This window comes from Sciurus carolinensis, chromosome 14, assembly GCF_902686445.1.
Source record: "Sciurus carolinensis chromosome 14, mSciCar1.2, whole genome shotgun sequence".
NCBI lineage: Eukaryota > Metazoa > Chordata > Mammalia > Rodentia > Sciuridae > Sciurus > Sciurus carolinensis.
The window spans coordinates 23,003,316-23,273,388 of NC_062226.1; the positions used below are offsets into that span (position 1 = coordinate 23,003,316).

A 270,073-nucleotide genomic window follows, 5' to 3' on the forward strand; every position below is an offset into this window, starting at 1 on the left:
TGGGGATGTGGCTCAGAGCTTCAGTGCCCCTGGGTTCAATCTCTAGTACCAAGATTAATAAATAAATAAATGGAGTACAACCAGAGACGTAAGTTTTACCCCATTTGTTTACAATGAATCAAAATAAATAAATTTTTTTAAAAGGAATTTTTTTCAGGAACTTTAGTGAAATATATTTCAAATTGAGTGAAAACTAACTTTAGTTGAGAGCCAATCTGTTCTACAAAAATGTACTAAGTTTTTCATGAAGACAGAGAAACCTGGAACTTTAGGAATGAAAGGTAATGTTCAATATCATTAGCAATTTGGGAAGTAGAGGTTGAAAACAATGAGATACCACCACACATCTATTCAATGATGGTGTAAATGTGTGTACACCTATATATGTGTGTACGTACATATTTGTGTACACACATAATACCAAGTACTGAATGGAATGGAAGGCAACTAAAACTCCCATACATTTCTATTTTGAATGAGGAATGGGGCATGCACCACTTTGGGAAATATTTTGAAGTTATTTTAAAAAAATTTTTTAGTTGTTAATGGATCTTTTAATTGATTAATTAATTAATTTACTTATATGTGGTGCTGAGGATCAAAGCCAGGGCCTCACACATGCTAGGCAAGGGTTCTACCACAGAGCCACACTCCAGCCCAGGTTATTTATTTTTTCCATTTTTAATAATGAAACCATACTTTTGCCATGTGCTCTAGTAATTCCATCCCTAGGTATTTATTAAATAAATGAAAACTTCAATTCACACAAATGCCTGTGCTTCAACTTAGATGGGTCTAAAAGTTATTATGTTAAGTAAAAAAAAAACTCTCCAAAAATTACATACTATTTGATTCAATTTATATGTCATCTTGAAAAGACAAGACTATGATGAGGGACAGATCAGTGGTTGGGGTGAGGAAGGGTATAATATAAAGGCAGTTTGAGGAGTGATGGAGCTGTTCTGTAGTTGGGGTTACATGAAACTGTATATGTATTTGAATTCATGAAACTCTACACACGAAAAAAAAGGTCCATTTTAATATATGATAATTTTAAAAATAAAATTTGTAAAGTAAATATACTGTAGGTCCCCCCAAATGAGAGTGCTACAGATATAATTGATCATTTGGAAATTAATTATTTTTACTGATCCCTTTGAATTTCATACACTGGTGGGAGAAGGAATAGAGAAGAGATAAAGATCGAAATGATATGCCCTTTTAAAACTACCACCACTACTATTATAACTTTATTTTTAGCAGAATACCCTCTAGCATACTGAATAAGATCACAAGTAGAATTTGGTTCAATCCTTGACTGTGGGTATAATGTCTAGAAATATATACCACTACTTTATTTTTTACAGGTTGAAAATGAGGAAAGATGAACACACTTCTTCTGCTACCTCTAAGGACTGGTCCTGTCCAGGAAGCTAGAGAGCCTTTCCAATGAGAGACTGTCTTACCACAGTACTTTTGGAAAGCTGGTTCAGAAATTCGAGGAGGCAAACAATGTTTGGGGAAACTTCTCTATGAATTACTGTCTCTAAAGAGGTAAAGGACAACAACTGGTGCTGGGAAAACTGGAAATCCATCTGCAACAGAATGAAACTAAACCCCCATCTCTCACCCTGCACAAAACTCAACTCACAATGGATCAAGGGACCTTGAAATCAGACCAGAGACCCTGCATCTTATAGAAGAAAAAGTAGGTCCAAACCTTCAACTTGTTGGCTTAGGATCAGACTTCCTTAACAGGACTCCCATAGCACAAGAAATAAAAGCAAGAATCAACAACTGGGATAGATTCAAACTAAAAAGCTTTCTCTCAGCCAAGGAAACTATCAGTAATGTGAAGAGAGAGCCTACAGAGTGGGAGAATATCTTTGCCACTCATACTTCAGATAGAGCACTAATTTCCAGAATACATAAAGAACTCAAAAAACTCTACACGAAGAATACAAATAACCCAATCAACAAATGGGCTAAGGATATGAACAGATGCTTCACAGAAGAAGATCTATAAGCAATCAACAAACATATGAAAAAATGTTCACCATCTTTAGTAATAAGAGAAATGCAAATCAAAACTACACTAAGATTCCATCTCACCCCAATTAGAATGGCGATTATCAAGAATACAAGCAACAACAAGTGTTGGAGAGGATGTGGGGGAAAAGGTACACTCATACATTGCTGGTGGGGCTGCAAATTAGTGCAGCCACTCTGGAAAGCAGTGTGGAGATTCCTTAGAAAACTTGGAATGGAACCACCATTTGAGCCAGCTATCCCACTCCTCGGCCTATACCCAAAGGACTTAAAATCAGCATACTACAGAGATACAGCCACATCAATGTTCATAGCTGCTCAATTCACAATAGCCAGACTGTGGAACCAACCTAGATGTCCTTCAATTGATTAATGGATAAAGAAACTGTGGTATATATATACAATGGAATATTACTCAGCTATAAAGAATAATAAAATTATGGCATTTGCAGGCAAATGGATGAAATTGGAGAATATCATGCTAAGTGAGATAAGCCAATCTCAAAAATCCAAAAGACGAATGATCTCACTGATAAGCGGATGAAGACACATAATGGGGGGTGAGGGGGCAAGAATGGAGGAAGGAAGGACTGTATAGAAGGAAAAGAGGGGTGGGAGGGGAGGGGGGGAGGAAAAAATAATAGAATGAATCAAACGTCATTGCCCTATGTAAATGTATGATTACACAAATGGTATGCTGTTACTCCATGTACAAACAGAAACGACATGTATCCCATTTGTTTACAATTAAAAAAAAAAGATGTAAAGGAAAAGGTCACCATGAACATAGCAGGCAGTCCAAAGAAAGTCAGCTCACGCAGCTCTCTAGGAGATGGGAAGCCTGAGAGTACTACCCACGGTACACACAGTACTGCACTCGGTGCAGGTGCCTTTCACCTCTCCAGATTCGAGTCCTGCAAAACTTAGCCATGGATAATCTCCACTGTTGTTTGTCAATGTGCTCCTGGTGCTCAGATCTCCTGAATAAGAACAGTGCCTGCTTAGAGATCAGCTTACATTACATTTCATGTAAAAGGGGAGGCAAACCGGACATGTGATTTTGGATCAGAAGACCATCAAGACCCACAATGAACCTCAGCCACCTGCACACAAGGCTAAAGTGGTAGTGCGGTGTGTCCTGTGGAAAGCATATGCCTCAGGACCATTTGCTTTAAAACCGCATGTCTGACTCTGACAATATGTATCATGCCATGTAAAGTGGCCAATTAATGCCCACATTTGGCAGGCTAGGAGAAGGACGTCAGGCATGGTTCCAACAATTAGCATGTAACCCCCATTAAGCCAGAAGGGTTGGGACTGGTTTGATGAAAATTTCCAAAACTAGATTAGTGTACATGGTTATGTAGAATAGACTGCTTGCTGGCCAGATTGGAAGCCCCAGGTTACTTCCTCTGGGGTTTGTCAAAATCTGTTTTTTTCAGTGGAAATCAGAGACCAAGTTATCTGAGACAGTGCATCACAGATGCAAATGCAGAGAGTTACAGAAATGGTTGTTTTGCACCACCTTTACTGCAAGTTTGCATGGCTAGCAAAGGCCAGGGAGGACATGTCTTGCATTGAAATGAAATATAATAAGCATTTGTTTTCTGAAATGGCTGTTTTAGATAGTTCTATTTCTTTGCCTACAAAAATGGATAATTGTTATAGAAAACAGAATTACAATTATATTCATTCATGAGGGTATTTGACAGGACTAAAAGACAAAGCATGAAAAAATAATAAGTATTGTGAAATGTTTTATCAGCATCTAATGATACCATCAGATTTACTGCATTAACTTGTAGTTATTGCTTTTTAATTGTTCTCAATGTCTCAATGCCAGGGATTTTCCACCATAAACTCCATTCTCAGGTAATTCTACTTTAAAAAAAAAAAAAAGCACATAGAAAATATACATTTTCCAAAACTCTGTATGTGGAGAATGTCTTTGCTAAATTCACAACAGAAAGATACAAAATGTAGTCACAAGGTGGCATCTTCCTCCTATCACCACTGCCGGCTGCAGCGATTCACTTACACTGTGTGATAGATTTAAAAAACAAAACAGAAACTGATTCCAAGCATGCATGGAAACTGAAATTTTTCCCGCCTTTCTTTCCATTACTATATTATTGATATCCTGGACGGGGACAGAGTCAGTGCCACACCCTCTTCTGTCTTCCTCAGTCCCCTTCCAACTTTTCCCCAAACACAATTGCATCTAATCTTTTTACAGTAGCTATTTAATGCAAGAAGATATTTGCAGTGAAGGCCGAGTAAAGGTGGCATCCTCGACCCAGGCACAGGTCCCAGTGGGTACACAGGGACTGAGGTGCCATTTCTATCGATGACCCCGTGGGACTCTGAATGAGGATACAGGTGAGAAAAAATACAAAGCATCCTTCATCCCCTACCCACCAATGCACTCTTGCTCCCTAGAAGTCTTTATTTCATAAGATGAGGCCAGGGCAGTTTTTCTCATTTCAGTTTTGGGTTGTCATTTCATTTAGGTTGCTTCTCAATCTTGGTTTTTGGTAGAGTTTTTTTTTTTTTTTTTCCCTATGTCCATTACTGGGATAATAGGTCAGGATTTCTCAACCTCAGCATTATTGACATATTGGATTTGATGATTCTTGGTCGTGAGTGCTGTCCGCTGCATAGCAGGATTAACTGCATCCCTGCTTGCTACACACTAGATGCCTGGTCACTACACTATTCCCCCCACAAGTGTCCTCAGACAGTGCCCAGGGTTTTCAAGGTGGAGGTGCAAAATCAGGTCCCCTTTGTTGAGGACCACGGCTGCAGACTAGAGTGTAAAGGACTAAAGAGCTCTAGGGAGCAGTTGCAAAAGTTGGATCAGCAATCTTAGTAACATTCAGGCAAAATTTCTTTACCTCCGATATGTCCTCACAATGAGGACAATTGACATACTCCTGACTATTCAGTCCATTGGCAACGCACAATGCCAGAGTATGCTGGCCTTATGCTTTCACCCCTAGGGTACGTTTCAGAATTATCCCGGGAGCTTTCAGTGTGCCTAGGCCTGTGGCAGATATCTCAAAATATTATTACTTGGATCTCTTTGAAGATAAGGTATTTACTGAAGTGGTTGATAGATAATGCTACTTAATGTGATCATAAAGAGGTACATGTATTACTGTATGACAGATTTTATTTTAAATTTAGGTATCTTTATTTTAATATTGGTGTTTGGGGTCAAGAAAGACAAAAAATGCAAGTAGGGCTGGGGTGTTAAAATGCAGAAAAAGAAGGATTTAATCTAATGCCCACAGTTGTTCAACTATAAACTCTTGTGAGAATTGGGCTCTACTACCTAATTCACCAGGGTCATACAGCAGCCATCAGGTATTACTTGTAAAAATAAAGATCAGAAAGTCCTTGCAAAATGGAATTACAGTTTTTTTCCCATAGGAAACTTTTAAATTTCAGGGCAGCCCCAGTTTCTGAGAGTTTTATCTCTACTTTGCTTTTTTGCACTTAACTGTATTCTCATTGTCATGTGACTCAATGTGGAGATTATCTGTGCTGTTCACCAACTTATTGCTTTCTGGAAATATGGAAGGATTGTCCTTCCTTAGTACTTTTGGAGTTAGAGATAGTAATGTGACTTGTCTCGGCTATGGAGCAGTGATCATGTGTGTCAATTTTGAGAGACATTTTTAAGAGCCACTCTGTAATTCACTATGTATTCTTTTCTTTCTTTGCCATTGCATTCATGAAAGCATATATCGAGAGGGTAGCCTCCAAGGTGACAAGTTGGGTGTATTAGTCAGGATTAAGTTAAGCTGGATGTGATAGGAAAACAATATAAAAGGAGCAGATAGGCAATCCATGATGAGTATGGTGGCTCCACCTAATTATAATGGTCCCTCCCTGCGACCACAATGCTGGATTAAGGCATGGGCATAGGATCCACTCCTGCTGGGGTGCAGTTCTTCTTTAAGGAAGTGGTGATGGTGGGTGTTGTTACTTTTTTTTAACTTGAGCTTATGGGGAGGAATCTTTCTTTCTGAAATCATAAATCTGAGAAACTAAACGTAGCATGCAAAGAGAAGCAGAAGTGAGGGAAATATTAAAGAACAAAGTAGTTCTTGATTTCCTTTTCCAAGGCTTTTTGAGACTTGCTGCAACCTTCTGGCCTTTCCCCATTTTGTTATGAACCAGAAACTTCCTTTTTGTTTAAATGAGGAGAGGTTAGATGTCTATTGCTTGCACCAAAGGGTCCTAAGGCAACTGTCTACTTTTCTGGGTTTCCGTGGAGCATACATGAAATAGAGCTCATAGACGCTGCCATGTGCCCTACACATAAAGATCCCGAAATGCTTGTTCTTAATTATGTGTTTTAAATAATACAAAGTGAACAAAATTTGTAAAAACTTCCCTTAAAAAAAAAAAAGTCCCAACTCAAATGACATCTTGTTCATTCCCAGGAAGATCTGGATCTTCCTTCTCCTTGTTTCCTCTACTCCATCTTAAAACCATCCTACTCCTTTGTAATTATTTGCAGATCTAAATCCTTTTCTGATATACTTTAAACTTCTAAAGGATTGGAACAGATCTTTAATCATCTTTCAATAATCAGTCTCTAACATGCTGGTACATAATAGATGGCCAATAAATTTTGTTAGAAAAACAAAGATTTAGAGAACATTCATGATTAAAGTTGGCAATAATAACAACCAACATTTATGGAGTACATCCTGTGTTCTAAGCACTGCCCTAGAGGTTTTTTTTTTTAAATGACTTAATCCTTACACCAACTCTTAATATGCTACTATTATTACTCCATTTTCCAAATGAGCACACTGGTCATACAATGAATAAATGGTAAAACCAAGAATTCATCTTAGCCAAACTGACACCAGAGCCCTAATATTTGAACCAGTACACTATGATATCTTTTTTTGAAGATATTTCATTACATATAGTAGGAGTTAAGCCATTTACTGTTAGAGATAGAGGGAACTTTCAGGTTCACTGAATTCCATCATGAAATAAATGTAGAAACTGAGCGAAGGGTTGGAGGTGACTCTCTTCTGGTGGTTTATGTAACTGCACAGGCATATCTTCACAGGGTCCAAATCCTAGCTGGACTCTTTCAACATGCCCCCTCCCCCATGCAAAATCAGTTTCCTTTACCGTGTATTCATTTGGGATCTTGCTTTGGAAAAACCACCCCAAGTTTTTCAAAGTAGATATATGCCAGTTACCAAAGTCAGGTGGATCTCACTTGTTGATCAAGAGAAAGGGAATGGTGGGGGATGGGGGAGGAACCCCTATCCATAATTCAGATTTTAGCATAGACTTCATGCTGTCAAAGGTTTCCCTGGCCTTGGTCAAGGTCAAGTCTATCTACCTAAGCTCTAGCACTTAGCACTTTATAGCACTTAGCATTCAGTTGTAATTATACATATTTCATGTGTGAACATTTGGTCACCTCACTTGTTACCTTTTTATTTCCTTGAGGACAGAACTCATGTCAATTTTTGTACCTCCTTATATTCTTGGCGATAGCATAGATTCTGGCACATATTGGGTATTGAAGGAAAGAGAGAACAAATGGATGAATAAATAAACGCATGAATGAAGCAGGCATCCTCCCGGTTGAATGCCTAAGATGCGGCCCTTATATGATGTGTCTGAGAGGACCCACACTCCCACACACCACTGATCAGAAATCCTCATCAGGAAAGTCATACAACATCTACTTAGTGAGGGCTTTGGGGACCCCCCAAAGGTTGGAAAAGAGACACAAAAGGTGAGCAAGCAGTTTTCAAAGGATGCTTTCAACTGCCCGGCCGGCTACTCCGTGTGTGTGTTTTCTTCTACAAAGTGTTTCCAATTACTGTGGCACTCTCGGTATCTGGATCCATCTCCAGTGAATTCCTCTGCAGCTCCTGCCAGACATATGGGATCAATCAGTGCTTCGGCGCTGGTGCGCTTGCTGCGGGAATGTTGACAGCCTGACAGACGCGGGGTTCTGGTGTCATGGAATCTCCGGGCCTTTGGCTGGATCCCGGGAGGAGAATGAGAGGGGGAGGAGAGAGATAGAGACCGAGATAGAGAACGGAGAGAGGAGAGTGGAGCGGGAAAGGAGGAGACTGGAGGGAGAGGGGGAGAGAAGGAGGGAAGCCCGAGATTTTTCTTGACTGCCCCCTTTCCTTCAAACATTTTATAGGCTTCAGGGAGAGAGAGGAGGAGGAGAAAAGGAAGAAAAAAAGAGGAGAGCGAGAAGGGTAGAGAGCTCGCCGTTCCCTCCCGATCCGTGAGCTGCAGGAGGAGTCTGGATTTTGTCCCCAGTGTCAGATGAAAGGGCGCTAAGGCTCGCGGCCGCCGCCCCGCGCCCCGCTCGGCGCACGCTCCTCTGCGAGCCCGGCCGCCGGGCGCCTCTTCTCGCCGGGGCAGCCGCCTGCGCTCCAGGGCGGCCGCTCCGTCGCCAGTGCAATGTGGCCGCGCCTGGCCTTTTGTTGCTGGGGTCTGGCGCTCGTTTCGGGCTGGGCGACCTTTCAGCAGATGTCCCCGTCGCGCAATTTCAGCTTCCGCCTCTTCCCCGAGGCCGCACCCGGGGTCCCAGGGCGCCTGCCCGCGCCGCCCGCTCCGGGCGAGGAGGCGGCGGAGAGCAAAGTGGAGCGGCTGGGCCAGGCGTTCCGGCGGCGCGTGCGGCGGCTGCGGGAGCTGAGCGAGCGCTTGGAGCTGGTCTTCCTGGTGGACGAGTCGTCCAGCGTGGGCCACGCCAACTTCCTCAGCGAACTCAAGTTCGTCCGTAAGCTGCTGTCCGACTTCCCCGTGGTGTCCACCGCCACGCGCGTGGCCATCGTGACCTTCTCGTCCAAGAACAACGTGGTGCCGCGCGTCGACTACATCTCCTCCAGCCGCGCGCACCAGCACAAGTGCGCGCTGCTCAGCCGCGAGATCCCGGCCATCACCTACCGCGGCGGCGGCACCTACACCAAGGGCGCCTTCCAGCAAGCCGCGGTAAGCGCCCGCCCCTCCCGCCCAGCCTTCGAACCCCGGCCCTTCCCACCCGCCGCTGCCTGCCCATCGCCTGCCCGGGTCCGTCTTGGGTAAGGCGTAACCTGCCCACGCCAGGCGACCCGGTCCCCCAAATCAGAGCCATCACTATCCTTCTATTGTTGTGGGGCCCAATGGAATAATGGGTTTTAAATGCTTAGCAAGATGTCGGGCTCCTTAAATGGTCCCTTTTGGAGGATCCTATTAGGAAGGGACCCTTAGGACGCTACCTACATTCACACTTGCAGGAACAGATTGTATCCAAGGTGGGACAGGTGAGGGTGGTCTGCAAAATGTTTCCAAAGGTAGGAGGTGAAGTGATCTGGATATTTTCCCCAATTATTTTTTTTTACGTTATTTCAATATAAAGTGCGTGTCGTTTTTAATTTTGCTCAAGTACCTTCTAAGTAAAATTTTAGCATCAGAATGAAGTCAGTCTTGCCCGATGGACTTCAACAAAATGTATTTTTTTAATTAGAAAGTAATGCATAGTTGAAGACAACCTGAAACACAGAAATGTCTGATATATTGGCAAGTCAATGTTGGAGGTATGAATGAAACAAAGAGGAAAAAGCACCCTATAGTCCTATCAACCTTAAAAAAGTCACCGTTCATATGTGGTTGTACATTTGCCAGTATGCATATTGATACGTACTTTTTTAGCCAGGTTGGTACTTTGCAATTTGATAGCACGTATTTGCATTTATTTTATATCATGATTAAAATGTTCCACATTAGCTGTATACTATTCCTTTGCAGGCACGTGCCACAGTTTATTTTACCAATCACCTATTGTCGGACACAAATATTTGTAGTCCTTTCGGTTACTTCTGAATTCCTTCTAAATTCCTGACTTCTGAATTAAAATATATGAACATTTTTAACTGCTTGATACATATTGCCCATTCTTCCCTTGGAGAGTTGTGTAAATTTACATTCTCTCTAGCAAAGTATCAAAGCAGTAAGTTTGTTACATGCTTATCAATATATTATTATGTTAAAATATTTTGCTATTTTGATAAGGTTGCTAGAGGTATCATTTTTAAAAATTCAATTTAGTTATTTTTTAGGATGAATATCTGCTACTAAACTACTGTGCATTTATTCGCATTTTTTCCTTTGATTATTACCAGGTCATGATTTTTACCATTTTACCATTGCAAACATGTTTGCTGTTCTTGATGAATTGTCAAAACTCTTTATGTAGTAAAGCCAGTAACCCCATATATATATATATATATGCTGAAAATAATTTTTCCAGTTCATTGTATGGCAATGAACAGTCATTAGAGTTATGATCTTAATTTTCATATACTCAAATCTATCCACCTTTGTTCTTAAGATTCTGTATTTGCTTATTTGTTAGAATGGCTTTCTTATTTCCAAAATTGGAAAGATAGTTTTCCTTTTAACAATTTCCCCCATCTGAAACTCGTTTTGGGCATGGTATGAAAAAGATATTCAAAAAATATATAAATAGTTAATCAGTTGTCCAACCACGATTTGCTTAATAGACATTCATCCTTTTACCACTTAATTGAATGCCTCTTTTACCACATAGTAAATGCATATGGATATTTGGTTCTGACCCATTCATTCTACTGTCTTTCCTATTCCCGTCCTTCTTTCTTCTCTTCATTCACCTTTGTCCATTTCAATGAACTTATATTCTCCCCCACCCTTATTGTGTGTTAGTATTCACTTATCATAACATTCGGCCTTTGGTTTTGGGGGATTGGCTTACTTAATTTAGCATGATCGTCTCCAGTCCATTCATTCACTGGCAAATGCCATCATTTCATTCTTCTTTATGGTTGAGTAATATTACATTGTGTATATGTACCACATTTTCTTTATCTATTCATCTGTTGAAGGGCACCAAGTTTCGTTCCATAACTTGGCTATTGTGAACTGAGCTGCTGTAAACATTGATGTGGCTTCATCACTGAATGTGCTGATTCTAAGTCCTTTGGGTATATACCAAGGAGTGGGATAATTGGATCAAATGGTGATTCCATTCCAAGTTTTCTGATGAATATTTTTTCTTGATATATCAAAATATTATCAATTTTATGTCTTCTGTAACTGGATGTGACCCTCCTCCCCCAAATGAAATCTTGTGTCCACAGGCTGACTTCAAACTCCTGGGCTCAAGAGAGCCTCCTGTCTCAACCTTCCATATAGCTAGGACTATAGGCATGCTCCATTGCACCCAGCACTCTTGATTCTTGTTGAAGTTTCTTTGATTCATTTATTTTTCTCTCTTTTATAATACATTTTATCTTATGGATTATAAATATTTACGTAAGGAAACAAAATAGTCAGGGGGAAAAAATCCTGTAAATGATACTATAATATTTTGGTCATACCTGTCTTGACTTTTTGCGGTTGTCTGGGTAACAGGTGTGTTTTCATACCTGTGCATACATCATGCACAAATAACATCCATCCAGAAAGGGATCAAATTGTGTATTCTCTTGTAGCTTTCTATTCCACCATATTTTAAAGTCTTCTTTGCATAAGAAATATACTTCCACTCTATCATTATTTTTATGGTCACCCAGTTTTCCACTGTAGAACCTGTCATGTCATTATCAAATATTATATATTTAGACTATTACAAACAGCACTGTTTGATTAAATCTTTGCCCATAACTCTAAGCATTTCAGTAATGTAAATTTTTGAAGTGGTGTTCTTATATCAACAAATAAGCACGTTTTTAAGTCCCTTAATATATGTGCCAAGTTACTCTGTAGAAAATGGCACTCCCACACGCAGCAGCTGCCAGTACCCAGAGTGCAGACTGGTTACACAGGCTAGTGTCATTTGAAGCCCCCCTTCCCAAATTTATATGTGAGAAATGAAATTCCATTTTAAATTGCACTTTCCTAGTTTCCCTGTTAGTGGGATTGAACATTTCCCCCCTTATATTATGGTCATATATATAGCTCTTTGCTTTGGCATACCCATGAAATTATTTGGGGATTATTGTCCATTTTTCATTTGGTGCTGATTCTTTTTATAACTGATTTGCAAATACTCTGAATCTTGAGGATAACAAGCCTCAGCTACAATTATGTGGCAAATTTTTTTTCAGCATTTCATCTCCCTTTTAATTTTGTTCAGGATAATGGCATCTATTATTTTTATCAATCTAGTAAATCTGTTTTTCCTCTCATTTGCGTTTTTTTTTTTTTCATTTTTATGAAGTTGCCAAGGTTTTTGCCTTTAAGAGCTGAAATAACCACTGAGAAATGCTCTCTTTCCACGGGAGGAGTTGCAGAGAAGCAGAGCCCCAGTCTGCAGGCTCCTTCCCTCAGCTGGCCTCCATTCTGAGTACCCAGAGGCCCTGATACTTGGCCTTCTTCTTAAGGCACTCATTGCCCACTCGACCAAAGAAGAACCCTGTTGTATTAGGGAAAAATTCGCCATAAGCCAGCTCTTCTGTTTGGTTTGGCCAGGTCTATGCCCGGGTTTCTGAGAATGCTAATCCAAAACAGTGAAATGGGTAATGAGTCAAATACACAGTGGTCGCTTCAGGACCTACTCTGTCTGCAGCTCTCCCCTTCCAAACACTACATCCTGTCGTGGAAAGGGAAACTGCCAAGAAAGGACCGGTGTCTTTCTTGGGTCTGGATCCATTTGTAATCCAACCAGCAGAGCTGTCTCCTAAGTTTGTGTTCACTGAACTTCCTCTTGGCTTTATTTTTCTTTTCTCATTTTGGTTGGGTTGTGAGAAGGTGCAGATGAAGGTCACCTGGACCCAGTCCCCATCTAACCTGGAAACCTACATGTCTTTACTGTAACCTTTCCAAGGCTCTGATGGGCATTCTTAGGTAGAAAATACAGCATTTAGAGAAAACTAATAGAAGATGACTGACATTTAGAAACAGTGTCAGGGAAGGTTTAGGTATGAATTTTTTCATTGAGATCAGACAGGCATGTTTTATTGCCAAGTTAATTTGGAAATAGTAAGCTGTGTAGTTTGGGTTCAGATATGAAATTTATACATTTCATCATGTAAATAGAATCATTCATCAGATCCCCCATGTGTGTGCATAACATTTGGCTTTTATACGAAATTTAAAATCACAGGGATTTTTTTTTTAGGTTACTACTTACTTTCCCCAGAAGAAAATTAGTTTTTCAAACCTTTTCCATTTGAAACTGTGCACACAACTATACACAGATACAATCACAAGCAGACAGACACATACAAATGTACATAGATATATATTTGCTCACACACAATTACCTCTTCCATTTCAGACTCCTTAATCCTCTTAACTAAAATCTTTAGATGTAGAATTTCCTTTACCAATATGAAATCTGCTATTATCTCTCAGAATATAAGATTGACTAAACAAAAAGGATAACAGCTTCATATTTGGCATCAGAATTGTGTAATTTGATGGGCAGCATGTGGTAACTATTACCACAGTTAGCACTGTAGACATCTGTGTGTGTGTGTGTGTGTGTGTGTGTGTGTGTGTGTAGACACCAGCCCCTAGGACTCATCAGAGAGTTCAAGGACTAAAGCAAATTCTGTAGTTAATGCAGAACTTTCCAGAGACCCAATCAACAGCATGGGGGAAAATTTAGCACCTTGAACTTAATTACTTGACAATTTTTTTACGAAACTGATATTTGTCAGTTTTTTCTTTGTGGGGAATAATTGTTTCTAACAACTTTTCTTCTTGTTTTTTTTTTTTTTTTCTACCATGTATTTAGAACTTGCTTTTCCTAACCTATATGTTTTGTACTGGCCCCACTATGAATATCAGGCTGTCTGTATCCTAAGCATTTCACATCAAAGTATAATCAGAACCCCTTGTTCCCATTTTGCTTTGCTAAATATCTATTAAATAAGCATAACATGAAACTTCCTTTGAAAAAAAATCGGCTTTCCTCATTGTTCCAGAGTTACAGAAATATGATCCTCTGATGGGGATGTGCTATCTTGCCAAAATCCCAAGCTTTAGATGGCCAGAAGACTGGGGATAGATAGACAAAGACTTTTCTAGCTTTGATGGAAGGGCATTGTCTATTATATGTCCACACTGGTGCACAGCCACACCTTTACCTGGAGATTAATCTTCTCTCTCATTCTTATGGGATTAAAGTATTTGCTTTCACATTTTATGACAAAACCTGAAGATATGTGATATGTTGCTAGATTAAAACCCCGATGAAGAAAATGAGAACCTTTTTTTATTCTTTTCATACAACAGGCTGCCTGCCTTTAAACATTCTGCAGTTGTCTTTCCAATGACCTGGGTAAGGAATATTGGGTTCTCCTCTCCTGTAGGAAGATGTGGGGGCTCACAGAATTTAGTTGTTCCAAACTCAGAGTATGATTTTGATATCAATAATAGCTCACTGTTGCAGGAGCTAATTTCTTTTTTATTTCCAAATGTACCTCTGAAAACATTTTCTCTTTTGTGCTTCTTTAACTTTTTTTTGGTGGTGGTGGTGCTGGGGATTGAACCCAAGGCCTTGTGCTTGCAAGGCAAGCACTCTACCAACTGAGCTATATGCCCAGCTCCATGTGCTTCTTTAACTTTTAAGTCATTCTCTCACATCACCTTTGGTCTTACATAGGAACCTCTTTTGTAATCCCATCAGAACTCAGAAGCACAAATGGAATGGAATGGAATGGAATGGAATGGATGAACTGTCAGGACAAAAAGTAGACATAGACATCAGGTATATTTCTGAAGCAAAACCTGGTACTGAATTCTGATTTGAAGAGAGTGAACAAATAATTCTCTGATTTAAACTCCAATTTCTACTTGATCTAGCATTTGCATATATTTGTTTACTAGTTCTGTTATTCCCTGCATACAGGACACTGTGGTCTAAAATAAGAATGTATAGCCCCTGCGACTGTTTAAAGACACTGATCATTGCTGGCTGCAGGTATTATAGCATGTTTGACTGAAAGGCATTGACTGAATGCTTAAGCATATTGACGGCAGATCTTGCTGTGTCTTGCTTCCCAGCTGACAGATTCCTACCTGGTGGAAGGGTAGGGAAGTTCTCCATCTGTGATAGAGTGAGTAATACAGGTACACTCAGAGGGGACTGATCTTAACAGTAATCATGAAGAAGAATTATTAAAAGCACTCATTCTTGAATAAACCTTTAGTTTGTAAAGTGATTTAAAATTTACAAAATGCTATCCTATTATGATTTTTATCTCAGTTTTACAATAAAGGCAACAGCGGTAGAGAGGTTAGGTAACTAAACATTAATCATGAAACTAAGTAAATGCCAAAGTCAGTAAGTCTTCCTAGTTGTCACCTAGCTTCCATTTTCCGTGCCTCCACCACCAGATTTTACTGTATTACTTCTGTGTATTGAACTGTCTCCAAAGTTAGGGCAAAGTAAGGGATTCCATTTCCAGGACTGCACAAGTGTCACCTAAGAGGCAAAGTCATTCTCTTAGTCAATCAGATCATCCCATAGGAGCATTTCAACTGACCCCAAAATACAAATATAGTTAGTTTGTTTTATGAGCTTCCTTTTTAACTCAGTGAATTGGCTAGGAGTAAATTTAGCTGAATGTAATTGACAAATTAAAAGTATTCATTGGCTTAAGCCTGATAAACATTTATTTCTCTCCAAAATTGAGACTTGAGTGGAAAATTCGGAGCTAATATGGCAGATCTGTGATGTCTTCATGAACTCCTTTTAGCTCATCTGTCATCTTCAGGTCACCTCATGGTCTAAAGTGGCTATTGAATCTCCTATCTTCGGAAACTCATTCCAGATCCCAAGTGAGAGAAAAAGGTGAAGAGAGTCACACTTTATTTTAAGGGGACTCTCTGGCATTTCAAAAAATACTTCCATCCAGATCTCCCTGGGAGAAACTTGGGCTTGTGCCCTTTGGTTTTGGAACTTTATTGCTGAAAAGGAAGGAGAGGAGAGATGCTGAGCAGGTAACAAGTGGTCTTGGTCATACTGATGTGTTAGAGTGAGTGTGCCAAGGAATTGACTAGAACACTCTATTTCTCCCTCAAATGGTTTTGGCCTCATCAGGATCAAGATGGAAGAGTTGAGCCTTGCTTAAATGAAAATAAACTGAGTCATTGTCCCAGATTCTACTGCTTTTAGTAAAAACTAGAATCCATTTAAATATTGGTAACAGAAACATTAGTTTCCCAGAACCCAAAATCTTCTAAATAATATGGTATTCACTCACATCTAAAAGCTTTTACTGAAAGTGAATTTGCAAATCACATGCTAAAAATAAAATTAATATTTCATTGTTAATTTGCAAGCACAAATGAACAATTCTCAGAAGCATATTGGTTTTTCCGTGGCTTTTCTCCAGTAAGCTGTCAGATTAAGAGACCTCTACATTAAAAGGAGTTTTCTGTTATATATTGTTTCTTCCTTTCCCATAGATTTTTTAAGACTTCTTCATATCTCCCCACGCCATATGAAAACTGGATTTCTGGCAGACAGTTTGCTGTAAGAGAGTAACCCACTCTGGGTTAGAGGCTAATTGTCAAAAAAACAAAAACAAAAACAAAAACACACACACAAAAAAAACACCACGAGAGTTTTTTGTAGTACATGAATGTTATTATAGTACTTCCATTGGAATGAGTGATAGTAGAAAATGAAATCTGCATAATATTAACAGGTGGATTTTCTTACCAACTTTATAAAAGAATTTTTTTTTAGTCAACTTCTTTGCTGCTGTGACTTAAAGACCTGACAAAAACAATTTTATGGGAGGAAAAGTTTATTTAGAGGGCTCTCGGTTTCAGAGGTCTCAGTCCATAGACAGCCAGCTCCATTCCTTGGGGCTCAAGGTGAGGCAGAACATCATGGTGGAAGAGAGTAGTGGAGGGAGGTGACTCATGTGACGATCAGGAAGCAGAGAGAGACTCGCTCGCCAGATACTAAATACATACCCCAAAGCCACGCCCCCGATGCCCATCTTTTCTGGCCATACCCTAACCACCTTCAGTTACCACACAGTTAATCAGTCAGGGGATTGATTCATTGATAGGGTTAAGGATCTCATAACCCAATCATTTCTCATGTATTGTCTCACAAATGAACTTTTGGGGGACACCTCATATCAAAACCATAACAATTTTTAAAAGACATTCTCCTTCTTGCTGTCAGTCTTTTTCACGGTGGTTTGTTTGTATAATGAGTTAACCAACAAAATTTTTTCAAATTTAGGAATGGTTATAACTCAGTGGTAGAAAATTTGCCTAGTATTCAGGAGGAAAAAGAAGATTTTCAAGTTTAGAAATATATATGTTCTAAATATACATACATACATATATATGTGTCTTTCATAGGTATATTATACATTAAAGCTATAAACTTGAAGATAGACTCTAATTACTAGGCATCAAAATAGTGACAGCTACCTTGTTTCATGTCAATAAATGTGATTTGAAATTCAGGAAAGGGTTGTGGATATAGCTCAGTTGGTAGAGTGCTTGCCTTGAATGCACAAGACCCTAGGTTCAATCCCCAGCACCACCAAAAACGAGAGAGAGAGAGGGAAAGAGAGAGAATACCAAATTGGACACTTTTCTACTTTTAAGCTATTGCCAGAGTATATAAAACGTATTTTGAGATATATGAATGCAATGCATTATCTCCCTAATTCCTGTTGAAGCACTTTTAATAACCTCGTTTTTTTTAAAATTCTCATCCTGCAGCACCTGGATATGGGACATACTGGCTGCTAATGCAAACTATGCCTATTTGTTGGTTTAATTTCTAATTCCAAAGATGGTATTTAAAGTGTGTGTGTGTGTGTGTGTGGTTATAATACATGCACTTCTAATTTTGTCAGCTATAAACTCAAATTTTCACTACTTTCTCCTGTAAGCCTTGGTGTGTCTGTATTTGTCCTTACTTCTTTACATTTATCAGAGTAAATGTCCTGTCCCTCAGCAAGCTAGACCTTTTCACTCCTTTTGTGCCTGAAGATCTTCATATTAATGAGCTTCCTTTCTCCAAACCTGAAATATTCACAATTTGCCTATAGATTTAGAGAATTGGAAGCATGTTTCCAGAGCCACATGGTAAATTGTCAGTATGTTGTAGTATGAGTGTAAATCTTAAAATGAAGTATTTATCAATCAAAGAATTTCTCATAAGAGCACAAGCCAAGATGCAAAGATCCCTGTATAAAAGAATGTTCATCTCATTATTACTTGGAATAGGACTTTTTAAAAAAAAAAAAAAAAAACAACATGACTGTGTTTTATTTATTTTTTTTGCAGTACTGGGGATCGAACCCAGGGCCCTGTGCTTGTGAGGCAAGCACTTTACCAACTGAGCTATCTCCCCAGCCCTATGGCTGTGTTTTAGAAGTGAATTACACCTTTCTTCACCTGACCTGAGTTCTAAGTCAATTAAGTTATATAATAACAACAGAAAAGATACAAAAATTAAACAAACACGCCCCCATTTCCACATCCAGATGGTGACTTAGGTGCACAGTTTCCTATTGGTGAAACTCAGAAAAGTCAGGCCAACTTGTCACTCTAGGAACAGGTAGTGCTGGGCACTGGAATGCCACCTATGTGGGGACCCACTACTCTAAAACTTCACCTCTTTCTGGGCAACCAAAGAACGAAAAAGCTGAGAGCCCTTCCCCACACCCCCCGCAAGGGAGGAATGGGGAGTATAGAGATGTGGGGGTGTAGGGGTACACTGGAAGGGTAACTGATAGGTGACACTCCACACAGAGGCTAGAGACCATCAACACCAAGTTCAAACAACTCAAGAGTGCTTAATGAAATAATGCCAGCCACACTGACGTGTGTGGTAGTCAATCAAATCGCATTCTAAAGACTAGTAGCATAGTAAATTGAACCAATGTCATATTAAATGAGGGGAAACTGTGTGTTTACCATCAGTATATGAAACTTTGTATCACATAAGTTCAATTTCATGAAATACAGGCACTCAAAAAAATGGGCAGAAAACTTCCAAAAAAAAAAAAAAAGAGTAATCATCTATAGGTAGTATACTTGCCAATGTAAATATGTTCATTTCTCCTACATTTGAAAAATTAGCTATAATGGACATGCATACCTTATTAGGAAATGAAATATCATTGTCTTTCCTGGGCATAGGTGATTGAAGGGTGACATACCTTTGGGGCATCAGGAGGCTCATAGGAGTGATGATTGGTCTCAAGTATAAAAATCCTCATAACTCTCAACTTTACCTTAAATATTCATGAGAATTTTGCCTTCTGTGCCAGAATACAACTCTGCTTTTAAAAAAATGAAATGATGTTTTAGCTTGTTATCTAAAAAGAAATGAAACAACTTCAATCTTTCTGTCAAATGCCATGTTCTATGGCAGTGAGTCTATCAGGGTTGGAAGATTGTGCTGGTTTGGAGGATACCACCCTTGGGACCCCATTGCTTGCTCCAATTCTTCTCTTCTCCCTCCTAGTTCACTGTAGATCTTGAGAATTCAGACTCACACACAAATCTGCAAATGGGTGACAGTAGTTTTCCTACTGCTTGGCAAGCTCTCTGAGGAGAGGAGCCCAATAGCCAAGATGGAACACAGCAGGTGTTGAGGCTACAGATGGAGGAAACAACGGACTCCATCCCCTTGCTGAGAGGCCAGGAGGTGGTGGCCCTTCTTGGTTTGTCACACATGGTCAGGGGCAGTGACCCATTGCTATGTCAGTCTCTTATTCTCACTGTTAATACTCATCAAAGACCATTTGCAGGGAAGAAAGATGTCTTCTACTACCTAATTTTTTTTCTTATATAAATAAAATAGTGTCCTCTAAGGATTCATTTTCAACAGTCAATTCTCCTTCTCTAGCTCCCAAGCTCTGTTTTTATGGTGAGTTTTGTCCTACTCAGTAGAAGTCGGTGTATCCACTTGCTGTGGGCAGTGGTGAGGGTCCAGGTACACTCCAGTGGGTTTTTGATGGTGTATTTTGATACGTCTCTTTCAACATAGTCCCTCATTTTTATCTACACTGGTTTAGCTACATCTGTAGACTATAGCTCCATCAATTTTAGTCTGGTTCTATAGGCTTTATCTTTCCAAGTGAATCTGAAATGGACTTTGAAAGAAATTAAGCAAATTTTATTTGCTTATTTGTGTTTCTCACAGTATTTATTTCTAGCCAAGACTTCTCTCTTCTTAGTCACATTTTCTTTCAAATTACGCATACTTGGCTTTTAAATGTTGCTCCAAGAGCAATGATTTTAGGAAGTTATTGTTGGAATTTTCTGACAATAATGATACCAAAATTTAGCCTATTTATAAAGATAATTTGTAATTTGTAATTTTATTAATTTGTAATTAATAAAAATCAATATTTTAAGTCAACATCCACAAAGGATGTTACGTGGGCTCTGTCGTCGCAGATTTCGCACCAGGGCCCGCAACTCACTCTGAAGAGCTCTGAGTATTCCACATTTTAAGGAGAGCCACCAACAGTTCAGAAGGATAGATTCCCTCAGAGTTCATGAACACTTGGCAGATCCAGTCCTACAAAACCAGTCACACCCTTCCCTCCTGCCCAGCACCTCACTCTGGTTTATACCAGCAGAGGCCTGAGGAGCAAGAGAGAAACAGAGCAAGATGGGGATCTTGGGCTTCTGAAAGCCACATCTCTCCTGGCCCTCAAGAAGTGCTTTCCCCTTCTGCCAACTGAGAAAAGGGAGACCTACACTCCACATACTCAGTGGAAATTTACTTGGGCTGCAGCCTTGATTTGCCCCTGTACCTATTTCCTGGAAAAGTAACTTAGAGACAGCAGATGTCTGTTAGAATTTTGCCAGAAGCATAGCCTGAGAAGGGGATCTGGGTGTAAGAAGTAGCTTATTTGGAAAGTGATCTGATAGTTGATTGGGAAAGGAAGGGTGTCAATGACAACATGAAGAGGTAGTCACTGCCTAAGTCCACTGGGGAACACTGGGAGCCAGCGGAGAATCCAAGCCCTAGAAGCTTCACAACTTAAAAGTGAGGGATCTCACATCAGTCAGTGGAGGGTCACTCTCTGCAGGGCATGAATTCTCTGTCACTCCCTCATTCCCTGAAAGTAGGCAGAGGGATCTCCAGGGACCCAGGCGCCCTCAAGCAAAGAGATGCAGATGTTGGCATGAGAAGTCTGGGTTATAGGTTAGGCATCAAAGGGCTCTCGCCCTTGCAGGTAAGAAGCGAGACAGAACAAAAATGGCACTATCGAGCCTGGGCAAAGCAAGGTGTGTGGCTTCCCCATGGGTGAAGAACCATGGGAAGTAGCTCTACTTGAATCACTTAACTGCCCACTAAGCAAGAAAACCCCAGCAGGAAAAGTTACTGAGTATTTGTACCACCGGAAGTGGGAGCTGAGACAGAATGGAGAGTTCTCCAGAGGACTCGCCCGTGGGCCAGGTTTGTCAATCCACAAACACAGAATACGCTCACCACTTTTTCTTTATTTCCTATCACTTTTTTCTTCTTCAGAATTTCCTGTTTCTCCTGTTGTTTCAAGTGCAAAGATCTAACATCAGAATTTAGTAGATAAAGGTGGCTAAAATCCTAGCAGTGGAGTGCTTCTCAGGAAATTTGCAGTTTTCCATATTCACCTGACTGACATTTTCCCAAAACATGGCAGAAATACTGTAGGACAATACCTCATTAGATGAAGAAAATTATAAGGATATCTGGTACATATTACATGCCTCTTTCATAGCACTTATTGTCCCTCTGGTAGTTGAGGACAGAGATCACGTCTTATTTGACTTTATATCTCCTACAGTACCTAGAAAATGATATTCATTGTAACCTTAGAGTTCTTGGAAAGACATATCTTTAATTTTAGTATACCAAGGATAGTATTGTACTGCTCTGATTTCTGTTACAAATAGCTAAAACAATGTAGTCATAGCTTCTCAATGGAATGACTGGATGCTTGATTTTTTTAAACAACAGGAGAATTTTAGCAAATTCGCGTATCAGATCACATTCCCACACCTGTCTGAGATTGTGGAGAATCTCAGACAGGTGTGAATCTGTACGTTTTCCCTCTAAATCTGGTCCAGGAAGCAAACTCTCCAGCTCCTCTGGAGAGAAGTCTACCTGATGAATCAGAGGGAATCTGTGGTTCTGAGTTTTTGGCCCTGTATCCCCTCTCCACTCACCATCATTTACCCACTCTTAGAATCCTCATAATACACAGGTCAGGGAGCTATTTTTCCACCTCTCTATCCAGGGCATCACCAAATCATTGTTGGCTCAGGCAGAGTTATATAGTTATTGGTCTTAGAGTCACAATTTTCCCCATCCCCCAGTACTACCTTGTCAGGCTTCACAAGCATGATTCTTGGTTTTCATGCACAGGCCTGAATGAAATGTTGGTTGCATTGTGTATCTACTTGCATTGGTGTATCTACTTGATAGGCATATTCTAGCAAAAGACTAATAGTTCCTTTGTGAATCATGGGAAATGGTGACATGATTACCATTTGCAGGACTCCACTCTTAAGCACTTTCCCTGTATGAATTCACTAAAGACTCACAAAGGCAAAGACCTCCTCTGTTAGGTTATTATTATTATTATCCCCAAAGTACATATGACATAAAAAATGGAAGTAAATCACACCAAAATCTCACTTCTGATAAGCTGAATAACCAGAATGCAAATCCAAGCAGTTGGAGCCAGAATCTAAATTCTTAACCACTGAACTATCAATATACCATGTTGTTTGATCTAACAGATGCAGGATACACAGATGCATACAGTACAGAAATGTTCATTGCAAAGTCTTGAGAGTGAGAGAGCAGCCGTTGAGAGGGACTTGGCTATGTGTGTGACAGAAGGCAGACTGAAGCAGACAGAGGACTGGGAGGAGGGAGTATTTGGGAACTGTATTTTGATAGGATACTCTCGATGGGTGCCTGATAATATCAGGTGATCACCTCCCCCTTTCATTCCAGGGAACTGCTTCTCTGGTGTCAATTCCATGGTATAGCTGCACCAGCTTGGTGCAACTTGACAGTTGCCCCTCCTGTTATTGCGGAGACCAAGCCATGGAGTCAGTAGGAGAGCAAAACTACTAATTGCAGATGTCTTCCCTTCTTCCCCCTTTATCTAACTCTCTGAATTCTAGGGTTTATCTAATCCAAGCTTAGCACTAACTTGTTCCCTTTATTAAAATGAAAATATGACTCAAGACAAAACGTCAATAATTTTAGTCCTAGGTGCCTTAAGGCTCACTCTCAATCACACTGCCTAAACTTGAGTTTATAAATGTATATGCCAAATCTCAGTTCAAAACTTGGTCTTCCAACTAAGTTCAATTTATCCTAATCTGGGATACCCAATATTTCTATACATTATAATCTTTCTTTTTTTTTTTTTAATATGTCATTCTATTTCACATACAAACAAAAAAAAATTCCTTTCAAGTATTTTAGTAATTTCTTCAGGTTAAAAAAAAACTTGCTTTAAAAATCAACTCTATGATCATCAATGTTTAGAAAACTATTCAAGTACTGTAGGTAATGAACCAGATACATATTCAATGCATACTTAAGGAGAACTGTCAGAAAAAAGCAAGCATGTAACTATTTATACAAATTGTTTGATCCACCAGACTAGACAATACTTGAAATAATTTTTAAAGTCAACACCTTTGAATGATGATATATGTATCTTGGAGATGGGACCCAATTCTAAACATGAAATTCATGTACATTTTATATATACCTCCTATACATAACCTGATGGTGATTTTATATAACATTAAATAATTTTGTTCGTGAAATGAGGTTTTATTGTATGGTGTTTTCCCCTCCTGACATCAGGTTGATGCTCAAAAAGTTTCAGTTTTGTGGCATTTGGATTTTGTATTCTTGAATTAGGGATACTCAAACTGGAATAAATCTTGTAATTTGTGAATAAAACTGAGCCCTAAATCATGTAGTGTTTAACTTTGGTTTTTTTAAAGATAGAAACAGAATCCTTCACTCCACAGTGATTGATATGATTATTCATACAAACAAATACTGAAAAACAAATTTTTCAAATATCATTTGAAATGTTAATGTCACAAAATAAATGCACTTTTGATAAATTTAAGATTACCAGAACAAATAAAATACACAGCAAGTTCATGAACTTAAAATCTCTCTTCAACTCTCATCCCCTTTAATCCTCCATGTGTCAGTAGATTTGGTTTGAAAATTATTTGACTTTTTAAAACTGTTCCAGAGTTGGGTTGTTGCTGAAGCCTGAGTATTTTCAAAATAATGGTTAGATTTTCTGTGTCTTTCATATACTTGAGGCTCCTTCTAAGTTATTATGGTTATTCATGGTTATTAAAATAACTTATAGTAATGCATCATTTCTTTTCTAATAATTTTGAGTCATAAATATCATATTTCTGCTTTCTCAGAAATATTTTACACTTTTTTTCCCAGTCTCTACACCTTATTCCTGGTATTTGGTTCTCTTTAGGGAGGGCAAATTGATCTAATGAATTTCAGATTTCACTGGAGAGATTTAAAGATGGCAGTAAATTTTTCTTCTCTTTGTAGATCTCGTCTTTTGTAGTTCATGTCAATCAACAATTATTTTCACTGAGGACGGCACCTATCTTCCTCCTGTCACTTGCCAATCCTTGGAGCTTGACCCTCTCTGTTTAGATTGAAAGTCCCAATCCAGAGGTTGAGACAGATCCTCTATAGTCTTCCTCTAGCACTTTTGATTAGGATACACAGAGCTTTGAGAGAGTAGGTTTTTGTTTTGTTTTAGGGTTTGTTTTTTTTTGACCAGTAGTTAGAATATGCAGATTTAGAACTGTGCATAGAGAACCATAGAAATCCTACCAGTGTATGGGGAGTGAATAAAGATATGCAAAAAGAAGCTAGAGGACGTACTATGTGACTCCAGAAGAAAACAGATGGAAGGTTGGAGGGAGTATCCACCATGTTCCTTCCAACTTCTTTTTCCTGGTTCCAGTCTCTCCTGGGACCTATCCCTTCTTCCTCATCTTGAGTCGGGAGAGATATTCCTATGCATCCAGGAAATCTCCCACTTCATTTAAGCCAATTTAGCGGGTATTCAACCCTTAGAGACAGCCATTTGTGGTTTAGGTATGTAAATTTTTATCTTAAAACAACAAATACCTTTGATTCATGGATAACCATTAAAGTCTTTACTAATCTCCATTTGCAAGTATCTAAAAATAATCTGTGCTTCTTTTTCTTATATGAAAATAATATCAATAGTTTAAGGTAAAATTGTTTCTTACCCTTTTATATATGTGTGAATACATATATAATTATATGTGATATATAAACAAGTCATGCTCTATAATTTTTAAGTTGCAAATTGAAGAAGTTCCCATTTAAGAAAAGTCTTCTATTTTTTAAGTATTTGTTATCACATAGACATATTTTAAATCTATTAATAACTTATTACTGTAAAATTTTGTAGTTAAAATAGTTATTCTTATACATAAATCTTTCTTAACACCTTTCTATTTCTTTCCATTTGATTCTCCTTTAGCTGAAATATGATTAGCTTTTTTATTTAACTTAGATGAGCTTCTCGCCTTATCATATTGATAGTATTCCCTCATTGAAGTGGTGGGACTTCCTGTCTTGTTCTTGAATTTTATGTAGAGGCTTCAAGCATGATTTTGGCCATTGGTTTATGATAGTGCTATTTTACATTAAGTAATACTTCTCTACTCTGCCTAATTTATTTGCAAAATCCTAAACAGATGTCCAAATACTAAACGATATTTGTACAATTTGGGATTATCTTATTTACTTTCTCCTTTAACTTCTTGATGTGAGGCACATGAACTAACCATATCTTTGACTCTGGTGGCTAAATGTTAGTTGGTCATATTGTATAGGCTTTAACATGTCAACTGAAATTATTTTATAATGTATTTATAACGATATTAATAATAGAGTTTAATTTGATTTTTTTTTTTCTTTTGCAGTGCTGGGGATTGAACCCAGGGTCTTGTGCTTGCAAGGTAGTCACTCTACCAACTGAGCTATATCCCCAGCCCTTAATTTGATTTTTGCCTGGTAGCAAATTAGCAGTTTGTTTTTTTAAAAGTGATATGTCATTTGGCATCATAGTCTCATTTGGATTCTGATGACTTTGCTTTTGCTATCCAGATTTTCTTGATTCCCCATGGGTGTAGAGAATGGATGGTGAAAGTTGGCATGAATGGAAATATGTTTGGTCTTTGCATGTTGCTCTATTGTTTTTTACAGTCTGGATTCAGTCTGCTACTCATCAACTCCTGTGCACACCATTTTCCAACTTGATGTACTGTCCCTATGGGTGCATTTCAAAATTATCTGTGCCCATGTTTAATAACTAAAGCATGTATGTGGGTGGAAGAACTCTGTAACCATAAATCTGAAACTACATTCCTCTTTGACCCTCTGGTTCTCTGATTTGGCTAGACCGTCATAAATAGCCTAAATGTTACTCAAGCCAACATTTTTTCCCCTTTAGAATTTCAGTCCATGAAGCCTGAGTAAATACTTAAAATAAATGAGACATACTAAACATGATTCATTTGAAATTACAAGATAAACAGGAAAGCTCAGTAACTGCAGAGCACATTTTCTACCTATACTTTTGACATTGTTTTATTTCTGTTTGTTTGGTTTCAGTTAATGTTTCTTTTGTATCATCCAATAGTGCAATTAGAAATCCCTAGCATAGCACCTGGCCTATAATAGTGATTCAATATGTATTTGATGAAATAATTTGTATGTGATATTTATGAGTTTTCATTTCATGGTTGCAGAACAGAATTTCCTTTAACCACAATTTTTAGCCCAGGAATTTATGTTTTTATTCTATATGTTGTACATTTAGTTTAGCTAATGAAATGATGACATTTGTTTATTCATTCATTCACTGGTTTCATAGTTATTTTTATCATCAAGAGAGTAAGGGTTAAGATCCTATCCTGCCAGAGAGTACTTTGCAAACAAGCTTGGGATGTAGTCAGACACATAGCCGTAACTATAATTATGAGGGGTTTGGTGAAATGGAACATAAGTGGTAGTAATGAGGAAGGTTTATTTTATGCACATCAGAAGGATTTAGGAAAGTTTCAAAAAGGATATGAACTTTTATCTAAATTCCGAAAAACTACTAACTAAAAGTTAGAGGCAGACATATTGGAAGATTCCTTACCTACTTAGAAAATCTGCTTTCATTTTTTTTTAAACAGTTGAGCATGCCTTCCATTGTTGTTTTAAGATAGATAATTTATCATATTATTCCTAATTTTTCTTTATGAAAATACTAACACTTTGGATTATTATCTTTTTTACATTAGGACAATAAATGTGTTGTAAAGTTAAAGACTTACTCATTTTAATCCAGTTTTGCATTTGAGAATTAAGCTTTATCATATAAAAGGGAAAGATACTTTGAGTATTTTTTTTAATTCAGTTTGATGATATTTATTTGGAATTCTATTTGTCAGTGAGGTTGCTAAGCAACTTTCTACACTAAAATTTATGCTAAACTTTATGGATTTGCATTTCTGTTGTTTTATCTCCTATGAACAATGTGGATTTCCAAGTCTTTCATTATATTTTGAGTTTCCCTGCATTATTTTCTTATCAAATCATTCTCCTCACATACATCTCTCTTTGCATCTTAGCCTATTCTCTTTCTATGGATTTCAGTTCTTGTTTCCATAGAGTCTTTGAATTTCTTAATTCTAGTGATACATAATTTCATTATGCTTATTTTCTTCTTATTTTAGTATTAAATGATGTCCTCTTCTAAATCTTCAAATTGATTTTGCATTTATCAGATTTACAGAATATTTTCATAGGCTTGCTCTAGCCTTTTTATGTTTTTTTTTTTTAATCCAGGGATGAGGCTGCTGCAATCTTGAACTACATTATCCAGTATCATAGCCACTAGCCACATTTATCTACTTAAATCTAAATTAATTAGAATGATTAAATAAAATTATTGATTTAGTTCTTCATTTACAATAGCCTCATTGCAAAGTCTACATAGTCACATGTTGCAAATGACTACTGTGTTGAACTGAGCAGATAACCTGTCAATCATCACAGAAAGTTCTGTTGGACAGTGTTGACCTGAGCCCTCTCTTTTAAACAAACACAGCATGTGGCTTATTTTTAACTCCTTTTGCTGAGCACTTGGGTAGGCTATCAGTTTATTTTAATAATTATAATAGATAGCAAATTTTACACTCATGGGTTCCAACACTTATTTTACCCACTTTTTATCATTTGCTGCAAACTGACTGACTATACTTCTTCATTCATGGATGAAGAAAAATAGAAGGAAAAGAAAAACCTTCCATTCTGACTTCTTTGAATATTTCCATTTGATTAAAAAAATAGAATATAAGATAAAGTATAAGAATTCACTCTGAAAAGCAAAACTAATTCTAGAAAGCATTTGTTACATGCATTTAACATGAATAAATAATACACTGAACTGGAAATAAGGGGATAAACAACAAAGTGAAATGAAAACAAAACTGGCCGAAAACTGAAATGAATAAAGAAAGACCTAAACAAGATAGAGAAATATTATAATAACAGGAAAAATAAAGTTCAATACCAAGAGTAATTCTTAACAAGAAGTAGAAGGGAAGAAGATACCTCCCCATGAAACCAACACAGATACAGAAGAAAAGCTTGAGACATTCCTACCAGATCCAGAAGGAAATAGGATGTTGTAAAAATGAAAAAAAAAAAAAAAAAAAAGAAGAAAAGAAAAAAGACTAGAGTTTGAAATCCAGGAAATGATGAACTAGCAGAATAACTTCTTTTTCCATAAAAAAATATAAAACCATGACTCTCTTGAACTGAAAAATATCAGGGTATTCAAATTAAAATATTTAACTTGTGGGCTAGGGATATAGCTCAATTGGTAGAATGCTTGCCTTGCAAGCACAAGGCCCTGGTTCAATCCCCAGCACCGCAAAAAAAAAAAAAAAAAAAATTAACTCATAACAGATGAAGATTAGTGAAATTTTAGAATGTGAAAGGTGAGGAAAGTATTCTAAGTAAGTTCTGATACCTTGCTTGTGCTTAACATTCCCTAACAATGAAAAAAAATGTGAAAAATAAGTTGAAACAATTTACCACTTTTCTGTTCCTTGATGGAGAGTAGCTCTAATGGAGTCGCAGTGGATATTAGTTCAGTATCACACTCTGTGAAGGAGAGCTAGCTACCTTCTCTAGTTAGTATTCCTCCTCAAGGCTGGTCACAATGGGCAGTTGCAGCTAAGGCCATGTGGTAGTTGATATCCTGTCTGTATGTAGTTTAATTATTGGAGCCCAAGAGCAAATACTGTTCCCCTTCCAGATTTGTTGCAACCTCTGACTTTCTTTTAAGACCATTTTCAAAACAGCTCTCTTGTGGCCTGACTCGGGGTGGGGGTGGAGGTACAGTCTTGTGTAATGGTGATGGATCTCTGGTTGTTAGAACGGCTCTTACACAATCCTGCATTTTTATCATTCTAATGACTTTTGCTGGACTCAGGAAGCTTACTCCCCTGCCAGATATTTATACAAGCTCATCAGGGGCTTGATACAATACAGATGGTGATAACCTTTTGCCATGCAAAGTCCATGTTGAATTTTTCTTTGCCAGCAAAGCATTTTTGCCTCATTCACTATTCTGGACCAAAAATTTCTGTTTCTGAAATGCCTCAGCAAGGGTAGCAGATGATGTAAACGATTTCAGGAACATTGGAAAGAGAAGTGCCAAGCTTCTACCACGTTCCACAGACATGACCACAGAGCCATTTACTTCTTAAGTCTTGGTATGAAGAATGTTTTCACTGAATTATGTTTTTATTCAAGCATGATGAAGCACAAAGTTGGGGGGACTGTAAATTATTTTCAGTAAATCATCCATCCGTCCTCTATCTTTAAAGTACATTCCAAACCCAGATCTTGTGTAATTCTTTGCTGGGACTACTAGTCCTGCCGTTCTTCTTGCTATTTTAAGCTTAATATATCTGTCTTGCCAACAGATCTAATGGTTCCTGTAAATACCGACCAGTTCTCTGCAAGAAGGGAAGGAAAATAGAATGCCAGCTTAGAGTGTTCTGTGTACAATGCATAGTATAGGAAGAGCTCTCTGCTTAATCCTAACTTGGATGTTAAGGAATGTTATTGGCATGAACTAAGATTGATATTCCAAGAGGGCATTTGTTTCAGAAGGACAGTAAAGGCACAAAAAGAAAACTTTACCTTTCTTGTATACAACTATATGAGATATCACACAGGGCTCACACACAGTGAATATTCCTACTATTAACTGCAGACCAATTCACTCAACTAACTCTCTCCAGTGTCCAAGAGTTTATGCACTCCATTTGTTCATTAATTCATTCATTGAATAAATATTTATGAGCACATACTCTGTGCCAGATATTGTCAAGAATACCATACTGAAAACCAGGCATGATTGCACTTGCCTGTAACCCCAGCTACTCAGAAGGGTGAGGCAGGAGGATTGCAAGATCAAGGTCAGCCTCAGCAACTTAGTGAGACCCTGTCTCAAAATGAAATTTAAGGAAAAAGAGCTGAGGATGTAGCTCAGTAGTGGAGTGCTCACCTAGCATGCACAAGAACCTGGGTCTCATTCTCAGTATTGCTAAAAGAAAAATAATACTATGTTGCAAAGAAATTTACCTTTTCTCGTTCTTTTCCTTTCCATTATTATTCTCACTTTTTAAGTGTTTTGATGATAGTTCACTCCCATAACCTTGTAGAAGAAACATAATTCACAGTAAGCACAGGTGGGATATAGAATGTCAAAGGAGGTGAGATTATGATTCCAGAGTGGAGCAACCAGAAAGAAAGAGAATCCACTTCAGAGTATTAAAATTGGCCCTTGGAATATGGAAAAGGATTCTTTTAAATACAAATTAAATAACGTCTTACTTTATATCATCCATAACAGATCATTGGACTTTTCCCCAGAGATGGTTCTGAATGAAGAATAATAAATATGTGTATGAGCATTTGTGTATTTCAGTTCATTCTGATTATTGTTTATATTGTAGGACTTACCCCTCTGGAATGTATACTAACTAAAAATGTAAACACATACTTATATATGCTTGTGTACAAACACTCAGAAATGTATATATACATATATATTATACTGATATATTAAGTTCATTCAAATTACTATTTTTGTTGATACTCAAATTGCCCTTTGCCCAGAGGTGTCTCTTCTGGCTGGTTCTTTGGCTAACCCTGGAAAAGTCTTTTAATTGCTTTCTGTCATGAAAGGTTGTCTGTGCTTATTTTGTACATTTCTCACCTGGACCTGAAATCAACCATTTCTTCAAGAATTCCTGGCTCCTTCTGGTGGGAGTGACGTTTGGGGACCGCCAACAGGGCTTTCAAGATGCTTCTTTCTGCTGAGGCTGGTCCTTTACTCCTGTTTTGTGTATATATGTGCCAAAGTGTCTTTGGAATAGATTCCTAGAAGGGGATTATTGGGTCAAATGACAAGATAGGAAAATTTTAATGAAGAATTTTATGAGATAATTCTCAGGTTCCTTTGGAAAAGAAACATTTTAAGGTAAACCACAAACATTTCAAAAGAGAAAAAGAAAGATGATGGCTTTTCTTTACCAGATATGAAAAAAAAAAAAAAATACTCTAAGCTATAGCACCTGAAACCATGTGATATCGGCTAAGAACAGACAAGTAGATCAGTAAAACAGAATGGAGAGACTATAACCAGGGAAATAATGAATGAATCAGTAAATTATTTTGGGAAAGTTGCTTATCTGGCTGAATAAAAAAAAAGGCAGTCTAAACCTCACACCAAAGACAGAAAACTATGTGAATTTAAGAAATTTAAAAATTAAAATATTCATGTAATATGCAAGTGAATATCAGTAGATGGGGAGTCATTTCTAAAGCAAAATACAGGAGGCAAGGATAATTCCAAGGTTTTTACCCAAGCAGCTGGAAAAACTGCTGTTCTATGAGTTTCTCTTTATTGACAGGTATTTATTGACTGTTTTCTGTTTGCTAAGCAGTGCTCTAGACTCTGGATATTGAGAAATTTTTTAAAAAATGGATAAAAATACCTGCCTTCAAGGAAGTCACATTTGGGGAGAAGCCTAGGCCTTTGTTTGAAGCTGTTATACCCTTGAAATTCTGGGCCTGCCACTTCTGAATGTGTTTTTTTTTTTTTTTTTTCTTTTGGTGCTGGGGATTGAACCCAGGACCTTGTGCTTACAAGGCAAACACTCCACCGACTGAGCTATCTCCCCAGCCCCCACTTCTGAATATCTTTGAGCTTCTTTAACAAAAAGGAGTTAGATGAAGCGACCTCTTCTCTCCCACCTCTGAACTTCATCTCTATCCCTTGCCTCTCTCTCTCTGAATATGTGGGATGGCAGTGTTCCAAAAGATGTTCTCCACCTTCCTCCCAAGGTCTCACCAGGTTCAATCAGGAAGAGACGCTGCGTGCAAAAGATAAAATATGTCACCATCTGCTGATGAACAATTTAAAAAAAAAAAACAACTTCTCTATTTTCCTCATGTTATACCTTGAAACTCTAGTACACCTTATGACAAAAACTCTATCTAGATGTTTCCAAGAAGACTCAAAAACCAAGTTTCTCAAACACATTTAAAAACTGAGTCATGTTCGGAATTCTTCCTCTTCCTCCCCGTAGTTGAGTGAAAGCCCTGGGGCATATGCAGAGCTGCTTAGGGGTTGCTCACCTCTCAGTGTTGACACGTCCTGCACTTCCGTCTTGTTTAATGTCCAATTGTCTCATCACTGGTCATGACGGCCATCGTTGGATGTTGGCACGTTTGTTGGTTGGTTTTGTAGAACTTTGATGCCACTATCTCCTGGGACCCCTGGGACCTCTTCATATTGATGTGACCAGAGAGAGAGACATCTCCATCTGGCTTTGGCTCACATGGGGCGTGGTACCATCCCTTGCCACACACATGGATCTTAATATGGCATTGATATGGCCTCAATATGGCCTCTCTCTCACCTCTTTAGGAATACAGAGGACTCATCAAGTCCTCTCTCCTTTAACACCCACATAGTTATACCCCATTGCCCCTTGTCATCATGATCAAGGGCACTTCTATGGGACTGCCACCATCCTGAATATCTAAATGGATAGAGGACCTATGCCCTAGAGGGTTGTTTGTCATTTACCTCTTCTTCTGTGACTGAGTTGGGGGTTGGAGAGGTTGGCGGAGACCTCAGGGGCTCACAGCTATGTCAAACACCTCTTGTTCTCGAACTCTTTCCCTCTCCCTCTCCTCAGAGATTCATTTCTTGTCTAGAGAGTGGGTAAATCTCATACTTATCAAGAATTTATCCCAAATCCTGTCCTTCATCAAGAGTGCAACCTTTTAAATTCCGAAAGATAAGACTTTTGAAAATGTTGACTGGGTCCCCTGTTTCTGTGTTTGGGGAGTGTCCCTCAACATCTTGTACATTATTCTGTCCCATAAACTGCCCTCTGTGCCCATCTTCACCATGTTCCTCTCTGTGTTGTTTTCTAGATCTCACTCAGTTCTAGAGAAGGCGTGGGATGAAGTGTCTGAATACCTCTTGTCAAACTTCTGACTTTCCAGATGTTTTCTGGAGTCATTTCTAGCTTCATTTTCTTTCAATTCAAGTTTCACAACTTTAACTTTAGCTCACAAACACAAATGAAATTTAGGTAAGGCTTATTGAATTATAATAATTATTATTGAGTCTATACTAATGGAAACTGCTTTCTACCTAGGTGAGTTGTATAATCTGAGGGAATCTGGATCTTATAGTGAGTCTGCTCCCTAAAGTGAATTGAATCGGACTTATTGTTAATTCATATCTCTTTTTTATTTCTCCAAAACATAGGATGCAATTGTTACTCTTCCCACCTATTTGCTGGAAGACATGCAGTGTTTCTTGAATTACTGCCTCATAAACGTGAATTCCTTCTAAGCTTTTGCAGAAAACACACCCTGGCACTTCTTTACCTTTCCTAACCAATTCTGATAAAAAGTATCAACAGTGAATTGAAAACGATGCCAGATTTACCGCTGGAATCTTAGCCTTTATGGTTTGATGTTACAGAGTATCAATGGCAATAAATAGAATGCCTATTTTAAGGTTTCATTTTTTTTTTTCTTACATCTGTAGAGAAGGAATAGCATATAACATTGTAAAACAGAATTCATTTGTCCTAAAATAATAAAGCCCAGGGTTGGATTTAGTGAATCAATGTTTTCTCATGAAGATAGGACACCGCCAAAACCAGCGGATTTTATGCTAATACTGGGTGGTCCAGAAGAGATGGAGTATTGAATCCATTCTACATTTTTGAAGGAGCCATGGAAAAACAAATATAGAAGCAGGTCAGCCATTATTAACTCTAAAACAGACACTCTTAAATTTTCTTCCCATTAGGCTTTTAGTGCTGATCATGCCCAGGTTTTAGATGGATGCATAGAGAAGTAGAAATAGAGAGAGATGCTTGCATTCAGATTTGGTTGGTACTATGAGAGCCTGAAAATCAATAAAATAAAATCAATAAAAATCAATAATAACACTGATTTAAAAACTAATGCCATAAACACTCGTTGTTCTTCATCAGTGAAACTCCACAGAGATGACGATGACGATACATCTTAAACACTTTTGCGGTGTATTGTGTTTCTGTGGAAGATCATGGTAGACTCTAGTCTGTGTCTGTTTCTGTTTTACTCTCACCGAACGGGGCTTCCATTCCTCCACACCATGAAGTGCTAGTGATGTGAATTCACAAGTGTGCTCTTCACAAGAATGGAGCACATCGTGGGCAACACAGTGCAGTCTCAGACTGATACTCCCTGTTTCTTTACAGCAAATTCTTAGTCATTCCAGAGAAAACTCCACCAAAGTTATATTTCTCATCACTGATGGATATTCCAATGGAGGAGATCCCAGGCCAATTGCAGCATCGCTCAGAGATTTTGGTGTGGAGATCTTCACTTTTGGCATATGGCAAGGAAACATTCGGGAACTGAATGACATGGCTTCCACCCCGAAGGAGGAACACTGCTACCTGCTCCACAGTTTTGAAGAGTTTGAGGCTTTAGCACGCCGGGCACTGCATGAAGGTAATGGAGCCTAATATGTAACAAGGTGCCTTTAAATGGAGTTGCCCTCTCACTGGCTGAAAACCACTGGAGGTTATAGCAAACCCTCATAAGGTTCTCGCTGAGCATGATGCCTATGGGTGGTTTGGCTGTCATGAGCTGTGCTGAACTTCATAGAGATGACATTCTGAACTTGCAACAAGAGAAGTTGTTTTGTTATCTTTCTTAACAGCTGTGATATATTTTCACTAGACTCTCCATATGCTCCCACCTAGAACCATCAGACTCAGTGGAATGAACTGAGGTGTGTTTGTAGGCCACCCACAGAGTGGGAAGTCTTGACTTAGTTCTCATTTACAGTTATCTGGACAGATGAAGTAAACTTTCAGAGACTTGCACAGTGAATCTCAGAAGAATGTTTCCAGAAATACACATGAAGATGTAGGGACAATGAATACTTAAACACATATTTCTTGCCCTGACAATTTGAGGATAAATATGTTTTTGTATAAGCTTCATAGTGATCAACCCAGAAAGGGAAGAAAATCAGCAAATTCCCTCATTAGAGTTCTTTGTTCACTATCTATAAGGATGTTCGGTTGTGTAATAGGAGTTAGATGAATGTCCCTGTCATCATCTGGGCACATGTCTTGGTGAGCCAGGAGAAGAGAATACAGACTGCAAAGAGATGGCAGGGTGTCAGCAAAGTGGCAAATTAGACTTGATCCTTGCAGGTGTCCATGTGCAGGTCCCGTTTCAGGGGAAAACCATGACCACACAAGATTCCAGCCAATTAGTGACACTCATAATAAGCAGGATAGCCCTACTGTGGTGCGAGTTCAGGCTGTAGGGGGAGTTATAAAAAAAAAAGTAAAAAGGAACTCTCTGAGAGAGGATGTTGGCAAAAGATTTTGGAAATTAGAATCTCAGTGAAACGGGCCAAGGCTTAGGTCAGGACTTAGAAGCAGCAGGAAAATAGGTTTGAGAGTAAAGGAGTTTGGATTTAAATCCTGAGCCTGCAGCTTAAAAGTCTAGATTTTAACAGCGAAGTCTGAAAAGTCTAGTATGCCTGGATTTGAATTCCAGTTTTGTCACCTGCTGGCTAACTGACTTTTGACAATGTCTCTCTTCTACACTCCTTAGTTTTCTTGTTAATAGAATATAGGCAATGAGACTATGTGACTTCACAGGTTTGTTACAAGGAATAAATGGGTTAATACATATAAAGTGATTAGAAAGTTACTGCTGACTCAACTATGTTATAATTATGCATTTGTTATTATGTACTAAATATTAATATTGATTAATTAACAATTCTTTATGTTGGGCAACTTATTTGACACCTATAAACTTCAATTTTATCTCCTATCAAAAAATGGAGAGTATTATAGTCTGTATCATATAATTTTTTCAGCAGCATTAAACAAGATACTTAAACTTCACTTAGTTATGAATTATACCCTGCAGATGGCAGGAATTGAGACTGAGATGACCTTTGTTTCTCCTTTTTCCCAGGGATAGAAATGTGTTATGCGGGAGAGCAGGACAGCTGCAGCTGGCAACAGTGGGTGTAACTAGATGAGGTCATGAGGTCATAGGTGTTGTCAGAAATGAGTATTATAGAGGATGACTCTCCCGTCCTCCTGTTCCTCTGTCTTCTAAGACTGGAGCCTTCTGCGCCAGTGTGAGTTGACCAGAAACTAAGAGGGATGGAGCTTTCAAGTAAAAAGTTGGGGATACTATAACGCAACGGTTTTGAAAGCCAATACATTGTTTACACTAAACTAAAATCTAGAATGCAGAACACTCTGGTAGATCTTCCATATCCGGTAAGAAGAAACTCTGTTTTTACTAGAAAGTGTTCATTAGATCAAAGGAAGTGAGCTTCTTTCCCTTACCTTTATAATCTCTTAATGCTTCTTTTAATTTAGATGGATCCACTTTTCATCTCAAAATTGTCTGTTTCTAGCCATGCTCAATGGACATGATCATCATCATCATCATCGAAGTTTTACCCCATATAAAATTCCTCCGCTTGTTTCTCTCCCAGACTTGAATGCTACTGCACCAGTCTTGACACTTATGTTTTTGTTGCGTCCTAAGTTATTCCACTGTCAAATAAACCTGCGACCCAATGTCTCAGAACTACATCTTCGGGGCCCCTGTCGTAGGTCTTTCACCCACATCAGAGTATATTTGGTGGAGTTTGAATATGGAGACTGGTTGTTCTGGCCTCTTTCCCTGGGGGCTGCAGTCTTACATTGCCCTCCCTATTTGTTATTCAAGTGGTTATACATGGAAACAGATGCTCCATTGTTGAGGTCTCATCACTCTCTCCCAGGTATTCTCTTGCAGCCCCTGTGTCTTGCTGACACTTGGTGACTTGAGTTCCTGCTACAGGCCCATACCTACATCTAAACCTAACACCATGGACCTAAATGGACTTAGCACTCGCCCGTTCCGGGCATCCATTCTGAACCTGTCATATTCAGCCTTTCCCTGCTCTGTTAAATCACTTTTGGAGCAGCTCTGCTCAAACGGTTGAGCTCAGCTCACATAATCAGAAAGGTCTCTGTTGACATTAACTTGTGTCAATGTATTTAAAATTGAGACATAGACCAGATCCTGGTTCTATCATTTAGCTTATGTGGTGCTGTTCTTTAAGTCTTTAATCAAATAGCAGAAGTGATGGAATTTAATCTAAAGTCAGCAGCTCACAGTCAACATCCTTATTCAATAGTCAGAATTGCAGTTTTACTTTTAACTTGAACAAGGAATTTGGGGATCTGGTTACTGCTGCCTGACCTCATTCAGAGGCAGTGCAACACTCTGGTTTGGAAGCCAGGAGGGTGACCTGAAGAACTGACTGTGTTACTTCCTGCTGCATCTGGAGATTCCTCTCTAAAGTACTTCATTTCTGTCTGACCCTGAGTGGCCTTGAGAACTTATGATGAGGTCCCAGACTGAAATAACTTAACTGGCTGAAACAGATTCCCAGAGTGAGGTTGCAAATAACGCACATTTATATTTGGGTGAGAGTAAGAAACAAGGGATTAGACCTGTGAGAAAAAAGATATTTTCTCCAGCTTGCACTTGAATTTTAAAGACAAGAGAATGTAACATTCGATCATCAATCACTTTTTAATTGCCCTGTCATATGTTTTTGATAGATCTACCTTCTGGGAGTTTTATTCAAGAGGATATGTCCCACTGCTCGTATCTCTGTGAAGCTGGCAAAGACTGCTGTGACCGAATGGCAAGCTGTAAATGCGGGACCCACACAGGTCAATTTGAATGCATCTGTGAAAAAGGCTATTATGGAAAAGGTCTACAATATGAGTGTACAGGTGAGTCTCCAGTTGGGGTATAATGGTATTAGTTATCTGTTGTTGTGTAACAAATGATCCCAAAACTCCAAGGCTTAAAATACTGTTTTTTAAATTTATTTGTTTGTTTGTTTTTGATACCAGAGGATGAACCCAGAGGTGCTTAACTGCTGAGCCACATCCCCAGCTCTTTTTTATTTTCAGACAGGGCCTTGCTAAGTTGCTTAGCGCCTTGACTAATTACTGAGACTGCCTTTGAATTTGTGATCCTCCTGCCTCAGCCTCCTGAGTGGCTGGGATTACGGGTGTGCACCCCACACCTGGCAAAATAACGTGTTTATTATTGATCATGAGTGTGGGTCATGTGGGCAGCTCTTTTGGTCTTAGCTGCCCTGAATCATGATTTTGCCCTCAGCTACGACTTGAGTAGGCTGCCCTACAGATCTCAGCTGGCTTCAGTGACATGCTTAAGAATCCACTGAGTATAGATCGGTCTGAAGTGGCCTGGTCTGGGACAAGTAGACTGTCCTCCATGAGGCCTCTTATACTCCATGAGGCCTCTCACACTCCCTCAGGCCTCTCATACTCCCTCAGGCCTCTCATGCTCCATGAGGACTCTCTTATTCCCTCAGGCCTCTCATTCTCCATGAGGCCTCTCATACTCCATCAGGCCTCTCATTCTCATGAGGCCTCTCACACTCCATCAGGCCTCTCATGCTCCATGAGGCCTCTCACACTCCCTCAGGCCTCTCATACTCCATCAGGCCTCTCATACTCCCTCAGGCCTCTCATGCTCCATGAGGCCTCTCACACTCCCTCAGGCCTCTCATGCTCCATGAGGCCTCTCACACTCCATCAGGCCCCTCATACTCCATCAGGCCTCTCACACTCCCTCAGGCCTCTCATGCTCCATGAGGCCTCTTATACTCCATGAGGCCTCTCACACTCCCTCAGGCCTCTCATGCTCCATGAGGCCTCTTATACTCCATGAGGCCTCTCACACTCCCTCAGGCCTCTCATGCTCCATGAGGCCTCTTATACTCCATGAGGCCTCTCACACTCCCTCAGGCCTCTCATACTCCCTCAGGCCTCTCACACTTCATCAGGCCTCTCATACTCCCTCAGGCCTCTCATTCTCCATGAGGCCTCTCATACTCCCACAGGCCTCTCATACTCCATCAGGCTAGCCCAGGCTTTTTCACATGGTCATGGCAGGCTTCCAGGAGGAAGGCCTCTCCAAGGATAGGTTTAGAATTGCAAGGGGGACAATTTGGGGTCTTTTGTCATTAATCTACTAGCCAAATCTATTCTGTAGGAACCTACACAAAAATATGTCTCAGTCTGTCTATGAGATTGCAACCAGTGGGATTCCATTCCCTGATCCACATATATCTTACTAAATTGTCACAAAAAATGCAACATTCACTTGATATTTAGGCTCTTCGCAAGCCTCCCCAAAAGGATATCAGAAGGTTCCAAAAGGCCAGGCACAGTCGCACACACACCTGTAATTCCAGCAGCTTTGAAGACTGAGGCAGGAGAATCTCAAGCTCAAGTCAGCCTCAGCAATTTAGCAAAGCTCTAAGCAACTTGGTGAGACCCTGTCTCATAATTAAAAATAAAAAATAAAAAACAGGCTGGGATGTGGCTCAGTGGTTAAGAGCCTCTGGGTTGAATCCCTGGTACCAAAAAAAAAAAAAGTTGCAAAAATGTCATCATTTCAAAATGGAATTTACATCATCCACATTTGTAAAGTTCCCTTTTCTAAAGTTTCTTACAAAAGCATCTTCACATTTTATTAGGGAGGCATTCTTAATGATTCTCACGCTCTACATTATATTTTAGGAAATATTTAATATTTAAAGGCAGTCTGTGGTTTTTCTGTGTTGGTCAGCATTTTATTTATTCTGTTTTTTACCTAAAAAGCAATGTTGTTTTAAAAAAAAAATAACTTACAGCTTTTCCATGATTCTCTGTTTTGGAAAACCATATTCCCATGGAAATGACACCCACCAGGGAAATGTGGGAGCAGCAGATTTGGTTTCCTCAGTGTCATGCAGCTGCTCACGACTTGTTCATGTGAACATTATTTCATTCTGGCATTTGGTAGGTAGCCGGCTCTGTAGCAGGGAACCGCGGTCCTCTCTCTATTTGACATGTTTTCTTCTTTCTTTCATTCTTCTCATGGGACATTTATTCTTGTGTCATTCTTTTACTCTCCTTTATTCTCATTGTCCCTCTTCTCACTTCTCTCAAATTCTCCTTCCTCCCATGACTCTGATCCCAACTAGCAGACACATCTTTGCCCCGTCTGACCATCCACATTCACCCAGCAGCATCTCTCCTTTCTTGGCTCTGCTCCCACCCACCCAGTAGGAATTCTCACTTAGGCAGCAAAGGGAGGAGAGATCAGCCCAACTGCCCCTGAGTTGGCACAGTGCCTCCTCTTGTTTTTCCTTCCCCTTGAATCTTCCCACACTCTCATCAAGAGCTTGGCACTCTCCCCAACACGCCCTCCCTGGCTCCGCCCATCCTAGCCCACCAAATGCAGGCAGAAAATCTCATTTTCTTTGCTTGATGCTGTAGTCAGCATGTCTGCCTTCCGTGTGGTCCTGGGCTGAACTGTTCCCTGCCAGCAAGCCATCGTCATCATGCAGGGGCCACCGTGTGCTGCAGTCTCCATTCCTTCATGCTCTAGAATCTTGCATCCCAAGGGATAAGCTGCAAAAAGAGAGAAATAGAGAGAACACAATTCACAAACCCACTGCCCCTGGTTAACCAATTAGCTTTGGCTGCCACCAGTTGTGCATTCCAGGCTGAAAGGCGCAGCAGTCCATAAAATGTAGGAGGTTGGGTGGGCCTGTCATGAGAGCATCAGTAGAGAGATCAGAGGCCGTCTGCTGCCAGTTCTAGCCAAGAACACCACACATAAAAGGATTAGCTTTTCTATCCTTTCTCCTAACTTAGTAAACCTCAGCCTAATACTTTCTGACATGCAAGACTTAAGTCAGATAGAGTTGCCCCAGTGTAAATATTCATCTTGTCATCTTCGACATTTGCTTCCCCAAGAATTTTCCCTTGCTGCCCCTGAAGGAGGACCCCATCATTGTTAGGAAGTACTCCCTTTTGCTCCTCTGGCCTGCTCACTCTCTGTGAGTCCTTGCCAGTTTATCTCAAATTCCACAAACAGCAAGGCCTGTGGGCTTACCTCCTATGACAGGAACCAAAGCAACCCACTAAACAGGAGCAATCATCTCATGACAGGAAGTGAATTGCCCCTCCAGAAGTCATGATTTCCCAGGATCCCCCAGGACTGCACAGAACCAGACCTGAGATAATGATCAGCCAGACCACAGTTTGACCAAGACTGCTTGACTACACATACCTCTTGCCCCCTCCCCTCATTCTTCCCTGTGTAATACTGAAGTTCCCACCAGAACCCTGAGAACAAGGCCCAGATGCTGGTTCCCCTGTCCTCTCTATGGCCATACTGGATAAATTCCTTTCCTGCTTTACCACCACTCACCTCTCTGACTGGTTTCTCAAGGTCTTTTGAGACCTCTCACATCTGGTCTTTTGATACCCCCAGAATCAGGCCTCTGGTCTAGGACTCTGGTAGCAATTAGGAAAAGTGGTTTTGGAGCTCCGAGATGTTCACCATATCTATAGTTGCTGGAGAGAGCACCATCGCTGACTTCTCTGGCATCCAAGGAGCTAAGAGAAAATATGCAAATTGTGTTCTTGTGGCATGAAATATTCATTACCAGACTTCTTTGAAAGGCAAAAACCAATGTTAGCTCTAAATCATCCAGTACCGAAAACCTGGAAGCAGTGAGTCTCCTTTCGAATCCATTGAGTCCATGAATGTTGCTGAGCACCTTCTCCATGTCCAACCCCTGCAAGGCACTAGGTAGTGGTTCCATGAGGAGCACAAAGTCATGGTCCCTACCTTCTTGGAATTTACAAGCTAATCACATAAATCAACTTGCAATTGTAAACTCTGATATGGGCCATCAAATAAAAATGCTTGTGCTTTGAAGAGCAGACTCAGGAAGGCTAAAGGGATTCTAAACTAAGGTCAGAAAGATGAGGAGGCCGAGGCTATTTTATTACTCAGTGGGAGGAGGCTGGCTTTCATTCTGAACAGTTGGAATGCTGAGTATTTATCCTCATCTTAGAAACAATGTCTTTCAAAAGCAAATCATTTCTTTCTAGAGCCAACAAGAACCTTAGAGTTTATCTACTTTAAACCCCTCATTCTACAAGAGGAAATTGAGGCCTCAAGAAAAATGAGTATTTTGCCCAAGATGACATATCCAGCCATCAGCAGAACCCAGGGAGGGACTCAGGGCACTTTGCTCTCAGTCCTATGTTATTTTCAAGATATCGCACGGATTATTTTTCCATTTTTGAAAATAATTTCTTGTATACATTGCTGTTCAGAGACCAGCCATGGAACTGTGCTTAAAGTGTGTAAAAATATAGAAAAATCTAGTTCACATTAAATCTCTGTTATAAGCCATTTAACTTTAGGCAACTTAATTTCTTCTGTAAAAGGGGCTTGTATTTAAATAGATACATATATAAATACACATATATCTATATGCATATCTATGTAGATTGATGTAGATATGTATAGATTATGTATGTAGACTTATATAGCTATGCATCTACATAAATAAATGTGCGTGCGCTTGTGTGTGCACTTGTGTGTTGGTAAATTATTGAGTTGCTGCCATTTCTAACTCTGTCACTAGTATTACTTTTTTCATCCTTCACCTTTAATGGGCATTTTGACAGTCATGGCAATGATGATAATGCAATGGTGACAACAGCAATAACTGATAATAATATTGAAAATAGCAAACATTAAATAACAATGACTATGTGCAAGACACTTTTCCAAGCATTGATATTTATCAGCTCATTTAATCTTCCTAATAGCTCTCTAGCATGTTGTTCTATTTTAGAGATAAGGACACTGAAAGTTTGAAAGGTTAAGTGACTCATCCAGGTTCAGGCAGTGAGTAGAGCTGAGAAATGAGCCAGTTTTCTGGCTCCAAGATCTACATCTAACTGTAAAGATAGACACTGAATAAATATACTCACAATTAAAAATACAATTTTGAATTCTAAGTGTTAGTTGGCCCCTAATGAGGTCATCAGTATTCATTCATTTTCAGCACGTACAATAGCAACTTCATATGATTCCAATTTGGTACTAGGAATGAAAGACAGAATGAATTATGTAAAATACAAATCTTGTCATGCCATCACCCTGCTTAATGCTTTCAAATGATGGTCCATTTGTAGAATAAATTCAAACTCCTTAGCATGACCTGGAGGCATTGTATGATTTGACCTCTCCCTTACCTTTGAACGAAAAAAACGAGAACTAGTTGTAATTCTCTAAATGCTGTCTCATTCCTCAGACCTTGCTTCAACTTCTGGCTCCTTTTCCCACCACATCACATCTGTTGTCTTTGTTCCTACTTCCTCAGACTAGCAAGTCTAATAGGCAATGACTTCCTGATTCATTTTGTATTCCACTTCCTGCTTTCCAGTCTATAGTAAGTGCTCAAGAAAAAAAAAAAAAAAAGGACAAAAAGGATGCAGGAAAGTTGATTTTAGTATCAGAATCTTCAATGGACAGAAACTCATCATTTAAATCTCAGGCAATTACTTGGTTTCCGTCTGCCTTGGGCACCACAGAATCCCTAGGGACAAAAACACACGCCAAGACAATTTCTTTTAAATGCATTTGATTTAAATGAAAGTGAAATGTTTGCATTTTATTAACCTCTGTCAATGATAAATTAAATATACAGTTGATTTACTTGAATAGTCATTTTAAGATGGATAGATCATCAAATTAGTTGTGAATAACCAGTGAGCTCTTGTAAATCCAAGGAGTTGCAGCTGTTCTGGATTTCCCCTGAGAGGATTTGACAGAGTATAGAGACAACAGGCATCTTGAGGACATTGCTCCTCTGGAGATTGACTTCCTTTCAGTGAGCTTGGAATGAACAAATTGAAAATTATAGCTGGATAGTGTCCAAGATGAGGCCCAGATAATTTGAGCCAAAGCTCCAGTTGTATTACTTTTCATCAAAGGAGGATACACTATAGAAATAGAAATACTGAGATGTTTATGTGGGAATCTCTTGTTATACATGTATATAAATACACATGAATTTCCACCCCCACCCTTCACACACACGCCCTTTTTCCTGTCTAAATATTATATCATTTCTTTGGAAAGAGAGAGGAGAAAGAGCTCTAGAGATTCTTGAATGGAAACCAAAACATTTGGAAATATCATTCTCTGAGCAGAGCTTAGCTACTTTTCCTCCCAAAAAATATCCCCAATGGTACCAAAATAAAGGATTTGTAAGATGTAAGGAATTTGTACAATGTTTTACTCTTTGCTTTTTATGAGGGGATATTGCTAGCCCGCATGTTGAGACTGGGTTCCCAGCAGCTCAAGGAGGAGGATTTGAAACTTGTGGCCTAGACTCACTTTTCCACTGAGGTAGGTGGGTATTCAGCCCTGGTGGTAAATGTTCCTATCTATTACATTTGTTGCAGAAACACACACATCTAGAACATTCATGTGAAGCATCACAAATCTCCAAAGACAGGGTATTGTGCTGTTTAGATAGACTCACAAAAATATATCCAGTAGCCTAAAATTGTCAAGGTAAGGATTGTGATCAATTTCTGTTTATTATGGTAAAGTCTTATTATTCCCCCCTTCTTTTCCCTGGTCTCAGTATAAGTGACTGTTTCCAATGACAAGAATAAGGGAACAAAGAAAAACATAAAACATCTACCAAGTCATGGTCTTAAACATTTTTACTCATGTAACCTACCCCTCCCTCCAAAAATATTGAAAATTTATGTATCCCTCACTGGTTTTTAAGTTTCTAAAATTTTCAGTACATGTGTATGTATGTACTGTATTGACATTTTTCAAATAAAACTATCATATCACTTTCAAGGGTAGCCACTAAAATCTAAGTATCATAGATAATTTGATTCCTTCAAGTATTCATTTGTGGATAAGTACTTTTTTTAATGCAGAAATTTCGACACATCTTATTTTCATAGTTCTATTCCATTTCTACGACACAATTCTTTTCTGTGCAACATATTTTCATGTCCCAAAATCTTCTATTGATCTCAGCATCATACTTCTCTGCCACAAAATCTGTGGATATAAATTAAAATTTTAAATTTTCCATGACAGAAACTACTACTAGATTGAGTTATTATCGTAACTGTTATTTTGTATAATTTGTCAAACATTACACATTTTGATACTAATGACACATAAAAATACTATTGAAAATTCATCTTTTAATGAGATGAATCATTCATTAGTTCATGTACCTGTGGGTTTTTTATTATTCACCATTAGATTAAGGGAATTTATGGCACCAATTTGATTTCTCTTTTGTTGTTATTGTTATGGATTTTGTGCTGAAACCTTTGTATAATACATAAATGGAATGTGAAAGAGTTGTGTTAAGTTGATGACACTCAATTCTTGGAGTTCCTCCTGAGTTACATGCCAAAAATAACAGCAGTTATCTATAATCAGAAAAGTGTGGTAAATCATCTGCTAGCTAACAATTCCCTTTGGTTCTTTTTAAATTTATTGAAATTGAGGAATTGGAAACGTTTTGACTTGCAAAAGGAATTGTTACTCAACCGTTACCATTATTCACTTTCTCAATTTTTGGGAACCCCCCCGCAAAGAGCTTCACTAGGACTTATTAAAACACTTCTTGTTGGTTTCAGTTACACAAGACAAGTTCTAGGGATCTGCTCTATGACAGTTCTAGTTGAGAGAAGCTTCTTGGAGGCCTGCTTGATGAAAGGGTTTCAAGATGTCAAGATTTTGAACCATGGTATAGGTTTCTTGTCTTGGGGCAATGCACTTACAATTTAGAAGGGGTAAGAAGTGTGCATTTCTTTTGAGAAAAATGAAAGACAGACTATTACAAAAAGATACCATAGACACTTTCTCAAGTCCATCAATTTAGGTACACATGAATATGGAGGTTCTGGAAATTAGATCTCTTAAAATGATCCATGCCACATCCATATGCTGAAGTCTTTTGCCACTCATATTCCTTATTGGCAAAAGTGGAAAGAGTTTTAAGGAATTCAGCGTTTTCCTAATGTAATTCAACTATTAAGAGGTGGAGTTAACATGTGGACCCAGATCTCTCTGACCCTGGAGTTCATTCTGTTACTTGCAATCCATCCATAACACTCACTGTGCAGTTATGATTCAGAAACATTTTGCTGCTCTTTCCAGATTACATTTAAAATAAACAGTTGCTTCTAGGTTGTAACTTAGCATCTCCATTGCTTGTTTCCATGGGGTCCATGTGGAGTTGAGTAACTACATTAGGGGATTAGTCGAGTTTCTATGATAGCCAGTGTTAACAATTTTAAAACGATAGCCCACACTAGAGGGAATCAGGCTACGATTGTTCAAACTGCATTTCTGAGAAGTCGTGATGTACCTTGTAGTATGCTGAGTGCTAGTCATGCTGAGATATACATGATTCAGTCCTTATGCAACTGTGTGTCCACATATAAGTTATTGACAGCAGTTAGTGGCATGAGTCTTGGTTCTGACACTCTGTGTTTATTCCTGGGCAAAATTTTTAACCTCTATATACCTTAGTTATCTCATCTAAAACATGGAGTCACTTATAGTAGGATCATTGTAAAAATGAAAATGAGATCCTGTCTATAAAAGCTTATTAAGTCACCTGCATGCAGTAAGCATTTGATTAACATAGACTCCAGTAGTGGTTCTTAATAAGGAGGCATTCCCCCTCCTCACCACTGGGAAACTTAACAATGTCTAGAGACAATTTTGGTTGTCTCAACTGGAAGGAGCTCCTGGTATCTAGTGGGTGGTAGCCAGAGATGGTGAAGACTTCTTACAATACACCATGTAGCCCCAACAAGTTCCAAATGTGAGTAGTTGAAAACTCCAATCTACATTAACAGATTAAATTAATGCATTAAAATAATGATCAAAAAATAGCATTGTATGTCTTCTTAAACAGTTTGAGAAGAAATGCTAAGGTCATGTGATTCTACTAGGGCTGAATGAGTGTTTGGGTGTGATCATGGTAGCTTCTTATACCCCAGCCCCAAGCTGCTTGTGGCTCCTTCAATACTTCCATTCCTGTACATTTTTCTTCCCTTTTCTTAGAATATCCCATGTCTTATCTATCTGGTGCGTGCCAATTCTTTTAGATACATGACAAACTTGCTTCTCCATTGGAGACTTGACTCTCATTCCTTCCTCTATATAGATTCCTCATCTGGACTTAAACTTCTCTCTGCACACTTACTATAGAGTATGATAATTAGGGTAAGGTTTTTCTTCTTTAACATTCTGTGAATTCATTTAAAGTAGGATTATGCCTTTTTTGTTTTTTTAATAACCTCTGGTGCACAACACCTGGAGTAAGCATTAATAAATTCTTGGTGAATGAATGAATAAATAAGTTTGTGTTCAGATCACAGCATATGGAAACGCTGCTTGGTTCTCAACTTCCTGGGAATTTTCCATCCCTTGTATGGAGAAGCAAAGGTGAACAAGTCTACTGACCCTGAGAAGCACTGGCTTAGTATCAAAGTAAGCCATCTGGAAGGCCGAATTCAACAGTAGGAAGTGCCTAATCACACATTTCTCTCTTTTATGTTACCCAGTTACTGAAACAGTTGCCAAATTTATTCCAAAAACCGTGTGTGTGTGTGTGTGTGTGTGTGTGTAAATACTCTTAAAGCTATTTGCATGTATTGATGGTTTGAGGTAGTGTTTTCCAGGATATGGTAGATTTTTTACCATTTAAGCAATTGTTTAACAAATACATAAGGCCAATTATTATTATTATAGATAGCATGATAACAGTTGGGGGTTTTCCATTAAAACTTGAGGTTTACAAATCTTGTCAAAATATGGAAGCAGTAATATGAAAACAAATCATGAACTGTGTAGAACAAGAAAAAAATAGACATTGTATGTGATCTACTTAAGACAAAAACCATAAAAATTAAAAGGATACTCTATGTCCTCATTTAACATTTAAAACAAAAAGAAAGTCATTTATTATTGTATGCTATTTTATTATTCACCTGGAAAAATCCAAAGGAAACAACTAGAACCACTAGCATTCATAGAACAGATTTGGAAGATAACAAGGAACTTAAAATCAAAATTTTTCTGCAAAGAAACGTTAGTATTTAAAATGTGATTGAATCCCATTAATGCCAACAAGAAAAAATGTATTTCCTATGAATAATTTGTAAGAGAATTTTGTGACACTCCAGAGGAGCAGTAAAATTTTTTTGAAACTGATATATGAATAAGAATACCAATTTAGGAATTGCCCGTTTCAAGGGATAATATTTATGTACTTTTGATCATATTCTGTTCCACAGGTTAGGGTGACTATCAAGCAATGGTTAGCATTCTTCTGTATTGATGGAATCCACAAGTTTCCAAAACAAAGCCACTTCCTTTGTGATCCAGAACCCTTTTGCCACCACAAGGATCACCTTTGTTGCTCTTTTAGAGACACACTTTCCTCTGACTCCTCAGCCCCCTCCCCCTTCACCTCTTATAACTGCTAATCTGTTCTCTGTTTCTATAATGTTGTCATTTAAAGAATGTTGCATAAATGAACTCATGCATAATGTAACATTTTGAGATTGGCTTCTTAAATTTGGCATAATTCTCTGGAGGTCCTTCCAGGTTACATGTATCAGTAATTCTTTCTGTTTTAATGCTAAGTAATATCCCATAGTATAAATAGCCTACATTTTACTTATTTGCATGTTGAAGGACATTTGAGTTATTTCTAGTTTGGGGCTTTTTTCAATAAAGCTGCTATAAATATTTGCATGCAGAATTTCATTTGAACCCAAGTCTTTATGTCGCTAGGTTAAATGTCTAGAAAGAGAATTGTTGTGTTGTAATATTCCATTTTGTTTTTAATTTGCATATCTTCCTTGACCAATGACTTTGAGTATTTTTTATATGCCCATTTGCCATCCATATATCTTCTTTAGTGATAGAACTGTTCATGTCTTTTGTCCATGTTCTGATTGGTTTGTTTGCTCTTTTAAAGTTATGAAAGTTCTTTATATATTTATATATTCTAGATTTTAATCCTGTATCAGATATGTGGTTTGTAAATGTTTTCTGTAGTTTACCTTTTTTATCCTCTTAAGATGATCATTTATAAAGCATTTTTTTTTAATTTGATGAAGTTCCTTTTTTATCAAATTTTCCTTCTATGGATTGTGCTTTTGAAGTCGGGTCTAAAAACTGTTTATCTAGTCCTGGTTCCTGAAGATTTTATCCTATGTTTATTTTTTAAAAGTATTATAGTTTTATATTTATATTGAAGTCCATGATACATTTCCATTATTGTATAAGATATGAGACTTAAGTCATGGATAATTTTTGTACCAATGGTTGTCCAATTTCTCCACACTATTTCTTGAAAAGACTATCATTCCTCCCCTGAATTTTTTTTGCACCTTTGTTGAAAAATCAGTTGGATGTATTTGTGCAGGTCTATTTCTGAGTTGTCTTTCTGGTCCATTGATCTATCAATACCACATAGTATTGATTGGTATAGCTATATAAGAAGTCTTGAAATTGAGTGGATTGATTTCTTCCATTTCGTTTTTTATCAAAATGATATTAGCTATTCTAGAGCCTTTTCTTTTCCTAATAAATAATTTTCATTGAATTTGCCTTATATTCGTATATCAGTCTGAGGAGAATCGATATTTTTATTGTTGAAACTTCCAGTCCATGAACATGATGTTTGTTTAGATCTTTGATTTCTTTTGTCAACATTGTGTAGTTTTTTTGCATAAGTTCTGTGTGTGTTTTGTTAGATTTATATGTAAATGTTTCATTATTTTGAGCAATTAAAAATAATAGTAAATGTATTTTGAATTTTGATTTCTATTCTTTGCTAGTATATAGAAATGCAATTGATGTTTGTTTTTCTTGCATCCTACAACGTTGCTTAAGTCACCTGTTAGTTCTAGAAAGATTTTTTGTTTGTTTTTAGTACATCCTTTGGAAATTTCTATAAGGAGAGTCATGTCACTTGCAAATAGATAACATTCTACTTCTAATCTGTATGTCATTTACTTCATTCTCTTGCTCTATTGTGCTGATTAGAATTCCTAGCACTCTGCTGAATAAAAACTACCTTGTCTTTCATCATTAAGTACAATGTTAGTTGTATAATTTTGGAGTTGTTCCTGATCAAGTTGAGGAAAATTCGCATTTGTTTCTGAGTTTTATCATTAATGGATGGACGAATTTTATTTGCTGAATTCTTTATGTATCAATTGATGTGATATTGTGAATTTTCTTCTTTAGACTATTAATGTGATAGATTACATTTAATGATGTCCATATATTGAACCAGGCTTGCATTCCTGGAATAAACCTTATTTGCTGATAATGTACAATTCATTTCACATATTGCTGAATTTCATTTGCTAATAAAGAATTTTGTGTCTATATTCCTGAGAGATATTAGGCTGTAGTTTCTTGTTTGTCTTTTATTTTTATTTTTGGTACTTTCTCCATCTCCCTTAGTTATAAAGGTAATATTAGCTTAATAAAATGAGTCAAGACATGTTCCTTCCTCTTCTGTTTCTTGAAAGAAATTGGGCAGAAGTGATGCTAATTCTTTTTAGCAAATGTTTGGTAAATATTTGAAAAAACTCTCCAGTGAAATATCTGGGCCTTGGACTTCTTTCTTTCTTGGAAGTTTTTAAATTATGAATTTAATTTTCTTAACCATAGAGCTATTCAAATTATTTGTTTCATATTGTATGAATTGTAGCATTTTGCATTATTTGAAAAATTGATCTGTTTGTCAAATGTATAGAGACAGCTATTCATAGTATTATTCAATCTTTTTTGTCTATAGGGTCTGCTTCATTCCTTATATTGGTAATCTATGTCTTCTTTGCCTCTGTAAGAGTCTTTCTAGAGGTTTGCCAATTTTATTGATTTTTTCAAAACTTTATTTCATTGATTTTTCTTTTGTCTCTTTTTAATTTCACTGTCTGAGATATACTATTTCCTTTTTTCTGTTTAATTTGGGTTTCTTTTGCTGATTTTTTTCAAGATTCTTGAGGTGGCAACTTAGATTATTTATTTTAGGTGTTTCCTTTCCTGAAGTATGCATTTGGTACTATAAATTTTCCTTTCAACCCACTTTATCCAGTACTAACATAACAACTTCTACTTTCTTTTGATTAATGTTTGTATGATATATCTTATTTCATCATTTTGGTTTTAAAATGCCTATATCACTAACTTTGAAGAGAATTTCTTATAAAGTGCAAATAATTAGACATATTTTAATCCATTCTGCCAATCTATAGCTTCTAAGGAGAGTATTTATGCTATTTACATTTAATGTAATTGTTGATATGTTAGGATTTAAGTGTGCCATTTAATTTTTTGTTTTCTAACTATTATGATTTTTTTTCTCTTTTTTTGGTTGTTGTTTACTTTTTCTGCCTTCCTATGGTGACCCAAATTTTTTTTAGAATTTCATTTTGATTTATCTATAAAGTTTTAGTGTATATCTTTGTTTTTTTTTTTTCAATTGGTTACTTTAGCTATTACATTATATATACACTTCACATTCTATTGGTGGTATCATTCAAGTGAAGCATAGGAATCTTATCTCCTTTACTCTTTCTCATTTGTAATATAACTATCTTAAATATTTTGTCTACGAACATATAGAACCACATCAGTATTATAATTTTGCCTCAACCATGAAACATAAGAGGAAACACAGAGGAGGAGGAAAACATATTGTATTTACTCATCATATTACTTACCATGGTTTTCCTTTCTTTTTGATGTTCCAAAGTTCCTTATTTTAATATTTTCTTTTTGTTTAGAAAACCTCAGACACCTTTTTTAGGGCAGATCTACTGGTGGCAAATTCTCCATTTTTCTTCACACGGTCATGTCTTAATTTCCCCTTAATTCCCAATGGATATTGTCACTAAGCATAGACTTCTGGGTAGAAAATTTTTTCTTTCAGTGCTTAAAACACATCATTTTCTTCTGGCCACCATAGTTTCTTTTTTTTTTTTTTTAATTTTTTTTTACGTTTACATAGGGTAATGATGTTTATTTTATTTTTCCCCTCCCCCCCATCCCTCCCACCCCTCTTTTCCCTCTACACAGTCCTTCTTTCCTTCATTCTTACCGCTCTCCTTAGCCTAACTCTAAACCTAACCCTAAACCTAATGCTAGCCCCTCCCACCCCCCATTATATGTCCTCATCCGCTTATCAGCGAGATCATTCGACCTTTAGTTTTTTGAGATTGGCTTATCTCACTTAGCATGATATTCTCCAATTTCGACCATTTGCCTACAAATGCCATAATTTTATCATTCTTCATTGCAGAGTAATATTCCATTGTATAAATATGCCACAGTTTCTTTATCCATTCATCAACTGAAGGGCATCTAGGTTGGTTCCACAATCTGGCTATGGTGAATTGAGCAGCAATGAACATTGATGTGGCTGTATCTCTGTAGTATGCTGATTTTAAGTCCTTTGGGTATAGGCCAAGGAGTGGGATAGCTGGGTCAAATGGTGTTTCCATTCCAAGCTTTCTGAGGAATCTCCACACTGCTTTCCAGAGTGGCTGCACTAATTTGCAGCCCCACCAGCAATGTATGAGTGTTCCTTTTTCACCACATCCTCGCCAACACCTATTGTTGCTTGTATTCTTGATAATCGCCATTCTAATTGGGGTGAGATGAAATCTTAGGGTAGTTTTGATTTGCATTTCCCTTATTACTAGGGATGTTGAACATTTTTTCATATATCTGGTGATTAGTTGTACATCTTCTTCTGTGAAGTGTCTGTTCATTTCCTTAGCCCATTTGTTGATTGGATTATTTGTATTCTTCGTGTAGAGTTTTTTGAGTTCTTTATAGATTCTGGAAATTAGCGCTCTATCTGAGGTATGGTTGGCAAAGATATTCTCCCACTCTGTAGGCTCTCTCTTCACATTTCTGATAGTTTCCTTTGCTGAGAGAAAGCTTTTAAGTTTGAATCTATCCCAGTTGTTGATTCTTGCTTTTATTTCTTGTGCTATGGGTGTCCTGTTAAGGAAGTCTAATCCTGAGCCAACAAGTTGAAGATTTGGACCTACTTTTTCTTCTATAAGATGCAGGGTCTCTGGTCTGATTCCGAGGTCCTTGATCCATTTTGAGTTGAGTTTTGTGTAGGGTGAGAGATAGGGGTTTAATTTCATTCTATTGCATATGGATTTCCAGTTTTCCCAGCACCATTTGTTGAAGAGGCTATCTTTTCTCCATTGCATATTGTTGGAACCTTTGTCTAGTATGAGAAAATTGTATTTATTTGGGTTTGTGTCCATGTCCTCTATTCTGTACCATTGATCTACCTGTCTATTTTGGTACCAATACCATGCCGTTTTTGTTACTATTGCTTTGTAGTAGAGTTGAAGATCTGGTATTGCAATACCCCCTGCTTCGCTCTTGCTACTGAGGATTGCTTTAGCTATTCTAGGTTTTTTATTCTTCCAGATGAATTTCATAATTGCTTGCTCTATTTCTGCAAGGTACATCATTGGGATTTTAATTGGAATTGCATTGAATCTGTATAGCACTTTAGGTAGTATAGCCATTTTGACGATATTAATTCTGCCTATCCAGGAACATGGGAGATCTTTCCATCTTCTAAGGTTTTCTTGAATTTCTTTCTTTAGTGTTCTGTAGTTCTCATTGTAGAGGTCTTTCACCTCTTTTGTGAGATTGATTCCCAAGTATTTTATTTTTTTCAATGCTATTGTGAATGGGGTAGTTTTCCTAATTTCTCTTTCTGAAGATTCATCACTTATGTATAAAAATGCATTGGATTTATGAGCATTGATCTTGTAACCTGCTACTTTACTGAATTCACTTATGAGTTCTAAAAGTTTTCTGGTGGAATTTCCAGGTTCCTCTAAATATATAATCATGTCATCAGCGAACAGGGATAGTTTGAGTTCTTCTTTTCCTATTCGTATCCCTTTAATTTCTTTGGTTTGTCTGATTGCTCTGGCTAGAGTCTCAAGGACGATGTTGAATAGAAGTGGTGAAAGAGGGCATCCCTGCCTTGTTCCAGTTTTTAGGGGGAACGCTTTCAGTTTTTCACCATTTAGAATGATATTAGCCATGGGCTTAGCGTAGATTGCCTTTATAATGTTTAGGAATGTTCCCACTACCCCAATTTTTTCTAGTGTTTTGAGCATGAAGGGATGCTGTATTTTATCAAATGCTTTTTCTGCATCTATTGAAATAATCATGTGATTCTTAACTTTAAGTCTGTTGATATGGTGAATGACATTTATTGATTTCCGAATGTTGAACCAACCTTGCATCCCTGGGATAAAACCCAGTTGATCGTGGTGCACTATCTTTTTAATATATATTTGTATGCGATTTGCTAAAATTTTGTTGAGAATTTTTGCATCGATGTTCATTAAGGATATTGGTCTGAAATTTTCTTTCCTTGATGTGTCTCTGTCTGGTTTAGGTATCAGGGTGATATTGGCTTCATAGAACGAGTTTGGTAGGGTTCCCTCCTCTTCTATTTCATGGAATAGTTTGAGGAGTATTGGAATGAGCTCTTCTTTAAAGGTTTTGTAGAACTCAGCTGAGAACCCATCTGGTCCTGGACTTTTCTTTGTTGGTAGGCTTTTGATGACCTCTTCTATTTCATTGCTTGAAATTGGTTTATTTAAGTTGTGTATGTCCTCCTCGTTCAGTTTAGGTAGTTCATATGTCTCTAGAAATTTGTTGATGTCTTCGAGGTTTTCTGTTTTGTTGGAGTATAGATTTTCGAAATAGCTTCTAATTATGTTTTGTATTTCACTCGTGTCTGTTGTGATGTTTCCTTGTTCATTCCGAATTTTAGTAATTTGATTTTCTCCCTCTTTCTCTTTGTTAGTGTGGCTAAGGGTTTATCAATTTTATTTATTTTTTCAAAGAACCAACTATTTATTTTGTTAATTTTTCCAATTGTTTCTTTTGTTTCGATTTCGTTGATTTCGGCTCTGATTTTAACTATTTCCTGTCTTCTAATACTTTTGGTATTGGTCTGCTCTTCTTTTTCTAGTGCTTTGAGCTGTAGTGTTAAGTCGTTTATTTGTTGATTTCTACTTCTTTTTTTGAATGCACCCCATGAAATAAATCTTCCTCTAAGTACTGCTTTCATAGTGTCCCAGAGATTTTGATATGATGTGTCTTTGTTCTCGTTTACTTCTAAGAATTTTTTTATTTCCCTCCTGATGTCTTCTGTTATCCATTCATCATATAATAGTGTATTATTTAGTCTCCAGGTATTGGAGAAGTTTCTGTTTTTTATTCTGTCATTTATTTCTAATTTCAATCCATTATGATCTGATAGAGTACAAGGTAGTATCTCTATCTTCTTGTATTTGCTAACAGTAGCTTTGTGGCATAAAATATGGTCTATTTTAGAGAAGGATCCATGTGCTGCTGAGAAGAAAGTGTATTCGTTCTTTGTTGGATGGTATATTCTATATATGTCCGTTAAGTCTAAATTGCTGATTGTGTGGTTGAGATCTATAGTTTCTTTATTCAATTTTTGTTTGGACGATCTATCCAGTGGTGAGAGAGGTGTGTTAAAATCGCCTAGTATTATTGTGTTGTGGTCTATTTGAATTCTGGAATTGAGAAGGATTTGTTTGACGTACGTGGATGAGCCAATGTTCGGGGCATAGATATTTATGATTGTTATGTCTTGCTGATTTATGCTTCCCTTAAGCAGCATGTAATGTCCTTCTTTATCCCTTCTGACTAGTTTTGGTTTGAAGTCCACATTATCTGAGATGAGGATGGATACTCCAGCTTTTTTGCTGTGTCCGTGTGCATGGTATGTTTTTCCCCATCCTTTCACCTTTAGTCTATGGGTGTCTCTTTCTATGAGATGAGTCTCTTGCAGACAGCATATTGTTGGATTTTTCTTTTTAATCCAATCTGCCAGTCTGTGTCTTTTGATTGATGAATTCAGGCCATTAACATTCAGGGTTATTATTGTGATATGATTTGTATTCCCAGTCAATTGACTCATATTTGTTTTTGACATAATTTGGTTTCTCCTTTATTTGGCTATTCCTTTAGGCTAGCGCCTCCTGTTGCTGATTTGCATCGTTGTTTTTCATCTCTTCCTCATGGAATATTTTGCTGAGAATGTTCTGTAATGCTGGCTTTCTTTTTGTAAATTCCTTTAGCTTTTGTTTATCATGGAAGGATCTTATTTCATCGTCAAATTTGAAGGTAAGTTTTGCTGGGTATAAGATTCTTGGTTGGCATCCGTTTTCTTTCAGGGCTTGGTATATGTTGTTCCAGGCCCTTCTAGCTTTTAGGGTCTGGATTGAAAAATCTGCTGATATTCTTATTGGTTTCCCTCTGAATGTAATTTGATTCTTTTCTCTCGCGGCCTTTAAAATTCTGTCTTTATTTTGTATGTTAGGTATTTTCATAATAATGTGCCTTGGTGTGGGTCTGTTGTAATTTTGTATGTTTGGAGTTCTATAAGCCTCTTGTACTTGGTTTTCCATTTCATTCTTCAGATTTGGGAAATTTTCTGTTATTATTTCATTGAATAGATTGTTCATTCCTTTGGTTTGTTTCTCTAAGCCTTCCTCAATCCCAATAATTCTTAAATTTGGCCTTTTCATGATATCCCATAATTCTTGTAGATTCTGTTCATGATTTCTTACCATCTTTTCTGTTTGGCCAACTTTGCTTTCAAGATTAAATAATTTGTCTTCAATGTCTGAGGTTCTGTCTTCCAGGTGTTCTATCCTATTGGTTATGCTTTCTATGGAGTTTTTAACTTGGTTTATTGTTTCCTTCATTTCAAGTATTTCAGTTTGGTTTTTTTTCAGTATCTCTAACTCTTTATTGAAATGATCTCTTGCTTCCCGTATTTGGTCTTTTAACTGTTGATTGGTGCAATCATTTAATGCCTGCATTTGCTCTTTCATCTCCTCCTTCAATGCCTGCATTTGCTCTTTCATCTCCTCATTAGCTTCCCTGATCGTTTTAATTACGTACATTCTGAACTCCCTTTCTGACATTTCTTCTGCTGTGCTGTCATTGGGTTTCATTGATGTAGTATCTAGGTTTGTTTGGGACATTTTCTTCCCTTGTTTTCTCATATTGGTCAGTTGTCAGTGGGACCCTGAGATATTGCAGTTTTCCGCTATTGGCTTATAGTGTTCCGGTAGATTTCCAGTGTATCACCTTCCAGCCTTCAGTAGCCTGATGTCTTGGAGGAATCTGATAAAGCAGCTCATCCGAAGAAAACTGCCCCTAGCCCCCTACTGGTTCCACGGTTTGGAACTGGCTCTGTGCGGAAATGCTCTCACTGTGGGCCTGCACCGTGCAGCTGGCCGTGTGGGAGGAGCCCACTGCCGGAGTGTGGAAGGCTACCTTGGGAAGACTCTAGCTGCCCTGCCCGGCTCCAATAAGCCACCTCTATCTGGGCCTGCCACCCGGGCCGAGCTTTACCCAGTGGGCAGACTCACCTATGGCTCTATTTCAGTCCGAGTCTCTCAATGCCTCCCCTTCTTAACTCCTGGGTTCTGGAGCGACTGGGGGTGCAGTCTCCCTCTAGGCCGCCATCTTGGATCGCCCCGTGAAGAGAGCCTGCAGCCGGAGTGGGCAGAGCCGCCTGAAGAGGTCTCTGGCTGCCCTGCCCTGATCCCAGAGGCTGCTTGCGGATCGAGGCTCTCCGCTGGTTCGTTGCCAGAGTACGCTGCGCTGCAGTGGCTCCCGGACTCGGAGCTTGTTCTGGTCAGAAAGGCTCTCACTAGCGGGCCAGTTCTGTTCCGAGAACCTGGAGAAGCTGGCTGTGTGGGCGGGGCCCACCACCGGAGTGTGCAGGGCTGCCTGTGGATGACTCTAGCTGCCCTGCCCGGCTCCGATAAGCCACCTCTATCTGGGCCTGCCACCCGGGCCGAGCTTTACCCAGTGGGCAGATTCACCCGTGGCTCTATTTCAGTCCGAGTCTCTCAATGCCTCCCCTTCTTAACTCCTGGGTTCTGGAGCGACTGGGGGTGCAGTCTCCCTCTAGGCCGCCATCTTGGATCGCCCACCATAGTTTCTGATGAGAAATTTGTGTCTTTCTAATTATTTTCCTCTATAGTTAAGGTAGCATTTTCTCTGGCTGCTTTCCAGATTTTTTCTTTGTCATGAGTCTTCAGAAGTTTAAGTGTAGTGTGTCCTGGCAGAGATTTTTTTTTAGTTCTAACTTATTTTGGGGTTCACTCAACTACTTGCATTTTAAGAACTTATATCTTTTACCAATATAGGGACAAATTCAGGGCTATTTTTTAAGTACTTTTTCAGCTCAACCCTCTCTCTTCTCTCCTTCCCAAACTCTGATGACATGAATTTAGAACTTCTATTATAGTGTCTCCCTGAAGCTCTTTTCGTTTTTTTTTTTTTTTTTTTTTTTACTTTTTTCCCCTCTATTGTTATATTGTTCAGATTGGATAACTTCCATCATTCTATCTTTCCATTTACTGATTTTTTCCCCTGTCTCTCCATTCTGCTGCTGCACCCATTCAGTGATTATTTTTATTTAATACTTTATCTTTATTCACTTCTAGAATTTTCTTTTCTTTATACTCTTCTATTTTTTATAATAGCATCTTGAAATGCTTTTGTGAGATAGTTCTAATATCTCTATCATTTCTATGTTGTCCTCCATTGATGGTCTTTTTTTCGTTCTTTTGGTTCATGTTATGAACTAGTATGTCCAACTGAAACCTGGACATTTTCATATGATGTGTGGTCATTCTGGGTCACATTCAATCCTTCTGTTTTGGTTGGCTTTCTCTGACACCACTCCAGCAAAGGAAGGAGTTGAGGAGCACGGCTTTGATCCTGCCATGTGAAGATAGAAACACAGGCTCCTGATTGTGTCTCTGTTGACTCTGGGGTAAGGGTAGGGGGTCATTCCTACTGTGAATGGAAGTTCTTGCTGCCCAATAAGCCTCCACTTATATCGTCCTGGTTGGGAGGAGTATGAGTATCTCCTAATCTCTTGTCATGTGCCCTGTACTAACCCCACAGGTGATACCGCCGTTTACTGATGACGAGTTCTGCTCCCTCTAATGTTGAAGATTGAACAGTAGAGAAGCGCGCCAAGGCAAGCTTATTAAGCAGGTTTTATTTAAAGTAGTAATAATACAGACTTCTCCCGAGGGGGGGAAGGGAGCCATGGCTGATGTTCTAAAGTTCCAAGAAGTGAGTGAACCCTACATTTTTTATAGGTTAAGGTCTCTTTCATTCTCCCATTCTCTCCCCACTTATCTCTCCTTCCTGCCTACCCGACTAGGCCTGGTTTTGCAGGTGAGATGCATAAAGCGAGAAGCAGATGGGGCAGGGGGAGGGCCAAAGTGATTCAGGCAGGCAAGGGCCCAGGCGGCATCAATTAGCATCTCCTTGTTTGTAGTCCCGGCCAAGGGCAGGTAAATTTGGTAATCAATGGGCTCTGCAGATCTTTGATATTCCATTCTCCCAGGGCAGTCTCCAACTTCCAGAGGCAGATGGCTTTCATGGCCTCCTTTTCCTCGATTTGACCTGATCCCCTATTTCTACACTAACTGCCTGTCCCCAATTCTGACTTCACAGGGACCTCTTTACTACTTAGTATTGGTGAGTGTCCTGATTTTCCACTAAGTTTCCTTGGCTACCACCCCAGTGAGCAGGGGAAGGACCTTTCCTTACTTCTGCTAAATGATGGAAGTGAAGCTAAACCTTCAACCATGCAACCTCCATTGATACAGAAGAACCCATCTCACTACTTTGCCTCTGGAAAATCTGTTGGAGTGCCTTGCTAGAGCCTTGCAAGGGAAAATCTAGGTTCTCCACTTGGCTTCTGCTGCTATGACTATGGTTGGGCCATGGTTTATTCTGTGGTATTTGGCTAGATTAGAGGAGTGGGACATTGTTGTCTAAAATTGCCCTGTCTTGCTGAATTGCCCTTATCTTCATGCTTTGAGTAAAGAGAGGGCTTTTGGGGGGCGGGGGGGGGGGGGTAGGTGGGTATAGGGAGGCTGCTTTCTTTGGGTCTTGCCAGTGCTCATTGATGTTTCTAGCTTCTTTACTCCAAATGTGGGATATTTGAGAATAGAGAAAGCCAAGGAACTTGACTTCTTGTTGCTTTTTGGATCTTAATTTGTCTAACTGGTCTCCCTTTTTATCTTTATATTTCATTCATTCTATGTTTATTTTATATATAATATCCAGGATTTCTAGTTGTATTTAGCAGGAGGATTAAGGTAAAGTAGATCTACTCTATATTCCCAGTGATGAATGCTTGTGTGTGTTATTTCCTCTTTGTTGAAAGATTTTTTTTCCATTTTGGTTTTATCAATCCAACAGTTAATGTCTTTATGTGTTCATTTAATTGGGGACAGTTTGCAGAAGTATAATGATGTCAATTTTCCTCTTATCTTAGGCTTAATAATGAGTTTTATTTCTGTTGAAGTCAAAGTGAAGCCTGGAATAGTGGTAAATGCCTGTGATCCCAGTGGCTGGGGAGCTGAGGTAGGAGAATTACAAGTTCAGAGCCTTAGCAACTTAGTGGGCCTTGAGCAACTTAAGGAGAACTTGCCTAAAAAAAAAAAAAGAAAAAGAAAAAACAATCAATCAAAGTGAAATGAGGAAAAATAATGGTTATTGACAAAGAATAAATGTTTTAGAAACAATTATGAAAAAACACAAAATAAACAAAACCAATTCCTCATGTTAAAGTTCTTTGATCATCCTCATGTATGGGAATACGTGGGAGTGAGTGACTCATGCCATGCGTTGAGAATGAAATGTTATTGTCCTCTAAAATCATTCTCCAGAAGGCATGCAAAGTGCTCTTGTTACACACCCCATCTTACAGCATTGCCGTTTTCTCCACTTTTCTAAGATAAACTCTTAGCTTTTGGATGTGGCTTCCCCAGTCTTGATATTTCTGACACTCCCTTACCTCACCCCTCTGTTCTGCAGCCAGTGTGAACTCTCAGGGCTAAGGACATAGCTTCGTGACAGTGCACTGCCTAGCATGGACAAAGCCCTGAGTGTGATCCCCAGCACTTCCAAAAAGGAAAAATAATTTTTTTCACAATGAGCTCTCATGCCTACCAGGCTGGCTGCTTGCACCCAGCCCATGTTGATTCCTCCATCTGGAATTCCATCACCCTGCTCCTACAGCCCCCCTCAGTCCTATTTGTTGTCTGATCACACCTTTGGAACCATTTCGACTAACAAAGCTTGCCTGACCACTCCACCAGTTTCCAAGTCTAGATTACAACCCTCTCCTGTGTTGTCCCATAACACGGTACTTTCCCTGTTTAATTGTCTGTTTAAGACTACAACTGGCATGAGGCACAGAAGGAGTTCTGTCTTACTCTTGACTTTGTCCTCTTTGTCATATTACCTGTTGTATCCTTTTCATCCTTAAGGGTCATAGAATTCTGGGCTACACACAGGGTCATCCATGTACTAGTGATGGAAAAACCAATTCTCCAATTAGTTACATAACTTTTTAAAAGAGGGTCAGACAGTGTCACAGCCTGAAATCATTTGCAGAATGTTCACTCCTGCACTCAGTCCTTTGTACACACCCTATTTTAATGGATGAAATGGAAGAAAGTTGGTGACATGGTGAAATTTAATGTGTTGAAAGCTTTGCAATTGCCAAAGTAAAATATTTGCGATTTTATTTACACACATACTATTCAGAGGATGCTTCAAATATTTTAATATGGGATATGAAAGGGGAAAAAAGAGATGGTTGGAGTATCAAGGGGCAGGAGACCAGACTGAATTGTGTCTTATGGAAACCACAGAAGGAAATCATTTAAATTTGTCTATTGACTCCTTCAACTATATGTTAACTATCTTTTAGGTACTTTGGCAGATCTGATTGTTGCACCGTACTTGTGTTAAAGTTGTATCTTATTATGAAATGGAGTTTTAATTACTATAAACAAGTCAGAATGTGCATGATGAGCCAAGAATTATGATTAATCTAGTTCTAAGCAACTGAGACTGAATGAAAATTAAAATAATGTATATAATAGAAAAGTGCTATAAGTATTCAAAAATGTTTACCTTTAGTTCTGGAGATGGTGGGATTTGAACTGGTTTTCACTGATGGGGTTTGGAGTTAGAGATGGAGCAGACTATGAAGAAGGAGCAGTACAGGTCAGTGATGGGAACTGGAAAAAGCTTGTACAGATGGGAAAGTAGACTATTTATGGATATAATGGGATTCAAAGCAAGAAAAATAAGGTGTAAAAATTAGCTTCCATTGGGATTTGATTTCCACACTGCAAAGATGATCTTTAGATAATTGGCAGTGGTGAGTCATTAAAGACTTTTGGGCATGATAAAAGCAGTGTGATAAGAATATTAATTGGCATCTGTGGCTAGAAATCACTGACTGTGCAGCAACATAGAAGAATAGATGCATATATGGAAGTTACAAAATCAAGTAAGGCTTAAAATAATCAGGCCCTAAATTAGTGTAGCAATAATGGAAGTAGAGAATAGCAATTGTCCAATTCACATTTCCAAAGCCCCACAGACTGTACTGTCTTAGTGATTGAGGGGTGGAGATGACAAAAGCACGACATCAGAAGTAACTATGGCTTGAGATTTTACTCATAACTTACCACTCTTTATGGGACCCAGTGGCAAACAAATTAGACAACAAAAACAAAACTCCACTCAACTTTTTTTTTCCTTTCTGACTGCTAAGGTCACATGCTTTTAGGTCCGACAGATGCCAATTCTCCTTCTATTTAGGACAAGCAAATTGTTGTACAATTGTACAATTGTAAAAGTTGTCAAAATATTGAAATGCTTAGATACTGGTTGGGAAATCACTGCTGCCCCATGTCCCTTGAATGCCCCTTTACTAAACTGACCCTTTTTGTTGGCCCACTGACTTACCCCACAATCCAGTACCTGAACAGGTAACATGACCCATAAGTCAGCATGCAGAATGTGTTTTGCTGCTATGGCAACATCTGTTCTCATTGATCAGTGACCATGTCATTCTGGGTTGTGATATGTTAAATATTCTCTCTGCCATAGTTGGAATTTTCTCCCAGAAATCTCTTTAGTTCTTCAAGCAAATAGATTTCTTTTGGGTCTCTATGTGCAAGTGTCCCAGGGATGGGTTACCCTAATTTCAAGTTGAAATTCTGTTGTGCTGAAGTTCACAGGCCTTCACAATGATTAAATGGTAATTTTAAAAACTATTAATACCAAGTGGTAAAAAGAGTACAATAAGGCATATTTTCAATCCTAATAATGGGAATATAAAATAGTTGGACTATATTAGGCTCATAAATTGAAAGGATTAATGTTATTTTGTCTAAGAAAAATATTTAAGATAGATAAAAGACTTAAGGAAACAAAGATGTTTATATGAAGGTTCTAAAAAATTTGTTTAAAAAAAATGGAATCAACCTAAATGAATAGTTAAGCCAATTTGGTTTAATTATTCTTTTGATAGTTAAGATTAAATAAACTATTCTTTTAATATTAAAAGAAAAGTTAAACCAAACTGGTTCAACTTATTGTATATTTTATTTTCTCCTTTATATGAGTTCAAGTTACTAAATAAAGGAAAAATAAGCTCAAAGATAATTTTTTAAAATCTTCAAAAAACTCTCCTGAAAGTGCATGCCCTTTTCATTAAAAAAAAAACTCAGGATGATCTAACCTTAGATAATTAAGAATATAGTTTTCGACAAAAAAGTCTTTGCTTTAATATTCTATACTCAGCTGTCAAGTTGTATTTACATGTGAATCTAATGTAAATATGTATGTGCATATATACATATGCATATATTAATTCTTAACATGATTTCTTTGCTGGCACATCCACTTTTGTGCGCAGTCCTTTGAGGATTTTTTTTTTTTTTTTTGATAGACTTGTCCTGATCCATCACTAATCTCCTGGCAAGCCTGAGCAGGTGCTTACATTTGCAGCTTGGCATCCTGCAGTCAGGGTACCATTTGCTGTTATGGCACCACACAGGGTTCAAATTTACAATTTTGTCCAAATAGTTTGTGTGCTTCAGCCAAACAAGCTAAACAATGACAGGGACAGCTGCAGGGTGCTAATACATTCCACACATGTTCTGACGTGCAGATTTCAGTGCAGTTGAAAGTCTTCTCATCTAATTAATTGATGAAAATGGAAAGGATTGTGGCAGCCTAATAAGAAGTCCCTATAGATATGTGTAGGTCCTTGTCCTGCATTTGTGAAAACACTGGCCCAGCATGGGAAAAACTTGTTCTCTTCTAGGGCAATGGATTCCTGTGTTCAAAATCCTAGCACAACTGTTTGTAGGAAACAGATTCCTTATTCAGATCAAATTTATTAAGTTGAAAAGATGCATGACATTGTGGGTCTTTTTCTGGGGCCACATACTTGCCAGACACCCTACTAGATACAGCAGAACAAGGCTTTGCAAATGCAGGGCTCCAGGGCCTGCCATGATCATCTGCATGAATGGCCACCCTTGTATTTGTGTGGTGCATGACCAAATGTGGCTCATGCAACTGCCCTAAAAGTATACTCTGTAAAATCATTCATTAGCCTTAAAGATGAAAGGAACAAAGATTTTTAATATTTATTGGAGTTTAAAAAAATTAATCTTAGATTATATATAAGAAAGCATTTTGTAAAATAAAAGTCCCTGTATAATCCATGTTGCTAATATTCACTAAATTAGTCATCTAAGAAGTTGATATCTCATGGGCTAGAGAGACGAGAGAATGGAAACTCCTTTGTGTTTTACAAATTCCAGACTGATTGGTGTTTTAATCTACTTTGGTCAAAGAATTGTCTGTCAGTTGAAAAATCCATTAGCATAATATAACTTCAGGAATCACTCTTCCAGTTATAGTAGCTGATAGCTGCCAATGTGTTTCTGAAAAGAGTGAGTGCTTATTTTAACAACAAATAGAGCAATTAAAAAGTAAGGTTTGGTACATTTCCAGGAAGGAAACATCTCTTTTAAAGAATATTTCATAGCCCTTTACCAAGACTTGTGAAACTTGTTCAAACCACAGATTCATTTCATCTTTTCAACTTTTGCTTAGTTTTGGATGAGGAATTTTCCCCCTTGGGAATCAAGGAAGTTGATCACACCTCTCCCACTTGAATTGTGCAATGTCTTTAAATAGTACCCCTAAAGTCTGTTTCCCATTATCATTAAGAATTTCACAATACATTTCCAAATGTACTTTTGGATATTTTTATCCAAAACACTATTCCCCAGTGTTTTAAACTCTTGATTATTCAAAAGGTTTCAGAGGATAATAAAATGAGGAATCATTTCCTTCTCGTATAATATTAGTTTTTAAATGAATTATAAAATCTGTAACTAGAATCTGACCACTCATATGAAAAGTTTCTGTAAGTTGTTTTTCAGTATTATTCTATTTATGGAATCATCAAATATTAGCTTTGGAAAGATCATAGGCATCATAACTTCTGTATGTTGTAGGAAGAGAAAATAAAGTCACTTGCCAGTGACCCCATAGCCTGTTAGTGGAAGAGCCAAGACTGCAACTCAGTTGTCCAGACTCCAAGTCTAATGTCCTTTCAATTCACCCTGTTGTTGCTCTTTGGGCTTCAGTACTCCCTCCCCGGAAACCCACATGCCACCTTCCCACAGAGCTCATTTTCTTTAGCCCTCCCTTTATTGAGTGACTGTTAGCTCAAGCAATGGGATGGACGATGGCTGCGTCAAATAACTGGAAGACTCTGAACTTAAAGGTCATGTTACCCACTGAGAGAAAGAAATGAGGGTATGTTACATGCAATGCGACATGTGCCCAAGCAGAGGTAAGGGTCATGCGCTCTGGGCACCCAAAAGAGAAGTCAACACTGATGAGGTGGACAAAACCTCAAGAAACAAGTGAGAGCCTTGAAAGATATTGGAAGTTCACTTGGAGGCAGGAAAACATATGCAAAGGCGGAAGCTAAATGGAGGATAGGAAAGGGAAAGAAAGGGAGGTAATATTTACCAAGCGCCAAAGCAGCCATCAGTCCCACCACACCTATGAGAAGTATAATTATCTCCTTTATGGTTGAGATAATGGAAGGGTTTGGGACATTATTCTAGCATTTACTGAATGTAAGCATTGTTGCTTTACTCGTATTATTTCAATGAATCCTAACAACCACCACCAATGTGTAAGGCCAGCGCTGCTACTATTACACCTGGAGAAACTGTTCACAGAGAAATTAAATTGTTCAAATTTCTGAAGTTCCAAAGTCCATTAAATGGGGTGGACTGGAAGAGAGGGACAGCACAAAATTATGCACTGGCTGATTTTGAAATAGGTTCTAACTCGAGTGTGGAGTTCACTGGCTCCTTGTAACCAACAGAGAGTGAGGGCACAGAAAGATCTATGATGTTACTATACTCCAGATTAAAGAGCAAGGGCCTTAATCGGTTAGTGCAGGGTTTACATAGAACTGATTTGATTGAATTGACATTTTTGAAAAAATGTCTAAAATAGACTGAAGGGTAGAGATGCAGGCTAAACGACCAGTGAAGGACTGTAAACCTGGAAGAGAGATGACAAAATTACCTCTGAGACAGGAGGAATGCTGGTGAAGGGAAATGGAGGAGATTTTTAGGTGGTTAGATCCAAAGAGCATGATTTTCATTTGGATACTGAAAGAAACAGAGGAAGAAGGAAGAACCAAGGGGATCTCCAAGATCAGAGAACCAGTGACCATGAAATGAAATATAGGATCTGGGACAATCACTTCCTTTTATATGTAATTGCATTGACTTTTGTTTTTGCCCAAGTAAAACCTATTTGTTGTAACAAAACTAGAAATTATACAATGTGATCCTACAATATGTATAATCAGAAAAATGAGAGATTACTAAACTCTACGTATGATCTATCAAAATGTATAAATGCATTCTACTGTCATGTGCAACTAATTAGAACAAATAAAATTTAAAAATTAAAAAGCTAGAAATTACAGATCAGCAAAATAAACCTGAAAGCCTCAGAATCCTACCATGAATATGTGACACTATCCATAACCTTAAAGATCACTTCCTTTGTGTCTTATTTATAAATGAAATAGGATCATATGATTTGCATGTTTTTGAAAACTTGTTTTTTTTAACACTCAACCACATAATCTGAATGCCTTTCCATGTCAAGAATTATATGGCCAATATTTCCATTGGATGGATGTCATAAGAATTTAGCAAACTCCCTCTCTGAATATTTGTGTTATCTTCAGTGTTGTTCAATAACAAATTTTATGCATACATTTTTTTCTTACTTGAAACAAATTCTTTAAAACAAAATGCTGTATCAGAGAAAGCTTCATTCAAGGCATTTGGTGTCTGTCCTGAGAGAGCTTCACGTGCCCTCAGCAGGGTAGAAGAAACCCTCTTTTCCCATATGACTGCTACCACTAAGTATTAACATCCTTTTTAAGTTTTGCCAAATTAGCAGGTAACCATTAATTTTCATTTCTTTATTATGAGCCAAGTTAAACTTTTTATTTCATGGTCATTTCCATTATTTTTTATGAAATTTTGACTTCTGTTCTTTGTCAATTTTTCTGGTGAATTATTCATATTTTTCTGTTATATAGAAAAAGTTCTTTATATATTTTCCATTTCTCCTTAAGATAATAATTTGTTTGCTTCATCAAGATATTACCATTTTCTCATCTTTACAATAGATATACTAATTCTAAGACGATACTAATATATAGGGATTAAATGAGATAGTGCATATAACATACTTCCACATACATTCACATTCCTTGGGTTATTGGTGTTTTTAGGAGTCAAATACATCTTGGGACTAGGCTGCATTTAACTGGCTTAACCAAACTCTGCCAAGTTCCTTATTTATCATTATATTTCCTAATTTTGAGTTATTTTACAGATGCATAACTTCAGAGGGATGAAGTTACAAGTTCAAAGCCACATTGTCAGTGCAGAGGGAAGACTGAAACAAGATCAATTAGATTTCTCTTCTAAACCTCCCCCACCTCGACCCCCAGTGAGCCTGGGAAAGGCTGGGTCTTTAATTCTCTTTTCTTCAAAGGGCCTATTTCCCATCAGTTAGATTATTTCTCTCAAGCCTTTGACTTTCTTCTAGTCCTTTGTCAAGTGCTTTGAACAGACACAGTGACTGGGGTCTGTCTGCATTATCTACAGGGAATGTCCTCTGCTGAGAGAGGGATAGGTCTCGGTGTTAGAGATAGAGCTGTACAGGATTGGGGCAGATGAACGTGGGGGATGCCATATTTACTAACATTTAAAAAATATTTTGAGGCTCACTGGTTCTTTCTAGTCCCTTAACAACTGTTGCTATTTTGAATTTTCCCCAAATCATCCCAGACATGTCATTCTGGGCTGTCTCATGATTGAAACTAATTTGGGGGCAAAAGAAGCCTTCATAACCTGCATACGACAAACTACATGGCTCTTTAAAAAAAAAAAATTGGTTCCTCTCCTTGCTTGAATTATATTATATTATTATTCTTGTGAAAAGCTATTCTTGGCTTTTCCCTCCCCTAGTTAGTTTCAAATATTTTGTTAATTCTCGATTGATATACCACATCAAATGGACTTCTCTGGCCGCCTGTCTGTCCACAGCTTGTCCACCAGGGACATACAAACCTGAAGGTTCTCCAGGAGGAATCAGCACGTGCATTCCATGTCCTGATGAAAATCACACCTCTCCTCCTGGAAGCACAGCCCCTGAAGACTGTGTCTGCAGAGAGGGGTACCGGGCATCTGGTCAGACCTGTGAAGGTAAGTCTCCCACCATGGCAAACAGGAAATACAAAAGTTACTCTGTGTTAAAAATAGTGGTGTTTGCATCCAGTTCATTTAGTTTAATTTTTAGTAATTCCTTTCCCTAATTACATTGAGGAGAGTTATTTGATTTTTTTTTTATATAGTACTTACCACTGAACACATACATATCTTGCTCCCAAAAAGAGCATCTGAGACCCTAACAGTAACATAATTGGGGAAACAGAAAGATTTAATACCTAGGAAAAAATCCAAAATGAATCCAAAAGAGAAATGTTATAATTTTAACAAAAAATCTGAATAACAAATGAACTCATCTTGGCCCTGGTGATAGTTAAATTCATTTAGTAACATATTTTCACAAGTAAGGTGACTCAGTATTATTCATGTCAAAAATTAAAAATATGTAAACAACCTACATCCTGTACAAGAAGATGTGGTTCTTGAAGTTTGTAGTGGATGTACTTTGCTAGCCTTCTTTGTTCTTTATTTCATGCCCCCTTAATTAAAAGAGAAAATATCTAATGACATGTGAAGGTGAAGGTCAAGAACTAGGGGTTGGTGGTATAGAGAAGCAGTGCAGCATGCCTTAGCATGAGTGAGACCCTGAGTCCAGTCTCCAAACCTGGGGGGAAAAAAAAAAAAAGAAAAACTTAGAAAATTTCATATCCATGTATATATCAAAATAATTTTTTTTTCATTTTTGGTAGCAGGGATTGAACCCAGGGTACTTAATCACTCAGCCACATCCTCAGACCTTTTTTAGTTTTTATTTTGAAAGAGTCTCATTAAGTTACTTAGGGCCTCACTAAGTTACAATTCTCCTGCCTCAGCCTCCTGAGCCACTGGGATTATAGTTGTGCATCACTATGCCTGACCAAAATAAAAATCTCTAAAACTTGGAAAAATTTTTAACCTCTGTTTAAAATTTATTCAGAAGTAAATACCTAATAGGATTAAATGTAGTGTTTCTTCTTCCAAATACACACTTAGAAATTCAAATGTAGTAAATGGGAAAGCTGTGGGAAATTGAGATATCTGTATAACGTGCCCCTTTAAACAAACAAAAAAGAGAATGTTCCATAGACAAACACTAACTTTGCCTTTTGATTTTATTTCTATAAATGTCAGTTGTCCACTGTCCTGCTCTGAGGCCTCCTGAAAATGGTTATTTTATCCAAAACACTTGCAACAACCACTTCAATGCAGCCTGTGGGGTCCGATGTCACCCTGGATTTGACCTCGTGGGAAGCAGCATCCTCTTGTGTCTACCCAGTGGTTTGTGGTCCGGTTCAGAGAGCTCTTGCAGAGGTATGCACACTGCCATTTCACATTGTTTATTGATTGTCTTGCTTGATTTACTTGATGTAAACTCTAATAGACCAGTCAGTTCTTTGTTTCTTTTTTTACTTCATAGACCACACACCACAGAAAGGGGGAAAAAATAAAGAAAGTTTGAAGGCAGAAGTGTTAAGTCAATTGACCATATCAACTTAAAATATGACCTTTATGTTCTTTTGGTGAATAAGCAAAAGAACTTCCTGGGAAGCAAATGGACAGGTTACCCAAACCTCAAATGTCAAGCAGCTAAGACAGGGTACCAGGAACAACAAGACAAGGTGCAAGATTTGGGGATAGTCAGAGTAGGGGCTAGCTGCCAATCATGATTACAGGACTTGGAGAACCACATCAGAATCCCACAGCAGGATCATCTAGTCAACCTGCGTATCTCCAGCCTTCACTTGGGGGTAGACAACATGTTGTAGAAAATGGGGAATTTGCTGTGGTGAGCTCCCAACGAGTAGAAAAGGGGCAGTACCAGATGTGGGACCTGAGACTCCCACGTCAAATACAAGGATCAACAGAGCAGCACCCCAATTCCACCACTTGCCACTGTCTGCCTGCTTCTTAAAAACAGTCCCACAACCAACTTTGTGATTTCAGAAGTAGAGCAGGAAGGAAAGACACTTTAAGAAAAGGTAAGAGGGACACAAGCCAAAGACTTGAGCATCTCCAGAGCCCCACCCTGAAGCTTCTAAATGCAGTCAGTATACATGATTAGGAACCCAGATATTTTTTTTAAAAATTGTTTTGGTTTTCTAAAGTTCAAATGTAGCTGGATATCTGGGCCAGTTAGTTTGTCCATTGCTCAACCTGGCAAACTTACCCCCAACACATCCCATGGCCATTCTTTGGCAATTCTCTTTGCTGAGGATTAGGCCCTCGAAGACTTCACAAATCACCCAGATTACTGGGTAGGGAATTCTGTTTCCTGGGATTCTCTTGGCCCACACTCATAGGGAAGCCCACCTACTCACCAAGAGAAGATCACTTGAAAGTCCAGGAGACGTTGTTATTGATATTGATCAGCTACCAACACTGGACCCACCATTAATGTCAATTGCCTAAATCAGGTCACTAGAGACCTTTCTCTGTTCCTACAAAGAATAGAGAAATCAAGAGAATCTGAAGATTGAACAAAGATGACCTGACAGAAGGCAAGGGAGAGGAACCACTGAGATTCAAAGGCAATTACATTCTGAAATAAGACCAAAATTCCAAGACATGAGAGAAACCTGAGTGCAAAAACACACAATAAATGGCTATACTTAAAAACCAAATTAATAAATTTTTGATTAATAAACTCTAGAAATTCACCTGAAAGTAGAACAAAACTTCAAAGACATCAGAATTATGAAAGAATAAAGTGATAAGAGAACTGTCACAGAAAAGAGCCTCTTTTTACATTAGGAATCCAGAAAGAATGGAATAGAGAAGAAGCACTAATAGAAGATCAAACATTATCCCCAAACTGAAATCTTGAAAATAAATAGGCACAACCAAAATCTTCCAGATTCAGTTTAAAATCACTTGGTGAGTGATGGGGGAAAATATTAAAAACAGATCCATGTCTGGAAATAATCTTAGTGAAATTTTTGGATGCCCTAGAAAAATAGAAAATTGTGCCTGTTTCATAGTTAGAAATCACTTACAATGGAAAGAGAATCAGACCAGCCTGAGAGTGTTCCTTAGCCATCTTAAACGTTAAAAGATAGGAGTGTATCGCTAAGATTCTGGGGGAAAAGAATTAGATCCTAGACCTCCAGGTTCGGGAAGCTACTGCTCATAGGTGGAAGGCAAAGGGAAGACTTTCAGTCATGAGTCTCAGGTAGCAAAAAGCCAGGTACCATTACTGAAAAGATTAATCATAGGAGACCTCTAAAAGATTCCTGGGAAGTCAACAGCACTATGTCAAATCTCTGCCCCTTCTTCCACAGACCTCCGGCTAGAGATCAGGGAACATTACAGTTTGACTTTCTACCTTGGGCTCTTTCAAAGGCAGCTGATCCTTGAGGCTAAAGTCTGGTAGACCTACAGTCCCAACTCAAACCCTGCATCCTACACTGAAGCCATAAGTGGAAGTGGCTGTCAGGAAGCAGTCCATTTGCAAGCTTCGTCCAGTTGCCCTGCCTTGGGTCTTGGTCCCATAAACCCTTTGCTGTTGCCAGCTTCCTCACCATGAAGGGTATGGTCTGTGCAGACCTGTCCTCCCAGGATCCCAACCCTTATCCTGTGTGTCCACAGAAGCACAGTAATCAGAGACGTTTGGGAAGACAAGATTTATTGCAGGAATTGGACCTGGCACAATTTTGGTAGGAACCTGGAAACAGAAGGTAGAGAAGTTGGAAAGTCCAGGAGTACCTGCCTGATAACTGAATCCAGGGAAATGAGTCTGCTCAGCTGTTGAGATAGAATCTCAGGAGACTCCAAAGGTCTAAGAGAGTCTTTACCTCTGTGTAGCCAATTCCCTGTGGCCCTGCAATTGACTGTGAATATGGGACCACACTTGGTCAACAGGATTATCAGTTAGGATATGGACTTTCTGCATGTGTCATCCCTGAATCTGACTGCATTGACCTCTGCTTCATTTCTTCCTAAAATCAAGTATGGTTCCTCTTTTGACCAACCCTAACTGAGGACCACAGTCAGGGGATTCTGACAATCACATTTCCCAGCTTAATCAAATTGTTCCAATGCACACCATCACATTTACTTTTATTGTTGATTAACTCATTGATCACCTCTGCTGGACTATGAAGGCACCATGAACACAGAATATGTTTTTCTCCCCCTAGTCCTTGGCTATAGCTCTGTGAATGAATGGAAAGTTGAATTAACAAAAACACATATTGATAAAGATATACATTAGTGATAAGTGGCCTGCTTATGTCATTTCCCTCTAAAAAGCATGCTTGTTCTCTTTTATGTAATTTCAATTGCTATTCCAATATGCATAATCACAATGAGAAAAATCCTCTGGGGCCATGGGTCTCCTTAAAAATCAATTCAACTTTACCACCAAAGCTACTATCTCACTTACAGTAAATAGAGTGGTCCTGAATGAAGATACACAGACCCTTGCCCTATAACAGGGAAAATGAATTTAGGACCTTGAGATATTGTTCTATGAAATATATGCCATATTTCTCCAAACCTAAAACATATCTTTTTCACATTTAAATATCTCTGAAATTGAAATGCATCTTAAAAATCAGTGGCACTAAAATATTTCATTTTTATTTATTTATTTATTTTAGTAATGGCCCATAAAATAATGGTGTATACAACTGGGCTGTCTGGGATTCAATGAAATATGGCAGTGGGGTAGGATTCACTTCCGCTTCTGAGAAGGTAATATAGAGAAAGTAGTATTTTTACAGGTCTAATTAAAATCTAATTAGGGCAGAGAATAATATTCATTATGTCTTTTTTCCATGAAAATCTTTCTTAAGATTGAGTTGGAAATGAAAAATCAGTGAAAATGTAAAACCTTTAACACATTTCATGTGAATGTCTTTGTAATGTTGAATAGTAATTAGCAGCCTTGATTCTTATTCTTCCTGCCCACTCTTCATAAGCCACCTATAATGTTTTTCAATTTTATCTGAATTATGGATTTCTTTCTAAATCAGTAAGTATTCTTTTGTGGTTTTAAATGGCCACAAGCTAAAACAATATCATAGTTAATTAAATTTCTTTTTCCTGAGAAGGTTGAAACAAGACACTCACATTTAACATCAGACTTTATTTTCAATAATAGATATAATCAGAATGTGGAGATTGACAGCATATCAGAAAGCATATGTTTAGGGAAAAAAATCTGATTCATCTTTAAAATAAGAACCACTGCAGGTTTTCAGCTTCTATCATTGTCTACTACTCAATATATTGTCCTCTTAAAAGACCAAGTTGGTGTATTTATTTTAAAATTTTAATTATTTTTCTAATTTTTAGTGACATAATAATCACACATATTTGGGGGGTACAGTGTGATAATTCAACACATGTGTATAATGTGTAATGATCAAATCAGGATAAATTTGTATTTTCTAATGAAACTAAATATTTAGGTATTGCTTTAACATGAATATAAGTCAAGAAACATTTATTGTAAGATTTTTAAAATAAGAAAATTTAGGTTGAATCTAGAAAATAAATGAGTTCCTATTTAAAATGGTAACAATTGATCATTCTTGAATGAAAAGGAGTGTAAAATATTTAAGAAATAAGTAGGAAATATTGCATATTGTTTTGTTTTCCCTAAGGAGCAATGGAAGTTTATTAAAAACCAGCATCTGAGAAGCAATGTAATTTGCATCGGTCTGAGACACCAACTTTAATTTATTATCAGTACTCTTGAGAGATGTTGCAAATCCATTTTGTCTCAAGTCTGGAAAGCTATAGTGATTTTTTTTTTTTTTTACTTTTACTGAAGCTTGTTGTTTAATATGGTTTTCCAGATTTTATTGATCTTAATCATAAGAATTTATCTTATTTGCCTTTTAAGGCAACCTGGCATTTGACAGTGTACTATAAATGATAGACACATTCGATAAAAGTCAAAATGCAAAAGGCACAATATTTTCATTCGTTTTTTATTAATAATTAACTTTAATCCAAACCATCCCAGGGATAAAAAGACTTGATAGTTTAACCTCTAACCTAATTCCTGAAATTTCTCTATGGAGTAATCAATCCTAAGTATATTTAATGAACTCAATATTTGTACTCTGCCAAGTAATATAATTTGAATGGGTTCCTGTAGAATAATTTGGATAAGGATGACTTCAGTTGAACATACACTTGAATATTTTGTCCCAGCTTCCTGTCCTGTTATTTTAGAGTTTTCATTATACAAAATTTTTAAAAATATATCTATGTATGTATATGTTATATACATGTCTATATATATGCTATATATGATAAATAGATGTTATGCTTCAGTTTGATCTGGATTGTTAGAGCCTAGTACATGAGCTGAGTCCAGGACAATGACCTTCTATGGTTTTGATTAACATCCCCTGAAGTTTGATATCTCTCCTCTCCCGGACTCTTCCTATCTTCCATCTACCTTCTCCTTCCCTTTCTTTCCTCCCCTAATTCTCCCTCTTTCCTTTCTCCTGTACTTTGGAGACCTTGATTGGAGCAGATCTAACCTAGAACTAGAGGAAAGGAAGCATAGAAAGAGAATAAACACTTCAGTGATAGTTTCTCCAAAGAGGAACACCCAGTACACGGGAGATCCCCATGAGACATAGACATTCACGAAGCTGAGGCATTTGAAGGAGTGACCCTGGAAGGTAGGAGGTAATTGTCAGAGGGCAGGGTACTTGGATGGTGAAGTCTAGGGGATATGACAATGGGGACAGGCTGAGGTAAGATGAAGGAGATGATCACTGAAGGAAAGGAGGTCAAGAAATGATTTCCAGATACTCCAATGACCATTTGCATAGACAATGAAATCACTAAGGTGTGTACGTGTGTGTGATAGTAAGAGAGAACTGAAAAATGGATGTTAGATACATTATTTGACATTTTAAAGAGCTGGAAATTTTAAGGAAGGAGGAGGGTAGACTGATATGAAAAGGTCATAAGGAGCAGTGAAGACACCCCTCTGACCTCCAGACCATGTCTATAAGAGACAATAAGATTTTGATTAGGGTAAGAAAGTAAAGGAGAAGTTCAAAAGTGTAGTTTAGGATTTAAGGAAATTTACCGGAGATGGAGCGCATATTCTAGAGAGAGAGTGCAAGAATACAGAAATTAGATTTGAGTCACAGGTATATGGGATAAACCTGGTAGATGAGGAATGATCTTGGAGGTGGGGACTTCTTCAGAGATTGTCAGAAACAGGCATATAGGCCAAGATGGAATTAATCAAAATGGGCTTTAAGATACATTGTGGATTTTAGTGGGTTGGTCAGGGAGGGAGTCTTGCCAGGAGAACAGAGCACAGACCTGGTTTGGAAACATGCAGAGGCAGGAGAAGCCCTCTTGGAGCTTCTTGGTGTCATGTTGAGGCTAGTGGTCAGAGACGGCAGAACTGGAAAATATAGGTTTCTCCAGAAACCCCATAGAACTTCTCCTGATAGTGGTGTTGAGGCTTGCTGAGCTGTGGGTGCATTCTGCCATCCAGAACTTAGTTAATTAGCCCTCTGACTACACTGTCAGGGTTGATTCAGAAGGTCAAGAAAGGAACCATACCACCAGTTGTACCGACTCAATCTCAGACAAGGGGAATGTGATCCTGGGTCACATGCTCTACCCCCGAGCAGAGCTGGAGCACACACAAATCCCTTGAGTTGAAGGAGAAGAAAGATCTTTCCCTAAAAAGTGAAAACATGGAAAGCGAATGGGTTGCTGGGTAGAGAGAATTAGGACTTGTGTTGGTATCAAAGAGCCAAATAACAATGTCAGTTAAGACTTTTTCCTCTCATCTAAACAAATCAAGCCATTCAAAGCCGGTGTGATAGCTCCACTGTCATCAGAGACGGAGGCTTCTTTTATTGTTTTCCTCTATCATTTTAGTGCATCCTACTTTCCATGTCGCATGGTATAAATATACAACAGCTTGCTGGGATACTATCCCTCATGTCTATGATTTGAAAGTGAGAAAGAGGAAAATGGGAAGACAAAGTTCTCTCTCAATTAAGACACCTCTTTAAGAAGCTTTCCCAGGAGTTTCACACGACTTCAGCTGTCTCTCGTTGGCTCTCAGTGATTGTCACAGAGCGGGGAGTTGTAACCTTATGGCTAGGCACATTACTATGTTGGGGAAAAAAGTGGGGGAAATGACTAGTGGACAGGCAGCTTACAGTATCCAGCACAGCAGCAAAAATCTACCAGATTGATTATAATACATAAACCAAGATTAGCATCATGAATTAGAATTTGTAGTAGTTGTGTGGAAAGAAATGAGGGAAAAAGCTAAAGGACCAGAGTTACAAAGATAGTGGAACACTGGAATTTAAGATTGCAGATGTTGGGCAGCTTTGCAGAGACTGGAACCCTTAAAAAGGATCCTGAGGTTTTAGAAGTGAGCTGATCACAAACATAAAACATCTGTCTTGGGAAAAGACAGATGTTTGTTGGAACATAGCCTGGAAAATCATAGCAAAGACTCAGATCAGAGCTGCAGGTACCTCCCTTTTTTGACCACCCCTAATCTACAGCTATCATGGTCCATTTGGGGCTAGACCTCCTAGACATTTTAAGTGTCCCACCTCTGGGCAGAGGGCTGGCTTTACACAGTGACATCATCTGGGCAATGCATTTGATAAACAGCAGCCTTAAATTACCCCATAGTAACAAAAAATGATGGTGTGTTATTCATTGTGGGTCATTTTCAGAACAAGAAATTTTCTCGCTTGCAATGTGAAGACATTAGTAAACTTAGAATTGTTATTTTTGTCCTTATTTAGATCTAATTTCTTACATTTTCTGTAGTGAGAACATGCCCCCATCTCCGCCAGCCTAAGCATGGCCATATCAGCTGCTCTACGGGGGAAATGTCCTACAAGACAACGTGCTTGGTTACCTGTGATGAAGGATACAGACTAGAAGGAAATGCTAAGCTTACCTGTCAAGGAAATGCCCAGTGGGATGGTGCAGAACCCCGGTGTGTGGGTGAGTGTCTGGAAGGTGTGGGGTCTGGGGTGACTCATTTCGCCTGCTCTCTGATTTCTCTGAAAACCAAGAATTGAGCAGTGATTCATAATGAACATGAATAAGCTTTCACATGGATGTATGCATGGTGTTTTAGGTACATAGACAAGCATGTGATCTTAGTCCTCTCTACTGGTTAGAAAAACCTTCTACATTAGATTCAATTTTCCAACTCACTGATGTTTATGACTTCAAATGGCAATTTTTTTAAAAAATTGAGACGTTTGGATGGATTATTTTTTTAAAAAAGCAAACACTGTATAATCTCCTTACTTTGTTAAACATATTGTGAACCAGTGAATCTTTAAAATCCACAGAAACAAAAAAAACTGAGTATTGAATTCAAAAGCTAAGAAAAAATAATTGCATGGAAAACTAAGAGAAAGATGCATCAATAATTGTTGAGAAAAATGAATTATAAAGGGAAATGGGATGCAGTAGAATGGTATAGAGGAAAATCTTTAAAGTAATAAAATTGAACTTAAAATATAAGTTTAAAAAATGCAAGAATCAAATTTGTCTGAGAAACTATAACAAAGTATACAGAGGTCTGAAGCTTTTTAAACTATAAATCTGTGCATTTAAATTGAAAATTCTTGATATTAGTGACAGCTAAGGAAATGCAAGATTTCAAATAATTCAAGAAAAAAGCAGAAGTGCAAATGGACAATTTCTCATAAAAAAATGGATAATATTATCATGGCGTAAATCATTCCTCCAAAAACGACTGAGAGGTCAATGAAGGGAAATTCTTTTAAGCTTTAAGAAACAATAATTCTCAGGCTGGAGTTGTGGCTCAGTGGCAGAGTGCTCATCTTACATGAGTGAGGCACTGGGTTCGATCCTCAGCACCACATAAAAATAAATAAATAAAATAAATGTATTGTGTCCACCTATAACTAAAAAAAATTTAAAAAAAAAGAAACGGTAATTCTCAAACCTTAAACCTTGGTTCACGTAACGGAAAGCTAGCCTGTTCATATTATCAAACTATTATTACTTTGTTGTGGACCCAACAATTATTACCAAAAAAAAAGATAGAAAACTATAGACAAATCCATGTATAACTTTAATAGCAGATACACTAACAAAACACATTCAAAAGAATGGTCTACCAAAACAAGTTTATACTAGAAATGAAAAAGGAGTTTAAAGTTAGGTATTCCATCAGTATAATATATTGCTTCATTATAACGAATAAGGAAAATTGTATAGCTGCTTAAATAAGACAAAAAAAATGTATTCATTATCATATAAAATAGAGGTTTTGTTTTGTTTGTACCAGAGATTGAACCCAGGGGTGCTTAATCACTGACCACATCTCCAGCAGCCCCCATATATATAATATATATATTTTTTTTTTTTTTTGAGACAGGGTCTTATTTAGGGCTTCACTAAGTTGCTGAGGCTGGCTTTGAACTCCCTATTCTCCTGCTTCAGCTTCCCCAATCATTGGGATTACAGGCATGCACCACCACACCCAACCCAGCTAAAATAAATTTTCAATAAAATTTTAAGCAATTAATATGCATTGATATGCTGACACAATACAAAATGTTTATCTTAAATCTGCAGCTGCTTATGAAAAAACAAGATCATTTTATTAAACCTGAAAAAAGAAGAGGATGCTCAGAATTATTCATATTAACATTGTTCTATAAGCTTTAGTTCTAATAACAAATCATGAGATTAGAGATAATGAGTTTGAAAATCATCATCATGTTTAGATTACATATCTACTCAAAATATAGAATAAATCTATCAAAAACTTGAAAGTTCACTAGTCAAAAGAATAACAAATAAACAGCTTTTTTATGTACAATGATAAGCAGGATATATGGTAAGAAATCACATTCAAAAGAACTAATATATATCAGAATAACCTTAAACAGAAGTGTGTAGAACTTGTATTAAAAAAAAAATCTAGAAAATATTAGAGAGAGGCAAAAAGGAGCAGTTGAACATTTGTATACTATTTTATCAAAATATTCATTTCTTTCCAAATATATGCATAGACAAAATACCACATCATTCAGCAACCTCAAAGGAAATAATTTTTGCCCTTTTTCTTGGGAATTAAGGAGTAATTCCAGAGTTTGTCCAGAAGAATATATAGTCAAAATCACTAAAATAAGTTTGAAAAGGAAGAACAATAGAAATAGTGAAGAGAAAGTAGCTTTTCAGTTTTTAAAATATAAACAGAGATTGCAAAAATTAATAGTAGGCAAATTATCATACAAATCAAGGGGATTAAATGGATCCTTAAACTTACAAATTTGATGTGTTATTAAGGAAGCACCAAGTATCAGCTGAGAAAAAGGGGGATTTATTCAATAGACCATATAAAAAAATTAGCTAATCCTTGAGGAAAACAAAAAAATTAAATTTTTATGTCTTCAATTCACACTGCACACTGAAATGAATTCTTCACAGATTTTCAACTAAGAAATAAAAAATAAAACCTAGAGAAAATCTACATATACTACATGTAAATAAATGCTAACCAATCTTAGAACTTATTAAGCACAAAAGCAAAGCAAAGGTCTGGGACTGTAGCTCAGTGGCAGAGCACTTGCCTAGCATGTGTGAGGCACTGGTTTGATCCTTAGCACCAAATAAAAATAAACAAATTTTTAAAAAGGCATTCTGTCCATCTACAACTACAAAAATTTTTTTAAAAAAGCAAAGCAAATATTTTAAGAAGAAAACTCAGTATCTCAGACTGTAAAAATTAAAGACATATTCACCCAAAGCCCCATGAATAAGCAATAAAAAAGAATAAAATCTTCAACAATTTTGAGAACCAAAGTGGTGATTTTCTTACTTTGTAAAGGGCTGACCCTAAAGAAAGGATACTGAATCCCACATAGTCATTATGTCTGGACCACACATTTGGCTCTGATTTTCCTCTTGATTAAAGCAGAGAAATCCGGGCAGGCACATGGCTCACACCATACAAAAATAGAGACAAACTGACTTCTTAGGGGAGAAGGGCTTTTGCTGGTGCAGATTTTTGAAAGAAGTAATTCAGGGAGGAGTGTGAGGATGAAGTGTCACTACTGTCCTTAATGCCCAACTCTCTTCCTCATAAGTGGGAAGAGCAACACTCTTGCCATAGAAATAGAGAGTCAGCACATACAAAGTGCTGAGAATAATGCCTGCACGTAGTAGATGCTGAACACCCACGAGCTCTGATGGATGGGAAATAACCACTGAAGACAAGAGCAGCGAGAGCAGTGTTGCCATTAGAATCTCTACTGCAACAGATGAGTGTGCACCGGGGCACACTCACACACAGGTTCTGCCTTCAGCCCTAGCCTTGATTTTTCCTTTCACCTAATTCAGCTGCTATTCTTTACTTAGGCTGAAGAAACTGTGAAGGGTCAAGGCCCCATATATAACAGTGATTTTAGGGAAGGTGTGAAAATCTTTCTCATTATGTACTCAATTCAAGATAGCACCAAAAAGCCCAGGACATAAAAATTGGTTGCTGAATAGATCACTTAATTGATGAAAGATGGGATTGAATGTATTTTTTTATACTTTAAATATATAAGATAATATTCTGCAAACCCAATATGGGTGCTCCAAGCAAATGATAAAAGTCACAAACCACATTGATTAAAATATCAGAAGTTTTTCAAGGTTTTGATATATTGGCAAAAGAACTAGAGGTAACAAAAGAGATATAGTGCTCAGCAATATTTGCAATACTTCATGTATTATCACATGCGGTTAGTGATTTATGTTGATCCAAGGCAGCACAGTTTTGTTTTTCTTGGGTACAGAGAATCTGTGGCATTTCTAATTTGTGGGAATGCAAATAATGTTGTCTCATTTCCCTACGATAGAACGCCATTGCTCCACCTTTCAGAAGCCCAAAGGTGTCATCATATCACCTCCCAACTGTGGTAAGCAGCCAGCTAAACCGGGGACAATATGTCAGCTAAGTTGCCACCAAGGTTTCATTTTATCTGGAGTCAGAGAAGTGAGATGTACCTCTTCTGGAAAATGGAGTGCCAGAGTTCAGACAGCTGTGTGTAAAGGTGGGTCTCTACGTTGGTCAGGTTTGAAACCAAATTCCTTAATCATAGCCCATGAGTCTGGCGTATGACTGTCCCTCTTTGCAAGTTGCTGACAGTCTATGATAAAATGGTATTGCCCCAATATGTACTTTGAGGATTTCTGGTTCAAATGGTGGATTTGCAAAATCTAATTCTAAAATGCCAGACAATGACAAAAGAAATAGAAAAATAAGGATCCTATTGGTGCTGGAAATAAGGTAACTTTTCCTTCAGGAGATGAAACTCTTTGAGGAATTTCTGGTTCACAGAAAGCAGGTAAAACTGAATTGATTAAAACACATAAGAGCTCTTAGCACTTTGAATCCTGCATCTCATTACATCCACAAGAGGACATATTTATTTTCCCTGAAGCAAGAGCAGATTGTTAGGGAGAAAGAGATTTTAAATACAAGTAAGAGTTCTTCGAAATAAAATTATCAAGAATATCTCTAAGAGAAGGAGAAGAGGAAAATACAGAAATGGATGCTATTGAAATCAGTATTATTTATTTGAAGAACCAAGCTGAGAATTCCCTCAGAATGGAGAAGTGATGATCAAGGAACTTGAATATCCCAATTCGTCAAACCAGAAAGGTAGACGTTAGGAGATGTCAGTGACAGACAGAGAAGCCTCAATGTCTGCACAATAAGGAGTACCAAAAGCAGGGAGGAAAGGGGGCGAAGAAGGAATTTTCCTCCCACAGGAGAAAGTTTCCCTGAGCTACAGACTTAAACACTTAGCCCAGAAATCACCCTGGAATCTTGAGCTGGCACATCTTTACTATTCCTAGTGACATTTCTGAGGTGTGAAGTGAATGAGAAAATCTTTAATACACTTCATGAGAGAAAATTTTTACCCAAAACCAGAAGAATCAGATTCACATTACACTTCTTATTTATAGTTCTAAGTGTCAGAAGGAAACACAGCCATGTCTATAGGATATGGAGAGAAAATAAATAAATTTTTTCTAAATGCAGTCAAGCTATAATTATCTTAAGTATGAATGAAAAATTAAAGATATTTTCAGATTGCCAGAGTCAATGTGCATCTTTGTAGGGGAAAAATTTTTGTTCAGTTATAATATACTCTGAGAAAGAGAAAACATAAATTGAATAAAATTTTAAAGAAATGAGAAGATATGAGACTAAATGAAATCAATTCAGATACACCAGTTATTAGTTACAGAATACCTAATTTAGCATAAGTTAAAGTAAAAGATGTATTTAATCTACAGGACATATAAAGAGCTTTAAAAAATTAACACTAAGACATACCCTAATAACTCAATCAATAAATGTGCAAAGAAACTGAACAGACACTTCACAGAAGAAGAAATACAATAGGTCAACAAATATGAGAAAATGTTCAACACCTCTAGCAATTAGAGAAATACAAATCAAAACTACATTGAAATTCCATCTCATTCCAGTCCATTCCAGAATAGCAATCATCAAGAATACAAGCAACAATAAATGTTGGTGAGGATGTGGGGAAAGGCACATTCATATACACTGCTGGTGGGACTGCAAATTGGTACAACCACTAAGGAAAGCAGTTTGGAGATTTTTCAGAAAACTTGGAATGGAACCACCATTTGACTCAGTTATCCCACTTCTAGGTTTATACCCAAAGGACTTAAAATCAGCATACTACAGTGATGCAGCCACATCAACATTTATAGCAGCTCAATTCATAATAGCTAAACTATGGAACCAACCTAGGTGCCCTTCAACAGATGTGTATGTATACACAACAGAACATTACTTAGCCTTAAAGAAGAATGAAATTATGGCATTTCCCAGTAAATGGATGCAATGGAGGATATTATGCTAAGTGAAATAAGTCAATGCCAAAGAACCAAAGGCCAAATGTTTTCTCTGTTATGCAGATGCTAATTCACAAAAAGGGGTGGGGGGAGAATAGAGGTAATTTAGACTAGACAGAGGGAGTGAAGGGAGGGGAGGGCGCATCAGGGTAGGAATGATAGTAGAACGAATCAGACATTATTGCCCTATGTGCATGTATAACTACACAACCTGTGTCGCTCTACATCATGTACAACCAGACAAAATAAATAAATAAATAAAGGATGTATTAACCATATAATCAGAACTTAGTGCCACTTTGGCTTATGTGGATCTGTAAAATGTTAGCACATTTAATGCATAATATATAGTGTAAAGTTTCACACTGTAAAACAACATCATTAGCTTTAGTTTGTTGTTTTGACAATACCTTTTAGGACTGCTAATTAATTCTGCTTGACTGCCTCATTTTCTCAAGTGCAGTTTCTTACTACCACAGACATTAATTTTTTTTCCTGTTTATGTCTTTATTTCATTCCAAAATATTTACTAAGCTCCCAGAATAGCCCAGGCACTGTGTGAGACACAGAAAAGAGGTATCCTGACCTTCAAAGAAATTAAATTATATTGGGGGAGAAAATTTGGTTTTAAATAAAGCATTGAGTTTTATGGTTGGGCAGTCTAGAGGACTGGGGGAACTTGGGAAGCAAGCACTTAGACAGACTGGGAGAGTCAGAGAAAGCTTCTCGAGGAACTTTGTCTAAGCTGAGAATCAAAGGACAAGCAGTAGTTTTCCAGGTAAAGAGTGCAAATGTAATTCAAGTGATAAATGAACATAGACAAAGGCCCAAGTAAAAGAAAGATCATGGAACTCTCATGGGCCTGACAGGAATTCAATGTGGATTGAGTTCCACTAGGGGGACTTTATGAAATGAGGCTAAGAGGTCAGAGGTACCAATTCAGGAAGGGCCTTGTAAGTCATGCTAAGGTAGGCTCTTGGGAAAGCACTTGCATATTTCCATGGGATATAAAAAAAAGGGAGTCCTAAAGTGTTAATATAACCAGATTTTTATGTCTTTCTCACATGACTTAGAAGTATGAATCAGGGTATTAATCAATTGATGTATTTTTCTGGGTCAGATGTGGAGGCTCCTCAAATCAGCTGCCCCAAGGACATAGAGGCTAAGACACAGAATCAGCAAGACTCCGCTAACATTACCTGGCAAATTCCAACAGCCAAAGACAACTCTGGTGAAAAGGTAAGGTTTGCATAAATATTTGCATTTTTTCAAATGGATTCTGAATATAGTGCAAATGTGTATAATACTGAAAATTTACTACTCTAATAATAGCAATGCATTACTGTGTTCCCTACTTAGAAATGTGAGTTCCTCGGCTGATAGAAGAGTAATCAGCTTTTAATTTTTAACTAGCAATCTCAAATATGATTCTCTAAAACTGGAAACTTTTCATCCCATCCCATAGATTTGCTATATTTCTGTTTCCACTAAGATTACTTGACTAAAAAGTCATTTCTTCTTACTAGACTCTGAAGTCCTTCTAAGAAAAGAAAAGATGTGGAATCCATCTTAATTTCTATATATGAACATTATTTTAAACTTTGAGCCCCAAATGATTGTATATTGGCCAATCTGAGGTAGCTATGCTATTGTTTCTAATTCAGCTGATCTAAATTCAGTGTTATTTAGAACACGGTATTTTAATATTAAACATAGAGCAGCTTGAGATAATTATCCACTGGATACTAGGAAAGGAGTTCATCTAGGAACTTAGTTCCCTCTTATATCTATATTGTTACTGTTCAGATATATGAAGTTACTCTTAAATAGTATATTGTTTTCACACCTGTGTATCTTGTGCCAGCCAATGTCATTGGGGTTAAGAGCAACCCCAAAAAGTAACTGTTCTGATAATTGTGTTGAATATACTTACAATCAAGGCAGCTATTAAATCTGCTTTTTAAAAGTGAAATGCAACTTCTAGGGTTATGTGTGATATGTTTGTTAAGCTACCCAGAAAAGCACCAGGACATATCTCAGGTTCTGAGCAAATTCACACTAAGGATATAATTGCTTGTGCACTGATGCAGGAGCCATGTACCTATTAGTCTCTAAAAAAGATATCCAGCTCAGACCACCAAGTAGGAAGCAGCAAGTGTTTCTTCATTTCCAATTCCTGCTCTTAGGCAGGGTCTCAAAAGCTATGCCAACTTAAAACCCAGGCTGTCTTCCCTTGTTGCAAGAGAATCAAGTACTCAGTTACTCAGAGTTGTCTCTGCTTCCCTAATTACCTCCTCTTTGCATTCACTCCTTGTGCATAACTCATGCAACCCAAATTATATGCATTACCAGAACCCCAACCCAGCAATTTGCTCTTTGTCATCTTGTTCAAATATTTAGACTTATACAAAACAGTATCACTAGAAGAGATTTTACTGTGAATGTGTAGCCCGGAATGTGTAGTCATTTTAGAAAAACTCTACACCCACGATAGGAGTGGATATGAGAGGCAGTGGAGCAAGGAGAGAGAGCACACTCTGGTTTATAAGCTCCCATGTACTGCAGAGGATCCCAGAAGACCAAGAAACTGCTTGAAAATCTATGGCACATCTATTTTCTTTCTCATATTCAAAAACACAGGCATTGAGTGAGAGAAAAGTCCCTAGTCCCACCCAAACAGAGTCACACAAAGGAGGTAAAAATAGTAAGACAGGTGCTTAGGCATCCATCTGCAGACTGTCACGTACAGTACACCTGAGAGCACTACTGTGGACAAGACTGGCCAGGGTAGATGTGCATGTTACAGAGAGACAGAGGTTAAAACCTGAGAAAAATTAACTCTTAAGAAATGGGCAGATAAAACTAGGTATAATCAGGCATCAGGGAAGGAAAAGACTAGAAAAGTCTGCCATCATAAAACTGAGAAAAGAGAACATTTCATGCCAAAGGGAGTTGGTCAACTCTGGCATATACTAGAATAAAATGAAGTTACACAGGACTGAGAGATGTAAATGAGACTTTGTTATAGTTATCTTTTGTGTCACTGTGACCAAAACACCAGAAAGAACAACTTGAAGGAGAAAAAATTTATTTGGGTTCATGGTCTCAGTCCACAGATGACCAACTCCATTGCTCTGGGCCCAAGGTGAGGCAGCACATCATGGGGAAGGGCCCAGCAGAGGAAAGCTGCTCAGCTCACAGCAAGACAGGAAGCACAGAGAGAGAGAAATGGGAAGGGGTCACAAGGAAGGTGCACCCTTTTAGGGTACACCTCCAACTATGCATTTCCTCCAGTGACACCCACCTGCCTACAGTTACCACCCAGTCAGTCCATTCAAACCAGGATGGACTGATTAAGTTACAGTTCACCTAATCTAATCACCTCACCTCTGAATATTCCTGCATTAACAGGAGCTTTGGGGAAACACCCCATTTCCAAACCATAATGGGTTTTGAGCCCCCAAACTTAATACTGACCTTAATAAGATCTATTTTAACAGAGTAGAACATGTGGAAAACACATCATAGTTGGTTCAGGAATGTAGAATTCTGTTCAAAGAAATTAACTGAAGAAAAGAAAGGTAATGATTCCTGTAGAAGGGTTTTTTGTTTTATTTTCTAATGTAAAAGACACTTAAACTTGTTTTTATCGATGACAGGATGGATCTAGCAGAAAGGAAGAAGGTGAAGGAGGAGGACAGAGGGTAATTTGTCGTGAGAGGTCCTTAGGGATGCAGACGGGAGGGAGTTCTGAGGACAGGAGAGGGATTTACGTTAGACTCAAGTAGAGCAATGTCTTTCAGGTTCATTGTGGAACAAAAGGGAAAAGGGGCAAATTGGGAGGCAACAAGGGATGAGGGGTATCTTGATTTGATGATTTTCTTTTTCTTTAAGACCATGGGGAAGGAATAAGTAAAATAAAATGCTTCAGTAGATAGATTGAAAGATGAAAAACATTGGTAAATCAAAACCACTATAAATTAGGAAGGATTCTGGGAGAAATGAGCAGATGTATGAGACCACCAGCTGCCACTCCTGACAGAAATCGTGAAGGTAAACTTCAGAGACCCTGAAGGAAGATGCTGAGGACCCAGTTAGAACTCATCTGACTTTATGGAATGGGAGATGATAGACCCACGAAATGCCCTTAACTTCAGGTCAAAAGGAAGGAAGATGGGGTCCCTGTGCATTAGTAGCATACCCGGGCTGCTAGGCCGAGAGCCTGAAGTCACATACTCACCCCTTCTGAAGGTTCTGGGGAGAATCCTTTCCTTGCCTATCTCAGCTTCTAGAGGTCACAGCATTCCTTGGACCAAGGAGAGGCATCACTCCGACCTCTGCTTCTGTCACATCTCTTCCTTTTCTCTCTTCCCCTCCTGCCTCCCTTGTTATGGAGCTTTGTGACTACATTTAGTCCACCTGGATGATTCAGGACCATTCCCCATTTTATGATTCTTAGTCACATAGCCTAAGTTCCTTCTGCTGTGAAAGATTACCAGTTCATAGGTTCCAGGGATTAGGATGTGGACTTAATTGGTTCAGGACCACTATTCAGCCTACCACAACGGAGAAGAGCTTGAATGTGCTTAAAAGAAAAGAACCAGTCGAGATGGAGACGTTGACTATACAGGGAAAAGAGGAGACAATCCATTGTATGTGACTCCTGGTCAGAAAATGGTCAGACCCAAAGTATACTTGGAAGAATTAATCAGTGTGAGAAGTTGGAAGGGAGTGAAAAATTATTTAAAATGTCATTCTGAGGAGGAGGAGGAGGAGGAGGAGAGAGAGAGAGAGAGAGTAAGAGAGTAAGACCAGAAAAATACAGTATGATTGGTGGATAATGATGGGGGGGGTAAATTTGGTGATGATAAGTTTATAGTGAGATGAAATCTGCACTACTGTGTAAATTTCTTCCAGAAGAGATATGACCTCTAGTATAGGCACAAAAATAATAGATAGTTGGGTTTTTCTACAATATAGGGTATTAGAAGGAAAAACAGAGAGGTAAGGCAGTTTAAACTATTGACCAAAAAAAATTGTAATAATGGATCATGAAACATGAAATTGAAGAAGGGCAAGAAAAGAAAGGAAGGAAAAAACTAAGGATGCCTCTGTAAACACCCTGTGCTAAATCTTTGACTTTATCTCTAATTATTCCCTAAGACAAGTTTCAAACAGGGAAATTTCTTAATGGAAAAGTAGGATACTAAATTACATGTACAAAGTGAACAAAACTATCATTCTGGAACTTATTTTAAGCAAGCTGAATTGGGAGGTGCCAATAGAAAATAACTATTTTTCTCCAGTTTTCCCATGCTTTGGTTACTTTGGAGCATACAAATAGTTTCTTTCCGCAAGTAAAATTCACTTTCAAGGATGAGGAAAAAGAATCTTGCTATTTACATACAAACTTGAATCTTGAATCCACTTCAGAGTTTTTCCCTCCTGTAGCCCAGAACTGGCCTGAGTGACTTGGGACGAAGGAGCTATGGATGCTCTTTCATCCCTCCTGTATCTTCCCTTCCTCTATTTCTGGTTTCTCTAGGGTCAGAGCCCCAGTGATAATCAGAATAATGGCTACCCCAGAACCTGTGAATATTTCCTTACATAGCAAAGGGACTTTGCAGACCCCATTAGAGATTTTGAGATGAGAGGATTAACCTGGAATACCCAGGTGAACCCAATTTAATACTCCTACTCCTTAAAAGAGAAGTGCCTTTCCCAACTCTAGAGAGAGATGCTATGACAAAACAAGGGTCAGAGACATGCCAAGTGAGAAGGGCTCTCCCTGCCATTGGGAACTTTAGAAGGTAGAGGGAGGGGCCATCAAGGCTGCCAAAAGTCAGCAGAGGCAAGGAAACAGATTCAACTTTATTAACATCTTGATTTTTAGACCCGTAAGACCCATCCATGTGTCTGACCATAATAACAAATAATGTTGTTCAAGCTGCTACATTATAGAAATTTGTTATGGCAACAATAGGAAACCAGTACAACTGGGAAAGGAGTGTATTCCATGAAAGTTTCAAAAGTCCTTCATTTAGCTAATGCTCTATTGTCCTCGCTATATTGCTGATGTACTTTGAGAAGCACATATATTCCTCTCTTGTCCAGTCTGTGTATAGATTCTGCAGGAGAACCTGCAGGGGTCTCTCCCTGTACAGTTCCCTAAGATGGAGATGCACTCTGGAAGGACCTTTTGCCCACCTCTTCAACTCCAGCTATGATGTATCCTACAACCTCTTTAAATCTCTAGAATATAGGCAGAAAACCTCAAGTACTTCTGTCATCTGCCTTGGTGTAGGGTCAGAGCATCCCTCCTCTCATGCTGCCGTAGTGCTTGATCAAGCCTTTTGCCTGCAGTGTTCATCAGGGAGAAGCAGGTACCTGTCTACATCCATACATGTCCTGAACTCCAAAGGATGGGTGTCAGTCTCACCCACCACTCACCACAGTAGTGGGAATCGATGGGCTTCTACTGCCCAGAAAGCCTCCAGACTGGGAATGGGATGTGGTCTTCCCTTTATGTAGGCACCCCACCCCTCCCGATGTTCTGTGGGGTGCTGTTTGAAGTCCATCCACTCGATTTGAGGCAGTCCCCCTCCACCACTTCTCCCCTCGGAGAAGAGACGGGGAAGGTCCCAGCACTCTACCCAGGTGAATGCTCCTATTTGCACAAAATCTCTCTGCTCATGTGAGTGCTGGGGTGCAGGACCTGTTCAGCCTCTTGAGTGTAAACTTCCTGGTCCTTTGTCCAACTGTAAGGTCTCTCTTTGGAATATGGCATTACTTATGGCATAATTTTCCACTCTGGTATGCTAATTGCAATTACTTATAGAAGGAATACATAGTTTTTAATTAAAAGTTCTTAAAACTGCACAACACATAATTACCTCATTAACTGTGGGGGGAAAATAAGATTATCTGTTGAGTCTCTTCCAAATTATTAGTTTAACTTTTTAGCCACTACAGGTTTCGTTGGTATAACCTGGGATTTTTTATTCCAATTAGTTATTGGCTAATTATTAGTTTCTCATATTATGTGTTTTCCCTTCCAAAAATTATAGCCTTTGCCATCTGTTCTGTGGCCACATTTATGGCTATTTTTCAGACTTAGTCTGTATTTACATAGTTTGGGGGTTTGCTGGAAATTCTTTCATACCATCACTTTCTCCACTTGGGAGGGATTTATTGTGTTTCATTTTCTGTTTAGTATGTTCAAAATTCTTCCCTTCAGAAAAAGCATTTGTGTAGGAGATATGTTTACCGAGTCATTGCTTATACGAGAATATCTTTTGTTTCCAGATTAGTATTTAATGACTAAGAGAGTTTGATGTAAGCTGATTATTCTCCTCTTTAGGTGATCTTCCTGAAAGCTGTGGGAATCTTTCATTATATAATAAATTATCTGAGGTTTGTTTACATGTTGACTGTTCTTCATTGATTTTTCCTGGTGTAGCTACAGTGCTTTTTGTCTACAGTCATAGCTTTCTTCAGTTTGAAGTTTTCTTCTAATGATATTTTTCCTAATTTGTTCATTCTATTTTCTTTTTAAGGAATACCAATGGTTCATATGCTAGGTGTCTACTTACTATCTTCCATAGCTGGTATTGATTTCATGATTTGTACTTCATGTTCTGAATGAGTCTTTTAAACTTACTTTTTATATTCCTGTGTTAATTTCCTGGTACTAAATCATTATTTAAATGAAGTACCCAGATATTAATTCACTCCCCACACATACCATTATCTGATATACAGTGGTGTACAATAGGTTATTTAAAAGGTACCTAATTACAATGCAAGGTAAAATGTAGAATATTTAGCTATATATCTTAATGAGAAATGGAAATGGAAATTAAAAGAAAATATGAAGTATTGGCTTAAAAAGAAATCAAATGGATGCCATATTTGTGGATGGAAAAATCAAGTATTTATAAAATAAATGTATATTAATAATCTTCCCAACATGATATTTTTGAAATTTGACAAAATTATTCTAAAGTTTGAAGTAGAAGAATACACACATTAAAGTATTCCAAAGAATTGGAAAATGAATCTCAGTGTTAGAGCATGTGCTTAGCATGTGCAAAGTCCTGGTTTTAGTTTCCAGCACAAAAAGTTAGAAAAAATAAATAATGGATCTATGAGAAATAAAAATATCTTACACAAATAAGCAAAATGTGTGGTGCTGTACCATAATGAATGACTAACATGCATATGGATTTTAAAATGTCATAAAGGAGGATCAATTAGCTTACAGTGAGTTATTTTTAAATGTGAAGTTATGCTCTCAAATTTTACCAAATACAAAATATATTTCCAAATTATATTTAAATCACTAACAAAGATACCACAAGCTGGGCATGGTAGCACATGCCTATAATCCCAGCAACACAGGAGGTTAAGACAGGAGGATGGTAATTCTGAGGCCAGTCAGTGCAATTTACCAAGACCCTGTCTAAAAATAAGAATAAAAAGAGCTGGGGATGTAGCTTAGAGGTCAAGCACCCCTGAGTTCAATCTCCAATGCTCAGGGGGAAAAAAACGATACCATCAAATATATTTAAATGCTTATCCAATCCCTTCCTGAATGGCTTTCTAAGTTTATCTGACATATTTTCTAAACACAATGGAAAAGAAACATATTTGCATTAGTATTTTTAAGAATCTCTGAATTGAAAAACAAACATTAAACCAGAAAAAAAAATGCTTTACACTTGTCAAAGATTAGAATATTTATTATACAATATGCTAATGTAATTTTAATTACACCACAGTATTCAAAAAGATGAACATATAATTCGAAAAGAAAAAAATACATTGTAAAATGTAAACATGAGAATTTAACCATAAGACATTAAGAAACTGGGACTGGGAATGTAGCTTGGTGGTAGAGAGCTTGCCTAATCCTGGGTTGGAAGAAAAGGAAAGAAAAACTGAATTAAAATAATGATCTGGTGTGATACCTTTTACTTACCAAAGAATGATGGCATTTAATGTAGCTCGGGGAACGAGAACACTGACATTATAGCTGTTGACAATGAGAGTGAAAATTGTTACCATAGTATTGGAAAGAAATTTTGTCTTATTAATAATTATTAATAATGGTTTGGGTTAATTCTGTTCATAGAAATCTACTCTGGGGAAATAATAAAGGTATTTTTAATTATCCATGTAAAATAGTTCATTCTGGAACTACTTCCAAGAGTAAAATTCAGTATCAAAGTAATACCTTCCAACAGATTTTTCTTAAAGAATTTATCATGTATTTGTTCTACATAACATTGTGGAGACATTGAAAGTCATCTTAGGTTCTAAAGACTATATGGAGAGCATAAAAATGTTTAAAGTATTATTTTTTTAAAAAAGAAGAAACAACATTTCTATGAATTCCAACTTTATAAATAGAATAGTCTGAAAAAAAAAAATACCACAAGGCTGTGCCTCATCCCCCCACTCTCCTATATGAAATGTTGTGTCACTTTAATAATAATTTGCTGATGATATATAAATCAAAAGGGAATGAATATGCTATTGACATTAACTTCCAAAATGTTTATTTTTCTCCAAAAGGTGTCAATTCATGTTCACCCAGCTTTTATCCCTCCATCCCTTTTCCCAATTGGAGATGTGGTTATCACATACACAGCAAGGGACCTCTCCGGCAACCAAGCCAGCTGCACTTTCCACGTCAGGGTTATTGGTAAGTCTCCTTCAAATCCTGTGAATGGGCTGCAAAAATAATCCAGTCCCCCTTGGGATTTCCTTCTTTATCTTCAACCACTTCCTGTCCACTGATCCTTCCTGCTGTCATGGAAACCTGCTCAAGCCACTCTGAAACCTACATACCTTTGAACTATCACCTCATCTCTGATTTCTTAGCTGTATGTTGCCCTCTCTCTCTTTGTACCTGCCAGTTATTCTGAGTCACTCAAATCCCCTTGGCTTCTGTCCCCTTCATTCATACAATCTACAGTCATCAATGATCTCTGGTATTATTCTAACTCTACACTTTTCAGTCCGTATTTTATATAATCTGCCCTCAGATTTTGAATTCTTAAACATATCCTTTTTATCAAAACTTTCTCCATTCCTTCCATTCCTTTCTCTCTCTCTCTCCTCTCTTTGTTTTCTTTCTTTTTTCTTTTTCTTTCTTTTTTTGGCACTAGAAATTGAACCCAGGGGCACTCAACCACTGAGCCACATCCCCAGACTTTTTTTTTTTTTCCTTATGATTGGGTCTCACTAATTTGCTTGGGGCCTCACTAATTTGCCGAGACTGGCCTTGAACTTTCCATTCTCCTGTCTCAGCATCTAGAGCCACTGGGATTACAGGCATGCACTACCATGCCTGGCTAGACTCCTTTTCTTGAGACCAACTCTCAAATGTTGGTCATCTCCAGGGTTCTAGCCTTGGACCCCATCTCTCTCTCTCTCTCTCTCTCTCTCTCTCTCTCTCTCTTTCTCTCTCTCTAGTTTTCCTGAGTGATTCTGTTGACTGACAACTCCCAGATTTCAGATCTCTTTTGAAATCCAAACCTACATATAAAACTTCCTCCTAGACTTTTTTTTTATTAGTGCATTATAGTTATACATAATTGTGGGGTTCATTTTGACATATTCATAGATGCATAAAAAATAATTTGCTCCATTTCAATTCCCTGCACTACCCCTCACCCACCCTCACTCCGATCCCCTTCCTGTATTCTGTTGGTCTTCCTCTATTAATTTATTTTTAAAATTCTTCCTCCTGGACTTTCCCATGAGGATGTCCCTTGGGTATTTCATACTCACTCAAACCTAATATGTTTCTTAGCTCAGAAAATGATAGAACCAACACATATCTACCAAGCAAACACCTGAAAGTCATCCTAGACTCCTTCTCCTCCATTACCAATATCTGATGAGTTATTGGGATCTAGTGATTTCACCTCCTTAATATCTCTGAAATCTGTCCCAGTTTCTCCATCCTCACAACCACTACTAGAGATCAGTCTTTCTTGTGGTGGATATGATTTATTGCATCATTTCCCAATGGGTCTTTGTACTTCATCAATTCACTAGACACCAGTGACCCACTATCAAAATATAATGTGTGGCAAGGTAGAATATATGGTGGTCTTCAGTGGTCAAGAATATGAACTCTGAACCCACACTGGTTGGATTCACATCCAGCTTTGCCACATAAAGTCAATGTGATCAGTCAATTCTGTGTGCCTCAATGTTTTAGTAAACTTGTGTTACTGTGACCAAAACACCTGACAAGAACAACTTAGAGGAGGAAAGGTTTATTTGAGGCTTATGGTTTCAGAGGTCTTAGTCCATGGTTGACTGACTCCAATGCTCTGGGACCAAGGGAAAGGCTGAATGTCTTGGGGGAAGAAGGGTCCAGTGCAGGAAAGCTGCATATCTCATGGCAGGGTCAGAAAGCAGAGAAAAAAGAAGGGGCTACAGGAAAGATGCAACCTTCCTGAGCATGCCCAGTGGCCCACCTTCTCTAGCTATGCCCCACCTGCCTGTAGTTACCACCCAGTCAGTCCATTCAAACTAGAATGGACTGATTAGGTACAGCCCTCATCATCTAATCATTTCCCCTCTGAATATTCCTGCATTAACAGGAACTTTTGGGGGATATCTCATATCCAAACCATAACACTCAGTTTCTTCATACAAAAGTATGATTAATAAGTGTACCACCTTTTAGTGTTATTGTGGGGCTTTAATTAGCTAATATATATAAAACACTCAAATTATTGCCTGACACATATCTATCTCTATGTAAAACTAGATAATAACATTAACATTCTGCTATATTCGTCTCAGATCTATTTTCAATGTTTATTTTTAATTTAACACATTAAATTCATTTCATTTGGAGAATTTTGCATGACTTCTTGAAATAACTAATGTCTATCAAACGAACTCCTTAGCCTGTAAATTCTAGGTTCTGGTAAAGTAGATAAAAGACTCGAGTTAAGAAAATAACAGCCTGACTCATTTCACAATGCTTAGTTTTGTAATTGCTTTTCCAATGTTGTTTTAAACATGAGCTTTACTAGTAGCATGAAAAACATGTCACATCTTCTTATCTGACATTATGACTTTAAACATGGAAATGTGGTTTAAGCGTTTGCCAAGTTTTCATTTTTCACATGACGAGTCAGCTTGGCGTAGTGTAAAACATGTACTCGAGCATCTGGCTCGATGTCAGCTGCATTTCCAAGCTACAAAAGAGAAAGAGGGAGGTGGGGGAAGAGAGCAGGAGGAGAGGGAGAGGGTGGGGACACCTGGAAGTCAGACAGACAAGGAGGAAGAAAGAGAGAGAAAATATTCCCGAGCCTGCAATTTCTCTTGTTTCCTTCAGGGTGTTGGTGTCTTACTGACAAATGAAAGGTAAGAAGAAATGCTTCTGCCTGCTATTCCCCAGGAGCTGCTGGGCTTGCTTCCCAGTAGACTTTCCCTGTCCTCTGGAGACAGCCATCTGCTGTCACCTCCAACTATTCTGACAGTAGTTATCTGATTCAACTTTAAAATGTTTAGCTAAAATCAAATAAACAGAATATCTTGGAATATCCACTTGTGATTTCTTCTGGGAAAACAGTTAATACCGCCAGACTTGTCGACTGACTGGCTTTAGCACTCTCCAAGTTCTCTGACCTACTGTGAGCATCTCTTCATTCTTCTGTTTCTTCGGCAATTTGTTTTGAGCATCCACGATGGGCCAGGTGCTGTGCTATTTACTGAGACCTAACTCAGCAAAAGTCTCCATCTCTGGTCTGCAAAGTATACAATCTGGAAAAGCAATAAACCTAATTACTGTACTAATGAGATGGCGAGCATGAGGGAAAAACAGAAACTGAACCTTCATTCATAAAATGTAGATTAAAATGGAAATATGTGTATTCTCAGGAGTGCAATGCAGAGTATGTGTTTTCATATTTTGTGGATGGGAATGCTCTGGTCTTAATGCTTATGACTACAATTTACTAGTTTAATAACCCGAGACTAGTTCTTTAGTTTGCATAGTTTAGATTCCTCACCTACAAAAATTGAATAATATTTGTCTCATCTCCTTCCAATTTCCAAGACATGTGATAAGAACACTTCCCAAATGTGTAAAATCTATAATTGTATTAAAATTACTTCCTATATACATTCTTCATTGTCCTTCAGTGACGTCTAAAAATTCCACCATGTGGAATTATGACTTGAAACCTGATTCACCCATCCCACTGCAAAGCCACCCTTCAATCTGTGTTTTAATGCTCAGCAATGCAGACTCCCCGCTCTTTAACTTCCATAGTGACTTTCATCCCCTCTCCATTTCCTCATTTCCCAGGTCCACACCTTATTCTTCGTCTTCACCTAGACTTATCAGCCTTAAAAATCTTGAACTCCAGTGTCCTACCTTTGGTCATAACCTTCTGGCCTTCCAGAAATATCACATCCTCACCTACGGTGATGCTTATTCCATGACCTGACTCAGACCTTTGCCCTGTAGTCCTTCCCTTTAGCTGTCACTCCTATCTTGACCCCTCAGGTAAGAGGCAGGTTATGGGAGTAACTGGAATGGTCATTTCACTCCTTCAGCTTATCCAGGAAGTTTCTGTTCAAATTCAGGTGCATCAGCTCAACTACCATGAGCAGAACCCAAAAATTCAGTGCCTACGATGTGGGTAATTTTAGAAACATGGTGTTTCTTCTTCAACAGATAGAGGGCAATGTAGCAAAGCTCAAAGAATAACATTTGTCTTTCTTTTGGAGCTGGGATTAGGAATGAGACATGTCTCATCCTTAAAGCAGCCACAGGACCTGTCCTGTTTCTTTTAAGATCAAGGTTTTCTGCCAGTACCTTCCAGTCTCTGCCAGTCTTCCATTCTCTCTTGCAAGCCCCTGCATCATTTTTGAAGGTCAACTGTGACTTCCTTGTCTAATTTTGTGTTGTTCAGATGTAGAACCACCCGTCATAGACCAGTGCAGATCTCCACCTCCAATCCAGGTCTCAGAGGAGGAGTATGCGGCTAGCTGGGATGAGCCTCAGTTCTCAGACAACTCAGGTGAGGACATAAGGATTCTGTTGTCAGCATACTAACACTGAATTGTTCTATGTTGAGAAGATATTTTTAAAGGGGGAAAAGAAGTAAAAAGTTAACGACATCTTCTAAGTAGAATGAATGTCAGGTAGTTTATTTTAATACTAGTATAATTAAATATAATTTAGCATTATTAATCTTAACTAAAATTATGAATCTTACCTATCCACTGGCTTTGTCTTTATTCAGTATTTCAAGAGGCACTCCTTAAGCCTTTATTAGGTGTTGTACTTGAAGAGGTTCTAGAGAACTTAATGAATCTCCAAGCTTACGATGCCCTGGAGGTATAAGCTATGCATTCCATTGGTGTCTCAGTTCTGTGTATTCATACTAAGTTTTTAAGCATTAGCCACTTAAGTTACAAAAGGTCATAGGAAAGTAGGAAAAAACCCTGAGCATATACAACTAAAGTTCACTTTAAAAGATTTCACTGAAATTCCAAAAACAATAAAAATGCAAAATAAATAGATTTTCTTAAACTCCCAATGTTCCAACTGACCTATTCAAAGAAAAATACTTTAGCAAAAATACCTTAATTTGATGGGGGTTTTGAGTTCACATTTCAAGACTATTTCAAAAATATTAAATCTTTTATTTTCTACTAGCAGATAAATCAATATAAATATAATGCCCAACTGATTTGCCTATATAGAAAATCAAAAGCTACTAGAGTGACTGCAGACCAACACAACTAAAAACTGGTTCCTGCCTTCCTTTCTAGGGGCTGTCTTGACCATCACCAGAAGTCACACACAGGGAGACCTTTTCCCTCATGGGGAGACTGTGGTGCGGTACACAGCCACCGACCCCTCAGGCAATAACAGAACATGTGACATCCACATTGTCATAAAAGGTACTCTCTTCATAAGACCCCAGAGATCCAGGTGGCTTCTCATATATCCCGTTGCCGTAGTCCTCTGAGCTGTGACAGAAGACAGGCTGTGTGCATTGTAGCTTTCAAATTAGAATACAACAGATTTTTCTTTAGGTTTCCAATTTTCAAATCCTGACCTTATCATAAATGGAAATTGTTTCTTCAGGGTCGTCTTAGTTACTATTTTATGAACATTTTCTCCAAAGTTTCAAAGTATCATAATGATTCTATTTTGAATGCTTACGGAGAGTCTGAGGGTGTCTTTTCTCCATTATGTTATCCAATTTTCATTTTTATTAAAGGAATGCCAAAAACAGTAACCCAAAATCAGAAATACTTTTTATAAAATAAGCAGAACCCCTAATTATACATGGATGCAACTTTTTAATGTATGCCATACATGGACCAAAAGGACACCATTGTCCCTGTGCACACGAAGGACTTGTGGCAAATATTTTCCTTAGGAATGAGATAGACAGGAGTCCTGTTAAAAATTCAGCTTAAACTCCCAGAACTTAATTTATACTTCTCATCCAACTGTACATGAGTAATACTGTTATTTTTAACATAGGTTCTCCCTGCGAAGTCCCCTTCACTCCTATAAATGGGGATTTTACATGTGTCCAAGACAGTGCTGGCGTCAACTGCACGTTGAGTTGCCTGGAAGGCTATGACTTCACAGAAGGGTCCACAGAGAAGTACTACTGTGCTTATGATGATGGTATCTGGAGACCCCCGTATTCTACTGAATGGCCAGACTGTGCTAGTGAGTTCTGATTTCATGCCTGATCCTTTTTAGTTTGTTTGAATTGTGTGTGTACATTTCTAAGTGTTAAAGAGGAAACTTACAATAGGAATGACAAGGAAATGGCATCATGAATTTGAAATGTTGATGGACAAGAGAATTGCTCTTCCCTAAATTTAAAACACTAGCCACCTGATTCTTGGGCTGCTGTAGGAAAGACCATTTTGGCCCTCTCATTATTTACCAGAAATAACTGAAAAGGTTCGTCAGCATGTAGTTCTTGAGAGCTTGTTTGGAGGTTCTAGCAGGGGAGCGCAGCTACTCCTATACCCTTGACCGAAGAACAGTCCTCCTCTTTGACCAAGCATGCAGCTTTGGGAGGGATGCACATGGAGCGGTGAGGGAGGAAGGGGACACCCGCCTAACCAGCCAGATCAGCTGAATCAACCCTGGCGATCAATGGGGTGACAGATGTCGCAGCCAGATCACCCTCACATCCAGCATGTAGTTTTAAAAAAAAAAAAAAAAATTCTTATTTCTCATTTATTATTTTTTAGTTTGTTTTTTTATTTGTATCTTTATGGAGTACATTATGGTAATTCAATACATGTATGCAATGTGTAATAAGCCAACCAGTATAATAAGCATTTCCATTTCCCCAACCAAGCATGCAGTTTTTGATCTGTACACATGAATCCAGAGTCTCCTAGTCTGTTAGAGCTTATGTTTAACATAATGCTCACGGGGCGATCCAAGATGGCGGCCTAGAGGGAGACTGCACCCCCAGTCGCTCCAGAACCCTGGAGTTAAGAAGGGGAGGCATTGAGAGACTCGGACTGAAATAGAACCAAGGGTGAGTCTGCCCACTGGGTAAAGCTTGGCCCGGGTGGCAGGCCCAGATAGAGGTGGCTTATCGGAGCCGGGCAGGGCAGCTAAAGTCATCCACAGGCAGCCCTGCGCACTCCGGCGGTGGGCCCCGCCCACACAGCCAGCTTCTCCAGGTTCTCGGAACGGAACTGGCCCGCTAGTGAGAGCCTTTCTGACCAGAACAAGCTCCGAGTCCTGGAGCCCCTGCAGCGCAGCGTACTCCAGCAACGAACCAGCGGAGAGCCGCGATCCGCAAACAGCCTCTGGGATTAGGGCAGGGCAGCCAGAGACCTCTTCAGGCGGCTCTGCCCACTCCGGCTGCAGGCTCTCTTCTCGGGGCGATCCAAGATGGCGGCCTAGAGGGAGACTGCACCCCCAGTCGCTCCAGAACCCAGGAGTTAAGAAGGGGAGGCATTGAGAGACTCGGACTGAAATAGAGCCACTGGTGAGTCTGCCCACTGGGTAAAGCTCGGTCCGGGTGGCAGGCCCAGATAGAGGTGGCTTATTGGAGCCGGGCAGGGCAGCTAGAGTCTTCCCAAGGTAGCCTTCCACACTCCGGCAGTGGGCTCCTCCCACACGGCCAGCTGCATGGCGCAGGCCCACCGTGAGAGCATTTCCGCACAGAACCAGTTCCAAACCGTGGAACCAGTAGGGGGCTAGGGGCAGTTTTCTTCGGATGAGCTGCTTTATCAGATTCCTCCAAGACATCAGGCTACTGAAGGCTGGGAGGTGATACACTGGAAATCTACCGGAACACTATAAGCCAATAGCGGAAAACTGCAATATCTCAGGGTCCCACTGACAACTGACCAATATGAGAAAACAAGGGAAGAAAATGTCCCAAACAAACCTAGATACTACATCAATAAAACCCAATGACAGCACAGCAGAAGAAATGTCAGAAAGGGAGTTCAGAATGTACGTAATTAAAACGATCAGGGAAGCTAATGAGGAGATGAAAGAGCAAATGCAGGCATTGAAGGAGGAGATGAAAGAGCAAATGCAGGCATTAAATGATCGCACCAATTAACAGTTAAAAGACCAAATACGGGAAGCAAGAGATCATTTCAATAAAGAGTTAGAGATACTGAAAAAAAAAACAAACTGAAATACTTGAAGGAAACAATAAACCAAGTTAAAAACTCCATAGAAAGCATAACTAATAGGATAGAACACCTGGAAGACAGAACCTCAGACATTGAAGACAAATTATTTAATCTTGAAAGCAAAGTTGGCCAAACAGAAAAGATGGTAAGAAATCATGAACAGAATCTACAAGAATTATGGGATATCATGAAAAGGCCAAATTTAAGAATTATTGGGATTGAGGAAGGCTTAGAGAAACAAACCAAAGGAATGAACAATCTATTCAATGAAATAATAACAGAAAATTTCCCAAATCTGAAGAATGAAATGGAAAACCAAGTACAAGAGGCTTATAGAACTCCAAACATAAAAAATTACAACAGACCCACACCAAGGCACATTATTATGAAAATACCTAACATACAAAATAAAGACAGAATTTTAAAGGCCGCGAGAGAAAAGAATCAAATTACATTCAGAGGGAAACCAATAAGAATATCAGCAGATTTTTCAATCCAGACCCTAAAAGCTAGAAGGGCCTGGAACAACATATACCAAGCCCTGAAAGAAAATGGATACCAACCAAGAATCTTATACCCAGCAAAACTTACCTTCAAATTTGACGATGAAATAAGATCCTTCCATGATAAACAAAAGCTAAAGGAATTTACAAAAAGAAAGCCAGCATTACAGAACATTCTCAGCAAAATATTCCATGAGGAAGAGATGAAAAACAACGATGCAAATCAGCAACAGGAGGCGCTAGCCTAAAGGAATAGCCAAATAAAGGAGAAACCAAATCATGTCAAAAACAAATATGAGTCAATTGACTGGGAATACAAATCATATCACAATAATAACCCTGAATGTTAATGGCCTGAATTCATCAATCAAAAGACACAGACTGGCAGATTGGATTAAAAAGAAAAATCCAACAATATGCTGCCTGCAAGAGACTCACCTCATAGAAAGAGACACCCATAGACTAAAGGTGAAAGGATGGGGAAAAACATACCATGCACACGGACACAGCAAAAAAGCTGGAGTATCCATCCTCATCTCAGATAATGTGAACTTCAAACCAAAACTAGTCAGAAGGGATAAAGAAGGACATTACATGCTGCTTAAGGGAAGCATAAATCAGCAAGACATAACAATCATAAATATCTATGCCCCGAACATTGGCTCATCCACGTACGTCAAACAAATCCTTCTCAATTCCAGAATTCAAATAGACCACAACACAATAATACTAGGCGATTTTAACACACCTCTCTCACCACTGGATAGATCGTCCAAACAAAAATTGAATAAAGAAACTGTAGATCTCAACCACACAATCAGCAATTTAGACTTAACGGACATATATAGAATATACCATCCAACAAAGAACGAATACACTTTCTTCTCAGCAGCACATGGATCCTTCTCTAAAATAGACCATATTTTATGCCACAAAGCTACTGTTAGCAAATACAAGAAGATAGAGATACTACCTTGTACTCTATCAGATTATAATGGATTGAAATTAGAAATAAATGACAGAATAAAAAACAGAAACTTCTCCAATACCTGGAGACTAAATAATACACTATTATATGATGAATGGATAACAGAAGACATCAGGAGGGAAATAAAAAAATTCTTAGAAGTAAACGAGAACAAAGACACATCATATCAAAATCTCTGGGACACTATGAAAGCAGTACTTAGAGGAAGATTTATTTCATGGGGTGCATTCAAAAAGAGAAGTAGAAATCAACAAATAAACGACTTAACACTACAGCTCAAAGCACTAGAAAAAGAAGAGCAGACCAATACCAAAAGTAGTAGAAGACAGGAAATAGTTAAAATCAGAGCCAAAATCAACGAAATCGAAACAAAAGAAACAATTGGAAAAATTAACAAAATAAATAGTTGGTTCTTTGAAAAAATAAATAAAATTGATAAACCCTTAGCCACACTAACAAAGAGAAAGAGGGAGAAAACTCAAATTACTAAAATTCGGAATGAACAAGGAAACATCACAACAGACACGAGTGAAATACAAAACATAATTAGAAGCTATTTCGAAAATCTATACTCCAACAAAACAGAAAACCTCGAAGACATCAACAAATTTCTAGAGACATATGAACTACCTAAACTGAACGAGGAGGACATACACAACTTAAATAAACCAATTTCAAGCAATGAAATAGAAGAGGTCATCAAAAGCCTACCAACAAAGAAAAGTCCAGGACCAGATGGGTTCTCAGCCGAGTTCTACAAAACCTTTAAAGAACTCATTCCAATACTTCTCAAACTATTCCATGAAATAGAAGAGGAGGGAACCCTACCAAACTCGTTCTATGAAGCCAATATCACCCTGATACCTAAACCAGACAGAGACACATCAAGGAAAGAAAATTTCAGACCAATATCCTTAATGAATATCGATGCAAAAATTCTCAACAAAATTTTAGCAAATCGCATACAAATATATATTAAAAAGATAGTGCACCACGATCAAGTGGGTTTTATCCCAGGGATGCAAGGTTGGTTCAACATTCGGAAATCAATAAATGTCATTCACCATATCAACAGACTTAAAGTTAAGAATCACATGATTATTTCAATAGATGCAGAAAAAGCATTTGATAAAATACAGCATCCCTTCATGCTCAAAACACTAGAAAAAATTGGGGTAGTGGGAACATTCCTAAACATTATAAAGGCAATCTACGCTAAGCCCATGGCTAATATCATTCTAAATGGTGAAAAACTGAAAGCGTTCCCCCTAAAAACTGGAACAAGGCAGGGATGCCCTCTTTCACCGCTTCTATTCAACATCGTCCTTGAGACTCTAGCCAGAGCAATCAGACAAACCAAAGAAATTAAAGGGATACGAATAGGAAAAGAAGAACTCAAACTATCCCTGTTCGCTGATGACGTGATTATACATTTAGAGGAACCTGGAAATTCCACCAGAAAACTTTTAGAACTCATAAGTGAATTCAGTAAAGTAGCAGGATACAAGATCAATGCTCATAAATCCAATGCATTTTTATACATAAGTGATGAATCTTCAGAAAGAGAAATTAGGAAAACTACCCCATTCACAATAGCATCGAAAAAAATAAAATACTTGGGAATCAATCTCACAAAAGAGGTGAAAGACCTCTACAATGAGAACTACAGAACACTAAAGAAAGAAATTCAAGAAAACCTTAGAAGATGGAAAGATCTCCCATGTTCCTGGATAGGCAGAATTAATATCGTCAAAATGGCTATACTACCTAAAGTGCTATACAGATTCAATGCAATTCCAATTAAAATCCCAATGATGTAACTTGCAGAAATAGAGCAAGCAATTATGAAATTCATCTGGAAGAATAAAAAACCTAGAATAGCTAAAGCAATCCTCAGTAGCAAGAGCGAAGCAGGGGGTATTGCAATACCAGATCTTCAACTCTACTACAAAGCAATAGTAACAAAAACGGCATGGTATTGGTACCAAAGTAGACAGGTAGATCAATGGTACAGAATAGAGGACATGGACACAAACCCAAATAAATACAATTTTCTCATGCTAGACAAAGGTTCCAACAATATGCAATGGAGAAAAGATAGCCTCTTCAACAAATGGTGCTGGGAAAACTGGAAATCCATATGCAATAGAATGAAATTAAACCCCTATCTCTCACCCTACACAAAACTCAACTCAAAATGGATCAAGGACCTCGGAATCAGACCAGAGACCCTGCATCTTATAGAAGAAAAAGTAGGTCCAAATCTTCAACTTGTTGGCTCAGGATCAGATTTCCTTAACAGGACACCCATAGCACAAGAAATAAAAGCAAGAATCAACAACTGGGATAGATTCAAACTTAAAAGCTTTCTCTCAGCAAAGGAAACTATCAGAAATGTGAAGAGAGAGCCTACAGAGTGGGAGAATATCTTTGCCAACCATACCTCAGATAGAGCGCTAATTTCCAGAATCTATAAAGAACTCAAAAAACTCTACACGAAGAATACAAATAATCCAATCAACAAATGGGCTAAGGAAATGAACAGACACTTCACAGAAGAAGATGTACAAGTAATCAACAGATATATGAAAAAATGTTCAACATCCCTAGTAATAAGGGAAATGCAAATCAAAACTACCCTAGGATTTCATCTCACCCCAATTAGAATGGCGATTATCAAGAATACAAGCAACAATAGGTGTTGGTGAGGATGTGGGGAAAAAGGAACACTCATACATTGCTGGTGGGGTTGCAAATTAGTGCAGCCACTCTGGAAAGCAGTGTGGAGATTCCTCAGAAAGCTTGGAATGGAAACACCATTTGACCCAGCTATCCCACTCCTTGGCCTATACCCAAAGGACTTAAAATCAGCATACTACAGAGATACAGCCACATCAATGTTCATTGCTGCTCAATTCACCATAGCCAGATTGTGGAACCAACCTAGATGCCCTTCAGTTGATGAATGGATAAAGAAACTGTGGCATATTTATACAATGGAATATTACTCTGCAATGAAGAATGATAAAATTATGGCATTTGTAGGCAAATGGTCGAAATTGGAGAATATCATGCTAAGTGAGATAAGCCAATCTCAAAAAACTAAAGGTCGAATGATCTCGCTGATAAGCGGATGAGGACATATAATGGGGGGTGGGAGGGGCTAGCATTAGGTTTAGGGTTAGGTTTAGAGTTAGGCTAAGGACAGCGGCAAGAATGAAGGAAAGAAGGACTGTGTAGAGGGAAAAGAGGGGTGGGAGGGGTGGGGGGAGGGGAAAAATAAAATAAACATCATTACCCTATGTAAACGTAAAAAAATAAATAAATAAATAAAAAAATAAAAAAATAAAAAAATAAAAAAAAAACATAATGTTCAACTTAGGTGATGATTATAAAACAGATCATTTGCATTTTCTTTAGATTCCATTTAGATTTAGATCCGTTCTGTAATCTTAAACACGTGGTTATACAAGTAACCCAATATTTATCTAGTGTAGATCAAAGTTATCTGGAGTGAATCTTTGATCAGGTAGCATAGATGGAATTTTAAGTGCCAACGTCTATTAAAATAAAAAAAATAATAGAGTCTACTTACTGGAGCTATTTTTTTCCAAATCAGGGAAATAAATAGAAATACTCTTCATTTACCTCTTTTACAATTTAGATGGTAGGATGCTACTAATGGGCATCGTCCCTGAATATATTGGAACATCTTTCTGAACCCAACCCTGCAAACTTTTGATCCACAAAGAAATGTGTCTCATTTCAAGGAATATGACTGTACATAGTACCTAAAATTTTTTCAACGTATGTTGGTTGCAAATAGAAAGGTATGATATGTAAATTTATGTAAATGTAAAGTAAACTAGCTTTGGTTCAGTCAGGATAAAAGGATCTCTTATTCTCTCAAATACTCAACTTTTTTATATGATTGGAAGGTAAAGAATAATGTATCAAAAGCACACTCATCACTGGATAACCGCACAGTGCTGCTTACCTCAAGGTTTATCAGGATCAGTTTGGGCCTCAAAACTTTCCCTTAACTATTATCTCTTGTTTTTAGAACAATCTCCCAAATTGTGTCAGAATTAAGTCTTTAAGTTTCAGTTATTCCATAGAAAGTTGAATCTTCGTTTTGAAAATGCTAACCCACTGAAGTGCTTTTACCCAACTTTTTCCAGTAAAACGCTTTGCAAACCACGGATTCAAGTCCTTTGAGATGCTGTACAAAGCGACTCGCTGCGATGACACGGATCTGCTGAAGAAGTTCTCGGAGGCGTTTCAGACAACGCTGGGGAAGATGGTATGTCGGTTACGTCAGTAGCAGTCCTCATTTCTTCTCAGGGTTTAAAGGATGCTGTTAAGGTGGTCACAGTCCCTCCAGGTCACTTACAACTGAAATTCCCACTCCCATTCCCCTCTTCTTTGTGATCCAAACTTGTACCTAATGTTTAGAATTACTCCTAGATTTGGAACTTCTGGGATAAATTGTAAGTAAAACAATATGCCTCAAGTTTTCCGTGTTTTAGACACCCAAGTGGGAAAGTTAGAGAAGCAGGATTCCCTGGTTTGAGAAACCCTGACGAAAAACCCAAATATTGCAGACTTGTGTTGTTTTATCATGAAGAGCTAATTGAACATTTAAAGGATTTTCTTTGTAGAGTGGTGTTTTCTATGTGCTGAGCATTGTTACAACTGCATTAAACATCAACTGACATCTATTCAATAAATACTTGTTTTAAAGTTTTATTGATATCTAACTGATAGAACCAAATTCCAAAAAGAGAAATAATTGTCACTATTGCCAGAAAACCAAGAAAAATTTTCCTCATTGGGTCACTGTTACTATAGACGTACTTGAAAAGTCAACAATAGTAATTATCACCCATCCCAAGTTGGTGAAGTATTCCTGAAAATTTTGTGGGTTTTAGACTCAATGTCTATCACAATTTTTGTGTGTGTTAGACTCAGTGTCTATCACAAGCTAAATTTGTAGCAGGTTAAAGATGGTATAATAGATCAGAATATGCTATTAAATGTTCATTCACTCATTTAATGAATATTTAGTAAGTCTGATATGCTATTCTAGACAATAGGAATTTAGATGTGAATAAAATAGCCAAAATCCCATGCAGTCATAGAATTTACATCCTAATGAATTGATAAACAATAATCAAATTATGAGGGAAATATGTAGCATGCTAGAAAGCATAGTGCTGTGGTTCAAAATAAAACCAAAAGAGGGGAAACCTCCCTAATGAGTTCCCTGTTTGAGAAGAGGCCTGAAGGGATGAGGCTATGAACTGTGGGAATACCTAGGGGAATAGTGTTACAGACATAGAGGGAAACAGGTGCAAAGACCCTGAGGCAGAAGTGTGATAGGGAATTTAAACCACTACAAAGAGGTTATTGTGACAGGAGTAGAGAGGATAATGGACTGAGTCACGGGAGACAGGCAAAAAGATCATAGGAAATAGAGAAAGTCAGAGTGAGAAATCAGACAGTGGAAAGTCACTGTAAAGATGTTGGCTTTTACTCTAAGTGAGATGGAAGCCACTCAGGCTTCACATGATCTCAGGCAATGGGAGAAGCAGAAGGAGGGAGAGAGTAAGAAGAACACATAGAAAATGAAAGCAGGAGGTGATGGTGGTTTGGGTCGAATGGGAGGTGTTGAGAAGTGAGTGGATTTGGAGATCTGTTCTGAAAGTAGCTTCAGTAAGACTTGCTGATACACTGGATATAGATTGTAAGAGGAAGAGAGGAGTCTCGGAGGAGAGTCTGCCAGAGCACGGACTGGGGTAGTGGGCGCCCATGTGGTGAAAGTGTATGCACGGATCTTTCTGACTTCTAGTTCACCATTGGGGAAAATGACCACCTGTGAGTAAGGATGAGGAGGACACCTTGAAGGTGAAGGAGGAGAGAGGATGGCATGAAATAATTTTCTAGGAAAGCATGAATGAGTGCACAAAAGGAATGTAGTAGGATTGGCAGAAAGTGGGCTATGTTTTCTCTCAAACCAAAAGTGGCCCTGTGGATCCAGGTGTAGGGAAAGCAGGGTGACTAGCTGAATCGGGTTTAAGGGGTCTCCAGCAAACAGTGAGGAGACATTCAGGGAGGAGGCACTCCCTGGTGATGGACCAGGGAATCTCAGAGGGGTGGATAAAGACGTGGAGACGGGAGAGGCCGAGCCTGCGCGGAGGAGGGTGGGCCCATGGATTATGAATTCTGATGCAGCCAAGGAACTGGGGATTCCTGAGAGCAGGAGAGGGTGCAGTTACTGAGACGAACATGGCCTGAGGTTGTGACATGGAAGTGAGTGAGCAAGGAGGAGTGGAAGGAAAGAGAGAAGAGGAAAGGAACTGAGAAGTCAAGGAGACAGAAGCATCGGCAAGGAACAGGAGAGTGACTCAGAGTGGGAAAACACTGGAGATGACGGCCACCGAGAGAGACAGTGAGTGTGTCGTTGGTGGCATTTGCTTCAGACCTGCGAGGCTTTAAGGAAGTGTGAGGACATGCGACCTAGAAATAGCAATGAAACATGAGGGTAATTCCTCCACGTTCAGGTCTGCCCAGAACTCCAATATGGTAGACTTTCTAATATTTCCAGAATCATTTTCTGGAAAATATTTCAGAAAACTGGAAAATTGGGTTTCATTTGGAGCAAAAGTGAAAGGAACAAAGAGAGGGATAGAAAAAAATAGATTTACCTTTTACCCACTGTGAGTTGCAGAAAGACAGAGGAAGGTTTGGGGCTTGGGATGGAGGGGACTGAGGAACTATATGGGGTGAAAGTCTAGAGACAGCTAGTCCTGAGCTTCTGTGGTGAGAAACAGGAAGTATGAGGCTATTCTTGGTGCTCTACAGGCTGCAGGGACCAGGTAGAAGGGAGTCGGGAACCTTTTCAGGAACATGCTGAGATCTGGCCCACCCTCTCCTGCTAATGGAGATTGAAGGGCAGAGAAACACAGGACTTGTCCCAAGTCAACAGAGATGTGATTTGCACTTGATCCTGTTCCCTTTTCTTGCAGGTCCCATCATTTTGCAGTGATGCTGATGACATTGACTGCAGGCTGGAGGACCTGACCAAAAAATATTGCCTGGAATATAATTATGACTACGAAAATGGCTTTGCAATTGGTAATTACATTATTTAGTGTCGGGAGTTTGCCAGATTGATCTGCAAAATGCAACAATTCCGGAAGAACGAAGCAAACCAGAAAACTTAAGTTTTATTAATTTCTTCACCAAGTATTATAGAATGGCTATGCTTAATGGTCATTATGTATATATTAAATTTGGACACCAAATAAATCATTTCAAGATATTGGCCAAAACTCTTAAAGTTGATAAAAATGAAGTTATATTGTGATGGTAGAATTCAGTAGTGAGAAGCCAGGCACAGTAACACACACCTATAATCCCATACAGAGGACTGAGGCAGGAGGATCCTGAGTTCAAAGTCAGCCTCAGCAACTTAGTGAGGCCCTAAGCAACTCAGCGAGACCCTATCTCTAAGCAAAGTACAAAAAGGTCTGGGGAACATGGCTCAGTGGTTAAGTGCCCCTGGGTTTCATCCTCATTACTCCCTCCAAAAAAAATTCAATAGTGATATGATATTGTAGATGAGAATCATAACAGTTGTAAAGAACTAGCAAAAATTTTTATATGGCATTCAAATGACATTTCAATTAAACTATTAATTAAATATATATATAGAAAATATTGAGATTCCTCATGTAGAATACATCAATATTCAGTTATTCAAGTTAATATCCATTAAGTGGAATTTGTAGGTTTTCTCAAAGTAGATTTTGAATATTTTTTAATAAGATTCTTCCTAAGTATAATGTGTCATTTTTTTTTATAATAGCTACATAATTCTTGTGGGGACAATGTTTAAGTAAAATAATAAAAACTGAAAAATAATTTTTGTGTACAGCACATAACTTAGCACCAGTATGGCCAAAATGATATTAATATTCATTTACTGAGTTTTAATAATGATTTTATATTGAGCTAGATGATTTCTATATATTGGCTCATCTATATCACAGGCAAACTATGAGGTAAGACTGATTATCTCCATTTATAAATGAAAGAACTAAGGTTCAGAAAAATAGAAGTCATTTGATTAAGATTATGTAACCATACATCCTATGTCGAGAAGTTAGTCTGAGGCCCAGACCTTAACCACAGCGACACCGGGGCATCGAGTGAATCCCAGGCATCCAGAGTCCCCCTGTGTAGTTACATCCTATAAATACTTAACCTACATGCTGCCTGTAGAAACCACCCCACCTTTAAAACATGATGTGGATATTGTGAATAAATCTCACCTGTACATGTGCTTTAAGTTCATGAAGCCAATATGTTTTTCATATTGGAACAAGCCCAAAAGGGAAATAGGAATTGATTGCAATTCTACATCTACCCTTTATTTAACCTATAAAGTTAGGATAATTTACTGCTATCTCAAAGATAGGAGGTTATGAATGCCTAAGCACCTTCATAGGTACCCTCCTTGAGTGTAATTCATTGGTAATCTAAATTAAATGTGAAGTGCCCAGAAATTACAATAGATGGTCGTAGACCAAACCCCGTGTGTAGTGCATCATGGGGCATTTAGAAATGGTCAGGTGCAAATAACTTATAACTTAACATTAGAACCTAGACATGGATGGAGATGCATCTGTAAGATCATTTGTTCCTCTGCCCCAACTGTCAGGACCAGGTGGTTGGGGTGCAGCTAACAGGCTGGATTATTCTTACGATGACTTCTTGGATGCTGTACAAGAGACACCCACAGGCGTCGGTAAAGCCAGAACTTCCCGGATTAAAAGAAGTGACCCATTCTCTAACCAAAAAATTAAGTTAATTTTTAACATCACAGGTAAGGATAAACTGTCTATTTGGAAAGGTAATGTGATATGGAATTTTTTATTGGAAGCCTATTTCTTAAACCTGTCAACTGTTGTCATTATTAGGAAATGACCCTGGAACGAAGAATTGGAGAAAGCATAATTAACTAAGCTTTGCCAGTTTTCTCCACCCGCCCCCACTATTTAGTATCACAGATGTATTTTATGATTCTCACGGCAACAAGCATCCTGCTTTGTTCCCATCTTACCATGATGAGCTAAGGCATGTTTTTAAAATGAGAGAATATGAAGCAATTTAATATGCTATTGTGAAGAAAAATGTGATATAGATCCAGCATCTGAGAGAAGGACTAAAACATTGTATTGCTCTTAATATTATCCGTGTCTTAGTGATTTCTGGAAGTAGTAGTTGAATTTATTCTGAATGAGCTTTTCCTGAAAGACTTTCAACATACCATTTCTTTTTGGTGAAAATGGCTTCCAGAAACACCGTGTGTGGGTGTATGTGTGTGTGTGTGTGTGTGTGTGTGTGTGTGTGTGTGTGTGTTATGTTTTATCTTGTCTTGTTCTCATCTCAGCTAGTGTGCCGTTACCGGATGAAAGAAATGATACCCTTGAATTGGAAAATCAGCAACGACTCATTAAGACATTGGAAACTATCACGAATCGACTAAAAAGGACCCTCAATAAAGAGCCCATGTATTCCTTCCAGCTTGCTTCAGAAATGCTTGTAGCTGACAGCAATTCATTGGAAACGGAAAGGGCTTTTCTCTTCTGCAGACCAGGCTCAGTGCTGAGAGGACGGATGTGTGGTAAGACTCTTCCCTGTGATCACAAATAGTCCGTGAACGTTGGATCCAAAGAGATGGGAAAAGTCATTTTATAACTGCACATAAAGGAATATTGAAATGAAACATATTGCTGTTATTGTGTGGTAGTACTACTATTTTGTCCCAAGATCTAAGCAATCACAGTTGGTCAGGGTGAGAGATCTATTTTAAGTGAGAAACTCAAATCTTATTTTTATTTATAGATTTTTAAATCTCACAGCTTTGAGAAGTAACTCTGATAATAGCAACTAATGGTTCTTGACCACTTCTGTATGCCAGATGAGAGCTGTCAGGTTTAATCCTGTTTAGAACCTCTAGGATGTACCATTACTATTAAGCACCTATTGCAGATGAGAAAACTGAAACCAGAGAGACTGAGAACTTCAACATTAAGACAAAAATGGTGTGGCAAAATTTCCCACTCAGCAAATTCCAAAGTCTTCACTTTTTTTAATTGAGACAAAATTCACATGACATGAAGTAAACTACTTTAAAGTGTGCAATTCAGTGGCATTATATTAGTATTTGCTACCATCACCTTCATTTTCAAAATATTCTCATCACCCGCAAAGGAGACCCTATACACATCAAGCAGTCAATCCCAGCTCTCCCTCCACCAAGTTCCTTAACCTTTAACCCCCCCCCGCCTTGTAGACTGCCACAATCTGGACAATCCAGCCTGTTTCCTAAAGAATCTTCCTCTAACTGATCTCGGTCCACTGAGCTGAACTAAAATGGCATGAGTCTTGTGCTTATCTCTCTGTGGACATGGCTCTCATGTCCAGTCCAGAAAACATTCTCCAGCAGTTCTTATCACCATTCCAAGAGCTCAGTTGGACTTTCCATACTGTCACAAATTCAGCCCATCAAAAGCACATTAAGATTGTCATTCTGAGCCTGCTCCGTTTTCCTCCCTGCCTGTGAGAAAAATCAGGAATTGCTTCTCATTTCTTACTGTGGTCCTCAGACCACCTGTGTCACCATTACCTAATGCATCTTTACTCAGGCCTACCCCAGAACTCATGGGTCCAACCCCTTGGGCATGGAGGCATAGGGGTCTGCATTTTTACAAATACCTAGATGATTATTAAACATTACATCTCAGAATTACCTTGGTACTACTTTCAACTGTCCTCTCTATAAACACTTTGATAGCAGTCTTTTCAGAGAGTCAAACCTTCCACTTTGGCCTCAGGATTTCTGAGACATTCCAGACTGCCAAGGAAGGAAAATTCTAAAACTGGCCTGTTTCCTTGGATCCCTTGGCTTTGAGGATGCTTCAGACTTGCCTACCATCAAGCCACCAGCAGGAACAAGGGTCACTTTAGTTTACCTGTTTCAGTCTCACTGCATTTGCCTGCTTTTGTGTCTCAGAGTGATACTGTAATAGACTAGTAGTAGGTTTCATAATTGGTAGCATTCAGCAGAACATTTAAGAAGATGCTTTATCTATCTCAAAGCCTCAGAGTAAACATTTATGGTTTTATCCTTTTCTTCTGGTGGTTTTCTCTTTGTTGGCTGTGTATTTCCATGATGATCTTGTTTATCAGAGCCCCATTTTTTCCCTTTCTCTAGTCCTCTTCCTCTTCTCTACTAGTTTTTTTCTATTTATTTATTGTTTTTTGAATTGGTGCTTTATAGATGTACATAAAGATGGAATCGACTGGTATATTCATTTATGTACATAGTATAATTTTGCACAATTCATTCCACACTTCCTCCTTTTTCCCATCCCTCCTTCCACTCCCTTAATCTCCTTCCACTAATCTTCCCTCTATTTTTGTGAGATCCACTCTCCCCTTTTTCTCTTAATTTACTCTAGATGCCACATGACAGAAAACATTTGACCTTTAACTTTCTGAGTCTGGTTTATTTCACTTAACATGATGTTCTCCAGGTTCATCCATTTACTGGCAAACACTATAATTCCATTCTTCTCTATGACTGAGTAAAACTCCATTGTGTATATATATATATATATACCACATTTTCTTAATCCATTCATCTGTTGACAGGCTCCTGAGTTGGTTCCATAACTTGGCTATTGTGAATTGGGCTGCTATAGACATTGATGTGACTATGTCACAACAGTGTGCTGATTTTAGCTCAGTATTGAAGAATGGTATAGCTGGGTCATATGGTGATTCCATTCATAGTCTGTTGAGGAATCTTCATACTGCTTTCCAGAGTGGTTGTAGTCCCACCAACGATGTAAAGTCTTAAGAGTTTTTACTCATACTTTAAAGCCCCATCATGGAAGCCCTAAACTTGGTCAATGAAAATTTCCATCTTTTCTCAAGAAAAACTGAAAAACTTGATACAACTGGCTTCAAGGAATGCACTCTAGAGGTTTACCTTGGGAGTAAACCTCTGACAGTAAAATAAACCTGTACCTGGAAGCCTGTGTTGCTACTTTTGTGTCTTGGGATAAAAGAGAACGAAGGTATCCCTGGCTGGAGTACTTCACTTAGTGTTTCTTGTCCGTTTTTCCACAGTCAATTGCCCTTTGGGGACCTATTATTCTCTGGAGCATTCTGCCTGTGAAAGCTGCCACATGGGATACTATCAAGATGAAGAAGGGCAACTCGAATGCAAGCTCTGTCCAGCTGGGACCTACACTGAATACCTCCATTCCAGAAGCATCTCTGAATGTAAAGGTAGAGACTTAGAGGCATTTTGACCCCCCTAAATTTTGTGTCCAGTTGTAGGGGAAGAAAGATTTCTTTACCCGTCACTTAGTTTATGACCGAAGTTCCTATAACAAAAGACAGATTAACAAGAGAAGAGCATACAAATTTATTTGATATAAGTCTTATGTGACATAGGAGCCTTCAGAAATGAAGACCAAAGAAACAAGGAAACCAGTGTTTGTTTATCCTGACTTCGATGAGGAAGTGGATAGTTGCAGAGAAGTCTGATTGGGCAAAGGGGTCTGACTTGATGGTAAACTGAGGGCACTTAGCCAAGACTGTTTGTGCAGGTTCTTCCCTGTGTCCTTGTGTCTTCAGAAATAAGGACATTCCTCTCCTCTGGTGTAGGTATAGGGTGGGCATCACTCACATAGGTAGGGCCTTAGGATCTGCTTCAGGAGAGAAGGGCAGGAGAAAGAGAGACCTTGCTGCTTTTATAGTTTTCTCAAATTTCTTCAACTTCAGATATTCAGGATGCCAAGATACCATATTCCAGAGTAGGGTGTTCTGAGTCCTGGTGCATCTCAGAAACCTAAATCGTGACTAGAGTGAAATAAAAAGCATGCCTGAAAGCAATTTTATTTATTTATTCTTTCTTTCTTTTAATTATAAAATATTACCTGAAAGTTTTCCCCATTATAAAGAAATCCACTTATCTTTCTTTTTGAAACTACTCTCCATTGTTCTAAGTTGAACTCCAATCCACCTTCACTGATTAGCCTGAATGTTTTGCTTAAATCTTCCATTAATTAGTGGAAAGGATTTCAATGACACTCAGTGATCAGTCAATTGATTTTTGTTAGAATAGTTATTTGATATGATGGAATCAATTCTTCATTCACTTGGAAATGAATTGCTCTAAGCATATATTGTTGCCACTAAAATATGCAATATTTTCCAAATATTTCTACTGTTCTTCTCAAGAAGAGCTCCTGTCGGAAACATTTTATTTTCATCATTAAGGTTACAAAAGATACACCTAACAAAGAATTTCAAAATTGTGCTTCTTTGCCATTGTTGCAAATGCAGGTGTGGATGTTTAATGAGAAATATGAACTCCAGTGTAGAGTTAGAAAATTGGAAATGCACTAAAAATATTAGCAATGCTGAAAATGAGAGTGATTTGGAGAACAGAGGGAGAAGGAAAGGGGTGGAAGAGCTCTCCATGTCCCTCATTCTGTCCTGTATTAAAATGCAGAAAACCCAGTCCTGCACAGAGCTAATTTTATGCAACTTAATATCATCATTATTAATCACATTACATTTTCTTTTTAGCTCAGTGTAAACAAGGCACCTACTCATCCAGTGGGCTTGAGACTTGTGAATCATGTCCACTGGGCACGTATCAGCCAGAATTCGGTTCCCGGAGCTGCCTCTCATGTCCAGAACTCACTTCGACTGTGAAAAGAGGAGCAGTGGACATTTCTGCTTGTGGAGGTTATCAAAGCTTTAGACACTGATCTTTCTCTAAACCTACCATTTTTTATTCTTGGGGGTGGAATATTTCAGCCAAACTATATGCCTACCATATGCAAAGGACACAAACAATCTGGAAAGCTCCTTTTGATTCAGCCAACAGCACTTACATATAAACACTGAGCTAGTGATATTAGGAATCCATAGAAGTATAAAAATTGGCAGCAGGCCTCAAATGATAATAATTATATGACTTCATGATGATATAAATACATCTAAATTAGGTATTTAGTTTCCTCATTTATAAAATGATATTCTGACTACTGTTCCTTAGAATTCTGAAATTAGATTCCTCTATGAAGTCTAACATGTCATTCCTTATGATGTGAAGGTTTCCTGAGTGGTGGTTCACTCCAGCTGCACTTTAAAAGCATGGGCACATTTACATAAGTATTTTAAAAATACTGAACCCCAACCTCCACTCCCAAAAATTCTGGCTTAACTTGTCTGGGGCAGAGCCTGGGCACTGATTCTCTTTTTAAGTTCCCCCAAGTGACCCTGAGTAAAATGGAGAGCCACTGATTTTTGTTCTCAGGTGTAAACAGAGAAGGCTGGAATACCCATAGCTGGACCATGTCATCAGAGCTTTGATTCAGTAGGTCTGGGAAGAGACCTGACAATTTGCATTTCTAACCAGTTTTCAGGTAATGCTGATGTTACTAGTCCAGGAGCCACATGTTGAGAACCACTGGCTTCAAGAGGACTACAATGATTAGCATTCCAATTTTTAAATATCTCTAACATCCCTACTGAATATAATTATCCAACACAAAATTCCTGAAAGTCTAAACAAAAATAAAAGATGAAGTCTTGGAATGACAGTGAATTAGGCCTGATGGTCATAGTCAACTGCTGCCAAAAACTCTCCAAAATCTGTGACTACTTTGCAAAGTCAATAATACAGGATTAAAAATAAAAAGCTGTTGTCCTGTCAATAAAAAAAAAGTTGTTGGTCTACCTCTGCTGCATCACTGAGGACAGAAAAAAAAAAAAAAAGCCTAAAAATTTTTAAATTGTTTGTCTTCCCCATTCTCTGAGCTTCTATGTAAAAGCCTAAGGTCTATGGCAACCTAAAGAACAAAAAACTCTTCCCTCATTGAATGACTAATATTTTTAAGAAGCCAACCCACTGCCTTCCACTTGTCTAAGCTACACAGAGACACAAGCACATACCTTCTACCCTCCTTTCACTCCAGCCACACGTACAGCCATATCCTATGAGAGACAGATTCCTGGAAACACAGCTGTGTGGGGAGCCTGTGTGTGGCAGGTGGGAGGGGTGTGTCCAGCTACATGTGGGAGATGTAGTCCTCACAAGTGCCATAGGGAGAAGGTAAAACGTACATTGAATTATAGGTTTTTATATACCCCTCTGTTTACATTATCTCGGCGTAGTAGGGTCATGGCAGATAAAAAATCTTAGACCTGAGTAATTAGGCAGGTAGTGTTCATCCTCCTAATATTTCACTGAAGAGTTGAGAAAGGAATTTTGCTAGGACCTCATTGAAACTCCTAAACCTTGTCTGTTGTGTAAAAACAGTCTTAAATTTATTTATTTAAAGTCGGGCAAAGATTCACATGATGGTTGATATAGTTCTGCTAGAGACCCTTTTATTTTGTTAATATACAAACTAATTTTGGAAGAAATTCTGCAGTAAAAAAAATTTGTCCCCACCCCAACTTACTCTAACCACAACTGAGATATTTTAGTGAAACAAGTTCATATTTGACAAAACTTTTCTAAATGAGGTTTGAGGTTTGTCTAACACCAAATTTGTAATTAAGCAGTTATGATTCCCAGAAAGTCTCTAAGGTTCTGGGAACTGCCCCCATTTCTCCTAATATTCTTAGCACAAATTCAACCATGGTTTGCCTGCCATTCCTGAGAACTGAGAGTAACAAACCTCAAGACCCCTGCGGTGCTGGATAAACACTATTTTACTTTAAATTTAAATATGCATGAGTTCTAAAATGGTCCCTCATGTATTTCTTTTGACTTTCATTTCCTTTCTTTTTCTTCCCCTTTCTTCCTCCCTTTTTCCTGTGTGTCTTTTTGTCTCTTTCCCTTTTATGTATTTCTGTATTGATTTATTTTTATGAGCACATTGTACAGCTTATTTTTTGATGTCACATTTTGCATTTTTAGCATGTGAAACATGAATTATTATTAATAAATATGCAATTATATGTGAGTATATTACTATGTTAAAGCTATATATTCTTTGTACATTTTACATTTTAAAATGACCTTACATTTTTTAATATTTACTTCTTAGGTCATTGAATAATCTTTGGTTTATCACTACAAACTCAAGAGTCTGAAATTTTGTATTTTTTTTTAAATAATTTTTGCCTGAGGAATAAGTCTCACAAGTGACTTCTTGTTGCTATTGTTAACATAGCCATAGGAGAAGGAAAGACTGTTTTTGAATCACAGTGACACAGCCTCTTATCCTCAACCTCCAGGATGAAGTTAAAAGTCAGGCTCAGGATGAGAGTCATTGACCTTTGACTCTGTCTTTGTAAAACTATTCATTTATTAATTTTGTATATACTCAAGGTTTACAAAATGATATTTTGATATGCATAGTGAAATGCTAACTATGTCTATCAGATTAGCATCCCATTATCTCATGTAGTTTTTCCCTTCTCTGTGTAGTAAGAACACCTGAAGCTGGTGCTATGGCACATGCCTGTAATCCCAGCTACTAGGGAGGCAGAGGTAGGAGGATATCAAGGTCAAGACCAGCCTCAGAAACTTAGCAAGACTCTGCCTCAAAATAAAATTAAAAGGCTGACAGCAGGTGTAGCTCAGTGGTAGAACACCCCTGGGTTCAATCCCCATACCAAAAAAAAAATCCCAAACAAATAAGTAAATAAATAAGACCTAAAATCTACTCCATTAGCACATTTTTAGTATACAATACAATATTATTAATTGTAGTCAAGAAACACACTTATAGGGCAAAAGGTGTTTATCCAGGGATGTACATGTTCTTAAAACTGTAAAAAACAGTACTTGTGGGATAATGTTTTCCCTCAGTCATTTCAATGTGCGATTTTTAATTTGCTTTTTTTTTTTTTTTTTCTTTTTTTTTTTTTTTATTATAAAATTGTAAACAAATGGGATACATGTTGTTTCTCTGTCTGTACATGGCGTAAAGGCATACCATTTGTGTAATCATAAATCTACATAGGGTAATGTTGTTTGATTCATTCTGCCATTTTTTCCCCTTCCCCCCCTCCCCTCCCACCCTTCCCCTCCATCTATACAGTCCTTCCTTCCTCCATTCCTGCCCCCCTCCCTAAACACCAACTCCAACCCCAACACTAACCCTTCCCACCCCCCATTATGTGTCATCATCCACTTATTAGCGATATCATTCTTCCTTTGGTTTTTTGAGATTGGCTTATCTCACTTAGCATGATATTCTCCAGTTTCATCCATTTGCCTGCAAATGCCATAATTTTATCATTCTTTGTGGCTGAGTAATATTCCATTGTATATATATACCACATTTTCTTTATCCATTCATCAATTGAAGGACATCTAGGTTGGTTCCACAATCTGGCTATTGTGAACTGAGCAGCTATGAACATTGATGTGGCTGTATCTCTGTAATATGCTGATTTTAAGTCCTTTGGGTATAGGCCAAGGAGTGGGATAGCTGGGTCAAATGGTGTTTCCATTCCAAGTTTTCTAAGGAATCTCCACACTGCTTTCCAGAGTGGCTGCACTAATTTGCAGCCCCACCAGCAATGTAAGAGTGTACCTTTCTCCCCACATCCTCGCCAACACCTGTTGTTGGTTGTATTCTTGATAATTGCCATTCTAATTGGGGTGAGATGGAATCTTAGGGTGGTTTTGATTTGCATTTCTCTTATTACTAGAGATGTTGAACATTTTTCCATATGTTTGTTGATTGCTTGTATATCTTCTTCTGTGAAGTGTCTATTCATTTCCTTAGCCCATTTGTCGATTGGATTATTTACATTCTTGGTGTAGAGTTTTTTGAGTTCTTTATAGATTCTGGAGATTAGCGCTCTATCTGAAGTATGATTGGCAAAGATTTTCTCCCACTCTGTAGGCTCTTTCTTTGCATTGCTGATAGTTTCCTTTGCTGAGAGAAAGTTTTTTAGTTTGAATCTATCCCAGTTATTAATTCTTGCTTTTATTTCTTGTGCTATGGGAGTCCTGTTGAGGAAGTCTGGTCCTAAGCCGACATGTTGAAGCTCTGGACCTACTTTTTCTTCTATAAGATGCAAGGTCTCTGGTCTGATTCCGAGATCCTTAATCCATTTTGAGTTTAGTTTCGTGCATGGTGAGAGATATGGGTTTAGTTTCATTCTGTTGCATATGGATTTCCAATTCTCCCAGCACCATTTGTTGAAGAGGCTATCTTTTCTCCATTGCATATTTTTGGCCCCTTTGTCTAGTATGAGAAAATTGTATTTATTTGGGTTTGTGTCCGTGTCCTCTATTCTGTACCATTGATCCACCTTTCTATTTTGGTACCAATACCATGCCGTTTTTGTTACTATTGCTTTGTAGTAGAGTTGAAGATCTGGTATTGCGATACCCCCTGCTTCACTCTTTCTGCCAAGGATTGCTTTAGCTATTCTGGGTTTTTTATTCTTCCAGATGAATTTCATAATTGCTTGCTCTATTTCTGTAAGGTACATCATTGGGATTTTAATTGGAATTGCATTGAATCTGTATAGCACTTTTGGTAGTATGGCCATTTTGACAATATTAATTCTTCCTATCCAAGAACATGGGAGATCTTTCCATCTTCTAAGGTTTTCTTGAATTTCTTTCTTTAGTGTTCTGTAGTTCTCATTGTAGAGGTCTTTCACCTCTTTTGTGAGATTGATTCCCAAATACTTTATTTTTTTCGAAGCTATTGTGAATGGGGTAGTTTTCCTAATTTCTCTTTCTGAAGATTCATCGCTTATATATAAAAATGCCTTCGATTTATGTGCATTGATCTTATATCCCGCTACTTTACTGAATTCACTTATGAGATCTAAAAGTTTTCTGGTGGAATTTCCTGGTTCCTCTAAGTATACCATCATATCATCAGCAAATAGGGATAGTTTGAGTTCTTCTTTTCCTATTCGTATCCCTTTAATTTCTTTGGTCTGTCTAATTGCTCTGGCTAGAGTTTCAAGGACGATATTGAATAGAAGTGGTGAAAGAGGGCATCCCTGCCTTGTTCCAGTTTTTAGAGGGAATGTTTTCAGTTTTTCACCATTTAGAATGATATTAGCAATGGGTTTAGCGTAGATGGCCTTTACAATGTTAAGGAATGTTCCCACTATCCCTATTTTTTCTAGTGTTTTGAGCATGAAGGGGTGCTGTATTTTATCAAATGCTTTTTCTGCATCTATCGAAATAATCATGTGATTCTTGACTTTAAGTCTATTGATATGGTGAATGACATTTATTGATTTTCTGATGTTGAACCAACCTTGCATCCCTGGGATGAAACCCACTTGATCATGGTGCACTATCTTTTTAATATGTTTTTGTATGCGATTTGCTAAAATTTTGTTTAGAATTTTTGCGTCGATGTTCATTAAGGATATTGGTCTGAAATTTTCTTTCCTCGATGTGTCTCTGTCTGGTTTAGGAATCAGGGTAATATTGGCTTCATAGAATGAGTTTGGGAGAGTTCCCTCCTCTTCTATTTTCTGGAATACTTTGAGAAGTATTGGAATGAGTTCTTCTTTAAAAGTTTTGTAGAACTCGGCTGAGAACCCATCTGGTCCTGGACTTTTCTTTGTTGGTAGGCTTTTGATGACTTCTTCTATTTCATTACTTGAAATTGGTCTATTTAAATTGTGTATGTCCTCCTCGTTCAGTTTAGGCAATTCATATGTCTCTAGAAACCTGTTGATGTCTTCGAAATTTTCTATTTTGTTGGAGTATAGGTTTTCAAAATAGCTTCTAATTATGTTTTGTATTTCGGTCGTGTCTGTTGTGATATTTCCTTGTTCATTCCGAATTTTAGTGATTTGGGTTTTCTCTCGTCTTCTCTTTGTTAGTGTGGCTAAAGGTTTATCAATTTTGTTTATTTTTTCGAAGAACCAACTATTTATTTTGTCAATTTTTTGTATTGTTTCTTTCGTTTCAATTTCGTTGATTTCAGCTCTCAGTTTGACTATTTCCTGTCTTCTACTACTTTTGGTGTTGGTCTGTTCTTCTTTTTCTAGGGCTTTGAGCTGTAGTGTTAGGTCATTTATTTTTTGAGTTTTACTTCTTTTATTAAATGCGCTCCATGAAATAAATCTTCCTCTAAGTACCGCTTTCATAGTGTCCCAGAGATTTTGATATGTTGTTTCTTTGTTCTCGTTTACCTCTAAGAATTTTTTAATTTCCTTCCTAATATCTTCTGTTATCCATTCATCATATAGTAGCATATTGTTTAATCTCCAGGTGTTGGAGTAGTTTCTGTTTTTTACTCTTTCATTAATTTGTAACTTCAATCCATTATGATCTGATAGAATACAAGGTAGTGTCTCTATCTTCTTGTATTTGCTGACATTAGCTTTGTGGCATAATATATGATCTATTTTAGAGAAGGATCCATGTGCTGCTGAGAAGAAAGTGTATTCGCTCTTGGTTGGATGGTATATTCTATAAATGTCTGTTAAGTCTAAATTATTGATTGTGTTATTGAGATCTATGGTTTCTTTGTTCAATTTTTGTTTGGAAGATCTGTCCAGTGGTGAAAGAGGCGTGTTAAAATCACCTAGTATTATTGTGTTATGGTCTATTTGGTTTCTAAAATTGAGAAGGATTTGTTTAACATACATGGATGAGCCACTGTTTGGGGCATAGATGTTTATGATTGTTATATCTTGCTGATTTATGCTTCCCTTAAGCAGTATGAAATGTCCTTCTTTATCCCTTCTAACTAACATTGGCTTGAAGTCCACATTATCTGAAATGAGGATGGATACTCCAGCTTTTTTGCTGAGCCCATGTGCATGGTATGTTTTTCCCCATCCTTTCACCTTTAGTCTATGGGTATCTCTTTCTATGAGGTGAGTCTCTTGCAGGCAACATATTGTTGGATCTTTCTTTTTAATCCAATCTGCCAGTCTATGTCTTTTGATTGATGAATTCAGGCCATTAACATTCAGGGTTATTATTGAGATATGATTTGTATTCCCAGTCATTTGGTTCATATTTAAAATTTTTGACACATCTTGGTTCCTCCTTTATTTGACAGTTCCTTTAGGATAATTCCTCCCTTTGCTGATTTGCTTCTTTGTTTTTTATCTCTTCCTCATGAAATATTTTGCTGAGAATGTTCTGTAATGCTGGCTTTCTTTTTGTAAATTCTTTTAGCTTTTGTTTATCGTGGAATGATCTTATTTCATCGTCAAATTTGAAGGTAAGTTTTGCTGGGTATAAGATTCTTGGCTGGCATCCATTTTCTTTCAGAGCTTGAAAAATGTTGTTCCAGGCCCTTCTAGCTTTTAGGGTCTGGATTGAAAAATCTGCTGATATCCGTATTGGCTTCCCCCTGAATGTAATTTGGTTCTTTTCTCTCACAGCCTTTAAAATTCTGTCTTTATTTTGTATGTTAGGTATTTTCATTATAATGTGCCTTGGTGTGGGTCTGTTGTAATTTTGTGTATTTGGAGTCCTATAAGCCTCTTGGACTTGATTTTCCATTTCATTCTTCAGATTTGGGAAATTTTCTGATATTATTTCTTCAAATAGATTGTTCATTCCTTTGGTTTGTTTCTCTAAACCTTCCTCAATCCCAATAATTCTCAAATTTGGCCTTTTCATGATATCCCATAGTTCTTGGAGATTCTGTTCATGATTTCTCACCATCTTCTCTGTTTGTTCAACTTTGTTTTCGAGGTTAAATATTTTGTCTTCAATATCTGAAGTTCTGTCTTCCAGCTGTTCTATCCTATTGGTTATGCTTTCTAGGGAGTTCTTAATTTGGTTTATTGTTTCCTTCATTTCAAGGATTTCTGTTTGGTTTTTTTTCAATATCTCTAACTCTTTATTGAAATGATCTTTTGCTTCCTGAATTTGCTCTGTTAACTGTCGATTGGTGCGATCGTTCAATGCCTGCATTTGCTCTTTCATCTCATCGTTTGCTTCCCTAATCATTTTAATTATGTACATTCTGAACTCCCTTTCTGTCATTTCTTCTGCCATGCTGTCGTTGGATTTTATTGATGTAACATCTAGATTTGTTTGGGGTATTTTCTTCCCTTGTTTTCTCATATTGTTCAGGGATCAGTGGGTCATTAAGATATTGCAGATTTCCTCTATCAACTTATAATGTCCCTGAAGATTGCTAGTATATCCCCTCTTATCCTTCAGTAGCCTGAAGTCTTGGAGGAGGTTGATAATGTAGAGCTCCACGAAGAAGCTGCCTCTCTAGGTGTGGTAACCCTCAGGTGGCGTATATTCCCTGCTAGTGGGCGGAGGTGCCTCCACTTGTTGACCAATGGTCATCCAATGGGGAAGTAGACTGTGGGCTGAGGCAAGGCCTGTTTGTGCCTATGTCTCTGGCTTTACCGTCCCTGTGGGAAAACCTCCCCCGGCCGGGAAGAGTCACTAGGTGGGGACGTCTCGCTAGTCAGTTGCCCTCCTAGAGGTTCCCCTCAATCTACAACTACCTCCTGGGCTGGGCTGTCTTCTTCTGCAACGATCCCAGGGGCCCGGACCTACGTCCTGGGCCTGGGAGCCTCACCCTTCGCAGGCGAGTCTCCTTAGGCTGCCTCTCCCAGAGAATCTGCCCGCAGCCCTGGAAACTTTGCTCCGCCCCTAGGCGTGTCTCTGTGCGGCTCTTCCAGCAAGAAGCCACCTAGCTCCTGGGACCCTGCTCTGCACCAATCGCCTGGCTATGCAGCCCCTCCCCTGAGCCACCACCTGGAGCCCCGTACAATAGCTCGGAGACACAGAGACCCGCCACACACCTCCTCCTCCGGACAGCCGCCCGGTTTCCGACGCAGTCACTAGGAATCCAAACAACTCACTTCGGGTCTCCTCCTCCCGCCAACCACCCGTAGCCCTAGGCAGTCACTCCAAGTCCAAGTGACCCGCCCTGTTCCTCCTCCTCCTCCTTGGGGTAGCCCCCCAGGTGTTCAGGAACGGTGGCTCCGAGACCAGGTGACTCACCACGCTCCTCCTCCAGGCAGGCCACCGGTGTTCAGGAGCGGTTGCTTTTAGTCCAATCAGCTCACCACTCGCCTCCTCCTCTGGCAACCGCCTGTGGTTCTGATGCAGTCACTCCCAGGCTAAGCGTCCCACCGCTCTCCTCCTCCAGGCAGGCCACCAGTGTTCTGGAGCAGCTGCTCCGAGTTCAAACAGCTCGTCACGCAGCTCCTCCTTTGGCAACCGCCCGCAGCTCTGATGCAGTCACTCCCAGGTCAAGCAACACGCCGCGCTCCTCCTCCTCCTCTGGGCAACCTCCCGGCACTCAGGAGCGCTCACTCTGGGTTCAAACAGTTTACCACGCAGCTCCTCTTCTGGCAACCGCCTGTGGTTCTGATGCAGTCACTCCCAGACCAAGCGTCCCGCAGCGCTCCTCCTCTTCCTCCGGGCAGTCCCCCGGCGCTCAGGAGCGCCCACTCTGAGTTCAAACAGCTCACCACGCAGCTCCTCCTCTGGCAACCGCCCGTGGCTCTGATGCAGTCACTCCTAGACCCAAGTGACCCGCCGGGCCTCTCCTCCTCCTCCGGGGAATCCCCCGGTGTTCGGAAGCGGTCACTCTGGGTCCAAACAGCTCGCCACGCAGCTCCTCCCCAGGCAGCCACCCGGAGCCCCAGCGGCTGCTCGAGTCCAAGCGCTATGCTGAGCCGCCTCCTCTACGATGATCCTAGTTGTCCGTGTTTACCGCTCCAGCGGGGGGAGGGGCGTCTCGCCGAGCAACTCCACTTCACAAATTCCCTGCGTTACGGGGCTACCGCCCCATCCGGGACGCCTCCCCAACAGGAGAGACTCACCCGGCAGCTTTGAGTTGGTCCCAAGTCTCTCACTATCTCCTCTTTTGAATCTTGCGTCCTGGAGCAGCGTGAAATGCAGCCGCCCTCTAGTCCGCCATCTTGCCTCTAATTTGATTTTAATATCTTTTCTTGTATTAAGTAAAATTTCTCCCCTTTTCTCATGACATTAGTCCATCAGGACTTACACACTGTGTGCTCAGTACTGCATCATGTACTATATAGTACTATCATGTAGACATGTATGCTTAAACATGCATATGTTATATATGTTTACTGAATATATAAGTACTGATGCTTCTTGGTTTACAATAGATTTTCCTCCCATGGTAAACTGAAAATACTGTAAGTGAAAGATACACTTTACACACCTCACCTACCAAACATCACAGCTTAGCGACACATACACTTTGAGATTTGGTGGTTCTCCCTCACAGTCGTGTGGCTGACTGGGAGCTGCTTTCATGAGACAGTATTGTATCCCAAATGGCAAGCCCAGCAAAAGACCAAATTTCAAAATTAGGAATATGGTTTCTATTGCTTCCATCATCATAAAGTCAAAAACTCAAACTGTATTAAATCAGAGATTATCTGTAATGCATAAACCCAAATGAACCACTCCTTGAAAGTAGATTTCTGGAATATAATTTCAACTACTTTTCATATGTAGATTTATTTTACCATTTCTATGCCAAAAAGTAGAGATATCAGCATAATGTGTGTGTTGGTTATTTTGAGAATCCAACAGTCTTATTTATTTGAATCTTTTTTTTTTTTTTTTGAGGGGTTATAACCTGGAATTGAACTCAGGAGTACTAGACTACTGAGCCACATTCCCCAGCCCTATTTTGTATTTTATTTAGAGACAGGGTCTCACTTTACTACTATATCTTTGTATAATTTTGGCATTTTTTCAGTACTCAGAGGCATAATCAATTAAGAATCTGAATGCTTTGACATTCTTAAAACAAACATTTTTACTAATTTGTGTTTTGCCTGTTAATCTTTAACTGCTTTCATTAAACAATTTTTATTTCTTCTTATGATGAATTAATGTAAGGTAATGGATCTATCTACAAATATAGCTGTAGTATAATCACAGATGTCAATAATTAATATTTTCATTTTACTTGACATTTTGTAAATAATATAAATTATAATTTGATTTTTTTCTTTGACCAAGGTTTTTCAGGGAAGGTTAGCTTAAAATGTATAAATGATTAGAATATGTACCTGTTTCCTAAAGCTTTTGCTGTCAACTTTTATTTTCATCTATTTATGGTCAAAAAGTTTATACTGTACATTTATTTATCATTTTTAAAAAATTATTGAAATTTTCTTTTTGGCTCAGCATATCTAAAAATAATTAAACACCTCATTAAAATGTTATCACAATAGAATAAGAATATAATGTATGTTCTTAATTCAGTCTTATCAATTGTAAGTTCTCTGTGTCCTTATTGATTGCCTATTGAATCTTAGAGAATCCAAGGAAAGTATTAAAATCTTCAATGAAAAATGCATTTCTGAAATTTCCCCTGTGGGACATAGATTTTATTTCATGTATTTTAGTGCTGTTATTTGCTGACAAAACTATATCATGACTAATTTATATTCCTTGTGAATTTTGTAATTAAAAGTAACCATTTTCTTCCTCTTTGGATGCCATCTGGCTTGAATTGAACTTTTTCATATCTTTAATATACAAAATAACCACAAAAGATCTCCCACAATAATAACAGACAATTATATAGGAAAAGTACAATTTACAATAAATATTTTAAAAGAGCAACTTCATTTATCAGCAAAGTACAAGTTAAAATAATAATACAATTCCATTTTCACCTTCAAATTGAAAGGGAAATTTAAATAATCACTATCAATGCTAACAAACATGCAGTGTGAAGAGCAATTTCATATATTGTTGATGCAAGTATAAGTTGGAACTCTTTTTTCTAAAATGATTTGGCATTATACATCAACAGCTTTAGATTTTTTCATATTTTTAGACCCAACTATTTAACTTCTCAAATTCAGGTATTCAAAGTCAACTACTCAAGTTCAACTGCTATCCCAAGGAAATAATCTGGACTATACACAAAGATTTATGAAGAAAATTTCAATATTATTTATTATCACGAACAAGTGAAAGCAAACTAAATGTCCAATAGTGAAGGAAATGTTAGATCAATTATGGGCTGCCAAAGGGATGCAAAGTTATTTAATGGTCTGGGGAATGATTTGGAAAAAAGTTTGTGATATGATGATAAATGGAAAAAACAGAATACACTATCCCATGGCCAATTTAATCTTTATTAAATGAATGTATGTTATTAAAGACAGGAGAAAACATAGCAAGCCATTTCTCTTGGGGGACAAGATGGTATGGGTATTAAAATGTGAAGGGATTATATCAATATAGTATTTCAGTAACTTTCTTACTGGTTTTGGTTTTCTTAAGGCAGTTCTTTAGAATGTAGAGTGTGTTGCTCTATATGCATAAATGGCTTGATTTTCTTTTGCAGTACCTTGTCCAGTAGGTGAATTCTCTCGTTCTGGGTTAATGCCCTGTTATCCATGCCCTCGAGACTATTACCAACCTGATCCAGGGAAATCTTTCTGTCTGTCTTGTCCTTTCTATGGAACTACAACTATCACCGGTGCCAGATCCATCACAGATTGTTCAAGTAAGTTGACATGCTTTATTTCTTACAATTCTCATGTTGGAGATTTCCTTTTGTTTGTCTCTGTGGTTGCTTCAGTTTTGAATATCACTATTTTCAGTGAATTTTGGTATCTAGAGTTGTTAAATTGTCCTTTTAAGAGCTTTCGATGGCAATGGCTCAAAGAGTCATTTTGGAAATGTTGAACTTGGTACCTTCCAAATGTCTTAGAGTCTAGGATTTAATGGCACACCATCCATCTCCATAGTCTCCTGTTTAATATTCTGATAACCAGAATCTTAACCAGAGTATTTAGATAGAGTCTACTTGCTGTCAATACCTACCACACACTGACATCTTTTTCTAATGTTTTCCTGTTAATTTTGTTAGGTTTTAGTTCAACTTTCTCAGCAGCAGAGGAAAGCATAGTGCATCTTACCTCTCCTGGACATACACAAAAGAAGTATGAAGTCGGCAGTCAGGCAAGTCCATTTTCTTTTCTTTCTTAAAATTTTTATTAGTGAATCATAATTCTGTATAATAGTGGGATGTGTTTCATAGTCTTACGTGAGCACAATATTATTTGATTAATTTCATTCAACACGTCCATTTTCTACATATAAAATGTTCTGTAGTGGAATGTTGGAAAATAATTTGTCTTTTTGCATGTCACAGGGAGGGAAACCCTTGGGGTAAAAACTTGAAATAATCAGACTCATGAGTACTATTGTTTACTCATGACTCTTAATAAGAACTTTCAAAAAGTGCAATACTAGATGTCCTAAGTACCAAAAATGGGAGTTCTTCCCAGAAATGTCTGCTCAAGAATGTGTAGATGTGGGAGCCTCCTGATTCACTAATAATTAACACTGGCCATAAGCAGAGCCCATCATTTGAAAAGGGGTGTTTGGTTTAGCCAAACGCCTTTTCTGAAATACAGGAAGAATTACTCAACTTTCATGAAAAACTATTTACTTATTTTTGCAACAAAAAAAATCATTTCTTGGAATAAGATTTGAGTTTAAACAATTAAGAAACATAACTCATGAGCATAACTAAACCAATTGCTTTCCATATTTGTTAAAGTCTAGTTGTTAAATCTGATTGTTTTAGGAGATTCTACCATTATTCTCAGTTCACTTTGCCCAATGTCATGAGTTCCTTGATATTTGTTTTTATGGGATAGCAAGATTATATTCCTTATTTCAGCTTCCTACAGCCTAGTCCAAACATAATGATTTGTTAGGGTTACATAAGTCATGTTGACTAAGCCTATTGGACACAGAAATTTACAGGAACCCCTAAAGCAGGGCTTCTCAAACCTAGAGGCATAATAGAGATCTGCTGACCAACTTTTAAAACTAATGACATACAGATACCACTCCCAGAGGTTCTGATTTATCTGTCTTGTGTTGGGGTTCTGTCTTTCGTGTATTTAAAGAACAACTTAAATGGATTCTAATGTGTAGCCAGCATTTAGGAACACTACTTGGGTTTATCAGAACATCATTCAAGAATGAAAATATTGAGCCAGGTACAATGACACACATCTGTAATCCCAGAAGCTCAGGAGGCTGAGGCAGGAAGATCGAGAGTTCAAAGCCAGCCTCAGCAACTTAACAAGACCCTAGGCAATTCAGTGAGACCCAGTCTCTAAATAAAATACAAAAAAGAACTGGCAATGTGGCTCAGTGATTAAGTGCACCTGAGTTCAATTCCTGGTACCAAAAATAAAAAAATTTTTAAAAAGAATAAAAATATTCTTTATGCTTATACACCACAATTATTCAAGTAGCTGTCCAACTAGCTTGAGTGAACTCACCTGGATGTAGGAACCAGTCATCTGTATTGCAACCTCCTGATTCCCTAGTCAGGATTGCTCTGAACTGAACAAAGAGAACATTATGTCTCTGATAGATTTCTTTTCCATTTGGTAGGTTTTCCACGAATGCTTCCTAAAACCTTGTCACAATGGCGGAACCTGCCAACAACTTGGGCATGGTTATGTTTGTCTCTGTCCACCTGGGTACACAGGTAATGTAAAGGAATGCAAATATTAATCTATTTTATGTGAAATCATTGTGTTATAGAGAGTCAAACTTTGGAATATTAAATATGTATTGTGTAAGATACATCAGACCTATCAGTACAAAAACTTTGGCCAAATGAGATAAACCAATAGGTGCCCAAAGTAAATATACCCCACAAATTAGTTTTCTTTGCACACTTTGGAAGAAGAATAAGGAATTATCTTCTTAATGAAAAATGCACATCATAACTCATAATTTAAATTGGAACACCATTCCAGAAACTATGTCCAAGGCGTCATTCTAACACAAATTAAATGCATGACACTCAACATAGAACAGATTGTCCAGCATAATTAGTTTCAAACAAACCCATAGTGTCATGTATTGCTCACTAATGCTGGAAGGTCTTGTAAATGACCATGATTTGTTGCTTTGCTTCTATCTTTCTGGAAGCTGTGCTTAGAAAAACAATATGGCTTTGGACTTGATTATGTAGAAATTCTATAAGAATTATGTTTTCTTACATTTTGGTTCAAATTATAGCTAAGTCCAGAAAGATACTATTTAAGGGAGAAGGAATTAGATCTTAAAATAACGAATAATTTAAAATAATTCTGTTCTATTGAGAGAGTTTTCTGCATTTAAAAAAATCAAAAATTTTTAATGAGAAAAATGGTGTTTAAGTAAAAGGATTCACCACACAATAGCAAAGCAAAGTTGGAAAACAAAATAGAGCCAAGAGCTAGCAAAAATATTGGCATTCTACTTATTACAGCAGGCTTCGGGGGGGGTAGTATAAAAATTGTTGGCTTGCACATCAATGTTCATAGCTACTCAATTCACAATAGCCAGATTGTAGAACCAACCTAGATGTCCTTCAATTGATGAATGGATAAAGAAACTGTGGTATATATATATATATATATATATATATATATATATATATATATATATATACAATGGAATATTACTCAGCTATAAAGAATGATAAAATTATGGCATTTGTAGGCAAATGGATGAAATTGGAGAATATCATGCTAAGTGAGATAAGCCAATCTCAAAAAACCAAAGGACGAATGATCTCACTGATAAGCGGATGGTGACACATAACTGGGGGTGGGAGGGGGGCAAGAATGGAGGAAGGAGGGACTGTATAGAGGGAAAAGAGTGGTGGGAGGGGTGGGGGGAAGGAAAAAATAACAGAATGAATCAAACATCATTACCCTATGTAAATGTATGAATATGCAAATTGTACGCCGTTACTCCATGTACAAACAGAAACAACATGTATCCCATTTGTTTATAATAAAAATAAATTTTAAAAAAATTGTTGGCCTGGCCTGGTATGGTGACACATACCTGTAATCCCAGGTAATCCCAGGGACCCAGGAGGCTGAGGTAGGAGGATCAAAAGTTCCAGACTAGCCTGGGCAACTTAGTGAGATCCTGTCTCAAAATAAAAGAGGGCTGAAGGTATAGCTCAGGGGTGAAGAACCCCTGGTTTCAATCTCCAGTACCAAGAAAAAAGAATTTGGGGCCTCATGTTCCATAGGAAATAATAGATCTTGTTGAGACTTTTGTAGATAAGTGGTGATTGAGAGACTTTTGTAGATAAGTGGGTCTCAAATATTAATGTGCACCAGAATCATCTAGAAGGCTGGCTAAAATCTAGGTAGCTAAACCCCAGAGTTTCCAGTGGTCCCAGAATTTCTGGTTCAGTAAGTCTGGGATACAGCTTGAGAATTTGCACATCTGTACATTTCCAGGTAGTACTGATGCTAGCGGTCCGCATTTTGAGACCCTAGGAATAGAGGAAGAGCTAGCCCATAGAGAGCCTGTGTGCACCCTATGGGAAGATGCAGCCCGCTCCAGAGCACCTGGCATGTGAGCTGAGGTCTGGCAGGATTTAGCTCCATCTCCACCCCTCAGCCAGGTGACCTTGGTAGCAAGTACATAGGACTTCATATTTTTCACTTTGGAATTAACATAAATCCTGACTCTGGTTTATATTTCAAGCTTCCCTCCTCCCCTCCCTCAACCCACTTCTGATTCAGAATCTTTTGCTATCTACTATACCAGGTAACTTAAACACATTGAGAGAGGTAGTGCTTCCCTTGAATACTTCACTAGATGGCAGCCCTTTCTATCCCCCGGCCCCATAAATTTAGATTATTGAGACAGTAACCTTTAAAGGATCATGCTTCTGTTTCTGTTAATCCCTCTCCTTGGTTGTCCTTCAGCATTTGGTTTGCATTTTAGGTTTAAAATGTGAAACAGACATTGATGAATGCAGCTCACTGCCTTGCCAAAACAGTGGAATTTGTAAAGACCAAGTTGGGGAATTCATCTGTGAGTGTCCATCAGGTTACACAGGTAAGAGAAATGTCCTTTTTTTAAAGCATAAACCTTGGAATCAGGAAGATTTCATCACTGAGGTAAATTTAAAATGTATTATTCAAATATATTAAGAAGGTATAAATATACTGAAGAGGAACATTTTCTTTTCTTGCTATATAATGGGAAAGTGTTTCATTATGCTGTTATATGAGGAGAGTCAGATATCAATTTGACAGTCTGGAATTGCTTAGGGTTTATAAAACAGGTAGACCTAGTCCCATCTTTGTGAACTAGATGGATAACCTTGAATGAGTTGCTTAACTTCTCTGAATCTGTTTTTCATATGTAAAGATGTAAGTCAGGAAATGAAAGGAATTATGTAGCAGATCCTTCTCTAGCACTTTACTAAATTTATGTAGTATGTGTTATTTCTGGGTGTTGTATCTGTGTGCATATTTGAGTATGTGTGGATAGAATTATTTCTGTCTGGACTTTGGGCACTTGCATTATTATGAACCAATTCATCTCTCCTTTTAACTTAAATGAATGCATTTTTTTTGTTTTATTCTTTTTAGCTATACATGACAGTAGAATCTAGTTTGATAAATTTATACATATTTATACATATTCTTATTCAAATTAGGATCCCAGTCTTATGGAATGCATGTACTTAATGCATGTATCTTAGTTAAGTCAGAATTGAAGCTTCCAGTGCTCTCCCCCAAAATAGTTCAGAGACATTGACCTTACTGTCAATTCCCTGTTCAATCACATTAAAATTATTATAATATCAATAATATAGTCTCATAAAATAGAATATGGTTTGCTGTCTTATTAGTAACAACCTCTTAATATTGTTATGGAGCACACTGAGATAATCTAATCCTCTCACACTCTACCTTACTCATAAAATTATTATCATACCAAAAACATATCTTGTTGAGATTTTTGCAGAATTCAACAAAGTGTGAACAACTACACATTTTAATTAAGGTGGACATGTAATTTTCTATACTTTATTATATTCAGTAAAATTCTTAAAACATTTCAAAGAAACTGGATTCTAATAACTTTATGGTTTAAAAAAAATTTTTATGGAGAAGTGAAACTATTTAACATCCTAATTTATGGTAGTAATCATTTTTACCAACTCATCTATTTTCTCTATTTGGATTCCATGCACAATTTTGTTCCTGTGCTCCCTCCTGCTCTCTGTGCCCTGTCCACATGATTTCATTTCAGCATATGGTATGAAAATACTCAACTCTATTACACATTTCTTTACCTAAAATTCCAAATCTCAGGTTAGTGACCCCTACGGTTGAATCCTTATTAACAAAAAAAAAGAAAAAAGAAAAAAGAAAAAAACTTGTGGCCAGAGTGCAGACACATAATATGAGAAAAATAGACTCAATCTTCTAATACATATATAAAACTAGACTTTAAATGTATGTGCAACATACTAAACATTGGATTTGTTGTGTGGATTTACTGTGAAAATTTTTTAAATTTTAAAATTCATGCATCATGAATGTACAGATTTTGTTAGATTTACTATTCTCAAAAACTGACTTTTGGGGCTGGGGTTGTGGCCCAGTGGTAGCGTGCTCGCCTAGTATGCGTGAAACCCTGGGTTCCATCCTCAGCACCACATAAAAATAAATAAAGGTATTGTGTCCACCTACACATAAAACAAAAGAACATGGAGCAGCTGCCTTTAAAAAAAACTGACTTTTATTGGTGAAATTTTCTTTTAACACATTTTCATGTTATAAAATACATAAATAATTAGATTTGTGCTATATAATTCCATGTTATAACATTAAGCAACCTAAATTCCTCAGACCAGAGTTTTGAACTTGAAGATTCATGAATCTAGGTTCATTTCTGTACCTATCCTTGGTAATGTCACAGACCTCATTGGGTGTGTAAAATAAAGGGTTTGAATTATATCAGTTGTTCTCCTATTACATTTATACAGGAACATGGGACAGCTGCACAAGAGTTTGTTTTGCCAACTTGTAGGACAAAACAAGTTATTTTCTTTATTTGATATATTTCTCCCATAATTTTTTTTGCCAACTTTGCAACTGTCGCTTCTCAACTGTAAAAGGAATGAATTCAACAAAGTGTGAACAACTAGCAAACAAGTAACATGAGAAAAAAAAAAAATAAACAGCATTACACTTCACTTTCTAACTTAAAATGTGATCAGATATTCATGGTTGTCGTCTTCCTCATCCTCATATGGAACATGTTTGTTTCTATTTCAACATACTTGGCAAACAGCAAAAAAATTTTTACAAGTTTTTAGCAATGATTTCCACTTGCTCAATTCTTGTACCTGACCAACTTGCTTGAAAACTATTGGTCTCGATGTCCTTTCAGGTTTTTCCCAGCTCAAAGATTCTATTGTTTTTTGCAGGCCAACTATGTGAAGAAAATATAAATGAGTGTAGCTCCAATCCTTGTTTAAATAAAGGAACCTGCATTGATGGCTTGGCTGGCTATCGCTGCACCTGTGCAAAAGGCTATATTGGTAAGATGTTCCCACTCTTCCTCTATTATCGTAAGATCCTGTAAACTATAATAATTAGTGCATTTATTAACATAGTATATACAAGTTATTTTCAAATTTTATGAGTGCACTGTAATAATGTAAGACAAAGTCCTCACTTTTGAGGAAATACTAAATCAAGTTTATAATTTACTCTCAAACAGTTGAGAAAAAAGAAATATGTTCATACGTGTGTGTGTGTGTGTATATGTGTGTGTGTGTGTGTGTGTCTATACTAAGACAAACTTTCAAGAGGGAACTGGAGATATATCATATAAATATTTACAAATGGACATTAAAGTATGCAAAATAATAGTTTGCAAATGGATATCACAAATGGACATAAGATAATATAGTTAAATACATATATACTTAATTGATGAGGAAGAAGTCCAAGAAAGAAAATGGCCGTGGAAGGACAGAGACAAAGTCAAAGAAACAATTTTTTGGACTAAATTTATTAATTTTATTTTTGGACATTATCTCAATTGAATGTTCATCACTAATCTTAGTTTCAGAAGGAGATAAAAAGAGAAAATTGTCAAAAATCCACAGTCCTAAAATGACTTACAAAAGCCAGAGTTTATGACAGAATAGATCTTGAATCAGATGATTGGCCAGTGGCTCTGTAGCCTCCATTTTAGTCCTTCAGAAATGGATCCTCCAAAAAGGTAACAGGGTGATCCCAGTTTTCCCAGGGAGTTAACTATCTGGGCTCTTTCTCTTCCTCATGCATCGCCAGGCGTGCACTGTGAGACAGAAGTCAATGAATGCCAGTCAAGCCCATGCTTAAATAATGCAGCCTGTGAAGACCAAGTTGGGAGATTCTTGTGCAAATGCCCACCTGGATTTTTGGGAACCCGGTGTGAAAAAAACATCGATGAGTGTCTCAGTCAGCCATGCCAGAATGGAGCCACTTGTAAGGATGGAGCTAATAGCTTCAGGTAAAAGGCCAAGTCTGGACTCTTTATCGTTTATTCTCTTTACTAATTGATCATTCTGTAGTCTTTATGGAGTATGACTGTGAATTCCAGGTCAGCCATTCTGAAATCCTGGTCCAAGGATAGGCCACAGTAGAATCTCCCCACCACCTGAGGACAAGCTATACTAAATCCAGGGGAGACCCTCTAAGTTTAAAATGTGTAACCGTTTATATTTTACATTTCCCATTTATTCCAATGCATAGCTAGGTTTGGGAACCCCTGCTCCATACCTATAAAGTCATAAAAAAATTAAAGGAAGTAGAATCTCACTATACGATAGCACTAGACAAAACCCAATATTTTTCAAATGCTTTATGTTTTAGCTGAATTTTTTACACTAGGTAAAATCAAAATGGAGTTTGAGATCATACTTTTTAGTGTCCATCTATATCTTATGTCCATGATTTTTCAAGCAAGTAGTTTAGAAACATGATTCAAAAGAAATCTAATATGAGTCTGAACAAAGTAATAAAAGATAAGTTTTAGAGGTTGAAAATAGTAAAGTTTGAGTGAAAGACTTTGTCTTCCTGAGGCAGCTCTTAGGGTGCCAGTAGATCACAGTTTGAAAACCAAACCCCCATCATCTTTATCAAGACTGCCTGATCCCTTCCCCCACCCTTTGCAGGGAATTTCAGAAGACAGCACTTCTGCAGTACAAAAGACAGGGCTCTTGCTTGCAAAGAGGCGGCTGGTTCTATATATTTACAAGAGTTAAAAGAAGAAATATGTCTACCTCAATTGTGTCATTTTAAAGTCCCCTTCCAGTTCAGCCCCCACCAATTAGCATCCACTCATAAATGACCAATAGCACTAAACAGAAGAAATAGGGAGGAAATTCTGCCCACGAGGCTTCCATGAGGTCTCATCCAGGTAGCATTGTCTTCTCCTGGGTGCTTTGCATTTTCTGGCATTTAGCACTTTTTGGTGAGCCATAGGTCCAAATTCTCTCCAAGGTTCAAACAATGGCTGAATATCAAATTCATTTAAATCCTAACAAGAGGAAAGGAGAAGAGAAACTCTCCCAATTCAGAAGGAATATGGGTTATTGACAAAATGAACATGATAATGGTATGATTGTATCAAACATGGATAGATCAAAGTGGGATTCTAGCCAAAAAAGATTTATCATCAAGTGCAGAAACCCAGTAAAGATTCCCCCAATTCCAACTGAGATATCCCTATAAACTCCCCAAATACTATTTATTCATATTAGTCATCTTTACATCAATATCAGAGAGGTGTCCCTATGAATATGCCTGAGCTATATCCTCTTTAATTACAAAATACTTCAGTCATACCAAAAATTATGAAGAATAATGAAAGTCATGTGCTCACCACTGTGATTATCTGACCTTAGTATTTGGCTATATTTGATCCACATCCTTTGAAGAAACAAGTTCTTAAGGTCAGGTTGGATTCCCTCTAACATGCATATATACACACACGTGTTCACCTCCACAAACACCTGTTCTCCTTCCATGGTCCTGGTAATCATGGTCCTGAAGTTGGTATGTATCTTCCCATTCAGGGTTTATGTTTCGTTACATAATATGACTCCGTAAGCAATACATAGCATAGCTTTACATGTTACATAAGTAGTATCCTCTTCCAATTTCTTTTTCACTCTAAGTTGTTTTCAAGTATTGTCAGGGTAGATCCATTCTGCCTTTGGTTAATTTGTTTCAGCTACTGCGGTTCTTCTACTACATTGTGATTTGCTTTCTGATTCTCCTCTTTATAGACATTTAGAATGGTGTGTCTATGAGCATGTATCACACAGGTTCTACGCATTAACCTTCCAGAAGAGATGACAAGAAATGAATATACAGGATCCAGGAAACTTGACTTTTTTTGGCATTGTCGAATTGTCACTGTGCTCACTATATGAGGTTCCCTACTTCATGAAAACCTTGTCAGCATTTGGCATCATCAGATATATTTTCCATTCTGGTGGGTTTAAATGATTTCCTGCATTCCACAGAAACTAAGAACAAGATTCAAAAAACAAGAGGACTTGGACAAATTACTTAACCTCTGTAGCCACAGTTAACTCATATGTAAAATATGAATAACGCTAGTATTCCTCATTGCTAGAAAGATTAGCTTAATTTATGGAAAGGCTTTAAAACAACATGAGAAATTTTTATACTTTTCCAAGAACATCTATAGGAGATAACTAATAGTATGAAATAATATTCCACCTGGACTGGCACTACTTTCTGCTTTATTTTTGCCACCTTGACCTTCCTAGTACATGTCATCCTAAACAGATTTTAATCAGATGAGCTGGAAAAACAAACTAACCAAGCACTGTTTGGAAGTGAGAACATGTTTCAGCATTTCCATTTTCAAAGTCTTTTGAGACACGTTGATCATGAACCAGAGACTCCTTCTGATGTTTTTCTGCAACTGTTGCAGTTGTTACAACTTTTCATTTTCTTTCAGGTGCCAGTGTGCTGCAGGCTTCACGGGGCCACACTGTGAACTGAACATCAATGAATGTCAGTCTAACCCATGTAGAAATCAGGCCACTTGTGTGGATGGATTAAACTCATACAGTTGTAAATGCCCCCCGGGATTTTCAGGCAGAAGGTGTGAAACAGGTATATATGAACTCTATGTTATCAATAATAATGCTAAAAATAGCAATATAATAACAGTACCAATTTTTGCCTATAACAAGTACTGCCTACATGCCAAAAACTTTATATTTGTTTCATCTTCACATCCATCCAATTAACTAGGTACTATGATGAAGACCCCCATGGCACAGATGAGGACATTGGAGCTTAGAAATGGAAGGGGGAAGTAGAGCCAGCTGAATTTAGCAGAGCTCTTCTGTGTCTCTAGAAAGTACACTTCAATAGGCCATTTGACTTTAGAGGTGTGAGTCTGTGGACATGTTTGAGAATCAATAGACCAATGCTAAACTGCTTTCTCAGGAGTCTTTTAGCTGTAGGTCTTTGGTTTTATTGAGTAGGTTTTGCAGAATAGCCCATGAAATAGAGAAAAACCAGAGCTCTGCACGGGGCAGGAGATTGCCCTTGCAGTTACTCCCTGCTTCCTTCCTGCAACATCAATCACCTCCTCTCCACTGAGTCATTCTCCTCTGAACACAAACATTCTTTGGTATCTCTTGGCTTTGATAACACTCCAATTCCATCTCCCCTGCCAGTGACTGTATTTCTCTGCTTTCTTTCGCGATTTGAGAGCTGTTCCAATCTTAAATGTGCACTGGTTATCTTATTTAAAAGGATGTACCATGTAAATATTATGAAATATTATTTTGTAAATAATCTAGATGTAATTTTAAACTACTTCTCAAGTAATCGTATTTACTGAAAGTGAGTTTCTTGGGCAATAGCACTGCTTGCCTGCTGCTCACATTAGACTACTGGAAATGCCTCACAGGTGCCAAGTCTGCACTTTCTTATTTGTCCAGAACAGCCTACAGGTTTCAATCTGGATTTTGAAGTTTCTGGCATCTATGGGTACGTCATACTCGATGGTGTGCTTCCTACCCTCCATGCTGTAACCTGCGCATTCTGGATGAAATCATCTGACACAGTCAACTATGGAACACCGATCTCCTATGCACTAGATGACAGCGACAATACCTTCCTCCTGACCGACTACAATGGGTAAGCAGGAGAGTAAGGATGCACGTACTCAGGACCCCATCCTGGCACCTGACAGTTCAGAAGTGACATTGGAGGTCGTGGCTGGGGCAACAGGAAGAGTCAGGTACTGCATCAGGACAGCAGGGTGACAATAATCAAGTAGAACATCTGAACAGATTCTGCAAGAAGGCAAAATTTGAGGGATAACTTTTCACACCTGCATTGTGTTTGGCTGTTTACTAAGTATTTTCCTATGTTTGGCTTCATTTGCTTTTCACAATGACTTGAGAAATCAGTGCCCTTTTTATAGATAGTAAAACAAAATTTCAGAAAGACAAAATGATTCGGCCCAAATCCCACACCCAGAGAGGGGCAGAGCTAAGTCTCAAACCCAGACTCGAAGAGTTCTTTATGTGGCAGGATCTCCCAAGGTTCAGGGATTTCGGTGATATTATTGACCCATGAGAGATGGGTGCATTCTGAACCAATCCACAAGCTCAGCACAAGGTGATACTTCTTTATTTCTTCAGGACCAATTAATTTCAACTCTAGGGTCCCCTCCCTCTGCTTTGTTAGGAAAGTCACTTCAGTTATGCTCAGAGTTTTGCTGAAGAGCCACAGACCCAGGCAGGACCTCCCCATTGGTCGTCTGTTGATACTACTTCTTGCTGAGCTGTCCACTGGCCCAGCTTCTGCAGGCCCTCTAGGACCACTCTTTTCCCCAGGCCTTAGCAAGGCTACAAGTCCAGCCTTCAATCTGGATAGACTGTGGAACACCACTTGGCATTTCCCTCCGATATACCCATATCGTTGGCCTCCTAATGAGCAGTTTGCAGACCCCAGAGACCCACTGAGCTCTCAGTCCTCTCTTCAATTCAGAGAGTCCCACTACTCTGGTGGAAATCTCCCCATCCTCAGATACTATTCTTCTTATGGAATTTGGGCTTTCAAAAAAAGAAAAAGAAATCAAGGAATTTGCAAAAACTCTCCCTTGAGGCAAAATGTACATAAAAAGAGAATTTGTTGTTTACTTGAAAAGGTGAGGAAAATGGAAAATGCAGAAAGAAAGTAATTAATATTGTGAAAACATTACTTTTTCATAAACATCTTTGAATAGGGTTTGGGAAGATTCTGGAAGAGCTATTCAGTGTTTTTTTTATCTTCCTTATCAACTTTCCCTAATCATTTTTCTCTACTTCGTTTTGAAATTGTTTCACTTTAAACTGTTGATTATCTTCGTAATATCCCTAAGTGATGTAATTGTTGGAAACCTCTTTCAGTTGGCCACCCTTGTTTGGCTCCAAATATTCTTTTCCTTAGATTGATGGACTTGGCCTACCATGTGACTACTTTGGCAACTGTCTTAATCCATTTTCACCCATATGATGAAATATCATAGTTTCAGAATTGGGGTGGTTCATTAGCAACAGCAGTGTATCTCACAGTTCTGGAGGCTGGGAAGTCCAAAAGCAAGGCACTGGCAGAATTGGAGTGGTGAGAACTCACTTTCTGACTCATCTTCTTGCTGTGTCCTCAGATGGTGAAGCAGCAAGAAGGTTCTTTTGGGCCTCTTTTTTCAGGGCAGTGACATTGATAAAGTCCCTGTCCGCATGACATAAGTACCTCTCTTTGTTCCCACCCACTAATACCATCACATTGGTGATCAGTTTTCAACAAATGAATTGTGAGGGAACACAAATATTCAAACCATAGCAGCAGTGATAGCTTACCTTCTCTAAAACACCTGAAAGGTATTCTTGGTCTTAGGGAACATACATTCTAGCAGAAGGACATCTGTCTAGCATTTGAACAACTTTTACTCCTTCCATTCTTGACTCTTTCTCCAAAATAGCCAGATGGTCAATTGTCTCAAATTGGATGATGTTCTTGGACTTTTTCCTACCCCTCAGTGTTTAAGAAACAAAATTTCCAAGAGCTACAATGAAGTATAATTAGTAAATCAAATCTGCCTCTGTGGAATATGACCAAATGGACAAAAAGGACTAATGATTTTATACAAAGTACTTTACCCACAATGAAAAAGGAAAATGGCCCCACAGAAAGGATTGCAACATATGAGTAATGACTGTATTCCCTGGAATCTTTCTTTCCACAGCTGGGTTCTTTATGTGAATGACAAGGAAAAGATAACAAACTGTCCCTCAGTGAATGACGGCAGTTGGCATCACATTGCAATCACTTGGACAAGTGCTGGTGGAGCCTGGAAAGTCTATATTGATGGGAAACTATCTGATAGTGGTACTGGCCTCTCTGTTGGCACAGCGATACCTGGTATGTCTTAGCAAAATAAATAGAATTCTGTTAGACTATAGAGGTGGCCAGTGATGCTTAAATGAAACCAAGTTTGCTAGCTGTGTTGCCCTTGATTTCGGACAAAGATCCACAGTTCTTTCTCTTATTGACTCACTACTCCTTGATTATTCAGGCTAGAACAGCCATTAAATAATGAAAGACCTAAAAGAATGGATACATCTAGAATGCAGGCTGAAAAGAAGGAATGAGGAGTGGGAGATTAGAGCAGGAGGTTATGGTGAAATCACGTAAAGTCTTATAGGGCAGGTAAAGGATTGAGGTTTCCATGTCAAAGTCAATGGGAAGTCAAGATTGCAGATGACTGCAGTAAATGGAAGGAAGGGCAGCTCAGGTAGTTCCTGGCATGGTCAGAATGAAGCAAGAGGGCATGTGGGAAAGCCCCTCAGCAACAAAGAGGTCTCTAGCCAGAGGACAAACGACACCCCAGTGGAGGGAAGTCACTCATATCAAACACAATAAAAAGCATTTGCTGCTCCTCCCCTGGGAGACAAACATGGAACAAATGGAATACAAGGGAGAAAGCAGCTCTCCCTTAAATGACCCTAGAGTAGTTGAGGAGATAGTTGAAGCTTGGGCATATCCACACACACTGAGCATCTGTCAAGAACCCATCCTGTCAACAGGGGTCACTGAGTGCTGAGGCTGCAGAAATCACAGCCCCAGAGTGAAGCTCTGGCTGCAGATGGGAACATGTGCATCTTGTCCTGATGACGTGAGAGAGAAGATAGCTCACAAGGTTTGCTGAATTTAGGTAGCAGAGATGATTTGTAAAGAAATGGATTGGAAAGATCAATTTGGAAGCTAGGAAAAGGGGATCAGAGACCAACTGAAAACATCAGACATGACATCACAGGGTAGGAGTATTAGGAAATCGATATAGAAGCAGCTTTTGAAAATCATGTGATTCCAAGATTAGGGCAATATTTAATATGATTATAGTGAAAGCACTCTCTATAAATTAAAAATACATCATTCTATTGACATCTGCATCTTTGTAAAATATATTTGAACAAGAAGTCAATATTAAAGTCAAAACTTTCTTGTAATACCACTTATGCCTATTTACCTTTTAAAACAAATAATCCTGTTAGACAAATTTGTTCAATGGTTTTGTCATGATGATCCTGTGACTTTGATTAAAGTGTAGTTATTACCATGTTAGAGATGAAGAAAACAGAGGTTCATGAAAGTTGAACTGTGTTTCTAGAATCTAACTCCTCTGACAGATAGTTGTGCCCTTTCGTTCCCCCTCTACCTTTTTGGCTTAAATTAGCATGCTGGTACATATCCATGGATGCAGCAGGTGAGGGACCACTAGAAACTAAAGCACACAAATGTGCTGGAGAGACCAAGGATTGTGAATGGACATCCTCAGTATCTCTCAGACTCACCATGTTACTTTATTCCTTCTTGGATTTTGCTCACTACTTTACCTAAAGATTCTTCATATCTTCATTCAGTATGAGATTACTCTTACTCACTCATCAAGATCTAAGTCTGCCAGATGCAGTGGTGCATGCCTGTAATATCAACAGCTTGGGAGGCTGAGGCAGGAGGATCATGAGTTCAAAGCCAGCCTCAGCAAAAGAGAGGCACTAAGCAACTCAGTGAGACCCTGCCTTTTAATAAAATACAAAATAGAGCTGGGGATGGGGTCAGGTGCCCCTAAGTTCAACACACACACACACACACACACACACACACACACACAAAGATCCAAGTCTGAGAACCTTCCCTGAGCTCTGCTTTCCTCACAGAACCCTTTCTTTTGGTTCTCCTATTTGTACACTTTGCACTATTGCATTAACCACACTAAACTGGAAAGTGTTTATGTATTTTCTCTTAGAATTATAATCTCCCAGGGGCAATACAATTCTCAGCTCTGCTTCTACAACTGTGTGAGTTCAGTGTCTGGTGTTGTAGACAGCACACCATTAGTAGCCTCATAAGCTTCTGCTGGATTCAGCTACCCAATGTCGGGAGGATGAGTCAGAGGTGACTGGGCAGGAAGATGGGAAGAGGCGACTCAGATAGAAAGGTCCCTGCACAGAGACAGAGAGCACAATGGAGTTTTGTATGAGGAAGAAAGTGGTTATTCCCTAGAGCTGGTGCACAGGGTTTATATAGAAGAAGGAAAGGAAGATATGGAGGAGAAAGGAACTGAAACAGCCTGGGAATAGACTGTAAAGAGCTTGTTTATGTCCCTCAATGAATGTGCACTTTCTCCTTCAGTAAATTAGGAGACAGGAAGTAGCAGGTGAAGTGAGGTGGTGGTTTCTGTTTGTGTTTAATATAATATGTTCTTGTTTTCAATTGTCTCTTCTCTGGGAGGTGAGATCACAGGTGATTTTTATTTTCTTTTTTATTCTTTCATGCGATATTCATGACACACACACATTTCTTCTATAGTTAAAAAAATAGCTTTTATTTCTTTTTTAAAAAAATTAAGCCCTGATGGAAGATTGAAAAGTAGATTGAAAAACAGGAAAATAAAACTAGGAAACTCTTATAGCAGCCACCTGAGGAGATGGTTGTCTGACCACAGCAGGAAGGATGGCTGAGATGATTTCAAATCTGTCATTGCAGATCTCCAGTTGACAGTTCTTGAGGCTGTCTTAATCTGCTCAGGTTGCCATTGACAAATGCCATGGTAGCTGAAATAACAAATTTACTTTCTCACAGTTTTGAAAACCGCAGGTCTGAGATCAGGGTGCCAGCATGGTGTGTTTCTGGTGGGGGTTGTCTTCCAGGCTAATCCATAGCTACCTTCTCACTGTGTCCCCACATGGCAGGGAAAGAGAGCAAGTTTTCTGGTGTCCCTTTTATCAGGGCACTAATTCCATCGTAAGGTCCCCTTCTCACAATCTCATCTAAAGCTAATTGCATCCTAAATACTATCACAGTGGGGGTAGGACTTCAGTATAAACATTGGAGGGAGGACAAAATTCAGTACATAGCAATAACTGATTGCCTTCAATTGGTGGCCAAGTTTATGGAAGAGTCTGTTAACTACGATAAGAATTCTAGGCAAAGGAGACAGGGAATGACTCTGTATCTGGTTTAAGACATATCAATTTTGAGGTCTCTGTTGGGTTTCGTGTCACAGAGATACATGTAGCTAAAATTATAGGTCTGATACCACTTTGTATCAAATTGGGAAAGTTGTTTTTAGTGACAATACAATTAGTAAGGATTCAACATGTTGGGCACTTGGGTAGAGTGAGCACAGGCATGAAAATTAATACAGCCTTTCTGAGAAGTAATTTAGAAATGTACATCGAAAGTCTTAGAAACACTTGGCATGCAACCATCAATTCAACTACAGGGAATCAATCTAAAAGAAATAATCAAGCATCTGAATATATGTTTATGGGTCAATATGTTTACCTCAGTGTTACTTTCATACCAAACTTGGGAACAACTCCACTGTCCAGTAGTAAGTGACTATTGAATTAATTAAGCAAATTATTATTTAATTAATCAAATGGAGTTTTGTACATTCATATGAAATAGCAAAGCTATTGAAACTCATGAAATGAGAACATATTTGAGAAGAAAATTAGAATTCAGACATCATATATGGATGATCCTGAGTTGTGTGTTTTGATTGAAGACCTCTCACACCCACCTATTTTCACATATACTAAAAAAATAATAAAAAGAAAATATTCAGAACTATTGGATGATTACATCTGAGTGAGAAGAATTCTTTACAATTTCTTTTCCAAATTCCCTTCTGTGTCTGTATTAATTTTTCAATTATTAATGTTATTTTTAAAATGTAGGCTGGGAAATCCCAAAGGAGGAATCCATAAACAATGATTGGCAGGCATGTGAGGTCAAACAGGCAGAATAGCTGAAAGAAGAAAGAAAGCCACCAGATAGAATCCTGTATGCATCAGTTTCTAAGAGGCAGGAAGAGAAAGGAAGCTGAGACTTTGCAGAGACTGTAGGAAAACCAGGAGAGTTGCTCCCATGGAAGCCAGGCCCCATCTGTCAGGCTCCTGGCAGGAAATAGGGGTACACAAAAGCAGGTAGCTGAAGAGAGTATAGAAAGGACTGTTTTCAAAGGTGTGGGCAGAGTTAAGAGAACCCAAATGCACGAGGAATATACCCGTGATTAGCACAAAGGAAAGTTGCAAGGTATGGCCCTGAAGGGACAAGGGATAGGATCTGTTGCTAGAATTTAGGCAAACCTGTAGTGACGGAGAAGAATCTACCATCGGCAAACCCAATGGTTTGCCTGGTAGGAGGGGATCCAGGAGATTAAATTTGTCTTTCACCCCACTCTCTCATCTCAAACTGGTCTTTCCATTGGCCAGATAGAAACCAGAGAACAAGGAAGCCCAGGGATACAGCTCACAGGGAACCACCTTTGAGACACAAAACTGAGTAGAGGCAGGTGGCGGGTAGGTCTGGTGGAGCAAACAGAGCATTGAGGACGGCAAGGAGGGGGAGTTTAATGGAATTGAATGGTCAATAGAAATATAACTTCTCTGTAGCATTTGTTTCTGTTGACCATTTAATTATTTAACTGCCTTTGGATTTCGTAATTAGGAGGCCCCTGGCAACTTTGGAAAGTTCCCTAGAATTGGTAATTGAATTTATAGCATTGTAGCCTAAGGTATAAGAAAAATGAAGTGCAGCCACTATTAGCCAGCCAGGAAAGCTAATTTCTTAGAAGAAAGTAAGCCGAATCTGGTTGACATGAAATATTACATGCATATGTATATATTATTTATGCATTTTATTTTAATGCTTTTTATAGTTATGTATTTATAACCTCAACTTGATAATCTAAATTGTATTCATCTACTTTTTTAAGCTACTATATACTTGATTTGAATTTGTCCTTCGGATAAAACATAATAAATTTACATAATTTAACTGTTCAATCATTTTATCTCATACATTTATATTGACTATACCTTTATATTGACTATGCTTTAGTCAAAGGACTAAAGTCAGCTTTTTAGGAGTAACAGATCATCAGGCCAGCCAATGATCTGTTACTCCTGTTTTCTCTCTTTCTCTTTAGGTGGTGGTGCGTTAGTTCTTGGGCAAGAGCAAGACATAAAAGGCGAGGGATTCAGCCCAGCCGAGTCTTTTGTGGGCTCCATAAGCCAGCTCAACCTCTGGGACTATGTTCTGTCTCCACAGCAGGTCAATTCCATTTTCAGTGTATGACAGTAATGAGATGCAAAGGTACAAACCCAGCAAAAATGGGAACAGCCTAATGATGACATATTTTATTGTGAGCTCTTTGTTATCAGAATTGATCACCAATAGCATTGGAGGCTATGGTCTGAGTTAGACAGAAGTTGTTTATAGTAATTTTCAGTGATTATCCTTTTTAGTTGCTTGGTGATATTCTGAAATTTTATTGGAAATGAGTATTTTGTGGAACTTTGCAATTTCAGAACTAGAAAGAGTTGTAAAGAATAAATACTTCAAATCACTCTGACTAAACTTGCAGAAACACAGGACTATGCAAGATCATCTGTAGAGAGTAACAGATAAGTGGCTTGTATGGAGTCAATCAGCCTAGTTCAAATCCCAGTTCTGCCACAGAGTCACTGGGATGATTTTGAGTGTTACTACATTTCTCCACCTCTCTGAGCTTCAGTTTTCTTAACTATAAAATGTCAACAAATAGAACTGTAACATAATAGCTCAGTTGGTAGAGTGCTTGCCTAGCATGCACAAGGCCCAGGGTTCAATTCCCGAGCATCACAAAAAAGAAAAAAGAACTATAACATAGTGGAGTTCTGATAGTTTTGAACAAAATACTTCATGTGCATGTGTGGTATTGTTAGAGCTTGATAAACGTTTATTCACGACTACAGTGGCAGAATTTCTCCAAGACAGTTTCTCCAACTCTGTCAGAGGTCAAAGACAGAATGGCAGAGGAACTCTGCAACCCCTTAACAATCAGGAAAGCTTTAGACAGGATTTCAAATTTTCAGGGAACAACAAGCCTAGCAAGAGAAATATCTGGAGAGAGAATGGTGGGAGTGGGAGAAAGGGAAAGGGAAGTTTCCTCTTGCTTCTGAAATCATACCATGCAAAAGCCTGTTTCCCTTTTTCTCTTCCCCTAAAAATCTGTGAATGTTTTTAGTGGGACTAAATAATATAACTTTGTCTCAGTGGGAAAGTCAGTCTTTATCTAAAAATGTGCTTTTAAACTTTCAGGTGAAATCCCTGGCTAATTCCTGCCCAGAGGAACTCAGCAGAGGAAACGTGTTAGCCTGGCCTGATTTCTTGTCAGGAATTGTGGGGAAAGTGAAGATCAATCCCAAGAGCATCTTCTGTTCTGGTGAGACTTTGCTGTCTCTTGATTACCCTGGAGTTTAATAGCTACAGGAGATACTAGAGAATTCTCTAGTGGTCACACTGTTCAAATAGTGGTCAATCTACTCTTTAACTGGTAATTCATCTTTACCTTATGTTCATCCAAGCGATTTTCTTTAATATTGAGATACATCCTATATAACAAAGTACAAATTAATTGGGAAGTAAATTTGGCAAAGGCAAAATAAGATTAGGACGAGAGGAGGAATACGCTTACTTTTTAAAAAAATGCCCTCCAAGGTTCTGTGCTCCTATTTGAGATGGTTTGGTTCTCTATTTCCTAGCAGCTGTCTGAGAAATTTGGAGAAATGCAATAAATAAGGCATCCACCCACTAACAGTCAAACTCTGAGTGATCAAAATGGTCTCATAAAATTAAATATACTTAAATGAGTTTCATAAAATGGTCTAGGATTCATGGCTTTTGATAACTTATAAACATTTCATTAATATTACTAAAATGTCATTTGTTCCTTTAAAAATAAAAATTTGTTCCTTTAAAAATATACATCAGCTGAAAGAGGGAAAATTGTTGACTCAATTTGTTTTTTCTAATACCTTTGATGATGATCAGAGTCTGTGGTGACTTGTTCTAACCTCAATTGAATGGCTCTTCCATGCTGGTACAAAATAGGATTTTGGACCCTTCAACTTGAAGGCTCTGTTGCTGTGTTGCTGACCAGCTCTGCACCTGTGTTCTCTGCCCTTAGACTGTCCACCTTTAGAAGGATCAATACCTCATCTACGAACTGCATCCGTAGATTTAAAGCCAGGTTCCAAAGTCAGCCTGTTCTGTGATCCGGGCTTCCAGATGGTCGGGAATCCTGTGCAGTACTGTCTGAATCAAGGACAGTGGACACAACCACTCCCTCACTGTGAACGTAAGCTGCCTTGGTTGATCGCTGCTGTGGCTCTTGAGAAATATTGGAATTATGCAAACACCCTTCAGGAAGGCTAAAGAACAGCTAAATACTTCACAGTAGCTACTAAACACGCAATGACACCACTTGTGAATTCCTCCAGGTTGCACCAGGAACTGGATGTGAGGAAAACACAGGCTGGAGCCCCAACTCTGAGTTGCCACTCATTCAATTTTTCAACCATCTCTAAAGTGCCTACTATACACCGGGCAGTTTAAGTGCTAAAGATGTAGTAGTTGGGACAAAATCCCTGACCTTATGGAGTTTACATTTCTAGTGAGAGGGGCAGAAAAGTAAACAAACAAATGTACTCTTATTTATTCATAGTAAATAATAATGGTAAGAGCTAGAAAAAGAAATCATGGTAGGGTAATACAAAGTGAGGTGGGGGATCGCAGCCATTACCATCACCTGACAGAGCATATATTTATCTCCTTATCTGTCTACTTCATGAGCCCGTAAGCTCCACAAAGCAGAAGTCTTATCTCTTTGGTTCACTGCTTCAACCCCAGTATGTAGGAGAGAGTGTAGTAGGACCTTCATAATTATTTATTATTTTTGTGTGTGTGCGGTACTGGATTGAACCCAGGAGTGCTCTATCAGTATCACCATCTCCAGTCCTTTTTATCTTTTGTTTTGGGCTTTTGGGTTTTTCAGTTTGTTTGTTTGTTTTCTGAGACAGGATCTCACTAAGTTGCTTAGAGCCTCACCACTAAATTGCTGAAGCTGGTCTTGAACTTACGATCCTCCTGCTTCAGCCTCCTGTGTCACTGGAATTACAGGCGTGTGCCACTGTGCTGGGCCTCCATAATTGTTTTTGGAATGAATGAATTGCACACCTACGTGTGCCAGACTGGGTGCTACCTGGTGGGGATGCCTATGTGGATCCAGGCTGCTACCACTACCAGAGCACTCTCCATCCAGTGCTGGTGTGCAATGGAAAATTTGTGTTCAACTGAACCACTATAGTACTAGGTTAAGGTAAATACGATGTCCCTTTAGCATTTTGCTCGTAATGTGGTTGCATGCTCTCTGGTCACATTCCAGGCATTAGCTGTGGGGTGCCTCCCCCCTTGGAGAATGGCTTTTATTCAGCGGAGGACTTCCATGCTGGCAGCACAGTAACCTACCAGTGCAACAATGGCTACTACTTGTTGGGCGATTCAAGGATGTTCTGTACAGATAATGGAAGCTGGAATGGCATTTCGCCATCATGCCTTGGTAAGATAAATGTTGGCAATTACTATGTGGGTTTATTTGAGCTCTTTGAGAAACAGCTACCACAAATTCCTGAGGCTCCAAGGGCATTCCTTTGTTAACTTCATTTTATCCCAGTAAACTCGGGCAAACCATAATTATAAAGCAGCTGTCCTGAAAGGTGCCAAAAATGTTTTGAATTTTTATCAGCCTCAATATTAAGACCATATCTATCCCCTGTTCTTTTGTTTGCCTACCTGTAAACTAAAGAAATAATTGTTTTTATTGTGTATCCAGGATGTGGGTCTGACTGTTACATTTAAATTTTATAAAAATATATGAAGTTTTATGGGTTGAGATAGGTAATGATTTTAAAGGGAAAACAAACATTTGATACATAAGAAAAGTGAATCGACTTGAATATTTGCCAACGGTCTTATTTCAGATGTGGATGAGTGTGCTGTTGGGTCAGACTGCAGTGAGCATGCCTTATGCCTGAATACAAATGGATCCTATGTTTGCTCATGTATCCCGCCATACACAGGAGATGGTAAAAACTGTGCAGGTAACTCATATAGGCATCACCAGAAATGCCTATTTCAATTTTTTATTCTAGTATATATTTATGTTATTTTAAATAAGACAGTAGTTTCAAAGCACATACAGATAGATGCAGAAGATAAAATCTAATTAAAAAACATACTAGTAGAAATTCAAGGTGTTGGGCTGGAGATATAGCTTAGTTGGTAGAGTGCTTGCCCTCACAAGCACAAGGCCCTGGGTTCAATCCTCAGCACTGGGGGAAAAAAAAAAAAAGGAAGAAATTAAAGGTGTTTTAAATCAGTATTGTGCTTCTCCCAATGTCCCAGTTTCTGAAAAACAAAAAAGAAGCCAACTATATCGCTAGGATTTTGAAGAAATATCTGCATAGTTCAAGAATAGAAGAATGAGTTTAGAAATATAATCAGTGGCCCCTCTGCTTCAATCAGAACCAAAAAAGTGGTTTAGCACATCTTTACCATCAACAATTTCCTCTACCTCAGTCACACAAAATGTTATCACTGAAGAAAATAACATCTTGCTGCCTGACCATGCCTCTATATCTTGTTATGACTTTGACAGTACTGGCTCATCTCTCAACCCATTCCTATCTTTCTACATTTGCTGTGAGGGGTAACTACCAGAACATAATAAGATAGAAAGTAAAGAGGAATTTAAAATACTGTTCAAATCATCTGGCTATAGGTCCCCTACAATTTGAGACAGAGAAAAAGTCCCAGGAGTTATACATGATATAGAGACCATATTTCCCACTGTAAAACACACACACACACACACACACACACACACACACACACACAGAAATGTAAACAATTGTAACCACAAAAACACAACATCAGTGTCAGACAATAGAAATAGAATCATAAACTTGGTTAAGCTAGGAAATCTTCTCTTAAACAGAGAATATTGGATGTTTACACATACATCATCTCCCTGTACTATTTAAGAACAAGCCACGTTATGTCATATGCCTGTACAAATACAGCATAATGAATCCCACTATTATGTACAATTATAATGCACCAATGAAAATTAAAAAATAAAAAGCACAAGTCACAAAATTTGCCTATAGAAATACCCAATTTATAATGCATCTCTTCTCTTTAAAGGATGGGTAAAATTAAACAAAATTAACACTATAGGAACTTTTCAAAAATCTTCCTGCTCAAAGGAATATGGCGCTGAAAATGAGTTAATACAGGAACCAGAAGAAAATATCAGGAAACCGCTGGTACACCATAGAAGACAGAGGCATCACTTCTACTAAAAAATTTTAAAAATACAAAGCCATTAGGAGAAAAGATTAAAACAGAATAAAAAGTTAAACACTTCAGACGGAAAGGCAAACACATCAGACAGTGAGCTTGGAAACAATGCACCACAGGGTTTGTTCTAAAGATGTGCTCTAGATTTATGTTCAAATTGCAGCCACTTGTTATAATTTATTACTGAAAGGTAAGTAATGGACCTGGGACTGTAGCTCAGTGGTAGAGGGCTTGCCTACCTTGTGTGAGGTACTGAGTTCAATCCTCAGCACCACGTAAAAAATAATAATAAATAAAATAAAAGTATTCTGTCTATCTACAACTGAAAATATTTTTTAAAAAAGAAATATAAGTAATGTAGCAAGTTAGGTATTAACAACTACATTAGCAGAGATAGATATATGGGAATGGTAAGGAAATGTATGAGGTTGGTACAGTGAGTTTATGATGGATTCAGAAGGTATAGTTTTAATCCATATCTGTGTATAGTGAAACAAAATGTAAGTTGAAAAGTATCTTCAAATATTCTTAAGTTTAAAGCCACAACTTCCTTGAGGGAATATGCAAATTAGTAAAACAATAAAATTTTCTGTTAACCATGCAGACATATTTACTGTTAGTGTATACCTCCAGTGTTTTTCTGTACACTATTTATAAGCAACGTATTTAGTTATTTTGTATAACATTACATCATATACATTTTTAAGTCACATGATAGTTTGAGGATATTATTTTAATTCTTGATTTATAATTCACTTTATGGATTTCCCATAATTACCTTTTCCCTGTATGTTAACCCTGGATGATATCCACTACAAAAAATAGTTTAATAAACATCTTTGAACATGAATCTTTGTGCTCACCTCTCCCTGCTTTTCTCAAAATCTAGTCTTATAGTTGCATTTACTTTCTGAAAGTGTTTCATTTAAAGTTCTTGACTTACATTGCTCAGATGACCTTCAGGAAGATTGACTCAATATACCTTCCCCTTCTGAGCATTCATGTATTATATTCTCTCATACTGCTGAATTCTAGCCTCAAACCTTTCTGTAACCATTTTCCCTTCCCTACTCTGATGGCTGACCTCCACACCCCTAATTTATACATAGGAGGGTCTTGTGGTCCACAGTCTGTTTGGAAAGGGAGGCTGGGAACTCCCTTGAATCTGCTGTTATACAACTTTTCCATGTGCTTGAGACCAAGTCAATTGCTTTTCACAAACTGGGTGTGCAGTTGGAGAGAGGTGGGAGGGGCAAAGCCCTCTGAGCCATGCCCTGGCACCATGACTACTTCCCCAATAAGCAACTACCATTTTGGCCAGATAGACCTAATATATTTTTATTAGTCATTCCTGTTTCCAAATATTCTGTTTAAATGCCTGTTAAATGTATTTTCTGACCTAATACCCAACCTGCCCCTGGCCTTTATGCATCTCCCTTGAAAAGCTTTCTCTCAGGTTTTCATGAGTGCCTTAACTGTAGTGGAATTCTTTTGCTTTGAGACTTTGTATGATTGTGTGAAAGCTACTTATCATTCCATAAAAACTTTGTTTCAAGAACCTATAAAATGTAAGGCTCCAGGAAATCCGGAAAATGGCCACTCTTCTGGCGAGATACATACAGTGGGCGCTGAGGTCACATTTTCATGTGAGGAAGGATACCAGCTGGTGGGAGTAACAAAAATCACATGTTTGGAGTCTGGAGAATGGAATCACCCAAGACCATACTGTGAAGGTATATCAAGTGAATTTCCATATTTATTGTGTCTGGCAATCCTAGATAGGTAAGATGTGGGCATGTCCAATATTATGTTGTGTCCTTCTTCTTTGTCTTGCTACCCAAGTATTAGGCTCATGCTCAAGAGTGACAAAACAAATATCGAGAACAAAAACAAATCTAGAGCTGACCCTTGAGCTTTTGGAATTATTTTGCACACACAAAGAAAAGCCTTGATCTTGATTTTCTTCCTTTCAGCTCTGTCCTGTGGTGCACCAGCTATTCCAGAAAATGGTGGCATTGATGGGTCAGCATTTACTTATGGTAGTAAAGTGGTATTCAAGTAAGTATCTAAAATCAAACCAATGTTGCAGAAGTTGTTGACGTGCCAGTAGGGGTATAATACTGGAAGGAAGGGAAAAATAATCCCAGAGGATGTTTTGAATTAAGATGGACTTAATTGAATGCTGTGGAGTGTGAAGAAATCTAATCCTGTTACCTAAAGTTCATCACGTCTAGAATCCTTAAATCCCCTGAGCAGTAACCTATTATGCTCAGAGTGCCCCCTTGAGGCACCCCAAGGACGATGCTATGTAGGAAAGCACTCCAAGCTCATGAATACTGTTGATGGGCTTTGATGCCAAGCCTGATGGATGAGGAACCCAGTCCACACAACTCTCAAACCAAGACATTTCTGTTTACATGTACTAATCCATGACACAAACTGGAGTCTAGCCAAATTCTTGAATCTATCTTCTACTTATTACTCAGCAAGATTCCTCTGGGGAACACATACAGTAGTCAACCTTGAATGAAAAGAAAGAAAAAAGAAAAAAAAATAAAGACCTTAAAAACATTGGTTCAATAGGACAAAAGAGAAAGCTTCCAATATATGTAAATTTCTAATATTTTAGAGGCTTTTGTACAGATAAAATTATGCAAAATAAAGCAAACTACATTCTATAATTTTCCTCTATCTTCTTCAGGTGTAATAAAGGATATACTTTGGCTGGTGAGAAAGAATTGTCCTGTCTTGCTAGCGGTTCCTGGAGTCATTCTTCCCCTGTGTGTGAACTGGTGAAGTGTTCCAGTCCCGAAAACATAAACCATGGAAAATTTAGTTTGAGTGGGCTTACCTACCTTTCTACTGCATCATATTCTTGTGAGAGAGGATACAGGTAAAGTCCAGCTTCCTACAACCCCCCCGTTGCCCATTATTTACTCAGCACGTTTCACTCATAGTTTATAAATATAAGGCTATCCTCATATGTGTGCGCTTCCTGAGTCCTATCTGATAGGAGGGCCCAGGGAAATATTTACTCTGTGACTCTGGGGATCCGTTATAGTTCAATGGCTTCCACATTCAGACTTCAAACACAAAAGCAAACATTGTGAAGCAGATCACATACCTGTTTAAATGACTTTGGATGGATTAAAAAAAAAAAAAAAAAAAAAAAAAGCTTACTTAGCTAATACTCAACATTCCATAGGATGTTGTAAAAGAGTATGCCAAGGTCATGTTGTTGGAGCTCAATCCAAAGGCTGTGGAGTCCTGACCAACTGGATTCAGTCACCTGCCCACATCAGAAATAAGAGGAAACAATATACAAAGGAAAAATGAATTTAATCACAGTTCGTTCAAAACTGGGGTGACAGCTAAACTGCCTTCCAAATCCTACAGAAATGTTGTCATTTATAGGAACAAAAAGCAGGAAATACATGTATGTAGATTCAGCCAGGCTGTACTGGCACAGAGACATGTTACAATCCCAGTTTTCAATGCTCATTGGCTCCACGGTTTTGGGGGCTGTTTCAGCTTTCATTTTCAGCGTGACAATGATGGAGAAAATAGCTTAACAAACAGGTTAGCAGGAAATGGAGAAGGAAAAACAATTTGTAACTTCCAATTTAAAAGGACCCCATTACAGTTCTCCTCCAGCTTGTCCATCCCACAGTCTTGAGAGACCTGGGCACCATTTCATCTGAATGGCTGTTTATTGCTAGATTTGATGCATAGTTTCTTCCATCCAGGGCTTCAGAAGCAGATCTGAAATCTGAAATCTGAAGATAAGGCTCCACCTAGTGGCAGGACTTGAGTGCCAGGTATTCATGCATAAGAAACCTGTCACTTCTTGGCCCATCTTATTTTTTGATAGGGTTGACAAGTGACTCTCTTTTGATTCTGACAGCTTACCCCATCTCTGAATGAGTTTCTCTGAAGACATTTCTGATAATCCATCAAATGGTTTAGTCCCACGTCACCAGAATGGACTTGTTTCATCCATTGGGTCTGATCTGGTCCCACATTGGAGAGGAAGTGATAGATGGTTATGAGTCTGTGTTGAAAGACAATTTTTATGTTCATACAACAAAAAAAGGTTTAGAAAGAGCAATTCTTAAGCTAAGCTTACCTAAGTCCACAATTAAGTTTAATAAGCATTAGCTAACATCTTAAAACATTAAGATTTGTACTCGGTAGAATTTTGAAAGACAAGAAAAATAACCAATTTTTCTGTAAAGCAATTAAGTTCTGAGAGTTGCATTTAAAGAGTGCTTACTAGAGTCCTTCTTATGCAGACCAAGGTGAATTACCATTTTGGTAAAAAGCTCATCATTTTACATTTGATGTCAAGAATTATCTGACAACAGGTTTAGAATTTTTTTAGGTCCCTACCACAGAACTACAATAATTTTGAATACAGACTACAAGAATTAATACTTATTTACTAACTAAGAACAAGGTCAAATTTCTCTGTCAGACTAACAGTTCAAGAACCCAAATTGGTTCAAGAACCCTAAGTTGGCTAAAAAGCCCCAGAAGACAAGTAAAAGGAAGGATGAGGGACAACACACAGAGCCCACAAGAATTGAGTAGTGTCAAATAAACTTTGGGCCCATAGGTTCCTAAAAATTCATTTTCCCAGTCTATCAAAAGTGGCCACAAAGGCGTCAACCCTGGTTGAAACAAGAGTTGAGTCCCAAAACAAAGTTTCTTACCTGTGGGAACTTTTATTTTCCTCTTTCCAGGACTGACTCACTACTGATGAAGCCCTTGGAGTGGTCATTTCCAAAGAACTCCATCAGTAGGGGTTAGTCCCACCAGAGAGGCACCAATTCTGTTACCAGGGCCCAGGCCCAAGGCTGCTGAGGTCCTGACTACTTGGATTCAGTCACCACCTGCAGCAGAAATGAGAGAAAAATTATATAAAAAAAGAAAAATAAACTTAATCACAGTTTGACCCAAACTGGGAAGAGAGCTAATTGCCTTTCCCATCTTACAGAAATGTTACAATTTATAGAAACAAAAAGCCAGAAAATATACATATGCAGATTCAACCAGGCTGTGTCAGCCTAAGGATATGCTCCAAGTCCAGTTTTCTACCCTTGCTGACTCCAGGGCTTTGGGGTCAGTTTCTGCTTTCATTTTCAGTGTGGGATGAAGACTGGTAAGGAGCTTGGGTAGGGGAAATAGCTCAACAAACAGGTTAGCAGAAAATGGAAAAGGAAAAACAGTTTGGGTGGTCCTTCAATTTCAGATGGACCCCGTTAAAGCCAGGACCTAGGTTCTTAATATTATGGTAGTTTAATTTGATTGCTGGTGATTATGTTCAGATGGAAGGCATAGAGAAAGACTGTGATCAGAAAGGTGGTCAACAGGAAGAGAGACAGGAAGTAGAATGAATGAAACAGGAAACAGGAAGTAGAATGAATGAAACAATCAGAGTCATGTTGACAAGCAACGGTGATGAGCTGGGACACAGGGATGTGAGGTTTGTAAACAAGGAGAGCTGGAAGTCTTCCCGAGCAACAGGGTTCAAATGCCCAGGCTCATGGAAAGGACAGTGCCCTTTGACCTCAGTTACTCTGATGACCTGTTTACTCAGGTGTCTCCCTTCCAGTTGGATTCTAATAAGCCTATCAACACTTTTCATTCAAGTAATCTGCTGTTCATGAAGTGTGGAGTGCCCCACACCACAACCTGTGAGCACATTAAACTTCTACTTTGCACCAAGTGGTTATGGTTATGTTGCTTTAAATGGCATATGGACTGTTTAGATTTCCCTTGTTTTTATATCATGTAATGAAATATAAAGACACACCATTTTTTATATACGAGATTTTCTCAAGTGTCCTCCACTTCCTTCTAAGTCCCTCTATCTCATCTCCATAGCAGTAAATAAGTAACCAATGGCAAAGGTGACCTGGTGTCCTTGTTTCCTGTAGCTTACAGGGCCCTTCCATCATTGAATGCACAGCTTCTGGCAGCTGGGACCGAGCGCCACCTACCTGTCATCTTGTCTTCTGTGGAGAGCCGCCTGCCATCAAGGACGCTGTCACCACTGGGAGTAACTTCACGTTTGGGAGCACTGTCACTTACACATGCAAAGAAGGGTGAGTAAATCCTTGGAAGAAAGGAACACCAGAGCCAGGGGAAGAGATGGACCCCTGGACACGAAATTCAATTTCCTGGCAGCCAGAGCCAAAGAGAGCTTTATGCTTATTTTCTGACAGCAGAGTGGGAGCACATTTTCCTGTGGAAACAGTGTTTTCCTGGATCTTATTAAATGTATTAAATTAAGCCTTGAATAGCAGACGTTAGGTGATGCAGTGAAAATTTTCTTTATACTTTAACCAAATATGTAAAAAGCACATTTAAAGCATTCACGTATTATCTTGTGCAAAACCAAAGGCAAGTCACAACGTGAAGATGACATATCTGCAGGAAAACAAGAAAGATAAAGTTTAAGTGTTTACATTTCTAATCATCTGACTTAATTCAGAGATAACATTTGGAAAAACAGGAAGTAAGTTAAAGGACTTTCGTGCTCTGGTCTCATTTGATCTTCGGGAAAGGCCTGTGAAGCAGAGAAGGGAAGGGCTCCCTGGGAGATGATCTGCCTAGGGTCTCAAGGCAACCAGTAAAGCACTGTCGCCCCCGGTCATCTGACTCGCCATTATTTGCAGTCATTGTTTTTTCTTTCCTCTGCTTCTCATTAAGTATTTTTGCCATTAATAATGTTTTCACACTCCGGATAGAGCAGTTGCTCTTCACACATTTGGAAGCAGCAAAAGCAGAGGGGTGGTCTTCTTCTGGATTCATGTTCCAGTCTGTCCTTTGCTGTGTGGCCTTGGGGAGTGGCGTGACCTCTCTGTGCTTGGTTATCCTCCTATGTAAAACAAGTTCATTAAAGATTCATACTTATGCATAGTATGAGGAATAAAATTAGATAAAGCATGGCTTATCCAGGAAAAAACCTGGCAAACCCAACAAACTTAGCCATTATTATAATGATAAGAGCGCAGAGGTGAGGACACAGTTTCTGGGCTCCCATGGAACTTGGATCTCATTTCAACTGTGTAGACCAGCCCACTAACACAGGATTGCCAGCAGGTGGAGACTATATTTTTTTTGCAGAAAGATCTTGAGAGACTTAAGTTACTGAAATCCCAGAGCTTTCCTTTTTAATTTTTTAACTGATACATAAAAAACATTAAAATTATACATATTAGGGGATTAGTATTAGGGGGTTAGTATGTGGTGTTTCAGTACATGTGTAACGTATTACATTGGGTTAAACATATCTGTCTCCTTGAACATTTAGCATTTCTTTATGGTGAAAATTTCAAACTCCTTTCTTGTAGCTTCTTGAAATGCACAGTACATGATTATTTTCTGTGGCCTCACCTCTTAAGCCTAACTGATCAACATTTCCCCATCCCACCCTCCCTCCCTCCAGCCTCTGGTAAGCGCCATTCTACTGTAACTTCTGTAAGATCAATTTTTTTCAAATCCCTAATTGTAACACCTTCTCATATGGAGAAGAAATCATTAATACTAAAATGTCAGTGCAGAAGCAGCATTTGACAGTCCTAACTACATACTGCAGCGTGACTTACAGAAGAACTTCCCCCCACTCCACAATGAACTGCATAGATCTATTTAAAATTAATCATTTAAGTGTTTATGGCATGAATGCAGAAGGCAGCAACACTTCTGCTGTTTCTGTTTCCAAATGTGTGAAGAACAGCTGTGGTCTATCTGGAGTGTGAAGGCATTATTAATGGTGACACACTTAAGTGACTAATTTTTTTTTTTTTTTTTTTTTTTTTTTGCGGTGCTGGGAATTGAACCAGGGCCTTGTGCTTACAAGGCAAGCACTCTACCAACTGAGCTAGATCCCCAACCCTTAAGTGACTATTTTAAATAGTCCTCTGCATATAAATATTTGTGGTAGTTGTGATATTATGTTCCAAATAATATCAAGATATCGACAACTTCTGGTGATGCATGATCATTATATAAAACTAGAAAATACAAAAATTCATATGTAAGAGTCATCCATCATTTTAATACCCTGAAATAAGTAATGTTAATATTTTACTTCATTTTTCCCCGGAATTTTGTCTTGGCATATATTTTTGAATGTTAAAAACCATGATATATGCAAATTTCTAGGTTTTTTCATCTTTTCTCTGCAAACAATATACTTCTTCACAAATTATTATCTATAAGATTTCATAAGAAGGATTTTATGTCTGCCAAATGTCTATAACTGAATGTGGTGTATTTAAACAAGCAATAAAGACAGTAATTAGGCAGAAAATTACAATAAACTCATTCATTTGAAGAGGATTTTTACATTCTTCAAAAGACTTCCACATAAATTTTCTCATGTTGTTCCTTAACAAATATGGGATTTGATAGAATATGCATTTTTCCCCTATTTTGTATCTGAGACACAGAAGTGTTGGGCCACATTATCTTAGAGATCCCATCTCATCTGTGATTAATCTGTGGAGCTTTTCTGTCCTTGACCAAATGGAAGTCAGATCTGCCCACCTAAGTCCCGTAGCTACCAAGGGGGATGAGATCCTGTTTTATGGTGCTTTCTATAGACAGGAGTTCTATGTATGTTTGGCTGTATTATTGTTCTCTGTGCCATTATGGTTATATAAAGTAATGGCATTTCAATAACGTAGGAGAAACTATCTTAGCTATCTAATTAAATTCATATACACACAGTTTTAAATCACTCTGATTTTTTCTGAAAGAAAAAATTGACTAGTAAGAGGCTGTTTTATTTTTCTGAAATTAAAACTCGTGTTGAGAGAAAGAACTTTATTCCTTTTTACGCACATCATCTTTGGGGTGATTTGAGGGTGGCCACACTGGAAAGAGCATCTCTGTCTTGTTCCTTTTTTTCTGGCCAATTTCTCTTAAAACATTTGAAACCTATAGAAAGGCAAAAAAAAAAAAAAAAAAAAAAAAAAAAAAAATTCTATTTAAAATACTCATGTGTCCATCATTGCTGAGATAAAAGTAAATGTTAAAATTTTGCCATAATTACCTTATTACCCATAGATACCCATAATTACCATAATTACCCATAGATCTCCTTTTATACAAGAAATACAGTATTGCACAAATACCTAAAAGTCATTCTTTTCATTCTTCTATTCTCCTCAAAGAAACGTGTGCATTTTGTCTTTATCACATACATATGTCCCCATAAACAAACACTCTGCAGATTTAAGTGTTTTGTATGTGTTACTTTGTACTTTATCCTTTAAACTTTGATCTTTCACCTAACATTATCTCTTTTATACTTATCCCTGTTGATACAGGTAAGTCACCTGATATGCACTGCTACATAGTAGTTCCTTGTAGAAATGAGCAATGTGTAAATTGCCCATTTTCTTCTATTTGTCATGGTTATTAACCTGTCATATTTTCTTTTCATCAATTTGTATTACATTTGGGTAATTTCCTCATATATATCTTCCAGTTCACTAATTTTTCTTTCTACTCTCTTTAGTCTGCTTTTGAAAGTGTCCGTTCATTTTTAAAATTTTTATTTCCTATTATTTACTTGTAGAATTTCTATTTATTGATTTTTTAGATATTTCTCTTTTCAATAGTCTCTTCTTTTTATTAGAATTTTGAGTATTTTATCTTTGTAAACATACTTCATACTATAATTATAGTGGTTTTTTTCTTCTTTGAAGTACTGGGATTGAACCCAGAGATGCTTTACCACTGAGCTACATCCTCAGATCTTTTTGTTTTTTTATTTTGAGACAGGATCTCTCTAAGTTGCCCATGCTGGCCCCAAATTTGTGATCCTCCTTCCCCAGTCTCATGAGTCACTGGAATTATAGGCATGTGCCACCTGCCCACCTTTTATTTTTTTTTTAAGATTTTATAGCATTTTCTCCTATTTTCTCATTTATTGGTGTGCTAGCATTACGGTTTATGGAAGATATGCTGGTGTGTGTTTTGTAATTTCAGATTGTGTCTTTATAGTGAACCAGGTTTGTTCAACCTATGCCAATCTCTTATGATCTGATTTTGTGGATAATTTTTTCTACCAGGTACCCCAAGAGTATCACCAACCTATTTTTGCATTAACTTATCAATTTGAAGTTTTTCTGTACAGAGTGCTATAAATTCTAACCTCAAATCCACATGAGGTGCAAACTTGCAGATTAACACCTTCATGGGAACTTTTTACCACCCAGGGCCCCTGAAAATACAGAGCTAAGCCTGTGGTGGGATCTTACTAATTCATCCTTTCAGTGCCTCTCCTCCTAGGATGTAGATTCAAGCCAGAGACTCAGCTGTGACTCTCTCATTCAACTCTACTTCCTCTGCTCGCCTAATCCAAGGTCAGCCACGGCATTCATTCACTGGCTTAATTTTCTTGTTTTAATTTATTTCTTGTGTCTGGAACATGGAAATTTCCTTTCTGGTCAACTCCACTATGCGTTGAAAATAGTGCCTATTATAACTTATTAAATATCATGTAAGGTGAGTTTTTCAGACTATGTTACAGCCAGAACGAGGATTCAGTTGTCATCTTCTCTCTCTCTTTACTTCTTTTCTGTTTCTTCCCCAAAAGTTCAATTGGCATAAACCAACAAGCTGTTGGTTTATTCTATTCAGGGACAGCATACTATAATCAAGTCATGGCTTTTGTATACTGTGACCTGTCTTGCTGTCTCCTTCAACTTCCTTAGGTACTGTGGACCTTATTAGAAGATTAGGGTTATTTCCCTCTCCAGCCTCAGTTCTGCATTCTGTGCCCTGCACAGCCTATAATGGACCCACACCTATTTATTGCATGTTACATGTACATATTCTTGTTGCTGTCTCCATGTTTTTTCCTTTTATAATTGTGTTGTGCTTTGCACCAATCTTTCCTTGAATTATAGGAGCAAGGTTCACTCTCAAGGTGAGGATGAAAAGGCAGAGACTTTAGGAGACCAACATAGGACGATGAATGCCAGAAAGAGAAAGAAGCAAGAAACTTTGTTTCCACATCCTTCCCTAAACCTGGCTTCCAAAATTCATCTTTTATCAAAATATTCAGTTTCTTGAAGTTTTTTATGCAAACTCCCCAACCCTGGGCATTTCCAGTTGTTTGCATAAACATGATCATTTGTTTCTCATTTCCTTTCTGGTCCTTAGGTTTAGACTCCTTGGTGTGAAACTCAGAGAGTCTAGGGGCTACTGAATTCCTGAAAACCTAATCAAATTTTCCCCTTTTTATTCTTCTCAAACATAAACTGCTAAATGCAATTATTGGATATGTTCAGATAAAAGCTTTGATCGTTGTTATTAATTGAAAATAAGATCAATTACTGATTCGCGTTCATGCTTCCTCTTGTTCTCATTAATTGCAGCTATTTAATGGGCTTTTCTTTTCCTTTAGAAGAAGAGCTAATACCCCACTCAGGAACTCTCTCATAAAGCTTCCCAAGCACATGCCCATGAGTAAGCCTGCACTCAGCGTGAGAATCAAATCACTGAAAATTATTTGCTACTGAAAAATTACTCGGTCCCTTTTCAAAGGATTTTGGGTTATCACTCCAGAAACATGAAAATGTATCCCACTAGTTCATCTTCAAATGTGCCCTTCTAAGGCACCAATGTGATCTTAATGGGCCATTTTTCCTTGGACTTAAGGAATAAAACAATTCATTCAAAAATATGTAAGGCCTGATTTTTAATGAAAGGCTGCCAGAGTGTTCTTTTTTTTTTTTTTTTTTTTTTTTTTTATTTATTGTGAACAAATGGGATACATGTTCTTTCTCTGTTTGTACATAGAGTAAAGGCATACCATTTGTGTAATCATACGTTTACATAGGGTGATGTTGGTTGATTCATTCTGTTATTTTTTCCCTCCCCCCCACCCCTCCCATCCCTCTTTTCCCTCTATACAGTCCTTCCTTCCCCCATTCTTGCCCCCCTCCCTAACCCTCACTCTAACCCTAAAACTAACCCCTCCCACGCCCCATTATGTATCATCATCCACTTATCAGCGAGATCATTCTTCCTTTGGTTTTCTGAGATTGGCTTATCTCACTTAGCATGATATTCTCCAATTTCGTCCATTTGCTTGCAAATGCCATAATTTTATCATTCTTTATGGCTGAGTAATATTCCATTGTATATATATGCCACAGTTTCTTTATCCATTCATCAACTGAAGGGCATCTAGGTTGGTTCCACAATCTGGCTATTGTGAATTGAGCAGCAATGAACATTGATGTGGCTGTATCTCTGTAGTATGCTGATTTTAAGTCCTTTGGGTATAGGCCAAGGAGTGGGATAGCTGGGTCAAATGGTAGTTCCATTCCAAGTTTTTTAAGGAATCTCCATACTGCCTTCCAGAGTGGTTGCACTAATTTGCAACCCCACCAGCAATGTATGAGTGTACCTTTTTCCCCACATCCTCGCCAACACCTGTTGTTGTTTGTGTTTTTGATAATCGCCATTCTGATTGGGGTGAGATGGAATCTTAGGGTGGTTTTGATTTGCATTTCTTTTATTACTAGAGATGTTGAACATTTTTCCATATGTTTGTTGATTGTTTGTAGGTCTTCTTCTGTGAAGTGTCTGTTCATTTCCTTAGACCATTTGTTGATTGGATTATTTGTAGTCTTGGTGTTGAGTTTTTTGAGTTCTTTATAGATTCTGGAGATTAGTGCTCTATCTGAAGTGTGATTGGCAAAGATTTTCTCCCACTCTGTAGGTTCTTTCTTCACATTGCTGATAGTTTCCTTTGCTGAGAGAAAGCTTTTTAGTTTGAATCTATCCCAGTTGTTGATTCTTGCTTTTATTTCTTGTGCTATGGGAGTCCTGTTGAGGAAGTCTGGTCCTAAGCCGACATGTTGAAGATCTGGACCTACTTTTTCTTCTATAAGATGCAGGGTCTCTGCCAGAGTGTTCTTAATGCCTCTTCAGTGAGAGCACAAAATGTTGTATTCTGTTACATCCTGTTGCACAGAATTTGGTTCACGATTCCATTGAATGGAATTTAATTAAATATTCATGTTAGATTTATATCAGCTCCAATTGTTCTTGCTTTGGAAGCCAGCATTTATGGACATATCTCATCATCTGTATGCAACTTTACCATTCTCTAAATATTATTTTTTCCATATTTTTATTAGTGCATTATAATTATACACAATGATGGAATTTGTTGTTACATAGTTGTACATGCACATGACATAGCAATACAATTTGACCAATATCCTTCCTCAGTATTTCCCCTTTCCTTCTCCTTCTCCCTCCCCCTTTCCTCTATTCTACTGATCTCCCTTCTCGTTTCTCTAAGAATTCTTTAATAGGTGGGTGAAATCTGTCCCCTGTAAATCTCAACACACCTTCAGACTTCTAATAGAATTCAGCAGTGCAGTAATTTGATCAGAAACCAGTTACAGTGCTATTAGGCACTAGCTAATAATTAATTTCTCTTTTTGTGTCATTTAGAAAATATATCCTCCTTTATCATCTTAAAGGGCTGAATGGTGTATTTTAGAATACATATTTTTAAACCCTTGTCCTGATCTTCACGGAACACATTATCTAGTTATCCTAAGCATGGGCACCCGATCATGCAGGACCTTACCGAAGACTTTAGGAGATCTGCGTCAGGAATGGGAGCAGAGATCAAATACATATCCCTTATGATGCCCCACAGTGAATCTATGGCTGCACATCCGCACCCACCAAACATCAGGGCAACCCTGTCAGAAAACACCCATTCCTAGCTCTGGCCCCCTCCCTGCTTCCTAGTATTCATGAGGCACTCCGATGTGAAAGTTCCCCCTGTATCCCCGCTGCATCCTGCTCCCTTTGCTTTGCTTCTGCCACTCTTCTGCCCTGCACGACTCCTCTTCCCTTTCCCCCTCTGAGAGCCACCTGATTGTTCAGATCAGGTGATCAGAGGCCTAACAAAGTGCTGCCAAATTATAAAACACAAATTCTTGTGCTCTCCAGAGAGACTGTAGAATGAGGATGGTTCTGGAGGTAGATGCTCCGGCCTCAGACCAGCTGGTCTTGTGAAATAAAGGAAGAATTTTATAGATGGCACAATGGATTCTTATAAATCCATGTCTAAGTTTATGTCTGTGAACTTCAGTCAGTGAAATATGCTGGCAACATCAAAGGGTCCCTGAACAAAAGGATGTGTATTTCAAAGTGTATGAATGATGCAAACTGTGCTATAAAACATCAGGAGCTTCAGCCAATGGGACTTCTACTCTTAGCACATTCTACACAGGAGCAATAGAATCTGCACACTCAGACCAGGGATAATGGATTTTTTCCATGATAAAAGTATGCTCTTAGCATGTTGTGTGTACACCTTCCTGCATCTCCAAAGATAGAAACCATCTAAATATTTGTTAAGTTCAGATCCTTGTACAATGTACTAAGCTTATTCAAATAATGAAGTGCAACAGGTCCTAACTGGAGACTTCACTCAGTTGTTCGGTACATGTATAAGGATTCATTTATAAACTACTTCTATCAATTGCATGACCGAAGACAGTGGTTAGGGTGGATGCACATATCTATCTCTACAGATACTCTATCATTTTTTCCCTTGATCTATCTATCTCCCATAGATTTCATAAATAAACACTGACTAGGATAAAGGAACTCCAATATCTATGAGAGCCAATTCTTTATAAAACTAAAAGGGATCTCAAATTTTCTGGTAACTAATGAGTTAAGAATCTTGACTAGCTGGTGGGTCAAATAAATTTGTGCTACTGACACTGCAATAGAGTTTCCATAGGACACCCACAAATTATGATCTTACCTACCTTGTTTTGAAAAGAGAGCAGTATTGTGGAAACTGTTACAAGTGTCAGAATCTGATAAACCAAATTCAGATCCCAATTCCACTGCTTCTGACTGTGTGACTTTAGGTTACTGAGCCTATCTGAAGCACCATTTACTCATCTGTAAAATGAACCAATCAATTTGTCTAAACTATTAAGTACCCAATTATTTTAGTCCCCTGACTATTCATTATTATCAAAATGACAGACTGATCACATACTAGATATTCTTTTAAAACTCTGTCATCTTTCTCTTCGTTAAGAGTGATTATGAATATAAAATGATTCAAATATAATAGCACTAATACTGCACATATCCTAATATTTTGTTCTCCATTGAGAGAACACTTGAGAATTTAAGATTTTTGCACATCATCAATCTATCATCATATATAGGTACATGTCATCATACCTTGTGCATAAATTCTGAAAACTATTAAGCAAATTTTTTTCATTCTGAGTGAATAGCAAAGCCATAAGCAAAACATGGCTTTTAACTCTAATCACATGGGTAAAGATTTTAGAGGCATTAGAGACTGAAATTATAATCACTGTATTAAAGTTCACTGAATATAATTACATAATTATGAGCTCTTCTAGGCTTAATATGGAGCTTGTTTCAAAGATAAGTGCTAGCAACAGACTAAAACCATCTTAAAGACAGATGGAATCCCAATTTTAAATTTTATCAAATAGGACCATATTACTCCACACTTTTATTTTAAACTTGTAATAGTTATTACAGTTCCACAAATAGGAAAAATCTTAAATCCATTTCTTTTTCTGAACAAACAATATTAACATCAAGATGCAATTACAAAATGCACCTGTGTGCTAATAAAAAAATGATGCAGTTGCATTTCTCGAAAGAGGGTCACTTGATCAATAAGCTCAATATTCAAATAGTAACTATAATAGTCTTTAAAATACAAAGAATAAAAGTAAAGTCACTGTTGAAAAGATTTGAAAACAGATGTAAATGCTTTTTCTCAAATATTCAGTTAGTTATCGTTTCTTTTCCTCCAATCTCATAGGTATACCCTGGCTGGTCCTGATACCATCGAATGCCTGGCCAATGGAAAATGGAGTGGGAGTAACCAACAGTGTCTGGCTGTCTCCTGTGACGAGCCCCCCAACGTGGACCACGCCTCCCCAGAGACTGGCCATCGGCTCTTTGGGGACATCGCATTCTACTACTGCTCAGATGGTTACAGCTTGGCAGACAATTCCAAGCTCCTCTGCAATGCCCAGGGCAAGTGGGTTCCCCCAGAGGGTCAGGCTATGCCCCATTGCATAGCTCATTTCTGTGAAAAGCCTCCATCCGTTTCCTATGGCATCTTGGAATCTTTGAACAAAGAAAAATTTGCGGCTGGCTCAGTTGTGAGCTTCAAGTGCATGGAAGGCTTTGTGCTGAACACTTCAGCAAAGATCGAATGTATGAGAGGCGGGCAGTGGACCCCTTCCCCCATGTCCATCCAGTGCATCCCGGTGCGATGTGGAGAGCCGCCAAGCATCATGAATGGCTATGCAAGTGGATCCAACTACAGTTTCGGGGCCATGGTGGCTTATAGCTGCAACAAGGGGTTCTACATCAAAGGGGAGAAGAGGAGCACCTGTGAAGCCACCGGACAGTGGAGTAGCCCTATTCCCACGTGCCACCCTGTGTCTTGCAATGACCCACCTAAGATTGAGAATGGCTTTCTGGAGGTAAGAGACTGATCAGTAAATGGTCCATGCTTCCTCACTTCCAGGGCTAGCCCACTGTGGCTAACCCTGGTTCAGAAGCCAGGCCAGTGAACAGATTATTGTTATTGGTGGTAAATATTGGATAAAATTTAATCAAGGTGATCCTGAGTCCTTTTGACATACAACTCTATATTTTATTAGTATATAGGTTTTCAAAGCACTTCAGGGCCATATCAGTACAAAATATGAAATTAAAGTAAACCAATTTTAATAAAATACTATGTTGCTTTGTACGAACTACAAAATGTACTTCAAAATGGATATGTAATTTATTTTAAGAAACCAAGATCTGAATGGAACCTAAAGAAATTCATTAACATTTCTTATTTTTAGGCAAAAGATGGGATAAATCAACAAAGAGGCAGTTTTTGCATTGCTTTTTTAATAGATCTAAAGATAATCTTACCATGGTGGACAAAGTTAAGTCTGACCCAAAACTGTCCTGCTTGCACAACAATATGTGTCTTGCCAGGAATATTATGAAAATCAAAAGGAGATCAGTAGAATAGAGGAAAGAGACCAGGGATGGGAGAAGGGGAAGGAAGGAGAAGTGCTGGGGAGAGAATTTGGCCAAATTATATTGTATATTTTGCACATGTATAAATACGTAACAAATCCACCATTACATCTAACTATAATGCACCAATAAAAAATGTGGAAAAATTACATGTTTTCTCATTGAGACACAAGAAAATAGGAATGAGAACCTACTTTCCCAAATCAAGGGCCATTTAAAATAGGCACTACTCCAAACTAAACTCATTTTTAAGGCCCACACACATGTATTGGCTTTTTTCCTTTATATTCAAAAAACAGTGAAAGACTTTTTTTTTTTTTTTTTTTTTTTTTTTTTGCGGTGCTGGGGATTGAACCCAGGGCCTTGTGCTTGCGAGGCAAGCACTCTACCAACTGAGCTATCTCCCCACTCTGAAAGACTTTTTAATTAAGACTTTTGCTTAGATTTATTAGCTGTCCATTGGAAGTGGGTATAGAAATATGTAAGAAATTTTTCTTAATTTATTTACTTAACAAATATTTCCAGAGCTTCTGCTAGCTGCCAAGTATACTTATGAGCACTGGAGATCTGTCATTAAACAACACAGAGTACGTCTTTGATAGTAGGGTGTTTACATGCATGTGGGGCACTCAAACAAAAAGAGCAAGTAACTCCAAAAACTACTGAGTTCACTATACCCTGGAGCTGGAAATTACTTTTTTTATTTTTTATTCTTATTTATTATTATCACTAACAAAGAACCACAATAATCATTTTAAATGTTTTATTATTAGTTCATCTGCCTAAAAAGATCCCTTATTATATTATGTACTTATTAAATTTTATGATCATAAATATTAAAGTTTTATTTTTAAAGATGGAAGGGGCTTGGGGACATGCCTCAGTGGGAGAGCACTTGCCTAGGATGTGTGAGGCCCTGGGTTCAATTCTCAGCACCATTAAAAAAAAATAGCTAAAACATGGAAGTTTCATCTTTATTTTTCTTTATTTTCAGTCCTCTGTTACAGCAGCAACTTTTTAAAAGTATGTTATGAAGAAAACAAATAATATTAAGATATATCCATAAAAATATTTTAAATTATATTTTTATTATCTAACATTAACAAAGGCATGTGCATTTGTGTGGTTTTTTTCCCCTGTGGCTAAAACACCAAACTGTGGCATTTCTTTGGTCATTAAGATTATTTTTTTTAATTTACCAAGCAGTCTCTAATTTTTCACCATTACCTATCTATATCGATCAATATAGAGTATATTGATATTTTACTTCATATGGGCTCGGTATTTCTGCAGTAGGTATTATTTAATTCGATCTACATTTCACTTCTACATTTCCAGTTAGTAAAAAAATAAAGTGAACTTGCTGAACAAAAACATAGATCTTTTTTAAATCCTAATGAATGTATTTTCATGTAGGTCTTCTAGTTTTGTTCTGTTTTACTGATAAAGTATTTTGTCAATTATATTAACTCTTACATAAATTGCACTCGCTCACTTTCTCCCTGTTATTCAGCACACAACTGGCAGAATCTTCGAGAGTGAAGCAAGGTACCAGTGCAACCCAGGCTACAAGTCCGTCGGAAGTCCTGTGTTTGTCTGCCAAGCCAATCGCCACTGGCACAGTGAATCCCCTCTGTCCTGCGTCCCTCTCAACTGTGGAAAACCTCCCCCAATCCAGAATGGCTTCATGAAAGGAGAAAACTTTGAAGTAGGGTCCAAGGTTCAGTTTTTCTGTAATGAGGGTTATGAGCTTGTTGGTGACAATTCCTGGACCTGCCAGAAATCTGGCAAATGGAGTAAGAAGCCAAACCCCAAGTGTGTGCCTGCCAAGTGTGCAGAGCCTCCCCTCTTGGAAAACCAGCTCGTACTGAAGGAGTCAACTTCTGAGGTAGGAGTGGTGACATTTTCCTGTAAAGAAGGGCATGCCCTACAAGGTCCCTCTGTCCTGAAGTGCTTGCCATCCCAGCAATGGAACGATTCTTTTCCTGTGTGTAAGATGGTTCTTTGCCGTCCACCTCCCCTAATTTCCTTTGGTGTCCCTGCTCCTTCTTCTGCTCTTCATTTTGGAAGTACTGTCAAGTATTCTTGTGTAGATGGGTTTTTCCTAAAAGGAGATCCTACCACCCTCTGCCAAGCTGATGGCACCTGGAGCTCTCCACTGCCAGAATGTGTTCCAGTAGAGTGTCCCCAACCTGAGGAACTCCTCAATGGCATCATTGATGTGCAAGGCCTTGCCTATCTCAGCACAGCTCTCTATACCTGCAAGCCAGGCTTTGAGTTGGTAGGAAATACCACCACCCTTTGTGGAGAAAATGGTCACTGGCTTGGAGGAAAACCAACCTGTAGACCCATTGAGTGCCCAAAACCCAGTGAGATTTCAAATGGCAAGTTCACTTACACAAACCTTCACTATGGACAGACTGTTACATACTCTTGTGACCGAGGCTTCCAGCTTGAAGGTCCCAAAGCCTTGACCTGTTTAGAGACAGGTGATTGGGATGTGCATCCCCCATCTTGCAATGCCATTCACTGTGACCCCCCACAACCCATTGAAAATGGTTTTGTAGAAGGCGCAGATTACAGCTTTGGTGCCATGATCATCTACAGCTGCTTCCCTGGGTTTCAGGTGGCTGGTCATGCCATGCAAACCTGTAAAGAGTCCGGATGGTCAAGCTCCGTCCCATCATGTGTGCCCATAGACTGTGGTCTCCCTCCTCACATAGATTTTGGAGACTGTACTAAAGTCAAAGATGACCAGGGATATTTTGATCAAGAAGATGACACAATGGAAGTTCCATATCTGACTCCCCACCCTCCTTACCATTTGGGAGAAGTGGCTAAAACCTTGGAAAATACAAAGAAGTCTCCTGATACACATTCATCCAACTTTCTATATGGCACTATGGTATCATACACCTGCAACCCAGGATACGAGCTTTTGGGGAATCCCACATTGATCTGCCAGGAAGATGGAACTTGGAATGGCAGTGCACCTTCCTGCATTTCAATTGAATGTGACTTGCCTGTTGTTCCTGAAAATGGCTTTTTGCACTTTACAGAGACTACTATGGGAAGTGCTGTGCGGTATAGCTGCAAACCTGGGCACGTTCTTGTAGGCTCTGACTTAAGACTTTGTCTACAGAATAGGAAGTGGAGTGGTGCTTCCCCACACTGTGAAGTCATTTCATGCAAAAAACCAAATCCAGTCATGAATGGATCCATCAAAGGAAGCATCTACACATATTTGAGTGTTGTGTACTACAAGTGTGACCCTGGGTTTGTGTTGAACGGCACTGAGAGGAGAACATGTCAGGAAAATAAAAACTGGGATGGGCATGAGCCAATTTGCATTCCTGTGGATTGTGGCTCACCACCAGTCTTGGCCAATGGCCAGGTGAAAGGTGATGAGTATACATTTCAAAAGAAGGTTGAATACACTTGCAATGAAGGGTTCTTGCTTGAGGGAACCAAGAGTCATGTTTGTCTTGCCAATGGAAGTTGGAGTGGAGCCACTCCCAACTGCATGCCTGTCAGGTGCGCTGCCCCACCACAAGTGGCAAATGGGGTGATGGATGGCCTGGACTATGGCTTCAAGAAGGAAGTGGTGTTCCACTGTCGGGAGGGCTATGTGTTGCACGGTGCTCCAAAACTCACCTGTCAGTCAAATGGTAACTGGGATGCAGAGGTTCCTCTCTGTAAACCAGTCAACTGTGGACCTCCAGAAGATCTTGCCCATGGCTTTCCTAACGGTTTTTCCTTTTATCATGGAGGGCATATGCAGTACCAGTGTTTTCCAGGTTATAAGCTCCATGGAAGTCCTTCAAGAAGGTGTCTCTCCAATGGTTCCTGGAGTGGCAGCCCACCTTCCTGCATACCTTGCAGGTGTTCCACACCAGTCATTCAATGTGGAACTGTCAATGGGACTGATTTTGGTTGTGGAAAGGCAGCCCACATTCAGTGCTTCAAAGGCTTCAAGCTCCAGGGACTTTCTGAAATCATCTGTGAGGCTAATGGCCAGTGGAGTTCTGACTTCCCACACTGTGAACATGCTTCTTGTGGTTCTCTCCCAACCATACCAAATTCATTCATCAGGGAGAGCAGCTCTTTGGAGGAAAACGTGATAACTTATAGCTGCAAATCTGGCTATGTCATACAAGACAATTCAGATCTTGTTTGTACAGAGAAAGGGACATGGAGCCACCCTTATCCTTCCTGTGAGCCTGTGTCCTGTGGACCCCCACCATCTGTCATCAATGCAGTGGCAACAGGAGAGGAACACACCTATGGAAGCAAAGTGAAACTCAGGTAAGACCATGACTCTAGAGTCTCTAAGGACTGCAGACAGGAGGATTGTAAAAGGAAAAGTGATAGGTCACACTTTAGCTAGCTAGGAAGAGACCACCACCTCTGGACTGTTCTCCAGGAATCAAAACTATTAACACTGGATTTATCCTACATATAATTTTGCAGAAATATATTGACTGTAAAAGTAAATTTATGTTTTTTTCTGATTGATTTCTAATATAATTATCATGACTATCTTGAAACAACAAGATCCTTTCTTTAGCTATCTTGAATAGCTCTTGAATCGTGAGGCTCTTTTAAAACATCATAGTAGTAAATTTTCTTATATTTGTAACTTGATGGTTTCATTTATACATGCAATGCAAATGTTAGGGAGAATAAAGCAAACTCAAGTCAAAAAGTACATACTTGCATTAACCAATAGAATTAAAGATCATCTGAAAGGGACTTCCAACCTATGTTATCTAAACAAACCAAGTATCTAATGCCCAAACCATGATTTTTGCTGGAAATTTCCCCATCTAAAATGTATTACTAAAATAAAATGTGGAATTAATTTGTGAATTTAATTTGGATACAAAAACTAAAATGTTCAAATATATTGAAAGTCTCTAAAAACATTTAAATTTTATTTACATCTTTGAATTAATTATGGATTATCCTTCATGTATTCTTGTGTTGGGTTTGACTAATACTTCATTCATTCAGCAACTCTTCTTAAGCATTCTGTTGTGGACATCATTTTTTTTTTTTTTTTTTTGTACTGGGGATTGAACTCAAGGGCACTTAACCTTTGAACCACACCCTCAGTCCTATTTTGTATTTTATTTAGAGACAGGGTCTCACTGAGTTGCTTAGTGCCTCACTTTTGCTGAGGATGGCTTTGAACTTGTGATCCTGCTGCCTAAGCCTCCCAAGCTGCTGAGATTACAGACATGTGCCACCATGCCTGGCTGTTGTGGACATCTTAGCTTCACCTTCCTAAATGCAGCAATCAGTAGATCCAAGAGAGGGCTGAAATGATAATGATGCTAAAGAGTCATACACCAAGCAGGGGAAAAAAAAAAAACTATGATTCCTTGCTTTAGAATCATATTTTTAAAGTTTCCATTTGGATGTTGGTATGTCAGGGATCTTGAGAAGCCACAATGCCACCTACTTCTCAAGATGTGCTTTTTGTCCCCTGTTGTATGTTGATTATATCATCTTTCAGATCTTTACTTAGTATCCGATAATTAGATAACTATGCATTTGCAAAGTCTCTGACACCTAACTTTCCTGGAAACTTGTGAAATGTTTAGAATGTTATCTAGGAATAAGTGTTAATGAATTAAATTGTTTAATCTAAAAGGCAGTCTAGAATCATGGTAAAAGTATGGATTACAGAGTGGAATGCCTCTGGAGTCCTCAGATTTACTATTGAGCTACACTGCCTTCATAGGAGGTAGGAAATCAGCTCTATCATTCTGTCACTGTGTGGTTTTGAGGAATCCACTTGATCTCTTTGCTGTAAATTTCATCATCTGCAAAATGGGAATAAAGATAATAAAGATACTCATAGCACTATTCCTAAGTGTGTTAGAATTTGAGTTGATATTTGTACAGCATTTAGTACAGTGACCAGAATTTAACAAGGACTGTGTAAACACTTATTGAATAAGTAAATGCATATTTTAAAAATCATAGAGGGTATGGGAACCAGGTTGAGTTGAGCTCAAACACTAATACTGCAGTTACTTGGTAATACTAATAATCAGGATTGAAAGAAATTTCCTATGTAGGGACTAGAACAGTGCTTAGCACAAAGTAAATGCTTAGTAAGTATTAATTATGTTATACTCTTACCAGTAGATGAGTCTATTTGAGCTTCGTCCGTAATTTCTTAAACTGCGAGCTGTTTTTAGGATAAAAATGATTTTAACAATGCTATTATTCACAGTGAAGAAAAATAACATCAACAACATTTAAAGTAACTTTAGCCTTAGCTAATCTTGAATGTGCATAGCTAAGGATTAATCTGATCATCTTTTCTATATTAATGTCTTTTCATGGCAATGCCGTCTACCTGCCATTTGAATCAGTTTTGATGTAGCACATAAAATGTCTACAGAGCCTTATAACAGTTTCTTAAATCCAAAAATGGGTCAGAAACTATATTGTGCTTTTAAACAACACTCATTTTTGCATTTGCATTGCAGATGTCTAGAAGGTTATGTGATGGATGCAGATATAGATACATTCACCTGCGGGGAAGATGGTCATTGGTTCCCAGAGATAATCTCCTGCAGTCCTAAACGATGTCCTCTGCCTTCAAACGTAGCACGCATTCTTGTTCATGGAGAAGACTTCACTGTGAATAAGCAAGTTTCTGTGTCATGCGCAGAAGGGTATGCCTACCAGGGGGCTAACATATCAACATGTCAGGTAAGACTATCTTAATTGGAGCATAAAAGTCAAATTCCTACATATCCATCGTGATAAAATGAGCAGCTTCCTGTCCTGAGAAGAAAAGATGCCTCAAGTTTTCATTCACATCAAAGGATTTAAGAAGTTTCTTGGAAAATAAAATAATGTATCTTTCTTCCCAAAATTCTCATTTTGAAACTTATAAAGTGCTAAAGTTAGGTAAAATGTTAAAATATCTCCATCAGGACATTTGTGACAAGTTAACCATAAATGGTTTTAGTTTGGGTTTTGGAGTTTGGGACTTAGGGTTTATTTTTCCTCAAATGAGTGTCATGTAAAAAAGAGCCATGGGTCATGCTAAATTTTCCAGTTTCAGTAGAAAACCCAAAGTTTATAGAAGCAGACAGAAAACTAGAGTTGAATCCAGCCTCTGCTACTTATGACTTGTTTGACTTTAAGAAAGTTCCTTTAAATTTCTGATCTTCAGTTTCCTTATTTGAAAAGAGATATGTGTAACAATACATACCTTGTATGGTGGTTGTGAGAAGCCAGACAAGGGGAGGAAATTATGCATGAGTTTGTGTCTGCAAATGGTGATCTTTCCAAAGATTGTGGCTGATTTATATCTGTAGACACTCTTTTATTTAATATTTTCCTTAGTTGTGGATGGACACAATATCTTTATTTTATTTATTTATTTTTATGTGGTGCCCGAGGGTCAAACCCAGTGCCTCACCCGTACCCAGCCAGCGCTCTACCACTGAGCCACAACCCCAACCCACATAGACACTCCTTTGAGCATAAAAATCGTGGTGAGTTTGTCATGAATGTCTTCGTTACAGACATTTTATCATTTTACCTGACTTCGGCACTTCCTTAGCTGACAAGTATGAATCAGCACCATAGATAGCAGGCTTCCCTAGCACATTCCCTTCTCCTAGATTCTATAATGTATGTCAGGGAAAGAAAAGTCAGATGACCATTAATTCACTCATCTTCTGCTGGACTTGGGGTGGGGTGGGTGTAAGGGAGGGACTGTGGCATGGTGTAGACATGACTTGCACATTAAATGTATCTTTGGTTGATCTCCATCTCAAACATTTATAAGTTCCGTGACCTTATATTCCTCCAGCTTGTTTTCTTTGTAAATCTGTGGTAATTGAAAGGATCAAATAATTTAATGTATGTAAAGTTTCTAGTACATGCCTGACATGTAGCAGGGACTCAAGAATTATTTTATTCTCCTCTGGATTTTCCATTTTTAAGTTATGCATACTTAATGATCGATTGCTGCCATACCTAAAAGTAGAATCATCACAGAGAACAGGTCAGGTGACTGCCATTGTTAACCATGCTCTCAAATTTTGCTTAGTTCCAGAAGACCTCTCTTAGATGTATAGCTGAAATTTTTGAAGAGAGACTTTGGGGATGGGGGTACCAGAGATTGAACCCAGGGGTGCTTAACCACTGAGCCACATCCCCAGACCTTTTTATTTATTTATTTTGTTTTGTTTTGAGATAGGGTCTTGCTGAGTTGCTTAGGATCTCGCTAAGTTGCTGAGACTGGCTTTGAACTTGCTATTCTCCTGCCTCAGTCTCTGGAGCTGCTGGGATTACAGGCATGCGCCACCAGGCTCAGCTTGAGGGGGGACTTTCTTGCAAGAACTGTCAGAATGAAGCAGAGTCCCTCCATACTAAGGGAATCAAAGTGATGTTCTCCAGACTGGGTAGTCCCCCAGGTACCCTGAAGTACCCTAGATATTGGTGACTTTTTTTCTGATTCAGTGTTTTATTTTTTAAAACCATCATTACTTTTTCCATACATAGTATGACCTTCGTCCTTTGCGTAACTTGGTTTTGGTTTAATTTTTTGATCTCAAAAGTAGAATAAACCCTTTCTAAGTATTTAAATGCACGAATTGCATAAGATTATATCAGTACCTAGAAATATTTTATTACAAGGTAATTACATGATTCTATAGTTCATAGAACAAATAAATAGGTGAAGAGATCAGTACAAACTTTAAAAAGTTAATACTGAAGGAAGGACCAGAAATTAAGACTTGTTACATAATTACAGAACTTGCTGAGCACACACCTATAATCCCAGCAACTCGAAAGGCTGAGGCAGGAGAATCACAAGTTTGAAGCCAGTCTCAGCAACTTAGAGAGACCCTGTTTCAAAATAAAAATAAAAAGTAAAAAATGGCTGAGGATGTAGCACAATGGGGATGTCAAGTGCCCCTGGGTTCAATCCCCATTACCAATAAAAACAAACAAACAAAAAACAATAATAACAACAACAAACTCCCATCAGTGTAGTATTGGTATAAAATTAAATAGAAGGAAAAATGAATGGAACAGAAAAAATGAGTCAGAAGTGGATCCTGTAAAGCACTGGAGAAAGGAATAACTAATGAATCACTCTGACAAAACCAAAATCTTTGACAAAATCAAAAGAAATAAAATTGACACACAGTATCATAGCAGTAGATAACAATCTTTAAAAGAAACAACTGTGCGTGCCTTACTTTACTCAACTACAAGACTGAAAAAATGTTAACTCTGTGGTGGTTAAAAAAAAAAAGAAAGGATATTTAAAGAAAATTGTTCTTTTTTTACTATGTGACCCCTACAAAATAAATGATAGAATGTTTTCAAGTATTAATGTTAAAATGGAGAAAAGGACACCACCTTTTTAAACTTTGAGCAGTCCACCTAAAGGTTGCCATGTCTCATAAACTTTCAATTAAAATGTGGAAGCATATGAAATATAAGGTGCATTAATTATAAGTCTTGGAATATTTATATCAGTCATTCAGTCCTCATGCATTATAATGAAATAATACTGATTGGTAGTCTTGATTTTTTTAATGGATTATATGAAGAAGAAAATGCTTATTTTATCTGTTTAAGAACGGTCTAAAAATACTGATGGTGTGAAGACCATCTGATAATTAGTGTGTGCTTTTTAGAGCTGCAAATAATAAGAGCACAAGTAGAGTCAAATTCTACATCCTTTTGATATCATTTTGGGAATTATTCTGCCACATACCAGTATTTGCAAACTTCTCCACTCATGTTTTAATTCCTGAAGACAACTTATTATTTATGTTACTTAGCCTGACGGTTCCTGGGATCCACCATTTTCTGACGAGTCCTGCAGCCCAGTTTCCTGTGGGGAACCTGAAAGTCCAGAACATGGATTTGTGGTCGGCAGTAAATACACCTTTGGAAGCACAATTACGTATCAGTGTGAACCTGGCTATGAATTAGAGGTAAGCAAATTGTTTAACTAGAATTAATTTGTTTTTCTGATACACTTGGGAATATTTTGGTATTAGCACAAATTTATTTCACCAACTTTGTTCCTAAATGATCCTATTATAGTCTGTAAAAAATTAAGACCTAAATTAAAAAAAAGATCCTATTATGCTTTCTTGCCTTATATACTAATGTTTTCCAAGAAATAGTTAAGGGGTTGTAGAATTTTAAAATGCAGAATGTCTTGACTTAAAAAAAAAAAAATGAAAAGCTGTGGAAAAGGAAGAGGAAGTAAGTTTGCCCAACACAAATACCTACTGTTACTTCAACTGACCATTGACACATGTGTTTTGGCCTGCTGATAACCACACTTTGCAACAAGGAAGTCCACTTGTCGCTAGTGAGGTGACAACAAGGATTTAGGCAGGCAGAGTCAGAATTTTCTCAAACAATGAGTTCATATGCATTGGTAAGTTCTTGATAAAGATGCCAGATTCCCATATGGCATCTGGCCTGAAAAATCCTCAGAGCACTTCTAACCAAATACCACCTTTATTCTTTTTTTTTTTTTTTTTTTTTTTTTGGGGGGGGGTTGCTGGGGATCAAACCCAGGACCTTGTCCTTACAAGGCAAGCACTCTACCAACTGAGCTATCTCCCCAGCCCCACCACCTTTATTCTTAAGACCACTCTTGATAGTAATAGGGGTTAAGAGAAGAATGGAGGAACTTTAGATTACGTAGAGGGAAATGAGATGGAGGGAGGGGGCGAGGGTATGAAAGATGGTGCAATGAGACAGACATCATTACCCTATGTACGTGTTTGATTACATGAATGGTGTGAATCTACATCGTGCACAACCATAGAAACAAAAGTTGTACCCTATTTGTGTACAATGAATCAAAATGCAGTCTGTAAAAATAAAAATAAGTAAGTTAAAAAAAAAAAAAAGCCATCAGCAGCTCTTAGGTCTCCCTGTTTGCTGAAAGCATTATCTTAGCACCAAACCTTCAGTTTAAGAGACCTGCTTTACATTACATAAGACTGTCATCTGGTTTTTCAGGAAATTCTTCTTTCCTGTCTTTATTTTTCACAGTGGAATTTAATATGGTTTTTGCAGAAGTATTCATTGCCAGTGATCTCTTAAATCTATGTAATATGACCCATTATTTTCTGATCATGCAATCAAGGAACTGTCATAAGTTGGGTCCATGAAAGCTGGAATCAGGCTTCTATGAATCTTGTTTATTTCCTCAAAAGGCTAAAAAATGAGAATAGAAAGAATGGTGATAATGTAATGGCTGATTGCAATTGGCATATTTTCCTGGTTTTGATAGCTGCTTCTTTGTGTGAGAGTACTAATTTCATGATTTATTAAGAATAGTGATAATTTTTTTTAAACATCCTACAACAAACTCATTAAATTTGAAGAGGTAGATAATTTTTTTTGGAAACATCCTGGTGCACAAAATTAAGAGAGGTACAATAACAATTGTTCTTACTCTAAGCTACATGTTAGGATCCCCTAAAAAACTTTTTAAAAATATTGATGTCTGGTTGCTTGGAAAAATGAACTGATTCCAGGTCTGGGATAAGGACTGTAAAAGATTGCCTATAAACTGTTGTCATATCACATATCAGGTAGTCTACCTAAGACTACAAGTTGAAAGGCCTCTGGAACCAATGGATTGGAGTTCCCCAAGGCCAAGGTGAGACCATTTTAGTAGAAATAAGGATGATGATGTCAATGAACCGAAGCACTTCAAACATGTTGTGAAGAATATGAAACTCATAGTGCCATTATTAGTAGATGCTCATGAACACACTCATTATTTTGAAAACATGCAACTAAAAGGAAAGTACTATCTTTTCAGTGCTAACTGGACGAACAAGTAACTAACAAGTAGACTAGCAGAAGTTAACCTTTATAAAAATATTCTACTTAAAAAGTGAAAGAATTTAGATGCCAGAATTTTCAATCCCCAACAATTATTGGATCTAGGTTTTGATGGTTCATAGTTGCTGATGTCACAAAATGAAAGAGACATTAGGCATCACATGCTTCTGGATTAAATACACACACACACACACACACACACACACACACACAAAACCTCATTTATGAAAATAACTTGCCACACAGTCCTGCCAAAAAAGAACTGAATTTGACACATAACATTAGCAACACAGGGGTATAAACTAGTCTAAATGTGTGGACATTGCTTTGGTCCTGATTCAAATTAACTGTAAAAAATAAGGAAATACATTTAAAAAATTGTGCAATAATTGGGATATAAACATTGAAATTGACTGGGCATTTTATTAATAGGAAGAAATTATTGCTTTTTATGGTGCAATAATATTGTTGTATTTATAATTTTTAAGAACGCTTATCTTTTAGAGATTCAAACTGAACATATTACTATTAAATTATTTGATGATGTTTGAGATTTGCTTTAAAATAATGTGGTAGGAGGGGGTGGGGCTCAGATGAAAAAAGATTGACCTTGAATTCAAGGATTAACTGGCTGGTGTTTACAGGGAAGTATCTTCTTTATGTTGTTGTTGTTGTTGTTGTTGTTATTTTTAATGTGAGAATTTTTTCATAAGATGGCATTTTTTAAAAATGCAAATTCCTGTTCTTACCTCAGCTTAATTAATTCAGTATCTCTGAGAGTTGCATCTGGTACAGCAGTATCTCTCTCTGATTTCCCCAGGTGAGTATAACGTGCAGCCAGGGTTGAGAATCACTGTTCTATGACATCATTCAGTGTTTCTCAAAATACAGTTCATTGCCACCTGCTTAAGAATCATCTGAGAAGTTGGAAAAAGAAAAGGAGTTATATATTCCTAGGTCAAGATCCTCTGAGACAAATGGGTCATGGGGGGGGGTGCATATTTAAAAATTTATTGCTAATACCATTATTGATTATCATATCATAATTGTGTATACTTTCAAGGTAATGATGTAATGTTTTGATACATGTATATGATGTGGCATAATTAAATCCATTACCTCACTTATCATTTTTAACATGCACCACAGATGCCAAAGGTCAACGGCTGGGAAAGGGATTGAGAATGGGATCTTAATCCTGTTAGAAGTCTGTTACAGTCTCTCTGTTCTGCCACTAAATGATGCAGGGCACGGACCAACCCTTTCTGCACCTCTATTTCCCAATATTTATAGTAGAAATACCATAACCACCTTGGCTAAATTACTGTGCTACCTGGGACTAAAAGGTAGTGGCAAGCATTGACCTTCATTCATTTCCTGAGTTCAGTATAGAATAGTTGTTATCGTCACTTCTAGTACTTGTGCTATTACCAAAAGCAAACAAAGCAATTCAGACATTGAATATAAGTCATGTTAAATTCTTCTACTATGTAAAAAAAATGTCATTTATGTGTTCCAGATCAGTAAGGTATCTGAAAAGGAGCTATTCCTTTACTTTGGCTTTTGTCTGAATTGACCTATCTTTCTTATTCTCCTCTTCAAGGATAGTTTTCTTTGAGCTCTCAGTTTAATTACTGATAAATCTTTACCTATAAAGATTTTTCCAGCTATTTAAATCTCAAGAATGTTACTATGCATGCAAAATGCTAGGGGAAAAAATTACTAATGCCAACTGAAGGATAAATCAAAATAAAGAACTCAGAAATGTCATGGCCATGTTATAAAATCACTGCTAATGAACAATAAAGTGGGTCTTATGATTCTAAGGCTCAATACAAGTATCTAAGCTGTCAGAAAAAAACCAAATACCTTAGGTAAAAAGTGTAATGTTAACATGATCTACAGCTCCAGTTTAATTAATTAAAAACAAGGTAAGGAAGGGATGGAGAGAGAAAAAGAAAGAAGGAAGTGCACGGTGAATTTTGCAGTTGCTGAGGAGGGAGCCAACAGATTGGTAGTTAATTTTTTAAGTCAATAGTTACAGATTATTTATTTGCATTTTAATAGAATAAAAATTGACAGTCATACAGAATATTTATTATTCAAATCATTCTAGAAAAGAGAACAAAGAAAAATAGCACTGGAAAAATACTGGACTATTTGCTAAACTTAACTGCTAGCATACAGTCTACTCTGGAAGTACTCAATAGGTGGCAACTTGGTTGGCTAGGAAGCTAGTGTTAAAGGTGTGTCATCTACTTCCTCTACACTAATAAAAAGGAAGTTCACAAGTAGAAAAGTATATTTTCGTGTGCATAGAAAAAGTTTAAGTGATAACAATTTCATCTCTAGATGAAATATCCTGGAAATTTTTCTATTTTTCTCTTAGATCTTGCAACTTTTTAATAATGAACTATTACTTACTATTACTTAAATCTTACTATTTCAAGAAAAAAATGATGAAAACATGTTTTTAAGAGTCATTTAATTTATAGATAATTTTTTTCTTGGAAAGTCAGATCAGAACTATCCCACTTAGGCTAATGGGAACATTTACAGGTAAAGATTTATTACTAATTAAACTGAGAGCTCAAAAAAAACTGCCCTTGAAAAGGAGAATAAGAAAGATAGGTCAGTTCAGACAAAAGCCTAAGTAAAGGAATAATTCCTTTTCAGATACCTTACTGATCTGGAACACAACTTCATAATAATATAATGTGTAAGCCTCTATGCAATGAAAAAATGTCATGGAATTCATGTGCTGAATTTCATAAATTTGACTTAGAGTCAAACCCTTTAAGACATTACATAGAACCTAGCCTTTTTAACATATAACATTATTAATGTTTATTTATTTATTATCCCAATATATTCGGAACTAAATGCATGGAAAAAGTGTTACCCTTAGGAACACAAATGATTATAGCAAGATGTTATAATAGAAAAGCGACAAGCAAAGAAGACATAAAAATTATACTGAGGCATCAAAGAACAGAACTTTAGCTTAATAACTGCAGGAAGCTAACCACCTATCCTATAGTGCTCAAGGGCTACATGATACTGAAAAATAAATTCAGATAACAATTAGAAATAATTTTTCATTAAAATTATATTTCAGAAGGCAGGGAAGTAAATTTTAGAATGACATTATCCAGAATATTTAAAATTTTAAATGCGTGAACCCTACCTAAGTTTATGTTAAATAGATAAATTACACTATTGAAAAATTTAGTCCTCATATCAATATGATATCTCATATCCCTTGCTGTACCTCTCAGGTATTGAAAGATACATACAATTTAAAGTATTTTTGAAATATACTAAGCAAATATACTTCTTTGGCCTTTCTAATCCATTCTTTGTCAGTCTTTGTTACAGATTATAATTAACTGTCATTTAAATGGAAGGTGAAGTCAACTTGTCTGTACCTTAATTACATTAGTCTTCCAGGGATAAATTTTGAAGTAACTTGATGAGTAGGTTTTTCAGAGTCTAAATCTACTTCTTACACTATTCACTTGGATATATTTACTTAGCATTCCAGTGCTGAACCATTGAAGTTCATAGCCAAGGTTGCTTTCATTCCCTTATCATCTTTCTATTACGGAGTTTTGGTCTTGCTGGTGAACCCTCTCCATTGATTCACAGGGGAACAGGGAACGTGTCTGTCAGGAGAACAAACAATGGAGTGAAGGAACAGCAACCTGCCAAAGTAAGTTAGATGACACTTCATATTCCCAAAAATGATTATGAGGACACAAGGTAATGGTGTGGCTTCATTTTCTTTATATATCAGTTTTGTAATTTAAGAAATTTTTTTCAAACTAACTCCATTGACAGTATGAGAATGTTTAATGGACTTTTGTTCAAGGACACTGGACCAATAAATTCAAAAATTGAAGAAGAAATTGACGATTAATTAGAATGAAACACCCGCTCTGAAATGGCAAATATTTTGTTTGGAAATTAATTATGTTGTTTGTTTGCATTTTTGTGAGTTTTCCCCAAAAACAGGCACAATTAGAAGTCGTTTTGGAACAGTTGCTTCTTGGTGGCAATACTGGGCAAAGCAGGCATCTTTTTAAAGTGCTTTTGGGATATCTGTCAAATAAATGAATGCTCACAGTTTATATGCAATGTTGAATTAACTCATTTTATGAAAACAACCGGGTTTATTTGGCAACAGGTAGGTTAATCCACATGACTTCTTAATCTATGGCTCATGTACTTCCTCTACCAAAAAACAACATATTTAGAGACAGTCGTTTTAAACCAAGGCAAGTGGCAAGTTTTTTAGTTTTTTATTTTTTCTGTAGATAATCCTGGTGGAGTTGTCTGCTTCTCAAGCTGGAAGGGCCTCTTAGATGATCCACTTCGGTCTCTTTGACTAACAAAAGAGTCAGTGGGGGTTAGGAGAAATGAAGCGGCCACCCACTGTCTCTTCAAGTCAGGGCTGAGCTGGTGCTAGCATTCCAGGAACTTAAATCCTTGTTCCCTGTAGTTTCAACCATATTTTCAGAGGTAGATGAATGAGATAATTTTGTGTATATGGGAATTGTAAGCCTTTTAAGGAATACTATATGGCAGTAATTCAGTGGAGAATGACTGCTTTTAGTTCTGAAAATCTCCAGATAAAGATTATATAGAAAAACATTTTTAAAATATTGAGGGCTGGGGAGATAGCTCAGTTGGTAGAAGGCTTGCCTTGCAAGCACAAGGCCCTGGGTTCAATTCCCAGCACCGCCAAAAAAGAAAAGAAAAGAAAATATTGAGTAACATCTCAAGCCATAGAAAAGTATCATTCATTTGATACTTGGGACATTTCTAATAATGGCATTTTGATCTACACTGCTCATGATCCAAAAGTGTGTGTATGTATATGTGGAGGAGGGAGATGCAGAATGTAAAGGAATCATGCACATTTGGCATTGGAGACCTCGGTTGGTGTTGTGTGGGGAAGGGGATTCTGTTTTGCAGCAGGTTTAGCTCAAACTGCAAAGACAATGGTTTGCATAGTGTTCATCTCAGAAATGAAAGACAGTAATAGAAGACTGTGTGTATCTTAACATTCCCTGGGGCTCTTTTCTTCTTCTTAAATTAACAGCATCATACAAGTTAATTTCAGGAAATTAGGTTACACAAATAAGGAGAAATAGACAGCTTTTAATCCCACCACTTAGGGGATAAAAACTATTAGTATTTTGATATATTTCATTGTATGATTTTTTTCCCTAGGCATATAAAATATAAATATTTCAGTATGCATACCAAGCAATCTGATCTGCAAGAGCCTTATATAATTTACCAAATTTTTAAACTTGGTGTCTGTTATCAGATCTCAGAGAAGTCATACAAGTCTGTAGGGTTTCCTAGACTAGTGCTTCTCAACCTATGGCCCACAGACTAGCAATATCATTGGCACCTGGCATCCTGTTCAAACTTCAGAATCTCAGGTCCCACCCCAATCCTACGGAATTAAAATTTGCATTTTAACAAGATCCCTAGAGGATTCCCATGCATATTAAAGTTTGAGAACCACTGCTGTTGGTCTCTGGTTTTTAGACTTCAGCATTTTGGAATATCCTAGAGAGCTTTGAAAATTCCCAGTAGAATACACCTTAAATCAGTTCAATCAGAATCTTTGAGGTTGGGACCCACCACCTACATCTTTTAAAGATCTCCAAGTAATTCTGAAGAACAGCCAAGGTTAAGATACCTGGTCAACGGCACATGTAAGATTAACCAGTATGAAAGAAACCCAAAATCAGCTAGTATCAATTCAGGGACATTTAATTCTGAGTTAGCGGTAGAATTATTTGGGAAGCTTTTAATAAAATACCAGAAGCCCAGCCACTACACAGAGCTTCTGATTCATTTTATCTAGGATAGGACCCTAGGCATAAAAGCTTCCCAGGGACAATAATGTGCAGCTAAAATTGAGGATCACTGGTCTAAACCACCTCCTGTACTTCCACAATAATTACAAAATTAAGACTAAAGTCCATTTTTTAAGATTCTAGAAAGGGTGATCCTAGCTCTTCATAGCATGTTCCTGGTAATAACATTTCTCACTGATGCAAAATCATTCTTCGTAATGGGATCTCAGCAGTATATGAAGTTTGCATAGCCCTAAAAGCCATGTAAATTATTAATGTTAATGTTAAAATGCTATTTCCCCCAAGCTCAGTGTTTCCTGTTTTCAATACTTACTATCCAATTAATGTATCTTTTATCCCTCCTTACAAGCTTTATTACCTTGACCAAATTATTTAACCCTCTGAGACTCACTTTTCTTCAACTATTAGTTGAGATAATCTCAGAGTTGGTGTTATATAAGGCTGCCAGATTTAAAAGAGAAAAGAAACATAGGACACTCAGTTAAATTTCATTCAGATGAAAAATAATTTTAATCAAATGTGTCCCATATGATCTTTAAGGTACACTTCTGAAAACATATTTGTTATTTATCTGGTATTCAAATGTAACTGATAAATATGCATTGTGTATATTTATCTGAGCTTACATTTTAAGTATTATAAAAAAAAAGTTTGTTATTATATGGAAAATTCTTGACCATGGCATCAACTTAACACATGAGATTCCTTTCTTTTACCCACCTGCTCATCCAGACCCCACTACCCCAGCATTATTAACTATACACATAAAGACAGCTGGAGTAAAGAGACAAAGTAGCAATTTTTAATTGTGAGCATGTATTAGTCCAGTACTTAGGTGTGCTATTTTTCCTCCATCAACGAGTATTATCTTATTTTGTACAACTATTCCACATTTTATATATATTATTATTGAATACCTTTAACAAACTAAAGCAAAAAGAAGGAAAGAAGGTATGAAAAGGTATTTAATGTAAGACTTTTCTTCTTCCTTTCAGAGACCAAGTGTGCAGCCCCGTCTGAGTTCCAGAATGGGAAGGTTGACATGGAAAATACCACCACTGGACTCAGCATCGTCTACACCTGCCACAGAGGCTACAGCCTCCAAGGGCCTCCTCAGGCACACTGCACTCAACATGGAACTTGGAGCCACCCAGTTCCTCTTTGCAAACGTGTGTGTTGACTTTAGGAAAGATTTTAACAAGTTTCAGCTTCATTATTAGCATCCCATACATCTAAAACAGAGGAAACGCCACTGATAACTGAGATTGACCAAGAGAAAGAAATCTGTGATTATTAAACCAAATTTTATGAGGTCTTTAAAAAAAAAATCTGCTGGTATTATCTAAAACATCCTAGGAATTAGGCTTTTATCAGATTCCTTGTCTGATTATAAGTTCAAGGCACCAAGAGAAAGTGCACCTTCATGAAGAAATTTTTGACTGAAATGTATAGTGAATTCTATTGGAGATAAGAAAGGGATAAAGAAAGAAAATCTGTTTGAAGCGCAATGTTAATATAATAAAGTATAGGTAAATATGGTAAATAAAGGAGAGATTAACACTTGAATAAAAACCATTATTAAGTAAGAGATAAGATGACAGACCTCTGGATACTGATTAAAAATCATAATGCAATAACGGAGGCTTTCAGATTCAGCAGAAGCAACATCACTAACCAGGACTTACTTTGTGCCCATTTAAAATCAGAAAAATGGAAACGGCTTGGAATAAGTGTGTGTCTCACATGTGCCCTGAGCCAGCCCATCATCATTTCCTATGTTTTCTTCAGACCTATAGGACTGAATCCATCTTTATAAATGAGGTTTGCAAACTCCCCAGTTTATGTCCGAATATTCTGCTCATAGCAGTATGGGTCTGAACTCATGTCCAACTCACACAGAAATGCTGATGATTCTGTGGTGCCTTCCTTCTGGAAGACATTGAGTGAAAGAAGGCAAAGTGATAGTGGGATGAATTTACCCTTTGTTCTTAATGGTCTTCAAATATTAGGGGAATATTTGATGCACCCCTGGATTTTTAGTATAACTTTGTTCCCCAGTGCTGATAAAAAAGAAATCTTAATGTTGTAGACCATAACTTTAGGCAACTATTTAATCAGCCTTTCTTAGATTTATAGGACCTTGCAGTAGAAGTTAAGTAACTTGGTGTTTTTTCAGTTCCTTTCTGATTTTATCTTTACAAATAATCTCATGTGATTCAAAAGGAGTCTGCATTTAATGTTTGAAGTTTTATACTTTTTAAGACTCATATTGCCATCTTTGAGAACCCATCTGCTGTAGAACTCTACTCTGCCTTTAAAGAAATAAATTAAGAGGGAAAAAAAAACAGTTAGCATTTTCTTTTCTTTTTAACAGCAAATCCATGCCCTGTCCCTTTTGTGATTCCTGAGAATGCTGTGCTTTCTGAAAAGGAGTTTTATGTTGATCAGAACGTGTCTATCAAGTGCAGGGAAGGTTTCCTGCTCCAGGGCCAAGGAATCATAACCTGCAACCCTGATGAGACTTGGACACAGACAAGTGCCAGATGTGAAAGTAAGTCACTGGGTGGAGCCCAGTGAGTTCCTTAGCATGGAATGTTTTCCCATCCTTGTGAAGTTTTTTGCAATCAAGTTACTTGATTGTAGACATTTAATCTCTGTGCTACCCTACCTAGTTAGCATCTCACGAATGAATGTTTAAAAAATTTTTTTTAAATCTTTAAATACCAAACATAAAAAGAAAATGTTTCAGAATTAAACTAAAACCTACCTGATCAGGAATCACTAAGCCAATTTGGAGGTGTATTCTTCTAAAATTAAGCAAGAAATTAAACTAAAATGTACATTTTTTTCACATTGTCCCCAAACTATCCTTTAGGAAGCTATAAGTGCTTTATGGATACAAAAATTGTTCCATGCCAGTTCTCAAAATTAGGCCTACATCATGACCACCTGGAGAACTTTCTAAAACACATGTTTACTGGGGGCATACCTAGAGTTTCTGATTCAGCAGGTCTTGGATGAGACCTGAGAATTTGCATTTCTAACAAGTTCCTGGGTGTTGTCAATACTTTTGGTCCAGAAACCACAATTTGGAAAAACACAGGACTAGCACCATGTTGATACATTCATGATGTGGCATTGCACACCAGTCTGGCAACATCTCTTGCTAGCTTGTGATAACACATGACATCTCTTAATATGCATTTCCTAGCCCCGCTGTTCCCTCAACGGCAATCAATAAAAATATTCTCTGGTTTGAACCATATGCAAGGCTCTGGAATATATTCCACCCACAATGATCTTCATCCTCAGAGCACTCACACCCCAATTAATGAAATAAGAAATGTGCGTGTGAAAACCTGAGTTTTAATTCTGTCCTCAAAAATTTAAACTCTAAACGTATGCCTAGCACTTAATCTTCTTAGAGTCTTGCGACTTCCATTTGTTAATAGCACCAGTAATACCTATCTTATGGGTTTGTTTTCAAGAATAAGTAAATAGGTGTATACTGTATTAGCAATATCTCCAGACAGGCAGAGATACCCAATAGCCCAAGCCCCCTGAATTTTTGACTGGTAGCTCACTGCAGCCTTCCAAAGTTATTTTTTACTCAAGATAAATGTGAGGCTAGATGTTTAACTGGGACTTGGGTGCCCAAAATTTGCAAAATCTACCCCTAATGGAATGGGAAGAACTAAGTATGTATAAGCTGAAGTTTCCCATAGGCCCCCTAGTCTAGTTCAGAGCCACCAGACTGGAGGAAAGCAGGCCAAGTGGCCTCATTCTGCCCACATATCCTCACCTTGGTCTTGGCTCCCCGAGACATCCATTCAGGCCACTGGAAGAAAGAGAAAGAAGAAACGTGCTCTTATTGCAAATGTTCCTTTCATGCATGCTTAATTATTCCTCAATATTCTTGAAAGGGTCAGGGGTTGCCTTGGAGAGGAGACAGTTTCTACTATTGTTTGTTATCCTCAATCCTCTTTTGCATTTTCTGTTAGTCGGAAGTTCTTTGGCTTAGAACCAAATATCCTTCCTTCCCCTGAGAAGCAGGCTTCCTTGTTCTATTCACCAATCTCTGATATTTATCCCTATGAATCAGTGATTTTAACTTGGTGTACATGAGAATCACCCAGAGAGAGTATGTAAAATTCAAATTCATAAGCCAGAAAGTCTAGAAATGTGCTTTTTTGTTTGTTGTACTAGGAATCAAAACCAGAGGCACCTACCACTGAGCTATACCCCTATCCCTTTCTATTTTTTATGTTGAGACAGGGTCTCTCTGAGTTGCTGAGGGTCTTCCTAAATTGCTGAAGCTGGCCTCATACTTGCAATCCTCCTGCTTCAACCTCCCAAGTCTCTGGGATTACAGGTGTGCCACTGCCCCCAGCACATTCCCAATGAGATATGTAGCACTGTGATTCATGGGCTTCGCTCTGAAACAATCACTCTGACTATAATCCTGCTGTTTTTCCTCTTCTAATTTGATAAGCATCCTGCTCTAGCATTCTCTTGCAGACACCTTTTGGGTGAGTTATAAGAGTTCATTGTTGGTCTCCTACCAACTTCTTTCCTTACTTTAAATTAGCTCAACTTTGCCTGGGCATGGTGGTACACACCTGTAATCCCAGTGGCTCAGGAGGTTGAGGCAGGAGGATTGTGAGTTCAAAGACAGCCTCAGCAACAGTAGCAAGGCTCTAAGCAATTTAGTGAGATCCTGTCTCTAAGGAAAACTTTAAAAGGGGCTAGGGAGATGGCTCAATGGTTAAGCACCCCTGGGGATTCAATCCCTGGTACCAAAAGAAAAAAAAAAATAAAAAGCTCCCCTTCAACATTCATACCTCTAATCATGCTAAACAACAGCAGATTGTTCTTTCAGTTCCTAGTATTCTAGATATTACATAGGTAAAAATGTTACCCTATGTATTTTGTCTTTGCTCTTTAAATTAATTGGTCTTGAAGATGATGTTGTGTGTGGTCTTGTCTCCCTGTAGAAATCTCATGTGGGCCCCCGGCTCACATAGAAAATGCTATTGTACGAGGCGCACATTATCAATATGGGGACATGATCACCTACTCCTGTTACAGTGGATACATGCTAGAGGGCTCCCTAAGGAGCGTGTGTCTAGAAAATGGAACATGGACATCACCCCCTACTTGCAGAGGTAAGGAAATATTTGGTTATTTCTTGGTAAAGTTGCAGGGAAATGTGTACAGAAGTCTGGTGTGACTGGTAATTAATACGAACACTACTTCATTTTGCCTTGACTTTAAATTTTCTCTCACTGGTTGTGTCATTTTCCTTAATGTTTTGTGCTTGAAAGGGGACACAAAGAACTCTTGGGTTCCATGTCTGAAATTCTATAAAATGGAAAATGTGATGAGATACCTGAGTATGTCCCTCTAGAACTTACACTTTCTGATAAAATATGATGGTTTAGAAATCATAATAATTTCACTTTCCTCAAAGCGAAGTACTGTGGTAATGAACAAGTCAGTTGTAACTAAGAAACTAAACAAATAATCAAGTCATTGGGTGGGTTGTCCATGTGAACAATGGTCAGATTTAGATTTGGGGTGTAAATGCCAAAGTCCTTATGAGTTGGGTGGAAGGGAGAATTGTGGAAGTCAGTGAGTGAACAGCATGAGCTTCAAAAGAGGCAGGGTCATTGGAGGAGAAAGGAGATTAATTGTCTGGAAGCAACAGTGAGGAATGAGGTCACCAACCCATGGCATATGAGAGAATGTGTGACATTTCCTTGAGAGGACTGCCGAAGACATCTCCCTCAAGTGGAACTCTTGCTTCACTTAAGGTCAGAAGTCAAAAGGAAGTTTGTGTGCTTGCTTGCTTTAAGATAGTCAGCTATTTTTGAACATTCTGGAAGGGGTATCTCCCCTGGCCTAGACCCTCTAAACCACCTTGTCCCCTCCTACCTTGACTCCTTCAAATGACTTCCTAGCCACATTCCCAGAACTACCTGAGCTTCTTTTTGTCTATCTTGAGCCCATAATATTCATCCTCCACCTGAGCCCTGGAACTGCTTCTGCAGCAAAGCCTCTGGGCTAGCTCTGGGTTTCTGTGATGTTTTTCACACATGAACAACTGCTCTGAGCCAAAAGAGATCATTTGTACCAAAAAGTGAAAACAGCGTGGTACAGAGTATGAGAGAGGGATACCGAGCTTTCTCCGAGAGCCCATGTGGTCCAAACTGGCCTCTCTTGTGGCAGGACAGTGGGGGTTGGGGAGCATCTGGGACTGTTTAACAGGGAGGTTAAATCCTGAGCTGGTCTTAAAACCATTATCCAGAAAAAAAGGCAGGCTGGATTGAAGCAAAGAGGAAATATAGAATGGCATATTTATTTGTACTTTACATTTTCCCAAATGAAATTTAAGAAAGAATTGGATTTATGTTGTCTGTGTATAGAATATAATATACATATGAAATCTCTAGCACATATATAGATGTATCAATTATATATATGTGTGTATTTCTTATATATATCCATATATATGGAGATACATATGTGTGTATGTATATTATATATATGAATATATTTATGAATGGCATGGAATCATACATAGAAGTATATTAGGGTTTCCTATACTTTTGTTCTTTAAAAAATTATTGTGCATATTTAAGGTATACAACATGATCAGGAGATACATATAGATAGCAAAACAGTTCTTGTATTGAAGCAAACTGACAAATCCACTATTTCATATAGTATACTTTTCTGTGTCAAGAACAGCTATAATTTACTCATTTAGCAAAAGTCTCAAAAACAGTAGAACCTATAGTCCTGGTATTCTACTTTGGATCTCTTGATTTGTTCATTCTATCTGCACTTTGTATCCTTTGAACCTACATTATGCCCAAGCATGTGTGTGTGTGTGCACATGCACACACACACACACACATACACACACACATACCCACAAACACACACATACACACACACACACACACACACACACCAGAAAAATATATTGGATGGGAAGGCTAGGGACGAGACCCTGGACAATGCTAGCATTTTTAGGTCAGCAAGGAAAGGAGGGCCATGAGAAGGAGGAGCCAGCGAGGTGAGAGAACACCAGAAGAGAGTAGTGGCCTAGGACCCAAAGGAAGTGAGATTTTTTAAAAAGAAGAACAATGGCCAACCATGGCTCATACTTAGGGAAGACAAGTGAAACATAGGCCAAATGTTGAATTCGACATTTAGGAAGACAGGAGAGAGTAAGCTCAAGCTGTTTAAGGGCATTTTGAGAGCGGAAGTCAGATTACTGTGGTTTGAAGAATGAGGAAAAGGAAAGACATGCTGCAAACTCATACAAGCCAGTCTTGAACTTGGGCTGCAGGGAAGGGGAAGAGTATTAACTTGGTGTCTGCTACAGGTTAGGGGATGAGCTAGTTGATTTATACTGGGTTATTTGGGGTTAGTTGGAGAGGAATGTAAAGTGAGGGTTTTTTAATGAAAGAGGCGTGGCACAGAGAGAGAGAAGGTACTGAGGGCCAGTGGCATCGCCAAGAATGTCTCAGAAGGGTTAAAATCACCCCAGTCTCACTCCATGAGCTCCCAGTCCCCAGGAGAGCAGCCTGAGTAATACGTGTGTCTATCCTCTGATCTGCACCTGGAAACACACCCCCTCGCTGCCTCTGCCCGACTCGTCCCCACACTGTTATTTTTTTCCTCCTGTATCCCAAGTCCTTGGGAGCCCTCTCTGCTGGGTAAAGAGAAAATAGGAGGGAAGAGCTGAATATACAGGTCACAGAAGGGCCCGTGCTTCAGGACTGAGAAGGAATTGGAGTCAGGCCACTCATGACTCCCGTTTCTCCTGGGCCAGGCACTCCCCACCAGGGGAACCTGGAGAGGATGCTACAGGGGGCTCCCTTGTGCACCACAGACCTCGCTCGGGGAGAACACTGTGGCAGCTTCTTTGGAAATAGACCAGAGGATCCACCTACAATTCGTAGAAGTTGGGATGCCTTCATGTGAAAGCTGCTTTGCCTGCTAACCCTACGGAGCCCTCTCCAGCCTAGCTCGGCGGCCCAAGGGCACGGGGACTGTGCCACTGCACGGAGCCACATCACTGTAAGGGGCCACATCTGCCTCTCGCATGGCTTAACCCAGTCCCCAAAGCATACCCACTACTCTGGAGTCTGTGAGGTCTTCAGACTTCATTTAGACTTCACTGAGACTTCAGACTTAATTTCTAAGACCCTGGGAAATGTCCTTTGGGACAAGAGAAAGGTCAAAAATCCATTTGGGAATCAGAGAAATTTTTTTCGACAAAAATGCATTTACAAAACACAAATCCCTGTACCAGATATTTTGATCATCATCTAAAGATAAGTAGAAAAATAAATAGAAGGGAGTAACACAGACACCTACCAGCGTGGGACAGGCGATTTATTGTCACGAGCACACACAGTGGACGCCCATTATGTTTCCATGCTGGGAAACAAGGAAGAAGAAAGCCACAACTTGTTTGCTTGGAAATTGGGGATGAGACAGGGAATGTGTCCCAGAGAGAGAGAGAGGGAGAGAGACTTCCAACTGGATCTTGAAAGGGGAAAGGACATTTAGCAGGAAAGGATTAGAGCAAAGGGAAGAGAGAAAGAATAGTATCCAGAGAAAAACATGACTTCTGAACCCCATGGAACCACCCAACGCCATGGCACCAGGGAAAGCTGCAAGGGTCTAGGTGAGCTAGGTCTGAGATTTCTGCCAGGAATGATCAAAACTCAAAATTCCAGTGACCACAGCTTTCTTCACAACAGCCAAGCTATGGAATCAACCTGCCCGTCAATGAAGGAATAAAGAAAATGTGGGGTGGAGAATTATTCCGTCTTTTAAAAGAGGGAAATTCTGTTGTTTGCAACAACATGGGCCCTCCTGAGGACATTACACTAAGTGAAATAAGCCAGGCACAGGAAGATGAATGCTGCCCGAACCGACTGCTGTGTAGACTCCAAAAGTCAAACTCATAGAATAAGGTATACAATTGCCAGGGGCTGAGTGGGGTGGGGACAGATGTGGAGATGTTGGTCAAAGGGTATCAAGTTTCAGTTGTGCAGGATGAATTAGTTCTGGAGATCTGATAAGCAGCAATGTGACTAGTTAACAATACTGTATGGTATACTTGAAATTTGCTAGAAGGCTAGACATTAAGTGTTCTCATCAGGAAGAAAGGAAAAGAAGAGAAAGACAGTGTTCACTGTGTGAAGTGTCAAATATGGTAATGAACTTGACAGTGGTAGCTATTCCACAGTGTCTGCATATAGCAAAGCATCAAGTTGTAAGTCTCAAATAGACACAATTTTCATCCATTCTACTTCAACAAGGCTAGGGGGAAGATTGCACTGGTAACAGTGAATAAAATGTCACACTTCTCCATGTTGAAATTACCTCTTGAGATTTGGTTGTGTTGCTTTTCCTTAAAGCTTGAGTCCAGGAAATGTAATGAATTGTGAATGTGCAATCCTATTTTCTGTCTACCACCCTTCCATAATTCACTAGAGTTATGACCCACCCTGCTTCCCTTCCAGCTGTCTGTCGATTCCCATGTCAGAATGGAGGTGTCTGCCAGCGCCCAAACGCTTGCTCCTGCCCAGATGGCTGGATGGGACGTCTCTGTGAAGAGCGTAAGTCTGTCCTCAAATCTTACTTTGAGTTCTGATGATGGGCCTAGAAGCTGCCGACTTAGGGGGGCGCCTATGAACTGGCTACACTGTTGGGAGGAATTGATTGGCTTCAGTACTCTTAGCAGACCTGACAAGAGTGCATAGGGCTGATCCAACAGGCCAATAGGTCTGCAGAAGATCTGGATTTTTTTTTTTTTTAATGATCTTGAAAACGCAGTGTTAACATCCCCACCAGTCATCTTCACAGGCCTCTTGGCACATATTTCCAAGGGTCTTCTTGGAAGATGAGGTCTCCAGCCCTTCTTCCCTCTTCTTAGGTCTGTGACGGGCAATGCCAGTTGCTGCTAAAATCAGTATAAATGTGCAGCATTGCATTACATTGTACTTTGCAAGGAATATTTGCCACCCACCCTTCACTCTTTGTCATTAGGAACAGTTCCTCCTGATTAAGAAAATAAGGAAAGTAGTCACTCTTAATCTGTGCAATACTTGGTAGATCAATTTAGAGTTTTGATCCTAACAAAAATGTCTTTGATTTTCAACTTCCATAGGAGTGTAAATAATTGGTTTTAAATGTTTTTAAGTGTCTTTGTTTTAAAATTGGTTATAAATGTCTCAACTGCACTGTTTCAGTATTTCAATATATAAAAATGAAATGATTTGGTGTTTCAGTACAACAGGTGTATATAAACCAGGCTGAGTCATTAATACAATGGTCATTGGTCTGTATGTTTATTCTAAGACCAGGCATTTTATAAGATTCTAGAATATAATAAGCATGCTTTTTTAAACTACTCTATAAGGGGAAATGTATGATGAAAATTAATTCATGGCTGCTAACAACTCACCCTAGCAAGTATTCTCAAAATAATCAAGGAAGAAGAGAGATTATGTTTTTCCTTTTCCTTTCCCTCAATTGTTCCTTTTTACTTGGATCCCCCAGAATTAACCTGCTATAATGCCAAGAGTCCAAAGACTCCAAGAGCATTTACTCTGGGTCACCCCAACAACAGGGCTGGCTAAGCATATGCCTGTCCTTCTGCACGAGACCGGGGCTTCCCAGGATTGAATGTGCATCCCAACTATCTGGAAGATGCTATTAAAATGCAGATTTTGATTCAATGAATCTGGGTTGGGACCTGAGACCACACTTCTAGGCAACTTCTGAATAAAGCCAGTTCTGTTGGTTAGACAACTACACTGTGAGGAGCAAGACAACAGACAATCTCACATCTTTTTAATCAACTCTGTCTCTTCCAGTAGGAGGAATGATTGTCATGGAAGATGTAGGAGAAATCTGATTCTACCACCACCAGGCCTCAACTCCTAGAAAATCAAAGGCACACTGTCCCCTTAATATTAAAATGTTGCAAATGCTAGCCTACAGTATAGTCCATCTGATTCACATTCTCACATTTAGTTCAAGAAGAGCCTCAAGGCAGCCAAACCCTCTTAGAGCATTTAACATAATTTGTCATGGAAATTTGAAATGATGATAAATGAAGATCGTTCCACTTATTTGGTGAAGAGTAGAAGCAAAGCACTTAGCAGACATTGATTACAGTGTGTCCCCACCCAAAGAGTGCATTTGGCATGGACATCATTATATCTGGCTCAGGATCCAGACTTACTTTCCTGATTGTGTTTTCCCAGTGATTCTCATTAGCAAGCAGAACACATACAGGAAGATTCTCTACTGGGTCATGCAAGGTTTCACTCGGCCCCAAAATCATCTTTTGAATACTTGAACATATCAGAGCATGTGCATTTTGATCAAATTCTTTTCAACTCCCTTCTTTTTTAGCAATATGCATTCTTCCCTGTCTGAATGGTGGTCGCTGCATGGCCCCTTATCAGTGTGACTGCCCGCCTGGCTGGACTGGGTCCCGCTGTCATACAGGTAGGTTTCCATTCAGTTTATTTTCTTGGTGGCTTGGTCCCATGAAGCCTGATGTGGACGAGTATAACCGAGGCCCAGAGGTGGTGCTGAAACAAAAGGTTTCCAAAGATTCTCGGACTTCTCAAGACCATCCTTGGAAGGATGACCTGGATGACTGCCTGAACAAACACCGTTCAGGAGCCTGTGCCAAAGAGCAGCATCTGGGCTGGAGGTGCAGCTCGGCGGAACAGTGCCAGCCTTCTGATTTCCAGCACCACAAAAAAGGAAAAAGAAAAAGGAAAAGGAAATGCCCTAAAATAGCATAAGAAAAACACCTTCGTTGACTCTTTTACAGCCTGTAGAGCAAGACATTCTGCAGAGATTCAGAAAATTTATTTCAACCTCTCTGAAGTTAAATTAGTTCATGATTACTATGTTGGGAAAAAGAGGTCATAAATGAATATGACTTCTGTTAAAGTGGAAAACCAAACTCATCAATGAGATAGTTCCTTACCATAGACAACAATAAAAAACTGTCCCCTAAACAGCCCTTGCCTGCCTTAAATATAGCATTTAGTCTGCTTTACTTTGACATCTGTTTAACTGCTTGGTTGTCTATTTGTCCTGGCTCCCCACTAGATCATAGCCACTTGAAGGCAGAGATGTTTCTTTGTCGTCTTTATATCCCCAGTGCCCAGCATAGTGCCCAAATATAATAGGTATTTCAATAAATGTCACATAAATTAGTTTAAAAATGACAGGATTTTTTTAATGTTCTAAAAATTTAAGCATCTGTCAAAAGAATAAGGCTTTCTGTATTTATTAGGTGTGAACTTTGATACTCTACTATCCCTCCAGTAGAAACATTTATACCACTTCTTCTGTGGGTCAAATTCAAAGTAGAACAGGCTTGCAGACACTGGAACTTTTCATGAGCACTAAGGCTCAGGGGACCACGTAACTTAGATTCCAAACCAGGACTTTTTTAGAGTAAAGCATGGAAATGAGAGTGAATGATAGTACATCACAGGCAAAATCCTACATGCTTCATCCTGCCTAAAACCAGACTGAGCCTTCCGTGAATCCAAAAAGAAAAATCATCCTGGAGGCTAAATGTGAAGACTTTATCGAGGCTCTTAAAGCAATCTACATAGTGTTTGTTTAAAATGAATCCACTTAGATATTTATCCACACTTTCCCTGAACCCAAAATTGAACTCACCTGCACACTCCCCCTGCCCTTCTCCAAGCATCCTGTCATTTCAGAGGTGGCACCAATCTTCTGAATGAGTGACTTGTTTTTGACTCTCCCTCTGCTTCATCTGAGATCAACAGCATCTCTTTTTGTTCCTTCCTACACAGTATCACCTCGAAAACCCTACTATCACCAGCTAGTAAAAGACCTCTTCTCTGGATCATGGCCAGCATCTACTAGTTGATTTTCTCAGCTCCATTTCCAGGCTTAATATCATGTGTATACATTTTCTGGCTTTTCTTTGTCCTGGTTAAGAACCTAGGATGGTTGTCTGTTATCTCCGCATCCAGTCTGAGTTCTGATATATAGGATGCTGCACTGACCAGATTCAATACAGCTAGAGCACAACCCACTTCCCATCCCACCAGTCACACACTGACCTCTGCAATGATGGCTTCCTCATTACCCCCACCCCAGGGAGCCCCTTCTCCCTACCCCCAATTGCCTCCCTCTTTCCTCTACCTATTTTAACCTTACTCAGCCTCCAAAGCTCTGTCCCAGTTTCCTCCTATCTCCAAACTTGCTCTTATCACAATGATCTATTTTCTGACATTGTATTTCTATAGATGTTGCACAGTTAGAATCATGTAGTTTAAAGCCCCATTGATTTATTTCTATTTCTTTTCACTCCTTGGTTCTCTAACTAGATTAAGCTCCTTGCTGACAATGAGCCCTGTAGTTTTCCTTTTTAAAAATCTCGCATCAAGATCTCAGCACAGACCTTACCTGCACTTCCTGAGTACTAAGCACATAGAGGATATAAGGCAGGAGGAACTCCTCCCTCCAGGATGTCATCTAGAAAAGGGGAAGGGATGCAGAATGGCATGTAAGTGCATAACTAAGATGTAAAAGGGAGGTTCATTGAATTCTAGAGAACGGGCTCTGACCAAGTGTCCAGGTTCAGAAAAGTCTTCATAGTTTTAAAATCTAAGGAAGAGCAAGTGAGTCATTGGGAAGACAATCCTAGTCAGAGGAGTGGGGCATAAAACACACAGGTGTACTCTGCCACAGAGGAAACAGAGAGTCTGACCAGAAATGAAGCGGTAAAGATGGGCAGCGTCAGATCAGGAAACATGCGTGTACAGAGTGCAGGATGCTGGATTATGCTTTGAGACCATCAGCAATTGCAAGAGGGTTTTAAGCAGGCAAATTATGTAATCAGATTTTCTTTTGGAGAAGAGATTTGGACAACACTGTGGAAAATGGCAGAAAGCAAGACTTACAATAGAGATTAACTGGGAGGTAATAGAAGCAGAAGAGACAAGAAGTCACAACATCTGAAAAACAATCACCAAGCAAAAGTGGAACTGAGAAAAGTGAGGAAAAGTAGCAGAAATGTTACTTGGTTACAGATTTGCTGTGGGGCTAAAGATCCAAGAGGAGTCAAAAATGCTGGTCCCAGGTTGGCCGCAGGAGTGGCAGGTGGTGCCATTTACTGAGCTAGAGAAGCCAGGAGACACAGGCTTGGGGTGGGGGTGGGGTGGCTAAGTGAGGAGCAGAGGAAGGGCATACTGAGTTTGGGGGTGGTGGTGGGTCTGTGGAAATTCAAGGGTAGGCAGCTGTGTGATAATTTAGGTTTCCAAAAGGCACAGCTGGATCAAATTTAGGGATTCATAAGTCATCAATGATAAGCATTCAGGGGGGAATACATAAGACTGGGTGGGAGATAGGTGGCATGAGAAGTGACCCAGAATGGAACCCTGACATTTTAAGGAAGAAGTAAGTTGTTAGGCTTTTCAACAGGGAAGTAAAAATAATGATGAATTAATTAAGACAGCCAACATTCCCCTAAAAAGGAGTAATATTTTCTTATATCAGCGAGCAGAAACGGTGGGGAGTTGGTTTTAGATTATGGGTTTTTTTTATCATTTATTTTCTTAATAAATGCAAATAAGTACACTTTTCTGGTGTGGTATTTCTCTTTAACTTACCAAGAGAACCCTCCAGGGGAAAGTCTGGTGTTTTACTTCTGTCCCCCCTTGTCCTCTCCACCCTGTGCTTATCCAGGACCTGGTACTTTCTTAAGCACTTCCCCCATATTTTATGAATGAACAACTAAAGAAATGATGTTTATTTATATCTCACCAAAGACGAGTTTTTCACCCACGAAAGGGCTCACACACTGCAGATTTGTGAGAAAGATACCTATACAGTAAATCTTTGGATATTCTCGAAGGGCTTCATCTGTGACTCATTTTTAACCCTACTTCAGGTTCTGTAATTCCAATTAAAGTTGCTACAAATCACAAAATGAGTCAAATACAAAGGACTGTGGAATCATCTGTTATTTTAGATAATCCATGTGGCGGATTTATTATCCTAAGAGTTGGTGTCTGACTTAATCACTCAACCAATCGTGGAGGGTAAGCCGGCTCTTTCAAGAGTTGCACAACCTGGTCCAGCAAATGAAAAAATTTACTGTTCAAAGCAAAGTGCCAGGCATTTGCATAAATGAAATAATTAAAGAAGACAAAAATCAGTATACTTGGAATGAGCAGAAAAGCTTTCAATAAGTAGGGAGAACTTAACCTGGGGCTTAAATGGAGTAGCTTAGTGGGGGGCAGGGAAAGTGGTATTACCTAAGTTCTCAAGGTCAAGTGGAGTGACAGAAATAGATGATGCAAACAGTGTATGAGGAAGAGTGGTGGCTGCTGCAGGAAGTAGACACAAGCCCTGTCCTGTGAGACGTCTCTGGAATTTTCGAGTGTTAATTAAACGAATGTATGAATTTTTCATCCAGCTACTTGCCAGTCTCCCTGCTTAAATGGTGGAAAGTGTGTAAGACCAAACAGATGCCATTGTCTCTCGGCTTGGACAGGACACGACTGTTCCAGGTAAGACAACCCAGAACTAAAATGCACCTTTAACATAAAGACTGGAATCCAGAGTTCCTTTATCTGAAGGGCCAGAAGATATCCCTAGTTTGAGTGCAAGCTTTTTGTATCTCAAAATATCTAGATATGCACTCTAAATTTGAACTAAAGCCAAAGCTCAAAACTGTTAGTTCAGGATTGACAGATAAAATTATACACACACACACACACACACACACACATATATATATGTATATATATATATATATATATATATATATATATATATATACATATATATATCTTGAAAACAAACAGTATTGGCTCACTTCATCAGCACATATATTAAAATTGGAACTTCAGGGGCTAGGGTTGTGGCTCAGTGGTAGAGCACTTGCCTAGCATGTGTGAGGCACTGGGTTCAATTCTCACCACCACATATAAGTAAATTAATTAAATAAAGGTTCAGGGACAACTAAAAAAATATTAAAAAAAAAAAAGAACAATAACTAGTGACAGATGTTAAAATGATTAGGATGGTTGGTGAAGAGTATATATACATATAAGCCAGGTGCGGTGGCACACGCCTGTAATCCCAGCAACTGAGGCAGTTGAGGCAAGAGGATAGCAAGTTCAAAGCCAGCCTCAGCAAAAGTGAGGTGCTAAGCAAATCAGTGAGACCCTGTCTCTAAATAAAATACAAAATAGGGCTGGGGATGTGGCTCAGTGGTTGAATGCCCCCAAGTTCAATCCCTAGTACCCAAAAGAAAAAAAAAAAAATTGGAACTTTAGAGAGAAGATTAATATAGCTTCTGCTCAAGGACAACATAAATTCATGAAGTATTCCATTTGTTTTTGCAGTTTAAAAAAAAGGAAAAAAGGGGTTAAATAAATAGATTATCTTCTTGAACACAGATTTTATCCCTCAGGTACAAGGATATAAAATGAATAATGAACTCGATATATTTTATTGAAAATGACTTAATAGATGTTTGAGCTCTTGATCACAATAAAGGATGGTGTTGAAGTTGATAAGAAAATATTTATTTTTGCCTTGTCTTTTTAGTGTTTATAGACACAGTATTTCATTGACTACAAGGAAAAATATGTAAATACATGTTCTGTTAATACTTTTCTCACTTTTGTTCAGATAAACAGTAGAACTGAGAAAAGTATTTTAAAAATAAATCCAAAAGAAAATAGTTTTTAAGATCATTTATAGCTTTTTAAATCTCAGGAGATCCTGGACATATGGCCCCATACCATGAATAAATTATTTTCAGCACCTGTCCTCCTAAGTGTTGGCATATTATCAGTTGAATTTTAAGACTTCAGATATGCATACTATACTAAATCACTTACATTTTATTTTGTACAGTTACCCCCATATTACAGGACTAACTAAAAACAAAGAGGTATTACCACCTTCATTTTTTAAAGTAAGAAGATCAGTTAATGGAAAACAACTCAATTTTCCACTTGTTATTGTATCATTTTGATCAGGATGTCAAAATCCATTTGCAGAAATGAAAAAGCTATTAAAGCTTTAATAACTATTAAAGCTATTAAATGTAATTTTGAAAATCTGTCTTGTGCCTGTGGCTTTTCTTATATAATCACAGTATATGCCATCTTCACGGAGGAAAAAAATAAGCAGAACCCTAAAGAGAATTTTGGAATGAACCAACGTGCGTAGAAGCTGCCAAGACACAGCACACAGGGGCACCCGAGAGCAGAGCCCAAAGCGTTTAAGGAGTGGGGAGTGGGCAGAAAAGAAAACAGTGGCTCAAAAACAACAAGAAATAGATATAATGTTCTTGTCATTTTAGACTTTATATTTCAACCCTTCATTTTTACATGAGAAAAGAGGAAAGCTGGAGTGTTCATGGTTCCCTGTATCCAAATGTTCCTCCAGGAGCATTTCTTTGATCAGGGAAAGGGTACTTGTGAGCTTATATAAAAACACTAACTAGTAATAAAGAGAACAGAACCCAGATTTTTTTTTCTCAAAACGTTTGATATAAGAATCCAAGAAAAACTAAGGCAAGTTAAAATGGAAAGTCTATCCTATAGGCAAGGAAAGGCTTAGTCCCCCAGAGGACCAAACAGGCTCCCCCTTCTTATTCTATAATCAGTTCTTCTAGGAGGCCCCTACTTATTAGGACTCTCTTATTAAAACTCTAACTGACTTAGGTAAAGAAATAAATTCTTGGACAGGCACAGTGGCACATGTTGGTAATCCCCGCAACTCAGGAGGCTGAGGCAGGAGGATGGCAAACTGGAGACCAGCCTCAGCATCCTCTATCTGGCTGCAGAGTGACTTTCTCTGCGGTTCAGTTCACATGGAAGGGCAGAATGGCTCACAGCTCCCACATTTTACATGTCATCGTTCATTATTCAGAGATACAACACAGTATCCCGGTTTAAAAATCTGGGAGAAGGACCCTGATAGGTCTAGACTGATTCCAAGGTCCAGCATGCACCCGTGGTGCTAGGCTGGGTTATGTAATACTAACATGAAGGGTAATTTTGGCAACACTTTGGGTAAAGGGGAGAGGAAGTTGGCAATTCCTAGAAGAAAAGCAGGTAGAGTGATTCCCTACAATGGGAAGGGAGGAAGCGTTTCTGAGACATCTGTACAATAAATGGTCACGAATAATTAGTTTTCTTTTCTTTCCCGTGAGACTGAATGTGTTAAGGAGTCTATGCTTAGTCCTTGTGCAGGCATAAAAATAGACGCTCAATAAATACTTGCTGACAGTAGAGCAAGTTCCTGGCATAAGTGGCAGCAGGTGGAGAAATGTCTCATAGTATCCATCAAATCCATCAACCCGTAACCTTCTTTCCTGGTAAATACAACTGGCCTGGTCTTGCTCCCAGGTAATCCAGTTCTTAGAAATTGTGGTTCTTCTGTTCTCTGCACATCTTCCAAAAATTGATCTTAAACAAATACTGTCATTAAAAATCACAGCTTGGCGGTGCTCTGAGAGAGGATTGTCAGACAGGAAACTAGTGACAGAATCAGGGCTGAAACTCAGGTCTGCTGTTTCTCAGATCTGCTGTGCACACCCCTCTATTCTCCCAGATGACCCCCAGCCCTCCAGCCACCCAGCCATGGCCAGGCTCTAAGATCTTAAATCCCGTTTCAATCAGCCTCCCCCAAAGCAGTCGCCTCTTCGGTTTGGTTTTTTTCTCTTTAATCTGTTTGTTTTCCCCCCAGGAAAAGGAGGACTGGGTTTTAACCACAGCATAACCAACCAGTTCCCCAGAGCAGGATCATCTCTTCCTGGCAGCGCCTGGGACTCTGGAACTTTCGCGAAGAAAGTCCAACGTGGTGCTGGGGCTTATTTTGTTTAGCAAACTTGTTATTTGAGATTTACGTTTTTTATTTTGTGATATATTTTATTTCTTGCGACATCCTTTCTTACATGTTTCCATTTTTAAATATGCCTGTATTTTCTATATTAAAAAATTATATGAAATAGATGCTGCTGCTCCACCCTCATGAAGTGTACATACTCTGCTGTCTATTGGGAAAATTCCTGGAACACATTTTTATTCCTTAAAATGATTTTTTCATTAAAATATATTTTGCTACTAAATAATATTTTTCTGGACAGTGCCATTTGATGAGGTGGCCAGGGAATAATAATAAAGAACATTCATGATCTTTCATCTACGTTACTTTTACAGCACCATCCCATGTGGTGTGCACCAAGCAATTACAATCAAGGAGATTCCTTCCTTCTGGAACCATCTTTGCACTACGTGTAACAATAAAGATTTCCTCTTATTGAATCCACAGACCTAGGACCCTCCACACAGAATTCTGTCCTGGTGTTGAGGGTAGCCTAGATAATTCCTTTCCCAATATTTTGAAAGATATAGACACTGATGTAGTTCATAAGGGGAAAAAGCAAAATGACCCTTGGTTTACAATTTCTCATGCTTCCCTTCCTTGTCATAGCTGAAATAAGAAATGCAACAACTGGAAGATTAATAGGGAGTCCATACTTGGATCACATTACAACTCACGGCTTTGGGAGAAGAGAGACAGGAAAGTGAAGATGGGGAAAAGGCAAATGGGAAAGGTTTTGTCAAGCTGTGCTCCTGGTCCTTCCTTGCAAAACAAAACAAACAAAACAAAAAACAAAATTGCAACTGCCCAAGAGAAAGTTGAGCTGTCCTTCAGTCCCCACTCTTTGAAATACCTTCATCAGACTCTGGAAAATAAAGCCAAACCCTAGATTTTGTTTTCAAATAGGGTATTCAAAATCAACTGGCTTCCATTCCCTGGGAGAGTTGCTCAAGCACAGGACAACAGGGTACAATGTAGCACCGTGGGGGAAACAGGAAGGATGAAAACGATCTTGATTCTCCTAGTGGTTCTCTTCCCTCAGTCACTGACTCCATTCTCCTGACATTCACTTTCTTGACTAGTCTCACAAGCTTAAGAGTCTAACTTTTGATCGGTTTATTTTTAGTTTGTCAACTTCCACACTATGTTGATCTTTGTCATTTCTAATCATAAAAACATAAAATAGACCTTAAATGTCTGAGTAATAAAAAGATGTTACCAGAAAATGTTAAGTTAGGGGAAACAACCCTCGGTTGAAAACAACTCTCACTTAGTTCTCAAAGTACCTAACCAATGAGTATACCTGCTGAGTAGAATTTGTGTTGGGTTACTCTGAATAGATTGAAAGGTTTGCATTTTCACAGTAAGTCAAACTAGTCATGTTACACAGAAAGTTTAAGAAAGTGAAGTGCCAAACAGGTGAGGTTTGGAAAGAATACAAATTTAGAAATCAAGTCACATCTTCATAATACTATACATAGTTGTAAAGGGTTATTTTAAAATCTTCTGTCCTGAATATGCCTTCTAGTGTATTTTCTAAGGGAGAATCATTTCCCATGTTTTAGGAACTATCATCCCACAAACAGAATAAAATGATGAATATTGAATGATATTTACCAAACATTTGCCAAATATCACTCTGATACCAAAAAAAAAAAAAAAAAAAAAGATTAAAATAAATAACTACAAGAAGTCAATCATGTATTTTAGCCTCCAGCCCAGTTCTGGAACAGCCACTAGGTACTAAGTGCACAAGGTGTTTTACAGACATTTCTTTGGAGCCTCATAACAAATCTATGGAGATATATATTATTATCTCTATTTTATAGATGAGGAAAGTCAGGTTCTGAGAAGTTAGGTAACATAACCATTAAATGACAAAGCCAACAGAGACCCAAAGCAAGTTTTAGGCATAATAAAGCTCATTCTAACATTATTATTATCAGTGAAAATATGGGCATGGACAAAATATCCATCAATAAGGAACCCTAAACTGTAATACCTTGATGACACTGGATTGTATATTATGCAGCCTTCAAAAGAGGGCAATATGGGCTGGGTTGTGGCTCAGTGGTAGAGGGATTGCTCAGCATGTATGAGGCACTGGGTTCGATCTTCAGCACCATAAAAATAAATAAAGGTACAGTGTCCATCTACAACTAAAAAAAAAAAACATTTTAAAGATATAGTGCAATAGCATGGAAAATGTCTGTGGTAGAAGGTTGAATGCAGGGGAGGAATCAGGATATAAAACATGCAGGGAGGGGGTATAGCTTAGTTTTAGAGTGTGTGTAGCCTCTGGAAGACTCTAGGTTCAATCCCAAGCACCACCACCCCAAATCTTAACATACTCATATGGTCAGAAAGCTGTTGAAATTATGCATAATGAAAATGAGAAGGGAAAAATCCCCAACATTATAGAATCACTTGCATTGGAACTTAAAGTACAGATAAGTCTGAACCCAAATATCTGTGAGTGTTTTTTTTTTTTTTTCATTGTATTTTAAAACCACTTCTTTATTCTTAAATAGCCATGTGGGAAACATAAAATAGTCAACTCAATAGTTTAAAAAAAAATCCATCAATTCATGACAATCAAATATGTCTTATGCCACAAAAATGAAAAAAATGCTTCAACATAATCAAGTTTCTTCCCTGTGTCACAGGAATCTCAGAGACTAAAAGCCATGTGATCATTTCAATAGATGTAGGGAAGGCACTTGGAAAAGCTAATATCTATCCTAATAAAATTTCTAAAGCTCAGATGAAATGGATGCTTCTATAGTGAAGCTTTTCCTTATCCAACTAATGTCCATCATGCTTAATGCTCTGATGAAAACAACAGTAGAAACTAACTAGCACTTGTCCTAAGCCAACAGGTTAGCTGCACTACGGTCAAATAGATGTCAAGTTCCTGTGGCTTCCTGAAAAAGAGAAAGAAAGTAGCAAAATCAAGCAAGGTTAGAAAGAGAAAGAAACAAAGCAGTTAGATCTTCTATTTTTCCTCTGCTCTCTACAAGATATTACAAGTCTCCTTATTACACAAAGATTAAAGTCTGGGGACATTATCACACTGTGATATATGTTTGATATCTTAAAAAATTAAGAAACAAATGTAAACAATAAAGAATAATTGAAATAGTTCACAATTACAATCTGGAATAGCGTTCAACCCTAAAATTCATGCAAAGTATATTTTAATGATGTTAAACATGCTAAATATGAAAAAGAAAATATTGAAAATTTTAGGTGACCCTAATTTTTAAAATAAGAACAGAAAACAAAAACAAGTACAAATCATGATTGTATCTATATGGTTGAATTGAAGATTACCTCTCTTTCTTCTTTAGATTGTCTTAATTTTATAGATGTCTTATAATAATAACAAATCAGAAAATAAAGGTAGGTATTATATGGAAGTATAACAATTTGCATGGAGAACAATTTAAAAGAATGTAGAGCAGAATAAAAATTAAATTAAGCCATATATTAAAATGCAAAGCTTCAACAATTATTTCAATTAGTATTGACCTATAAAAAGCCAGATAAAAGTCTACAGCAGGAAAATAGATAACCTATAAGCAGATCCAAGGACATATAAGACAATATATGACAAAGGACGCCTTCACTGTTAGCCCGGGTCCTCTACCAAACAGTCAAGACAGGACTAGACGGACAAGAAATGTTCTAGAGGAAATGTCTCCAAGAGAAAATAGACTGGGACCTGGAAGAAGCTAAGAGAGTCATCAGATTGTGTTAGTCAGCCTGTTGTCACAGTGACAAAGTCGATTAAGTAATCAGCTTAAGGGAAGAGGTTTCAGATGTTTCATTCCATGGTCTCTTGGCTATTGCTTTGGGCCTGTGACGGCACAGTGCATCCTGGCGGGAGCACATGGCAGAGAGGTCTGCTCACTCATGGCATCTGGGAAGCAGAGAGAGAGAAGACGGAGCCAGGGTCCCAATATCCCCCTCAAGGGCACACCTCAGTGACCCAACTGCCTTCCACTGGGCACCACATCCCAAAGGTTCCACCGGCTCCCAACAGAACCACAAGCGGAGAACACATGGACCTTCAAGGGCCTTTACAGAACGTTCAAGATCCAAAGAGATTCAATGCCAATTCAAGATCCAGTCGAACCTGACCCTAAGTAAAAGAGAGAGAAAAGGAGTGAAGGTTGAAGCATCTTTACTGCAATGCAGTTTTTAGAAACGTTCTGCAAGACGATCATCAGAGACCCTGTCCCCCCAGGAGCAGGCCAGCCTGGTATACCTGCCTCCCTCAGCCTCTAGTTGGGGCAGGGTGCAGGCAGCCTCAGAGCTTAAACACAGCCATGGAAGTCAGGGCACAGTGGCTGGAGTCTTTGTGAGATCTGAGAGCACTATTCTCATGGCAAAAGGGTCTTGCTAAGTTATTTAGGGCCTCACCAAGTTACTGAGGCTGGCTTTAAACTTATGATCCTCCTGCCTCAGTCTCCCAAGTTGCTGGGAGTTTACAGGCATGCACCACCATACCTGGCTGTCAATCATTTTGAAGAAAGTTTGGACTAGTTTATATTCCCTACAGAGGTTTCAGAGAATTATTTTATCAATAGCCAACTTTATATTATCATTAAAATAAATATCACCACCACCACTGCCACCAAAAGTTTACCAAATTGGCAGACAAAAATTTAGATAATTGGGCTGGGGATATGGCTCAGTTGGTAGAGTGACTGCCTCCCAAGCACAAGGCCCTGGGTCCAATCCCCAGCACTGCAAAAAAAAGATAATTTTATTTAACATGTCTTTTGTTAGTGAGAATGTTTATTTTCTACAAGTATTTCTTCTTTCGTGAATTGCTTGTTCATGTCTCTGCCTAAAACAAAATTTTTTCTCATGGATATCTATTTAAAGGGTTATTTTGTCATGTGTGTGGGTTTTTCTTTTCTTTTTGGCTTTAAAATTCCATTTTCAATGTTAATTTTTAGCTTGTGAGAGAAGTTTCCACATTCTTATCATCAAAAAAGTGACTTAGCAAGACCCTGTCTCAAAAATAAAAAAATAAAAGAGCTGAAGGTATATTCAGTAAAGCACTCCTATGTTCAATCCCTAGTACCACAACAAAAGTATTAAAAATTTTTTAAATCTGCATGCACACCTTTTAGTTCAGCAAATACCCAACAAGCAATCCCATCAAGAAATTAGACTTAGAGGTAAATATTTGTGCATAAAAATAATCAGGGCATTATTAATATTATCAAGAACCATCAGCAATGCAGAGACTAAAAAAAAACTAGAATAAGTATGTATTTCATGGTTTACTTATAGAATTGAATAGTATGAAACCATTAAGTTTTTGTAGATACATTTACAAAGAGTTTAATGACAAGAAAAATCATTATGGCAAAAATGTGTTCCATTGAACCAGAATATTAAATGTGATTATAGTATATTCACAGTCACCTAAATTGTGTATTTATAATACACACAGAAAGAGATTTGCCAAACTTTGTTAATAATGGGTTTCCCTAGGACATGGAACTATGGGTGATTTTTATCTCTTATTCAGATTTTCCCTTTATTTTTGACTTACTTTCCATCAAGATATATTACTTTTATATTTGTAAATATACTTTCATATTCATAAAAAGTAATCATCATAAAATTAATTGAAGTAAAAGCCCCCCTTATGTGTATGTGTATATAAATATTCTTTCTGTTTGCCCTAATTAACTTGGCATATGCACTGGTAGATATCGAATCAATTTAAAGATCTAGTCTCCATTTAGTTTTGTTGAAACACTACTTCAGAAATCTTTAGAGTTCGGGCTAAGAGGGTTATTAGTTTAATATGAAAATGGAAGCTGTTATCAAGAGAAAATAATCAGTTAATCTTGAGCCACTTGTGTACACGGGAGGAAAATATTCACTGGTGATCAAATTAAGGAATTTTAAAAATAAAATATTAAAACCATTCTGTATTTTGTAGTATATCCTTATAACTTTGTGGTTTCTCCAGGCAAGGGATGTCCATAGGAGATGGTTATTTATATGATCTCAAATTTACCAGCCAATTACACCAAAATCACTTTCTAAGGTTTCCATAGCAACCAATATAGCAGCAGCAATACTTCTTTCTTTGAAGAGATTACAGGTAATTACTCATGATTCTTTCCTAACTGACCTTAAGGGAGTGGCAGCAACCTCAGACCTTCGTGTTCTCCCATTCAAGGTAACCCATTCACGGTAACTCGGCCCCATAGTGTAAGCTGGAATGGAACCTGAGAGACTGAGACTCTTCTGAAAACGATGAAAAGCTGATTCGACTGTAAGGACTGCAGACCTTCCCTGGCACAGTAGCCTCTCGTTGCTAACTGCAGTAATCAGACAAATACATGATCCTAGGTGGAATGTTTCTGAACTCTTTGAGGGTTGAGAACCAAGTCAAGCCGCTCAAAGAGCCACATGGAGATACAGGCTATTTGGGTGTTTGGAAGTGTTATGGTACAAACTGCTGCCCAGTCCCCTCCACTCCCCAGGATCACACCCACTCCACGTAGAAAACATTTCCAAGTGAGTTCACTCCACCCTCCTAAGTCCTGACCTGTCTAATTACATGCCTGATCCTCACCTTTCTGAATCATTTGAGATTCCTCCTTTCATTATGTCCGCTGGATCTTTTACTTTCCCAGCAGTGTTCAAGCGAGTTCATGCTGCTGTAAGTTAAAGTGTATCCTGTCAGAGGGTAATAGAGAACTGACAAACTGGAAGAACCTGAAAGAATGGATTAAAGCAAAGACCACAAAACAGTAGCCAAAGCGATCAGCATGCATTTCCCAATCGTACCACATTCTTCCGAAGAGCCCTTTTGAGAATATACAAAAGAGAGCGTCAAGGGGCAGATACTCCCAAAGTCTTTTCTTTTGCATACCTTAGAGTTCATATTCTGCTTTGTAATTTAAAATGTGTTCTCTCCTACACTGTCTCATAAAGTTGTGAGAATTAAAAGCTGCGTGGATGTCTAACATTGAGCAATGGCTGAATAAACATCGGTGTTCCTTCCCTCTGCTCAGCCCCTCCCCAACCTGTCTCAGTGAATTCTGCAAAATGCCCCCTTCACATTTAAGAAACCCAGGGCACAGAGAAGCAATGCCTACAAGACCTGGTAACGACAGCCCAAGGCAGGGACTCAGAACAGTCAGCCAACGGCACCCTTTCCAGACTCTGGTCTTGGCAGTTTCCACCCGTGTAAGCTTTGTAACTATGGTAGTTTGGTATTACAGCCTGTGTTTCCGATGTTTGCAAAAGAAAATGTTCCTAATCACAAAGCAGCCTTGGTTTACATGAGAGTTCCACCAAATAACTTCAGGCTATGTTTAAAGGACAGCCCCAAAATGTTCCCTAAGTCATAATTGCTACACTGAGAAGACTCATGATGAATGACTTTCAGTTCTTTGAATATGCCATGTTCTCATCTTAAGATGTTTCTTTTACCTGCTCCACCTTCCTTTATTCCAGGTTCCCACCCAACCCCTCCAGCACAGTGACGGTCCCCCACTCTGGTCTTCTTACCATCTGGCCTGAGTTCTCAGATGCCATTGGCTTTGTTCTAAACCCTCCCGCCTCCACCCAGAGGCCAGAGGACATAGGATGATGGGAGGTGAGCCCTGTGCTTTCCCACTCCAGGGTTCCTTCTAGTGAGTAGACAAACCAATGTGAATATCCAGCTCTAGAATGAATACACTGTGTGTGTGTGTGTGTGTGTGTGTGTGTATATTGTATTGATATTCAGAACAAGAAACAATAGGTCAAATATATCCAGAACCTGTCTTACACACACACACACACACACACACACACCCCACAAATCTTTTCATCCCTGTCAAAATAGTTTATGACCTTGGTGTTAAGTCACACCTTGCTACACTTGAACCCCATAAACCTATTCGTGTGGTGTAGCAAAAACAGGTAGACTCCAGGGGCTGAGGAGACTCTGGAGGCATGTTGAAAGGGGAATCAGCACAAAATCTGGCTGATTCCTGATTCAACACAGGCTGCTGAGATCATCAAACTCTGACAACCTGACAGCGACAGGAAGGCACAGCCCTTGTCTGGTTTTTTGATCTCATGAATTGCACTCCTCTTTTGCCAATTCTGTAGCACATGGAAGCAAAAGAAAATCTGCACAAGTCAGTCATCCTTCTCCCCATTTGGAGAAGCAGGAATCTTTGAGGTTAGTCTACCAACCCAAGAGTTTACCCCAAAGTGAAGCTAACTAGGCCACAGGTAGCTCCTCTTCAAACTATGTTGACTTCATGTTTCAGATTTTAATACAATTCCTGTGGCTTCAGAATCTGGTACAAAAGACGACCAGGAGAGGAGAACAGAGAAAGCTAACAAGAATAGGAAGTTAAGCTCTATTTTTCCTGTTTCCCCTCTTATACTTAAATTGCAAACCATTCCAGACAGTTCTTTCTGGTTTCTTCTCTAATTTCATCTTCTCATATATAGTACACTTTAATTCATTAGTTTGACTCATTTTATTTCTGTTGTCTTTTCCTCCTCCTATAGAGTAGATGTCCTTCCAATTTCCCCCCGACCAATAATTACCCCTCCACTGTGGTTCTGAGGGTAGCCCACAGCAGACATTTATCATTTGCCCACCTTCCTCCCTCTTTAAAGACAAGCACAGTATATGAAATAAGACAAGTAGGGGGAAATCTTCCATACAATTTAATAACAACAACAAAGAAGTTAGAGGAGTTCCTACAAATATAAGCTCATCAAAAATGCAATATTCTAGATAATGTTTGTATATGCACGCACACACACACACACACACATTTCCTCAGAGAAAAACAACTTCATTTTTAATTCCATTTTCATAACTTGTCTTTCCAGTATCAAAAACAAAAGAAACCTAAAAGATAAAATTGACAATAGCTACCTTGAAGGCTAGTTTGGTTCAGCAGGTTCTGGGAAGAGGCAAGGACATAACTATATACAGGTCTACAGATGAGGCTTTCAGAAGTCATTTGAAAATGAAATTTTCTTTGGTTAAAGAAAAAGAGTACATGTTTTGGCATATGTGTATTCATTTCCATCATTATTCCCTGTTCAATTTTTAATACACTCAGTGTTTTAACCTTATGAATAACATGCTTCACATGCTGTCTATAAAAGCTGTTCATTTCATTTTATTTCCAAACAACCTAAATTGCCCATCAGAAAGTTTTTGTATCCACAGGTACACAAATGCGTCGTATCTAGAAAATCCATGCTCTGAAGTTATTGAACAATGAGATGTGTCCCTTGTTAAAACGACAATGTTGCTGACTCATTCTCAAGCTCCGGTTGCTAATTAACTTGTAAGATCCTTGAACTTAATTGCTTCATCCTTTAGGCTCCACAGCATTCTGGGTATATCTCTATTAAAGCACTTCTCTCTTTACATCAGGGCTACTTTATGTGTCTGAATATCAATAATAGAAAGGTTTATTTTTTTTTATTTATGAGTACAGTGTTTAAAAGCACAGATTCTAGAATTCAACTCCTACATTAAAACCCCAGTCCCTCCCCTCACTAGCCCCACAATTTGCACAAAGTGCTTGTTCAAACCCATTGATGTCCTCTCTGTCCTATAATGGAAGTGGTAATAGTGCCCACTCCATTGTTGTAAGATCTAAGGAGGCTCACAGATAATAGGTACTCATGCAGTTTACTGAATCAGTCTGCTTCTCTCAATTATGAGTCCCACCGCCACACTAACCATCTATGGGATTGTAATCTAAGCAATCCTGTAGCCATATTTCCTAACTCCATATTGTCCACCCAACTGGTCTTGACTGGAGGAAACTTCCCAACAATACTGGAAGTTGAGCTCAGCCAAGGAAACAGAAAGTATTATCACCTCACTGTGGGACATTGCTGGTACTATCCAAGCCAATGATACGTTCTTGTGAATTTGGTGACTTAATGTTCCGAAACCTCTTCCTTTAATGAAGAGTCAGTATGGTGATAAGTGCTCTGTCAAGTGCTTGGAAATTTGCTGAAGAGAACGTGCATCCTTGGCCTGTTCTGCCATGCTCTGCGTGGGCCAAGACCATCAATTTTCCTATAACTTCTCCACCTGGTGACTCCGCTACTGACATAATACCAGTGACTGTTCCCATTTGGTTCCACAGGCTTGGTGTTCAGCACTCTGATCCAGGGATTAGAAAAGAGCCTTGAGGACTAATAAAGTCTAGGCCAGAGGCTCCTCACTGAATCCTCCAATAAAACAGTATCTATGTAGCAGATATAAACTCAAATAAAAATCACAATATTCAACACTTATGCTATCTAATGTGTTCCATTCATCCAAAATACTTTTTTCACATTTTGACCTCTCTGAAAAGCAAATGCTCCTTACAATAACCTGGCAGAGTACAACTGGCAATGTAATGGTCTATCTTACAAACACAGTATTGTAGATTCAATAAAAACTACTAAAATTACATCTTCAGTGCTTGGCATTATATCAACATAATATTTGGCATTTGAAAACAGACAAGCTTAGGTGAATTACTGGTCCAAGATTCAACAGGTATTTTCTGAGTCTGAGAAAAGCTTTTTGGTGACTAAGCTTAGGCTGTGTTCTCAAAACCCTGCTATCTCTAATAAAAAATAAATATCAGAATCAAGGAAACACAATAGGTGAGTTCTTGGGAACCACGAACCTTGATTTGAGAAAAGCTCTTTTCCTGGGCATTGTGATTTTGGTTTATATGAGTCACTGTATATTGGTTTATATGAGTCACTGTACCCTACAGACCTGGCCCCTGGTTGGTTCCCCTAATGGCCGAGTGGAGAACATGTAAGGAGTGGTTGGCTGGGCCCGGCTTCCCTCCCCTAGGATGCCTTTTACAACAGAAACACCACTTTCATACACTAACACTGCCTTCTCCACCCAATGTCAGCCTGTCATCAGGTTCCCTGGTGATTCACAGGAGTATGAGCTGGAGGCCCACCTTTTTTTGGCAGCAGTATTGGGACCACACCCTGCACCCTTCTTTGTCTTCCTGTTGCTGGAGTGATCCTTCTTCCTGTTTCTTCTGGTGAAGTTATCTTCAGCTTCATGTCCTCTCCCAGGAAATGTACCCTTCCCCTGCTGCTGCTGTAAGATTCACGATGGGCCAGCCTGATGGACAGCACAACCCTCTGCATTGTTGTAACCGGAAGGAGAAAGGGCTTTAGCAGATCCCTTCAGATCTCTAAGGACCAGGGCCTCTTGATTTTCAGATTTTTAAAATAAGTCTCAGAAGAGAGAGGGGGACTTAACCAGAGGGACACTGTCATTGGTGAGAGAGTGAAAAAAAGAACTGTAGTCACTGCTTTCAGCCCTTCCTCCCTCCGGAAGTACATCCCTCCTTCAGCTTAGAGTCTCTCCAATTGCAGCCTCAAGAATAGCTGATAGATTACCATACCGGCCATCCTCTTCATGATCTTTCTGGATTATAATAAAAGGGTATGAGAAAGCACTGCACATCCCTGTTATAGCCATGCTTCCTAGGTACAGCCAGGTGGTTGGAAAAGGGAGTTTGAAGGTACACCTGCATCTGACTTTATTGAAGGTCAGGGAAGTACCGCTTGTCCACATCAAAGAAGGGAGGGTGTTTGAGATGGGAACGAAAGGGCCTAATCCATGTGTAGGGCATCCTTACTCAACCAAGCAATAGGTCCCAGCCTTTGACTCTTTAGAGGCTTCTCTGCCTGGAGTCTTTCCCCAACCAAATTCCTTCATCAACTATTCTTCATAGTAAAATTATATGACATTGACTTAGGGCTGCACTCTCCTCTCTGTGCTATTGAACATAATGACTATTTTCTCTCTTGGGCAAAGAGACACACACACACACACACACACATACACACACACACACACACACATGATCCAAAGAAGATTCATTAATTTTGTTTGAAAAGCAAACAAGAATGTGTTGGAAGAAATCCTAAATCTTGGCTAGCAGCTGTGAACGTCTCAAGTGTGTAAAAGGAAAGCCTTCGCACATTCATGCCCATCAGGAAAACCTATGGAGAGGAGCGTTCCGCTCCGGCCACTTAGGAAAGTAAACAACTGCCCCCAAATTGACCTAGTGTTAACAAGGAAACCTGTAGAGGGGCCTGGTGGTCTGATCCCCCGAGGCACATTGTGATTGGGCAAAAAGTCTATAAAATGTATGTTTTTTTCTACAATAAACGAGTTTGTAGGCTGCTCGCCACAAGCCTGCTTCTACCCAACTCCCAGAGTCTGGTCTTGACTCAGTGGCCCTTACCTGCGCCTGAACTAACCTTGCACCCCTACAAGAATGCCTTTCCCCACACAACCATTGTCTCAACTGTCTAGTATGGTGATCACCAAGGACCACTAGGCTCATCCCAGTACCTTACAATGACCGTGTGTAAAATCCAATCCTTTTTGAGAGAAGATTCCCCAGGGTGGGCCAGAGGTCCCTTCTCTGAAATTCTGACGCTCAGATCTTCCCTTCTCTCCTTCCAGTCACCCCTAACCTGCTTCCATGACTCCCCCAATGGGCCCACTTAGATAAAGCCTTGTGTTTTATTTTGAGACTTCGACTCATGTTGTTCCAAATTTTCGAAAATGACAATAGGATTTCTCAGGCCTGTCGGCATTGGTTCTGCTCCACGATTTCTCTTCATCTCTTGAAGGAGGCGCATAGAAGGAAGACAGGAAGGCAAGTGGGGAAGGGATGGAGGGGAACACCAAACTACTTCCAGGTGACAAGGCTGTTGGGTGATTCACTACCAGCTCCCGTGTCAAGGGACGCCCTTATAAGGTGTCTCTGTCCCAGAAAGTTGATATTTGGCAGGCTAGGAATTGTGCCCTGAGCGGCCTTTCCCACGTCCTGAGCCCCCACAGCGTACTGTGCACTGTAGATCATAACATGTCCCAAGGAGCAGCATTCAAAAGAATGGCAGTGGAAAGGACAGGAGAGTCGAGATTGAACCCTCTACCTGATCATCCAAAAGCTTCCAAAAACGGACCTGTGTACACTGAAATCTACCTCTTCTGTGCCCCAGATGCTCCTTTTGTTTGTCACATTCCACGTGCAAAAACATGGTTTGAGGGACAAAAATCAAACAAACAAACAAAAAAAACCACGGAGAGACAGAGAGTAGGTAGCTTAAGGAACTGTGTGCCCTAAATCCTGTACTTCAGTTTTTTGCTTATATGGTGGAAGAGTATTCTCAGAATCTGAAAGAGGATTTTTCCCAAGGTGGCCGTAGAGAAACTCCATTTCAAAAAACTTAAGACCTAGTAAGACCTAGGTTCTGTTTAACTTCTAATATCTCCATCTTTCATTCACCTTTATGCCCCCACGTAGGTGCCCAGTGACTGTTAGCTTAATGTTAAATGAATGACAAAAATAATCTCACACATTTGTGGACACTTCATAGCTGACAGAGCCAGTTTCCATAGATAATCTCATTTGATCCTCACAACTCAGTGAGGGAGGTGGTGAGTCATCCTAACCCCATTTTACAGATCAGCAGATCTCAAACGTGTTTTGGTTTGGAGTAATCAGAAGTCACTGTGTCCCTGAAGAAACATGAACTACTGACTTACTAAAGTGGTTAGTCACTTATTGTAGATTCTGGGGTAGGCAGTGTCTGACTATAAGTCGGAATAAGCCATGTGGGCTATTAGTGCGTTCATCAGTCAAGGTTCTCCAGACCTTTAGACTCAGGAAAGCTGGCAGGATAAATTCAGTCTAAGTCCAAAGGCCTGAGAACCTAAGGAGCTAAGCAAGAAATCCCAGTCCAAGGACAGGAAAAGAGGAGATGAGACCTTCAGTTCAAGCCCTGAAGCAGGTGAAAGAGGCAAATTCCTCCTTACCTGTTTTTTGTTCCTCAGTACATTGGAAGATACCTTGTCATGGTGGGAAGGGCTGCCTACTCAGTCCACAGATTGAAATGCTGATCTCATCCAGAAACACCTTCACAGACACACCCAGAAACAGTACTTGGAGCACTTCAGTAGCAGACAGCTCAGTTCAACCAAGAACACCAGTGTGCCAGAGAAACCGGGTTTGAGGTAAATAAGTACAAGTGAAAATACTTATTCATAAGAGATTAAATGGCTTTCTCTCTGTTACACAAGTAATCAGTAACATATTCAGAATTCAGTACGTTTTCCATGGAACCAAGTTGCCTCTTTGAATTTAATTAACATGAAAATTTTAAAGACTGATTAGTAACCTGAGAGGTATAAAAAGTAGTTGCAATTCTAATGGTTCTAGAACAATCTGATTCATCCCCTGTAACCACAGGATCATGTGACTCACCCCAATCCAGAATGATTCCATCATTTCAGAATGAACCATTGTGTTCCATTTGGTAAATACTGAATCACATCTTTATTTATTTATGACTCTTTAGGTATTTTTTTTTCTCTTAGATTAACTATTTTATAATCTAAGACATGACCCATGTCTTAGATTGGACCTGTGGCCCAAATTCAACCCAGTGCCAAGTTTTATAAATAAAATTTTATTGAAACAGTCACGCCCATTTGTTTTTTACTATTGGCTAGTTTTATGTGACTATCTTGATCTTTCAGAAAAAGTTTGCTGACCATTCAGCTAGGAACACAAATGGTCTTGCTGTAAAGACTAGTTAAGGATAATTAGTAGAAATAGGCAGCTTATGTCCAACTCGGTAGTAATAAATGCAGTTCCATCACCCACCAAAGATTTTATAGAAGCTAAAAGTTCCTCCCGGAAGACTGCCTTTGGTAGTTGTATTTCATCAGGAAAGGAGTTTCTTACCATAAAGCGGTGTTATTGTGATGCAAGGGTGTGGTCTTGTGGGATAATGGGAGGGCACTGAATTGGATGTCTCTTGCATTAATCTCTTTTTTTATATAATTTTTAATATTTTAATGTATATTTTTAGTTGTAGGTGGATGCAATACCTTTTTTATTTTTATGTGGTGCTGAGGATTGAACCCAGGGCCTCACACATTCTAGGTGATCACCCTTACCACTCAACCACACCCATATCCCCTCTTGCATTAATCTCTTAATTTCACTTTGAAATTAAGACTGGAGACTGGAGATGAACAAGGGCTATTTCCTCTCAACTGAAAAAATACAAAATTTTAAAAATATCTTTGGTGGTATAGAATATGGTTACTGAAAACACTGACATGCTCTGAAAATGTTTTTGCAGAATCTGCAGGAGGGTCAAGTCCATGCCTCTCTTCTTCACAGTTGAATCAGCAGCACTTACAACTAGGGTCTCACATGCACATGAGCCCGCATGTGCATGTGGGTGAGGGATTGAACCCAGAGGCATTCTACTACTGAGCTACATTCTCAGCCCTTTTTTATATTTATTTTGCAATAGAGTCTCACTATGTTACTGTGGTTGGCCTTGAACTTGCAATTATCCTGCCTCAGTCTCTTGAATCACTGAGATTACAGGTATGCACCACCACATCTGGATGAAAATTAATGGCTTAAAAGATGTTGTTTTTTTGGCTTAAAAAGTGTTTCCAAAGCACATTTAAGCTGTCCACTTATAGCATATTCCCAATTTTGTAAATAGCTGTCATGCAGGAAAAAGCATGACTTGCTGATAATTATTTTTCTCTGTTTGGGTGATGGGTTAATTTTCTTACTCTTTTCTTCAAGAACATATATTATTCTTTTAATGAAAATGATGCAATACTTGTTATTTTTGAAAAACTATTATGTTAACTGGAAGAAAAATAACCACTTTAAAATTATTTTCATCCTGAGACAATCTGCCTTTTCCACTATTACCATGTTTTTTTCTATAAGATGGTGTGACACCACCAAGCCAAGTTATTGAGACACAAGATAGTTACGAAATACAGAATTTGTTGCATGTAATTGCATGTGCAACTTGAATTAGCCCCCCTTATTTATAAACCACAATTTCATGTCACTTCCCATTATCTTCTGCTAGTTAGCACAAATAGTTTGCACCCATACTGATCTATCAATGCACCCATACCAATGTATCATTGATTTCAGATCAACTTATTTGTAAAAGGATGTTCTCCCCAGCATGACTCTCCTTATAATAACAACCATTATTTTCCTTTCTTTGATTTCCTAAACTTAGACAATGGAAACATGGGCTTAATCTATGCCTCCAATATCTAATTATACAAAGTAATTTTTAATCATTTGACTTGAGACTTCCACCTTAAATGCTCTAGCATAATAATTTCCAAACTTTTGAAGTATGGTGCTATATACTCCAACTTCAATATCTTCATAGCCTTCCCTCCCCACAATTATTTTTATATTTTATATCAATTGAGAAAGTTCTTGACTTGGTATTATGTATGTATGTACATATGTGTAAATATATATACATATACATATAAAATATAAATGAAGGGTGCCTGCATATTTATAACATTATAAATTTTGCCTACAATCATATGCATGTATAGACCTCCTTTAACAATGCTATGCCACCTCTTCCTATCTCTTCCCAATAGTAAGCTGCTCAAATGAGACAGTTTTCCTAAATTTATTATAATGACTCTCTTTTGTTCAAACATTAAAAGTGTGAAAAACCTTTAACATTAATCTATGCCTCTCTGAAAATTGTAAAACTGAAACCAGTAACAATGTTTTGAGTTTGGGGGTCACCCTGAAATTAATCAAAAAGTTGGAACAAATTGCTGAAGTCATGGTTAGTCACTTTATACCCTGAGGAGATGGACTGGACCATTCTTGATGGCACTTCTCCAAGACCCAGAGGATCCATGAAAGTTTGGCCCTTTTCCTCCCTGCTTTCTCCAAATTTCAAAATGTAGTTTTTCACAGCTCCTAGCCTATTTTGTTCAGCAGTTGAGAATAATAATGATAATTTTGCTCATTAGTCTCCTTGATGAACATTTATTGAGGACTGACCATTCCATGCCAGGCTTCAGACTTTTAGGTTTTACATTTAATACCATAATATTCTGAGTTAATTTTATAAACTGACGATAGAGACCTCAGGTGTGAAGGATTCATGTTACAGTCCGTCCTACATGGGACCTGGTGAGAGTGAGGGGAAACTGGGAGACCACCTATGAGTCAGAGCCCCAGAACAATAATCACAATTAGATTCCTCATTCAAAAACTGACAAACCACAGGCCATTAACCATGGAATGGTTGATCCTGGTTGTCAATCTGACTGCATTGACATAAAAAATTGGCAAAGCACACTTCTGGGCATGTCTGTGAGGGTGTTTCCAGAGACAATTGGCTTGTGGGTCAGTGAACTGAGTGGGGAGACCCACCCTGAACATGGGTGACAACATCCTATAGGCTGGGGGCCTGACTGGAGCAAAAATAACAGAAGAGGGGGGAACTTCCCCATGTCCACAAGCTAGATTCCTCTTAATCAAGTGCATTTTTTTCCTGCCACCATTTGCCTGAGGACTTGAGACTCCAGCTTCTTCAGCCTTTGAACATAAGGATTCACACCAGTGATGCCCCATGGAGCTTCCAGGTCCTTAGCCTTCCACTGGAGCTGCATCATTGGTTCTTCTTATTTTAAGGATTCCAGCTTCTTGGACTGAGGAGCCAGTGGTTTCCCCAGCTGTGCAGTTTGCAAAAGACCACTGTGGGACTATTTGCCCTCTGATCACGTAAGCCAATCTAATAATCCCCTTTTATAATTGTGTGTGTGTGTGTGTGTGTGTGTGTGTGTGTGTATGTGTATTGAATTCATTCTGTTCCTCTAGAAAATCCTAGTACAGAAAGTTTAGATTTTGGATTCTCCTTCAGAGTTAGAGAGAACAATGAGGACAGCCTTTCTTGGGGGTTAATTAAGGTCGAATTGAGTGGAAATGGGAAATTCAAAGTCCACAGAACTGAAGAAAACAGTTCCATTTAGATCACTGGTAATACTACTTCTTCAAAATATAAGGTTCACAAAAATGTAGTTCTCTTTCTCTTGTGCTTTATATACCTAAAGTATGTGGAAACTTGATAAATATTTGTTGAGTCAACACTATCAATTTTACATTGCAGGTGGAGACTTGCCTTCTGCTACACTAATATTCTCTCACAGATAGATTTCTATAACTTCCAATGCGTGTCTCTGGATCCAACATATCTGCCACCAACCTATAGCATTCTCATGCTAATTCTTTACAAGCATGGCATTCCCCACTTCATGTTCCCAGGGCAAGAGCACTTATGGAATCTTCTTGGTTGCTTATTAATATCAAAGTACTCTCTTTCAAGTACCCAATCTGTTTATCTGGTCTTAGTTTTCTTATGCCTCATCTCAAATCAGCCTTGTATGGGGGACTTCGATATTCACACACTTAGCTTCCATTCACATTTCTATCTGTTATACATTAACACTATTGTCTTTCACATGCAAAAGTCTTTTTTATACACTTACCAGAAATTATTTTTTTAGGGTTAAGAAGAGCTTGCAAAGAACAAGTAATAGTAACAGCTTTTATATTTTAATTAAATGTGATAAATAAATATGTATTTGATGCAGGAATAAACATGCAAATAACCAGAAAAAAATAGAAACGCTTAAACATGCCCTTTTACATATGACCTCAGTAGTTTATATTTTAAAAACAAATCACAAAGCAGTGGAGAAAGATTGACATTCAGTAAATTGACTGCAGGGGGAAAATATATATATATATTTACATTTATATTTCCACTTCATCCTTTGACCACACACAAATTATGAAACTATTAAAGAGTAAAGTGTACATGACAACAGGGGTCAAGTATATATTTGAAGGGATACATTCATTTCTATACTTTATGTATTTTGCTTACATTAATTTTTTATAATAAATGTCTAAATAGTTGCAAAAAAAGCTTAGAGCAAAAACTAAAAAAATTTTTTTTGTAGGAAAAATATAAGAATGCATAAATAACCACGAAAGAAGAGGGTTTGGGAGATTTTTTGTTTGTTTTTTGCAGTGCTAGGGATCAAACCCAGGGTCTTGTGCATGCTAGGCAAGCACCCTACCACTGCGCCACACCCCCAGCCCTGTAGAATATCTTTTAAAGCATCTAACCAATGGCAAAATGACAAAAGACATGATCAACATATTTAATTTAAAAAGTTAATTTCGGCACCTCAAAAAAATTAGTTATTTTAAAAAATATTTTTAGATGTTAATAGGCCTTTATTTTTATTCATTTATTTATATGTGGTGCTGAGAATTGAACCCAGTGCCTCACACATGCTAGGCAAGCGCTCTACCACTGAGTCACAACTCCAGTCCCAAAATTAGTTATTTAAAGAACTTCTCACAAGTTAAACAATGCCCATAGGGAAAAAGATATTACTAAATTTTACATTAAAAAATAGAAATGTGTATAGCTATATTAGGAATGAATGAAATGCAAATTATGACAAAAAGGATGACCAATAGATTAACTACATATATTAATTTCTGTGCTTCAAAAAATAATTGGTTAAGTCAGCTCAGTGGCACATGCCTGTAATCCCAGCGACTCAGGAGACTGAGGCAGGAGGATCATGAGCTCAAAGCCAGCCTCAGCAAAACGGAGGTGGTAAGCAACTCAGTGAGACCCTGTCTCTAAATAAAATACAAAATAGGGCTGTGGATGTGGCTCAGTGGTTGAGTGCCCCTGAGTTCAATCCCCAGAACCTCCCCCCAAAAATAATAATAATAATTGGTTATTTTAAAACTTAAAACATAAAGAGACTTTCACAAGTTAGAAATCAAACAGTTCCCTTAGACTGCAAATTAGTACAACCACTTTGGAAAGCAGTATGGAGATTCCTCAAAAGATTAGGAGTGGAACTACTATATAAGAGTTATCCCATTTCTTAGTATTTATCCAAAAGAACTCAAATCAGCATACTGTAGAGATACAAACAAATATATGTTTATAGCAGCACAATTCACAATAACCTAATTATGAAATCAGCCCAGATGCCCATCACAGATGAATGGATTAAGAAAATGTGGTATATATACACAATGGAGTTCTACTCAGTCATAAAGAATAATGAAATTATGCCATTTGCTGATAAATACTTGAAAATGGAGAACATCATGCTAAGCGAAATAAGCCACACTCAGAAAGTCTCATAAGCAGAAAAGAGAGCAAAATAAGGGAAAAAGGTGAACGGGGGACTCTCATGAAAATAGAAAGGAGATCGGTGGAGTAGAGGAAGGGGATAGAGGGTAGGGAGAAAGGAGGGGTATACGGAGGAACTGTGGAATGAAATTGACCACATTATGCTATGTACTTATATGAATATACCACAGTGAATTCCACCTTTATGTATATCTATCGAGCATCAATTTTAAAAATCAGCAAATAAATGAAAGGAAAATCAATAGATTAAAGGAAAGGAAACAAGGGGAGGAAGAAGGGGAGAGGAAGTACTGAGGACTTATGTGGAGCAAATTAGATTCCATATATATATAATTATGTCAAGATGAACCCCACTATTATGTATGACTATAATGTACTAATAAAATTTTTTTTAAAAAAAAGTTCCTCTAGGGGGAAAAGACTGACAAATACTAAATTACTTTACATTTAAAAAAACAAAATATTTTCAGTCATATTAGTAATAAAAGAAATGCAAATTAAAACTATGAAAAGATACCCTCTTTGGGATCACTTCACAAAAAAATAGCTAAAGTAGTAGAAGCCAATGTGATGCTGGCAATGGTATGGTGGGATGAGCAAGCTTATGCATTGCCGCTGCGTGTAAATCAGAACGAGCACTCAAGAAGAAAGTTTGACACTGCTCATTAAAATCATTGAAAACAGTTACATTCCTAGGAAATTACCCAAAGAAAAATAAGAATTTCCACCATGACGTATTAGACAGATACTCATCACAGTATTTTTTTACAACTGTAAGGTTGTAAAGAACATAAATTTTGAAAATGAAATTAAAACACTATGCCCCAAAATAATAGCATGGCATGCAACAATTAAAGATCAAGTGCATTAGATAATGAGGAAACACCACTGGCACAGCATTAAACAGGAGAGAATCATGCAAAACCCTGCAGTAACACAATGGCAATTCAATTAAACTAAATTACATATGTTTTTCTTGTGTGTATGTGAGTGTGTTATTAAGTCAATACACCAAAATGTAAACAGTGGTGGCAACCTAATGCAATCTTGGACACAGTATCCAGTTGATTATTTTTCTAGTTTAGAGTTTTCAGAATTTTCAAATGTTTATGAAAGTAATTAGAAATATATAGTCACTGACAAGAGTTCTAGCAGAAGCACTGGAGGCTTTGACAGTGACTGTAAGCTCCCTGAGGAGAGGAGAGAGAGGGCATAGAAAATAAAGACTCCTGTGTTCCCGATGAAGAGAACACAAAGAAATCCTTGGCATTCTTTCATAGTGATCCTCTGTGCTTGAGTTTTTCAAAGGCCCACTGAAGTCCATTTTTTTTTCCTGCCTCATTTTTCTAAACCAACCCACTCACAGTGATACCATGATGAGATTCAGGGCCGAGTCCCATTCCCTTGGTGAAGATTGAATACCCAAGAAACACCAAGGCAAGAGCAAAATGTTTTATTTAAAGAACAGAGAGAGAGAGAGAGAGAGAGAGAGAGAGAGAGAGAGAGAGAGATTCCTCCACAGAGGCAGAGGAGGAGGTCCAAGTTGGAAGCTGGTGCCTGAGGAAGTGGGGGTGTCCTGTCCCTTTTTTACATTTTAGGTTTCCTTTCTTCTCTGCGACCTTCTCCTCTTAGCTTGCCTACGCGGCTAGTGACCAAAACATGGGCCAAAAAGTGGAGTGACCCAAGGGTGAGAGGGAAGCTGCTCAAGGGGTACAGGCAGAAGGGAGTGGTCCAGGGGGCATTCATTCATTAACCACTCCTTTAGGAGACAGGTAACCTTGGCAACAGGTTGGAGGGAGGGGAAAGTGTCCTACAGGTATTAGCATTTTATTTCCTTTCCTTTAGAACAGCCCCCATCTTCCTGATCCCACCCAGACATTCATTACCTGCACTGTCTGTCATTTAGCCTCCCAACCTCAACAGCATCCCCCTCACTCCACAAACCTCTCTACAGAGAGAGAAGCATTTCCCTGCCCTCCATCCCTGTGCTCCCTCTTTTCTGCCTGAAGGATAATGATCCATGGTCCTCCTCACTGTGATCAGTATCTACGCATCCCCAGCAGTGCGCCACAGACACCGCCCACAAAACCAGGGCATGAGTTGGTGCCACACTTGCAAGATTGCACTATGATGAAAATAATTACCATGATCCTAAAGAACTCACAAGTGGAAACCATAGCCCTTGGCCTGCTTTTGACACATGCAAATTTGTTCACTTTTCTTAAGGCAATGGCAGGGTTGAGTGAGAATGGTCTTTTTGGTCTTGGTCTTTCTTTAAGTCCTTGGCCTTTTGCTTTTTTTTTTTTTTTTTTCTCCACTTTACTATCCATACTACCCATCATCATGACTCCCTGAGCCAGCACCCAGGACCTCCCAACCAACAGAGCTGCTTCCCGCTCTTGTCTCTTGATTAGACTTTGATCCAGGGATCTAGAAAAGTTTTGCTTCGTGAGAGCAAAGGAATTACTGAAAGTTACAAATTTCATTAAGGAGCCCCATTTCAATGCTGAGATTCCAAACAAATATGCTAATTTTGCATAAGCATATTTCTTTTCTGACAACTCACTTCTGAACATTACAGTTCTGAAAGTTATATCACTTGGCGTCTAAGAAGAGCCAACTGTTACGTTTGATCATCATTATCCCAAGACCAGTGTTTAGCTAATACACATAGGAATTGTAAGCACAAATGTGACTGAGACCGGTGCAGACCTCCCAGATTCAGCAAAGCCTTTATTCAGCAGCAGAGTCAGGCATCAAATGCGCTCACTTTCTGGGTAGAAAATGGTCAGTGATTACAATAGAGTTCTGGGTTTATATAGGTTACAAACTGGAAGATGACTTAACCATTGTAGGTTTTAATAGAACATATCAGTTTGGGTATTCAGAAAACATTTGAAAATTTTTTTTATTGGGCAGTATTTTTACAGGACAAGAATGGAGGGACCATTGTACTGTCATTGGGAAAGTATCAATGCTTGCCCTTTTCCAGGGATTGTCTTGTCACTGGGTGATGTTTGCTTCCTTTCCAGGGATGGTCTTGCCCCACTGCAAAAGGAAGTATTGGGAAAGGATCAGTGTTATCAAAATTTCACCTGTTTCCTCCCTCCCTCTTCCCAGGCTGCTGTTCTGGGGGTTGTCATTTCCATATCCTTTAGGAATGACCACACTAGCTGTTAAATTATTGATAAATAGCCTCTCCCCACACACCCTACTCTACCCCTTATCCCATCTCATTGAGACTGACCCAATCCCTCACCCTGGATCTCCCCCAAATCCAGCAAATACAAGGTTTACACTGGTAGAACAACCAGCTGAGCAGAAAGATACACGGCTATTGTCCACTCTGATTGATCAGCACCCACACCACACAGGTTGTGAAATATTTTGAATGTTATTCCTGCAAGACATGATACATCTGACCAACACAGATTCTAGTTTCTTAAAATAAGAAAAAATCGACCCCAGTAGTTCTCAATTTTGAGCCTGCAACTGAAGCCCTGGAGGGCTTATTCAAGCATGCAATGCACTGCTGGGCCTCACCCTTGGAGGTTCAGATTCAGTAAGTCTAGGGCGGAGCCTGGGAATCTGCATTGCTCATACTTCCCAGGAAATGATGCTGCTGCTGGTCCACAGCTCCATGCTCCCTGTTACCAATGTACCTTGAGAGCAGTGTGCTTCTCAAACGTAACTCACATAAGAATCACATGAGGAATCACCTAAGACAGTTTCCTCTTCCGTGGCTCTGGGTGGAGCCCCAAGCTCTCTATTCTATCAGGCTCCCAGGGGATGCATATGGGACATGACCTTGAAGAGCAAGGTCTACATGTAATGTAATATAAAGCTGCTCCCCTGCCCTTTCCACTGCAGCCATTTCCCCACCTCCCAACTTCTTGTCAGTCTGTGAACATCCTAGCCAGTTATTGGTTCATCAATCAGCTTGCAAGTATCCTTCTCCATTATTGGTCCCATTGACCCGCGGAATTTGACTGCTTAGGGATAGCTCGCTGCCATTTTCTCTTCTTCTCCTCACATTCATGCTTTCTCTCTCCTACTCACTTTCTCTCTCTCTCCTCCTCGCTTTTCACACTCTCTCTTGCTGCATGCCCTTTCTCTTTTCCTCTCATTTTTCTCTCTTACCCTGCAGGAAGCCGCTCTCTGTGTGCTTAATAAACTCCCTTATGTGAATTCCTGTGTCCAGAGTGGTTTCTGGGTTCTTACACTACATATGACCTCAAATAGCAAAGTCTTTGAACACTAAAGAGAATTCACTCATCCACATAATGAAGGTCTTGCCTCTAAGTCCTCTTTCCTCTCTGTATAAAATTCCCTTCTGGTCTTTCTTCTTTTGTTTGTTTGTTTGTTTGTTTGTTTTACCTTTTTTTCCACTTGCTTTCTTTTGTTCTTCCTTCTTTCCTTTTCCTCTCACCTGATTTCCTTCATTCCTTCCCTTTCTTTCTCTTCTTCTTTTCAACACACTGTTTTTCTTGTTAATTTTTGAAGACTTCAAATACCCAGCCTACTCGCAGGACTTCACCCTGCATTAAATTTTAAAATTAAAAATAAGAACAAAAATGTAGCCCTGATTTCTCACAACGAGACTCCACCCAGACTGTACTGGAGCTTCATGATTGCAACAATGAGCTCAGAAATGAGTCTAGGAAGATGCAGGCAGGTGCATGTCAGGAAACAAAGGAGCCAGTCAAGTGCAAAGGGAAAGACCAATTTCTCTTTTCTAGAAAATAGTTGACTCGGAGAATTTTTCCAGGATTAGAAATTTGCCCTACCTACTAACTAAGCACTCTTTCTGCAAAACATTGAAGTCAATTTTGGTAACTCTAGCCATTTTCTGGATGTTAATAGTGCTTAATTCTAGTTGAGAATAAACAGTCTTCTGTGAGCTACAGGCTTGTACTCTCCCTGCCCTTGGGCTGCGTAAGCTTCTTAGCTTATGGAAAAGTCTAGAAGCCCTAACAGTAAAGGGAGACTTCCTGGCCCCACCTTGAAGGAAACCTATGACGTGGCAGAAGTTTGCTCCTTTACTAGTTGTGTCTGAGAGTTAATTCTGATCAATCTTTCCAAAAACAGTGGAAAGAAGTTCAAGAAGAGCTTGTTCTCTTAAGGAAAAGGAGTGTGGAATAGGTAGATATCTTCCTAGTGCAAACAGAAAAAAAAAAAAAAAAAAAAAAAAAAAAAAAAAAAAAAAAAACACTAAATTCAATGACTTCAGTTTGTTGCTGAAAGTTCAGTCCTTGTCCCCAATGCCAATCCAATAACAAGGACAAGGTTTTGAGAAAAAGGAAAATGAAGTTTTATCACTTTGCTAGCAAAAAAGAAACACAAGGGACTCCTGTCCCAAAGCCTGTGATTCTACCCATCAGCAGGAACAGGGGACTTTTATAGAGGTGATTCAAAGACTACATTCCATATGTTCTCCGTTGGAGTTGTAATTCGCCTGTTAATTTGGGAGAGAGTCATTTCTGAGATCTTCTGCTACCATCCCCAAAGTCTGGATTACGTCATTCCTATGGTGGATGTGTACTGAAAGTCAGATAACTCTACCTAGGATGGGGAAGAAAGGTAATCCTGTTTCCCCTGAGATTAGGGAAGGGTGAGATTAGGGAAGACTGAGATTAGGGAAGAGCAGAGGGAGAGGAAGAGAAAGAAACATGTCCATTTAAAAAATAAGTTGCGGGCTGGGGATATAGCTCAGTTGGTAGAGTGCTTGCCTCACATGTACAAGGCCCTGGGTTCAATCCCCAGCACCACAAAAAAAAAAAAAAAAAAAAAAAAAAAATTTGCAGTGGCAGAGCAGCAAGGGTTATATTCAAAGCATAAAGTGAACCACTTTTACAAGTTCATCCACGGCTAAATGGCTTCCTGAGACCCACATGTAGCTGACCCTATGTTCCTCCCTATGTGACAAGTGACTGAGTCTTGAATTCTAAACTAATTCTAGCTAGCATAAGGTTTCTGAACTCACTGCACCTTGATCATCTCATCTGTAAAGTGGACACAATCAATGTAACTAACCAGGTACCTATAAGATAACATATATGAAAGTAATGCCCACAAGAGAGCCTATAGTTTAAAACAATGAATGGTAAGAATCTACATCATGCACAACCATAGAAACGAAAAGTTGTACCCCATTTGTGTACAATGAATCAAAATGCAGTCTGTAAAAACAAAAAAATAATAAACAAAAAACAGTGGTTCTCGATTGTGGGCAAATTGGCCCCCCAGGATATATCTGTAGTTATCACAATGTGTCAGGGGTGCTACTGACATCCAGAGGATAGAGACCAAGGATGTTGCCATGACCTCACAATGTACTGGGTCCCAACTCCCCAAACCACCACCATAGCAAAGAATTTTCAACCCAAAATGTCAGTAGTGCTTTGGCAAAGAAAGCTCACTTGGAAGATGTTCACTGTGTATCGATATCCCTCTTTCCTTCTCAAGTGAAAAAGAGAAACAAAGGAGGAGAGGAACATGAAGATAAGATCTTCAATGTATAACCATGAAGAAAACTTCTGGTTGGGAAGCAGAAGTATCATATTTAGGAGGCTCAAACTCAAATGCCAACAGGAGCCAGGCAAATAATGTAAATAAGTAAAACACACCATGATGAATAAAAATATCAAAACATAGGGCTGAGATTGTGGCTTGGTGGTAGAGCTCTTGCCTCACACGTGTGAGGCACTGGGTTCGATCCTCAGCACCACATAAAATGAATAAATAAAATAAAGGTATTGTGTTCATCTAAAACTAAAACAAAATTTTAAATATCAAAACATAGATAATGAACAAAGACATTACAAAAACTTCAAATATCTTTCTTTTTTCTTATTTAATACTAGTAAATCAATTACATTCTTATACATCAATGATGAATCGACTGAAAGAGAAATTAGGAAAACTATACCATTCACAACAGCCTCAAAAAAATAAAATAATTGGGAATCAATCTAACAAAAAGGTGAAAGACCTCTATAATGAGAACTACAGAACACTAAAGAAAGAAATTAAAGAAGACCTTAGAAGATGGGAAATCTCCCATGCTCATGGATAGGCAGAATTAATAGTGTCAAAATGGCCATACTACCAAAAGCACTCCACAGATTTAATACGATGCCTATTAAAATTCCAATAACATTCATAGAAATAGAAAAAACAGTCATGAAATTCATTTGGAAAAACAAAAGACCCAGAATAGTCAAAGCAATCCTCAGCAAGAAAACTGAAGAAAAAACATCACAATACCTGACCTTAAATTATACTACAGAGTTATAGTAACAAAAATAGCATGGTATTGGCACCAAAACAGACATGAAAACCAATAGTACAAAATAGTTATCTCATACTAGACAAAGCTGTCATAAACATTCATTGGAGAAAAAATAGCCTCTTCAACAAACGGTGCTGGGAAAACTGGAAATATATATGTAGCAAAATGAAATTGAACTCTACTAGTATTTTTTCCACATTTTTTATTGGTCCATTATAACTGTACACAATGGTGGGATTTGTTGTTACATATTTGTACATGCACACAATATAACAATACAATTCGGCAGGCATCATTTCCCAGTATTTCCCCTTTCCTTCTCAAAATTTTTTTATAGTAGAAGGAAAATAACTGAACACCCACAAGAAAAATGTCATCTTGCCATTTGAGAATTCTTTGTGTCCTTGAAGCAAAAGAAGATGGTGGAGGCAGGGGGACAACTGGAAAGAGCATGAGTCCCCTCCAAGGCCAGCCACTTCATCCACTTAGAGCCCAGAGCTGGAGGTATGGATAAAACAGAAAGAAGGACTTGCTGAGTTTTGTTTCTATTGTAAAATCTGCAGTTTCTCATATTTTTGTTGTTCTCATTGCTCTGAAGATTTGAAGAACATAGGCTGTGGCCATGTTTGGTTTATTTCTGACGCTGAATTCTGAAAAATGGCAAGTCATCAACTTCAGGGCTTAGCAAACTGCTACTATTTTTGTGTGACCTGATAGCTTTGGATTTTTAAAAGGTTATAAAAACTAAGCACACCCAAAAAATAAATAAATAAACTATATGTGGCTCATGAAGCCTAATGGATCTTATCTGGTCCTTTGCAAAGTTTTGCCAATCTCTGATTTAGTGCTAAAAGCAAAGTTTATCTTCTAAATAGAGCAAAATAAGAAAGTCAGGGAATCTATGATTCATAAGATAAATTTTTTTCAGGAAACCTATTTTAGGATTAAGACTTTAGTATTTTTCTTAATAGTAAAAATAGTTCCTTTGAAATTCTAAATGAAAATATTTATTATGTGTTTAATAGTACCCCAGTTACTTCTTATTTGGTGATTCAGGGGTGGAAGTTGGACAAGGGAAAGGGATGTATGGAAGTGGATGGTAAAAGATCAAAACAAATCAGACACGTTATTGATTCTGCAACAAGGCCTCAGTTTGTTGATTCTTGGATGACCACAGGTTAACTAGCAGTGGCATAAAAGTGGAACTAGATCCACAGTCTGCCAAAGTTCCAGGTTCTGAGACTACACGTCCAATGATGTCACAGAGAAGCTGCCCTTATATTCCGGCTAGGATCATACAAATAGTATAGCCATAGTGATCCACCTGAGCCAACAGGAGAGCTTCATCAGCAATTCTCTGATGTAAATCATGGTGCAGCATATTAAAGACATGGCAAGTACTTACTTGGCTTCATTAAATAGTTCAGAAGTGACTGCCTTAAGAACCAACTTGATAAACAAGAGTTATGCCCTTCGTCCAGCATTCCTTCTCTGCTGTGGAACCAGGGGAGTTTTCGATTCTTGCTTTTTGGGTTGTTCCTTGAGAAATGGCCCAGTCTAGAGAGGCAACCAAGGGATGAATTGATCAAAAGGGGTTTTTTTCCTCCCCAATTCCGGTTTCTTGCTCTGATTCTAGCTGGACCCTGACCAGCTCCCAACATATCCTGTTGCATGGATTCTGCTTTAGTAGTACCTGGAAAATTCTATGGAAGTAAGAAAATCCACGTCTTTTCTTGCAGAAAGAGAGCAGAAACCTCAGACACACCTCTGGAACGGGGTGGAAAACAGTGATCACCAGTAGTATCAATAATTCCTAGGTGGATTTTGTTGTTGCTGTTTGGAACATTCTGGAGGAGTGTGTGTGTGTGTGGGAGGGTTTGGTTGTAACTAATTACACATGGACAGTAGAATGCATTTTGACACATCATACATAAATGGAGTACAACTTCTTATTCTTCTGGTTGTACATGTTGTAGAATCACACCAGTTGTGTAATTGTATATGTACATAGGATAATAACTTCTGGTTCATTCTACTATGCTCCCTACCCCTGTACTCCCTCCCTTCCCTTCACTCCCCTCTGCCTAATCCAGAGTACCTCTATTTTTCCCTAGCTCCCCACCACCCTTACTGTGAATTAGCATCTACATATCAAGGAAAACATTCAGCCTTTGGCTTTTGGGGGATGGGCTTATTTTGCAAGATATTCTCTAGTTCCATAATGCCATAATTTCATTCTTCTTTAAGGCTGAATAATATACCATCACACATATATACCACAGTTTCTTTATCCATTTATCTGTTGAAGGGCTTCTTGGTCGATTCCGTAGTTTGGCTGTCGTAAATGGAGCTGCTGTAAACATTGATGCCGCTGTGTCACTGTACTATGCTGATTTTAGTCCTTTGGGTATAAACTGAGGAATGGGTTAGCTAGGTCAAATGGTGGTTCCATTCCAAGTTTTCTGAGGAATCTCCATACTGCTTTTCCATAATGGTTGCACCAATTTGCAGTCCCACCAGCAATGTATGAGTGTTCCTTTTTCCCCCACATCCTCGCCAACATTTATTGCTGCTTATATTTTTGATAATTGCCATTCTGACTGGAGTGAGATGAAATCTTGGAGTAGTTTTGATTTGCATTTCTCTAATTGCTAGAGATGTTGAACATTTTTTCGTGTATTTGTTGATCTGCTGCATTTCTTCTGTGAATTGTCTGTTCAGTTCCTTAGCCCATTTATTAATGGGTTCCCAATGTTCCTGTCCCTATGAAATTAAATTCATGTATAAGGCAGAGATTATTATAAAGAAGAAAATTGCTTCTAAAAGAAAGGTTGGGACCTACATCATTTGAGGGATGATATGAGCATTATCATCAATCCTACTAATGTGGGCATTAGAATCCGAACCTGATAATGCCCAGTCTTATTAGAAAAGGATGTGGGGTGGGGCATGGGGCCCTCTCCTCTCCTCTCCTCTCCTCCCCAAAGGCCCCTCCTGAGGGCCCACTGTCTTCCTCCCATCTTTATTCAGCTGCCCTTTCTCTTCGAGGTGGACCTCAATGTGCTGCATGCCTTTGAGTTGAACACTTGTAATCACCCCGTTTTTTCTTCTCCTTCATTTCTCTTCTTCTGGGCAATTATCACTTACATAATACATATTTTAACTATCAATCCTGCCATCAGCTTCTGCTTCTCAAATGTAGCTCCATGAAGGCAGGAAATTTTCTTGCCTGTTTTTGGGATCACAGTTGTGTCCTTCTCTCTGAGAAGTTGGTTACCCCATGTTAGAGGAATATCGATACAGAAGGAAAACACATCCTCGTTGAATTGACAGTTTTACCCACTTGAAACTAAACCAAGTGGGAACAGAATTGTCAAGACCCCACTACTATAAAGCGGACTTGCCATATGTAGAGTATTTACCCTGTCCCTAATGGGGACAGGCCGTGCTTGACTTAATCCAACTGTGATCCCATCCTCCACCTTAATGATTGGAGTGGAGATGAGCACAGGATGCATTTAAGACCAGAGGAGGGAGAGTGAGTCCCGTTACTATGAAGAACTCAGGAGATGGTTTTGTGTCTTTGGTAGAGGGAATGGGCTCTGGGGACAGACCACCTAAGTTAACAACCCCAAGTATATCATTCACCAGCTGGCTGACCATGGGAAAGTTAATGAACTTCAACTTTTTCACCTGTGAAATGGAAATAATAATAGTGCACATTCCAGAGAGTGTTTTTGGAGATTATAGTACAAAACATCAAGCACAAAATAAATGAGCTACTATTGTTGCAACTCCAATGAGAGAAGGAAAAATGAATCTTGAAGAGAGTACTCTATGGCTGCTAATCATTCACTCCCCAGTAGCCATTCCAAGAATAGGCACCATGTACCAGTTAAAGACCCAGGAAGGTGCTAGGTGAATCAGGGACTTGGGGAGATGAGTCATGATCACCCCCCAAAAACAAAACAAGAAATGACTAAAGGTGTTACATTTGTTCTTCTTTTAATTTCACTATTAGTAACTCTTTAGGACCTTGTTTAAAAAAAAAATCAAATGTGAATTTCCACTTTGAATGACAGTTCACCTCCACCTAGCCACTCTTATTTCTTTCTGGCCAACCTCCTTTTCTTTCCAGAGGTAACACCACTGACAGCTTCCATTACCAACTCATTTCCTGAATAAGCGTCTAAATGTTTTGTGGAATTTTCATCATTTATGTGTACTTACATGGAGAAATCTGTCAGACCTCAGACACATTTATAAAAGGTTGGATTGGCTTAAGAACAATAGGGTTGGGCACTTGGCTGAGGTTTTCTTTCCTTTTTTTTTTTTTTTTTTTTAATTCTTTTTAGTTTTGACACAACACCAGGATCCACCTTGATATAATCACAAGGACATGAAACCCAACCCTCTCCAGTTCTGTCCCCGGCATATCCCACTCCCCCACCCCCTCCCTCCATTCCAGTGATTCTTCTTCAATCCATTTACAGTTTACTTATTTTTTTTAATTAGTGTCCTGTGGACACACCTGATGCTGGACCCACCCTGCCACATCCATGCACAAGTGGAAGTTCAGTCAGATCATTCCATCGCCCTTCCCTCTTCCCATCCCTTTTTCTTCCTCCTCAATCCCCTGCATCTATTCTATGGGTCTTTCCTCTATTTTGATGAAGTTCCCCTCCCTCACTTTCTCTCTCTCTATATCTCTCTCTCTCTCTCTCTTTCTCTCTCTCTCTCTCTCTCTCTTTCATATTTCCCCACTTTGGCTTAGCTTCTATGTATCAGAGAAAACACTGAACCTTTGACTTTTTGGAGCTGGCTTATTTCACTTAGCATGACAGTCTCAGTCCCATCTATTTACCAGAAAATGTCCCAATGTCATTTTCTTCATAGTTGAGTAATATTCCATTGGATATGTATGACATATTTTCTTCATCTGTTGAAGGGCACCTAGTTTGGCTCCGTAGCTTAGCCTAGCTATTGTGAATTGTGTTACTATATACACTGGTGTGGCTCATTGTAATATGCCGATTTTAAATCCTTTGGTTATATACCAAGAAGTGGGATAACTGGATTACATGGTGGTTCTGTTCCTAGTTTTTTGAGGAATCTTCATACTGTTTTCCAGAGTGGTTGCACTAATTTGCAGTCCCACCAGCCCTACCATTTTATTCTCTGAAAGGCTCTATATGATTGCACACATCTCATTTGTGTTCTGGTTTCAGGATGAATTCAAAGCATTTTTGAAAGATGCTGGACATCGACTTGTGGTGATTGAATTTTCAGCAAAATGGTGTGGTCCCTGCAAAGATATGCGTCCTGTTTTTCGTGTAAGTATCAATAGTATTAAGTTCATAGTTGTAGAAGGAATTTAAGCCCCAAAATAGTTTTCCCAGAAATTCTTTAAAGTTTGGCACTTATGAGTCATTTGGGGGCCCCTACAGCATTTTGGAGCATCCTGATGAATCAGTGGATAATACATTGGAATCTAATTAGAGGACACTAGAAGATTAATACTGCTTGACTACAGATAATTCATCAAGGAATGTCAAGATGTGCAAAAAAAGTCCAACTATAAAAATGAAAAAATTAATCACATTATAATAATGACATTTTGCCAAGATTCCAGAGTTCAGAACTTTAAAATATTGGAATAGATTACAGATAAACCTGATACTTATTTTTAGCTATAATATAAAAGAGTAAACATTCCCCAATTCTTCAACTCCATTATCAGAAAAAAAAATCATAGGTCTCTTTCAAAAGACGTTCTCTATTTCATTTTTTCTGTAGCTTTATTGAGGTATAATTGATAGACAGAAAAACTGCACATATTTAATATACACAACTGTGGAGTTTAGACATAGGCAAACACCCGTGATCACCATGACCACAATGAGAGTAATAAATGTTATCTATCACTTGCAAAAGCTTCCGTGTTCTTTTACTTTTTCCTCACCCTCCCCTGAAAGAGGTAGTAAGAACATTTAGCCTGAAATCTACCCTTTTAACAAACTGCTAAGGTGCACATCATATTGCTAACAATAAATGCTACACTATACAGCAGACCTCTAGAATTCATTTATCTTCTGAAATCATAACTTTATACCAATTGAACGACTCCCTTTTTACTCCTCCTCCCCCACCATTCCCTGGTAACCACTATTCAATTATCGGGTTTTATAAGTGACTATTTAGATACTTCATAGAAGTGAAATTGTGTCAGATTTGTTCTGTCGCTGGCTTATTTCCCTTGGGATAATATCTTTCTTCCAGGTTCATTCATGCTGATGCAAACGGTAGGCAAAACTTGTCTTCACATTCTTTCTTGTTCCCTGCTCTGCTTGGTAAAATCGTCTAGTAAAATAATTTACCTAGTTGTAATGGTATGTTTGTATTCAGACTTTTTTCCTATGGATACACTAGTTCATATTTCATAGTGTCTCCAAATTAAAATGTTAATACTTAATACAATGTTTCATCTAATTTCTCTATTGCCCCACTTAAAAACTCATTATTCTATTTGTTTTTGGTAAAACAGAAAGAATCTCAGGACATTTTCTTTTCATTTCTCCTTGTTTTGCAAAAGTTTCACATTTCCTTGTGTCTCCTTCAAATATAAAAATGTCTTCAGCTGGGCACAGTGCCCACTCCTGTAATCCCAGAGACTCCAGAGATGGAGGCAGGAGGATTGCAAGCTCAAGGTCAGCCTGGGTAAATTCAGAGACACCCTACCTCAAAATAAAAAGGGCTGGAGATGCAGCTAAGTGGTAGCACACTCCTGGGTTCAATCCCCAACACAGCAAAAAAAAGAATTGATTCCTCTGTGAAACTGAAAATATTCCTTTCTATTCTCAGTGAGGTTTCTAACATTTTTGACATTTTTTACTGGAATCCATCTAAACTCATTCTAATCACAGTCACAACCTTTGACACTTAATTAAAAATGAACTTATAATCAGAGAAATTGGCTACATGACATCTCAACATGCCTACTATGTCTTGAAATATACAGAAGGAACACTTTTTAAAAACATTTCTGCACTTTACTTATTTCTATTTTTATTGTGCAGATTGATGGAATTTACTGTGATATCTCTGTGTATGCGTATGTCTTGAATTTATCATGTCCATCCACTCTTCTTCTATATCCCCCTGTACCTTCCCTCACAGCACCCTTCCCAGTCCCTAGCAATCCCTCTTGGACTCTCAGGTAAACTTATTTATTTATTTATTTATTTATTTATTTATCTTTTTTAGTTTCCATATATGAGAGAGGACATGCAATACCTAAATTTTTGTGTCTGGCTCATTTCACCTAACATGCTGTCCTCCAGTTCCATCCATTTTGCTGCAAATAGGATTTTATTCTTCTTTATGGCTAAATAATACTCCCTTGTATTATTAAGAATATATGATGCTTATATACAGTCTTTGTCCATTCATCTGTTGATGGACACCTAGGCTGATTTCATTATCTTAACTTTTGTAAAAAGTGTGGTTAAATGTCTTACTTTAATGATAATATTTGATTATTTTCTATTTCTCATTTGCATATCTACTCTTCTATCGGGATTTATTCTTTCACGGGCTCTCATGATTGTAGTTATCTTTCCTCTACTTCTGGGTGGTGCATTCCTTTAGGCACCTTTTGTAAGGCTATTGGTCATAAATTCTCTTAATGTCTGCTTACCTTGGAAGATCTTTACTTCTTCTTAGATTCTGAAGTATATAGCCTTGCTGGGTATAGTAATCTTGGTTATCAGTGATTTTCTTTCAGAACTTGATATACATCATTCCATGCTCTCTGACCTTTTCCATTGAAACATCTGCTGTTAGTATAATGGGTTTACCTTTAATTGTGACTTGATGCTTCTCTCTCACAGATTTTAAACTTCTTTCTTTGTTCTGTATTTTTGACAGTTTCACTATAATATGTCATGGTGAGGTTCTTTTCTGGTCATGTCTATTTAGGATTCTAAAGACCTTCTATACCTGGATGTCCACATCTTTCCCCAGATTTGGGAAATTTTCTGAAGCATTTCATTGAATAGGTTTTCTATGCCATTGATATTTATTTCTTCTTCTTTGGGTATGCCAGTAATGAGGACTTTTGATCTTTTAATGGTGCCTAGAGATCTTAAATGTTCTCTTCATTTTTCCTTAATTCTTTTCTTTATTTCTGTCTGAATGTAATATTTGTAAAGACTTGCCTTCAAGCTCTGGTAGTCTTTCTTCTGCTTGATCTAGTCTGTTCTTGAGGTTTTCAAGTGAATTTTTCATACTGAGCTTTTCACATCCAATATTTCTGATATTTTTTTTTTCCAAAATCTCTCTTTCCTGAATGTCTCATTCACATATTCACATACTGCATTGTCTTTCTTATTTCCTTGTAACTGTCTGTATTCTCTTGGATTTCACTGGGCTTTTTAAAAAAATTGTTCTTTTGAATTCTCTATCAGGCATTTTATTCACTTCAATGTCTATGGAATCTGTTACTAGAGAGTTATGAATTTTAAAAGATGCCATATTCTTGTCTTATTGTTCTTCTGTGTTGAAATTTATGCATCCATTGGATGGATATCTCTACTGTTTATGGGATAGCTGTCTTAGGAAGCAGCTTTCTCCTGACAATATGTCTTGGCGTATAAGCTTATTGTACAATATTAACTTTATTTCCAGCCTGGTACCTCAGTGTAATCTCCCTGTAGTTTCTTTGGCTGTGACTAGTGAATTTGGGCAAAGTGCATTCTGTATCAGAGTAGGAGATACCTACTGTCTCTGTAGGTCTTTCAAGAATAGGAACACTCTAGTCATTCAGACAGTTGTTGCACCAACAGCAGAGTATGTGGGGTACACCCTCTGTGGTTACTCCTACAGTGGGTGTGGTAGCCTCTGTCAGGTGATGGGGGTTTCCACAGGCACTGTTCATATTGGATATTACTCCAACGTATCTGTTACTGGCTGCTCCAGTTGTGGCAAATGGCCTACAGCACTTGTCCTCTGATTAGGATTGATATGGGTCTAGATGCTTGGCAGAGGAGGAAGAGGTGAGGGCTGGAATCACAGACCACCAAAAGGAATATATTAATATCCGACAGACCCCTCCATTCTGACACTCAAACCTTTAAAAAAGAGAATTTCCCTTACTTTGCACAGAAATAGCCCATCCTCAAGTGCAGGAGTATTGATCTACTCAGATGCCACAAACTTAAAACTGATCAAATTCCAACAGTCAATAGGAAGCATTTTCAAAACATAAAATGAAATCTAAGTCTCTGTAAATTCTCCCTCCTTTATGCCTTAGGCCCTGGAGGTAGTAACAGCTCTGTTGCTGCTACATCTCAGCTGCCACAGCTCCTCCTACACCTATCTTTGCCTTTACAGGTAGTCATAGTTAGTCATTGTATAAGTAAACTTCCACAAGTTATATGAATTTGTGCCATCTGTTTTCTGCTGGAATCCAGAGTAATGCAAACATATTTTTAAAATAAATGTTGCTGCACTCCACACTGTGAAATATTATTCAGATGTTAAAAAGAATGAAGTAAGCCCATATGTAATGATGGGATTATGTCCAAGACAACTTGTTATTAGATAAGAATAGCATAGTACAGCCAGTGTATGGTTCCATATACGCAAAGCAGAAACACAGAAATATAAAGTTATGTGTGTTTATATATAAACCTTTATATAATATAATATATAATAGATATAAATATATAAGAGAATCTCCCTAACTTTGCACAGAAATAGCCCATGCTCAGGTGCAGGAGTATGAATCTACTCAGATGCCACAAACTTAAAACTGATCAAATTCAGTATCAAACAAGGTTTTTGTCTGTGAATGAATGAAAATTGAGGAAAATCGTGAATGGAAGAATTTCATGTTTTGTTTAATTTTTCTTGTAAGGTCCAAACTCTTGCAAGAGAACATATTCATGTATTGTGTGAATTTTTTTTTTAACTCATAGTACATGAGAGGATTGAACAAAAGGTTCCACTTACTCTAGATCACTGTTATCAGTCAGCAATCAAATCAGGAAACAAACCAAATTGACAGAAAAGGATTTAATACGAGGAATTAAATGCTTATGAAATCACTGGATGCCTGGATGGATGGACTCTGGACTGAAACTCCATGAACAATGGTCTCAGAACAACACAGGCCCACCTATGGGGGGCGGGGGTCCAAGCTATGTCATAATGGGAAGTGAGGGGAAACGTGAGATCTTCCATTGGGTAGGAAAAACGCCATCCACAGAGCAAGAGCCAGGGCATCAGAACCAGGACCAGTGCTGTGACTGCCCCAGCTGCCTCTAGATGTCCAGGGCATTGACGGTCTGGACATCAGAACACTGAGTCGGGCTCTGCTGCTGCCTCCTGCAGAACTGCCTCCCAGGGCCACCTCTCACTGTGCAACAGGAATGTGCAAAGGTAGGAAGAAAGTAGCTCGTCTTCAACCAAGTCTCACCTCCACGCATCTCACTGATAACACCAAGTGTACATCCAGACTCTAGCTGCAAGGACTTTTTATTTTACTCTCATTTATTTATTTTTACCCTAACTGCAAGAAATCTTTACTTTTATTTTTCTTTTTCAGACTCTGCAGGAAAGGTGGAATGAAGTTAGCTAGCTAAACCTTTATTCAAGGGAGAGGAAAGAAGAAGTTAAGATATTTCAGATATAAAAAAATAAAAGTTTACTACCCACAGAATCTCTCTGAAAAAAAATGCTCAAGGATATATTCTGAGAATGTTTTTAAAAAAATGAATCATAAGATAATGTGGGGCTTTAAGAAGTGATATTAAACTGTAAGTCTTAATTAACCTCCACAGTCTCGTTTGATCTGGGCCTTGATATCTTAGAGCAAGTGTCAGCACATTTTTCTTGTAAAGATCTAATAGTAAATATCATCAGCTTTGCAGACCCTCCATTCTCTGTCCCAACTAAATGTTGCTGTTATAACACAAAAAGCCAATGACAATACAAAACCAACGTGCCAGACTGTTCCAATAAAACTTTATTGATAAGAACAAGTAGAGAGCTGGCTTTAAGTTCACAGGGAGTAGTTTGGAGAGCCTTAACTAAGAGGGTCACCAGGCATAGAACCCTGAAAGGAGCATTTCTGGAAAAGGAGGGGTAATGGATTTGTTGAGAAATTGCATGGAGTCGTCACAGTTGACCAGGTCATCTATGGTCTAGCCTACAGTGTATACAATGGAAGTGGCAAAAGGTGAGCCTCAAAAGGGAAGCTGAGGCCACGTGAAGAAGGACTTTGTATTATAAGTCAATGAGTTACTGTGGGGAGTCAAAATAGAAGTCTTTTGTTTTGTTTTTGTTTGGGTTATTTTGTTGTTTTGTTTTGTTTTTGTTTTTGTTCTTGTTTTTTGGTACCAGGAGTTGAACCCAAAGGTGCTCAACCACTGAGTCACATCCCCAATCCTTTTTAATATTTTATTTAGAGACAGGGTCTCACTGAGTTGCTTAGGGCCTTGCTAAGTTGCTGAGGTTGGCTTTGAACTCACAATCTTCCTGCCTCAGCCTTCTAAGCTGCTGGGATTACAGGTGTGCACCAGTGTGCCCAGCTAAAATAAAAGAATTTTGATAAGGATTTTGTCATGATTAAAGGTGAATTTTAGAAAAAAAAAAAAAAAATGTGGGGCTGGGGATGGAACCCGGGGCCTCATGTGTGCTAGATAAACACTCGACTGGGCTACACCTCTAGCTGAAAACGGTGTCTCCAACGCAATGCCCTTCAACCTACTCCCAGGAAAAAGCTCCCACCCCTCCCAGCACCCCAACAGGGTAAGTCTGGACCTGCACAGACATTTCACTGTTCCTTTGCTTTGTGTCTGTCCTCTTCCAGCCTTGAAATGTTAGTTATCATGTTGGTTCTTTCAGCTTCTGCCCTTGATCCATTCTTGACCTTGGCACAGCCTGGCATTTGACCTGATGCTTCATGTTCTAGGCAGTAGTAAAACACCAGAATGAGGCTTAGCTTTCTTGAACAACCTTTTTGCTTATTTCTTGTTTTGGATGAAAGACACCTCTGATGTGGGTTTTAATATTAGCACAAAGCTAATGGGGAATTTTTATTCTTTTTTTTTTTTTAAGGCATTGTCTCTGCGATACCAAAACGTAAGGTTTGCTAATGTGGATGTGGACGATTCTCCGGTAAGAATCTTAATTATAACCTGTGGATACTTAAAACCTAAATGCAATGTAATTGAGTAGCACTATCTCCATGATTACATAACCAATGTGGAATCAAGTAGAATTTCACTTCTTTTCCCCATAAACTGTAGTAAATCCCCACATAATGCTCTCGTACGTCTTTTATTACTTTTTTTAATATACATTTTTTACTGCTTGATTACTATAGCTCGGCACATCTTTTTTTATTATTTTTTACATTCTGCATTTTGATTCATTGTACACAAATGGGGTACATCATTTCATTTCTATGATTGTACACAATGTAGATTCATACCATTCATGTAATCATACATGAACATAGGGTAATGATGTCTGTCTCATTCCATCATCTTTCATACCCCTCTCCCTCTCATTTCCCTCTACATAATTTATTCTTCTCTCACTCTCCCATCCCCTCACCCCCATTATATATCATCATCCACTTATCAGGGAAAATATTCAGTCTTTGATTTTAAATTAGCAAATATGTGTATCTCTTGCTGCCCCCACCACTACCCCATACTATGGCAGCCCTCATTAATCAATCCCAACATTCTCCACCACTTTCCCTGGATTCTGCCCCAGAATCCTTTTCAGCAGAGATGCTCCAGGAAGACAATGCCAATCAAATGGAGTTAAGTTCATGTTGAAAAATAATTCCATCTCCATCTTGTGATAAATTACTAATCATTTTCTAAAACCAAACTCCATGTATGATAAACGTCTTACTATATCTTGTTTTCCTCTAGCTTTATCTTATACTTTTCTGTGGGTTTTCTTAAGTATTACAAGGAACTCTAAGATATTCTTCCCTATCTCTAGAGCCATCCATCCCTACCCTAACCCACCCAAAATAATCAGCCTCATGTTCTCAATCCAAATTTGCCTTATATATAATGTCTCTGCAAAAATTATTTCTCCTACCATTTGTTAATTTTGTGTGCTTGTGAGTGTGTGGTACCAGTGACTGAATCCAGGGGCACTCTGCCACTAAGCAACATCCCCAGCCCTTTTTATTTTTTATTTTGACAAAGATTTTTGCTAAGTTTCCCAGGTTGACCTTGAGCTTGAGATCCTGCTTGCCTCAGCCTCCCAAGTCTCTGGGGTTATAGGCATGTGCCACTGCTCCTAGCATATTTGTTAACTTACAGTAAGGAAAAATAACTGTGTTAACTTTCCATCACTGTAACAAAATACCTGAGATAATCGACCTATAAAGCAATAAGGTTTATTTTGGCTCACAGTTTGGGAGGTTCCAGTTCATGATGGATTGGCTCCGTTGCTTTGGTCTAACAGCGAGGCAACGTATCATGGTGGGAGAGCAATGGTGAAGCAAAGCTGCTCACCTCCTTGCCAGGAAGCAAAATAGAGAAAGGAAGAGTTCACAGGGTCCCACAATCCCCTTCAAGGGGGATTGACCTACAGCTTTCCCACTAGACCCCGCCCTTTAAAGGTTCCATCACCTCTCAATAACTCCACTCCAGGACCAAATGTCCTTGGGGACATTCAGCATCCAAACTATAGTAATAACAATAACAAGTGATCTATAGCTACCTTAGATTGAATAAACTTTGGAATGAAAAAAAAAAAATATATATATATATATATATATATGTTACTCACTGTCCAGCCCTTTAAAGGTTTGAAGCTATAGAGGTTGAACCTTTACAAACTTTAGTTTATTCAGCTGCAAAACATGGCACTCATAATTAGCAAATGATAAAATGCATACAATATATAGTAAGATGCCTGGCGTGTAACAGAAGTTCCATTTCTCCATTTCCTTTAAGCCTCATTAAGGTGTAACATTACTTAATTGCCCTATCGGTTGAATCACACACCATGCATCCAGAAAGCACAGCTGGGATCATCACCTCTTCCTCTCTTTTTATATTCAAAAACTTGTGCAACCATTGCTACAGTCCAGAAAGAAACACGATACTCTTTATGCATCACCACTGTTTCCTCCATGCCCCACCCCCACCCTCAGGAGGCAACTGCAAATCTGCACACCAGCTACAGATTTGCTCCTTCATACAAATGGAATCATGGATGGTCTCGACTGGCTTCTTTCACACAGCATGTTGTCAAGGTTCATCCATGTTATGAAATATATTGATACTTCATTTTTTGCTGAATAATATAATAACATTCCACAATATGGATATACCACCTTTTATTTATCCATTCATCCATTGGTGAACATTTAGGTTGTTTGTACCTTTCAACTATTGTAGATAATATTGATATAAAAATTAGTGCACGGGTTCCTGTGTGAACATGAGTTTTCATTTCTGTGGGTATATATCTAGAAGTGGAATTGTTAAATCATGTGGTAACTCAGCACTTCACGTTTGAGGAACTGACAAACTAATTTCCCAAGTAGCTCCACCATTTTACATTCCCACCGTCACCCTAAGAGTCCTAACTTCTCCACATCCTTGCCAACACATGTTATTGTCACATTCTTTTTTTTTTACTATAGTTCTTTATCTTTTAAGGTGAAACCAAAAAAAAAAAAAAAAAAAAACACTTTTTAATAGGAATTTCTTTATTAGCTTTCATCACTGTGGTCATGAAAATTATAATTTACCATGTACATGTGTACACGTGTGTTCGTATGAGTGTGTGTACATATATGTTTGTATGAGTGTTTCTGTTAGGGTGGGGAAAGGGATTTAATGCCAATAAAAGGATAGCTATATTAAAGAGAGATGTCTAATTTTGTTTATCTTGTGGATGGCTAATTTTCTTCTGACTCCTCAAAAAGAGAAAAAAGAAACCCTACCATTTGGAAGTAGTGCAGAATGGATTAAAACTTTTGGGATTTCAGTCTATTTTCTTGTCTTTGGACTCCTAATCTTTCACAAAGATGAGCGGTGAGGAGGCTGTAGGTGTTAAAAGAAAGAAATGTGTGTTAAAATGCTAGAACCCATATGTCATTCCATGTCTTCGGCATGACTTACGAAGGCATTTTTACTCATCCCTACTTTTCCAGTAGGCTCTTCCCGTGCTGCCTCCCAAGGCCTCCTCTGCAGTCTTTCACAAGGTCCTTGACATACGGTTCATTGAGTCATTCCGCATCCATTTGGTTTTGGCCTCCATCTCTCTCCCTTCTTCTAGAGCTATGGGATGAAACAGTCTGGGAATTCTAGAATGTTCATTCTCCATTGTCACATTTCTGGAGGCTTAGAGTACATACTAGGAAATTTCTTGGCAGGAGAGTCTATAAAGTGTCAGGCTTGCCTGATGTGGTGGCACCCGCCTGCGATCCCAGGGACTCAGAAGGCTGAGGCAGGAGGATCACAAGTTCAAGGTCAGCCTCAGCAACTTAGCCAGACCCTTGGCAACTTACTGAGAACCTGTTTCAAAATAAAAAATAAAAAGGTCTGGAAATGTAGTTCAATGGTAGCAACTCCCAGCACCAAAAAAAAATTTTTTTAAAAAGTGTCAGGTGTATCTGGGGCTTTAAGACACACCTCCTGCAAATTCACCAAGTGCTGTGGCTAGTGCAGAAAGAGGACATACCATTTCTTTTCTTTTCCAGGAGTTGGCTGAAAACTGTCACATCAAAGCACTACCCACATTTCAGATGTTCAAGCAAATCCAGAAGGTATGTTTCCATGGAAACCAGCAAGGTCAAATTAGATTATAGAACCATCAGAGCAAAAAGAAAGAAAGAAAGAAAAAAAAAAAAAAAAAAAGCTAAAGATATCCTGAGTGGTGAAACAACACATTTATTTTTAACTCTTAGTATTTTTTATTTCTGAATTTAAAAATTGGCAAGGGGTTAAAAAATGCAGGATTTATAACAAATCTCCCTATTTAGACCATCTAAGGTGTCCAAATGCATAAGACTCATTCTACCGTTACCTCTACCCTGGGGTAGAACCATCGAGAATCTTTCAGAGAAGAGTATGATGAAATTCTCACACCAGTGTGTACAAGTTCTTAACACCACATGGGAAAATATTAATAAAAAACTATCAGAGGGCAAGATGAATATGATCGAATATGCAGATTCTAGATCCAGATTCCCATGGGTCAAAAACCAGTTCTCTCACTGCCTAACTGTGGGACCTGCAGCATGTACTTCATCTGTATGTCTCCAAGTTTCCCCTTCTGTTCAAACAGGGATCATAATAAGTTTTCCCTCACAGGGTTGTTGTAAAAATTAAATACATTAACAAAATACATTAACATAAGCAAAGTGTCAGATCCACGCTGGCATCAAGCCCCCAACATGTTTTGTTAGCTGTTATCTTGAAAATGTTTATAGAATGAAATGTCTAAAACACTTGGCACTTGATTGAAGTAGCCCTTCATATATGGTTGGGGGCATGAACAATTGTGCATATCTCATGAAATGTCATTTTGCAACAAATTCAGGAGGCACAAAATGTTCATTCCCTTTCACACAATGACCTCACCCCTGGGAACTCACGCTACAGAAAATAAGGAAAAATAAACAGCTAAGTGTATAATAATTATAGCATTGTGTGTAGTTTCTAAAATGGAAGCAATCTAAATGTCCTTTTTTAGTGGCATGACTAAGTAAATTATGATACATCTACTCTCTGAAAATAGTATTCAGTTAAAACGTTGCAAAGAATATGTGTAAACAAATTCATTCTTAAACTTTGGGAAGATTTTATCTGCAGTGTAATGAATAAAAGCATTTGATACATAACTGTAGAATTTTATTTTCAGTTACCATTTGTTTTGCATTTACTGCAATATAATTGTTGCAATGAATTTAACTTATTTTTTAAACATAACATTACATGTTCCCTTCCCCCTGGGCTTTTACTTGAAAATTAAAGCTACTTAATATACATTCTCTCAATTTGTACCACCTCCTCCATGTCAAGTTACCTGTGCATCATCTTTTATTGTTTTCTCCCCTTCCCTCTCAGAAATAAAATGTGTCCTTCTTTCAAAAATTAATTCCATCCAAGCATTTCGATTGCATTCCCTCCTTCCTGCTCCAGGCTGCTGTCCTTCAGTTACCTTCTTTCAAACTTGGAGTTCGCACGTGTTTTCACCATCTGGTATCCATTCTCCATTATCTATTGGCAGAACTCTGATTTTCTCCCAAGGAACCACGTCCTTTCCCATCTTGGCCCAGGTGCCTCCTTGGGGCATCATCTTTAGATTTAGACCAGTCAGTGAAGTCTGTTTCCATCAGGAATGGGCCCTTGATTCTAATCAAGCCAATCCAAACCAAACCAGAGCTAACTCCGGGACCTTTGTTGGAGCAGCTAGGTCAAAGTCTTTCTACCCTTTTGATATCGTTGAATTTGAATTCGGGGAAGAGATGGGGCTGAAACTACTACACCTAGCTTGTCATCATATGGAAATCTGAAAATGAGACCACCATAGAGGAAAACAGCAGAGACAAGCCAACAGATGCTAATGACACTAACTGAACACTGCATTTATCCATGCCTGAACCTGAGCTACCTCATAGGTCCTGCAGATATGGGAACTTTGGGTTGGATTTCTGTCACCCAAGCTGCTATTCCCTGCCCTTTTCTGTTTGACTCAGATCTTGAAAAAGTCTAATGTATATATTTGATGTTCTCTTAAACTGGTCTCCTTCATTTCATGTTCTAATTCTTGAAAAAGTAGAATACAAATATTTAATATTTCCAATTTTTATTTTCCATTCATTCCCTCATCTATCTACTCTTTAATCTCACCAACTATTCCCATACACCTAATTCAAACAGTCATTTCTCAATCCTTATATTTCTTGGTTACCCAAAAGCACAATTAATTAACCAGCTTGTATATTCTGGAAACTTCCTCCTCTTTTGGTTTCTGTCTCTGACCCCTCCCCCAAGCTCTAATCTGGCTTGTCTCCTCTGGATGCAAACATAAGTGCTTCCCAAGGTTCTACCCCTTCTTTTCCTACCTTCTCTCCTTTAGCAATTGCATCCCTACTTCTAGTTCAAGCCATAAATACCTTCACTGAGACAAATACCCCCAAGCTTTACCTCTATAACTTGGCTATCTTTTCCAAATAAATTCTTGTCCAGCGTCATGTATATCATTCCCTTATTTAAAATTTGATGCCTTCCCCCTCGGTTGCCTGGAGAATCACCACTGAACCCTTGTGTTCAAGACTGGCATTTCAATTTCTCTGTAAGTTTGACCCAAGCTCTTGTTCCCTGCCCTTTTCTGTTTGACTCAGATCTTCACAGCATGTATTTTCTCCTACTATTCCAAGCACCTGGAGTAGTTCGGATCTGATTTGAAAGGCTGACGTCTAGAAGAACCTTGGGTGGAGAGAAAACCTCGTGTGTGTGATGAATGAGTAAGCAGATGAATGCAGGAGTAAATGTTTGTCTTTTGCCCGCATCGCACAGCTGGCTCTACCTTCCCTCCCAGTCTGTCCTTGTTCCAGTCTAATTCAGGGCAAGTTTCTGTCCAGCTCAGTGCAGTTTTCTGGTTTCACTCCTCCTGCAGATGCTATTGCTTGGTGGCTGCTGCCACTCAATAGATTTTATTCCCATTTTATGATACAAGACTCTCAGTTCTCAACTTACTCTGTATCTAGACTATTGAGCAAATACTAGCCATGCTCCTGAAAAAAGGTTTGGCCCTATTTGGCCTCAGCTCTGTATGGAGTTGGAAAGCCCCCTCTAAGGGGAGGTGGGATACTCTTAAGAACAATTACATCTTAACTGGTGTCTAAAGGATATAGGCGGGTCTCTTGAATTAATGGAACAAAATGCCTGCACTCCAGGAATCATGACTGTTAGTCAACCGTCTGTTATTATAACAAATACCTGAGATAATCAGCCCAGGTTTATTTTAGTTCACGGTCTTGGAGATTTCAGTCCATGACCAGGTGACCTCATTGTTTTTGAGATACATCATGGTAGGGGGTGCATGGCAGATAAAAGCCACTGGCATCATGACTGGAAAGAGAAAAGGGAATGGGCCAGAGTCCCTAGTCCCTTTCAAGGACATACCCCTAATGACCATGAAGACCTTCCACTATGTCCCACTCCTGAAGGTTACAAGCCCTCCTGACAGTGCCACCTGAGGAGCAAGCCTTTACCACATGAAACTTTGGAGACACTTAGGATCCAAAGTATAGCACCAAGGATCCCAAAATTTGAATTTGCTGCTGGATGACTATGAGAAAATAAAATTAGCTGAACTGGCGATGCCAGTGAGTTGATTTACCTCCCTATATTCTAATTCCAGGGTTGCACAGTAAGTCTCTGATTATAATGTGGACAGCCATAGACATTTTCTTGAGAATTTAATTTCTCTTTAAACATCATTAACTTATCACCTGGTTATGGTGTTTAAAAAAAATTTATGTCACAATGTACAAATGAGTGTACTTGTAAATTTTGTTTGTACCTGTAATCATGTCTCCTGATGTACTCTTACCTGGATCAATTTAGACATCACTTTAAAAACTCCAGGAAAAAAATTACAATAATGACTCCATTTGACCAAAAAAAAAAAAAAGTCCATCTTCTAGGCAAAAGACAAGAGTCATAAAAAAGGAAAAAGAGATCCTAAAGAGATAAGAGATATTAATCTAAATCTTTTACCTCTGTCCCCTGCGTTTGGGATCTGAGCAGCCCCCAGTTCCACCTCACAATCCTCTGCAAAGAAAGCCACCAGAACCAAAGAAGTTTTGGGGTGGCCAGGCAAAAAATCCATTCATGTGAATTTTCTTTCCCTTGTAATAGAACTGACTAGGAAATCTCTAATTGACATCCATTACCTTCCTGGGGTAGAGAAAAATTAAATTCACTTCTTTGAAACCACCTCCATTAATGTGTTTCACCCTCCATCTGGGACAGCACAACTGGAAATGGACTTATTGAAGCAATTATGTTCTACTTATCTGGTTTTTTTTTTAAACCCCTAGAGTCAAGTTTTTACTAAGGATTGTTACTAGAAATGTCCTTACATTTCTGGTAAAATATCTGGCAAAGAGTCACTGTCCATTATGGCCTTTCAAATGTACATAGTATAAAAGCCATAGTATAAAAGCCTTAGGATAATTCCTCCTAGTGAATAGTCACTTCCCTTGAAAATATGATCCACTTCCTTTCATTAGATCAAAATATTTCGAGAACCCTTTGCCTTTCTCTTTTTGCCACTGTTTCCAAGAATTCAGGGTAACCTGGTCATATCAAATTCAGTAGCCTCCCCACCTGCAGTTTCCTGGTGTTCCCAGCCATTCCCACATTACATCATCCTTTTTGCTTTCATTATTTTATTTTGCCCTGATTCATGCTCATTTCAATTATTTTTAAAGCACATAAATCATAAATGAAACAAAACTTCAAAAAATGAAAACAAATGAAGCCATTTGCAATGACCCAAGGTGGTTTATGGGCATTTCTTGGTGGCTGTAAATTTTCATATAGCGGTTGGATGAGCTGCTGGCAGGGATGCAATATAAGCCGCACAGTTTTAGGAGAAAACCACAGCAAATTTCCGGTAACCAAGAAACCTTTTTCCTTCCTGCTGTACTCCTTAATGTTTTCATCTAGAACATCGCACCATGTTCCAAGAAGATACATTGTGGTAAATAAGCTCATTCCTGCCCTATCTTCCAGATGGGGCACCCAAAACCTTGGCCGGTTCTTTTAACACAGTAATCTTGTGAGTACAGCAGTCACCCTTTATGTGGTGGTGGGGGGTGTGCTTGCTCCATAAATAAATCTTACTTCAGAACCATTGCTACACAGTCAAGGCAATGGGAAACTCAAGACCTCAACAATAAATCCAAGTGCACATCATCAATAATGACGTTTTGTGAAGTAAGGTGACAGGCCAGAGTGGCACAGTGCATCAGCCACAAATACCACACCTGGAGGGCCACACACTCCTGGAAGTTGAGGGGTCATTGGGATTCTCTTGGACGCTTAACAAGAATATGCAGCCAGATCTCCAACGTTTGTTCTTCTCTCAGAAGGAGTCATACGGGCCATCAAAACATCACCTTAATTATAAGTAGTCATGACACTGAATTGTGCTCATTGAAGATGCCTGGAACTCTTGTCAACAGACTGCCTACAGTTCTCTTGGAGCCTAGACCTTGAGATGACTCTCTCATGGGAGAATCTGGGCTGCAGAGGGGAAGCTTACTGCCCAGGTAAAAGAGATATTGCTGCTTTGCAAAACTGTCAAGACCCTAATGCAACAAAAGACACCATGGCCTTCCACACCCATCTGGAGAAAGCAGGCCTGGGCCATTCCCCACGTGCTGTCCAGGAGGGCTGAGAGGAAAACTCACTGGAAAGAGCATCTCCCGCAAAGAGAGAGAACAGCTCATTCCTTCATCTAGGCTTAAAAGATATGCTCACCTCTGAATCTGGGGGGAGAGAGGGGAGGGATGAAGGAAGTAGGCCTGTGTTGCCAGTCCTGGGCGTCTGAGCAGACTTTTCAATGGAACCATACGAACAGGGGTATATACCATTAAAGGAACAGCCCCTAAAGCCATGTTTGTGCTTGAGAACAAAGTTCCACCCCTCATTTCCAGTAACAGGCAGAAGACATCTCCTTTGGCCAGAGTCCCAGATCACTTTTCCTATTCTCAGTGTGGCTTGAGATGAATTCCCACACCATTAGACCCACTTCTTCTTTCCCCTTCTGTGGTAAACCACACTGTGCTGAGAACAGGACCCTCAAGCAGCATGTGCCGGGTCAACCATTCAATTGCAGGCCCAGAATTAAGTTTGGCCTGGGGACTGAATCAGACCCTCGACCTGTGGAACACAACCACACCCATTTGTTGACATTCACAATATAACAGCAAATTTGAGTAGCCTATGAAACATGACATAGGTATTATCTGGCCCTGTGTCAATAAAGTTTGACCCTGAATCTAACACAGAAGAAGAAAAGCATTTTTGTCATTATTTATGCCAGCCATGCTCCAAGAGTCATATATGTAAGAACTTTCTAAATCAGCAACAAGAAAACAAAAATAAATTTGTATTTCACTGACTTCTTACTATGAGAACAAGGTGAAAAGATGACAAGTTGTAAATAAGGGGGGAAATTAACAGCTTGCTTCTATTGGCTCTTTTCTTGAAATTGGATACCTATGTTCAAGTTTCCTTCTTACATGGATTTAGCTCGACTGCAAAAGCCTTCATTGAGTCTCCTGATTTGCAAGGCCTGCCCTGGGTGTTGTGAAAATCAAGGGGAAGTCGTCAAATGCCGTCATTGATGTTATGCAGATGGTTCTGGAGAAGAGGTGGGTGGGGTACAAAGGAAGAAGTCAAGAAAGGATCCAATAATACTGCTGCCCACCTCTCCGCAGTTAGTGGAGATACTTTGAAAATATCTCTTCCATCTTATTTATGACATTGAATGCCTTAGTAAACCCTTCTTTTAAAAGAAAAATAATATATTATGATAAATTATGAAATCGTACGTACAAGCTCTTCTACAGCCATTCCCCAAAAATGTCTTGTGTGGATTGGTGGTTTGGGGCTACTTTGTTGTTGCTGCTGATGCTTCAGGATTTGCTGTTAGCTACGGACAGATGTCTGGGAAAATGACAAGATTGATTTGGACTATACAGCTGGTTCAAATATAAAACTTCAGGATTCACTCAACCAAAATTGCCATCCACTGGTCGAGACATTTTATTATAATTATCCTATATGTACATCATTAGTCAGACTCTGAAGTCTAATTTTTACTCTCAGAAGTCCATGTGTTAGGAAGGTCCACTGTCTCCAGCCCTTGGTTTTTTCTCAGTAACAGTAGTAGACTTTTTGTAGGTGACTGAATGCACTTTGACATCTGGAAAACTGCCTCTGGTTGAACCTTGCTGATAGGTAAATGGTGGGTGGGGGGTCATGCTAGTACTCTATTTTTGTATGTGTTTGAAAATGTCCATAATAAAAGTTTTTTTAAAAACCTGATTCTTGGGCTTGGGTGGAACTTTATTTATGAACAGCCTTCCTCTGTGCCACTGGTCTCTGGACACTGGAGTTTGCAACTTTCATCAGCAGTCATTCCTGGAGTGAGAGTTGTGCATAAGAACGAAGGCGAGAAGAGACATAACCACGCTTACTGACGCTTCCGACGGGAGTGCGCCTTTAAGAGGCACGGCCTAGCATCAGCTTAAAATGAGGAATCATGCTGGGCCTGTTCACAAGCTAACTGTCTAGCTTATACATTTGGCCCCCCATAACCACATGTTCCACATTCTTGGATTCAACTAATGACAGATCACAAGTATTTTGGGGAAAATTGCATTTGTACTGAACATAGACAAACGTTTTTCTTCTGGTCATCATTCCCTCAACAACACAGTAGAACAACTACTTACTTTGTATTATGTTATTATAAGTAATCTAGAGATGATTTAAAGTGTATGAGAGTACATGTGTAGGTTATATGCAAATGTCAGTCCATTTATATAAGGAGCTTGAACATACATGTATTTTTGCTTATTCACGAAAACCACTCCCCACATGTATCAATGGAAAACTGCATATCTGTTCAAAAGAAGACTACTTGTAAAATAAGCTCTTATCAGTAGCTGCTCCTCATTCGTTAACTGCATTTAGTAAGCTCCTGTGTATGCAAAGTCCAGTACTAGATGGGAAGACACAAATGTAACATCTGTCTCTGGTAAATTGGACAAAAAAAGAATAAGGCAATTAATGCATAATCCCTGAAACTTAACACTACTGAGAATCTCATACCCATACTTCAATAACCAGAAATTAGTATATAACAACTCATGCCTTAAAACCATTAAGTAAGATTCTAAACTAGAAACTAAAAATATGGGGGGAAAAATAAGGGTTAGTGTCCATCTTTGGTGGGGCACACAGAGGTCAATTATTTAATTGTGGAATGTACACAGTACCATGGGATCATAATGAAAAGTTCAGAGAAGACTCCATGAGTTCAAGTCCAACCACCATGAAGGCTGGATAAGATTAGCAACTGAGAAGAGAGGGGAAGAAGCAGAGAGTTATAAAATAGCATGGACATGTGTCAGGAATTATTTGAATAACAATACAATGATAAAATTGTAACTAGCCTATGAGCTCCTGAGGGATTGTGTCTGTTTTGTTCACAATAAGTCCAGCTCAGAGTAGGCACTCATTAAATACAGGTTAAAAAAAAAAATGTACAGGTTGAGTATCTCTAACCCCAAAATCCAAAATCCAAAATGCTCCAAACTCTGAGACTTTTTGAGTGCTGTCATGATGCCATAAATCTGGTGATTCAAATGTACACAAATTTTGTTCCATGCACAAAATTATTAAAAATATTGTATTAACTTATCTTCAGGCTATGTATATGAGATATACATAAGACATAAATGAATTTTGTCCTTAGACTTGGGTCCCATCCCCAAGGCATCTCATTATGTATACACAAATATCCAAAGATCTGAAATCTGAGGTACTTCCTGATCCTAGCTTTTCAGATAAGGGAGAGTCAACCTGTATTTGCTAAATGAACAAACAAATCCAACTCTGAAGTGCTGCTAGAGTTAAGAGTCTCTGGTAGAGAGGGACAGGGAGGTAGACTGGATAAAATCAAGGAAACCTTGGAAGAAGATTGGATTTTACAGTGATGGGGAAACACTGAGGAAGTTTACAAAGAAGGGTGGCGTGAGTGGATTTGTGGTTTTGAGCTTCAGAGAGGAGAGAGACTTTGGGAAATAAGACAGGCAAGTTAGAGAGTGGTGACTAAAGTCCAGGTGAAAGTGGGCAAAGGCAAAATCCATGGAGTTTTGTAGCAAACTGGATGCCATCTAAAGCCACCAGAATGAATGACATGAATAAGAGTGGTAAATATCAAGTGTTGTCAGGGGTGTGGAACAAGATGAGCCTTCCTCGTCTGCTAGTAGAGCACTGTTTGAAAGTCTATGGAGTCTAATTTGAAAAACTGTTGGGTAGCTTCTCTAAAGTAGAATCCCCCTCATTCCACTTTCAGATACATGATAAATGAGTTCTTATGTGCCCCCAAAGATTTCTCACAAAGATATGGACAAAAATGTCCCCAACAGCACCATTTGTCATAGCTAAAAAGGATAAATGTGTTGCATTCATGCAATGGAATACTGAAAAATAAATGTACTGGTGCTACAAAGATAAAGCTCATAAGTATCATATTGAGTGACAGGAATCAGACACAAGAATACATATTATAGAATTTCATTTGTAAAAATTCATAAACAGACAAAACCAATTGAAAAATTCAGAATAGAAATTGCTTTTGAGTCTGGATAATAAGAGGGCAGGGTGTGTCTGAATATATCTCCATCTTGGGTATGGCTACACAGCACGCTTTGTAATAATTCTCCAAACTGTACACTTATAATCTTTGCATTTTTCTGAATGTATATGAATTTTTAAAAAATGTGGCTTCAGTTTTTTGACTTGAGGGACAGTGTGGGGTGAGAGTGCCCTGAGCTACATGCCAGGTATCTAGGAGGAAGAAGAGTCAGAGTCCACAGTAGTTAAGGCTCTTATTGCACCTGTGGCTTCTGGCTGCCCTTGATGGTTATCTAAGTGGCATAGCACAGGTGTGTCTCATCTCTCCTCCCTGGCCCCTGCATTCCTGGGACTTGTGACATCCCACCATAAAAACAGTTTCCACCAAGAGAAGCCCATCTTTAGAGTCTCCCAAACTAAACTCTCTTGATTCCTCAAAGATTTTTGCAGTAGGAGACAGGCTAAGATAAGCAGACATAATCAGATTCACTAAGGCTTTTGCTATATGCAAATATACATAAACATATATATCTGCATAAGTACATATAGATACATATGTATATATGCACACATATATATGTATGCACATGTATATTTATATCTTCTTATAGACCACTGGGATTCCAGAGAACTATCTGGAATTGCATGGTGGCAGTCACAGGAAAGAGACACATCTTAGGAACTTATCCTCTCCTTACCCAGTGTCTGTCTTCTGCTCAGTTGTCAAGCTACTTCTGTATCAGAAAAGTAAAGGATAGAGATTTGGGAAGATTGTTGGACAGAAGGCACAAGAGAAGTATAAATGAGAGCCACTGCTCTCACAATGTAGGGAACATTCCTCAAGCTTATCCGACAGCAGTTGCTGACACCGTGGTCTAAGTAAGCCAAACAGTCTGGACAGAGAAACTGAGGTAATGGTAAAGACTTGCCATGGAATGAAGGTCCTTGCAGTTGCTGAGGCTGAGTTAGGAGCTGAGGGGAGGCCTCGCTCTGTCAAGCATCCCAGCAAGCTGTGATGTGAGCTCACCTGCGCTGCCTTGCTTCACACTGTGTGCAGGAGTTTACATCCCCCCAGTCCTTTGTCTCAGACTTGTTGCTGGGCAGAATTACTTAGGCATACTTGGTTTGTTTACATTATCTCAACGTATAGTTCACCCATAGGCTGATTCTGTTATGCTTTAACAAACGTGTTAACCTGACTGGATAATGTGCCTATATATGTCCTGTACAATCCTAAGTGAAATTAGATCTGTGCCTTCATAGCCCGGTCTCTGATGTCTGAATGAACTGGGTAGACATCATCATCCTCACCCTCAGCAGGACCCCTACTCTCCAAACATCTACAGCACATAGTGAAGCCCACTCTTCCAGTTCCCATGGGAAAAACAGAGAGAGACTGAGGTGGAACCCAGAACTTCACCCATCCTCCACTTCATTCCAGTTTGGGCTAAAGGGACAAAGTTCCTTTAAGATCAGATTATGAAACTCCTTCATGTCCCAGAGCAACCATTCAGCTACCATCTGACTATTAGGAAAGAAACCATTTGCAGATCCTTTCTGACAACTTCCTCCCCGGGCCAAAACCAAGGGAATTATTTATAGGGAGATGGTTACAAAACAGGCAACTCAGACAAATCATGAAATTCTGCACCCACACATAGGTAACTCTATTCTCAAGAATCAAAAGAACATGTTGCTGTTATAGAAGAGGAACCACGGTCCAGCAGGTAAGTGAATGAGATCAAGAATGAAGTTCAAGTCTTGAATTTACGCTTAAGGAATAAATGAAATGACAGCCCTCTGGTAGAATGCTGTTTCCTGGAGAAGCAGAATCATCAGGTGTGTGGATAGTTACCTTCTCTGCAACACACTGAGCACTGAAGTTTGTTCTGGACTTTTCCAACCCTTGCTCCAAAGTCCTGACATCATTCTTGGTTGCCAAAACCCTCCTGACTGGAAACAAGTTTTCCCCCAATTCCAGCCTCCGTTTACCTACCCTCCAACCACCACATATAATTTGTGCTAAAATCATAATGTGCAGTAAGGGTTTGGAGCTTCCATATTTCATCAAATGTAAGATGCTTATTAAAAGATGTACCACTACTACATATCCTACTAAAAAGTGTTCTGATTGAAATATAACATACCATCCACCGGATGTGAAATTTTGAAAAGGAAATGTGCATCTTAGAATCAATTCTACATGATTGCAAGGCAGAAGTAAGGGAAAGAGAAGTCACAAGTCATTTGGTTTTAGAAGATCATGTATATGAATTAACAGGTCCTCCATACCAATGCAAAAAACTCCAGTTATTAGGAGTTTCCAATTACTTAGGTTTCATCATTTCCAACACCATTAAATGCCTTAGATCATAGACAAAAGAGGTATTGTAGAGAATGACAGAGACCTGGCAAAGTATCATCATAAGCAATTTTTAAAGGGTGATAAATATTAAAATATCATGAATTTAATATGTTTAATGCATTTTTATATTTAAAGTATCTTGAAGATTATGGAAATGAGGAGGAGTTCATTTTATAATCAGGGAAGAAATTCCTCAAAGCCCCAACATCTTTGCGATGCTTGAATAAATGTTTTACCTTTGTGTGTTTGAAACAGATTTTTGAATTTTGTGGAGCTGATGCTAAAAAATTGGAAAAGAAGATTCAAGAATTAATGTAACCAAAATATACTTGTGACATTTTCAAAGGCAACAAAAAATGTGTTTGTTTTTATTTCCAGCAAACATAGTAGTGTTCTCTCATCTCTCACCTAACACTTGACTAGCGAAATACCATATTGCAATATCACTGCAACCTTGCTTAAAACTGTTGCAATATTGCAATTGCATCATTTCCCTTCTCCAAGGCAGCCTTTTCACTTCTCTGAGTGTACTCCTTGGGGAATGTTTTCTTGACCTTCACAACAGAGGCCCTGCACAGCTAAGTAATACTAGGACATCAAGGTTTTCCAGAGATTGCTAAAGACGCAATTCTTGACAGTGATCAGAGAACAAATAAATGCCTTATTACCTTAGTGCCCTCCAAAATGGAAACTTCTCACCATCTGAACCATTGTTTTCAATACAAAATTTTCTCCAACACAGCATCTTATATTTGAACAGTCATTTTTCTCTCCTCTGCCTTTCTAAAATTCTCCTATAAATAATTTAAATCTCACAAAAACAAAAATCAGATAATTATTTTATTACCTATAACATGTTTTTAAAAACTGAGCTGGGCACACGCCTATAATTCCAACTCGGGAGGTTGAGGCAGGAGGATGGCAAGTACAAAATCAGCCTCAACACTTAGCGAGACCCTGTCTCAAAAAAATTTTAAAAAGCATTGGGAATGTGACTCAGCAGTTAAATGCCCCTGGGTTCAATTCCTGATACCAAAAATAAATAACTCATTCACTCACTCACTCAGACATTTGAAGCCCAGAGAAAATGACTCGTTCTCATAATGATGGTGCTCACCATGAGGTTGCCTCAGAATGAACACTGGAATCGTAGAAAAAGTAGAGCCAGGTTCCCCAGCCATAAATGACAAGTTTTAACAAAGAGTGGGATCCGTGTTCTTTATTAGAATCTTTCGGGCTACAAAGTAAGGAAAACAGTACCTGCTAACTTGTTCATTCAACAAATATTTATTGAGCTCCTACTCAATAACTGTAACAAACATTGAAAGTAAAACTTGACACATGGGGCTGGGGTTGTGGCTCAGTGGTAGGGTGCTTGCCTAGTATGTGTGAGGCACTGGGTTTGATTCTCAGCACCACATATAAGTAAATAAATAAATAAAGGTCTATCAACATCTAAAAAAAATCTATTAAAAAAAAAAACTTGACTCTTGGACTCCATCTCAGAAATGGAGTCAGCCTTAAAAGGAGGTTAGAAATGAAGGGGAGGGTAATGGGGAGTCCATGAACTTCCAAGTATTTCTCCCCTCTGCTTTTCTCCTTTCACCTGAATCATCCCTTCTGTCATTATAAAGAGGTGCTCTTTGTTTTTCAGTTTTCGGGTTAGAAAGTCTGCCAACAGCTCCCAGTCATACATTATCACCTTCACCAAAGAGACCAGCCAGACCATTCCATTGTGAAAGACTCTGGATGGAGGAAAGATAACACAATACAAAAGAAATTTTACCCCTACTTTAAGGATAGAAGTGAGAGTGGCAAGAATTCCAGAAAAAAAAAAAGGCTGAGAGGACTTAAAATATTATGTCCCTACAAAAATAAAGTCTCAAAGTGACAATTTAAAAAAAAAAAAATTTTTTGTCTGATAAAAGGTGATACATACAGCTATGCTTGCATATGTAAATAGCATGTGCAAAGCAATATGGTAACCCTTCTGCATTCATCACCATGAACAACAATCTTGTGAGTATCATCATACTAGGCAATGTTTAGCAGGTGACTTTCTAGGAGGAACAAGTCCTGGTTTGTAGTGGTTGCCAATTTCTGCAGTGTAAATACATAATTTTAAGCTGCCTGTGACATCACTAAACATAGAGTTAGAAAAGATATGCATAATAGGCTCTTGTGAGCTGGTAAGATGTTACACACCACTGCCTACTAGGAAGGTACTGCTCTTTTCCTTCCTTCCTTCCTTCCTTCCTTCCTTCCTTCCTTTTCCAGTGCTGGGTAGTGAATATCTATCACTGAGCCACATCCCCAGCCTGGAAGTTACCACTTTTATGCCTATATTCTTACACAGGACAAAACAGACACAATGAAGTAAAATAACTCATTCAAATTTGCCCAGAAGAATCTGTATTGGATTCAGTGTATATTTGCCAAACTTGAAACCAAGGATTTAAGAAAAGTAGTTGAGCATATATAACGGTGCCATGCTTGTCTTAAATTCTACCTGTTAAATTCACTGCTTAACAAAATTAAGGATCAAAAGATTTCAAGTCAGGTGTGGTAGCACACACCTATAATTCCAGCTGCTCTGGAGGCTGAGGCAAGAGGATCGCATGTTTGAGGCCAGCCTGGGCAACTTAGTGAGACCATGTCTTAAAATAAAATTTCAGAAAAGGGTTAGAGTATAGCTCAGTGGTACAGTCATTCACAAAGCCCTGGGTTCAATCCCAAGTACTGAAAGAAAAAAATCAATCAAAATAATCAAATCTTGTATGATGCCACCATTTTAAAAAGAGCCATTTAGAGGGTTGGAAGTGTAGCTCACTGGTAGAGTCCCTCCTCTGTTGCATTGGGGATTAAGTTTCCAACATATGAACTTTGGGAGACAGTCAAACCATAGCAGGTAGTGCATGTACGTTAGACAAAGGAGATCTAAGGACCTTGCTCCAGAGCTGACACAAGTCCCTGGTCCTCTCGGAAGAGCAGCCTTGAGAGTGTCTGTAGACAGGAGGAGCAGGGTGAACGACTTCCATGCCCAGATGTGCAGATGTCACGTGGAATTACCCGTGCAGCCCCAGGCTTTGTGCACTCTCCACACGCTGGAGCAAGCAGATGTGTCCTTTCCTTCATTGTTATTTCAGTCCTGCCTTCCACTTTAACAAGAAAACAGTGCATACCTCAGAGTCCAAGAGCATTCCCTGCAAACTAAAGGCTTTTCATCTCGCTCTCAGCGGCCAAGCTCTCCATGCGACTTCACTTGCCTAAAGGTGGAAGGTTCATGCTTTTATTATGACTTTTTCATGGAATAGGGAAAGAGAAAGAAACGAGACTTAATTCTTACCTCATTGTCTAATGCCAAGTTGTGCTTTTGTACTAATGCAATTTACTTACCAAACCTAATGTATTATCCAGCCAGGGCATAAGCCAAGAATGGTTCTTCAATTGTAATTAATGGGTCAGCATTTTCTGAAAATAAAAAATCAAAATGCATCTACTATAGGCATGGTAAGTATTATTTCATGAAATTTGCTTAGTTATATAAACATTTATGCTAGGGTCATGATGTAAAATATACTTATTGTGGGTTCTGCTGAGTGGTTTGAAAGCCCTTGCAGTAGGGCCTTCATTTTTGTCAGGGATGGCCTAGGACATGGAATCTCTAAGTAAGAATCTGGGACCAGGAGTGTCAGCATTGCCCAGGAAAATGCAAACATCAGACCCAATCCAGATGCACTGAACAGAACCTGTGGGGGGTTACGGGTATAGGGAACACATGGGAAATCCAGGTGACTCTTGTGCATACTCATATAAAAAAAAGTTGGTTTTTTTTTTTATAGATTTTTTTTAGATGTTGATAGACCTTTATTTATTTATTCACTTATATGTGGTGCTGAGAATCAAACCCAGTGCCTCACACATACTAGGCAAGCACCCTACCACTGAGCCACAACCCCAGCCCCATGTGTCATGCTTGAGCCCCACAGGTAAAGTATATCAGAGAATTGATTAAAAACATCAATGAAGCATTAGAACAGAAGAGTAATGACAAAAACAATTGGCAACCCTTTTTGATAAGGAAGAATCCTAGATAAACAATTAGAAAAAACAGCTTCAAAAACTCTTAGCAAAAAGTTTAACAATTAGACTTTCACCCACATCTGCTTGGTAACCTTTCCCTCTCCAAAAGGGACACATGCCTCCACACAGGTGTGCATACACAAACAGCATCTCATTAGGTCCTCCCACAACCCTGGACATCAGTAATAACTGTTCCCATTGGAAGAGGCCAAGAAGGGCAGAGAGATGAAGTACCTGATCCATAGTCACACTGCTAGTAAATGGTTGAGCCCAAATGGGAACACAGATGTGCTGAAGAAAATTAGACTAATTATGACAGAATTCTCTCAAAGCACATTAAATCTTCAATTTTTTATTTGTGTCATACCCAGAGCTAGGTACCCCATAATAATGGCAATACCATATGAGATAGACTAAAATATATCCTTTGTTTACCTGACATTTAAATACAGCTAGGCACCATGTATTTTATCTGGAAACTTCAGGTAGACCTGAAAGTCCACCACAACCAACAAAAAAGATGGCGTCTCCAATGGATGCGCACACAGGCTCTGTAGCCATACCAGAGAAGAAGCACTCTCCTCTGTCTGGAAGGACCAAGGGAAGCTTCACAAAAGAGCCGCGTGGGCTAACTTGAAGGAATGATGAACTTGCTGGTGATGCATATGATGAATGAGTGTGGTCTGATAGGCAAAGATGGGGAAGAACGTTCCAGATGCAGGGAAGAGCACAGCGTTTGCAAATAATGGCTTGGATGCGTGGGCAATGGGAGTGGGGTGGAATGGGTATGAAAGCCAGATCATGAAGGGGTTTGGCAGGCAGATGAAGTGACTCAAAACTTCATGCTGCCATCGTTAGGAAACCATTCAAAAGGCAGAGTGGGCACATCTTCCTTCTTTTGACACTTCCTTTTTTTACATCTTCCTTCTTTTGACACTTCCTTTTTTTTTTTTAAAGGGATGACATAAGATCTCTTTATTTGCATAGGACATTATATTATTGACACTTCTTTCTTATTTTTTCATATAATCAAAACTTGGACAGAGCAGTCTTTCATAAAATGTGACCTGTGAACTAATGTCACTGTGAGAGGTCATTTCAGGTAATAATGACTGATGATTCCAGGCAGTATAGGGAATGCAGAAGTAATAACCTTGACTTAGCCAGGGGGAATAGCAACTTCTTTAAGAACAATTGAAAGTCTTAATTTGATTCTTATATGTACACTTTAGAAGATTAAAATCTTATGTTTTAGAATAGTTTTAGGTTTACAGAAAAACTGAATAGAAACTATTGAGTCCCCTGGTACCCATCCCTCAATTTCTTTTTATTCTCTTTAACATGTCTGTAATAGTCACTCATCCTGCTGGAGAGAGGAGAGAGATTGGTGGGGTGGGGCAAAAGAAAGAGAGTGCTCAGGCTTTTAGTCTTGGATAAGTCACATACCAAGTAAGAATTCAAAATAAAAATTTTTTTCAATGTAATCCTTTTGGAAGATTACTTCTATTTCTGAGGACATTATAGAATATATTGAATCTGTCCCATTATCTTTTCCCCTTCCACATCCACCTGCATTTGTAGGGGTTCATCTTCTATTTAAGATGTGGTAATACAAAATTTGTGTTGTAAAAAGAATCTACTTACGTACCAAAAATGAATAGATTAAATGTGTTTGCTGGGCTTGTCATTTCTAAATTGTGCAACCCTATATCTGTACCCAACAAGCCAGCTTCCCAAAACAAAGGCTGTGGTTTTCCATCTTTGTGTGTGCAGTGCCTAGGATATTAGCAGGTGCTTAGTGGAGACTTGTAAATATCAGTTAGATGAATGACTGACCAATGTAGGATTTCACATAGGATCCCAACTACAATCGGGAACCCATTTCTGTTTCTACCTAGACATATAGGTAGAAATGGAAGGGGAAAAGATAATGTGCTCAGATTTAATCTTCAATCTATAAACTGGGAAGGAGCAAAATCATCTACATTTCTCTTTATCTTGTCTGTACACATAATAACAACTCACAAGTGTATGGCTTCTCTGCATTTTACAAGTCTGTAATCTGCTCCCACACAGATCACATTAGGAAGGTGAGAACTCATAGCCTAAATGCAGGCACAATAAACAGCAGCAGCAGCCAGGAATGAATCTACTCCATGTTGGGACTGGTTCTGTCTCTATTAATCAAGCTGGCAGTTAATCACTGCATTTGCTTTTAAAGCTTTCCTGTGGGGGCAGCATTGCAGTAACGGAAGAATCACAGGTTCTGAAATCAGGCAGACCTCGGGTCACAGCTGTGACTCAGCCACTGCCAAGTCCGAGGCCTCCCTGGGGCTCAGTTTTCTCATCTGTAAGCCAGGTTATGATGGCTACCTCCAAAGAATCATTGAGAGTATTAAATGAGATAATGTCCCTTGTTTTGTGTGGCACCTGCCCCTAACAGGTGGTATTCAAGAGGGGTAATGATGGGGTAACAAGGAAGATTGTAGTTTCATTTTTGTCTTTCCTGACAGGTTACAATCTTCTTGAACACATTAACTTTCTTCTTTTTCTCTGTATTCTCTTTCTTCTTTCCTTTCTTCCTTCCCTCCTCTCTTCTTTTACATTCCCCGACAGTCTCTGGTTTAAAGATATAATAAAGTGGTTAGTCATCCCACAGACAGACAAAGAG

At 38.5% G+C, this 270,073-nt stretch overlaps 2 protein-coding genes and 1 non-coding gene across 3 annotated transcripts; all 3 read left to right on the forward strand.

Annotated features, from left to right (window-relative positions):
• Positions 1–8,113: 8,113 nt before the first annotated feature.
• Svep1 (sushi, von Willebrand factor type A, EGF and pentraxin domain containing 1) lies at positions 8,114–208,346 on the forward strand. Its single transcript, XM_047525742.1, has 48 exons — positions 8,114–9,045; positions 34,972–35,227; positions 38,377–38,553; positions 69,358–69,516; positions 70,651–70,830; positions 78,307–78,486; positions 82,377–82,571; positions 85,535–85,653; positions 93,991–94,120; positions 98,367–98,474; positions 99,232–99,363; positions 99,956–100,150; positions 107,775–107,896; positions 110,622–110,730; positions 112,319–112,483; positions 113,051–113,284; positions 115,798–115,959; positions 117,268–117,429; positions 129,975–130,136; positions 130,503–130,594; positions 132,050–132,146; positions 134,402–134,515; positions 136,905–137,018; positions 137,779–137,980; positions 140,465–140,622; positions 141,462–141,660; positions 143,756–143,931; positions 149,012–149,136; positions 150,166–150,289; positions 151,034–151,204; positions 152,291–152,464; positions 152,886–153,005; positions 155,823–155,999; positions 156,240–156,324; positions 156,968–157,159; positions 160,206–160,373; positions 170,153–170,825; positions 172,895–175,686; positions 177,885–178,110; positions 181,215–181,370; positions 186,901–186,964; positions 190,145–190,318; positions 191,524–191,700; positions 194,144–194,314; positions 198,698–198,793; positions 200,598–200,693; positions 204,667–204,760; positions 207,960–208,346. Exons 1-48 carry the CDS (start codon positions 8,515–8,517, stop codon positions 207,979–207,981), a joined length of 10,707 nt encoding a protein of 3,568 aa, XP_047381698.1. The 5' UTR covers positions 8,114–8,514; the 3' UTR covers positions 207,982–208,346.
• On the forward strand, positions 205,490–205,594 carry LOC124965107 (U6 spliceosomal RNA). Its single transcript, XR_007105109.1, has one exon. It is a non-coding gene; the product is annotated as a U6 spliceosomal RNA (small nuclear RNA).
• A 28,538-nt stretch (positions 208,347–236,884) lies between the features above and the next one.
• Txndc8 (thioredoxin domain containing 8) lies at positions 236,885–251,371 on the forward strand. The gene is made up of 4 exons (XM_047523986.1): positions 236,885–236,908; positions 240,744–240,848; positions 247,636–247,695; positions 251,264–251,371. Exons 1-4 carry the CDS (start codon positions 236,885–236,887, stop codon positions 251,369–251,371), a joined length of 297 nt encoding a protein of 98 aa, XP_047379942.1.
• The last annotated feature ends 18,702 nt before the right edge of the window (positions 251,372–270,073 follow it).

What these genes read in the sequence shown, in the direction of transcription:
- Svep1 (XM_047525742.1), top strand. Translation starts at nt 8,515, where the DNA reads ATGTGGCCGCGCCTGGCCTTTTGTTGCTGGGGTCTGGCGCTCGTTTCG. An exon ending in GTTAATTTTTAACATCACAG is followed by an intron (nt 112,484 to 113,050) that starts GTAAGGATAAAC and finishes TTCTCATCTCAG; the next exon opens with CTAGTGTGCCGTTACCGGAT. An exon ending in TGGGTCCCGCTGTCATACAG is followed by an intron (nt 200,694 to 204,666) that starts GTAGGTTTCCAT and finishes TTTTTCATCCAG; the next exon opens with CTACTTGCCAGTCTCCCTGC.
- Txndc8 (XM_047523986.1), top strand. Translation starts at nt 236,885, where the DNA reads ATGGTGCAGCATATTAAAGACATG. An exon ending in TGCAGCATATTAAAGACATG is followed by an intron (nt 236,909 to 240,743) that starts GCAAGTACTTAC and finishes TTCTGGTTTCAG; the next exon opens with GATGAATTCAAAGCATTTTT. An exon ending in ATATGCGTCCTGTTTTTCGT is followed by an intron (nt 240,849 to 247,635) that starts GTAAGTATCAAT and finishes TTTTTTTTTAAG; the next exon opens with GCATTGTCTCTGCGATACCA.